Consider the following 247,171-nt stretch of genomic DNA (forward strand, 5'->3'; position numbering starts at 1 on the left):
TTGAACAAGAAAAAGGATGCCTTCAGACGTCAGGATAATGCAGCACTTAAGAAAATACAAACTAATCTGAGAGCAAAAATACAGAAGAGCAAAGGAAAGTATGGTAAAGAACTAGCGGCAAAACTTGCAAATAACATGAAGGAGGTCTGGTCATGGATAAAAAATATCACCGGCACGGGGAGGGAACTCAACCTAAGTGAGGAATGGGTGCATAGGGTCGATGGTATGAATCAATTCTTTAATTGATTCTCGGATGGCTTCCCGGTAAACCTGAAGGGTGACACAACAATGTCTGGCCACCCATCCACTACATTCCTACCCACACCAACTGAAGGAGCTAACAACTTTGGATAGAACTGTGGAGGAAGTTAGTAGGGCCCTATCCGGGCTCAAACCCAACGAGGCTGTGGGGCCATATGGAATCTGTCCACGGCTACTAAAAACCTGTGCAAACAAACTGAGCCAGGCACTGACCGATATATTCAACTATAGCCAACACCAGGAGACAATCGCAAAAATCTGGAAACTGTCCTGTGTTAACCCCTTAAGGACATAGCCATTTTATAGCTTAAGGCTTAGACCCATTTTTTTGTAATCTGACATGTGTCGCTTTATATGGTTATAACTTTTGAACACTGTTACTTTGCGATTATGAGATTGTTTTTTCCTTATATGTTAATTTTAGTGGTAAATTTTTTAAAGTTTTGAGTTTATTTACAAAAAAAATGGGAAAAAAAGATGTTTTTTAAAAATTTGCCATTTTCAAAATTCAAAATCATTGTGTTTTCAGGCAGATAGATTTACTACCTAAATAAGTTGCTGAATAACATTTCTCATATGTCTACTTTACATTTTCATAATTTTTGAAATGTCTTGAATTTACTATTTTGGGTATAATTACTGTTTTAAATGAAATTTGAAATATCTAACATTTAACCCCCCCCCCTCCCCCAAATATCAAACCATTTTCAAATCTGCACCCCTCAAACTATCAGAAACAACTTTTATGAAGATTGTTAACCCCTTGAAATCTTCATAGTAATTAAATCAAAATGGAGGTGAAATTTAGAATGGTCAAATTTTGTTTATATATTTTTTTTTGGTGTTCACTGTATAGCCTAATAATCATGTTAAATTTATTCTACGGGTCGATACAATGGGGATATCATACTTGTATATTTTTTCTTATGTTTTACTAAATTTGCCAAGTAAAACCCTGTGGGGAAAAATCTATCATTTTTGCATCGCCGTCTTTCAAGTGGCATAACATTTTTACTTTTTTGGCTACAGAGCTGTTTCATGGCTTTTCTTTGCAGGACATGTTGTACTTTGCAACATTCTGGAGTACATATATTACTTTGATCATTTTTATTGCATTTTTTGTGGGATTAAATAGGTAAAAATCATAATTTTGGGCAAGTTTTTAATAGTTTTTTTTACGATGTTCATCGTACGGGTTCAATAAATATTTACTTTTATTCTACGGGTTGTTACAGATGTGATGATACTATATATGTGGGGTTTGTGTCATGATTTTGGCTTTTTAGTGCATAATATGTCTCTTTATATGGTTTGGGGCTTATGGACATTTATGTCCATGGACATGTGTACATTTTTGGATATTTTTATCCTTTGAGAGAATTCTCCTGTCTTACATGAAGGTGGCTGTGATGGACAGATTTAACCCATTACAATTCGCATAATTGGGTGTGCTCTACCTTTTACATTGGACCTACTCCCATCTGGAACATAAGGGCAATATTGTAAGAATAACCTTTGTTGACTTCTCCAGTGCTTTTAATACCATAGACGAGCATTGTTGAGAGGCAAAATGACCCACCTCAACCTACATCCCTCTATTGTCAATTGGATACATGACTATCTAATGAATAGGCCTCAATTCGTACAGCTGGGTTGCACAAGATCTCACACCATTGTCAGCAACAGAGGCGCACCTCAAGGTACCGTTCTTGCACCATTCCTCTTTACCCTTTATAAATCTGACATTAGCCATAACTGCGACCTCTGCCATCTTCAGAAATTCAACTTGGTTATTGTCAGTTGCATTTAGGATGGTGATGACGAGCACTATAGGAACACCATCAACTCATTTGTAGTATGGAGTGAAGATAATAATCTCATCCTTAATAGTTAAAAAACTAAGGAAATGATAATTGACCTACGAAGCTACAAAACAGCTCCAATCACCATCCAAGACCAAGCCATTGAACGAGTTAGAAATTACAAGAACCTAAGTGTAATAATCGTTGAAAAACTAGATTGGTCTGTATACTGGAGCGTAGCAAATAAAAAAAAGCAGCATCAAGCTCTTATTTTCACAGGAAACTCAGGTCCTTCAATATATGCAACAAGATCCTGAGAATGTTTTACAAGTCCTCTATCGCGAGGTTGCTATTCTTTGCTATCACCTGTTGGGGAGCTCTGTCAAAAGAAGAGAAGAGGATAAAATTAAAAAATTATTAAGAGGCTCAAGGCCCTGTTGGCCTTCAACTGGGTCGGTTTGAAGAGGTCTGGCAGATAAGATGCATCAACAAATGCATGGCTATTATAACCAACAAATCGCACCCACTGTACCAATACAAAGCAGATCAGCTTAGCTCATTCAGTGAGCGCTACCGCCAAATCAATTGGTGTACAGGGAGATTTCGTAACTTCTTCATCCAGAAAGCTATCAAAATATACAACGAAAACCACCAGCTAACACAGGACTAGTGTTACCACCAACAACCAAAACCCCCCTTCTCAACCTCCCACCCTCTGTATTAATTATTCTAATTGTGTGTTTACATGTGTTTGTCTTTATGTACTGCTGGCTTGAATCATGTGTGTACAAAGCAATTTCTCGAAAGGGAAATAAAGTTGTACTGTATTGTATTAGTCTCCCCTCAACAATAAAATGCCCACAGCAGAGTGCCCCCACTTAGTGTAATGTCCACAGCAGAGTGCCCCCACTTAGTGTAATGTCCACAGCAGAGTGCCCCCACTTAGTGTAATGTCCACAGCAGAGTGCCCCCACAAAGTAAAAGTTAGTACTCAACCTCCGGCGATGACCCCGGTGTCCTCTCCTCCCCACACCACCTTCTCGGGTTCCTGCCTGGGCTGGCAGATGCATGTCTATGGGATCTCCCGGCACAGAACTATGACATCAGCAGGCAGCGACTCTGCCGTGTCTTAGTTTCTCTGACAGCAGATCGCATAGACTTGCGTCTGGCTAGGAACACGAGGAGGTGGTGTGGGGAGGAGAGGATGCCGGCGGAACCTGAAGACGTGCTGTGGGGAGAAAAGGACGTCGGGGGACAGCGCCAGAGGGAGAGTACAAACTTAATTTTTTTATCGGGTACTCTGATACTCTGTCAACATTACACTAACGAGGGCATTCTGCTGTGAACATAACATTAAGGGGGTGCTACTGGACATTTTATTATTAAGTAGTGGCTGCATTTCCCACCCTCGGCTTATACTCAAGTCAATGCGTTTTCCCAGTTTTTTGTGGCAAACTAGGTACCTTGGCTTATACTCAAACATATACAGTAGTTTTGCCCTACAAATCACTTTGGTTTTTTTTTACATACTCGAGTGTAAGCCACCATCAGGTGGCTCAAACCTTGTTTCTGTGATTTTATTGCAATGAGGTGTCTGGGCATTTGCACTGGATGTTCCAACAGTAATCAGTCATAATAACCAGAGTCATAAGAACAACGTATCTTGCATCAACATCTCATAAACTAGAGCTGCTACAGAGAAATGAAAGGTATTTTCAGAATCAGCATCTCATGAATACCCAAACTCAAGTGAAAAACTCCAAGCACCATGAAAAATGTTTTATTTGTTCTGCAGTGTTACCATATCAGCTGAAAAACAACCATTTGCTAGTTTATCAGCTGAGGATAAGTTTAGACTTGCCAATGATTGGGTAAATTAGGATTCCTGCCAACACTTCCTGATACTTAAACGATGCAATAGAGCCCAAATAGGGTTGTCCAATACATCCCCCCCAGCTTGAAACTCCCTCAAATAGGAATGGAGCAAAATAGAATCTGTAACATCATCCTTTTATTCAGAGACATGGATAGTGGAAAATAGTGAGCTATACAGATTTACGTGATTTGAGATTAATTATACAAGCAGAATAATGGTTCATTCACACCCGGAATGCCCGCTGTATAAGTCCCCATATACGGCAATGGCGGCCCGGCGGCCTGGATGATGTTATAACACCAGGCCATGAAAGAAACATGATCTAGAACAGTGTTAGCGAACCTATGGCACGGGTGCCAGAGGTGGCACTCAGACTGCTCTCTGTGGGCACTCAAGCTACCACCCCAGCACACAGTTTACCAAACAGGACCCAAAGAATCTAACTGCAGTCCCAGGCAAGTCAAGCTTTACTTATCTCAGTGCTATTTTAACCCTTTAATTGCCAAGGACATATCTCATATGTCCCCACAGGGTGGCACCTCAGTAGCCAAGCCTGTATGAAATACATCCTAGATTATAGTAACCATGACTTTGGATCCCTGGCACCTAGAATCTCTTGGCTGCTTGGGACTGAAGGAAAAGCGTGAAGGTGTGGAGAGGACCAGATAATCTTTGAAGGTCCTCCTGTTCCCATGAGTATTCCTGTACAGTGGGACCCTGGAGAGAGACAGTGATAGCCCAAATTTGCCCTCCTGCTTTCAGCTGTATCGGTGTCCTGAGGAGGCTGGTATGATTGAAAGTTGTGAGAGAACAGTTCAAAAAATAAATAAATTACAGCTTATATTGGCACTTTGTGATAAATAAGTGGACTTTGGTTGTAGTCTGCGCACTTGCTCTGTAAAAGGTTTGCCATCACTGATCTAGAAGCTGCTTGACTACAGACATAGTGATAGTGATAGTGGTTTATTAAGCCAATTTCTGAAGACAGGTTCCTTTTAAATTGAAGCAAAAATGTATATAGAAGGGAAATCTATAACCATTACTGGGGCCACTAAATGTCCAATTATATTTGTAACAAAAAGTTAACATTTCTTCAATATTTATTTGTGATCATTTATTCACTGTGAGCAGATAGAACACAAGGTAGGTACATCATATCCCAGGTCATCATGCAGATGGCTTCTGCCTTTGGTGTTTTGCAAACCACTCTTCACTCTTGTCTGCTGACATTGCCTGTAAGAAATGAATGGAATAAAAGATTTACATGCTGCCATCTCCTGTACATAAAAGATACACGTTTTTCAACAGGTTTTTCTTAACCTTTTTTTGCTTTGCATTTCTAGAACTTCCCATCTTTAAAAATCTATAACTTATTTTACTTGCAGTGTACAGAGATGAATGCGGACTTGTTTTCTACATAACAAATTGTCATAGTGATAGTATTTTATATTCCATGCTGTGTACTGGGAAGAAGGAAACAAATTCTAAATTTGGTGAAATTGACGGAATAACACATTAATGCCATTTTCTTGTGGCCTCTGTTTTATGGGTCCATATGACACCTCCATGTGTTAAAAAAAAATGTAATTTGGGCACTATTTTCCGTTACAGGGTTCACCGCCAGGATAACCATTTTTACATTTTAATAGATCGGGACTTTTGGAATGTGGTGATACCCAAAATGTTATTATTTTATTTGTTTATGTTTGTATCCGTTCTCGGGAAAGGTGGTGATTTGAATTTTATTTCTTTACTTTTTATAATACTGTATTTGTAGACACCGTAGAGTACTTTAGCCCTAGGGGATCTGATTGTTCTTACCATATACTGTGGAGGCTGCTTGGACGCTCCCTCTAGAGCAGTGATGGCGAACCTATGGCACGGGTGCCAGAGGTGGCACTCAGAGCCATTTTTGTGGGCACTCAGACCAGGACAGAGTTCACCAAATAGGACCAAATCTACCAAATCTTCCTGCAGTACCAGGCAAGAGATGCTGCTCTCAGCGCTATTTTAAAGCTGTTTGGAACTGTATGAAAATTGAGAAGGTGTTGAAAGAACTGCAATATCTCTGGAGTTCCTCTTGCTGGACTCACCATTCTTCCTCCACTGAGAGAAGCTAGAGAGAAGCTACAATGTCTGAATTTGCCATTCTTTTTTTCAATTGTATTGGTTTCCTCAGGGGGCTGATACGATTGAAAGATTGGAAGTACAGGTAGCAATGAGTTAAGTCCTAAAATGCCATGTTGGCACTTCACAGTAAATAAGTGGATTTTTGTCGTAGTTTGGGCACTCTGTCTCCAAAAGGTTCGCCATCACTGCTCTAGAGGGTGGAGCTAAAGATGTAATCAGGGGAACCAAAGAAGGTGAGATTTATTGTTTTACTGGGGGCTGGTTATGCATTACGTGGGATTGTATATTTATAATTTACAGGGGCACTGATAAATAGTACATGGTGGGCTGTATATTAGTTACTAGGGAGCTGTATATATGTATTACTGGGGGTGGTGTATATTACTGGGGTCTGTACAAGTTCCTGGGGAGCTACCGTATATACTTGTGTATAAGCAGAGTTTTTCAGCACAAAAAAATGTGCGGAAAATCCTACCCTCGGCTTATACACGAGTCAATTAAAAAAAAACTTCCATACTCACCCTCCGGAGGCCCGATGGTTGGCACGGCTCCCGATGTTCGGCGGCTCCTCTTCTGTCTTCCCCGCGGCTGGTGTCTTCTCGCTTCTCTGTTGTATCAGCCGGCAGGCGCCCAATATGACGCGCCGCCCTTGACGTCATCAGCGGCGACACCGCTGCGTTATATCGTGCGGCAGCCGGCAGATCGCGTGGACGCATATCTGCCGGCTGATACAACAGAGAAGAGAGAAGACCGAACACCAGCCGCGGGGAACGGAGCATCGGGGAGCGTCAAAGGTCATCGGAAGCAACCGTAGGTTAGTATGGAAGTTTTTTTTTAATGTTCTGGCTGGCTGTATACTACTGGGGCTGGATGGCTATATACTGGGAGGCTAAGACCAATGCATTTTTCACCCTCGGCTTATACTCGAGTCACTAGGTTTTCCCAGTTTTTGGTGGTAAAATTAGGGACCTTGTCTTATACTCGGGTCGGCTTATACTTGAGTATATACGGTATATATTAATTATATTACTGGGGGCTGTATATTAATTACTGGGGAGCTGTATAGTTATTAGTTGTTGGGGGGGCTGTATATTTATTAGTTGCTGAGGGTCTGTATATTTATTAGTTATTGGGAAGCTGTGTATTAAATACTGGCAGCCTTTATATATTAACCCCTTAAGGACGCAGCCTGTTTGCACGTTAAGGCTTGCTACTTTTTTTGAAATTTGACCAGTGTCTCTTCCTGTGGTAATAACTTTTCAACGCTTTAAGATATCTCTGTGATTTTGAGATTGTTTTCTCGTGAGACATTGTAGTTTATGTTAGTAGTGTCATTTCGGTGATCCGTTCCTTTTTTTGGGGGGTAAAAATTCAAAAATTTAGGAAAAATTTGAAAAAAATGACTATTTTCAAAGTTTCAAATGTTATACTTTTTAGACAAAAAGTGATACCACAAATTTTTTTTTATAGAAACCTTTTGCCATTGGTCTTCTTTTTATATCCATTATTTGTTTTAAGTTTCCATTTTTTTTATGGATGTGAGAAGGTTTGAAGTTTTAGTAGCAACTTCTCAGATTTTCTTGAAATTTGAAAAATGCGAACTTTTTGGTGATCAATTCAGTTTGGAAGTGCCCTATAAAGGCTTATGTACTATATACCCCCACAAGTAACACCATTTTATGAACCTAACATATTCAAATCAGCATTTAAGAAGTCTGTTAACCCTTTAATTATTTTTCCGGAAGCATATGAAAATGGAGTGGAAATTTAGAAATTTCAATTTTTGATTTCAATCTTTCTAATTTAGCCCTAAAATGGATACATTCAGAAGGAATTTGAGGTAAATATATATTCCTAATTTCTTGCCCTGCTTCTTCCGAGTATGGCAATACCAGACATGTGGATGTCAGCTGCTGGTTCCCCGCACAGTGATGTCCAGAACAGAGTTAGCGATACTGGGAATTTGGAAGGCCAATTTGGCTGCAAATATTTTGTGGTGCCACAGTGTAATTGAAGAGCCCCTGAAGTAAAAGTACAATAGAAAACCCCCCAAAATGTCACCATTTCGGAAACGAGACCCCTCAAAGAATTTATCGGTGGTTGTGGTGAGCATTTTAACCCCCAACACGCTGGTAAAAAAATGAATGCAAAGTAAAGGGTGCAGAGTAAAAATTGCGTTTTTATCTCAAAAATGTCATTTTAGTGCCTCATATACTGTGCCCAACCCATGCCACTTTAGACAAACACCCCAAAAATCATTCTGCGGGTTGTCCCGAGTACAGCAATACCACACATGTGCCAATAATTTACAGACTGGGCACACAGAAGGGATGAGAACGGAAGGAGTGAAATTTTGATTTTTCAGCTCCGTTTTCACACGTTTGGATATGGAGTGCCATGTCATGTTGGCAGGGCCCGTGAGGTGCCAGTGCAATAGAAACCCCCAATAAATGATACCATTATGGAAACTAGACCCCTCAAAGAATTTATCGGTGGTTGTGGTGAGCATTTTAACCCCCAACACGCTGGTCAAAATTGAATGCAAAGTAAATGGTGCAGAGTAAAAATTGCGTTTTTATCTCAAAAATGTCATTTTAGTGCCTCATATACTGTGCCCAACCCATGCCACTTTAGACAAACACCCCAAAAATCATTTTGCGGGTTGTCCCGAGTACAGCAATACCACACATGTGCCAATAATTTACAGGCTGGGCACACGGCAGGGGTCAGGAAGAAAGAAGCACAAATTAGGTTTTCAAGCTTTGTTTTCACTAGATTGGTAATGGGGGGTACCCCCAAGGTACCAGTACAATAGAAACCCCCAAGTAGTGAACCCATTTTGGAAAGGGCACCCCTCAAAGAATGTATGTAGGCTTGTATGAGCATTTTAACCCCCAACACGCTGGCCAAAATTGAATGCAAAGTAAAGGGTGCAGAGTAAAAATTGTGTTTTTATCTCAAAAATGTCATTTTAGTGCCTCGTGTACTGTGCCGAACCCATGCCACTTTAGACAAACACCCCAAAAATCATTCTGCGGGTTGTCCCGAGTACAGCAATACCACACATGTGCCAATAATTTACAGGCTGGGCACACGGCAGGGGTCAGGAAGAAAGAAGCACAATTTAGGTTTTCAAGCTTCGTTTTCACTAGATTGGTAATGGGGGGTACCCCCGAGGTACCAGTACAATAGAAACCCCCAAGTAGTGAACCCATTTTGGAAAGGGCACCCCTCAAAGAATGTATGTAGGCTTGTATGAGCATTTTAACCCCTAAGGTGCTGGCTCAAATGTAATACAAAGTGAGTAGTGCAGAGAAACAATTGTATTGCAATTTATCAAATATGCCATTGAAGTGACAAAAGTATTTTGCCCAACTCATGCCACTGGGGAAAAACACATCAAAAATCATTCTGCGGGTTACCCCGGTTAGGGCAATACCCCATAGGAGGCAATAATCTGTAGGATGGTGACACGGCAGGGCTCAAAAGGGAATAACTTGTTGGAGCACAGACATTGTACTTTTTTTTTTTCTTTTTGGCATCATGAAAGATTTGTAGATGCCAATAGGGGCCAGTACAGTAGAAACCCCTAAGAACTGACCCTATTTTGGAAACTACACCCCTCCATGAATTAATCTAGGGGTATAGTTAGCATTTTAACCCCACAGGTGGACCCCTGAAAAAGTGCAAAATGGATAGTGCATAGTAAAAAATATCTATTATGTCATTTTGTGCCCAGCTGCTGCCATGGGAGACAAACACCCTAAAATTCATGATGCATGTTTTCCCGGGTAAAGCATACGGGACAGTAATCTACAGGCTGGGCACATGGCAGGGCTTAGAAGGGAAGGTGCGGCATGATGTATAAGCTGTGCGTCAGGGTAACAACAGGGTACTCTAAAAATCCAGGGATGTATGATAAATTCGGAAGCAATCTTTCATACATAACCCTGGTTTTTCTGGGCATGTCTCACAGTGATGAATGGTGTCCTTCCGAATGCCATTTTTGGAGCACACCCTGCACCTCTTTTGTGACCTTCCCTTGCTGGCTGTTTGGGGAACTACTCCTGGAAAGTGCTGCCCTGGTACAATACGTGATGTGGCCTCACTTCCAGATGTGCTAGCACTCCCCCCTTCCTGGTCTCCAAAAAGAAAGTACTTTATTACCATCTCTTGAAATTCCAGGAAAGTTCCCCTCTGGCCGGCATATCGATGCAGCACATAAGCATTATACAATGCCATCTGCATGATGTGCACGGCCAGCTTCTTGTACCACACCCTCGACTTCCGCATGGCATTGTACGGCTGAAGCACCTGGTCAGACAAGTCCACCCCATCTTCACACCATACCTTGCCCTCTTATTGGGCAGGTACTGGCAGAATTGAAGTCTCCCTTTGAATTGTACCAGGGACTCGTCTATGCTCACATGTTTGGCGGGGGTATATGCCTGGGCAAACTTGGCACTAAAATGATCTAATATGGGCCTGACCTTAAATAACCGATCATAACTGGGGTCACCTCTGGGTGGGCACTGTGTGTTGTCAGTGTAGTGCAAAAACTTATGGATGGCTTCAAAGCGCATCCTGCTCATTGCCATGCGGAACATGGGGGTGTGGTACAGTATATCTGAGCTCCAGTGGTCCCTGATTGAAGGCTTCTTTACTATCCCCATAAGGAGTATTATGCCCCAATACTTGTGCATCTCTGCTGCAGTGACAGGGGTCCACCTGTAGGGTTGTGCATAAAAGGACGTGGGGTTTTGGGCAATATGTTGTGCAGCGTAGAGATTTGTCTGAAATATAATAACATTCAGCAGCTCCTCATCAAAAAAAAACTTGAAAAAGTCCACAGCTCTGAGCCCTGTCGTGTCAAAGTTAATTCCAGGATGGCCCAAAAAGTCAGGGACCTGAGGGGTATAATTATCTGGGGCTACCCATGTGGGTTCAGTGGAAGTCCCAGGCACTTCTCCTGCAGAAGTCCCAGGCACTTCTCCTGCAGAAGTCCCAGGCACTTCTCCTGCAGAAGTCCCAGGCACTTCTCCTGCAGAAGTCCCAGGCACTTCTCCTGCAGAAGTCCCAGGCACTTCTCCTGCAGAAGTCCCAGGCACTTCTCCTGCAGAAGTCCCAGGCACTTCTCCTGCAGAAGTCCCAGGCACTTCTCCTGCAGAAGTCCCAGGCACTTCTCCTGCAGAAGTCCCAGGCACTTCTCCTGCAGAAGTCCCAGGCACTTCTCCTGCAGAAGTCCCAGGCACTTCTCCTGCAGAAGTCCCAGGCACTTCTCCTGCAGAAGTCCCAGGCACTTCTCCTGCAGAAGTCCCAGGCACTTCTCCTGCAGAAGTCCCAGGCACTTCTCCTGCAGAAGTCCCAGGCACTTCTCCTGCAGAAGTCCCAGGCACTTCTCCTGCAGAAGTCCCAGGCACTTCTCCTGCAGAAGTCCCAGGCACTTCTCCTGCAGAAGTCCCAGGCACTTCTCCTGCAGAAGTCCCAGGCACTTCTCCTGCAGAAGTCCCAGGCACTTCTCCTGCAGAAGTCCCAGGCACTTCTCCTGCAGAAGTCCCAGGCACTTCTCCTGCAGAAGTCCCAGGCACTTCTCCTGCAGAAGTCCCAGGCACTTCTCCTGCAGAAGTCCCAGGCACTTCTCCTGCAGAAGTCCCAGGCACTTCTCCTGCAGAAGTCCCAGGCACTTCTCCTGCAGAAGTCCCAGGCACTTCTCCTGCAGAAGTCCCAGGCACTTCTCCTGCAGAAGTCCCAGGCACTTCTCCTGCAGAAGTCCCAGGCACTTCTCCTGCAGAAGTCCCAGGCACTTCAATCGCAGAAGTTCCTGGAACCCTACGGCGCCTTCTTGGGGGTCCTTCCAGGTCACTGGAAGATGAGCAGGAGGATGATGATAGGTAAAAGGGGACATCATCCCCACTAGCTGACTCGGTGTCAGAGGCGAGCATGTTATATGCCTCCAACACGGTGTACGTCTTCTGAGACATTGCACACAAAAAAAAATAGAGAACTAGAAAAATTAGATAATGTGCACCAAACTACACGGATAAACCGTCTAGCAGGCACACAAAAAAAAAAAATAAATAATGCGCACCAAACTACACGGACAAGCCGCACAGATGGCACACACAAAAAATAATGCGCACTAAACTACACGGACAAGCCGCACAGATAGCACACAAAAAAAAAAAGATAATGCACACCAAACCACACGGACCAGCCGCACAGATGGCACACACAAAAAATAGCTAAGTGCACCCAACTACGGGTACACCTACGGCGCTCTGGAAAAAAATATTACCAGGCACCAAAAAACCTACGCACACAGCGGAAAAAGGCGCTACAAATGCACCTAGCTTGCCCTAAGACAAACTAACTACTGCTAAAGATTCTATGCAGTGCTATTCACACGGCGCACTGAAAAGTGCATCCAGTGCAGAACAACGCTAACACAGCGCACTGAAAAGTGCGTTTGGGTTCAGAAGGGACAGACAGGGAAAAACGGAAGACTCGTGGGATCACACAAAGCGATCACACAGGGAACACACAGGACAAAACAGATAGGGATAGGGATTTGTAGGGAACAATAGGGATCAGATAAGGATCAGAACACTATTTATAGTGTAAAAGTGTAATTTGGTGCACACAGTAACGCTCTTTCCTCTCTCCAGCGATACCAAACCAAAATGGTGCTGCTGGAGGAAGAGGAAGGGGCTAAAACCAAGTTTTTTTAGCCTAAAATCGCTGCAATTCGCCAGTCAGGTTTGACTGGTCAATCACGGCGATCGGCGGGTGGGACCGATTTGATTGGTCGGGTGACGGAGACAGGAACTCCTCCTGCCTCTGTCACCCAAATCTCATTCCGATGTCCCCACGTCTCACGACGTGGTGACAATTGTAAATACTATGCACTTGCGCAGTAGCTGTACTGCGCTGAGCGCCAATAGTGGGAAGCTGCGCAGTACAGCTACGGCGCGGAGCGCTAAGGGGTTAATAACAGAATATTGTTCAGTTACTAATTACTGGGGCACTGTAGATATCTATGATCTAGCCACAAATTGTGCGGCCAGGTCATGGTCTCCTTTCCGTTTTTATGCCTGAGACCTAACGGGGGACCCTACCTATTACATGGACACTAAATATGTACCCTATCTGGGATACATTCTGTGGGGGTCTCCACCAGATTTTGCACCCAGGGGCCCCACCAGTCTTTATATGGCCATGCCCACATACTGTATGCAATAATAAAAGGTGGAGCTCACTGACACCTGGCGAGACTCCTAGTCATTGTTCTCTTTGCGGTCTACGTCTAGGTACTTGAACCAGTCGTTTGATCCTCAGCATACCTTTGACATTTTTTTTCCAAGCTTTGGTCTAGGTTTTAAACAATTGCGCTATAATAAAGTCATTTGTTATTTTTAATTTTTAGTATTTCTACACAGGTGATCTTTTTTATGTAGGCTTTCAAATGGTAGCAGCAGTCTGGATGTGTGACACAAACACTACAGTCTTTATGCCATTTGCCCCAATTTTAAAAGATAATGTACTTACATCATTGAGAAGTTTATCAGCATTTGGATCGAGCTGAGACAATTCTCGGAATGCTTCATCTCCAACAAAACAAATTTCATGACCATCCTAAAATTCAAGAACAAACACTGATGGTCAGCAGTGAGCTGCAGTAGCTCCTACCCATACATAGAGTAGCAGATGAGCCCATAGGCCCTGGAACTGCAGCAACCTCTGGATACAGCTCAAGACTATAATCATATCTAATTTTCTATTATACATTCACGCCAGGAAAGCCCTTGCATATGCACTGTATGTATCCATACAGATATATTGGAAGACAGGGACATCCCATTTGCCTCTGTCTTAACAACATATGTCCCATTCTGCAGGAAACACACGTGGAAAGATAAGTAAGCTGCGTATTTCCATCCTGCTGCTGAACGACGTATAGGCTCAGTAGAGGCTGTAAAATGTCTATGGGGAACAAACGACAAGCATTGCATCATTCCCCAGCCTCCGCTGAGTAAACTCTAAAGGAGGTCTCCAGTTATGTCACTGTCCATATAAGGACAGTTGCATTCAGGAGGGGGGGGGGTGCCTTGATCATCATCAGCAGCAGCCAATCACTGGGCACTTCTAATGTTCACTTTTAGGTGGGAGAGTGGAACAGGAAGACGTATCCCACTGTATAAGCACACATTGGGATACTTCCAGGTAATACGTTGTAAGGGTACATCAGGAATCCACCTTATGTATCCTAACAATGGAGGGCTACAATGAAATGTGAACATAGACTAACTCCTGCTGATACAAGTTCACTGTACATCATCATCATCATATAAATGTAGGCTCAATGCATTAGAGAATTAGAAAGACAATAAATATTAGCATTTCTTGCTATCAGATATAAATCCACTGTAACAAATAAAAGTCATGAATAGTACAGTTATTGTGCCAATAGCTGTAATCTAACCTTTAAGCAATGATCTAATAATGAACTAAACTAGCTGCATATTCTGTTATAGATTATTCTACAAAGCTCTCATAAGTTTATCATAATGAAAGTGGAGAAGAAAGTGCCGCTGCCACAAGGAGATGGAACCAATTTAGTAGAACTATTATCAGAGTCTACAGTCCGCGAGCTCCTTTATTTAATACGTCTCTCATCCAGCATCTGGCTAAAATGTTTACTGGGTAATTAGAGAGAAAGAAATCATTGAGTTTTTCCTATGATCTGAGGCACTGAGTCTTTGTAATCTAATAAAACCAACACAATGTAATAAACTAATTTAATACTAGTGCAGCTGACACAGAGACATATTGGGTAAGCTATCCTATAGAGTCTTGTAATCACTAAAAGGACAAAATACTCTGGGAAAAGAATTTAGATGTTGCTCGCCGCCAACACTTAAAGAAAAAAAACAACACATAACCACTATTATATTTCATTCTGACTCCATGAGCGTTGGATTGCAGCACCCCTACACAGCTCACCATGAGGAATTTGAATCCCTATCTAAATCAAAGATTAGTCCCCAAACCACAAAAAGAATTAAAAAAAACTGTAGTAAATAGAGATATAGAATTCCTCTTAGAGTCATGTATAATTGAGTTTGCAAAAAAGGAAGCAGATTTATGATTTTGTTATCTCTGTGAATTGGAAAAAGAGGTTCAGGCTTTTTGGATGAGACAAGTAAAACTAGTATTGCAAAAAAGGAAAAGAGCTACAGGGGCCAAATTTATTTTCTAACAAAAGGTTTGATATCTAATGGTTCCATCATTACTTACAGGATCAGCCAAAATAACAACTTGGACAGTCGCTTTCCCTGGAGTATCCAGGCTTACAAGAGGGGTGAGGATCTTTTCATTTTTTCCTTTTATTGCTGCCTCTATACTTGGAAGCTGTTGACAGAAAACAGGTGATGCATAACTAATAAGGATTTTTTTTTTAAATACCAAGCATCTAACATTGTTAGTTTAAACTTTGGTTATTACTATGCCTACAAAAGTGACTTTCTTTATCCAGGAGAAATGGAGTTCTCTTTAAAGGAAATCTACCACTTTTTTTGCAACCCAGTTTGTCAAGCTTAATGAGAATAGGTGCCAGGATCTGGAAGAAGAGGCAGACAGGTAAGTATATTTAGTTTAAATGACTTCCAACCAAGTGGTGGGTTCCCTTTAGGGCTCCATAACATGATGGGTTTTGCCACAGATTTTCAGTGGGGCAAATTGCTCTCCCATTGAAGCAAATGTGTTTTTTCATTGCTCAGTGTACTAATAGCTTCAAACAAACTACGGTACTTGTATAATTATTATAGACAGCATATATCAATCCCTTTTCTTCGAATATAACAAATATGTAGTCACTACTCGCAGTACAGTAAACGGCTTATAATAAGAACAAGAAGCATTCTCTATGCCTACAGTCTATGACGATCCTTCATCATAGACTGGAAGGGCAGCTAGACTATGCAACAAACATTACAATATTTCACAGTACCCTCAATGCCTTTCTTGAAAGTAAAATACGGCACATTTAGGAACAAGACTGAGATGGAGTGTTTATCTAGGGCTCACTGCTTTATGGTCTCTCCCCCATTACATGCACTATATTAGGGAGATTTATCAGAAGTGTCTGAGGTCAAAAACTGTTCACATTGCCCATGGCAACCAATCAGAGCTCAGCTTTCATTTTCCCACAGCTGTTTATAAAATGAAAGCTAAGCTCTGGTTTCCATGGGCAACTGGAACAGGTTTACCTCAGACGCTTCTGATAAATCTCCCCTTATAAGTTTTTTATCATCCTATTGATCAACACTGTAGGGTTTTAAGTTGTATTTGATGGACGTGCAACTTTTTGAACCTAATCAACTATGATACACCATAGTTATATGTGCCGTTTATTGGTGTTATAAACTGCACCCGTGTATTTTAGATTTGAACTTGTGCTTGTACAGCTGGAATAGCCTATTTTTATGTACAGAATACAATAAAAACAACAAGAAATGTTAATGTCTTCAAACCTCATCTTTTGGGCATGCAAATGCAATTCGTCCAAAGGCTGTTGCATGTTCAACGGGTCCCCCAATATCTTGCAACTCCAATTTGCACTGTAAAACAAAACATAAATTAGTCGCCATTTCCTCATTGCTCGAGGTTGATCCAGGAAAATTAAAGTTGTTCCACAATGGAAAGCACCACTTGCATAGCAACCAATCGTGCCAATTATTTCATAATAGCCTTAGTTAAAAACGAAACTCAATTTAAGGCTAAACTGTCAGCACCAAATGCTTTTTTCTATTTTAGGGCATAAGACCCAGCCTGTCTGGATATACAAAATAAAATATATGACAAAGATCTGCAGTTTGATTTACAGCAGTCAAGACAGACTTTTAATTAATAAGGCCACTTTATTGTCTTATTCATTATTAAGCCCTTAACCCCTTAAGGACCAGGCCCTTTTTCGTTTTTGCTTCTTTATTTTTCACTCCCCACCTTCAAAAATCTAGAACTTTTTTATTTTTCCATGTATAGAGCTGTGATGGCTTGTTTTCTGTGTAACAAATTGAACTTCATAATGATGGTATTTATTATTTTATGCCTTATACTGGGAAGCGGGAAAACAATTCTGAATGCAGTGAAAAGTGAAAAAACACACTTGCGCCATTTCTTTTGGGCTTGGATTTTACGTCTTTCACTGTGCGCCCTAAAAGACAGGTCTACTTCATTCAATGGGTCAATACAATCACGTGGATACCAAATTTGTATAGGTTTTAAAATGTTTTCATACATTTACAAAGATTAAAACCTCATGTACAAAAAAAAAAGTTCTTCATTTTGCCGTCTTCTAGCGCTACGTACTTTTGCATACTTTGGTGTACAGAACTTTGGGTGGTGTCATTTTTTGCGACTTTTGATGACGTTTTCAATGCTTTTATTTTTAGGATTGTACCACCTTTTGATCACTTTTTATAGAATTTTTTTATATTTTGCAAAATGGTAAAAAAATGCCATTTAAGACTTTGGGTGCTATTTACCGTTACGGGGCTAAACGTAGTGAAAAATGTTATTATATTTTGATAGATCGGGCATTTTCGGAAGTGGCAATACCTAATGTGTTTATGATTTTTACTGTTTATTTAAATTTATATGACTTCTAGGGAAAGGGGGGGCGATTTGAATTTTTAGGGGTTTTTTTTAAATATAATTTTTTAATTTTTACTTTTTTTTATTTTTTACTATTTTTCAGACTCCCTAGGGTACTTTAACCCTAGCCCGTGAGCCCTCTTCATACTCCCCCATGCGCAATAAAACGTAAAGGTATGTCTTATTGTGCTATTGGGTTAAGGACCAGGCCCTTTTTTAGTTTTTGAGCTTTCATTTTTCACTCCTCCCCTTCAAATATCCATAACTTTTTTATTTTTCCATGTAAAGAGCTGTGTGAGGTCTTGTTTTCGGTGTAAAAAAATTCATAGTGATGGTATTTAATATTCCATGCAATGTACTGCAAAGCGGGAAAAAAAAATCCTATTGCACTTAAATTGGTGAAAAAAATGCATTTGTGCAATTTTCTTGTCGGCTTGGATTTTATGGCTTTCACTGTGCGCCCATGTCTACTTATTTGGGTTGGTACGATCACGGGGATACAAAATTTATATAGGTTTTATAATGCTTTCATACGGAAAATGAAAACCTCCTGTACACAAAAAAAAAAAAATTCTTCATTTTGCCATCTTCTGGTGCTAATAACTTTTTCATACTTCAGTGAACAGAGCTGTGTGTGGTGTAATTTTTTTGTGGAAATGATATGACGCTTTAATCACTTTGTATTGCATTTTTTTTATATTTAGCAAAATTACGAAAAAGTGGCATTTTTCGACTTTGGGCACTATTTTCCGTTACAGGGTTTAACGCTCCGAAGAGTCGCCATCTTTTTGACTGCCGCCGGCAGCATGGTGTAGGCATGGTGATCGCAATGTAAATGCTTGTGATCAGTACCCTCTACAGTTAAAATTTAAAGAGAACCGGTCACCACATTTTTCACAAATACAGCCAGTGACCCAGGTACCCATAAAGTCCAATTAACTAAATGATGGCCTTCTTTTATTGTTTCTCAATACATCACCATAAAAAATCAACTTTATGTTGTCCTACCTCTCATCAGAGGGCGTGTCCTGCTCAGCCAGACCCTCCCTTCTACTCCTCCTTATGCTTTATGCCTCTTCACCATTCATGTCATGTCATGTAACAGGGTGATGTCATCTAAGGTCTTTTACACAGTAATGTTCACATCTATCTAATGTATGTATCATGACATCACAGCATGCCTCCATGTTCTTCTACTCCTCCCCATGTCTCCATGGAGGTATGCTGTGATTTCATGTGATCAGATGCATACATGAGGTAGATGTTAATGTTACTGGGTAAAGCAAATGTTACTAGTTAAATCTCTTACACGATATCACCCTGGTCACATGACATGAAGTGCTCAATGATGTAACAGAACTCTTTGGGGGTCATTTACTAAGGGCCCGATTCGCGTTTTCCCGACGTGTTACCCGAATATTTCCGATTTGCGCCGATTGTACCTGAATTGCCCCGGGATTGTGGCGCACCGGCGCCGGCATGCGCGCAACGGAAATCGGGGGGCGTGGCCGAACGAAAACCCGACGTATTCGGAAAAACCGCCGCATTTAAAAACCGAAAAAGTGTCGCTTGGGGAGCGCTTACCTTCACCTGGTCCGAGGTGGTGCATTCCGGCGCGATGAGATGACTTTCAGCGCAGCAGCGCCACCTGGTGGACGGCGGAAGAACTACATTCATAAATCCCGGCCGGACCCGAATCCAGAGCAGAGAACGCGCCGCTGGATCGCGACTGGACCGGGTAAGTAAATGTGCCCCTTTGTGTCAATGTTGCAGCAAGCCACCGTGTAAAACTTTTGACACTGCTTTTTCTACCTCTAATAATAAGTAAACAGAGTTGCATATTTAACATTGCAGCCATGGAAAGTGTCATTTTGGGATAAGGGCAGTGCTTTTTTAATGACAGTTTTTTATTAAGTATTTATTTGGGGTGGGTTAATTCAAGTCATTGGACACTTTATCAGCATTCTTTATCTCTCAGAGGTTTATGGATACAGAAAGCACATTTCCAAAAACTGCCTAAATAAAGAAAAAAGGCAAAAGGAAAAAGGAAACATATCAAATAAAAAAAAAAAAACCTATTCCATGCAGTGGAAAATGTTATTCCACCCACTGTGTTAACAAAAGGACACTTGCATAGCTCCATATGATGAATGTGAAAAAGTTATGGGTGTCAGAACATGGTGAGCATGAAGACATATTTCTTTATTGAAGAATTAAGACAAAACATTGACCCACATTTGTGCCACATTTTCTTTAAGGGGATATAATATGCGGTCTTTGAGAACAATGGCATATTGTTTTTTTTTTTTTTTATATACAAACACACATTTCTACATCATCCAACAGTGTACCCTCATTTCTTATATAATCAAGAAAAGCGTCATGTAAAGAAACAAAACAGTAAGGTAGTCTCTACCTGGTTGTCAGCATAACCCAACAGAACAGTTTTTTTGGCCTTGTCCTCATAATACACTTTCAGGCCCAATAAGTCAGACCAGTACGCAGTAGACTTGTGCAGGTTTGATACAGCAATAGTCACTTTCTGCACTGGATCTGTAAAACAAATTGCACATTAAATATAATGCCCTTTTAAAAAAAAGGTAGGTCAAGAAACTGCTATAATAAGGGTTCTTTTTTTGACCAATTATGCACAACAACCAAATCTCCCATGGTGCATCAGAACCAAAGTCTTCAGGTTCAATTTGCATGTGAGAATTTAAAGGGTTATTCCCACAAAGACGAGTTTTTTATATATACTCAGAATAACACATTCTCCAATACACTGTTGTTAACAAAAATGCAACATTTCACAGATACACAATTGTACACAATTTCAAATGCCCCTCGACACGACCCTGTAACTTCTGACTTGGGTTTGGGTGGCCGACATCTTGGATTCCTGGGTGACTCTGTGCTGCTGAGTTTCTGTCTCTCTCTGCTCTGTGCCTGTAGCTATGCCACCTGCAGTCTAGCACGGACCACAGATACTCCCCAATTCACTTCCTGCCAGCACATTGTGAGGAAAGAGAAGCTGCAAACTACAAGCAGATAAGTGATTTGGGGGAAGGACGAGAACAGAGATGTAGCAGAGCTGACAGTGTAAGAGTCTGTCAGCTTCTGTCTGTCATGCCTCTGTGTAATAGGCATCTCATCTCTCCTTCTATGTGTCAGTGTGTTAGTACAATGTCAGAAGCCAGATGAAATTGTATATAATCCTGTACCCTGATAATCTAACCACATTGTCACCCCACAGAGCTAGATGGATCATAATGGGGCACATTTACTTACCCGTCCCTGGCGCGTTCTCTGATGTGCATTGTCTGTGCGGAATGCACTGTGCCGTGATTCCCTAAGATCGTGCACCCAACTTCCTGCATTTGTGCATTCGTTACAACACAATTTTAATCTTAAATCCTGCACTCAGTCCGAATTAGTCGGATCATCCGACGGCCCACCCCTCGAATTCAGTCCAATCGTGTGCGACACAATCCCCTTCTAAATACCAGACAAAGCGGCGCAAATCCCAAAAACGTTGGGAAGTCCGACGGCAATGTGATCTGCGGACCCTTTGTAAATGAGCCGCAATGTGTCTGTTTAGAGAGTCCCCACCCACACCCTGGGATTATACACTGACCATCACTGAGTGATAGAAGTTAAAACAGCAAAACTGAGTAACATTTTAAAGTAACGGGTTAAAATGATCTTTATTGTGTTAACATCACCAAGGGATTGAGATTTAAGAATTTTCTTTTGTGGGAAAACCCCTTTAAGTCGATATTACGGCTATCTAAAAGCAGCCAAATGCAGAATTTACCTGTGTCGGGGGGAGTTCTGTCTTCTAAAAAGAACTTATAACCTCCAGGAGCTTCAGTTTGAAAGAGTCCTGGTGTTACTTCAGAAAGTGGCCAATTCATCTTCTTTGCATTGACTATAGCTTGACTTGACTGAAGTGTAAGTCCCTGAAATACAGTAGTAGAAGGCATCAGGTCATATTTTCAGTTCTGTTTGTGAAATGAGGCTAATTTTTTGCTTTTTGCTACTTAATTAATGCAAAATGCATACCCTAATGAATATTAATATCAGTTCCCTAAATTACATCAATATTCAAAAAAGGTAAAATATTCTTAAACAACAACAACCCCACAGTTATTAGAAGAATTTTTATAATAATATGTAACAGACAGAGAAAGACTATAAAAGATTAGACATACCAAGAAATCAGTGCCGAGACGGTACTCCCCAACTCCATAGTTGTAGGTCAACTCAATAACAAAGTGGCTGTCTTCAGAACCATAGCCTATCATAGTTTTACTCCATTTCCCATCATAGGGGCTGAAATTATGTACAATAGATTGTAGTTTAGTATGGCGATTATAAAGGTAGTACAAGCATGTCACCAACAAAGGGCCACTTTTACATAGTCCATTTTTTGCATCAGTATTAGTAAATCAAAACCAATGTGGGTTTCTAAAACAAGGAAGATATCCACATTCTTTCATTACACTTTTCACTATAGGTTTTACTCCAAGCTTTGGCTCACAAATACTCATATGGGCACTTGCTCTACAGGTTGAAATACACATAACAGTTGCCACCTGAATGGCAGATATTACATACTTCGTATGGTTGAAAAGAAACATGCCCATCAAGATTAACCAAAAAAAAAGGTGAGGGATAGGGGTTGCCGATTCATGGACCAAAAATGTTCACAGTATCCCTTCCTCACCTTTTGAGGTCCACACAATCAGACTCTTTTACACAGTCACCACATCCTGGTCCACTTTGCTTCTAGGCTGCTACATTTTCTTTCCTGTGAGATTCCATAGACTTTCCTATTACCCCCATTGCTCTTTCTGCCTCTCACCATCTATTGGGTCCTAATTATTTAGATACTCTCACAATCTTGGATTCACCCACTCATATGGAGTCTCTTAATTTTAGAAATTCTTCTTCCCCGCTTTTAGAGAATAACATTTCCTCTTTTACAGTAATTTGTTTTTTTCCTTCTAAGTGTGCAGCCTACTATCACACATACCGGAACCCTGTGCCATTGATATCATAATCTCACAAAACCCTGCAGACAACAATGTCCAAATCTCATCCTTCTCTTGTTCTAACCTGGCTACTAACCATTCTAATCACACCCTGATGCCATTTCCTTCTGCAGTGCCAATGTCTGTGGAGATAAATTGCACACATTAGCAGCTTTCTCTCAGCTAACTTTCGGCTTGACCCCCCACAATCTGGTTTCTAAAACTGCTCTTTCTAAAATCTCCAATGATCTCCTCACAGCTAAATACAAAGGTTCTCTCCTCATTCTTATGTATTTCTCTGTTGTATTTGGCAATGTGGACCACCAGCACTTCTTTGGCCTTAATGACACTGCTCTTACTTGGTTTTCTTCCCATGTCTCTTAGCGTTACCTTTTCTGGATCTCTTTCTTCTCTTCCACAGAGATCAGTCATTGCTCCTCTTCGTCCTCTACACAAGCCCCATTGATCTAACCCTCAGCAGATTTGCTTATCAGTGCCATCTTTATGCTAATAATCCCTAACTTAACTTTCTTAAGTAAAATTCTGTATGCATTGCTACAAAATGCATGATACACAGCTATTGTTTGCTGTGAAATGAGCCCTATTAATAAATTATTTTTATGGGGCAAAGTAGAGAGATATTGTAAATGAAAACCAGATCCAGTGTGCTCAAGTCCTCAGAGAAGGGGAGAGGGGTCTAACTAGGGTGAGCCTTATAATGCGGTGGTCGCGCTGACCGCAACATTTAATGGGTTAAACACCACGATTGGAGCTCACTTCGACCTCGGGTGTTACACTGGAAGTCAGCTGTTAGTTTTAGCTGACACCTCGTGTATACCGATGCGGGCCCATCTCTGATCTCGAGCTGAGCCGGCATCAGCTCTGCATAAAATATATCGGACACAGAGTGTTAACAAGTTAATAAATCTCTCCCATTGTTTATACTTCATGATATAATGTTGAAGTGTCAGTTTATTCCGCAGGAGCAGCTGGTAATATGTCTATCTATCTATGTTCATACCCATTGCATGTAGCTTTGCAACCTTCTTCAAATTCTTCATGACGTAAAACCTAAAACAAGTAATACAACATGCATATTAAAGCTTTACAGTCCTTAGAAGATAATACATTTAAATGGGTTGGCCACTAATTATAAACTTTACCAGGTTAAATTAAGACCACAATATAGTCGCCCATTTTGTACTTACCCCAGTTAAGTTTATCTGAAGCCCGCGAGTAGCTGGACTGAAGACTTCCAGTGATGACCCTGCTGCCTTCCAGCTCCACCAACCACTTCCATATCCTTGGTTGTTGCCAAAGGCTCCCGCGGAACACAGACAAACATTACTGAGGTAAAAGACCCCAACAGAATTACCAATATTTTACTTTTTGAGGGTGCGTCCACACGTTGAGTTTTTCAGGTGCAGTTTTTGATGCCCAAACCAGGAGTGGAGTAAAAATAGGAGGAGTAGCACTTCTTAATGATAAGGTCTCACAAATTATGATTCACTCCTGCTTTTGGCTTTAAAAAACGGCATCTGAAAAACTGAACGTGTGGCTGCACTCTTAGGGCACAGTTACATGTGTGTTTTGGTTGCGTTTTGAAAAGCATTACAAGAGCTGAGATGAGGTGAGGTGATTTGCCTAATTACATTACTATTAACATTTGCATTTACAAAATGCAGTGTGAACGCAACGTTAACGCATATGTTAACAAAGTCTTAAAATACAAACGCAAACACATTGTTCACGCATGAGTTAACATTGCATTTACACTGCGTTTTGTAAATGTTAAATGTAATGTAATTAGGCAAATCACCTCATCTCAGCTGTTGTAATGGGTTTCAAAACGCAATGAAAACGCGACTAAAATGCACAGTTTGTTTTTAGAGGGCTGTGGTGACGGGCAGCACCAGAGAGCTAGGGGAGTATAGTGTGTTTGTTTTTAAATACCCCTAGGACTTAAAAAAAAAAAAAAAAAAAAAAAAAAAAAGACATCCCAAACAACCTCTTTAACCCCTTAGCACTCTGCGCCGTAGCTGTACTGCGCTGAGTCCCGCGAATAGCGCTCAGAACATATAAAGAGACATATAACGCTCAAAAAAGTCTAAATCATAACACAAACCCCACATATATAGTATCACCGCATCCGTAACAATCCATAGAATAAAACTAAATAACTATTGAACCCATATGATGAACGCCGTAAAAAAAAACGTTAAAAACCCGCCAAAAATTATGATTTTTACCTATTATATCCCACTAAAAATGCAATAAAAAGTGATCAACAAAACATATGTACTCCAGAATGATACTGTTGCAAAGAACAACATGTCCCGCAAAAAACAAGCCATAAACCAGCTCTGTAGCCAAAAACGTAACAATGTTATGCCACTTGGAAGACGGCGATGCAAAAATGATAGATTTTTCCCCACATTAGGGTTTTAAAATGCCGTCACATGGCCCAAATAACGGAAAAGCGAAAATTTTATAGCCTTCAAAAGGGGGCAACAAGAAAACTAAAATCCTGGCAGCTGTAGGGCGCTCCTTCCCTTCTGCGCCTCGCTGTGCCCCCTCCACATGTGGGGGGGTCGCTGCACTCAGGAGAAATTGTAGAACAAATTTTATGGTGGGTTTTCTCTTTTATCTTTTGGAAATGTGTAAATTTTAGGGCTAAATGAACGCATAACCGGCACAATTTGACCATTCTAAATTTCACCGCCATTTTGATTCAATTACTATGAAGATCTCAAGGGGTTAACAATCTTTGTAAATGCTGTTTCTGATTAGTTTGAGGGGTGCAGATTTGAAAATGGGTAGATTATATAGGGGGTTTTTAATGCTAAATATGTAAAATTTTATTTCAAACAGTATTTATCCCCAAAATAGTCAATTCTGAAAATACGGAAAATCGATATTCGATTTGTAGGCCGCGTGACGTCAAAATAAATTATCCAAACATTTCAAAAATTCGGAAAATGTAAAGTAGACAAATGGGAAATGTTATTCGGCAAGTTATTTAGGTGGTAAATCGATCTGCCTGAAAACGCTGTGATTTTGAATTTCGAAAATGGCAAATTTTTCTAAAAATTCATCATTTTTTTTTGAAAATAAACGCAAAACTTATCAGCCAAAATTTACCACTAAAATGTACAACATGTGGGGAAAAAACAAATCTCAGAATCGCTTTGATAAGTAACAGTGTTCAAAAGTTATAACCATATAAAGAGACGCAGGTCAGAATCCAAAAAATGGGACTGAGCCTTAGGGTGCGTTCCGCTATCGTCGCGTTCATAACGCGACGCTAGCGCACAGTGGGCGGGGCTCGGGCCCATCGCATATGCGTTTCCCGGGAATGCGATTAATAACCCGATCGCATGCGTTTCTTTGGAAACGCATATGCGATCGCCCCAAACTCCGCCCCCTGTACGCTAGCGGTGCGTTATGAACGCAGCGCTAGCGGAACGTGTGAACGCGCCCTTAAGCTGGTTAAGGGCGCGTCCTTAAGGGGTTAATGTCACTACAGAGACATTTAGTTTAAATTGGATTACAAGGAAAGGGTCTATCAAATGCTTTCCAAAAATGTTCAATAAAACACCCAGGACGACATTTATCTTCTGGAAACGTGTGTCCTGTTTTGGGGATTTTTTGTAAGATTTTGGGCTTGCTTGATTTATCCAGGTTGATAAATGAGGCATTTGAGTCTTGTTTTTTTTTGAGACTTTTGTCAGAAAAGTCAGGCTTGCGCTGAGCTAGAGGTTATCTGTGCACTTTTCACTGCAATTGCGCAAACATTTTTTCCGACGTCCACAATTGGATTTTTATGATAAATCAGGTGCAGCAGTGCAAAACCCTGATGAGGCAACTTTACAAAACGGGTGTAAAAGTTACAAATTAACATTTAGACACATTTATGCTAAAAAGCAAAAAAAAAAGGAGAGAAAAATAATGAAGAAAATTTTGATAAAAGAAAACCCCTGTGTGAACACAGCCCACATATCATGCTGTGATGTGAAGCTTCCTGGAGAATCGGACTAGTGAGCTGTCATTCACGAATTCCCATGACTAGATCAGACCTTGGGTGTGGCGGTTCATTAATAATGACGTTTGTCCATCTTCTAGTTCCATAATCTAGATTAGTAAAGCATGCACCCCCTTCCTTGAACCTGAGCATGCTGGGAAATGTAGTTCTCACTGACTAGACATCTGCTAGTCACTATATAAGATAATATAGTACACCATACATTACAGGAAGACGTCTCACCTTCATTCCAAGAACATCTCTAAAGAACCGTGCAGTCTGAGGCCTGTCCGCCACTTTGAGGACATAGTGCAGCGCTCTTCTGCCACCCATTACTGCTACGACAGCTCCACAGCCTGGCACTGTGCCCGCGCCTCTTGATAACGTCACGTACCATCACCATGGAGACCACACGCCAATTCCTTCCTATGTATGCTAATCCTTGTTTTTCGTATATGGTCCTATAGTTATCTATAAAACAGGGCGGCAAAGATACATATAAAGAAAATCAAGCACTTTACGGTCATATTCACAAATTGTGTTCTGCCAATCACAACATGGCGGCTACTTGGTGTACACGGACGTCACGACGCGCGACGGACGAAGATGGCGGCGCTCATGAGGAGCGTGTTTGCTTGTTCTAGACTGACAAGTGTAAGGCTCCCAGTTTGTGTGCAGGTGAAGCGGGATGTACGGGCTTTGCGGAGGAAGCCGCTGCGGATCATTCCCCCTGAAAGCCACCGGGAGAAGCGGGCTAAAGACGTGAGAGAGCCGACTCCCCCAAAATCCGCACCTGACAAACTCCAGCGTGACCGGGACACTGAGGACAAGACATCCGTGCAGGAAGGTGACACCGAGAGGACACACGAGCTGAAGTATGAACGAGCCAGAGCGGTGGACAAGAGACTCAGGTAGGACCTTCCTGTAAGATATCAGTTTTCATGTATATTCAGCTGGTTGGTAAATGAAAGCAACCACCTGATTGGACAATTTTTTTGACCTATGAAAAATGGCATTTTTTTCTATACAGCAAAGTGGTTACAATTGCAAAGTCCAAAAAGTTCCGTGAGCGTCATGGGCAGATTTTGCTGGAAGGACAGAGGCTGCTGATAGATGCTCTGGATGCCGGTGCTGTCCTGCAAACCCTGTTCTTCAGCAGAGTAGACCAGCTCAAGGCGCTGCCTGCTGAGAAACTTAAGAAGGCAAACCTGATAAAAGTCAAGTTTGAAGACATTAAGATGTGGTCCGATGTTATCATGCCTCAAGGACTAATGGGTGAGTGAACGTATGATTGAAACAGGTGATATGGGGGAAAGAGTCTCAGAAAGTAAGTAAAGTAAAAATAATTTTGATATGTAAAGCACTTCCAAAGATATCGTTATATAAAGAAGCACATAGCAGAATGTCAAAAATTGACCTAGACATTCAGACATCAATTACCATTGGTCACGAAGGGGGTTAAAGGAAATCTGGCGTTAAAATAAAGCATGGATAATCCAGGGACACTTACTCTGGTGGGTGTTTTCAGAGCCCCTCATTGCTGTGGTGTTAGTCTGTCACAATGAGCTTCCTGCTCTCTCCCTCCTCCCCCCTGTCTGTATAATCTAGCAGAGGGAAGTGCAGGGACTTGCTCCTGTCATTGTAGCTGCCTGTGAAAATACATCACTGAGAGGCTCTGGGGACACCCACCAAAACCCTGAGGCTCATTAGCATAATGTTAATATTATTTTAGAAGGAATTAGGCCATGGATAACAAACATAAGATTACCAGTCATTGTCTGGATCTATAAGTAAGTGTCCCTGGTTTATCACAATTGATTCCGATGGTAGATTTTCTTTAACAAAGAGGGACGCTTCTCTTCCTAAGTCTTATAATGGCGCTTATACGAAGTAAGATGGTATTCTTTTACAGTTCTTCTATTGTCTCCATGCTCTTAGTACGTCCCAGATCATTTAGATTAATCTAAATTAATTGGCTTAATTTTCTTACATTTGACATTTTCTATCTGTCCTGAGCTCCGGACAATAAACTTGGGCTTGACGGTCATATCTGAGTGTGTAATGCTTAATGATAAATATGGAATAGCTCGACTGTCTAGCTTTACTGTATTCAAGAAGAAAGACCTCTCCACATGTGAGCTTGCCTGTTAAGGCTGCCTTGCAGGAGTCTGCAGACTTTTAGCCCTTATAACACTCTGGGGAATATGCAAATGGGTTTCTCTGATTGGACTATGGTACCTTGTAAGGCAGCCCCCCCTTACCATCAAGCATGACTTTCAGGAAGCCTAATGACATGAAGTGGGATTAGACGCTACCACTTTGAAACAGTGCTGTCTATAGTTGGAAATCTGTTTCTTCTGCAATAGATATACTGGTATGGCTTTAATTTCATTAGGCTTCCTGAAAGTCATGCTTGATGGTAAGGGGGCTTCCTTACATGGTAGCCAAAGAGACATGGTTTTCCTTGTACCATCCTGGAAAACCTATTTGCATATTTCCTAGTTTTACTGTAGTTAGACTGCCTTCTCTGCGGACTCTGACATACAAGTGGTAAACAGAATTATGTTGTAACATATTGATAGATCAGGCCCACTTTTATTTACTATTTACTTAATGCTGCCTTCAGTAAGGGGCATGACATGTTCCCATCAGGCCTCCTCATTGGAGGACCGTCGTATAGAACATAACACACTGGGGAGAATTTATTAACATTGCATATTATTCAGCCAGGTCCTGCCTAGTTTGAAATTCAGCTATAACTGCAGCAGAATATGTAGCAATTTACCTGGGCCAGGGTGTTCCCGTCAAAGTCACAATTTCCTGGCCTTTGCAAATTTTTTTTCATGCCTTGTAAGCTAGAAAACACGTTGTATTGGAGGATTACTGAGCAGCAGTTTTTTTCTTGGAACTTCATGTCATTTTGCTACTTGTAATGTATTTTAATTTAGTAGTATTAGGCCTTACAATTCTAATACTAAAACTCGCTGTTGAAATCTTCTGTAGGGATTTTTGGAAAACCTGATCACGTAAAGATGACGTTTCCTGTGGTCCAGGTCCAGAACAGTTTACCACTCTCTCTTATCTGTGACAACATCCGTGATCCTGGAAATCTGGGCACCATCTTGAGATGTGCAGCAGGAGCTGGCTGCAATAAAGTGCTGCTTACCAAAGGTTTGTAACCCACACATATCCCAATCTCGTGTACTGTGCAAGGAACTTCCAGGGATGATTCAGATGTAACTCATCTGACTTCTCTCTAGTTCTAGTCTAATTTTCACTTTTGTTGCCAAATTTTGTAATTATGGTGTGAATGCTTATTCTCCTAAAGTTTTTTGACTTGTTCTCAATTGGAATGTAATTTCTGTGTCTTTCTAGGTTGCGTTGATGCATGGGAGCCTAAAGTAATCAGAGCTGGCATGGGTGCCCATTTTCGCTTGCCGATAGTTACCAGCCTAGAATGGGATATGGTATCGAATTATCTCTCAGAAGACACCAAGGTGTTTCTGGCAGATAACTTCTGGCAGAACATTGAGCAAACCACATGTCCTCCTAATAAAGCTATTGACTATGGTTGGATTTCATCTGATCCTAGGAGGATACAGAAAATACCAGAAGATGACTATTACGCATCTAGTGATGAAGGAGAGGATAACATTCAGCAAAATATTCCTAATATTCCCATACAGAGATACTATGAGCCTTGGGCTCAGGGCCCCAGTGCACTTGTAATTGGGGGAGAGACACACGGACTGAGTTTGGAGTCTTTATTACTGGCTGAGAACTCAAGGGGCAGGAGACTGTACATTCCTGTAGTGCCAGGCATTGATAGCTTAAATTCAGCAATGGCTGCTAGCATCCTCTTATTTGAAGGAAGAAGACAGCTGAAACGGAGCTAATAAAGGAAGAAAATACATTTGTAATGTTAATGGACAAAGCTTGTGGTAATGAAAGATCTGGAATGAATAGAGTCAATATGCTGTTTCTGAATCCTCTCTAACATCATTGTATGTTTTTGGTTTCTTATACCTTTAATAACCTCGGTCCAGCAAATGTCTCAGAAATAAACATATACTGTAGGTTCATAGCTGAAGCACTAAACCTCTAATCCTGCCTGTGATACAGTCTTCGCTTCACCCTATTAACCCATAGGGCCCGGCAGCTTGTAGTGAAAAGATTGCAGCTCTGCAGTTAATGTAATCACATTGCACATCAAGATTTTTAGTGATATATATATATATATTGCTGTGTCCTGACAATCAGTCAGAAAGAAGAGATATACAGGAGAAGCTCAGCTTATTATATGGCTTTATAGAAAAAGTTACAATATACTTTACATCTTGGCTATCTCTATACTGAGCAGTATAGGAGGGGGTCATTAGAGATCTGTGACTGAGTCCTATGTGTATCAATAAGTTTGATTTCTCAGAATTGAAAGAACCTAGATATAAATGGGTAAATTACTATAAAAAATTATGCTAAAAGAGGTACACCTGATTGCTGCAATGATTCTGAGGTAGGTGCTTTTTTTATTTTTTACAACAAACAATGGACCTTATTGTCACGGCAGGGATTAGACTCAGAGGAAATATTTTACAAAACTGCCTTTGGGCAGTCAAGATTAACTCATATCCGGACAAATGAAAAAATAAAGTAAAACATCACTTTTATTAGGGATTCTTAAAAGAGATTGCACTATATTACAAGCTGTTGTGGCACAAACCACTTGATGCACAGGACAAACAGTGGATTAAAAGCACAGTGTGAACTGGGTCATAGGCAGTTTTCAGGTGGTCAGTGGTATGAAATGTGAGATAGTGGGCACAATACGGGGTCCATATCCACCTATAATAATTGCTATAAGTCCACTATTGGCCAGATAAAGAGGACTGTCCTAAGCAGTATTGTCTGCTACAGTAATGTATCTTATTGTATGGATTAGAGCCCTAAAATGACCACCTAGACCATGAATAACAGTGTTGCCTGTACTGCCCCAGCAGGGGCCGCTGTGGTAGCAGGCTGTATTGTTATAAATACTGTATGGAGATCCTAGTCCTATCGTTAGTGGACTGAACGGTCAAGGTGTGATCTAGGTCTGATACTATCTATCCCTATTGCAACTGATGGTATTATAATTATTGCCACTGCCTGCCTAAGATTCTGCCACACTGCTGATTAAAATTTTCCAAACATTAGCCCCCCAACATGTTTCACCAGTACAACTGTCTTCATCAGGGGTTTGGGCTAAATGCTAAGTGCGGTGCTGTCACGCCGAGTATATAACAATGAAGCCCCTCCCCGTGGGACCAAGTTGAACCTATGAAAGTGGGTCCTTCACAAAGAGGCGCATCCCATTTAAAACATCAGTGATGGGCACCATGATACACCAATGAAGTGTCCAGGAGGAGGCAATGACTCCTCCCAGTAGGAAATGATGGGGGTGTAGCCCGTACTATTCTCCAATAGCGGCTATGTCATCAAGCCCCCTGATCAGCTGACTCATGGACTGTCCGTCAGCTGACTGTCGGCCCGACGAAAACACACGCATGACATTGGACTTAGTGCAAATATCGGCACCAAGCCCTGTCAAGATGCGCATGACTGTGGACTTAGTGCAAGGTACATCATTAGCCTTGGGAAATGATGGTCTGCATGACAGTACGTATGACAGCAGACTTGATGCAAGCTACGCCACTGATTTAGGATGTGACGATCAGCATAATATTTGGTAAGTATCTTTAGAAAGTGAAATATCCACAGTATGTATTAAGCATAGCTTTCTAGATTTGATACCTCATAGGCTTGATGGTATATGTGCAAATTACATTGGATAGACATTGTGCACCACAATGGATGCATGATGAATCGTTACAGGTAACCCCAGTGGAATGTTGGACCGGGAGTAGCACTTAAGATGGTTATGAGGAAGGTTGTGAGTGTTGTAGCAAATCACTTGGGGTACATGTTTGTGATATGTCTCCAATCATTATGAGTCATATTGGCTGTTTTGAAAAATTATGCATATATTCTCAAATATATGGATCACATGTCACACAATTTTCAGGGTAAATGGCCTGAAGAATTGTATTGGGGTATTGCCTTCTATGGAGAGAGTTGTTAGGGAGAATAGATCTGAAAAAGATTTTTGAAAAAAAAAATGTAATTTTTTTTTTTGAAACAAATTTCTTTTGAAAATTTTTTTTTTTTTTTGAAAAAAATTTAAAGGGATGCATTTTGGAGAAGGAGTAAACATTGGTCAAAGTAGCCTCTAATGGGGCCTACAGGGGAGGCTGTAGTGTCCACATGCAGCATAGTGGAGTACTAAATATACATGAAGGATAATCATCTGAATGGTGATAACAAATCAAATATATTACTAATATTTACAAGTATGAGTACATAAAGTCAAAGGGCTCAAATGTATGCAGTGAAGGTAAAACCTTCATTAAGGCCCAACGGTCTCAAAGATTTGAGGCGATGGATCCACCTCGATTCAAGTTGTAACAGTTTGCGGTCAATGTTACCTTTGCGAGGTCCAGTTGATCGATCGCCCAGAATTTAAGAGTACTTGCATTACCCCCATGGTGAAGTCTCACATGTATGGATATTGGAGCATCTTTATTGGTCGTTATAGAGCTGACATGGCTGGAGATTCTTCTCCGTAATTGTTGTATGGTTTTTCCAACATACAGTTTTGGGCACGGACATTGTGCCACATAGACCACTGCAATGCTCTTACAGTTCAGAAAATGTCTAATGGAGATGTTTTCTCCATTCGCTGGATTGATGAAAGTTTTTGTTCTCGGCATCAAGGGGCAAAAGGAACAAGTGCCACACGGATAGGATCCTACAGTGGGACTTCTCACACTTCGAATAGATGTTGCATCTTCCGTAAAATGACTATGTACCAAGTGATTTCTCAAATTGGGACCCCTACGATAGGTGATAGTAGGTCTATAAGTCAATTTCTCTTTCAAATCTGGGTCTGCTGTGAGGATTGGCCAGTATCTGGAGAAGATCTTCTTGATGGTATCTGCATAAGCGTCATATGTGCCAATACATCTAATGACTTGCTGAATTGGTTTTTGATGTTTCTGTTGAAAGAGGGTACTCCTATCCGCATTTTTTGCTCTGGAGTATGCCCTATATAGGCATTTTTGGGGATATCCCCGATTTCTAAATCTCCTGTACAAATTATCACACTCCCTCTTGAATGTAGCCTCGTCAGAACAGTTTCTGCGGGCTCGGAGATATTGTCCGATGGGTATGCCAGATCTCAATGGTTGGGGATGCCAGCTGTTCCAATACAGCAGATTGTTGGTGGAAGTGGGTTTACGGAAGATGTCTGTTTTAAGGTGTCCCTGGGGATCTAAATGGATGGTAAGGTCTAAAAAGTTTATTTGGGTCTCATGAATCTCGGATGTAAATTTCATCCCAATATCATTATTGTTGAGTTTCTCAACAAATTCATGGAATAGTGCCTTACCACCCTCCCAGAGGATCAGCACATCGTCTATAAATCTGCCCCAATAGGCAATGTGGCAGTTGTAGGTTGCAAATTCATCGGAGAAAACTAGGGAGTCCTCCCACCAACCAAGAAAGAGGTTCGCATATGAGGGCGCACACGTCGCCCCCATTGCGGTACCCCTAACCTGGTGGTAGAAGGACCCCCTGAAAAGAAAATAATTCCTGGTGAGTACAAAATTTAAAAGTTTCAACATAAAATTGTTGTGTGCTCTGAACTGGATGCCTTTAGTGTTCAGAAAATATTCGACAGCTTTGAGGCCCAAGGAGTGTTCAATATTGCTGTATAAAGACTACGTCCAGGCTGGCTATCAATGTATCCGATGTGAGCGTGAGGTCCTGTATCTTTGTAATAGTGTCTTTAGTATCCTGTAAGTAGGATGGGAGAGCACAGACAAAGGGCTGCAGCATCTTGTCAATGTAGATGCTACAGGCTTGTGTCAGGCAATCACAGCCCGACACAATCGGTCTACCCGGCATCGGCATCCGTCCCTTGTGCACTTTGGGTAGTGCGTAAAAGGTGGCTATTGTAGGATGTTCATTGAACAATACTTTATACTCATCCAGGCTGAGTAGGTTGTCAGCTCTGGCCTCCGATAGGAGTTGTTCCAATTCCTTAACATACTTCGGTGTTGGATCTGTGCGGAGTATTTCATAGGTGTTCTTATCAGACAGGAGTCTCTGGACCATGTCAATATAATCTGTGGTGTTCATGATCACTGTGTTCCCCCCCTTATCCGAGGGTTTCCCAGTTCTCTGCATTAAAATTAGGAGTCTCAGCTTATATTCGAGTATATACAGTATATATTTTTTGAAAGCAGACAACCTGGTGATTGCATTTCTCTTGATCAACAGTTGACGGTTCATACCACTGTAAAAAGCTTGAAAAGCATACATTTCTGCATAAATTTAAAACAGATTTAAACCCAGCTATGGTTGTAAACATATTTAGTGAGCAGATTTATATATGCACCACATCAAGAATTTACACTACAAAATATAATACACAAGGTAAAAAGCACCTATTCTGCTGGTCGATTGTTTGTTTGTTTTTTCTTCCCCCTTTAACCCCTTAACGACTTGGCCCTTTTTAGTTTTTCACTTCCATTTTTCACTCACCACCTTCAAAAATGTATAACTTTTTTATTTTTCCACATAAAGAGCTATGTTTTTCTTTGATGGCTTAGTTTTTGCCTTACAAATTGCTGTATATGGTAATGCCCATTTGGGCTGTATTACACTTACTCTCTGGACTATGTCTTTGTTTTAGGTCTAGTATTCTGTAGTAAGACTGATTAAAGGGCCAGTAGCATTTTAATTCTCCATCATGGTGTATGTCCAACACATTTTTCTAACTGGAGGAAATTTTTAAATAACAGCTAATAACATATCAGATATTTTAATGAGCCATTTGTATATGAATTATGCTTATTCCTGGAATACCCCTTTAACCGTTAATATTTTTGGTGCTCTGGCACCTAGAAACACAATCCTGATTTCATATGAAAGAGGAGATTCTTCTACAGATGACATGAGAATTGTGATTCCAGGTACCACCAGTCTATAAGTTATATCTCTTAGAAGCCAGGATGTATCAGATATGTCCTTTTATACAGAGGTGCCACCCTGTGAGAATGTATCAGATACATCATTGGCAGGTAAAGGTTTAATGGGGGTTTAAACATTATTGCATAAATCAATAGTGCATCTAGTAATTCTAAACTTTGCAGCATACTTCATTACCCATTTGGCTTCATGAGCCAATCAGTTGCTACAGTTTGGACTCTGGAGCAAGTTGTCTGAAGTGAAAGTGGAGCTGCTTGGCTTACCTACACAAAAAGTCTCAAATTTGGCACAAATTAACAGATGCTACAATTTTGATATACATTGAAAACACAAATCTGACAGAATGCTCCCCTCCACTGTGATTGGCATCCCTGTGACATCGGTAGAAATATATGCCTGAAACAGGGGGAAGTTATTTCCTTGGATAATGCCACCACACTGGGTCATAAAAAGAACATGATGTGGAAGGTGTTAATATAATAAGTGAAGGGTTATTTGGGAGCTTAAAGTGGTTATCCATGTAAAGACAAGCAAAGCTATACTTATCTTTCTCCCATGCTCAGGTCCATTGCTGCAGCTCTTGTCACCGCCGGTCTCTGTATGTATACAGTGGTGACATCATGACCATAGTTGTGGCCTGTGCCTGAGCCGTTACATAGGCCGCAGCCTGAAATGGAGTGTATTCACCAATGCACCTCTGTATAGATATATACAAAGACTGGTGGTTAAAGGAGGCACTGTGCTGGACCTGAATGTTAGAGAAAGTATAACTTTTCTTGTTTTATACAACCTGTGGCTTCCGTTAATCTCTTCTCCTAGTTGTCCAAGCTTAACGGAAGCCACAGGTTGTATAAAACAAGAAAAGTTATACTTTCTCTAACATTCAGGTCCAGTCCAAGCTTATCTTGGATTTACCAAGACTATTTGTCTCAAAGACAACTTTCTGGGGAAAGTATTGTGTAAAATTCAAGAGATTGTATAGTATGAAGCCGCATTCACATGACCATATGAGGAAGTATGTACGGCCGTAAGCCTGACACATAGACAAGGCCCCCATAGACACACGAGAGGGGAGGTGTCACCTCTTCCTCGCACCGAATGTATGCCCCACAAGCAATGGCCCGGCAGACTTATGTCGTGTGAATCTGGCCTAACAATCCATTTAATAATAACAATAAAATGCTGTGCTTTTTTGTTTTGCAATTTGAGTAATTCATAGATATTACAAATATTAACAGGCATCTGCAATTATGTCCGACATTGTAGGACTGAAGCTTTATGGGTACACATGCAATAATGAGCAAATATTTACATTGATAAAGCTTAGGAGAACCTGTGAGAACGCCATAAAATGTAAAGCATGTATTTACTGGAAGCTATTTTTGAGCTGGTGATGGATTTTGGGTGGAGTAATCCTAGCTTTTGAATGATGTAATTGCGGCTGCTACCCACTAGATGGCATGTGCGGATAATAACTTCATAAGAAGGATGTCATGTACTAATTATGTCCTAGAGCAGTGATGTCGAACCTTTTAGAGACTGAGTGCCCAAACTACAACAAAGACCCGCTTATTTATCGCAAAGTGCCAACACAGAAATTTAATTTGTGATTTATACTCCCTGCTCTGTCACAGTTTTCATTGATACCAGCCCCCTGAGGACACCAATAAAGCAAAAAATAGTCCCAGGTACAGCTGTCACTTTAAAATAGCTCTGCGCACAGCAAGTCCTGGGCCGTCTGGGACTGCAGGAAGATACCTGGAGTCATCTCTGGTGATGGCCTGAGTGCCCACAGAAAGGGCTCTGAGTGCCACCTCTGGCACCAGTGCCATAGGTTAGCCATCACTGTCCTAGAGAAAAGCTATCAGTGGGTATAGCTGTTATCTGCTCAATAATATGCACAAAACCCCCAGCATTTTACTTAAGAAAGCAGTGAACATCATGCAGCAATGGCATCGCTTACCTTGGGAAGAGAATGGAAAAGGATGGGTTAAAATAGGCCTGTTAGCAGAAATGGTAACTCATATCAGTTGCTTAGGGTAGGATGTAGGATGGTCAGCAGACAACCTTATGCCCACAGACAGATGTAAAATCAGCTTGCCACCATACTGTTCATAGATTGCTGTGGCAGTTTTTGGAAGAATGTTTTTTAATACCATATGTGAGCCTAGGTGTCCTAGGGGATCCTTAGTGAGTCTCTAGCCAATATGAGCAGTGCAGCAATTGCCTTAACAAGGAAGACATATTGGAGTTTTAGGAACTGCCAGGGCAATTTTCTATACACCATATAAGGTTCTATGAGCAGTGTTGGGGAATATGACACAATATCACAATTCTATAGGTCACTGGGATCTATTTGGGGATGATGGTTATGCTCAGACAACAGATGCAGTAAAGCACAGTTGTCTTAACCAGAATGCAATCCATTTTAACAGTACATCAGCGGTGCACATTGAAGGGTTACATAAATATCTCCAACTACAAAATGTTTAATGTGTGTTTTTAAAAATGTGCATTTTCAATTAGGCATTTTAATGCAGATGCATATAAAGTTCCTTTAAAGAAAATCTGCCATATAAACAAAGAATCTAATTATAATTACCACCCAAATCAAGCATTTATAAACCAGGGACTGTGACTGTGGTTATCTTCTTATATTTATTATCCATGGCCTTCTTCCTTGAAAAATCAACTTTTAACATTATGCTAATTAGCCACAAGGGCTGCACCACTTTTTTTTAACACAGGGCATGCAACATATTTCTGTCTGACTTTTGCATGATAAATCTTGGGCACAGTCTGACGGCCCTGGAACGCCCCTTCAGTGCAGAAATTTGTGTTGTATGAAGAATAGTAAAAACAGTCGTGTTAACCCCTCTCTTGTGGGTTACATGCTAATCAGTTTTACATGTTTTTTTAATATTTTAAATATCATCTCAATAAAGTATACAACTTTTACTATTAAGATACCATGGCAGATTCCTATTTGTTGGTTATGTTTAGGTGTGCAGTTATCATGATTAAACTTTAGCATTGCTGATGGGAAGAAGGGACTCATATGTCATTATGGTGTAATGATTCTTGTACCCAGCAGAGTGGTCGGTCTGTGAAACAAGCCAATGCATTGTGCATGATCCAAAGACCGATCAATACAGTGTACGGGAGCCCTGACTGCTGTCTAGAAAGAGATAACAGACTATCACTAGGATGATTTTATGTGGAAAAAAGGTTTCCAAGAGTAGACATACCCTGGGATCCCACTGCAGACATTATGTAGCCATGTGTTTGTGCATATCACTCTTGAGGCTAGTGATTGACCATGAATGGGTTATTGCCAGGAGTGCTGAAGCTGGAATGAGGAACACTTAAAAAGGTAATTTGGTAGGAAAAATAAATCTTAAATTTGGTCTTTTGACCCTTATTGTCTGCACTGGAGACTTTGGCTACCTGCAGCTAAATCTTGACTGTTTTCACAGATCCTCATAAACTATATTCTGAGCGAACCATGAAAATTGGTTTTGTAAAAGGACATGCTATACTTTTTTAATAGAGCACTGACCTATTTAAATGTATTGCATTTAGTGTACATCTGCCCTTAGACCTTAAACATGCCAAATGTACAGCGTTCTGTCTGTTATTTGAAGAGACTTCACAAAGCTACCTTAAATGTGTTTATACTTTTCAATGGATGCATTCATAAGGCTGTTTTTTAAGCAGGTCATAAGATTGTGCTATCATTTTTCTCAGAAGACTAAGAATGTAGTCTACTGCTGTACCAGTAAGGTGAATGAGATAAAAACAAATCTGCAGTATACATTTCCCTGCGTATATTTGTAATTACATATATATTTGTAATACACAGTGGTGCTAACACTAAATGTAAAACAAGCCTTTTTATTAAGAGCTTCAAAATAATATTATTTGTTTACTATTGTAAATAGTATTTTTCTAATGTTCCATGCACTTGAGTGTAAAGCATACATGTACTTTTATGTGCACCTTCTCATTCATCCATTCTTACACCAAACAATTGTTGGTGTAAGACTTTACACACTCATATTCTAATATTACATACATACGTGGCAACATTGCAAACAATGTTGAAGCAGAAAATTTGAGATGTGACAGAGAGATACAAGGAAATCATTTCACAAAGGACCACTTTATTGAAACCATGTCATCAATGATCACCATCTGTTTGTTTAAGGAACACAGTAACCCATACCTGGAATCATCAATCTATTTTATACGGCATGTAGAATGGCTGAATGGTAGAACAGCCAGGTATTTTTACTTCTTGTAGTGTCACAACACAACTTTGGCCATCAATTTTGTTTTAGCAATGACAGAACAGTGGGCTACACTTGTCATTTCCGCTCATCAGGTTCAAACCACTTGTCTACCTTGTTTAATGCAAGGTGCGAGACACCATTGTGCCAATCTGTAAGTAGAAAAGAACGTAGGCTTGTGTTGCTTTGTCAGACGTTCTTAATAATACTCCAATGTTTCAGTGTAAGGTTACTGATGATGAATGGATTTTAATAGAACCTGCAAGTGTTACTCAATTTCTGTTCACAGAAGGGAAGGTTTACCTGGGCGTTACAATTGTTGCCGAAAAAGCCAAATACAAAACAGAAAATATAAGTTATCAGGTTTGTGCGCTACACAGGTTTGCACAAAGGGTGATATTACAAGTAAAGTATATACTAGGCCGGAGATAAATGGGTAGGAGGGTTGAAAGCAAGGCAACAAGTTTTGTGCACAGCACTGCTAATACCACTGGAACATGAGCACCGAATACTGATATGGAAATCCCTGTTCCCAAAACACAGAGCTCCAGAACATACAAAAAAAAAAGCTGTCACACAAAGAAAACGGATACGGTATTGCATGGTAAAAACAGGAGAACGCATAATATCTGTAGTGGCAGCCTGAAGGTGCAGAAAGGTAACAAGTCCAATTCTAGAAAATACATTTACTACAAACAGTTATATCAAGCCCAATTAAAGGGGATTCTCAATGACAAAGGTTTAGGGTTTATGATGATGATAAGCAGTGAAGTGGTGGATACAAATCCAGTCTTGGAATACAAAGTGATGTTGATGCTGTAGACGGCGATGCATTCTGTAGAGGCATTTGGCAACAGACAGTTCTGGTTAAGGGTCAGTTTTCTAAAACCAAAACACAAAAGGCACCTTGACTCGGCATTCTCTGGAGAGATACTATGTTAAAATCCATATGGCAAGAAGGTAAGCAGTAGTGTACTTAAATAATAACTCTTCATGCAAAGCATGAATACTGAGCTTGCTAAATGGGCTCTGGTTTCAGTTTTTCTGCTAAGAAGTCGCTGACAAAATTCTCCACAATATCCGGCGTTATCTCCTCTACATCCATGACATACTTGGCTCGTGCAGACATGTCCAGTATGGTCAGCAGAGGTGCAGCTTCTGGGAGGTTAGTGAAATCCCGCAGAGAGTCCGTCATGTCATCCTGAAAATGTCAAGAAAAATAAGTCTTTCAGGAAGGCTTGGTATTTCTTACCGTTGGGATATACTTAGCCAGATAAAGACATTTTACAGCATCATAAGACTACATCTTAAAAACAGTTTAACTCAAATGGACAACTTAAAGGGGACACAAACTGGCACCAACTTGTTATGCAGGCCCTCATCAGGATCACAATGATGTCCTACATTTTGTGAGTTTTCTGGTTCAGCTGCAGCCGATGGTCTCAGAAGCTGATAGCCGAGTGCCTTACTCCGACATCTCAGTCAGCTCGATGGAGATGAACGAGGCATCTGCTCCGGTCATCTTGGGGTGCACATTGGACCTCTGTTCTCATGATCTGTGGGTGTTCCATCACTGAGACCCCCACAGGTCACCAAGTGCTGTGGATAGGGCCTAACTTGCTAGGGTGGGATAATCCTTTCAATTATAACAGAGCCCTTAATTTTAGACCTCTGCATTTCACCAGTAGGAACTCCTATGCAACTATGGTTTTGTCCTGTCTTAGGGAAGGTAGTTGGTAAAAAGGTTCTCAGTGTTGGTCTTGTATAGTTTTTTTGTGAAATGACCAATAATCGATGTTAGTTTTAGGTCTTCATATTAGTGCACTTGTGGATGCTTGCCGTCTAAAACTTTCTATATTGCAGGTTACCCTATAAACCCAGTAAAAAAAAAAAAATGGTCGCATGCATACACATGAATGGGTCCCTACAGATGTGTCATAATCTAATAATAATTATTATTTATATATTGCACACAGATTAAGCAGCGCCAAATAATTCCCTGTCTCCATGGGGGTCACAATCTAATCACCCTACCAGTATGTTCTGGAGTGTGGGAGGAAACCTGAAGTAAACCATGCAAACACCGAGCTAAACTACCTCATTCTCCCTAATCTATAAAAAAAAAATGTTTGAGAAATACAGAACATAGAGTGGATCATGCTCTTTTTTAAAAAAAAACGTATACACAGAATCCATGAGAAACAAAATGTAGGAAAACACTTTGGGTCCCGCATTATACAACTACATGTTTGAGACAACTCGGTTTTCTTTACAACCTAAGCTGCATGGCATGTGCATACTGTTTCGGTATAGGTTCCAGTAAGTATGATAATTTATTGTCAATTATCTATATTGTTATGTTATTGCTTTTGATTCTTCACTTCATCCATGCAAGGTTTTTTTAGGGGTGATTTATGAAATACATATCAGAAAAAAATCATCAAAGTCTTTTCATTAATCACATTCCCTGTATCTACAATCTCTAAGATACTGAATGTAGCAACACAATATTTCTACTGAGCTTGCAATCATACTTCTTTTCACTAGAGGGTACCAGCAGCCACTGGACTGACTAGACAAGGGGCAGTGCCAGGACAGTACTCTGAAAACCGAGAACATGGTGAGAGACAGAGAACAGGAAATTCCAGGATAAAGTATGTAGATATACAGACAACACCTCTATGGGGGATATAAGAGGCTTTGTGCCAGTTCACATACCATATTTCTAGAAGGATTGCTATGTATAAGTTTGATGCTTTATTTTGTTGCCCTTAGAAAAGAGATGTTTAGAGCCCCTGCAAAATAATTACAAGATCCAGCGCCTGAACAGAACAATAAACCAAGAGCTTTGTGTCACAGTGTGTTTTCCCAGCAGCAATCTGAAAAGCATGAGATTTGTTTACTGTGTCTTCTAAACAATGACCGCATACACAGCACGGTGCCATCTGCGCCAGGGAATAGCAACATGGCCAATGATGATGATATAGTGGAAAGCTCGGCTTCTCTGCTTAGGTTATATCAGTGCCAGGGATTAGCACATCTCGCTGGAGCCCATATACAATGAACTGTTATCAGGATATTAGATAGAGAAGCTTTAATCATGGGGGCACCTACTTTTTTTTCAAGTAAAACGCATATAAAACTTGTATTGCTACACAGAGCACACAAGTCACCTCAACTACTGTTCTATATAGGTGTACCAGAGGACGCAAATTGTCCGAGATGCAGGTTGGAATTTTCTGGCATTCCACATATGATGTGGTAGTGTAGAGAACTTTAAACTCTCTGGAGAGTTGTATTAGCTTTGCTGAAAAAGTATTCCTGGTTACAATACATTTGACACCCACGTTTTGTCTACTTGGAATCTCAAATGTAGAAAAGTTTATGGAACTTTATACTGTAGGCATTCAGCGCTTCCCTTACCAAGTTAGAAAAATAATAGCTGCCAATTGGATAAGGCCTCAGCCCACATCCGTAAGGAAATATGTGAATAGGATGAATTATGTACTTTGGGGAAATTCACACAGACGTATGCCTGCCCAGCAGTAGCCGCACTGGAGAAGGGGAGGGATGAGTGCTACTTACCCCTCCCCTCTCCATAGAAAACATCACTGCACGGCAGTACACATGAGGGAAATATAGGGAATGTTCAATCATTTCCCGTGCATGGTGCGTAACAGTGCCACACATATGTGGCACCATACTGCCACCAGTTTGCCATTGAAGTCTACTGGGACATATATCCAGCAAAACGGCTATCGGACGGTCGTGTGAATGAGGCCTAAGACTGCAATGTGGTTCTCACTCAAAACAAAATTGTATTCTAAATTTGAAAAAAAAAAAATTGGATGGACACATCGGGATTGCCCTCACAACCACTTCTGCAACTTAGGATCAAATAACCTGGAGGTGGGGGGCTCAGAGAAACTCTGAGTCACCCCGTTGGAAGGAGATATGAAGGAAGAAACGGAGGAGCGCAACCTCGTGTGATATTGTAAACACAGTGGTAGGTGTGCACTAGTGATATAGTGGACTCTCACCTGATAGATGGTTCAAAAGGGCATATCACATACGTGGGTCCAAGCAGCCGGTCTCAGTAAGCCACGCTCCAAGTGCACAGGACCAGGATCCCGGGGGCGTGTAGATGAGATAGTCGAACGAGTCCCGAAGGGTGACGAAGGCTCCAGTCCGGAGCAGAAACGCGTTGCATAGTTTTAGAAATAAAGTCATTCGTTTATTCTTTTAAATGACAGTCTGAGTCGACTTTAATGTCACAAGTATAGCGCCGGTCCAAACTTTCCTTTACCCTTCGGGACTCGTTCGACTACTTCTGCAACTTAGGACGAGCTTTCAACACCAACTGTCCTTGGCTACCTAAGAGCTCCCAAGATTGAGGCCCTGCATTGTGACTAAACATACACTCACCAGCCACTTTATTAGGTACACCTGTCCAACTGCTCATTAACACTTAATTTCTAATCAGCCAATCACATGGCGGCAACTCAGTGCATTTAGGCATGTAGACATGGTCAAGACAATCTCCTGCAGTTCAAACAGAGCATCAGTATGGGGAAGAAAGGTGATTTGAGTGCCTTTGAACAAGCTCATCGAAATTGGACAGTAGAAGATTGGAAAAACGTCGCCTGGTCTGATGAGTCTCTATTTCTGCTGGTCTCGACATTCGGATGGTAGGGTCAGAATTTGGCGTCAACAACATGAAAGCATGGATCCATCCTGCCTTGTATCAACGGTTCAGGCTGGTGGTGGTGGTGTCATGGTGTGGGGAATATTTTCTTGGCACTCTTTGGGCCCCTTGTTACCAATTGAGCATCGTTGCAACGCCACAGTCTACCTGAGTATTGTTGCTGACCATGTCCATCCCTTTATGACCACAATGTACCCAACATCTGGTGGCTACTTTCAACAGGATAATGCGCCATGTCATAAAGCTGGAATCATCTCAGACTGGTTTCTTGAACATGACAATGAGTTCACTGTACTCAAATGGCCTCCACAGTCACCAGATCTCAATCCAATAGAGCATCTTTGGGATGTGGTGGAACGGGAGATTCACATCATGGATGTGCAGCTGACAAATCTGCGGCAACTGTGTAATGCCATCATGTCAATATGGACCAAAATCTCTGAGGAATGCTTCCAGCACCTTGTTGAATCTATGCCACGAAGAATTGAGACAGTTCTGAAAGCAAAAGGGGGTCCAACCCGTTACTAGCATGGTGTACCTAATAAAGTGATCGGTGAGTGTAGATAATCCATTAAGGTGACTGTTGGAGGGGTGGAGTTATTTTGGTTGTTGTTTAGTTTCTACAATTTGTCTAATGTATATAGTGTTGTACACTACTGATTTGGACATTGTTGGACCGGCTACTGCTGCCTTTCTTTGCAATGCATGAATTGGCTATTTTATCTGGTTGTCTGTATATTTTTCCCCCAAAAAAATCTATTAAAAAAACATGTATAGGAGCCTATAAACCTATCCTATTGTGATCTTTGAAAATGTCCCAGATTTTATGTAGAATACAGAGACTGAAGAACAATTATTGCTAAACCTTCTACCCTTGTCATCTAAGACCAGTGTTACGAATCATGTTATCAGCTAGCACATAAGAGGAATATCCTGCCACCGCTAGCTTTAATAGCATACAGGAAGAAAACAGCTTGAAATGCAGCATGTCATAACCTGTTTACACTACGTTTGTGCTGTATGCATCATTCTTTAAAGGATTATTCAAGTCACCACACTGTAGAAGAGGTGTGACTACTGTTCCCCCAATAATCTCATATAGTTGTTCACTCTAGCAAGCAGGGCACTCATTTCTATCGTTTTACTATTCTACTTTAATGTCTTATTTTATTTGTATATTTAACCTCATGATCTTTAAAAAGCTGTGGAATATAATGGTCCTATATGAATAAAGATTTATTATTGTTTAGTATGCTACATGACCACAATGTGGAATATTGTACAAAGCAGGAAGACAAAAAACCAAGTACAGACTCTGAAGGCTACATGGAACACATGAAAAAAAAAAAAAAGACTGTAAACATAAAGGCTGTGGTATTTTTCTTAAATAAGATTAACCCCTTTAGGACGCAGGGTTTTTCGGCTCATTTCTCGCTCTCCAAATTAAAAAATCCATAACTTTTTCATTTTTACGTGTACAGACCTGTGTGAGGGCTTATTTTGTGCGTAACAAATTTTACTTTCCCGTGATGTTATTTATTTTAACATGCCGTGTACTGCGAAGCTGAAAAAAAATTCCAAATGTGGAAAAAATTTTAAAAAAAACGCACGTCACGTTCTTGTGGGCTCAGTTTTTACGACTTTCACTCTTCGCTCCAAATAACACACCTACTTTATTCTTTGGTTCGGTGCGATCGCGGTGATATCAAATTTATATAGGTTTTATTGCGTTTTAATACATTTTCAAAAATTAAACGAATGTGTACAAAAAAGAAAAAAATCTGACGCTAATAACTTTTTCATACTTTGGCGCACGGAGATGTGTGAGGTGTCATTTTTTGCAAAATGAGGCGACGTTTTCATTGCTACCATTTTGAGGTCTGTGCGACATTTTGATCATTTATTTCATTTTTTTATGTTATGTAAAAAGGTGTAAAAGTCGCATTTCAGACATTTGGGCGCCATTTCCCGCCTCGGAGGTCACCGCCGCCCGTAACCTTTTTTATATTTTCATAGATCGGGCATTTTGGGACGCGGCGATACCTAATATGTTTGTGATTTTTACTGTTTATTATGTTTTATATCCGTTCTAGGGAAAGGGGGGTGATTTGAACTTTTAATATTTTATTAAGTTTTTTTATTTTTTAAACTTTTTATTTTTTATTTTTTTCACTATCGCGTGGCGATCGTAATAAAGATGGCGGCGCCCGCGACTTTGCCGGCGGCGTTGAAAGGGTTAATAGCCGCGATCGTGCAAGCACCGACCGCGGTTATTAGCGGTGGGGGTTTGCTGCAATATGCAACAACCCCCACCTCTGTATGAAGAGGACTCAGCCCGTGAGCCCTCTTCATACATCCCTTATACCTCTGCGCCGTAGAGCTACGGCGCAGAGCGTTAAGGGGTTAATGACTAAAAAGGTGGACTATCACTTTAATTGTTTCTTCCTTTACAGGATTATTGTAAAAAAATGGACATTTGTAACAGCGCATAAACAAACACTTGAAGCACGTGTCAAAGTCATTCAGCTGTCATGGTTTGTCACTCCCCTTATGCTACATGCCTTCACCTGCTGAAATTTTATCACAGTGCTGAAGAACACTTTGCTCATGTCACATATTAATATTATGTGTCTATTACCCATCAAGTAGTGTTTTATGGATAAGTATTAGTAAAAGGTTAAGCAAATCAATTAAATAACAAATGTATCATATTTTCATATTCAAGTCAGTGAAGGAATCCAAGTAATTCAAATCCCAATAATAGACAAACAATGTAACTTAACTACGGTAATAACACACAGTTCTGGTCTTTTGTATATTAATTTTTTATTTCCGTTTTTCACTCCTCTCCTTCCATATCTTGTAGATATTTTAGTTGACAAAGTTACATGTTTTCTTGTTGTATTTGGTGGTGGAATTGATCGCTGGTGCGTTCTCATGCTTCCTTAGTTACCAGCCAGTGCACTAGAAGCCGGAGATTCCAGGTAACTAAGGAAGCGTGAGATTGCACCAGCTAATGCATCCTTAGTTACCAGCAAATTCAACTTAAGTACAACCCTCCGGTCCCTATCTTGTACATAACTGCCTGTATTGCAGTACATTGTACATAGACTGTTATATATAAGCAGTATTTCTCAGAAGACTAATGCAACAGAATTATTTTGTAGAAAATACTGCCATAGAATTTTAGCAGGTGAGGGATCATATAGAAGGAAATTGGAATAATATGTTTAATACACATTAACCCATTGTGATAAACAAGCTGTAAGTTTACTTACTGCTTACCCTGATGCTCCCTGTCTCCTCAACTTCCAATGGCTCTCCTGATACCACAGAAAGGGATAACGGAGTGGTAAGTACAGGTTTCTTATTTACTGGTCCCTGCATAGTCCTTTTAGGGGCTATATAATAGTACTATATATTAATATTTGATCTACTGTATATAATATTTTTCACTGAGAAACCCCATTATTACAATTGGCAAATAATAATTAGTTAAATAAATGTGTACACAGTGTTACAAGTCCAGGGGTCCCTAGAAGAGCAGCAAGCTGGCTGCCATTGGAAACTCCCTTTTAAAGGAAACCAACCATTTGATTTCATACATTATGAAGCAAACATACCTTGAGAATGCTGTAGCTACATTAATTGTGAATCATATCTTGGTTAATCCCTTAGCCGAGTGGTTTTGCTGATAAAACAATTATAAAATTATAATAATAAAGCGGTCTCGCTCATTTGCCTGGCTCAGCGCTTTCCCTAGCACATTAGTTATACACTGCACCAGAGAATGATGCAATCCCTGGCTTTGTGCCTGAAAGCAGAATAATCAAATGCTGCACCATCCACCAGCTACTGTGTATGAGTGATCCAGTTTAGGTTGATTAGTCCTGTCTGGACTAAGCCCTGTGTGTAATACAAGCTCCTGTAACTTGTGCAATCAATAACAGGGATTAACAAAGATATGATCCTGCATCAGTGTAGCTACAGCATTCTCAAGGTATGTTTGCCTAATAATGCATCAAATCAAAAACTTTAACTAGTTTTGCTAAATCTCTCAACAAAAAAAAGGGATTACCACATTTCAGCTACATCATACTTCTCTAACATTCTTTAATACTGCTGATAGGTATCATCTGATTGACTTAGTGTATACTGTAAAGCATAGAGCAGACACACAGATAAGCAATCACTGATGACAAGCGAGAGCTCTAGGTAGGATGGAGATGAAGTGAGGACACTAAAGAGGAGACTTGGCCACGGTAAGTTACATTATTGTCTAGCAGCTTGACTGTGAAATCCTGAAATGATATACTCCTATTGTATGCATTAATTCCTCTACAGTTGGACTGTACTGCTGAAAAGAAACAGATGTGAAGACTAATACAGAATCATTCCTATGCTGACTGAATAATGTGATAGATCACAGACATACAAAAGGAAGAGAGCTCCATTAGGCACAACAGGTAGTAAAGCACGTCCAATTCTGTTCACACAATTCCTGTCTGTAAAATGTTCTTAATTTGCACAGGTTTAGCTGCATTTTCAAATACATACATGAGTATTCTCATCTGGGCATTGACACTTAATTGAATTCATCTGCCATTTACCGTATATACTGGTTTATAAGCAGAGTTTTTCAGCACAGAAAAAATGTGCTAAAAAACACCACCTCGGCTTATACACAAGTCTATTTAAAAAAAAAAAAAAAAAAACCCTTCCATACTCCCCTTCCGGCGCTGCCCAATGCTCCCAGCGGCTAACAAAGCGGGCATGTTGTTACACATGTGTTGCCTGCCACTTTGTTACAGACGAAGAGTTGCATGGAAAAGGAGCCGCAGGGAGCATCGGGCAGCGCCGGAAGGAGAGTATGGAAGTTATATATATTTATATAAAAACCCCCAGGGGGCTGCAGGGCATTTCATTACTAGGGACTCTGCTGCAGGGCATTTCATTATCTTATTACTAGGGACTCTGCTGCAGGGCATTTCATTACTAGGGAGGCCGCTATGTAAAGATAGGTGCCCATAAATGTAGCCACGTTACCAGTTATAAACAAGATAATCATCCTTGGATACAAGCATCTCTGCTGGAGGAATTGTACAAAAATAACACATAGTTATTGCATACAAAATGAAAAAGTTCCTGCATGTCCCACAGCTATCCTGTGGTAATAAACACTGACTCCATGAGGTCAGGCTCCTTAAGAGCGAATGTCTGTCCATAGCTTCCAGGGTATGGGGTGGTTGTATCCAAGGACATCCATCTGGTTTATAAGGGACAACATGGTGACATTTACGGGACATTATCCTCACACTGATAAAAAAAGAATTAATAACATCCAATGGAATAAACGTATCTACAAGGCAAATTAAATGTGGATACCGAGATGGGAATTCCCTTGTGTATCACCACTAAAGAAGCATGAACTATCACAGAAATTATAAATACCATGTATATTTGAGTATAAACTGAGATTTTAAGCACAATTTTTGTGCTGGACAAGCCTTTAAAATGAGGACTCTGCTGGACATGCCCTTAAGTGGGGGTCTCTTCTGGACATTTTATTTTAAAGGGGGACTCTGTTGGAAAATTTATTTTAAAGGGGGGCTCTGCTAGACATTTTATTGTAGTTGCTGCATTTTTCACCATAGGCCTATACTCTAGTCAATAAGTTTTCCCAGTTTTTTGTGGAAACATAGGTACCTCAGCTTATACGTTAAAATATTCGCTACTACAGTTAATACTAAATATTTCCACAGAACACAAAAAATATACGAGTTAAAAAATGACCAATACACAAACCAAACTAAATAATAAATTATAAAACAGACCCAGAAAAATAATGCATACCTCAAATCAGCCAATAAATACAAACTTCATACCAAATAAAATATAATAATAAATCATAACAATAATGTAAACCCCAGACAATGAATATTATTGTTAACACCCCCAACAAACATTTATTATAAATGCAGACCACAAATATAATGTTGACCCCAATGCAGAAAAGAGAGACCTGGAGTAATAAAAGATCAGACAGGCAGTGCAGACAAAAAAAAAATATCATAGACTCTAGATCAGATTAGAAAGTAAAAATGGAGAGCCCGAGAAAAGACAAGAAATAATGATACAGACCCAGACCAGACTTCCTATCACTTCTTTTCTGTGCTATCCATAACACCCAATGTTCTCACCACTCTGCTCCGTATCCGGACACTAGTGCATACTAGCAGCAAGACCTAGAGTAAGGTTGGAGAAGATTTGGGAGCAGTGGGTACAACTGATAAGTACTCCATAGTCCTTCCTTTGCTTCCAACATTCAATCATTGATAGAAGGGCTCATTGGTTACTTATGCTGACAGTGCCTGGCAAGATTATGTAGAGAAATCTATTTTTTGCTTAGGAAATTAAGTTACTGCATGTCCCACAGCTGTCCTGTGGTGATGAACACTGAATCCAGCTGGTGGGACACCTCAATAGCATATCTGTGGTGGGTCGTATCAAAGGACAACCATCTAGTTCCACTTTACCTCATGTTTTTTGTAATGTGTGTGTAAGTGTGGGGGGCACAATATTAGGTAATTCACCAATATACAGCTGTTATAAGTTCTGCACCAGTTTATAGATATGTAAATTGAATCCTTCTATGTTTTACCTAATCAGTCAGACATTCATGTCCATAAAATGGCTGCAGATCGAGGGTCCTGTGATCTCTAACTGTCCAAGAGCAATCGCTCTGCCAGGACCCAATTGGACAGGAGGCCTTAGTTTACATATAAAGAAAGCAATGCAGAAGTTTAAATAGATTGGTACATTGGTGAGTTACCTGTATCCTGCCCATACTAACACACACATTACAAAAAAAGGTAAAGTGGACAATACCCATTAAATAAAAACTCTCGGTTTGTAACACATCATCCTCAGTTTGGTGCACATACAATTTATAGTCTGAAAATTAGAGTAATAGATTTGCATCAATTTATAGATTTTTGGCGTCTCTGACCATTGATACCCATCAAAACCGAGTTGCAGGAAATTTAAAAGGCTGAATGGAAAACATTAAGATTTTGTAGTTTCCAGTAAGATAGGAATTTTATGTAATAAAACAGTAAAAGAACATACTATAAGAAGACTTTAAAATCTAGCAAATTGTAAATGGCTCTTCCAGCTTCTGCCTTAGGAATCTCAATCTGTATCATTACGGGCAGAATAGAGAGCTGTCAAGGCAGAGTAAAGTCTGCATAGATAAATGGCTAAAAGGGTGCACATCTGGTTTAAGGAATGTAGGGATCTGACTGCTGATCCTCTGTAATATGGAGACATATTAAATGCAGAAGGAGACTCGCTTAAATATAAAATATAACACTAAACAGGAAAGAATTTGTTTCAGCCTTAAAAAAACTAATTATATTTGAATGAGTTCTATAACAAAGCCAGTAATATAATAAAACAGTACTTGCAGCTCCCCAATGCTCTGGTTGTCTTCCAAAGCACAGGAAAAGATAGGAGGCGCCACTCAAGGATTCACTGCCCCCACCAGTGTTTCCTGTGATACACTCAGGAAATATAGTGCTACAGGCAGTGGTAAGTGGCCTTTTACCATGTTGCTGGCCCACTGAATTGCCATTTTCAATTACTGGAAACCTCTTTAAAAAAAAAAAAAATGATAAAAATGTACAACCAAGATAATAACAAACATTAAATAAGCAATCCAAGTGCACAGCAGTGAATTATTACAAAACAGAGCAGCTTAAGGCTATCCCTTATCTCTGCTTGGCACTGGAAACAGATAGCAGATGCCTATGTGAGGGTGCAGTCACACGTTCAGTTTTTCAGATGCAGTTTTTGAAGCCAAAAGCAGGTTTGGATCATAATGGGTTGAGACAAATAATTAAAAGGTGCTGCTCCTCCTCCTAATTTTACTCCATTCCAGGTTTGGGCATCACAACTGCATCTGAAAAACTGAACATGAGACTGCACCCTTATGCAGTCTATTAGGATTATATCATATGCAAGAATATGGACTAATTCAGAAGTCCCTAGCACAGAAATCCACTGTGACAATGTTAGGCGAGGACCCAACCTTGTATTGCTGGACTGAGCTCAGAGTGTTAGTTCAGGTCAGTGGTCGAGGAAATCCCTCCAGCATACAGAAAGGAGTTTCCCAGACTAAACTCGCTTCTAAGCAATTGGCTTTACATCCATTAGACAACTTTTGTTTAGATTTTAATTTAGCCTATGGAAAAGTAACTGAAAAAGTACAAATGTCAATATCTTATACTGATGGTCTATCCAAAACCTAGAGGGGATAGAAAACCCAGAACTAGTTAAAATTATTATACTTAGGCCAGATACTGTTTCCATGGATGGGAATGAAAACTACAGCACCAAACTGTTTAATTATTTGATTATTCGTATCACATATGTTTTGTTAGCCAAGATAGAACAGAATTAAAGTACAGCATTTCTTATAATAAAGGCAATTTTATACACAATCCCCAAGTGCTGCCTGATTCTAGACCATTAATAAGATTCTGGTCAGTATTAGGAAGCCAAAATCAGAAATGGATTCCAAATACAGAAAATGTGCAAATCTTTCCATTATACTTTCACTCTGTTGGACCCACTCCTGGTTTTGGCTTTCCTGTACGAATGTTAAACACTAAACATAACACAAAACTAAATACTTCTATTTGAATCTTGCCCCCAAAAAGATTCCTAAAATGTTATCCTGTGCCATGCTTCTTCTAGAAGAGACACTGCAATGAATTAGCACTGGATTAGAAGCAGAGTCTTTATCCAGATGTTGCACTCATACAAGACTTATGGAATGACAAGTCTAAGAGAAATATAGCAAAGGGTAGCTGCATGATTTCTATTACAGAGCAGTTTGGGTTAAGTATCTTCTATTCTCTATGAACTTGTAAAATGAGGTGTGATCCCAGCCTTGCCCGACTCTGCAGATGTGCTGTGTACTTAGGCAATCATCTTGAACTCACTCTTCCACACCCAGAATCTGAAACCACTAAACCCAATTTGTTTCTTTTCCAAGTATAAATGATTGATGTTATTTTGGACAGAACATCACAAGGTTTCTATACAAGAGCTGTGAATGCTCACAGGGCTTTCTTCATCAACTAAGTATTTTACTATTGCTTCAGTAACTTGGCATTTGCACGTGTCCAGTTAATCTGTCAAAAACAGAGTTGAGACACTCATTCGGGGATTTTCCCATTTTAGTAAAATAGTGGAATTTTACATAGTTCATGGGAAAAGCTTGATGTATAGCATTCATGTTGCAAGGTCTATTTTGAAATAATTTCAGGGACACTTGATTAAGAGCTTCATTGAGCCTTTGATACTTTTTTGATACTGGAAAGCTTAGGGTGCTTTCACATAGTGCGTTCTTAGACCGTTTTTAAACGGACTGAAAACGCATGCGTTTTGTAGATTTACCATGCGTTTGGCTGGCTTGAATCTGTTAATCTTCATTTCTAGAAGTGTAGTCAGCTGTGAAATGGATTAAAACCAGCCAAACACATGGTAAACATTAAAAAATGCATACGTTTAACCCCTTCCGGACCTCTCGGCATGGCCCCATTTTTCAAATCTGCTCAGTGTCACTATAAGTGGTTATAGCTTTGGAACGTTATAAGATATCCAGGGGATTTTCAGATTGTTTTCTTGTGACATATTGGGGCACATGTATCATAGTTTTTCAGCTACCACTTTTTCCAAGTTTCCTGTAGTTGGCCAACGTAATCATTGCAGGGTATATTAAGGTTTTCCATTTGTGATACATGTCATTAGTTGCCTGTTTAGTCTCACTTTTGCGACTTTTTGAGGTGTGCACCTTTTTAGTACCAAATAGTAGTTTACCAAAAGTAACTCTGGGTCTAGCATGCTCTGTTTTGGAACTTATTAGGTAGCTAGAATGGGACAATTTCAGAGCCCAAAAGTCGCACAAGTTGAACAAACATCTGGGTTACAAAGATAAATACAGCACACTTCATCAAGTACTTGAGGCAGATAACTTTGGTACGCTCCTTGATTCTGCACCTAAAAAGTATCAAACTGTGAAAGATCTCACAAAAAATTGCACAAAAAAGACAGCAATAGGAGTGATACATGTCCCCCATTGTACTTCAAACAGTATATAGCCAGTGCCTGTCCCCACAGTATATGGTGAGTGCCTGTCCCCCTATATAGCCAGTGCCTCACCCCACCCCGTACATAGGCAGTGCCTGCGCCTCTAGTATATAGCCAGCAGCCCCATGCTCCAGCCTTTAAAAAAACCTTGCGCGGTACCGTCGCACAAACCATGACCTCAGCCGCTTGCTGACATCACAGTGTGTGCTAATGACGGCACACAAACAATGATGTCGGCAAGCGGCTGACATCATGGTTTGTGCGATGGGACCGCAGGAGCTAAAGATGGAGCTAAAGATGGAGCTAAAGATGGAGCTGAAGACAGAAGAGGACCAGTGGAAAGGTGAGTACAGTTTTTTTTCTCATTGACTCGAGTATAAGCCGAGTAAGGGTTTTTAAGCACATTTTTTGTGCTGGAAAACTCTGTTTATACCCGACTATATAAGGTATATTATTTTTAATTCTATGGGTTGCCAAGATTACAAAAATACCTACATTAATTTAGATTTTTTAAATTTTTTTCCCCAATTTTACTGGAGAAAATGTTAATTTTAGCATCACCATCTTTCCAAATACATAACTCTTATTTTTCAGCTGACGTGAAAATACCAAATATGTGTGTGTGTGTGTGTGGGGGGGGGGGGGTGTATTTGTGTTTATACTTTATTAAGTGCTTGTATAGGAAAGTGACATTTTAGGGAAATACATTTATATGTATTTAATTTTTATTTATTTTAATGTTTTAAACTTTACTTTTTTTTTTTTTTAAACTTTTTTACTTGTACCAGCTTGAACTTAAACCAGCCATGCTCTGATCACTGGATTAAGTTTAATACACTGCTCTACAATACTAATTCACTGTAGAGCAGTGTAAACTGCCTGGCATGCGCAGGCATGCTCAGACATTTTATAGTCAGACCCAGAAGGGATCTGACTGCCGAAGACATCGGGCAGCCCTGGGACAACCGCTGTTTCTGGTGTGGGCTGAGTTCATGAGCCAGTGCAGTAATAAAACGTCCCCATGCGGGAAGTAATAAAATGTCCCAGTGCGGGAAGGATCTTCCCACAGGGACGTACTGTTACAACCAAGTGCGCAAAGGGGTTTAAAAATGGGCAAAGAATGCACCGTGTGACAGCACCCTTAGAAACATTCCAATACGAGGGTCTCTGTTGTGGGGAGGACTGAGGGACTATGCTGTCTTAGGGTTTCCCTATCTAGTAGCTATTAGAAACTGTTGGGACCTTTACTGCTCAAGGGATTAGATGTGTCCGGCCAGTGAATCTTCTGAATAAGTGAGCAGAGCAGGAACTGATGTCAAGGACATCACATCAGCTATTAATGTATGTCATATTCACATTTACACGGTGGCCTTAATTGACTGTCTCCAGAAGGAGAACTTTTACTTCCCGACCCTAATCAGATGCCTCTCACTTAGCCAAACCAGTTCCCTACGCTGTACTAAGTAGACCCAACCAGGTCAACCTGCTCTGTTGATAACCATCTGCACTCATTATAAGATGAACTTTACGTTGTTAATTCTATCATTGAATGTAATATGCATTCTGTCTTAACACCGAATAGAGCTTGCTTTTCTGTCACATATTGCTTTCTTTACTTTTTAGCATTATTTTGGGTAACTTTACCTATGTACATTGTCCTGGGCCATGATTGCTGCACAGAAATCCCAAACATGGCTCATCTTTCCTCTACTCACCTCACTTGCCACAAAGAACAGTAGTGGTGCTTCCTCATCTTTGGCTTTATATTGTTCAATAATTTTTTCTGCTATAGGCTGAACCAGCTGTTTTGCTGCTTCGGACTCTCCTTCATCCTCAGAGTCTAAAAGATATAATGGGTAAATTAAGATTACAAAAAACAATCCAAGTACTAGAATTATTTACCTCAGTAGTATTCCTACATTAAATCTCATTAACATTAATCTTGGAGTAATAGCACAAAACACAATAAAATCATATAATAAAAGCACAACAAACATATGGTGGTCTCTTGTGAAAATACTTTTTGCCACATATGGAACTGAACCGTGCATTCATTTGACCAATCTGTAGTGATGCCATTCTGATAATTTATACCACACCTGCTTTATATTGTTTGTTAGCATTCCACTCCAAATAACAGCTTCTATTTTTTATTTGCAAGGAATAAGAGTTGTCAGGTCACTAGCAGGTCTGCCAGGTCTGCTTAGGGAGGCCCCGCCCACACCCTGGGATTTTGCACTGAGCAGCATAGAGAGTAATAGGAGCTACAACAGCAATAAGACTGAGTAAAAATGTAAAGTAAGGGGTTAAAATGATCTTTGTGTTAACATCACTAGGAGATTGAAATATGAGAATTTCCTTTTGTGGGAAAACCCCTTTAATTAAGCAACTGTATTAAAGTACAGGTGGCCCCCGAGTTAAGGTCAACCGACTTACAGATGGACCTCCCTGCCCACTGTAACCTCTGGTGATGTTTTCTAGATGTTTTTCTTTTGTTCCAGGCTGCAACGTTCAGCTGTAAGGTATCTGTAATTAAGTTTTATTGATAATCCTTGTTCCCATGACAGCACATAAATGTGAAAATCCAATAGTCATAGAGCCAAAAAAAAAATTGTCTGGTGTTACAATTCTAAAATCTACCTGTTCCAACTTGCAAACAAATTCAAATGAAGAACAAACCTAAAAATCCCATATTCTACGTAACCCAAGGACTGCCTGCAGTTCATTAGATTACATATAATAGAGCAGATTTAGTGTGGAATAATTCTGGTGCAATCTGCCTTTTACAACAATTATTTACAGTTTTAGAAGCTTTTAGAAAGCTCAAAAAATGCACCCAAATTTTGATGCCAACAAATAGGTGGTGTCTAAGGTTAAATTAGGTAGTTTTAAATAATTGAAAATGGTAAAATCTAACTTTTACTTTTAGAAGGTATAAGTAAATCTGCTTCAAAAAGTCCTGTAGAAATTATGTAGAGAAAACTGTGCTTATTCCCTACTTATTTGCTCCCAGCTGTCTATAGAAGATTGGAGTATTGATACACTACTTGGACACACAGAAAATAGTTCTATGTATATTTAATAGTAATAAAACACAATATAAGGCCAAGGGTAAAAGGGGTGGGGGTGAGGTGCTGGAATTATTTATTGTACTCTTTCAGGGTGATTTAGGACACTAAACCACTCCCAGGTTCTTTACATGTTTCCATAAAAAAAATGTTACTGTGCATTGGGGCAAATGAAGCCGGCATAGTACAACTTTGCAAGAGCATACACAAGGAGGCGTATTATCCCAGCTTCACTTCCCACTAAAGCTAGAGGGGGCACTAGGATCATAAAATGTGAGTTCAATGTGCCTCAACAGACTCACAGTAGGCAAGTATAAAGGTTTTTTTTTTCATTGAGGCCACAGAAAACTTTCATACTGGTCAATTGTGGACCTTAAACCACAAGTCCATAAGGACCTGTTGGTGATTTAGGGTCCCAAAATCGACAGGTTCTCTTTAAGTGTTCCTATAGCTGGTCAAACGGGGAGGGCAGTGTTAAATGATGTCAAGTGACCACATGAGAGAATGATTGTGCACTTCCAAAATGTAAAAGGCTACGGAAAAATCCTGTTCTGCACAATGATAACTTAATAAACAAGCTCATTAACTGAAATAATAACAGCTCTTGTCTGACATGGGCTTTGAAAGTTATCCATAAACAGTACTTTATAGTGTGGGATCTAGCACTCAGCAGGGAAACAGGAAACAAGAGAATCATTTCCCTTCCCAGGCAAAACAGCCATCGCCTTCCATGAATTAATAACTGACCACACAAAGGAAAGAGAATGTGACTCCCCTTGCCCTGTTTAGTAGGGAAAAAAAATTGTAACCATGGAGACCCAGACGAGATTGAGATAAACACATATAGAAAACAAGGAAGCAGTTTGTACAAAGCACAAAAATGCCACAGTCCCTGCCAATGTGGGAGGTTTACAGGCTTAATTCAATGTACCAGATTATTGTCACATAGGATTCTATCAGCGAGTAAAATTCTGTGACAGATGCGGTCAAAGTAATTTCCAAAACACAGTTCTCAACTTGTCGTTTCATTCCCCAGCCATTGTGTTTTGTACACACGTTCACCAGTGAGGGAGCTATTCCCATGTCCACCTTATCGGAGTCCATAGGGAAAGGTAAAACTAGCTACAAACTAGCCTACAGTCTCGGTATATTTAAAATCTGCATTATACTATCATGGAAATGACACTGTAAAACGGCTTTTAGAATTAAAGCCATGTGGGAACTGAATACAGAGGTTGCTTGCAAGCAACACCTATGCATCCTCTGTGGAATAGGCTACTGGAAACTGTAATCTAGCTGCTTCCTGAGAGTCATGGCAAACACAATGGGGCAGATTTATCAAGCTGTCTGAAAGTCAGAATATTTCTAGTTGCCCATGATTGAAATATTCTGGAAATATTCTGACTTTCAGACAGCTTGATAAATCTTCCCCAATGCGTTCACCTTGGGACAATCCTCATATGTTGCATTACCACTGTGATGCAGACAGGTCAATGGTAGGAGGTACTGCAATATGTTCAAAATAAGTTTCAAATATTCACAATTTACATAAAGGAATTAATGACAACAACATTATTGAGTTTTGCAGAGAGAAGTTCTTAAGCATAATATTAATAAATGAAAATAAAAAAATAGCGTGTGTTACTAAATAAAGAAGAAGGTCAGAATAAAGGTCAGAAGTTTTCTTGTAGAAACACCACACATCCTTTGTTGTATAGTATTGATGCTAATAGATCGTCAAGTAAATATAAGTAAGCAGTTGTACCAAATATAGTGCATGGACAGATTCCTTTAAGGGGTATTCCCATTACAATAAATGTATGCAATTCTTTTTATGATCTAAAGGTATACAAGTTTCCAATATATTTTCTGTTTCAATTTCTTACAGTTCTCTAGATCTCTGCTGGCTGTCATTCTATGGAAAGCTTCTATGTTTACTCAACGCTATAAATCAGGTCAGACAACACGAACAGCAGATATTGACAGAATTGTTCTACCTCTCCAAGGAATCTTTATAGTAAGAGTGAGATATAAATACTCCTTCAGAATAACTACATCTTTGTCCAGGTTGTAAGGTTGGGTTACATATGACCGCTGTGGGTGAGAAATTTCAAAGAAAAACAGATGCCTTTCGATTTGGGTCATCTACTAAAGTTCTGGTTTTGTTGTGTGAACGTCGTTGCACGCTTTAAAGAGGCATCTGCATCGTACTGGTCAGCATTTTTGAAAATTGCTTTCCATGTTATGCAAAACAAGCCATCAAAATGTGTGAAACTTTTCGATGAGAAGGCAAGAGGCCAGGAATCCTCCTATGGTTAACGGCATCATGGCTGGATGGAAGCATTGTTTGTCATGTCTCCATAGTTAGTGTAAACTGGTTCCCAGGGTTAACAGAGAAAGATCTTACAAGACATGCTATCCACTGCATATGTAACAATTTGTCATTTACAGGGATCCTTCAGCATTGACAATGCTCCGATAAGTGTGCTTATCTACATGTACTTTTAATTGTCATAGATATTGTACTAGATGGTGGTGCTCTATACTGGTGTACAACTTCAATAGAGAGGCCGGGAGAAGTGCAAGTAACACGTAACACAAATGTTTCCAACAAAAGGAAAAGCCTGCTCACAAATGTCCAAACTCTATATGTATTTTCATTTTCTAACAGAGTGACATTCCATTTTATTGTTTCTACCTGTCATAACTGCTGCATATGCATAAAAAGCTGAAATGAGTACCACAGACAATACCATTTGATTCACACAATCTGTGGTAGCATTCTGCTCTGCTTTATGTCACTTATATATTGACTCATTGATCTGACTTTCAGCTTGGTACTTTGGAGGGATTAGATTCAAGTACCAAAATAATTGACCATTGATATAGAAGCAGCAGAGCTTGTCTCTGTTAAACAACAGGACAGAAAAGTCAACATTCCATTATAGTGCATGTATCTAATATGACCCAAGCAGCATTAGCTCTAGGCTAAACACTATACATGACCATTTGTAGTTCTTCCACATAAATGTCTAGCATTTACATAGGGAACTTGCTAATTTTATTCACAAGAAAGAGCGATGAGAGATTATGAACAAGAATCATTATTCTATAGTGAATACAAGTATTTACAGAAAAGATTCTCATTCCTGGTAAGGATAATATACAGTTATGTACACACATTATGATTTTACTGATAAGGACATATTCTGGTCATTAAAAGATCTTAAAATAAGCAAAAACAGAACCTCAAATATACAACACAAAACATATTCCACTGGATTAACATTGTTTACCATCTTCCGAAAAGTGGACTACCCAACAATTTCAACCCGAAGTCAGATGCTTAGAGAATGAAAAGTTGCATCTGAATACAAATGTACCATAATACTATTGGATGAAGAGACCAAGTTGAATTATTTGGCCATAATGCACAACACCAACAGTGCAGTCATTGAGTTGGCCTAGAATTCATTTGAATACGTTCGTATTCTAGAGTGGTCTAGTTAAGATCTAGACCAAAACCTAACTGAAAAACTGTGGAGTAACCTCGTATTGTCATCTAGACATTCACATTTAATTGAATTCACCTGCCATGTACAATTGGAGGTTATTAAAAAAATACAGTATATACCTGTGTAAAGATAATTTCCTTTAAATTTAGCCATGTTGTCACTTATAAATGAGAGATTGTTACGAACACCGCTGCCTGAGTTATTGAACAAAGAAAGAAATAGTTTTTCATATGAAATGTCCGGAAGTTACTGCATGTCACACAACCATCCTGTAGTAAAGAAAGCGGAATCCAGGTGATCAGGTTCCTCAATAGCACATGTGTGGCCACCACTGCCAGAGTACGGGGATGGTGGTATCCAAGGACAACAATCCAGTTTCTAAGGGACAACATTGCTACATTTATGGGTAATTACCTTCACACAGGCACATTTTTTAATAACATCTAATTGAAGAAATGTCAGGCAAATTAAATTAATTGTGAATGTCCAGATGAGCTATGTATAACTGAATGCTTTCAATCAATTATCTGAAGCTGGTTCTACAAGCTATTGATTCATTGCAAGTACTTTGTTCCTTCCATTTTGGCTTCCCTTTTTGATAAATAACTAATAACATGTTGGCGTCTTTTGTTCATTATCTGAGGTTTCTGAGGTTTATCAATGCACTAAGTCCAGCTACAATTCTAGAATATAAAAGCATTTTCCACAGTCCTGCATAATTACCCAACTCTCCAGGGCATCTTCCTAACACTCGGTGCAACTTTCTTTGGTTAGAACTGCTTGTATAGATCCAATACATCAGGCTAGTTTTCTAGACAGCGCATTGCATTGGCAGTTTAAACTTATGATTTTATCAACATTTTATTTCCATACCTACAAAAAGAACAAGGCAGGGACCCTCATTCAGCTGAACGGCATTTAACTCTGTGAGTTCCACAACAGGTTTAGGGTGCCAGGGAAACTCTTTACAGTTAATATCATGAAGAACTTCCACTCTCCCTTGTCGTGTTATGACCTCTCCTTTTGGATCTAATATAATAAGATTTGGAATGCCTGCCAAAAAAGAAAATCACATTATGTTCAATAAAATCCCAGTAAAATTGAAAGACAAAACCAAGTATTATATATGCAATGTAGCACTTACGTAAAAAGTTTATATTGTCAGGAAGTGAAAAAACAAACTATGCATAAAGTGAAGAAAAAGAAAACATTTTCTAGTTTGAATAAAATTATAATTCAGTCAGGGTGTCCATTCCTCTTCTCTTAAAAGAGCACATTATTAAATGTTAAATACAGATTCCAAAATTTGGAGGAGAAATAATTAACAGTCCAAAGAGGATGATTTTCCAGAACAAGTCTAGTCCAGAATACCCACAGGATCAAACAAACAAAAAGTACAGTATCAAGTCCATGTAGACCATGTTGGTTTTGAGAACAAATAAGTGATCATACACAGAGATATTTAGATACACGGCTTTAGTTACAAATCTGAATGAAAAAAAATAAGTTTACATAATATTTTGGAATGCTACACAAGCCTGGTCTGAATGTAATCACATGGTTAACCCACATATACAATAGAAAATTTGTTACCACAGAATGATTCAGAGCAGACGAGTCTATGCTCAAGCATGTCGGGCAATGTGCTTACAGCAGGATCTCCTAAGCTTCTTTAATACTAATTTATGATCTCATGTAAAGCTACTACATCTACGGTAATTTGTGCTTTTACAAACCGTTTCTAATCCCCATAAAATAAACCTTACAAACAGAAAACATTGCACTTAACCACACTGCTGCAAACAATATCACACATCTTATGTGAGGAAATGTATACGTTCAATAGATAATGCCATAAAATATGCTGTTCACCATGGACTGGCAAATAAACTTCTCTTAAAATAATGTATCATATTTCTGCATTCTTCCATTTTTCTTCCATAAATAAATAGTGCAGGTGATAATAGTAAATTTTGTTATAAAATAAATTTTGATATTTTATTAAAAGAAAAAAAAAAACATTTTTCCAGTTTTCTCCCCATTCCTTCACCAGTGGACCTCTACACAGAGTGTACACAGATAAGAAGTTGCAAAATGTGCTTATCTGTGTGTACCTAGAAGCTTCAGCAACCTTTCTTTATCTGTCAAAGTGTAAAACTCAAGGTGTCCTCCTGCAAGCAGTCTTATGTGATGTGCTCCCCCTGAGGTAGGTAGCTGATGCACAGACTTTCAGGAGGTGCTGCCCTCAATCCAATATATATGATTGTATGAGGAACCATGGCTGTGAAGTCGGAGTTGGTGACCATTTTGGTGTTGTCCGTCATGATCTCTGACTCTCCAGCACTTTATGGTTATCACATGCTCCACAAGCCCACAACATGACAAAAGCACATGGGATGTGTACATCAGAGAATATAGTCACTATACTAAAGAACCTGGCTCCCTGCCAACGTCCACCTGAAGTCCTGAGGGCTGGGATTCACACAAAAAAAATCCCGCCATAATATCATTTAATTTTACAAGGACAGTAATGTATTCATTTATGCTTGATAAAATTAGAAAAAACCCCTCAAAATTAGGTGTGCAGTTTCTCTCTAGTAATTCTATTCTCTACATAGTTGGGCAAAAATAGCAATTTTTGGTGTTTATTTATGCTACTTTTTTTTACAGAGTTCACCCTGTGGGATCAATAGAGATTTTATTGTATAATTATGTTGCAGACTTGCCAATACCAAATATGTGGGTGCTCATATTCACTTTCTGTAGAAGGCATTTTTAATTGGGAATGGGATATTTATTGGACTTTTATTATAATTTAATGATTTATTTTTTTTACTGTAAATGATTCCGGCTATTTGCGCCGCAGCCTTTGCGGATTGCACATGCAACAGGCCACATTTCCAAATGTACATGTATGCCAGAATGCGTTAAGGCATTTGACTATTTTGGAAAGTGTTAAAAGGACATCTACTTGTGCTCTCAAGCCAAAATCATATCTAACAAGACCTGCTGTTTTATAGACGTTTCGATCCAGTCACCTAGCACCACAACTTGTCCTTTACCAAGATTGATAAACTCCCTTAGCTACAAAACAGTGTACTCACCTTGAATTCCATATAATCTGTTAAGCCGTGACCTTCTTGCCTCATCAATATATGGAACAGCCAACCAAGGCATTTCACTAAAATACTGTTTAAAGGATTCTTCAGATCTGAGGAAAGAAAAGCAAATCTAATCTTACTAGTGTTCTGAGCAAATGCATTAATTTTGTCATATGGCAACCAAATTAACAACCCCAGAGAAAATTAAAGGTTATTGTCTTCTTGGCAAATATAAGTTAATTCAATGGAGGAAATATCACATTGGGCACTAAAATAGCCTTTTTTTGTTGAAAAATTGCCATTTTCACTCTGCACCAGTCATTGTGCATTACTTTCTGGAAAGCATCTGTGGGGTCAAAATGGGTATTTTCCATAATGGGGTAATTCTTTATGTATTTCCACTAGCCTTGCATCTCAGGGGGTCTGCAAATGTGACATAGCATATGAAAACTATTCCAGTAAAATGGTAAATAGCCAAGTAGGTCTATTTCCCTATCGAGACCTGCTGTTTGCCCCCTACAAAAGTTTCTAAACAGTTATATTGGTATTTCTGCATTCAAGAGCAATTGTGTAACAATCTGTGGGATTCATTTTCCTCATTAACCCCTTAGAAAAATAAGGTATAATAAGGTATATTGGAAAAAATTAGCATCTTTAATTTTTACAAGGCACTGCTGATCAATTGTTTGTATTCAATCGTTCAAAACACTAGTGGTGTTCAAATTTCACCCAACCAAAATTCCTTAAAAGTTGTAGCTTCCAAAATATTGTTTTTATTGTTTTTGTATCACTCCCACCTCCCTCATGCAGACTTGAGCTTGCTTACTTGCTTGCAACCCTGGGTCAGCTCAAGTTTGCATGAGGGGATGAGGAAGAGTGTGCAGATAATGATGATCACTCCATGACTTGATGCAGTGTGCTTGCAGGGAGCCAGGTATACTTTTCTCAACTTTTTAACATGAGTTAACACAAGGTTAATTAAAAAAGTAGATTGAGAATTAGTATTTAAAAGGCTATGGGAACTTGTCATTAGATAAAATATGTGAAATCTTGATGGCAGATTTGCTTTAAGGCCTGGTGAGCAGGCTCGCTAACCAACACACGTGCATTAAAGAGGACCTGTCACCCAATTTATCATCATACTAAAGTAAGCAGCTCCTAGTGCTTGAACAAACGCCGCAGTGTTAGAGTGATAGCGTTACCGGAAACCTCCAGTAACGCTATCTAACACTGCGGCGGGGTACAGTGTAATTGTCGGACAGCTCGCAAAGCTGTCCGAGGTAATCATGGGGAGGCGGGGTTGAGGCGTGGCTAGGGGCGGTGACTTTCGCTTGACGCGCGGCAGTCACTGTCGGCCTATGGAGCGAGTGGAGCGGTCCGATGATTACACTGTACCCCGCCGCAGTGTTTGATAGCGTTACCGGAGGTTTCCGGTAACGCTATCACTCTAACACTTCTGCGTTTGTTCAAGCACTAGTGCCGAAAATTTAGGTGACAGTTTCTCTTTAAAGGGAACCTACCACCACAAATCTACCTATAAAGGTAGATTGGGTGGTAGGTGGATCAATGGGACGTGAGGATAGCCCTTTTAAGGGCTAATCCTCACGTCCCTGCACTTTTTTAATAACTTTAATTTGGTATTTATTCAAATTTACTTATGCGGCTACCGGGGCGTGGAGTAGCCGCATATGAGATTACACGAGGCGGCTACTCCACGCCCCGGTAGCCATTTTACCCCTCCTACTCACCCATCTTCGGCGCGCAGCTCCGCGTAGCTGCGCGCCCTCGTCCGGCGATCCTGCCGTCTGCGCATGCGCAGAAGAGCAGGCCCGCGCCTGTTTCGGAGTTGTGACCGCGCAGGCGCGGGCCTGCTCTTCTGCGCATGCGCAGACGGCAGGATCGCCGGACGAGGGCGCGCAGCTACGCGGAGCTGCGCGCCGAAGATGGGTGAGTAGGAGGGGTAAAATGGCTACCGGGGCGTGGAGTAGCCGCCTCGTGTAATCTCATATGCGGCTACTCCACGCCCCGGTAGCCGCATAAGTAAATTTGAATAAATACCAAATTAAAGTTATTAAAAAAGTGCAGGGACGTGAGGATTAGCCCTTAAAAGGGCTATCCTCACGTCCCATTGATCCACCTACCACCCAATCTACCTTTATAGGTAGATTTGTGGTGGTAGGTGCCCTTTAAGCTGGGTTGCATTTGCCCATATTATTCCAGCGCATGTACAGTAGCCATTTACTGCTAATTAGAGGTGACCAGGCTCACTGCGTGATCCTAGCACATAAACCTTTCTATCTCAAGAAACAGGGGAAGCGAACATCATTTTTAGTCAGAAGTTGACCTCATGACTACAGAGCCTTTCCACCACATAGAATGGTAATCATAGAAGCCAACAGGGGCGGACTGGCCATAAGACCCTTTGGGAGAAATCCCGACTCGTTTCGGGGAGGTCCTGGGGCGCTCGGAGACTGGTGGGGCCGATGGGAAAACAAAAAAACCATGAACTCACCTTTCGAAGCTCCGACGCTACTTGATCCAGACCGGCCGGCGATGACAGCTCAGTACGCGCCGGCTTCGCACAGAATATGACGTCGGCTGCTTGCTGGCTGGCTGGCTATATACTAGGGGGGGGGGGGGGGTTTGCTGGTTGACTATATACTGGGGGAGTGGGAAGGGCTGCCAACTAGTAATAGTTATAGTAGTTATAGTCTTGTACATAGGGGGGCATTATTACAGTAGTTATATTCTTGAACATTGGGGCAGTACATAAAATGCAGTATTACAATATATTTTACTTAGGGGCAGTATTATAGTAGTTACATTCTTGTTTATCGGAGAAGGTATTGTAGTATTTTTTTTAGTGTATATATAAGGCAGTATTAAGTTGTGTTCTCTTGAAAAGAGGAGCTATATTCCTGTATAAGGGAGGCAGTATGAGGGTCTTTCTCTGCGATGTACGTGTTGGCCGCATCACATGGCCACGCCTACTTGTTTTGACCCTGCCCACAGAATGGGGCCACTTTAACAGTTTTTTCCAGGGCCACTTTAAATTCCCAGTCTGCCCCTGGAAGCCACCCACTATATTCATTCTGATTGGTTGACATCCTGATCTTTGAGTATCACAGAATATATATCCAACTGGTTGCCATATGCACACATAATGATATTGTCTGCTAATACTTACAAAATGCCCTGTATATGTGAAACAGGTGCATGCTTCCCAATAGCTGCATGTTGTGCTTGTGTAATGTACATCTACAACCAGTTTTAGAACTTCATTAGATTACAAATCATCTTTCCTGTCTCAACAGGTATGGCACCAATGCACAATTACAGTATTCTACAATGCTATAAATAAGGAAAAGGCTGGGCTTCAGGCACACTGTAAACTGAAAACTGAGCCAGAACATACAAAGACCAGTGAAGTTGTCACTATTGCATTTCTGTACAAACCAAGGAGGCTTGAATTACTGTGAAATAAAACTCCCATGGGGCTTCTGTGAATGTTCTAATAATAAAGAAAACATTGCAACAAAAACAAAAAAAATACTAAAATGTACAACATATTGTCTGAATATATCCTTCAAAATACACAAAACTGCTTTCTATGCCATACAGAACATAAATGGTCAGTGATATGAGAAAAAGTTATTTAATTCTGAATTTTGAGAACTAATTCGTTATCCTGTAATAAAAACCCCTTATAGTATATGTTAAAAATATGAAAAGAATTCTAAAGACATTTTTAGATTTAAAAAGGGAAACGGCAAAAAAGAGTAAACCGTAAAGAAAGAGCACCCTTACCTGTCCGCACTAACTAGAACAATTTCAAACTTTTGCCCCAGCTCCTTAATTTTTCGGTAAGATTCCACCAACACTCTGGTCAGGCTTCGACATGGAGGACACTGAAATGTTATCATATAAATGTACTTAAAACTGTTATCCACTTAAGGGACTGATATTAATAACATATTCAACTAAAGCATTCACTAAAAGTGCAAGGATGGTGCTTTCCAGGTTTTACGTAAAGATAACTTTCACAAATGTGAAGGAAACCGTACCATAAGGCATTAACTATTACATATATTTTATATAGCTTTAGGCTGCTTTCACATGAACGTGTGAAAACAGCAGTATGCTGTTCCTACCGTATCCTTGCAGTACAGGTAGCATACAATCCCATGCATTTTAATGGACAAAACGTCCATCCATCTTGATTCTCCACCGTATTGTGTCCGTGAAAAAGATAGAGCTTGAATTCTGCACTTTTCCCTTATGTATTGGGGAAGGATGAGCAGCACTCAACCCGCTTCTGTCAGGCGCACGGCCAGGGCATGCATACGTTTGTGTGAAAACAGCCTTAAAACTATTATCACTTTATAGGCCTTTTTTTACAGTATGTCTTCATTGGGCTTCAGTCCCAACATCGCCATGACCATACCAATGGAAATAAAGATATAAAAGTTAGTTGCTTATTGCCTTGATTCCAGCACATCTGTGAATATTATGTGAAAGTGGCAAATCATTTTATTATGTATAGACAACATATTTTTTGTGGTTGAAACTTTTCTGCATTTCAGTAAGCATTTACTATAATACATTTAAAACATTTAAAAATTCATGTCAAATAACCCAAACTGCTGTTCAGATGGGAGTCTACAAATCCTTTCAAATTGAAAAGATGAACATGTATCATAAAATACAACTGCGTTTCTTTAATCTCTAATCAGATTGCTAATACATATGGATGTACTTACCCAATGTGCAGAAAAATATACACCAACATAAGAGCCTTCCAGTGTACTACTATCCTGGGACTGGCCATTGTTCCTGAGCAGAGGACCAGCAATAACTTCACTGAAGGGCTTTGGACCCCAAGGGAACTCTAAGCCTGTGTAAAACACCAATCACAATTGAATTCAGATTTAGTAATAACATTATGTAACTGAACTAAGAAGGACTATCATTTTGTAAAGTACTGTACTACAATAGATTTTGATGAATATAAGTAGTACATTTTCCGTTGTCATAGCAATGAACCATTTCACAACTGTCATATGGCTATATATGTCCTAATTGTACATAATGCCACAGATAGCAGGTGTCTAGATGTCTAGATGTCATGCCATTTTGAATAAATTTTAAAGAAAATACGGTAATCTTCCATTTAATATCATTCAAAATCATTGGGTTCTAGATGGCAGAGAACCAGAGATATCCACTGTTTAAGTTGCAGTCAGAAATTTGATTTTTATATCTATCCCCCACTCCTTACGGAAACCAACAGAACTGTATTTCTAGGTGCCACAGTAAAGAAGATACAGGCTTCAAAAGTCTGAAGGCAGAAGAGATTGTAGGAAGACAGAGCTGATACTTCTGTAGCTGAAAGGGGGAAGGAATTAAACCGAGAAAACATCAATAAATTAAAAACTAAAAGAACATTTTATCAGCTATGAATTAAAAGATATAGAAGAGTTAAAGTCCAGTGATAGGTACACAGAGAAAATCGAGTACTGGGCAGTGTCCATGACCAATGTCATACAATAATACAATAATGACTGTAGTAGAAAAATCAGGCAAGTAGCAATAAAGTACAATATATACAATGTTAACCCCCTACGGGACTCAGCATCTTTTGGCCTAAAGGACGCGGCCCCATTTTTCAAATCTGCCCCGTGTCACTATAAGTGGTTATAGCGTGGGAACGCCATGAGATATCCAGGGGATTTTGAGATTGTTTTCTCGTGACACATAGTACTTAAAATTAATTTAAAAATTTGGATGAAATCTTTTGCGTTTAGTTATGAAAAAAAACAAAATTTGGCAAAAATTTTGAAAAATTCTTTATTTTCAACATTCTAAATTCTCTACTTTTGATGCAGATAGTCGAAGCACCCAAATAAATTCATAACTTACATTTCCCAAATGTCTGCTTTATGTTGCCATGGTTTTTTAAGATTCCACATATTTTACTAGAATGTTATGAGGCTCAGAATTAGGGTGCCATTTTTCACATTTTTTGTAAAATCACCAAAACCCGTATTTAGATGGACCTGCTCAACTTCTAATTGACACTGAGAGGCCTAAATAATAGCTAGACTCATAAATTACCCCATTGTGGAAACTACACCCCCCAACGTATGAAAAACCACTTTTGTTAACCCTTTACGTGTTTTATAGGGGTTAAAACAAAATTGTAATATTTTTTCACAATACACTCATTTTAGGTGGAAAATTAAACATTTACAATGGATTAAATGAAAAAAGGCTCCACAAAGTTTGATAGCCAATTTCTCCCGAGTACACCGATACCCCATGTGTGGTGGTGACCTGCTGTATGGGCGCACAGCCGGGCATAGAAGGGAAGGAGGCACCATCCAGATCAGATTTGCTATGTTACATTGTACAGGCTATCATTTTTTTCTTTTTTTTATTGTGGACCTATAGGGGCTTATTTCTTTTGCCACATGAGATGCACTTTTCTGGTACGTAATTTTGGGGCATCTATAGCTAATTGGTGAGATTTAATTAACTCTTTGTTGGTGGAGGAAATGAAAATCATCAATTTTTAGGAAAATTTTTATGTGTTTTTTTTGGCCGTTACCATACCATAAAAATAGTATATTATTTTTATTCTATGGGTCACCACGATTACGAAAATACTTCATTTATATATATATTTTTTATTTTTTCCCATTTTTACTGAATAAAAAGTAATTTGGCAAAATTGTTGTTAATTTTAGCATCACCGTCTTTCATATGCATAACTTTTTTATTTTTCACCTCACAAATCTTTTTAAGTGCTTATTTTTTGCAAGAATGATAGCTCTTTTTAGTGGTCTTATTTTAGATTGCGTAACTTTTTAAAATCACTTTTTAGAGCATTTTTAAAGGGCATTAATAAAAAAATCATCTTTTTTTCAGAGAAAGTTTTTTGATGTTGTTTTTTACGGGGTTCACTTTGCGGATCTAATAATGATTCTGTTTTATTATGCAGATTGTTACGGACACAGGGATACCAAATATGTGGGGGTTTTGTGTATTTTATTCAATTGTACTGAATAAAAACTAATTTGGAGAAAATCTTATTCATTTTAGCATCACCATCTTTTCATATGCATAACTTTTTTATTTTTTGGCTGACAAATCTGGTTAGGGGCTTATTTTTGCTAGAACAGTTGTTCTTTTTAGTGGCCTTATTTTAGAGTGCATAAAATTTTTTAAATCACTTTTTAGAGCATTTTTTATAGGGTATTAAAAATTATCTTTTTTCTGAACGTTTTTTGCGGTTTTTTCCTCCGGCGTTTACCGTGCGGGTCCAGTAACGATTCTGTTTTATTATGCAGATTGTTACTGACGCGGCAATACCAAATATGCAGGTTTTTTTTGTGTTTTTATGTTTTTTATACTTTATTAAGTGTTTTTATGGGAAAGTGACATTTTTGGGGCTTATATTTTTATGTATTTATTTTTTATTATAATGTGTAGTGTTCATTGTTTTTGCATATTTTTACTTATACATACTTGAACTTAAACCAGCGATGCGATCGGAGTCGGCTCCGATCGCGGGTGTTACAGCGCGGTGTCAGCTGTACTAGACAGCTGACAGCCGCTGCCTCTGGTACCGGCTCCGTTCGTGAGCCGGTGCCAGAAACAGGACGTTATAGTGCATCCTGGTGCGCTAAGTATCTAGCCACCGGGACGTACTTTAACATCCTGGTGCGCCTAGGGGTTAAATAACAGCTATAAGCAATAAAAGCAGAGTGCTAAAAACTACAAAGATCCTTGATGTAGTAGTAGTAAAGAACACTGCCCAGCAATCGCCCCAATCATAAGTGTGTGTACAGGCACAGATGTTCTCATTATTGTAAAGGGGAATCTGTAGTCAGAAACATGCCGGAGGGTTACTGCCCACTGAAACTGTGGATGGGGCATGTCGCACAGTCGCTCAGCATATGTATAAGATTCTTTTAAAGAGGACCTTCACCAAATTAGGGGTGTAGGGAATGCTACACAGATTCAGGAGCTCTATGAATTTTGTTTCGTTTCTAGCCCCCACGGTTGTAGGGATATCAGTCCCAGCATCTGACCATTATAATGTCAATTCTATCAGAGAGGAGAAGCGGCTGCAGGAGTGTGTTATGCTAATCTTCTCTCAAACTGTCCAATCATTGCCAGACAGTTTGTGATCTCTCTATGCTCATGTAGATGCTGTGTTCATACATTGTTTTAACATTATGCTAATATTTAGTTAACATTGCATTTACACCATGTTTACAAAAACGCAATGTTAAAAATTGCAATGGAAATGCAAATGTGATGAAGACAGGAGTGCAGCGTAAATGCAAATGCATTGTAAGTACACATGCAATGTAAACAACATGTAAATGTGAACTGAAACATGATGCAAACACAATATAAAAGTAAACGCAAATGTGGCACAAGTCCAATATAAATGCAAACTGTATGTAAACACCATGTAACACAAAAGCAACAAAAAAGTAAACACAAAACATCACAAAAACACGAATGCAGCACAAATGCCAAACGTAAACATCAAAAAAATGCAAATGCAACACATATGGCACAAAACCAGAAATGCAAAAAATGCTGCCCAAATGCCACAAAAGCACAAACAGCATGCAACCACCACATAAACACTGTGCAAAAGCTACAGAGACACAAACAACACAAAATGAAATGCTACACAAAAGTCACAAAAACGTGAACCCATCGCAAAGGCCACAAAAAACGGGAACACAGTGCAAGCACCACAAAAATGCCACTAAAGTGCAAACACAACAAAAGCGTAAACCACATGCAAACGCCACAAAATTTAAATGCCACAAAAATGTAAACGTTGCACAAATGCTTCAAAGATGCAAATGCCACTAAAATGACACCCAATCGCCATGTCAACGTACACACGAGGTAAAGGCCACAAAAGAAGCAAGCGCCACTAAAAAACCATGCAAGTGACATGTCAACATAAACACCACAGAATCACAAATGCAGTGTAAGTGCACCATATACTGTCATGTCAGCGTAAATGTAATGTAAAAACTTTTACATCACATTTACATCTTGTTATCATATTTAATTTACATTGCGTTTGCAGTAACGCGTTTGAGTTCACATTGTAATTTTTTAACATGATGTTTATGTTAATACAGTGTAAATTCTGTGCCAACAGAATTAGAGGAATGTGTGTGAACACAGACTCTAGATGCACATGGAGAAATCACAGCTCACTACTGTTTATATTAGCTCCTCTGACATTGGCCACTGCTGATTAGATAGTATGAGAGAAGATTACCATAACACATGCCTCCAGCTCATATTAGAATGGTCAGATACTGGGACTGATTACTTTGCTAGAAAGAAAATTCAAAGTGTCCCTTAATCTGTGTAGCAGCCCCTACAGGATGTGTGAGGTGGTGAAAAGTCCTCTTCAAGTAAAGTGATCACATGTATGTGCAAATTCATATATTTATTTTCTTGGAGCGAGAAGAATTGACTTGGTGTGCAAGTATGCAGGTTAATAGAACTTACAGTTATACTGACCTTCTGGGTCATCTCTTATTAATAAGAGGCCGTTTCTACAGACAACCTTCCCTGTAGATGCTTCGATAAAAATAAGTGAGGGAATGTTGGAAATTCTGTACTTGTTCCAAAGTTTCAACTGTTAAAAAACAACAATAATTTTGAATCGTTATTAAAATACAAACAAAAATCACAATATTCCAGAGAGCTGTGCCCACCCAAAAGACATTTCTTTAGATCTTATCACATTTTCCATATTTTGCTGTTAGCTGCTAGTGTCTATTAAAAACAGGCAAGCTCACCATGACTTCTAGATCAATGGACATCACTGCAGTTCAAGCGTGAAAAGAAAATGCTTCCCACAGCCAAAGCAAGGATAGCAAAACAACACAAAATATAGCTTTAGATCCAAATCAAATCAAGATATATGGAATATATCTGCAACATCCCCCACCGGGCCTAGCATTTTTTGGGGGCAGCCAGGGCCCAGAATATCGGAGTGGCTGGCGGTTGCGGCCTAGGCACGCTGATGTCACGGTGCTTGGTATGGGGACTGGAGGGCTGTCCTACAGCCTGGCAGGTCTCCAGCAGGTGGTGTATGCAAGATATATGGAGGGAGAGGCTGAGGTACTGGTTCTCCCAAGGGCAACCCTTTAGTCTCTGTAATATATGTCCCTAGGTAATGGATGGGGGAGCCCTTGATGGTACAGCCATATTCAGGGACCAGACAGAGGCAACGTTGTCCAAAAGTAACACAGGGTTCTTTACTGGAACAACTGCAGGCAACGGGCCAAACGATTTCAGAACAGATGCTGGATTACTCGAGTGGTCAAGGAGAGTCAATCTCAGGAGCAGATTCACCAGTCTGGTAGTAGGTGCAGGCTGGGAGATAGCCGTATCCACGTATGGAAGCAGCAGCTTTGTCCTGGTTGTCCAATGTGTCTGTGCTAGTGGTGCACTGACACTCTGACTCTGGTCACTCAGTATGTGTTCTGGAAGATGAGCCTGTGGTCAGAGCATGCGCTCTAAGGTCTCTCTGGTAAGAGAGCTGGGTTCCAAGAGATGCTCCTCTGTCAGGAGCTGGATTCTAAGAGCAAAAAGACCTTGCCCCTCCCTGTCCAGGGGTTTTGTTAAACCCTGGCCAGGTGGTGCTTACTCTCCAATCACACTCTAGTTTACAGATTGGAATACAATTGGCTAACAGTATTAAATAGTTTAACCCTTGCCTGTCCAAGTAGACTCTACCACTGCTAATTGCCTTTACAGAACTGTATTATTCAAAAAGTGAGTTGATCAGACTCCTCTAGAGGGATACTACAGATGGAGGGCCTCATTTGCAAGCACTCTCTTGCCTACACATTGGCAGGGTTGTTGCATAACCAAAATACTAGTCAGACTGACCAGTCTGCATATAACACAGTCTCAGCGAAGCAGATGAGGGCAACCCAGGGTAGATTCCAGTGCCAAGAACATTTACAAAGAGTATGGGTAGGGTATTCCAAGTAGATAAATGCTATCATACCAATTCTAACCCCCACCACTGCAGTGTATTACCACTGAAAGGATTAAAGCAGGCTAATAACTGAGTAGTAGATGCAAAGTTATTGTCTATTGTAGAATTATAGCCAATTTCTTTAATCAACTCTCCTACACAAATCTACTTTCCATCAGTGGCGTAACTACAGTCGTAGTGGCTGCTACAGGGCCATCGAGGCTCAAGGGATTCCACGGCAACTCATTATTTATTGTGCACTGCGGCAAAATATCATTACCTGAGATGGTGGACAGGAGTCTCTGTCCCTGCTCCCTGCTTAGTGATTAGCAGTTCCAGCAGCACATCCGCTCTCTCCCCCTGCCGATGGAGAGGAGGAGGGAGCGTAGTTCATTAATGTTATGTTGCCTAATGCCCGGGACCCCTCATCACGGACAGCCAAATTAGAATTTAATAATGATGTGCTCTTGGGTCCATCCCACTGCCTCTCCAGACTCCAGGTTGCATATGAGGTGGGCGGTCCTGCCCAAGCTGATGAATTGTCATCTGCAGTCAGGAGAGGTAGTGGGACAGGACCTGGGGGCACATCATTAACAAATTATAATACAGCTGTACGTCCTGATCATCCCACTACCTCTCCTGACTACAGCTGACCAGCTCGGCTCGTCTACTTCCTCTTTCTCCACCACCACGTCCCGACCATGTCTGACCCCTACGTAACCCCGCCAACATATTCCAGGCCTGCGTTCCTTTTCAGACTTTTTCGTCATTGGAGGTGGGTATATACTTGATGTATGTGTATATGTTGTATATCTGTATGTTTTATATAAAGGATGTGTGTATATATATGCTATATATCTGTATATATTGTATATGCTGTATGTGTGCATATATGTTGTATATCTGTGTGTATGTCATATATACTGGATGTGAGTGTACATATGCTGTATATCTGTGTATATGTTGTATATACACTGCATATCTGTGTGTACACGTGTATGAATGTAGAAATGTGATTGTGTAAACATACTGCGTCTACAAATATCTCTGAATTTTTTTTTAAGGCCAAGGGGGCCCCATTCAATGGTCTGCTATGGGGCCCAGTGTCTGTTATTTACGCCCCTGCTTTTCATCACATATACATTCTCTATTTTTAAATAAACTTTATTTCAGCCATTGCTAATTACATTCCAAGATCATAAATATTCAGATATATTGTCACAATGATCACTATGATGAAAAAAAATGAGACGTAGCATTTCATCTATTGTGTTGTGGGGTGGAGGGTGGGAGTACTGAACAGCAAAGTTACATGGAACCAGGCAGGTGAATTTACCATCAAATCACCACATATGACACTTGTGTGACCACACACATATTTATACACCTCCCTTGGTCCAGAGCTCTGGGTACTTTTGCCCTGCTGGCAGTGAGGGCAGTGTAGTGTACCCCGGCATCACTGGCAGCATGGCACAGCGACAAGAAATCTGGACCAAGGGCAGTATATATCTGGCCATAGATATCATACAGGGCAATTTGGGACACTAAAGAATAAGGACCTATAGTTGTTTAGTGTCCCAAAGCCACCTGACTGCTGCCTGTTTAATACACACAGAGCAGCTCCTGCCCTCCTGCTACACTTATGAATTCTCTGTACTCTGTACTCACTGGGCACAGGCTGCTGTATGATCCGGCAGTTCTGTTTCTCTCTCCGGGCTGCAGAGGGAGTGGAGGGGCGGCCACTGACCTGCTGCTGTTCCTCTAATGCAGCACTGGTGAGCACAGAGCAGGGCAGATGCAGCCTTCAGTGAGAGAGATCGCTGGAGCTCTCGTCGATCGGCAGCTTTTCCTGCCTGGCCAATTTATATAGAGATGGCAGTGGAGATGGTGCGCGTGCTTTTAAGCCCTTGTTTTTTTATGAAAAAAAAAAAAGCTCCATTGACGTATATTGAGCCTGGAGCCCCTCAGGCTCTTTCGCACTATTTAAAAAAAAAAATTTGGGAATAAAAATGAGGAGTACAAATGGCGGATAAACCAGTAAATTGTAACTTTTAATCAAATCAATCTTATTAAAAAATAAAGAATAATTAACTCATGGAGCAACTACTAAATATATCAATAAAAGCAAGCCGGCAAATAATTACCAATCGTATGTTCTACTGTAGGACGTGTAGATAAATGGACCTTAACCTTCAAAAATACTATGTCAAGGTAATGTTCGAGACATCACATACCTGACCTTATGATCAAAGGCTCATAGCTGTGTACATCTTCCAGCCATAGAGGGAGGCTTTGGGGACCATATTCTCCAGGAAACTGGATCTGGTATGGTCTTAAAATCAGGCTTAAATCGCAGGTGAGGGGAAAAGAGAAAAAGGTGGGCTATTGATGCAGTCGAGGGAAGGGCATCAAGTGCAGGGATCCCTATAAGAAGCTCAATTTAGAGGTATCTAGTATAGATTAAAGGAAACCTACCACTTGTAGTGGCAGGTTTCTGATGGAAATACCGGGCACCAGCTCAGTGTGAGCTGGTGCCGGAGCTTATTTGCGTTAGTGTTTTAAACCGCGGTATCGCAGTTTAAAACACTTTTTAAACTTTATAGCCGGCGCAGGCAAGTACGTGCTCGGCGCTTACCATGTGCGCGGCTACATAGGAAGTGAATGAGAGCCGCGCGCATGGTAAGCGCCGAGCGCGTACCTGCCTGCGCCGGCTATAAAGTTTAAAAAGTGTTTTAAACCGCGATACCGCGGTTTAAAACACTAACGAAAATAAGCTCTGGCACCAGCTCACCCTGAGCTGGTGCCCGGTATTTCCATCAGAAACCTGCCACTACAAGTGGTAGGTTTCCTTTAAGGTATCTAGGAGAGAGAAAATTACGGATTTGTAAATATTTATGGAAGTCCTGTCTTGGAATTTTGTATTCAATACTCAAATTTGTGAAAGCCATTAGATGGTCCTTAGTACTGATGTTGTACAATGTTGGCGATTGCCAACTGGACATGTCTAAATCTGGGATATGATTTAGAAGCATCTGGAGTGCCATATGTATATTTAACAAAAGCATGGGTGATGTAGAGGAACATCTTTCCCATGCTCTCACTGCAGGAATGGTTGAGCCCCTAGACATCATCCAAAGCGAAGTAGCCCATAGTTTTGAGAGAGGACTGTTTCTTGCTGATAATTCAGCTACAATGTTTATCCACTGTTTAACGGGGTTCTGTATCAACCATTGCTTTGACTGATCCAGGATTGCTGCATAATAAAAATTGGCTATTTGAGGCAAGCGGACACCTCCTTTGGTGGGAAGATATAGAACATTAGCTGCACCACATTTATAATCAATGATTGTCTAAGCTAACTCTGCACTGTCTTATCTTAGGACACTTTTTATAAATCTTCCTCATTGCCTCATAAATCTGCCTCATGACCAAGCATTCTTGTTTATAAGCCGTTGTATGAAATAAAGTTTTACTTGTAAATATAAATTTCTTTTATTTTTATTAATTCTATGGTTATATTTACGTATGAATAGGAACCAGCATAGTGGTGAATCTTTGTATGATCCTAAAAGCCAGAAAAGCTTTATTCTACCTTTTGGGTCCTATATGGTTCCAGGACATCTGTGCTCTTGACTTAATTAATGATTTAACATAATAATGAAGCATTCTAAATGTCTAAAACCCAAGATAGCTTCTAGAGTCTGATAAAATAGATTTCTTGGCAATAGCATGTCAAATGTGACCATAAAAGTCTCTGCCAGAGGAAGTTGTCATGGTAATTTTCTGAAAGAATATAAGAGCAGTCTGGATGCCTTTCTTGAATAATATGATATTACATGCTATATTTACTAGGTTACTGGAAACAGACCTGAGGATATATTCTGATTACCAAACTTGGAGTCGAAGAAAAGAATGGAATGGAAGAAGGAAATAAAATATTTAATATAAACATACTAGGGAGGATTTACTAATAAAGTCTAATATTTAGCCACAGTGGCTTACATGGATGAGAGCGGTGTGCAAGTCTTCATTTTGCTAACTTTAAACCAAATAATAGTTGGTTTACTTTACACCAAACCTTTACCACACATTTGGTGCCCTTTACCATAAAATACCATCATGTTGCATCAGGCGCATGGCAGTAGCCTGGGCAGTGTTTTTATATAGCTACAACCCAGTTGTATATTTTTTAAATCATGGACAACCCCTATAATAAAAGCTACTCAACATTAAAAACATCAGCATGAAAAAGGTATCTAGAGCCCGAAATTCTAATTCTATATGCCCTAGATAAAAACAAATACACAATGTAATTTCAGCTAATGGGGATATGTTAATGCACCATAATATATGCACTGCTTATTAATACAGCTCATCATCTCAAGGTATAGGCTTAAAAAAATAAATAAAAGAAAAAAAAACTAACATGCATAGGATCTACAGTGGCCTAGGTTAAATCAATTTATTGGCACAATAACAAATCACTATAGCACACAGATACATTGGAGGTGCTAAGAGTACATCACAGCTAGGAATTTTATTCAAGCACAAGAATACTACAGCAAATTGAAGTGGAGCATCTTCACAAATGACCCCTATGGCCTCAAGCACATCACCTAAGCCAAATTTGCTGCTAGTGTTACCATAACAGGGGTTTTTAAATACTTTAACCCCTTAACGCCCAGGCCCTTTTCCTTGTTGGGTCGAATATAGAGTGAATGGTGTTGTCATGGAGAGGAGGGACGAATTAACACACTTAGACTAGTCGGCTGCCTGACTCTATCAGGGGCAAGCCTGTGGTTCTTATAGTGTAGGTTCGTGCCCTAGGTTATCCCCTCTGGAAAACACACCGACAGTTATCTGTTTTTAGGGTCTAACATTATCTTAAGTGACCCTGAATGTATACTAATTTTTTTCCGCGGCATTGTGGGAAATGACACAATTTTTATGGGTTTGACCATGTAGTGGTCCACTTTTAATGCAACTGTGAATAAAAGTTACATTTTAGAATTTTCACAGTCAGATCCCTCTCTATTTATCAGTGAATCCCCTTTTCCTTGTTGAGTTTTCATTTTTCACTCCCCACCTTCAAAAATGTATAACTTTTTTTTTATTTCCAAGAGCTGTGCATGGGCTTGTTTTCTAAGTAACAAATTGCACTTCATAGTGACAGTATTGAATATTCCATACCGTGTACTGGGAAGCAGCAAAAAAATATCCAAATGCTGTGAAAAAAAGGCATTTGCTGCATTTTCTTGTGGACTTGGATTTTACGGCTTTCACTGTGCACCCCAAATTTCATGTCTACTTTATTCTTTGGGTCGGTACAGTCACAGGGGTACCAAATGTATATAGGTTTTCTAATGTTTTTATACATTTACAAAATTTAAAGCCTCCTGTACAAAAAAAAAAAACCTTTTCATACTTCAGTGTACGGAGTTGTGTGTGGTGTCATTTTCTATGACTATTGATGACATTTTCAATGCTACTATACGCCCTGTAGGCCTTTGATGCCTTTTTATATTTTTCAAAATGGCAATAAAGTGACATTTTCGACTTTGGGCGCTATTTTCTATTACGGTATGAAACACCGGGAATAACCATTATTATATTTTGATAAATTGTACATTTTGGTGTATTACAAGACAGCCTCTGGTGTTTGTGTGAACCAAGGTTGTCATAGCAACAGATCACTGCTCTCCGATGACAAATGTTAGACAACGCGGTGGCGCCCAATGCCACCAGCGATTGCTGGGTTAATACCCGCAATTGGTGCCAGCACAGATTGCAGGTTTTACTGTTAGGTGTTTGCTGCAATATGCACCAAATGCTCACCGGTTATGGAGATGCCTCTGCCCGGGAGCCCTCTCCAATCACCCGCAGCCGTATTACTAGGTCTTGCATTGTCAAGGGATTAAAGCTAGCTATAATATAGCTATCTAACAGTCTTCGTCTGGTGTAGAATTATGCTATATATTTTACGTCAGGAACTAGCACAGGCTGTTACTTATACAGCAGTGCAGAGGCATTTGTGGCCCATTATGACCCACTTCACACCCCTCCATGTCCACAAAAAGTCACAGGCCTAATCTCTTCAACAGCCTAGGTCTCTTCAACCAGTAAACTTCATCATTTCAACATAAGGTTATGAAGGTTATTGTCTTTGCCATAAGGTTCATGCTTTACAGTTATAGAAAGGCATAATGGAAACCAATCAGCAAAGGTAAATTAAAAATTAAACTTGGCAACATTTTGAAAATCTGTACTGTAGTTAATAAAGAGCTTTGTAATACAATTTATTAAAGAAATGTATTCCCGTTTCCTAATTTTTCTCTACATTTCTTACTTCTTTCAGCAATTTATGTAAAATAAGCTTTCTATCCTGTACGTCACAGATAGCTAGTGATAAAGGATTTTATGATTTAACTCACCTAACATATGCTGCCATGGAGGCTCTGTACAGCCATTTTTTCTGATATGCAAATTAGCTCTTCTGGCTCATCTCTGGCAGCCGGAAAAGAGTCAGAGATACCAGTGAACCATGCCCCATTATTCTGACTGACAGTTCTGTGTCTCTTCAAATCCCTGCTCTTCCCCCTTGTACAGAGACCGTCTGCTAATATTTAACCACAGACATATAAAATCTATGTACAGATGGTAAATATTGTGTCAATCTTTTTACACAGTGCCTTATGTTACATTCACGACATGTGACCAGTGACATCATGGCAGGTCCTTCAGACTTCTAAGCTCTATAGGAAACTGTCACTGGCTGTATATGTGTAAATGTGGTGACAGGTTCCCTTTAAAGACAATCCCTGGATAGTCTTATGATGCTGAGGTGGATGAACCTCAGAAGGTTTTCAGATACACTGCTCACTGCAGGAGGAAGAGCAGAAACCAGGCACAAAAAAGCTGCTTTACTTGATAATGTAAATTATGGTTTGCTATTATCACCTGTAATAAACACCTCTATTTCTGTAAAATAAATAGCTTCAAAGGTCTTATGCAAGGCTTATTTTCGTCAGGTTTCTGTTCGTTATAATTGGGACAATGAAGGGCCTGTCACAATGAAAGTGACATCACATGGAAAATGAAGCCATACATTGCTAGACTTTCTGTAGCTGTATTCACTAGGTGGAGCTGGGAATCACCATCATTCATTGTACTGACATTTCAACTGTATTTTTTTTTTTGCTGCACTGACATTTTGTAGAAATGAAATTTGTTTTGTGGCTAATAAGGATGCAACATTTTAGTAACAATCACATTGTTTTTCTGCACTAAACTCATAAAAAATTACATCCGATCGCTCCACTTTCTCTGACTGTTGTGTCGATGACTGAAGCGCACGGCTTTGGAGCAGCTGTTTCAAATCTTCTTCATCAGCCAAAGCTAACACAGATGTAGAATCCATTAGACTATCCTCAAGTTGGGCTTTGCTCTGCCCGCAGAGACATGAAACTACAATCTGCCTGGTAGATTAACCTCAAAAGTGCTTGACATGTCAAAGAAACCCTGAACTTTGCCAATTACAAGGTATAAAAATATATAGATTACGTAACAGAATCCTTCCCTTACATCGCTCTTCACTGCGGTCAACCTATACATCACAAGTTTTATATGTCTGAATCCTGCACATATTAAAATAAGCTACATGAATTTGACAAACTTTTTTTTTTTTTCTTAATTTAGGAGTCACTTGGTTTTTACATTTGACTAGCTGTAGCTCCCGGCATTGCCCGGGATAGTAAATAACTGCTCTTAGCTGTAACAAAATAGAATGGGTTAACAAAAATAATTTATATGTATCTATAGACTGTCTCAAACTGCCACTGACCATCTCAGGCACTTTCACTCCAGCGACTGTCAGTCTCGGGCACTCTCATTCCAGCGAATGTCTGGGTCTCTGTCACTTTGTCAATGGAGAGATTTATCAGAAGTGTCTGAGAGCAGAACTGCTCTAGTCGCCCGTGGCAACCAATCAGAAATCAAGTTTCATTTTTGCACAGCTGTTTATAAAATTACAGCTGATCTCTGATTGCTTTCCATGGGCAACTGGAACAGTTTTACCTCAGACACTTCTGATAAATCTCCCTCTCTCCCTGTATCTCTATCCAGCTTACCTCACACATAAGCGTCTTATACTCATCGTCTATAGCAGTGATGGCAAACCTTTTAGAGACCGAGTGCCCAAACTACAACCAAAACCCACTTATTTACCCTGATATGCCAACGTGCCATTTTAAGCAGTAACTTACTGTTACCTGTTCTTCCACTTCTTTAATTGTATCGGCCCCTGGGCCACCAATACAGTTGAAAGAAAGAGTACAAATTCAGACTATCATTGTAGCTTCTCACCAGGGTCTCTCTGTTTAGAAAGAATGGTGGGTCCAGCCGGATGACCTCCAAAGATAATGCAGTTCTATCAACACCTTCTCAATTTTCCCGCAGTTCCAAACAGTCAATGAAGTGTCGCAGTAAAATAGTTCTGAGCGCAGCATCTCATAAATTGCCTAGGACTGCAGGAAGATTTAATGGATTTGTTCCTGTTTGGTAAACTCTATCCTGGGCTGATGGCCTGATGCTTCCAAACTGCAGCTTCCAACTGCCACAGCGGCAGACAATGGCTTCTGTATGTGGTGGGTAATAAGTGGATTTTGGAAAGCGCGGGGTGAAAATTTTCGGTTCAAGACATTCCCTGAGTCATAGGCAACAACTGTGCATAATTTGGAGATTGTAAATGCGACGGTGCAGATTCCTTTAGCGTGTCCATAGATAGATATCCATTTGTTGGATTGAATTATGGGCCCAAACGCAGTACAGATATTTGGGAGGTTTACCTTACCAGACATAGAATCACTAAACGGAGATGCTAAGTGATTCTAGGTTTGGTCTGGTAAATCCTGCAAGCCGACTGAGAGAATTTGTCAGACCAAACTTGGGCATCAGGCTTTAGGCTAAGAAAATCTCTATTACCAATGGCCAAAACTTTTAATCTCTTAAAACATATTACAAGAAATGAATGCAATATTTATAGGGAGGATGTCTATACGCCTCCATACAAAAATTTAAGGCCTGGCAAGTATTTTTTTCTGGCATATAATATGATTAATTTGGTACTAGTTGGGGTGGCGGAAAATATTTGTATAGGTTTTTCTATAGGCTAAATGGTTGGACCTGTATACTCTTAATTTCATTTTAGTTTATTTTATGCAACCAGGTTCCCCAGGTAAATGTTTTATAGACAGCTAAGTTAAAGGGAACCTATAACATAATTGTACTCCAGCTCAAAACAATGGCTCTTGTTTTTAAGGGGAACCTACCACCACGAATCTACCTATGAAAAGGTAGATCGAGTGGTAGGTGGATCAATAGGACGTGAGGATAGCCCTTTTAAGGGCTAATCCCCACGTCCCCGCACTTTTGTGGAAACTTTTATTTGAGTTATACGTAAATTTTCTTATGCGGCTACTGGGGCGTGCAGCTTCGGAGCAATGACCGCGCAGGCACGGGTCTGCTGTTCTGCCCATGCGCAGACGGCAGGTTCGTCGGACGAGGAGCTGTGCGCCGAAGATTGTGAGTAGGAGGAGAAAAGAGGCTACCAGGGCGTGGAGTAGCCGCCCCATGTAACCTCAGATGTGGCTACTCCACGCCCCAGTAGCCGCATAAGAAAATTTACATATAACTGTAATAAAAGTTTCCAAAAAAGTGCAGGGACGTGAGGATTAGCCCTTAAAAGGGCTGGTGGTTTCACATTGGTGTTTTTTTTCACATCAGTAATTTTTCACTAAACCCATTTTGGCTTATGAACACATACAGATTGATTTTCTCTTCCTGGCTTCAGTAATTTTTCACTGATGCCCTACTGAACCATTCTTTTCAATGGGATTTTTCAGACTTTTTGTGTACACTGACTGTGGATCAGTTGAAAAAACTGTACAGGCTCTAAACTGATCCCTGAAAAAAACTGAAGGCCAAAATGGGTTCAGTGAAAAATCAGTGATGTGAAAAAAACCGCCAATTTGAAATCATCCAAATAGTTACAGATTTAACGAGCATACCTCTATTATTGTTGTTTGCCAGAGTGGAAATTAAAAGATACTTTTTAAAAAATACAGTGGCAAGTAATGAAAAAAACTGAAAAAAAAAATCCTGAGTTTGACATATAAACCTGGTTTATGACCTGGTTTATGGTGCAGCCATATCAAATATATGGCTGCACCATTTCTAGCCATTGTATGAGGATTACTTTGCAATTGTCACAGCTGCATAGTTTATCTGACACTTCAAAAGCTCAGTCATTTACTTCTATACTAAATTAAAGTGTGCTACAGAGTTTTCCAACTGGAAATTTCAGCTTGATTAGCTTATAGCTAAACTTACCAATAGCAATGCAAACCCTGTAACGTTTCCCTCACTATTCTAGGCTGACAGCTGCAGGTTCTATGATTAGACATGTTAAATACTGTATCACACAGGTTATCTGTTTCAATTACACGCTGTCCTTTCAACCGTTCCCTTGTCCATCCATGCACCTGCACAAAGACTTATAACCAATAAGAACAAAAATACAGATATGCTTTAATCAACCCTGTCTTACCGTATATATACTCGTGTATAAGCCGAGTTTTTCAGCACAAAAAAGTCTATTACAAAAAAAATCACCCACTTAAAAAAAATAAACTTAAGTACTCACCCTCCGATGTCAGCGCATCTCGTCTTCTTTCTTCTACGCGGCTCCTCTTCTTTCTTCTGGCATGGACACGGCCATGTTTTCTTCGTGGCCGTGCACACTATGACGTCAGCAGCGGCCGCGTCATAGTATGCACATGCTAGAAGAAAACATGGGACGCGCTGACTTCGGGGACATCGGTAAGCCGCGCCGACATCGGATGGTGAGTATTTAACCCCTTAACGACTTGGCCTTTTTTAGTTTTTTCACTTCCATTTTTCACTCACCAACTTCAAAAATCTATAACTTTTTTATTTTTCCACATAAAGAGCTGTGTTATGGCTTATTTTCTGCGTAACAAATTGCACTTCGTAGTGACGGTATTTAATATTCTATGGCGTGTACTGGGAAGGGGGAAAAAAATTCCAAATGCAGTGAAAATGGTGAAAAACCACATTTGTGACGTTTTCTTGTGGGCTTGGATTTTACAGCTTTCACTCTGCGTCCCAAATGACATGTCTACTTTATTCTTTGGGTCGGTACGATCACGTGGATACCAAATTTGTATAGGTTTTATAATGTTTTCATACATTTAAAAAAATTAAAACCTCCTGTACAAAATATTTTTTTTTTATTTTGCCATCTTCTGGGGCTAATAACTTTTTCATACTTTGGTGTACGGAGCTGTGGATAGTGTCATTTTTTGCAAATTTTGATGCCGTTTTCATTACTATAATTTTTGGGACTGTGCGACCTTTTGATCACTTTTTATTAATTTTTTTATATTTTTCAAAATGGCAAAAAAATGCCATTTTCGACTTTGGACGCTATTTTCCATTACGGGGTTAAACATAGTGAAAAAACATTATCATATTTTGATAGATCAGGCATTTTCGGACGCGGCGATACCTAATGTGTTTATGATTTTTACTGTTTATTTATTTTTATATCAGTTCTAGGGAAAGGGGGGTTATTTGAATTTTTAGGTTTTTTTATTATAATTTTTTTTTTTTTTACTTTTTTTTATTTTTACTTTTACTATTTTTCAGACTCCCTAGGGTACTCTAACCCTAGGTAGTCTGATCGATCCTATCATATACTGCCATACTACAGTATGGCAGTATATGTGGATTTTACTCCCCATGCATTACAATGTGCAATTAGCACATTGTAATGCATGGGTTAAAAGGAAGTAGCCTCGGGTGTTCGGAACACCCGAGGTTACCATGGCGACGGATCGCCGCTCCCTGTGACGTCATCGGGGAGCAGCGATCCACAACAAGATGGCGGCGCCCATGCGGCGCCATCTCTTTGAAGCCGCCGGCAGCAGTGCCGGCGGCGATCACGGAGAAAACACCCGCGATCGGTGCTAGCACCGATCGCGGGTGTTACCGGTAAGCCTTTGCTGCAATATGCAGCAAAGACTTACCGGCTATGGAGAGGGCTCGGCCCGCGAGCCCTCCCCATGCACCGGGACCTGGCGCGCGACCTGGCGCGCGCCGTACTAGACGGGAAGGGGTTAAGTTTATTTTTTTAAGGGCCGTGGGGGCAGGCTGCTGTATACTACTAGGGGCTTGCTGTATACTACTAGGGGCTTGCTGTATACTACTAGGGGCTTGCTGTATACTACTAGGGGCTTGCTGTATACTACTAGGGGCCTGCTGTATACTACTAGGGGCCTGCTGTATACTACTAGGGGCCTGCTGTATACTACTAGGGGCTTGCGGTATTCCCACCCTCGGCATATACTCGAGTCAGTAGTTTTTCCCAGTTTTTGGTGGTAAAATTAGGGGTCTCGGCTTATACTCGAGTATATACGGTATCTCTTTTTTTCTACTCCATGTCTGCTGTCGAGGAAGCTCCAGGACAGCACTTTATAGGATGCTTGGCTAGTCCCTCCAAAGTCATTAAGTTCATCTACTGTGTATAATCAACCTGGGTACGGAGTAAATAAAGACAACCGTTTTTCAACTATGATTTAGATGATGGGCTGATCAGTGTGGGAACTTTGCTCATCCGGAATAAAATGTTGCCTGTGGGTTATCTTCTCCCTATTAGAAACAGATCATATGGTGAGCCAGCAGCCTCCTTGAATTGAATACAACTGTATCAATAGCACATATAATCTGTGGACAAGATTTGTACTGTATATATATAAAATATAGTAAATTTTTCCTATCTACATTTCTGTTCTGTACATTTAGAGATTACTGACAAATCAGCATAGAGAGAGCAAACATGTACAGTGTAGTAACTGAATAGTTCCCTATAAAAGTATTTAGCTGTCTCCTCAGCTACTCCTATTCTGTAACATGGTCTCTGCAGATTAGGGTACGGTCACGTGGTTCATTCTTGGTGCAATTTTAAGTGTATATCATGAGTCTGGCTAGTTTGAATGTTTTTGTTCATTTCTGGACATGAAGCTGAAGAAAAAATTATTTAAACCAGCCAAATGCATGTTAAAAATCCCAAAAACGTATGCATTTTCAACACATTTAAAAACGCACCAAGAATGCCCAGTGTCACCGCTCCCTTACACTGCACTTTTCAGCAGCCATATTCAAGATACACAAGTATGTTAACACAGCCATTTTTTTCAGTTTCAATTTTTTGTTATCCAGTGTTAGTAAAACATATAATTAAAATGTGTTCTGTAGTCCTGCCAATTCATCATTCCTCTACAAATATTTTATTACACATATAAACAACATAACCAGTCCTAACATGTGCCCTGGGCAGAGCCTCCATTATGGTGTTTATATCAGCAGATTTAAAAGGAAATTTACATCAATGTTTACCACAATTCTCGGGTTGACATGCTCTTTAATACTATATTTACTGCAATATCACCAAGATTAGTGTTAACTACCCAACAAAATGGTCAAATGCGGCATTGTAGGTAATGTTTAGATCATATGTTGCAGTAACACAGAAGTCAGATTGCTGGGTTCCTCTCAGTCTGTGCATGTACACTGAAAGGGATCCAAGCCATAATGTGTCAGCAAGTGGAAATCACGCTGCCTTATGATTGCCAACTAGTTACGCATCTTGGCTCAGTCAACTATAAGTCCTGGTCTAAGTGGAGAGATTTCCATAGGAAAAAACACATTGTTCTCAGCAAGTAAAGTCTTTTCTTAGTCACCACCTTTTGACATCAATGTGGTTTATATAAAACCTACAATTAAGACCACACAATAAAGTGTTAACATTGAATCTGCCTGAAATGTTTTACATTTTTTGACAATTAATCATTTTTATGGTTGAGGAAAAAAGAGAGCCCCACTTTACTGCATGTCATGAAGAAACAAAAGAAATTCCACAATCAAAATCAGAAACCTACACCAAAATTCACTGTTCTCAGTACAACGTGTTACAAATGCTAGAATTCACTATTTCTTGCAGTGTATAAAAATAGCCATTTCCTATCGGTCACCTCAAGGCTAACATTAAAGTGATAGTTAACCATACTCCATATCCATTTTACAGGTATGATTGATGTAGAATTGCATCAATAGTTTGATACAATACCCAGAGAAGTATCACGCCACTTGATAACGATACAATGTTTTCAAGAAAAGAACATATATTTTCTGAATTACATGTTAAAGGAAACCTACCACTTGGGATAGGGCTTATAAGCTGGACATGCCGTGCACCAGCTCAGGGTGTGCTGGTGCCGGCGCTTATCTCCGTTATGTTTTTAAATAGTTTTAAAGTGTTTTAACAGTTCATTAATGTTTATATCCTTACTAGTTTTCCCGCACCGGGGTCCGCGCTCAGTGCACCATGCACGCTACCACTTCCTATTCAGATGCACGCACGGTCGTGCGCATGGAAAGCCATTAAGGATATAAACATTAATAAACTGTTAAAACACTTTAAAACTGTTTAAAAACATAACGGAGATAAGCGCCGGCACCAGCTCACCCTGCTGGTGCACGGCATGTCCAGCTTATAAGCCCTATCCCAAGTGGTAGGTTTCCTTTAAGGGAGCAGTTAGATGGGGTATTATTACTGTCATAATTGCACTCTGCTGTAACACAAAAACTGCTGACTGTTAATATGTGTAAGTTTAAAACAATAAAAACAGTTTGAAAACAAATAAAATCACAATGTAAAAGTCTGGGGGCTTAGGCCAATTGCACATGCATTTCCATTGAAGTTACAATCAACCCGTGTTTTGCAAGGCAAGCTGGAGCTTTTTTGACAGTTTATTTTACGTTTATGTATTGTGAAGGTTGTCCTGGTAATGTTAATATAAAATTTATCATTTATTTTGTGCCTTTCATTATTTTTTTTTTAAACGTATAATTAATAGTTAGATTGAATTAATAAAAATGTTTTATTAATTCAATATAACTGTATTAATTATACGTAAAAAAAAAAAAATTTACTGAAACATAAAGAGGTTTCTGAAAACATTCATCTCTATATAGCAGTGTACTTGAGCTTGAGTTACAATGTAACTTTATGAGAGCTCTAGTGAGTTAAATGATCACCATTGATGACCAGTAAGCCCACAGTCCAGTGGATAGAAGTTCTTTATCTTTATGGCAGGTAGACAGTGGAGGTGAAATATTTATTTGAATAACATGAAATAATTTAGAGATTTAGAAACACCATACATGGGCAGTACATGATATTTCCCTGATAACATGGTCCCTGCTCTGCTGCTGGCCCAACAACCTGCCCGATGGCAGACAGCCACTCGAAGTGATTAGACAGGCACAAGACATTCAGTAATGAAAATGACAGAAACCCAGTACTGAACCATTCTGAGTAGGAAAGTATTGAAAAAGTACTGAGGTTTCGATACATCAAGCAACACTAGATCAATGGCGCCCCTTTGAAACATTGGCCCACATATATCAAAAGAAGTGCAAACTGTGCCAGAATAATCAAAACTGGTGTGCAGTCTTCATTAATCTCCGCATTATCCTGTCCTCTCTAGCATCTGCATTTCAAGGGGCGACCATCTTCTTGAATGTGTTTGTACTGTTGTAAAGATGCAATATTCTAGAAATCACAGACTTGGAACAACCAACTTCTCTTGCTATGGCTGATGGGTTAACCCCCAGGTCTTTGTCTGGACAACCTGCTGCCGGACGGTTTCAGTCACTTTGGAACAGCACACCACTTTTGCAAAGTAAACTGGAAAGTTAGCCTTCCTGTTAAATAGGGTTTGTCAGATAATTAAGGAAATTAGCACCAGGTACCAGATTAACATCAATTTGCAGGTATTTGAAAGTGTTCTTTAATTTTGATCATTGTTGTTTTACAATGATCTAATTTACATATTTATCCTGAGCTTTGGAGTATATACAATTTATAAAATACCAGTAAGCTTAAAATACTTGGATTTTACTCATGTTAGGATATATATTTACACAAGCCTACACAATGACCATTTAGGAAATTGTGTGTTGTGTTATTGTTTGTGTTCTCCAATTTTGATCTCCAGTGTGTATATCCCATACAGTGAACATCACAACAAGGGCTTATTCACATGGCCGTCTGCGGGGACGTACATGCGGCCGCAAATTTGCAGCCGCATGTACGTCCCCATAGACGGCACGGCGCAGATACGGTACTACACATGTGTGGCTCCGATCCGGGATGCACACCGCAAAAAGAGCATGCTCTATCTTTCGGCGTGTGTGCGGCCGTATCCCGCTATTCTCTATGGAGGGAGGAGGGGTCACCTCCTCCACTCAGCACACTGCGGGCATACCGCTTGTGAATGTACCCCGAGGCAAAAACAATTAAATGCTTCAAATGTGTCCGCAAAGGTTTAAATATTATTTTTCTACCTTTATATGTAATTTTTATACAGATTCTAGCACATTGATATAAAATAAAAATGAAAAGTTTTGGAATATAATACTTCTTTAAGATTAAAAGCCGTTGGTTTAATTTGGAATAAACGCATTTGGCCTATTAACTAAATGTCCCTCTCCGTTTCTTTCCTTGGCTAAAAGGTGAACAACTTCTATGTCCAGCATCAAGTGCATTACAGCCAATCAGATATGCAAAGTGTAGCTCTCTTCACAGCAACCTTCAGGGTATGTTTGTACTCAAATGGAAAATGGAGAAGGATTTAATTTACTGCGCAAACAAAAAAAGTGTTTTTAAAATAAGGGCTCTTTCAAATTGTGGTTGTGCTAAGCTTCAGTTGCGCATCTACTGTATTGTGTCTCCGCTTTTGTCATCAGTTTTGTCTCTGTACCCGCAAAAAAACCCCATTGTTTTGAAAACATCACACCTGGTTTCTCAGCCTCATCAGTGAAAAAAACTGATGTTTCATTATTTTTTCCCCACGGACAACGGATCAGCCAATGTCAAAACACCCATAGAAATCAACAGCTTTGGGAGGCATCCATGGAAAAAAAATAATAAATCGCTGAACAACAGACATGAAAACCAATGTGAAAGAACCCTAAAAACAGAAAAATGATCTGATGAAAACCAACACGGAGTAGAAATATGGTTTCTTGAATGATGACACAATGAACCATTATACATGGTCTCAGCATGAATGGCATAATTATAAGTAATCAGTGTTGTCTTTATGCACAGGAAATCAGTTGCCAAAATACAATCTGGTTAGTACAGATAGTCATTCCAGTGATCAGAGGTTGGGGTTGGGAGATCCCTTAAGCGCACAGAGTGATTTTCACTGACTGCACTCACTCATGGGCAAGAGGCCCTGGGGATGGGATTTAAAGGGAACCGGTCATCAAGAACAGGCACAATAAACATTACTCACCAACCCACTGTGCCTTTGTTGAAAAGTGCAATGCAGGCGTCCAAGCTTAAAGGAAATCAACCACTGAAAATAACAAAAAAAAAAAAAAAAAAAAAAAAAGAATAGAAATACTCACCTCTGCTCCTCTTTACATTGATCCCGGCGCTGTCCGTCGCTAGTCTTGACACACCAGGATCACCTAGAAAACAAACTTATAATTATCAGCACATAGTGTGGAGACAAGATGCGTTTCGGACTGCTACTTATGCATACCCCCACAGCACTGGAAGCATGGGAGAGGGAGCTGTGGAGGCGTGCATAATTAGCAGTACTGGACATCTTGTTCCCACGCTCTGTGCTGATAATTTTATTAAGATTATTTTCTAGGTGATTCTAGTGGTTGATTTCCTTTTAATCTGCCTCCTTCCACAAATAAAATTGCTCCCTAAACTTTTTCAGCTTTTGTCTACGTAGGCTCTGCCAATCATTATTTTGAGACAAGATCTGCAGTTTCCCACACAGTGCTCACTGCTAAATTTACTATGCAGGGAGAGGGACAGCATTCTGGTATGGAGAGGAAGTGGACAGGGAGAAGACTTCCGGTCTGCTCAAGCTGAGATCTGAAGAGACACTGAGCTCTTCATACAAAGATGGGCTTTGCGGCATATTGCAGCAAAGACCCATCACTAACACCCGTGGTCGGTGCTTGCGCCCATCGTGGGTGTTAACCTGTTGTTTGCCGCTGGCGCTGGAAGCATGGCGAACGTCATCAGGGGCGGCGATCGGTTGCCATGGTAGCCTCGGGTCTTCGTCTGACCCGAGGCTGCATGGCTTCTGCCTATTCATGACAATGAGCCAGTGGCTCATTGTAATGTATAGGAAGCAGAAATGCCATATACTGCGATGCAGTTGTATTGCAGTATATGGTAGGAACGATCTGACCATCTAAGGTTAATATACCCTAGATGGTCTAAGAAACATTAAAAAAAAAAGTTTTAAAAAAAATGTATAAAAATTAATAAAATATTAAAAGTTCAAATCCCCCCCCCCCCCGCCCTTTCCCTAGAACTGATATAAAACATAATAAACAAACAGTAAAAATCACAAACACATCAGGTATCGCCGCTTCCCAAAATGCCCGATCAAAATATAAAAGCGATTATGGTGGGCGGTGACCTCCGAGGCTGGAAATGGCGCCAAAATGTCCAAAATGCGACTAACATGACATAAAAAAATGTAATGAAAAGTGATCAAAATGTGGCACAGTCCTCAACATGGTAGCAATGAAAACGTCGGCTCATTTCGTAAAAAAATGACATATCACACAGCTCCGTGCACCAAAGTATGAAAAAGTTATTTGCGTCAGAATTTGTTTAAATTTTGAAAATGTATTAAAATGCAATAAAACCTTTATAAATTTGGCATCATCGCAACCGTACCGAACCAAAGAATAAAGTAGAGGAGTTATTTGGAGCGCAGAGTGAAAGTTGTAAAAACTGAGCCCACAAGAACGCACACACGTTTTTTTTTTCAATTTTTCCACATTTGGAATTTTTTTCCGGCTTTCCATTACATGGCAGAGAATAATAAATAAAATAATGGGAAAGTAAAATTTATTACGCACAAAATAAGCCCTCACACAGCTCTGTACACGGAAAAATGAAAAAGTTATGAATTTTTGAAGATGGAGAGCAAGAAATGAGCGAAAATACCCTGCGTCCTTAAAGGGAACCTACCACCACAAATCTACCTATAAAGGTAGATTGGGTGGTAGGTGGATCAATGGGACGTGAGGATAGCTCTTTTAAGGGCTAATCCTCACGTCCCCACACTTTTTTGTTAACTTTTATTAGACATTTATGCAAATTTACTTAGATGCGGCTACTCCACGCCCCAGTAGCCCCATGAGGATACACCAGGCGGCTACTCCACGCCCCGGTAGCCTCTTTTCCCCTCCTACTCACCAATCTTCGTCCGGCATGCGCAGAAGAGCAGGCCCTCGCCTGTTTCGGAGCAGTGACCGCGCAGGCGCGGGCCTGCTCTTCTGCCCATGCGCAGACGCTAGGATCGCTGGACGAGGGCGCGCAGCTAAGCGTAGCTGCGCGCCGAAGATGGGTGAGTAGGAGGGGAAAAGAGGCTACCGGGGCGTGGAGTAGCCGCCTCGTGTAACCTCAGATGCGGCTACTCCACGCCCCAGTAGCCGCATAAGTAAATTTGCATAAATGTCTAATAAAAGTTAACAAAAAAAGTGTGGGGACGTGAGGATTAGCCCTTAAAAGGGCTATCCTCACATCCTATTGATCCACCTACCACCCGATCTACCTTTATAGGTAGATTTGTGGTGGTAGGTTCCCTTTAAGGGGTTAAGATTGCCAATCACATTTTTGTTACTTAGAATACATATAAAACCCTCTTGAGACCCATTTGCCAAGAAACTTTAAATTGGGTCTATAACTTAAACATGTTCAAACACCAGTCACACCATGCATACTGTGAACACCAGGGTCAGGGCCGGCTCCAGGTTTCAGTGGGCCCCCGGGCGATAGAGCCTCAGTGGGCCCCTTAACAGTGAACTCCTGTGGTGGCATAACCCTGCCACCTGAGCTCAGACACAGTAAGGGACAATCATATTTCAATTACATCGGCAACAAGGATGCTGTTGCTGATGTAATTCAATTTTCTGATCAGGAGCATAACCAGCAGAGGCTGAGCTGCATAGCAGACCATTTCTTTAAAAACACATGCATGTTTTTACACAATCACAAACAGTATATACACATCAAATTTACAACATATACAACATACACACAGATACAGTATACAGCATATATACACACACATCCAATATATACACAGCACATACGCACAGATATACACACACATCCGGTATATACAACACATACACACAGATATACAGCATATATACACACACACATCTAGTATATACAACACATACACACAGATATACAGCATATATACACACACACATCTAGTATATACAACACATACACACAGATATACAGCATATATACACACACACATCTAGTATATACAACACATACACACAGATATACAGCATATATACACACACACATCTAGTATATACAACACATACACACAGATATACAGCATATATACACACGCATCCAGTATATACAACACATACACACAGATATACAGCATATATACACACGCATCCAGTATATACAATACATACACACAGATATACAGCATATATACACACGCATCCAGTATATACAATACATACACACAGATATACAGCATATATACACACACATCTAGTATATACAACACATACACACAGATATACAGCATATATACACACACATCTAGTATATACAACACATACACACAGATATACAGCATATATACACACACATCCAGTATATACAATACATACACACAGATATACAGCATATATACACACACATCCAGTATATACAATACATACACACAGATATACAGCATATATACACACACACATCTAGTATATACAATACATACACACAGATATACAGCATATATACACACACACATCTAGTATATACAACACATACACACAGATATACAGCATATATACACACGCATCCAGTATATACAATACATACACACAGATATACAGCATATATACACACACATCCAGTATATACAATACATACACACAGATATACAGCATATATACACACACATCTAGTATATACAACACATACACACAGATATACAGCATATATATACACACACATCCAGTATATACAACACATACACACAGATATACAGCATATATATACACACACATCCAGTATATACAATACATACACACAGATATACAGCATATATACACACACACACACACACATCTAGTATATACAATACATACACACAGATATACAGCATATATACACACACACACATCTAGTATATACAATACATACACACAGATATACAGCATATACACACACACACATCTAGTATATACAACACATACACACAGATATACAGAATATATATACACACACACATCTAGTATATACAATACATACACACAGATATACAGCATATATACACACACACATCTAGTATATACAATACATACACACAGATATACAGCATATATACACACACATCCAGTATATACAATACATACACACAGATATACAGAATATATACACACACATCTAGTATATACAATACATACACACAGATATACAGAATATATACACACACACACATCTAGTATATACAACACATACACACATCCAGTATATACACAACACACATACACAAAAAAACACATATTCAGCACATATACACACAAACACATATAAATGCATCTACATATATAGCAATTATACTCACCCCAGTCAGACATGGAGGCAGGGTCAGGAAGGAGACGGTCGGACAAGAGGTGTGCAGGCCGGGCAGAATGGGAAGCGCGCAGGCCGGACAGGACCGAGGCGCGCAGGCCATGCAGGACCGAGGAGCGCAGGCCGGGGAGGACCGAGGCGCGCAGGCCGGGGAGGACCGAGGGGCGCAGGCCGGGGAGGACCGAGGGGCGCAGGCCGGGCAGGACCGAGGAGCGCAGGCCGGGCAGGACCATGGAGAGCAGGCCGGGCAGGGCCGAGCAGCGCAGGCCGGGCAGGACCGAGGAGCGCAAGCCGGGCAGGACCATGGAGAGCAGGCCGGGCAGGACCGAGCAGCGCAGGCGGGCAGGACCGAGGAGCGCAAGCCGGGCAGGACCATGGAGAGCAGGCCGGGCAGGACCGAGCAGCGCAGGCCGGGCAGGATCGAGGAGTGCAGGCCGGGCCTGACGCGAGGCGCGGGACGCGCCGCATCACAGAAGAGGTGGGTGGGGCAGGGCCCGCGGGAAAGTAATAGATCGTGGTGGGCCCCTTTGGAGCTCTGGGGCCCCGGCACTTGCCCGGGTCAGCCGGGTGCTGACGCCGGGCCTGACCAGGGTATACAAATTAGTAAAACAGTAGTTATATCTTTTATAGGATTCTTCTCCTTTATTATTTATTGTTTATTTATAACATGGATTTATATATGAAAATGGACCATGATCTACAAAATACAACATACTTGGGAACAAGCCAACTTGAATATTTCCTCAATTCAATAACCATTAGAATTTGTTTTGTTTGTTGGTGTCCATGAATTCAGTACTGCACCAAATATAGCCATGGTCTTCTAACCAAATTCTTTTTCTGGCAGATTGATTTTCAATTTTCATTTTTTCCAGAGTTCATTGAATGTCTCCACTTTTGTGAATAACATCTTGAAAAGTCACTAAAAGGCAACCGGAGGACTGCCAGGTTATTGCATGAAAAGAAAAGAGACACTCTGGTTTTTGTGTTTGTGTAAAGCAGAGGTGATTGAATAGCTTCCAAATGCTAATTGTTAACTTAGAAGACCACCACTCGGGGTCTTTTCCTATTGTGTATTGCATTAAATACTTCACAGAAGATCAGCATGGTTGATTTCTATTGAAAGGTATTTTCTAGCATATAAATTATTATGTCATAGTAAAGTTTATTTTCCCTACACAATAAGTGATACTTTTATATTTTTATTATTTTGAGCCTACATGTTTCGTTTCACATATACAGGCAGTCCCCGGGTTACGTACAAGATAAGAACAAACCTACAGAACCTAAGTCGAGTTTGTATGTAAGTCGGAACTGTATACTTTATTATTGTAACCCCAGTCAAATTTTTTTTGGTCTCTGTGACAATTGGATTTTAAAAATGTTGGGTTGTCATAAGAACCGGAATTAACAATAAATCTTAATTGAAGACACCTTTGATAACTGTTACAGCTGTTTATTGTATCCTAGGACTAAAGTACAGCAAATTACCAAAATCCAGAGGTCCGTTTGTGACTAGGGGTCGTATGTAAGTCAGGTGTTCTTAAGTAGGGGACCGTCTGTACATATCACTAGTATAGACCTTTTCCGCGACACAGAGACCTCTAGGAACACCGGAAGGAGATAAAATGTTAGTAATGGCTCACATTCCACATATGTAAGAAGTCCCCTTTTCCTGGTGATAGAAGTAATCCCAGGTATGTAGTCGCTCTTCAATAGTCTATAAGGGATGACTGGGATCCCAGATATCAGACATGGCAATACTTTTCATGGCAAAGCCTATTCATCACAATAAGGTCATGTTTACCATTTACATGTTAGATTTATTATCTGCCACATTCACCTTCATTGCTTTGAAACCCAAAAGATACAATCATAGCCAAACATTATGTCACAAATATCCAGCAGGACAAAACCTTGTCAGAATGTATCATCAAGATTTCTATTTCTCTATTTGTGAATCTGTTGCTAGGCAACATAATCATGCTTAATTCTTTTTTATTGTGAATCCGCAACATTGGTCGACTCAAGGACAGTTTTTGCTAAAGATGGCTGAGAAAACATAAAAAAACACAAAGCAAAAAATGGAACAAAAAGCCTTAGGGTACATTCACACAGCGGTATGCCCGCCGTGCAGGCATACCGCCGTGTGCTGGAGAGGAGGAGGAGGCGGCCCCTCCTCCCTCCATAGAGAATAGCGGCGCACGGCCGCACACACGCCAAAAGATAGAGCATGCTCTATCTTTTTGCGGTGTGCGGGCCGGATCGGTGCCACACATGCGCCGCTATTGCCGTCTATGGGGACGTACAAATTTGGGGACGTACAAATTTGCGGCCGCATGTACGTCCCCGCAGACGGCCACGTGAATGTGCCCTTAGATTATGTCCAGAGCTTAAAAATTAAAGGAAAAAAGTTTGTGTGCAAAAGGGCTGTCACCAGGTTTTACATTATTACACTACTATCCCCCCTCTGGGTATGAAATGTCCTTTCTAGAATCCCTTTTTATGTGAAATATCAGTCATTGTCATGTCTCATGTTTTGCATTACCTTCATTATAACTGTGTTTTGCTGTATCTATCTTTATCTCCACTAAGTTTGCCCCATTGGTCTGTCTGTTATAGAGCAGATCAACAAGATTTCAGCTTTAAATAAAGTCTTCATATCGTGCCTAAGCAGCGAAGTTGAACACTATTTAATAGAGTCTGAAGCAACAAGGCCAGTAAAGTTTACTTTCAGTAAAGTCTACCATAGCACATGGAGATCGTGGACTCATTCACTTTCTGTCAGGATATCGAGTCAGAATAGTCATGTTTTTTTGCGGGTGAAGCAGTACTTCAGATGCCAATATATCCTCTGTTAGTACTTAGAATCATGCCTTTAGTGTCACATTAAAGATACAAATCTCATCTTTCAGATCATGTTTGTGCTTCTTTGATCTACAAAAAAGGAGATACAGCCAATTAAAGAAACATGCAGGAACTGGATCTTTATCTGCAGCTCACCTACGACTTTAACTGCCTATATGTATGGCCTGATGTGATCCAAAAGATGAGATTCTTATAGGAGATCTACCACCATTTTCTCCGTGGTAGACTGTCATATAACGCACTTGCGTTATCTGCTGGGTATGACTGAGCCTTTTTTTAGCTTCCTCCAGGGCCTACTAGTGCTTACAGTGTGTTCTGCTGAACGGCAGCCTCTGCCTATGTGCTGCTGGAAGATATGGCTGTCTGCACATCCTCTAATGTCTTATAATAATCATAACACCCCTCCCAGTGCTCTCCAGTGACAACCGGCTGCCGCTCAGCAGAACACACTGTGGCCACTAGTAGGCTAAAGGACCTTTACTGACGTCACGGCCATGTGATCATTCACATGCATATCAACCGGTGACGTCAACCGGCTATCTGGCCGCAGAGAGGGCTGGGAGGGTTGCATAACAATGAGGTGGGTTGCTTGGTTGTTTAGATAGGAGGAACATAACTTTAAAGGAAATCTAGCATCCAAATCAGGGACACTTACTCTTAGATCTAGACACTATGAACTTGGTAATCTTCTTATATCAATTACCTCCTTCCTTCAAACTTTTGAAATTTTAAGCCAGAAAGGCTATGGAAGGCATTATTACAGCCCCTCTCTGCAGTAGCTTCATAGGCGGTCATACCATACAGGAGTACTTTCCCCTCCCACTGTGTGCTGAAACTTCCTCTGCTGCCATGTGATTACAGCAGGCAGTGCTGAGGGAGCAGGGGGAAGGGGAGAGAATAAAAGCTTGCAAATTAGCATTATTAATGCTAGCATTAGCATTATTAGAAGGATGGAGGCCATGGATAACAAATATAAGAAGATTACTACAGTTACAGTGCCTGGATTTATAAGTAAACATCTTTGGTTTATCATGATGGATTTTGATGGTAAAACTACTTAAATTCTTAAGAATTTATAGATTAATCAAATAAAATTCACAATGTTTGGTTCAAGAAAACATGCAACTTTTAATTATTAAATCACAGAGAGCTTCACCAGAGGTCACAGTGTTCAGAGAGGTCCGTTTGTAAGTCAGGTGTCCTTAGTAGGGGACCACCTGTACACTATTCACTTCTACCTTGCTTTTCTTGTAAAATTATGCAGATTTTTCACATGCATTTTGCAAATGATTTCCATGGATATGAAAAGATTAATGAAAGAGATAAATATGGGAATCTAAGATAACAGTAGTGAGACTAACCACACGGCTGCAGTGCCTTCATGACATTTTGACACTGTAATGATACCTTTCAGGTATAATTTAGGCTAATAGCTGTTCTTTGTTTTAAGAGACACCCTCAACAAAATCCCCTGATAGCAACTGGCCCTGTTGTCAGTACCTGTCCAGCAACCGCGCAACCACAACCAGGCTTGGCGCCAACTGTCAGACTAGGTAGGTGGTGGTGAACTCACCCTGTGATGTCCCGGCGGGTGAAGGCCCTGCCTAAAGCAGATAAACCGCCCTGACAAGGGCAAACCCACTATCAGGAATCTAACTGACGGTCCCTGAGTGACCCTACCAGATGACAGGAAAACCTACTTCGTCTGGCAGCTGGTGGAGCGGACAGGTAACAGAATACAGATATAGGTCAGTGTCCACACTGGTAACAGAAACCGATACAAGACAGACAGGAAGGTGGGGCAACACTAGGAGATAAACAGTACTGAGGGGCAAACAACAGATACAGACAGACAAGCGGAGTCAAACAAACCGGGTCAAAACCAAAATGGCAGCAAAGATATAGATTCGTATAGCAAATAGAATGGTCAGTAGGCAAAGCAGAAGTCAGTACACCGAATACCCAATGAAGGGCTGGGCGGTCATTTTACGGCGGTCATTAAGGGTACTTCTTCTGACACGACGCCTTTCTACGGCGGCGCGTCAGAAGAAGATTTTGGGACACCGGGCCCTGCAAGTGCCAGTATCGGGCTGTGATCTTACAGCCCAGACCCGGCACTAACACCCGGGATCGGAAAAACACCGTGGATCGGACCCCCCCGGTGTGCTTACTGGGGGATCCGATCCTCTCCTGCCGCAGCCCCGGGTTCCGACGAGTGACCCGAGGCTTCCAGCTTCTGTCCCCGCCGGGTTCTGCCTTCCTGGCAGGACCTGGCTGTGTGTAACTGAGCATGCTCAGTTACTTACACTGTACACTGCAATACACTTGTATTCGGATGATCGCTTGTTCAAGCCAAGAAGTAGAAAATGTAAAAAAGTGGGGGAAAAAAATGAATTTTATAATTAAATAAATAAAAAATCCCATAATCTCCCCAGCTACACATGAAATGCAAATAAAGTATATAAAACACAAAAACACGTACGTATTTGTTATCACCGCGTCCGTATCAATCTGTACAATAAATCTAAATTAATATTGAACCCGCTTGGTGAACGACTTAAAAACCCTCAAAAAACTTCCCGTAATATACAATTTTACATCAAACACCATCACAAAAAAATGTTCTAAAAAGTGATAAAAAAAAAAGTTACGTTCCCTAATATGATAGGACTTAATAGAAAAACTCTTTACACAAAAAATAAGCCCTCAACCAGATCTGACAACAGAAAAATACAGAAGTTATTGCCCTTAAAATTTGTCAATAGTAAAAACAATGCGATTTTCTCCAATATTGGTTTTGCTCAGGAAAATTGAGCAAAGATAAGAAAAACTATATAAATGAGGTATCACCGCAATCGTAGTGAACCAGAGAATAAAGATTAAATATTATTTTTACGTTACGGTGGGCGGGGAAAAAAAATGCTAAAAATCCAAAATAAAAATTTTTGATTTTGTGCCCCCCTTGAAATAGTTAATAAAATCTCATGAATAAGCTATAGACCCCCAAAATGAATTATCTATACATTATATCTCATCCCGTAAAAAATAAGCCCTCATATGTTTGCATTACCAAAAAAAAATTAAAATGTATAGGTTGTACAATGTGACAATACAAATCTGCTGTGAATGGCGCCTCCATTAATTCTATACTTGGCCATGCGCCCGTACAGAAGTTTACCGTCACATATGGGGTATCAGTGCATTAGGGTGGAATTGGGCATCAAACGTTGCAGTGCGTTTCATCATTTAATTTATTTTGAAACTGTCAGTTTTGGCCTAAATGAATGTATTTTCCAAAAAAACTCCATAGTTTCTAAATCGCAGGTCCATATTGTTTTAGCCCATGTGAAACACTTAAAGGGTTAATAGACTTAATAGAAGTTGTTTTGCATACGATGAGGGGTGAAGTTTCTATAGTGGGGTAATTTATGGAGTTTGACTATTATTTAGGCCTTTCAAAGTCACTTGGAAGCCGAGTTGTCCCTCAAAATGTGAGTTTTGGTAATTTTCATGAAAATGAGAAAAATCGCACCTAAAGTTCTGCACCTCATAACATCCTAGAAAAATGACAGGACGCATAAAATATAATCTCAACATAAAGCAGACATTCCATAAATGTTAATTATCAAGCTTTTTGGGCAGTTTTACCTCCTGTCTGGTAAGCAGAACATTTCAAACTTGGAAAATGAAGAATTTTTACAACCTTTTGCCAAATTTTCACTTTTTTTTCAGAACGAAAAGCAAAACTTATCACTTAAATTTTATAACTAACATGAAGTACAATGTGTCACGGGAAAACAGTCTCAAAATCACCTGGATATGTTAAAGTGTTCCGAAGTTATAACCAATTATCGTGAGACAGGGCAGATTTGAAAAAGCTAGTCTGGTAATTGAGCTGAAAACTAGTGTCGGTGATAAGGGGTCAATCACAGGCAGCTCTGGGTGTGGTTTTCCAGCAAGAAGCCTGAAACCTGATCCCATCAGAACAATTTGTGAGTTCTGACACCTGTCTAATTGAATAATCTGACCTAATTCAGGACTCCAGAAAGGTATGGAAGCAGCCAAGGAACCAGTGTACCTCACAAATATATAAGAATCTAAAGAAGTTGTGTCATATTTGGAAAGTGTATAGTTTTAGACCTCATCTGTCTTTTTACACAGATTGTATAGATGTGAAGACAGTGGTTTGTGATGTATATGGTAAGGCAAATTCTGCAATATGAAATAACATTTTTTTAATGTCATGTTCTCTGCATACAGTTTTGTAAGCTATATTGTGACATAAATCCAGCATGTCTTAATGTTGTTAGCAAAACATTTCCGAAAACAACATATAGAATCTGCATATGGGTCTCATAAATATGGTGTCCAAAAAGGCCCATTAATTTATGTATTTTTGTAACAGAATTGCACAAAAGTGACCTTATATCTTTTTGCAAATATAACCGCGCATGCACTTGGGCATACTAGAACTTTTCAGTAAGAAAATCCTAATATTCTACAGACCCCCTGCAGACATGGACTGTTAGAGACTATGAATCTCGTACATACATATCGTATTTTACAATTCAGTTGTGTATTAATAAATCAAGCAGCTACATAGAAAAATTGAATATGTTACCAGTTTTAGAAACCCAGTGTAATAAAAAAAAAACAATGCAGAGAATTCTTGTAAATCTCTATAATTAAAATAGCAAACAAAAAGCACAATGTAAAATCTTCTGTCCAAAAATGGTTCGAACTCCATCATTTAGTTGGAGATTTTTTTCTGGCATGGCTAGGTCAAGCATGTATTTAAAATAACTCTCTAAGCTCTAGTAAAAATGCAGCAATAGAGCCAGAACACGTGTTCAACAAATTTGTGTGATCAGACATCCAAGGACAGCACTCTAAACAAACTGCTACAAGACGACTTAAAACCGCATCCAAAGTGTTTTATTTGTCTTGGAATAAATAAATAAGAGTTTGCTGGCAAATTGCTCTACATGTTTTTAAAAAGTAGTTCCCTAGGTGTAGTTTACACGTAACTAGAAACTATTTAATACATGAAATACATCTAACTGCCCAGACAGGGCTGCACATTTCATTCCAAGACACCCACTGTCAGGCTGCCATTTATTAATATATAGTCAATATTAGAAGATCATATTTTTCTTCTTTTTTTTATATTTATTTGAATTTTTGAACAGAAGGAAAAAAAGAATTACACAACATTCGGGTGCGCAGACCCTCAAAAGCCCCCCTCCCTTTCCCCATAACAAAAACTACTTTGTCTCTGAAGGTGATAAACTGTTTTCCTTTCGTCATAATCAACTCAGCTCTTCTGAAAATATAGTAAGACCTCTTGGGACCAGCCCATAGTCCCAACCGATGGGAATAGACAAGGCAGCAGCAAGATCTTCATTTTTCTACACTCGTAACAGACCTAATGTGCCCCTCAAACTCTCAGTCAAGTACCATTCCATCAATGTGAATGGTTGCATCACCTGGACCCTTTCTGTCTGGGACATGCAATGCGCAATAAACATACACCATTTTTAAAAGAAAATTTTTTCCAGTTTGCTTTTGTTTCTTTCTATCTCCATTCTTTCTATATGCAAAAGTTTGGTCATTTGGTCAATAATCAGTGCGATTGCAGGTACTGTTGCCTGTAGCCAATGTTGTAGTATACTTCTTTTAGTGACCAGGCAGATCACATGGAACAGTTTAGGTAGATAACGGGGATTATCTCCCATTGTTTCATCCCTGAAATTACTTCCCACCACCACATTGAGGTACATAATCGTTTAATCTGTTCCCATAGAGCAATTATCTTAGGCATGTCCAAAGACAGTGCCATAGGTCTGTACCCGGAGCGCTATACTTCGGGCATGTTTTTCTATCTGGGTACAGTGGAGAGGGTGGCAAATTAAAACCATAGATAACTCTTTGAATTATTCCATAGTGGGTGTCAAACCATACCTCATTGAGATCTGCTGTTCGTAGTGTCATCCATCCTTCCAGGATCTTTTTCCCTATTTTCTCCTCATGTATCATCTCTGACCATGTGTCAAATGCCCGTTCTGCTACCCCTTTAGTCCACACATCTCTCAACCTTCTATATATTCAGGTTAATTGGAGCCCAGTGATCCCACCAGGATTGTGTTATCAAAAGCATTGTTAGTTATTTCTTTACTTACATCCCTTAGTTTGTTCATTATGAATTGTTTTACTTGCGCGTATTGAATGAAGTTTGAGGGGCATAGATCATAATTCGCCTCTAATTCTTCCATAGTTAGCCAGCGTGGGTCCGTATCATGAAGTAGGTGCTGCACTCTCAGTATCCCTTTATCCCCCTAAATCTCTCCATTTATGAAAGAGCTCATTTACCCTACCCTGTTGAAAAGCTGGTGAAGTCCATAGCAGTAAGTGTTTGGAGACATGAAATGAAACTCCAAATTTTCTCCTTAAGTATTTACACGCCGCTATTGTGTTTCTGCATACAATCAATTTTTTAAAGAGTAGGCGGTACAGTAGTCAATGCAGATTCCAATTCATAGTCTGAGTATGTACTTGTCCCTTTTACCCAATCAAAAATATTCAAAACTGAGTTTCATAATAAATTAAATGATGAAGTGCTCCGCAACGTTTGATGCCCAATTTCTCCCGAGTGTACTGATATCCCATATGTGGTGGTAAACTGCTGTATGGGCACACGGCCGGGCATGGGATCAAAGCAGATTTGTATTGTCACATTGTACAAGCTATAAATTTTAATTTTTTTTGCTAATGCGAACATATGAGGGCTTATTATTTACGGGATGAGATACAATGTATATATAACTCATTTTGGGGGTCTGTAGCTTATTCATGAGATTTTATTAACTATTTCAAGGAGGACACAAACAAAATCCTCAATTTTTATTTTGGATTTTTAGCATTTTTTCCCCTGCTCACCGTAACGTAAAAATAATATTTAATCTTTATTCTCTGGTTCACTACGATTGTGGTGAAACCTCATTTATATAGTTTTTCTTATCTTTGCTCAATTTTACAGAGCAAAACCAATATTGGTGAAAATCGCATTGTTTTTACTATCGACAACTTTTCGGATCCATAACTTCTGTATTTTTCTGTTGTCAGATCTGGTCGAGGGCTTATTTTTTGCAAAAAGAGTTCTTTTCAGTCGTATTATATTAGGGAGCGTAGCTTTTTTTGATCACTTTTTAGAACATTTTTTGTGATGTGTTTGATGAAAAATTGTATGTTACAGGAAGTTTTTCGTGTTTTTTTTTTTAAGTTGTTCAACGCGCGGGTTCAATTTTGATTTAGATTTAGTACAGGCTAATACGGTGATACCAAATACTTTGTGTTTTTGTATTTTACATACTTTATTTTCATTATTTGTGTAACTGGGGGATTATGGGACTTTGATTTTATTTATTTAATTAATATTATAAAATGATGATGCATGCTCAGTTACATGCAGCTGGTTCCCTCCAGGAGGCGGAACCCGGCATGAAGGAGAGCTGGCAGCCTCGGGGCACTCGCCGGACCCCGGGGCTGCGGCAGGAGGGACTGATCCACGGGGGACACACTTACACACTGCGGTCATGTTTGACCGGGGCATGTCAGGGGTTTAACAACCGGGATCTGAGTTTTTCCGATCCCGGGTGTTAGTGCCGGGTCTGGGCTGTGATATCATAGCCTGAGACGGGCACCAGACTGACCCGATGTACCCTTAATGACCGAATAAAGATTCCCGAAAGGACGGTCATTAAGGGGTTAAAGGAGTTTTCCAGGAATTTAGGAAACCGTCATGGGGCAGGGGTACATGTGTGACATCCCATGATCTGAGGAGGCCACTTATTTGTCTATACCCTTTAACTATGGGGTTAATATGCTTTTCTAATATTGATAAGTTATTTTTAAAAAATCCATATATGTGGGGCTTGTCACCCAATGGAGCCTTTGATGAAGACGCACCTATGAGAAGAATAACTATTTATTACTTCCAGTAATAAATTTGTCAATTCATGAACCCCTGGCCTCTCCAGGTCAGCCGCGGATCCCTTAGTTGTGACTCTTCTTCACAGAGATGCATCATGTTTTGTGGGTTGATGTTATGTCAATTTGCTTTTACAGTTACAACTTTATTTACTACATAAACTCCTAGAGACAGGCAGCCAGATAACATATCACCTAGAAAAAGCCCATGCAAACATTCTAAAGTACTATGCTAAAGTTCTAATAAAGTTCTATTTTCATCATAATTTCTAGCCATTGTGCCAGGTCCAGCCAGAGGGGGCACACTCCAGTATGTCAGTGCTCTTGGTTTACAATCCTTCATCCTGGTGGTAGATGTCCTTTAAGCAGAAATTTTAAATATCTATTAAAAAAAATTGTATGATTTTACATACTATAAACAAATAAAGGAAAAAAAACATAATACATAAATATTGTTCTATTCCCTAATCCTGCAGTGACCGTAGAAATGGTGAATAAACATCTTAACAGTTACCATATTTATTGGTGACCAGGGCAAAGGAACTAGCAGTAGGCAGGAAGTGAACGTCAATCTATATTATCAACAGTAAAGTTCATCTCCACGGATGGCTCAGATAATGTTACCACACTGTATAATATACCACCAGTAAGACCCCACAGAAACCATACGTTTCTAATTGCTGAGTTTTACAGCTCAAAGCTTGTGACTTCATTGTAAAACAGTGCAATGAGTAGTTATATACACAAAGACCAAGCCATTTCCATATAATTCGTTGGTTGGGGGTTGGGATAGATAATAATGCCATGCTCATTCCCATGAATTGTAAAGAAGTTCTGAGAATAGATGGTAACATCTGTAACTCCTTACATATGATGTATGATAATTGCCTTATCTAACATAATGACTCCTGTAACTGTAGAAGATTACAGCACATGTGGTAAAAACCAAAAGTAAACACTAAACAAGGGCAAAACTGTTATAGAGTGCTATAAAATCACATGTGTTACAGCTAAAACATGCAATATTAGCTTGCATTGACCCGAAACTCCTAATTAAATATCTGCTGCCTCCTGTTCCTTGGAGAATTGAACTCACTATGAACATCCCCTTTAAATGTTTTCAAGTGTGTGAACTGACCAGTGCTGTCCACAAGCTGAGAACAAAGGAATGCCTACAGGGGAAAATACACATTATCATGAATACGGTAATGAGATCTTCTTTTGACCAATGTATAAGCATATGCGTTGAAAAAGAAAATGTCTGCAAACACAGATCTACACTATTTTGGATCTATTAAAATCCTCACTTTTTTATCCCAAAATTCCAACTAGCAAATAATCCACCTCGCACATATAGATATGCTCCATTCTGTCTGAAGCTTTTATTATGGGTATAGAGACTACACCTCTTTTCAGGATTTTGCACATCTGCACTATAAGTGGACTGCAAGTCCTCTTTATTCTGCCTTTACACTCAGCGTCTGATTTGTTTTGTATATTTAATGTGTGTCTTTATTTTTAATAAAAAACAGTAACCAGTGTCTGAAATGGTTTCTGCACACAGGCATATCATGGGGAGCGGACCTGGGAAGTCTTGGTAAAAGCCATTCAAAAGATTTAGTGAAGGGAGGTATGCAGAACTGTAAAACGTTTATTGAAGAGGGTTGCAATTTTAGTCTACGCTGCAGAGATTGAACATATAGCAAACCTTGTGGCATGGGTGGGTTTCAGTAGGCCTCTGGGAAATAGTGCCTCAGTGGGCCCCTTTGCAATGAACTCATATGGCGGCATTAGAACTTCAGAAACCAACTAAAATATTCCTTTGTTTATCATTCCCAAACAGGCAGTCATGGTTAGTTTATATACATCCCCCTCTTGTTTCTATTATATACAGTACAGCCCTCCATGGATTCAGTATATACATACCCCTCACAAGGCACTTCCAGACTGCTGGCGACTAAGATTTGGCCATGTGGGCCCTGGCACTTGCCCGAGTATGCCTGGTGCAGGCATCGTCCCTGACTCTTGTGATCATAGTGTTATCCCCTATACTCAGGTTATGAGATCTTATCAGTCCCCTTTCTCATGTGTGACACATCAAACATCATTTCTGCTGTTTACTAGGGATGTCAATATTGGGAGTACTGGGATTGTTTGCATAAACTCCTATAATTATAATGCAGTTCTATATGTAACAAAAGCTAAATCTGACACGTTGCCTTCTACATGGCTAAAAGCAAACAGCTGTAGTATTCTAATTAAATCCATCCATGTTATTTTACATGTCAGAACAAGATAGTTTTATTTAAGAAAATAAAATATAGAAAAGGAAACATTTCCTGGAGCTTAACTCTTTTGCTGCCAATGGCAGAGCTTGGTATTAAAGAGGCTTAGAAACACAAGCTTAACAAAAGGCATTTTCTATGACATCACTGTGGCTCGGTTTCATACAAAAAGCTATTTTATTCCGAAATTATTTGTGCAGTGGAAAATAAATGGTTAGCTGTGCATTCTTCAAAGATATTTCAGTTTGTTCCACAACCAACCATTTGCTGGAGGACAAACCACAAGAGCCATTTGTCATTTGCTCTCCAGGGGAAATTGCTGTCAGCCAAGTACCTTGTGAGAACAGTCTATCTGGAAATGGAATAAATATAGCCTGTACAATGCCCTAGTTTATTTGTATACACCATTATTTTCTGTGACTGCTACCACAGACAAAATATATGTGCATATTTTTGAATACAAGGCAACAGAAACATACCGTAAATTTGTATACAGACGTAGGTTTGTTCTTAAGTTGAATTTGTATGCAAGTCGAAACTGTATATTTTATAATGGTAGATTCAGACAAAAAAAAGTTTTTGCCGCAGTGACAATTGGAGTTTCAAAATGTTTTGCTTTAATGGACCAAGGATTATTAACCCCATAGCGCAATAAGACGTACCCTTACGTCTTACTGCGCATGGGGGAGTATGAAGAGGGCTCACAGGCTGAGCCCTCTTCATACTCACCGGGCATTTGCTTCATAATGAAGCAAACGCCCGTCGCTAACACCCGCGATCGGTGCTTCCACCGATCGCGGGTGTTAACCCTTTGATTGCCGCCGGCAAAGCTGCCGGCGGCATTAAAGAGCCGGCGGCGCGTGGGCGCCGCCATCTTGGCTCCGATCGTCACTCCCCGTGACGTCACCGGGGAGCGGCGATCCGTTGCCATGACAGCCTGGGATCACACAAAGATCCCAGGCTGTCATGATCGAGGCTATCTATTATAATGTGCGATCTGCACATTATAATAGATGGTATGCAAAATCCCCATATACTGCCATACTGTAGTATGGCAGTATATGGTAGGATCAATCAGACAACCTAGGGTTAAAGTACCCTAGGGAGTCTGTAAAATAGTAAAAAAAATAAATAAAAAAAAGTAAAAAAAAAAAAATTATATTAAAAAAACATAAAAATTCAAATCACCCCCCTTTCCCTAGAACTGATATAAATATAAATAAACAGTAAAAATCATAAACACAATAGGTATCGCCGCGTCCGAAAATGCCCGATCTATCAAAATATAATAACCGTTTTTCACTGCGTTAAACCCCGTAGCGGAAAATAGCGCCCGAAGTCGCAAATGGCATTTTTTTGCCATTTTGAAAAATAGAAAAAATTCTATAAAAAGTGATCAAAATGTCGAACAGTCCTAAAAATAGAAGCATTGAAAACGTCATCAGAAGTCGCAAAAAATGACACCACCCACAGCTCCATACACCAAAGTATGAAAAAGTTATTAGCGCAAGAACACGGCAAAATGAAGAATTTTTTTTCTGTACAGGAGGTTTTAATTTTTGTAAATGTATGAAAACATTATAAAACCTATACAAATTTGGTATCCCCGTGATCGTATTGACCCAATGAATGAAATAGACATGTCATTTAGGGTGCACAGTGAAAGCTGTAAAAACCAAGCCCACAAGAAATGGCGCAAATGTGTTTTTTCATCATTTTCACTGCATTTAGAATTTTTTTCCCGCTTCCCAGTACACGGCATGGAATATTTAATACCATCACTACGAAGTGCAATTTGTTACGCAGAAAATAAGCCATCACACAGCTCTGTACATGGAAAAATAAAAAAGTTATAGATTTTTGAAGGTGGGGAGTGAAAAATAAAAACGCAAAAACGAAAAAGGGCCTGGTCCTTAAGGGGTTAATAAAGCTTCATTACATTGCAGTCTAGGACTATACAAAAGCATCCAGAGAGCTCCACCAGAGGTCACAGTGGGCAGAGGGGTCCGCCTTTAACTATGGGTCGTGTGTAAGTCGGGTGTCCTTAAATAGGGGACCACCTGTATATTGTATTAATAAAGAATGAATTATAGATGTTCTATTCATATCCTTTCAATAAAATATCCTGCACTGTTTTGTTTAAAATCTCATGCCTTAATAGGGAATAGACATATTTGTGTCTGTAAAGTAGTAGCATCAAGTAAAAGTGTACCTAAATAGATTTATGATATAGAAACACGTTTTGATGTAACTTCCTATATGCTATGATGTACTGCTCTATGTATAAATGTAATGTTAAAATCTTAATAAAAGGAATTATAAAAAAAAAAAAAAAAAAAGAAAGAATATCCTGCACTGCATTAAGGAAAATGCAGTTTCCAAAAATGCTGGGAATAAAAAAAAAAAAAGACAGCGCAACCCAAAAATGCAATGTTGTTTTCAAACATCCTTTTTTGTAAACTGCATTTTTTATCTTCTGTGAGCACACAGCAGCACCCTATTTATCTTGAGTTTGTTGTACTTTTATAACGTAGTATTTTCTCAGTTAAACTGGTGTAAATCTGTACAAAAACCGCATACGTGACATTTCCAGGTATGATGATGCAGTCTGTTTCTTTCTCATAGAAAAGAGGACTATTTCTTCGCTATGCACGTTTCCCAAAAAAATAATCTTAAAACGTAACTCCTTAGTTACCTGGCCACAGCTGGAGAGAGTCTTTGACTAGAATTCCAGCGCTACCTACAGTATATCATGCTGCTGGCTTCTTTCTAGCCTGAGATCCAGCCTGATAAGTCTATAAGTCCTTCTTATAAAATTATCTTCAACTTCTTGTGAAGTGAGAACATACTAGTTGTGACATCAGCCACTAATGCCAGAGCAGCTTCCCGCACTTCCCAGAAGGCTAAGTTCTCCTCTCTACCACTAGCAGTTTTAGCACACAGATTATTACATACGCTTACATATATACCTATGCACTGTTACAAATATAGACTTTTAATCTAAATACAGCCTTATGAGTATTATATACGCTACCTGCTAAGATGGATGTGACAACCAGGTAGTTCAGCAGATGCTATCACTCTCCCCTCATCCCAGGACAGTGGGGGAGTACATAAAAACGGAGGGCACATAGCACACAAAAGTAAAATGACGGTGCTTCTGCTTTCTGTAATTATTGAGCAGAGTCCAGACCTAATTCGATATATAGCTCCACCCCCTCACCCTTCAGTGACCCCTCAGTCTTTACAAAGCATCTCCTGTTCACTCTTCTTTCACTCTATGGGAGAAATTGCATAACAAATTGTAAGATGGGTTTTCTCTTTTGGAAATGTGCTAAATGAACGTATAGCCAACAAAATTTGACCATTCTAGATTTGACCTCCATTTTGATTTAATTACTATGAAGATCTCAAGTGGTTGTCAATCTTCCTTAAAGTTGTTTGATAGTATGAGGGGTGCAGATTTGAAAATGGTTTGATTTATAGGGTTTTTTTTACAAACCGATATACGATTTGTAAGCTGCGTGACATCAAAATAAATTATCCAAAAATTATGAAAATGTAAAGTAGACATGGAAAATGTTATTCAGCAACTTATTTAGGTGGTAAATATGGCTGATTTAAATGTGAAGATTTAGAATTTCGAAAACTTTTTAAAAAAAATGTATGATTTTTTTCTATATTTTAAATAAATGCAAAACTTATCAGCCAAAATTTACCACTAAATTGAAGTACAACATGTGAGAAAAATAACAAACAAACAATCTCATAATCACTTTGATAAGTAACAATGTTCTAAAGTTATAACCATATCAAGCAACGCAGGTTAGAATACAGAAAATGGGGCTGAGCCTTAAGCTATAAACTGTCTGTGTCCTTAAGGGGTTAAACCACTGGAGTGGTTGTTATTGGAAATGGGCCTATATACACCTGTGCAGATATTGCAGACATTTGCAGCTAGAGTACTCTTTTACTGCATTAACAATGTAAAGAGTATTTATGATTCATTTAATCTTAGCTTCATTGAAGGACATTTCTAAGTAACTTGTTAGTGTATATGTGCATGTTTAGTCATGTATGTATTCCATATATACTCAAGTATAAGACGACCCAAGTATAAGCCGAGGCCCCTAATTTTACCACAAAAACCTGGTAAAAACTATATTTTTTTCTCTCGAGTATAAGCGAGTTTGTGTTTTCGGCACATTTTTTTGTGCTGAAAAACTAGGCTTATACTCGAGTATATATACACAGATGTAAACAAACCTATAAATATATATATATATATATATATATATATATATATATATATATATATATATATATATATATTTTTATAGGTTTGTTTACATCTGTGTATAAGGTTCCATTAGGAGCCTTAATAACAGATAAAAAATTGGGGCTCCATCAGTGAGGATAACACTGTGCCCTAGCAGAGTAGTTATTATTGGAGGAGAGGAGGGTTTGAGTTGGTGATCGCAGGAGAAAAAGTCTCCAGGGTGCACTGTAGGGGAGGAACAATGTAACCTGCACACTTCCATAGCCACTGACATAGAAGAACTCTTTGTTGTGAATGTTGGGAATCCACCAGAATAGGTGACCAGTGGAGTGTTCTTTTTATGCAATTGGAGTCCAAGCTACATTGATATAACAGAAAAACAGGTGTGAGAAAGTGAGAGGTGTTGGGAGGACTGCCATACAGGCAGTTAAAAGGTGTATGGTAAAAGCCCTGGATTTGTCTGCAGTAAACTAAGGGTTAATGCAGACACATAGTAAGCAGAAGTAGTCTGATTTGTCTATGCTGGCCTAGCTAGCATAGGCACCTTTGTAAAGTCCGTACTAGACCTGCTTATTATGGATTAGGGGTAGGCGATAGTGGGACTCCTACTCCATCCAGGCTTCGGCCCTGGGTTTTTTTTGTAAGGCCCACAGGTGCAGTTCACAGCTCTCGTTAGTGCCAGTCCCAGGTCAGGATAAGTTGTATCCCCTCCTGGAGAGCTGAATGCTGGACTGTGTTGCCTCCATATCTTGTGCACGAAAGCAGGTGCTTGGTGTCCATGTACTCAGATTAGTTAGGGTCTGATACTGTACTATTCAGGGCCCAGACAGGCAGGATTTGTTTTGTTTATGCATAAGTTTAGGCTGAATTTGAAGTTTTAAAATATAACGCTTGATTCCCCAGAGCAATTCCCCACAAAGGTTATGACTGGAAAACCCCTTTAAACCATCAAATATTGTAGTCAGATGTGACCATGGCATCTGAGAGGAGACTACAACTCTTCAGGAAAATGACCCTACACAGCTCGGTACATTTAATTATTAAAATGTTACAGGTATAGCAGAGACTTTTCCCTAATATTTTTAATTCTTTTTTTTCAAGCTTTTTAAACCTGGCAAAGTCATGCACAGAAGTGGAACTATTTCATTATATCTTATCTCTGCGTAGTTTCAACAATTATTTATACAAAAAAAAAAAAAAACAGAAGTAACATAAATGTGAACTGGCCCTAATTCTTCTGACCTGAAGAATAAAGTCAACGTATAATTTTTAATGCACAATGGATTACAGAAAAAACAAACAAAAACAGCAAATCCTATGATTTTTTTTTCCAATTTCACAGTAGTGGGTATTTCCCCAGCTTCTAGCATATTGTATAACATATTACATAGAGTCATGATGAGTATAATTTGGTCAGAAGAACACAGGCTCTCATGTAGCTCTATTAAACAGGAAAATATTTCTGCTTTTAGAAGGCAGAAGGTAAAAGGGAAAAAAGGCCTACAACACAAAGGTTTCAGGATGATCAGTCACTCAATATATAGATATCCATTCCTCACATACTGTTATGTTATGGAATGCAGCAGACCAAAAGTATTTAGAAACTTTAGCATGTTTACTTATATTCACAAACTCTCCTTGAGGCAGAAAAAGCAGTTGTACTTACGCCTTTCAAGAATGCAATAATTTGTAAGCATTGTTTCATTAGTCAGATGCCTGTTCAGACATTATGGCAGAGTTTTCTTGTGGAGAAGACATTGCCACTAGTTTTCTTGCTTTTCCGACCCAAATGCCTCTTTGGGCATGTTGGGTATGGTGGTGGGGGGGGATCAAAAGGTGAATGCCCCAGCCTGTCAAATTTTACTATAGTAAAACCAGTCGAGACCGAAGCAGAAATCTCCACCAGGTCAGACCTTGTCTTAGGTCCGACTTCGTGGAGATTGTGCCTAAATCTACTGAGAGGTGGGATCCAGCAGAATTGTTAAAACCCCACTCTTAATATATTCCTACCATATGTTTGTGTAGATTATTTAACCCAATAACTCCTTTCCGCCTTTACTCTTTGGATTGGTACGATCACAAAGATACCAAATCTGTTTAGGTTTTATTTTGTTTTGATAGATTTTTAAAAATTAAAACAGTGTTCTACAAACTACATTTCTTTGTTTTTCCATCTTCTAATGCTAATATCTTTTTCATACTTTGGTTGACGGAGTTGTGGAAGGTGAAATTTTTTGCAGGATAAGCTGACGGTTCATTGCTACATTTATGGGGACAGCACTTTTTAATTTTTTAAGTCGATTCAGACTTTTGGGCGCTATTTTCTATTAGGAGTTTCAGTGCCTGGAATAACTATTTTTATATTTGATAGATCAGGACTTTTGGGACACGGCAAAACATTTATGATTGTTTAATTTTATATCGGTTCTTTTTCAATTTTTTTGTAGCCCCCCTAGAGTACTTTAACCTAATAGGGTCTGATCACTCCTGCAACACACTGCGATACCACTATATTGCAACATGCATTGTACATGATACAGTCCGTCGTGGCAACAGATCGTTACCTGCCAATGACAACCTGGAGAGCAACAATCTAATGCAAGATGCCGGCGCCCGTACGCCACCAGCTGTTACATGCTGCCAGCCTGTAAAGGGAAGTTTCCAGTCTCTATGGAGAGGGCTCAGACAGGGATCCCTCTCTACACTCCCCTTGCAGCATGTTAATGTACTAAACACTAACACATATATTAACATCACATTAATATTGAGTTTTGTAAACGGAAATTTAAACAGCAATGTAATTTGGTATTGCCAATGAAAATGCTATGCAAATGCCACATGTGAACGCAGCCTTAGTGCTCTTTCAAACTAGTGTTGTTTTTCACGGATGCCTTACTGAGCCATTGTTTTATATGTGCTTTATCTCAATGCATTTTTTCCCCTGATCTATTGTACGTGGAAAAAAAATTGTAACCGGTATTTTTTTTTTTTTTACAGATGCGAATCACGGAATGCAATAGAAGTCTATGGGTCTGCAAAAAAGAAAAAAAAACCTGACGACAGGTTTGTTTTATTATTTTTCACTGATGAGGCATTGTCTATGTCCTTGTAGTTAGCTATTAGCAGTGTGTGTCCAGGTGGACTGCACATCATCTAGAAGAGTGTGTATCCGGGTGTATGCGTGTAGTCATCTTGTAAGCCGTAATTGCAAGTGGTGACCGACTGTGTATCCGGGGAGCAATAAGTGGTAGGTGGTACATAGTGTGGTTGTGGGTCACCTGGGCTGTGCGTGTGTCATGTTTAATGTCAGGGATTCTGATGCATTTGGTTTTCCTGACATAATCAGGTGCTGGATGATAGGGGAGTAGAATCAAGCATAAAAACGCCATCTTATGTAAGTGGGCAGGGTTTATGTGCTAAATTGTGAGGTGCCCACTTCTAGGTGACAAGGACTCCACTCCAAACTACGGCACTCTGCAATCTCCGTCAGCTCCATAAAGATGATTGACAGCTTCTCCGCTCATCTCGGGAGCAACATGGGTCTGACTGGGTTACATTGGACCCCTCATTCTGTAGATAGGGCCCAACTTGTTTTGTGGAAAACTCCTTTAAAGGGTTAATGAAAATCATCATATATTTTATTAAAAGCTTTTATTAAAAGCTTTTTTCAAAAATGAAAAAAAAAACAAAACGGATGATGTACGGATGTGAAAAAAACTGGTGCAGATACAATACGGACTGCACACCTCTGCATGGTCCAGATCTATTAAACTGGCTGCACATGTTTTCTGTTTGACTTTGCACTGGAAAGGCCGTCTTTGGAGCTTGCACATATACTTGCATGCGTGTGTGGCAGTTTTGTGTCACGGCTACAAAGTGTCTGACACAAAAATGTGCACCTAAATGGGCGTATTAGTGCTTATTCGGTTTAAGAAAAATTTAATACAGTGACAAAATAGTGTTGCACACTGTATTATAAAGGTACACTTAAAAAAAACCCAAAAGATGGTGAACACTTTGAGCAGTGCAGGGTGCCAGATAACTGAAGACCATGAGGCAGTAATCAATAATCTCACACATTTGTGAGGCAAACTTGTGTGCAGAGAAGGAGCAGGCTATTGCACAGGAAGTAATCATTTGCAGTTAGTGAAGTTTGCCTCACTATTAATAAATCTGGGCTTATGCATCTTCACCCTTTAGTGACCACCCATACAGGTTTCTTCATCCGCATAACCTAAGTTCTGCACAGGCACCCCGGCAGTGACCTGGCTTATAACGGAGTTCCAATCCGGCTATTAACCCGTTAGATCCCGCTTTCAATGCTGTGACCGCTGGATGGATGTACCTGCAGAGGCTCCCTGCCTCTCCTCCCAACACCCCGTGATGCGGTCACGGGGTGTCGTCTTCACTTCTGGCAGCCGGGTCTACACAATACATGGTTATTGCAGTGCAGTAGTATGAAATAGTGATCACATGATCACTAGTTCATATGATAGTAATTTGAAAACAAAGAACACAAAAAATTTATTAAAATTAAAAATAAAATAAAAAATGTCCCAAAAGCCACTAACCCATTAAAAAAAAAAAAAAAAAAAAAAAAAAAAGGGAAAAAACACAACACGTTAGGTATCACTGCATCTAAAAATGTCTGATATATAAAGATATAAAAACGGTTATTCCCAGCAGTGAACCCTGCAATGGAAAAATGCACTCAAATTCACAACACATAAAAAATTGATCTAAAGATCGCACAGTCCCCAAAATGGTAGCAATGAAAACGTCAGCTCCGCCCGGAAAAAAATGAAACCTTAGCCTACTCCATACTCCTAAGTATGAAAAAGTTATTGGAGTCAGAATATGGTAAAGGTAATCATTTTTTGGTGTACACACCTAATAAAGCCTATATAAATTCGGTATCCCTGTGATTGTACCAACCCAAAGAATATATAAGAGATGCCATTTGGAATGTACAGTGAAAGACATAAAAACAGAGCCCACAAGAAAATGGCACAAATGTGGTTTCTTGTCAATTTTACCTCATTTTAAATTGTATTTCCACTTCCCAGTACAAGGGATGGAATATAAAATACTGTCAGTAGGAAGTTCAATTTATTATGCAGAAAAAAAAAGCCCGGATACAGCTCTGTACATGGAAAAAAAAAATTTTGATTTTTGAAAGTGGGGAGCAATAAACAGAAAGTAAAATGGAAAAAGCCCATCAGTGGCAAGGGGTTAATATGCCCCCTAGGTTTGTGGTACCCAAGGTCACATTTGGAACCACAATTCAAAAGGCTCCTCTTGTGATAACTAAATCCAAAGGAAATTAAATCTTACCTCAACATGTGATCACAGGTATAGCCTTTGTATTGTCTTTCAAAACGCAAGCAAAATGCCATGTGTGAACGTGGCCCCAGGGGCTCTACTAACACCTCATTGCACCTCAAAACTGCCCTACAAAAGTTCAATGGCACTCCTTCTCTTTCACGGCCTGCCAAGTGCCCTGACAGTGGGTTACATCCACATATGGGGTGTCCTCTTGCACAATATATTCCTAGATGCATTTTCTACTTTTATTCAGTTTATGTGGGTAAATGTTGTGGCTAAATTAATGTATTAATGATAAATATTAATGAATTATAAATCAAACCTCATTTTCTTTGAATTTCTATAAAAAAAAACAAAGGGTTAACAAGCTTCCTACCTACCTGTTTTGAAAACCATATATACTTGAGTATAAGCCGACCCGAGTATAAGCCGAGACCCCTAATTTTACCATCAAAAACTGGGAAAATCTATTGACTCGAGTATAATCTGACCACTGTAGTATACAGCCAGCCCACACCGGCCCCTTGTAGTATACAGCCAGCCCACACCGGCCCCTTGTAGTATACAGCCAGCCCACACCGGCCCCTTGTAGTATACAGCCAGCCCACACCGGCCCCTTGTAGTATACAGCCAGCCCACACTGGCCCCTTGTAGTATACAGCCAGCCCACACCGCCCCCTTGTAGTATACAGCCAGCCCACACCACCCCCTGTAGTATACAGCCAGCCAGCACTTAAGAAAAATAATAAACTTATATACTCACCCTCTGTTGGCCCCGATGCGCAGCGTGGCTCCCCGATTTTGGCACGGCTCCTCTTCTGGCTTCCCTGCGGCTCCTCTTCAGTCTTCTGTAATAGCCTGAAAGGCGCAGCCATGTTATCTGCCGGAAGGCGCATACTATGACGTGGCCGCTGCTGCCGTCATAGTATGCGCCGGCCGGGAAATAACATGGCTGCGCCCTGCAGGCTGTTACAGAAGACAGAAGAAATAAGAGGAGTCGCAGGAAAGCCAGAAGAGGAGCTGCGCCGACATCGGGGAGCCGCGCTGTGCATCAGGGCCGCCAGAGGGTGAGTATATAAGTTTATTATTTTTATTGACTCATCTATAAGCCGAGTTGAGGTTTTTCAACACCTTTTTGTGCTGAGAAAATCGGCTTATACACAAGTATATATGGTAGTTTGAGGAGTGAAGTTAATTGAATGGGGTGATATGTGGGGGGTTTCTATTAACAGAACTTACAAAACCCCTGTAGATATGAAATGGTCCCTAAAATAATTGATTCTAAAATTTTCTTGAAAATATGAGAGAATGCGGTTTGATTTGTGGACTTTTTAGCATCATAATAAAACAATAAGACACTTCTAAAATGACGTTAACACAAAGCTGAGACATGGTAAATGTTAGTAACTAATTTGGATAGCAAAACTATCAGTCGTGAAGTTTGAAAATAGAAATTTTTTTCACCAAATGTTTACCAAATTCACCCATTTTCATATATAAAAGGTTAAATATATCAACCAAAATTTCCCACTATTTTGAAGTACAAAATGTAACGGAAAAACAAAATCAAAAAGACTTGGGTAAGTTAAAGCTTTCTAAAGTTATAAGCGGATAAAGTGATACATGCTGGTTTTGAAAAATAGGCCTTGGTCATAAAGCGCAAATGAGAATGATCACTAAGGAGTTAATATGTATCTTGTATACAAATAATCTACTGTTCACCCTAAGCTTGTCAGTCCTTTGTATATATTATCCATAAGAAATAAACACACACATAAAGCTCCATATGTAAAGTTAAATATGTAGGAGCAAGCCAAGATAGGGGAAAACTAATCTTGATTATGGATGCTAAAATGGGGAGGATATCCTGAAACAATGTTCCAATGAAGTCTAACATCTGCTGCATTTTGGCTGTGAATCAGATTAAACAGTCTGCAATGAATAGGATTTCAATTAAACTTTGGAGGTTGAATTTTATTGTATAAGTCCAATAAAAAGACATAAAATTAACACGCACAAGTGTGCCAGAGGGAAAACTAGAAACATCTGAACTGTCACATATATGGTGTATGCAAAGCTAGGTCAGCAATGGGCCCTATTGTTCCAATGTACATAGAAATTCACATGTTTAAACAAGTGCAATACAGTATGATTTTAAACCAAATATTTCTTTGTTTTTAATTAGAATTATTTATTTCACGCCATATTTCAGATGGAAAATTATATTTCCCAACTGCACAACAGCAGTCTGCTCATACATACAAGCCTGGAAACACAATACCAAGAAAACATTATTAATATAATATATGCATTTGTACAAACTACATAAGAAGTCGAAAACACTTTGTAAAATCCATTGCACTACTACTACTACTAATTTAAAGGGCTTGCCAGCAGTTAAAAAAAATGTGAACACAGTGTCATCTGACCATTGTTTGTGGTGTCATTGAGGCTAAGCTGTCAGAAATGAATATGGCCTAATACACCACACTACCCATGGTCAGGACTCGAGCTGTATTTGGAAGAAAACAGCTATTCTTTTCAATTCCCAGACACCTCCTTTAAATGGACCATCAAGATGACGCATTGTAAACCAAGCACACTGCCATACTGGTGTGTGGCCCTTCTGGATCTGCTCTTCTTTTAGCTTCTTATGCCCTACTTTAAAAAAAAAAAAAAGGCTTTTTAAATTACGCAAATGAGTGTTAATGGAGCCTGAAACCCCTCAGACTCATTTGCATACTTTTGAAGCCTGTTTTTTCTTAAAAGCCAGGGCATAGGAAGCTTAAAGAAGAGCAGATCCTGCCAGAGGGTACACATACCTGCATGTCAGCCTGCTTGTCCTTAAAGGGTATGTGGGTCAATTCCACCATTCCATATTTCAGGCAGGGGTTCACAAAAACCTGCAGCTCAATTTCCATTTGGCTTAGAAGTCAAGGAGGCGCTTTTATTGGTCACTGGCAGAGATCTCTGTCTGCAGTTTGATACATGGCGGTATCCTCTTGTCTTCATAACACAGAGTACTTAGCTCTTACCGTTCACATGCCACCTGCATTTTTACAATGACTAGTCCCATTTACTATCCAAGAGAACATTTTGCTTTATGGAGCCAATGTGACATACAGATATTAGCCCCTGATTGGTTGCCATGAGCAACTAGAACAGTTTTGCTCTCAGACACTTGCTCTATCCCACAAAATTATTTCGATTTTCTCCATAAGACAATCTATTTACCCAAGTTGTGTTTGTAAAATACACACAATAAAACCAAGCGTTAACACAACAGAGTGTTATGTGATCCCATCATCAGCACCACCGAGACAAAATAGAAAACTTTTTTTTAAGGCAAACAAGTAAATATATAGCTAACTAGTGCAAGAATAAGTACTGTTCTTAGACTATGTAGGATTACAGTTTGGTTATGTTAAAGATAGTATCTACATTTGGACTTTCTAAAGAAGTAAAGAGCAAACCACTGAAGACAACCATAATTTATGCTACATTAAATTAATAGGAAAAAAATCCACAAGTGCAAGTTAACTGTGCTCAGCACGGTTGGTATCCATATGATTAAAAAGCTTTGCTGTCTGTTTTTCGAACCATTAAAATATCTTTTTTTGGTAATACTACACAAGAAAATGTTTTTTTTAGAACATATGGCGCGTTTCTAGCAGGCACCAGCTTTTTGCAACTTAACCATCTGTTATTCTCTAGACTGAAAAGAAAATTAAGTCAGCTACCAAGGCCAAATGTTCCAGATCGGGCAGCTGCCCCCCGAGAACAGTCATAGAATGATGTAGTAGGTCATCCTCAAGTCAACAGCATTAACTCCGGTCACACCCAGTCAATGGGAAGGAAGAATGAACCGCAATAAATAAATTCCCGCTCATTAAAAATGAATGCGCCTTTCCAATGGGATTATATTGAGGCCTAGAAATATGTTACAAAGAAAAAGATCAATAAGACAATTGCTGAAACACAGCCATGAGTCTATCAAGACTTACATTTTGAATTCTGACAACTTGTAAAAATTTACATTTGACCTTTCTCAAGCTAAAAGATTGTGGGGCTTATTTACTAAGGGTCCCGCGGGTGCATTTTCGTCGGGTTTCCCTGACTTTTTGGGGATCGCGCCAGGGATTGTGTCATATACGCGATTGGATTGTGTCGCTTTCACGCAGCCGTCAGACCATCCAACGGATTTGGACTAAGCACGGGATTTTACATTCAAATTTGTGTCGCAAGCCAAGCACTTACATGTACCGGAAGAAGAAGTTGAACTCCGATGGACCTGAGCGGGGAGCGACACATGCAGGATATCGGGCACAGGATCGCACCTCGGGGATCGCGACTCTGACAGGTAAGTAAATGTGCCCCATTGTGTTCATATAAGAATGAATTCACAAAGCAGATTTGTTGCAGGAATTTCGATAAGGCCTGCAGAAATCCACATGTATGCCATGAGAATTTCTTTAGTAAGCAGCTCCTAGTGCCGAATTTCTGTGTGACAGGTCCTTTTTAAGGGGTTAAAGGGTTTAATAGACTTAATAGAAGTTATTTTGCATATGTTCAGGGGTGTAGTTTCTATAGTTGGGTAATTTATGGGGGTTTACTATTATTTAGCCCTTGCAAAGTCACTTGAAAGCCGAGTTGTCCCTCAAAATGTGAGTTTTGGCGATTTTCATGAAAATGAGAAAAATCGCACCTACAGTTCTAAGCCTCATAACATTCTATAAAAATGAGAGGACGTATAAAATATCATTCCAAACAGACATTCTGAAAATGTTAATTATCAAGCTTTTTGGGTAGTTTTACTTCCTGTCTGAAAAGTAGAACATTTCAAACTTTTGCCAAATTTTATTTATTTATTTTTTTATTAGAACAAAACGCAAAAGTTATCACTTACTTTTACAACTTACAAACTTACATGAAGTACAGTGGGGGTCATTCACTAAGTACCCGAATCGCGGTTTTCCGTCGGGTTTCCCGAATATTACCGTTTTGCGCCGAATTGCCCCGGGTTTTTGGCGCACGCGATCAGATTGTGGCGCATTGGCACCGGCATGCATGCGACGGAAATCGGGGGCATGGCCGTCGGAAAACCCGCCAGATTCGGAAAACCCACCGTATGCACCCAGCATAGGATAGTGAACTTCGGTGAACTCCAGCGGACTTCAGTGCAGCAGCAACACCTGGTGGACATCGGGCACACAGACCTTAGTGAATCCCGGACGGACCCGGATCAGCATTGGAGAACCCGCCGCTGGATTGCGAATGGTCCGGGCAAGTTAATCTGCCCCAATGTGTCATGAGAAAACAATCTCAACATCACTTGGAAATGTTAAAGCGTTCCGAAGTTATAACCGATTATTGTCACATGTCAGATTCTAAAAATCGAATCTGGTCACTAAGCTGAAATCAAGCGTCGGTGATAAGGGGTTGAATAATGTGGCACAACTTGCACAAAGAAAGTGCAAACTGCACGAAGGCACTAGTTTTCATATATCTGGGCCAATGTATAAACATAGGTGTATGCCACATTATTTATCAATATGTAAAGCGAACCGCTCCATATTCTACCTATATATTATCACTATTATATACCTTTACCAGTGTGTGTTAATGTGAACTGCTGGGAGCTCAGGAGGATATGAGATTCCCATGCATAGATGCAGGCCCTGGACACAGTTGGCATTTTGTGCTGCTCTGTGGTCGGTCCATTTAGGGTGTTGGTTACTGAAGAGGCCCCTTAACCCTTTACTGCATTTGGACGTTCCCTGAACGTCCTGTTGTGGTAGGGGAAGTAGAAAGAGGGCTCACGGCTCAGCCCTCTTCATACTCACCGGGTGATTGCCACAAAATGCAGCAAGCACCCCTAGCTAACACTCACGATCAGTGCTGGCATCAATCACACGTGTTAACCAATGAAATGGACGGGGCCATCTTTGTTTCAACCAGCATGCCACATTGTGTCTATCAAAATATAAAAAGGGTTATTCCTGGTGGTGACTCTATAACAGAAAAAAGCGACAGAATCACCACTTTTTCACCATGTTGCATAGGTTTTATTTTTTTCAAATCTATTAAAACATAATAAAACCTATATAAATTTGGTATCCAAATAATAAATCGGAGGTGTCATTTGGATTGCACTGTTAAAATTATAAAAAGAGCCCACAAAAAATTACACAAATTCTTAGATGAGGAATAGAACAGACGTTTAAAGGAAATTTTTCATAATTTCTAAATATGTTTGTGGTCTGAGTAGGCCCATTTTATAACATCTCCAACTCTACAGCTCTTCCTCTGAAGTATCAAAAACATAGCCGCTTACCATTTTACCACACTTATGGTATATTCATTACATAATACTGTGCAGAAGAAAGCGTTTCATTTTCAATTACTGATAAACAGGTTTTATGATTATTCTAGAAATATCTTTAAGTGCCATATACGCATACTTTCTGTTAGTAAGATGAATTCTTCACAAATGTATGGAGGCTTCTCTCCGGAGATGCTGACATACTTTCCTATAACTGATAATTCTTTTACCATGTTCCTCATTTGTTTCAGGAATCAAGGGGTTAGTTTAAGTGAAATTAAACAAGACACAAGCTCTTTTTTAGATTCCCAGGAATCTGAAATAAAAATATATCTATGTGCAATTTTCAACCACAAGTACAAATTGCAACCATTTGCTTTTGACTTCAATTCTAGAGAACACATAAACCACTTGTGGTATAGCATAACATGTCATTATTTCAAGTCGTCATATTTATCTTCAAATAAGCCTAGACCTTAATAATTAATTTTGAGAGGCTGCAGCAGTTTTCCTCTTCTAGAATATTGATTCTGGAAGCCCAAAAATTCATGACCACCAAATCTCATCGTGTAATAATTGGGAAGGGTGATAAAGATTAAATACAGAAGCTTGATTTGAGATTAGGTTTTTTAAAACGAAAAGTTTAGATTTTTGGAACGATTATGTAAGTCAACAAAACATTACACTAGATGTACAAATAAATGCACTCCGTGCCTACCCCTCCCCCCCTACAGCTACAAGTATCATTAGGGGAAGGAGGATAACGCTTGACACAAGAAATGGTAGGTTATATTGAACCCTGTACCCACATAGTTTTTTCCTTCCTTAGCTTTGACAGAATTTTGGCACACATTGTCATAGTATGGTGACTACTGTAATTGTTAATACTTCCATGTATGAAGCTAGGTAAGAGGTATTTTTAGCAGATGAGCTGCCATTTTATTGACACCATTAAGAGAAATGTGCAACCTGTTAATAATTTATTAAATTGTTTTTTTTATTTTGCCATCTTCTGGCACCAACAACCTTTTCATACGTTGGTGTAAGGAGCTGTGGGTGGTGTCAGTTTTGTGACTTTTGATGACTTTTTCATTGCTAGCATTTTTAGGACTGTACAACCTTTTGATCACTTTTTATTAAATTTTTTTGTGGCATTGTATGACAGTATATGGGGATTTTCCTGTTCATTCATTACAATGTGCAAATGGCACATTGTAATGAAATGGGGTAAAACAAGACAGCCTCGGCTCTTCGGAAAACCTGAGGCTCTCATGGCAACCGATTGCCGCCCATGCGCCACATTCTTTTTGAAGCTGCTGGTGTTACCCGTAAGTGTTTGTTGCAATATGCAAAGACTTACCGGCTACAGAGAGGGCTCAGTGCGTGAGTCCTCTCCATGCACCCGATGCGTGTAGGGAAGGGGTTAAAGAAATGTGAAAACCATAGTGCAGACATAAATCTAGCCTTAGTCTGATTCTTCTACAAATAAAGGGCAGTAAGGAACATTTTATTTAAACAGAGAGCAAGGTGCAGATCGTCTGGACATGCCTATGAACAAAAATAAACCATGCATAAGGATTAACTCCTGCACTAAAATTCTGTGTTCACATTCTGTCACATATTTGGAATTTCTTTCATGTCTAGTAGGCCTCTCCAACGTAAACAAAGGCAGCATACAGTAGCCATGGTGAAGCACATTCCCAGGGCTATGTAGGAGCACTGACATCTATTGTCATCCACCTCAGTTGAGCTAATTTTATATTTACGTAAAAATATCAGATATCCAAGGCATGCCATGTGCAAATGACTATTATAAATATTTAAATTCATTTTAAAGGGTTAACCAATAGTATTGTAAAACATTTTTCATTTATTTGTATTACAATGGTGGGTGAAGGTGAACGTTGCATATGTGCAAGCATCTGTGCATAATAACCTTCATACCCAGAATGCCACATGAAACCACCAGTAACTAACCCTCAAAAAGTGTAATCGATTTATGGCTTTAGAATATGACTGACCGCTTCTGATAAGGGGATTAGAGAGCAAAATGTAAATTTTACTAAAAGGCCCCATTCACACGGGCTGTGCCGGGACGTATATACGGGCGCAATTTTGCGCCCATATATAGACCCTTATGGCGCCGGGTGTGGTATGGTGAGCACAACATGAGCTCACCATGCCCTGCTACCACCGCAAAAAAGAGCAACAGAGCAAGCTCTATTTCCCATGGAAAGGGGAGGGGCGAGCCGTGATCACATGTGAATATACCCTTAAACAATAAATCCCGTGTCATTAAAGGGACCTTGTCACCAGAGAGCTCACCTTCAGGAAGCCTAATGACATGATGCAGTATTAAAACAAAAAAACTTTCTATTCCTGAAGGAACAAATTCCCAACGATAGACAGCACTATTTTGACCTGTTTGGGTCTCTTCAGTACAGTGTAAGGAACCGATTTTGCTGAGTGAAAGGGTTTTGACTAGGGTTGGGAAGCAAGAGTTCTCCCTACAGAGACTGCCAATTAAGTGGAGGCTTATAGTTTAATAATCAACTAGGAGATTCTGGGAAAATATGCAAATATGTTTTCAAGTATGGGATAAGGTAAACCACGCCTCTTTTGGCTACCTTGTAAGGCAGCTTCACATCAAGCATGACCTTCAGGATGCCTTTTGACATAACATGATGTGGGATGAAAACCAAACCAGTATATCTATTCCAGAAGGCGTGGTTTACCTTATTTCATCCTGAAAAACGTATTTGCATATTTTCCCAGAATCCTCTAATGGGGAACCTAAGTCATGGGTGGCAGGTGGAATAGAGGGAGATTTGGGGAGAGGGTTTAGGGTGAATAGTATTAAGCGGGGGGGAAGAGTGGAGCGAAGATTCAAACCAGCAGTTGCCCAATATGAAAGACTCAACCCACAAGACTGGAGGGAGTCAAGTAAATTTAATCATCGAATATTACTAAAACCAAGTAATTTAGAGATGATCTACCAACATATGTTATAAACACTTTTTAGTCTCTATTGGAACCAGTCACCATTGAAAATGAGCCTTCTGGTGACAGGTTCCCTTTAACTCAAGCTACAAAACCTTACCTAAGCAATACAGTGTTGGATATAGTACACTGGAGGAACAGAAATGCACCGATGTATACCTTGATGGTTTTATTGCAGCTAGTGTAGATTACTAAAAGTAACACTCCCTTGTTAGTAAGGATATGGCATAAATGTGTGCTGAACGCAGGCCTCTTACAATGAATCCACAGTTTGTTTTTCTTTTGTGGTCCGTGAAGTCCAGACCAACGACAGCAATAAAGTTGGCTGCATACACAGGCAGGAATGGCACCTGCTTGGAGTCTTGGGGCTCAGACATTCGGCTCGCACACAGATTTGTGGAAACCACAATGGCCCACTTTTATTAAAGCTCCTGCACCAGTTTTTAGTCTGTAAAAACATGTATTTATAAATTGTCAGCGACTCATTTGTGTCGTGGCTGCAGTACACCCAACTCGCCACAAAATTCTGCACTTAAAGGGGCGTTCCCGTGCATAGTTGGACTGTGTCACATGCTCAGATTGATGAAGAACGTGCACCACAATTCATGAATCTGACGCACCTTGCACACTCCAAAGGCAAACTGCACACAATGAAGCATGCCCTGTTTTTGATAAATGTGGGCCAATGAGTTTGCAACCCATTAAATTAACAAACAAAAACAGCATTCATTTGCAAGGAGTTTAAGACTCTTGATATTAATTGTAATGATGATAATCTACTTGCCGGTGGTTATATTTGTAAGCCATCTGCTGTGTGAACAAACTGACCAGGGCTTCGTACCACTATCTCCTGTTAATTATGCTGCATCTCTTGCAGCTATACCAAAATTTTAAAAGGGGAATGTTTATCAGGTTAAGTACAATATGGGTGACTATTAAGCGATTGTACTTCATCTGGTAATCTTTCTAATTTGTGGCCAACATCTTTAACTTCGTAAGATAAAATGCTTTTAAATGCTCCTGTATAAACCAGCTAAAAGAAGCCTGTAGGATAGTGGTGGCGAACCAATGGCATGGGTGCCAGAGGTGGCACTCAGAGCCATCTCTGTGGGCACCCAGGCCATTACCCAAGCACAGAGTTCACCAGACAGGACTCAAAACATCCTCCCACAGTCTTAGGCTGCCAGGAATATGCCACACAACACAGAATTTTAAAAGGGACACATCATGGGCTTCTTGGGGCTGAAGTAGGAATGAGGAAGTGTGGACAGATGGATTATTATTCGAGCTCCTGCTCCAACCCTGCAATTCTCTGAGTTCCTCAAGGGACCCTCAAGGGAAGCTACAATGATTTCTCCTCCTTCTTTCTACTGTATTGGTGTCCTCATGATGTCAATAAAGTAGAAAGAAGCGACAGAGCAGGGAGCTATAAGCTACTGCTTAAACTGTTGTGTTGGCAATTTGCAAGAAATAAGTAGGTTTGGGGGTTTAGTTTGGGGACTCTGCATCATTCCAAAAATAGACCAGCACAAAGGCACTGCAAAGAAGGGAGAATTTAATGTTGTACAATCCCTTGCAAACTCTCACTCAGCCCAAAAGTTATGCATCACAACTTATCGGTCCAGTGAATCACAGCTACAATTTAAAGATTGTTATCTTAAATACCACATCAGAGGTGAATTTTTGTTATAGAGGAGCAACATTTCCACCTAGCATGGTTGTGTCTAGAACTGCCTAAAATTTTAGGGAACGTGCCACTACCTACCTACACGTCCAAAAACTCTTTGGATATAGATTTGTCAGACGGAATCCAACCTCTTAGCCTGCATTCACACTGCCGCAAGGGGGACGTATATAGGGCCAATATACGTCCCCCATAGACGTGCGGCACCGTAGCGCCCTGACATGTCCTATCTTTCTCCGTAGTAGGACGCAATGCGCCATATGTTCCTATGGAGAGGTGCGGCGTGCTACGGTACGGCGGGCAATGGCCATCTGAATGTAGCATATAGAAATAGTGTTCGATAATTGTAAGAATTCTTTCACAGATTCCTTACGGTTAGCTATTTAATTTCCTAAGACTATTGCCAATTTACAATAGTTTCTTTTGTGAATGTTCTTGAAGTCAGTAGAAAAAAGTTGTAAATAAAATTACATTGTGTTGTGTTGGATTACATTCACACTTGTTAACAACTACTCTTCAGCACCCCTCACAATAAAGCTTTCTTACATACAACTCTTTTTGCTCTGTAACTTTTTTTAGCAGAGATGATAAAAAGTGTCAGCTACCTCACAAATCTATTGAGATTGACAAACAGATCATTATCATCTGCAACTGCTAGTAATTTTCCAAAAGGTTCTACTTTGAACACGACATACAGATTAAAAAAATTACACCCCATTGAATTCAGACTAAGGCCCCTTTCAAACTGCCATAGTGGGGATGTATATCAGGCCGAATATACTTCCTCACTTACACCTGTGGCGCCCGGCCGTGGTACGGTGCACACTCACACATGCCACCATACCATGCACAGGAAAGAGATAAATCATGCTGTACGCTTGCCTGGGTTATGGCCAGTCGAGCATATGGTAGTGTGAAAGAGGCCTCAAGGAAATGTGCATGATTTATTTCAGGGCTTGTGCCCAGAAAAGTGGCTAATAAACCAGGAAATAATTGCCATGCGAGTCACCATGCATTGCATTTATCCCCTTAACACCACCAAAAAACCAAGGGGGCATCAAGGGCGCCATGGCCGGTCGTGGAGTGGGCGTTTCTTGCTAATAGTGCAAATCTACACCAGTCAGGGCCTGGTATAGATTACTGTATATACTTGTGTATAAGCAGAGTTTTTCAGCACAAAAAAATGTGCTGAAAAAGTCCCCTCGGCTTATACACGAGTCTATTACAAAACCCACTTTAAAAAAAAGAACCCACTTAAAGAAAAATCAACTTATATACTCATGCTCCGATGTCGTCGCGGCTCCCCTATGTCCCCGATGTCGTCGCGTCCCTTCTTCTTTCTTCTCCGTGGCTCCTCTTCTTTCTTCTGTCATGGACGCGGCCATGTTTTCTTCCTGGCCGGCGCATACTATGACGTCAGCAGTGGCCACGTCATAGATGCGCTTGCTGGAAGAAAACGCGTCCATGACAGAAGAAAGAAGAGGAGCCACAGGGAAGAAAGACGACGGGGCCCGCTGACATCGGAAAGCCGGACCGACATCAGAGGGTGAGTATATAAGTTTATTTTTTTTAAGTGCTGGGGGCCTTTATACTGCTGGGGGCTGGCAGGGTGTATACTGCATGGGGGCAGGCTGGCTGTATACTACATGGGGGCAGTGCAAATCTACACCAGTCAGGGCCTGGTATAGATTACTGTATATACTTGTGTATAAGCAGAGTTTTTCAGCGCAAAAAATGTGCTGAAAAACGTCCCCTCGGCTTATACACGAGTCTATTACAAAACCCACTTTAAAAAAAAGAACCCACTTAAAGAAAAATAAACTTATATACTCATGCTCCGATGTCGTCGCGGCTCCCCTATGTCCCCGATGTCGTCGCGTCCCTTCTTCTTTCTTCTCCGTGGCTCCTCTTCTTTCTTCTGTCATGGACGCGGCCATGTTTTCTTCCTGGCCGGCGCATACTATGACGTCAGCAGTGGCCACGTCATAGATGCGCTTGCTGGAAGAAAACGCGTCCATGACAGAAGAAAGAAGAGGAGCCACAGGGAAGAAAGACGACGGGGCCCGCTGACATCGGAAAGCCGGACCGACATCAGAGGGTGAGTATATAAGTTTATTTTTTTTAAGTGCTGGGGGCCTTTATACTGCTGGGGGCTGGCAGGGTGTATACTGCATGGGGGCAGGCTGGCTGTATACTACATGGGGGCAGTGCAAATCTACACCAGTCAGGGCCTGGTATAGATTACTGTATATACTTGTGTATAAGCAGAGTTTTTCAGCGCAAAAAATGTGCTGAAAAACGTCCCCTCGGCTTATACACGAGTCTATTACAAAACCCACTTTAAAAAAAAGAACCCACTTAAAGAAAAATAAACTTATATACTCATGCTCCGATGTCGTTGCGTCCCTTCTTCTTTCTTCTCCGTGGCTCCTCTTCTTTCTTCTGTCATGGACGCGGCCATGTTTTCTTCCTGGCCGGCGCATACTATGACGTCAGCAGTGGCCACGTCATAGATGCGCTTGCTGGAAGAAAACGCGTCCATGACAGAAGAAAGAAGAGGAGCCACAGGGAAGAAAGACGACGGGGCCCGCTGACATCGGAAAGCCGGACCGACATCAGAGGGTGAGTATATAAGTTTATTTTTTTTAAGTGCTGGGGGCCTGTATACTGCTGGGGGTTGGCAGGGTGTATACTGCATGGGGGCAGGCTGGCTGTATACTACATGGGGGCAGTGCAAATCTACACCAGTCAGGGCCTGGTATAGATTACTGTATATACTTGTGTATAAGCAGAGTTTTTCAGCGCAAAAAATGTGCTGAAAAACGTCCCCTCGGCTTACACACGAGTCTATTACAAAACCTACTTTAAAAAAAAGAACCCACTTAAAGAAAAATAAACTTATATACTCATGCTCCGATGTCGTTGCGGCTCCCCTATGTCCCCGATGTCGTCGCGTCCCTTCTTCTTTCTTCTCCGTGGCTCCTCTTCTTTCTTCTGTCATGGACGCGGCCATGTTTTCTTCCTGGCCGGCGCATACTATGACGTCAGCAGTGGCCACGTCATAGATGCGCTTGCTGGAAGAAAACGCGTCCATGACAGAAGAAAGAAGAGGAGCCACAGGGAAGAAAGACGACGGGGCCCGCTGACATCGGAAAGCCGGACCGACATCAGAGGGTGAGTATATAAGTTTATATAAGAGGGTGAGTATATAAGTTTATTTTTTTTAAGTGCTGGGGGCCTGTATACTGCTGGGGGCAGGCTGGCTGTATACTACATGGGGGCAGTGCAAATCTACACCAGTCAGGGCCTGGTATAGATTACTGTATATACTTGTGTATAAGCAGAGTTTTTCAGCACAAAAAATGTGCTGAAAAACGTCCCCTCGGCTTATACACGAGTCTATTACAAAACCCACTTTAAAAAAAAAAGAACCCACTTAAAGAAAAATAAACTTATATACTCATGCTCCAATGTTGGCGCGGCTCCCCTATGTCCCCGATGTCGGCGCGTCCTGTCTTCTTTCTTGGGGGCAGGCTGGCTGCATGCTCCGCGGGGGCAGGCTGGCTGCCTGCTCCGCGGGGGCAGGCTGGCTGCCTGCTCTGTGGATTATATACTCGAGTATATATGGTAGGACTCCAGCGCAGCCCATGGGCCAGCTTTTTTTAAGAGGCCAGAGCCTCCTGGTTTATTAGGCAACACAAGAGGGGATAGACCTTCATCACATGCACAATAAATGCCCCCTGTAATATGTGTCTATTCTGATTTTCTCTGATCAGGGGTCCCCTGATCTATCGTTCTTTTTTTGGGTTACATTTTGGTTTTTCTTTTTGTACCACTTCCACTAAACCCGTAGCTAGAGGTAGTTGACAAATTGGTGTACAGTTTACTATGATGGGTACCCATAAAAAAAGAGGACTCAGTCCCCAGTGCAGAGCTTTCTTGTCTCTTTATTGCATGAGGATGTGGAACCTATATGGAGCCCAGAGTGGTAAAATACCTGGCATTTACTCCACCCCAGTTAGAGGGTTATCACACAGACTGTCCTCAGTCTGTGTGATACGGATGTATCAAAACACTTATCAAGTCTCCCAGAGGGTAAAATAGGCTTGACATAAGATTTCCAAAGCCAGCCATATCCTTATTATCCATCAAGTGCATAGCAGTACAGTTAGATACATCATATTTGAAATAGATGCACTTCAGTTTAGATCAGAAAGAGTTAACAGAGATGGAGTGAACGCTCAAGTGATCCCGGAAGTTGACCACGTGTCCCCAGAAGTGACAATCCAGCACTGAAAAGGCTATGATAATGGGTAAGTGCCGTTAGTCATTACTGTGTGTTTTTAACACATATTTTAGATATATATAGCTATATACACACATTTCTTCACTTGCATGTTATTAAAAGAAAATGCATCTGTATAAAGATAATTTCCTACAAATGTAGTCATATGGTCCCTTAAAAACAAGATAACTAACTGTCCATGGATATGACCACCTCCACACTTTGGCAGCAGTGGTCAGTAATGTGCTGCTGAGGCACCTGAGCGCTTGGGGTTAGAATTAATTACGACAGGACGGCTGTGACGTCATTTCACATGCAAAAATACTTTGTTTCTTTGTTAAATCACTCCAGCAGAGGTGGTCATTTCCAAGAACAGCTGTCTTTAATATCTAATGGACCATATAACTACACTTGTGTGAAATTATCTTCAAACAGGTACATTTATTTTAATAACATAATTAAGAAATAGAGGAAATGTATGTATATGGCAGATGGATTGAATTAAGTGTGAATGTCAAGTTGGTAATACCCCTTTAAAAAAAAAAAGACGTGTTATTGCTTTGGACTTCTTTTGTGATCTTTGGTAAAAGCTCCATTTTTGGAAGTGTGGCAGTGGTCAGTGTGGGGCACCTGGCTTGCAGCTGTGATCCTACAAAATTTAATGTACTTAATCCATAGCTGGTGTTCATGCGACCATTTTACAGCTAGTCCCATTTGTTGTTGGCCAAAAACATTACTACCCAAGGGGCTTTCCTCTGATTCTCTCACCAATTCCTTTTTAGAATGAAATCAATGGCTGCATTAATACCTAATTTTTCCCTTCTGTTGCAAGAATTCCAAATGTATCCTTACAAAGGAAGGCTGCAGCATATCCCATCATATGTTTTTGCAGTGGGATATGTCTTCCAAATAAGCTTAAACCCCTTGATAAGGAGTGAACACTGGCAGGAACCATTGATTGACTGCTGCTGATTTTCAGTGTAACCTAACTGTCCATATTTGGGCAGTTACAACGCTGCGGAAATACCCACAGTGCACACTCAGCAGAGGCCATGGATGGAGCCCATACAGTGGCATACATCCCCCATAGCCTCCGCTGAGCACATACCACTTTATCTAGCAAGAAGCAGGATGAAACAACACACTCTACTGCTCTTTTTTTTTTTTTTATCCCAACCTTCTTTCTGAACACAACACATAGATGCCTTCATCTGCCGGTATAAGTCTATGGACATGTTTAGCATATACACCAGTAGCTTTCCTGGTGTATATGTGTTCTGAATGTAGCCTTACAAATTAGACTTCCATTATTATCATTAAGTGATGGAAGACAACAGTAATCCTCCTCGTCTTTGTAGTCAATTGTGAAGCAGAAGACAGGGTCTGAATCCAAAATCCTGTGTCGGAATCATGCAAACCATTCTTCAGGATAATATTTGTTCCCAAAATCTTGACCAGCATTGAGGTGCTCAGCGGTAGTTACTCAGTGTTGTTCATCACATCCTTAATGCTGGCATAAAAATGATAAATGAAACAGACCAAATCGACTTGTCATAGAGTAAAAGGACCTTAAAGCTTATTATACCACAGTCTGATGAATAGTGATGGCTACATGTCAACCTATATTACCTGTAATAGCCATCTGCATAGTGCACAGTAATGTGTAGGGGGCCTGGTTACCACCACTTCATGTACCATGGCCTAGCCCAATGCCATAAAGTGGCAGAGGTATCTGAACTTCAAGAATACATGATTGGGGAATGCCAGTCACCACACCAGGGATGTATAGTGCCCACTGGACCCAAATTACAGGATTGGGTAGCAAGGCGGGTCTTGGCAGTGTACACACTAAATGACACTACATGATAACCAGCAGCTATGCCAACCCATCAGTTATCTGTCATTACACATGAGTCATGCCGTGGCATGTGATGCCCTGTCTCCCCACCAGACTACAAGAGGACACGGTCGGGCAGGGTCTGCGTTCCTACGTAGGTAACAATACACACAGGGCAGCGCAGCCCTCCTTCCCTCCCCCTCACCTTCTTATGCTTCTCCTGGTAAGGCAGTGCCAGCCAGGGCATGTCCTTGAGGAAGAGCTGCCATTTCTTCTGGTCGGGGTCCGAAGAGATGAATACAATCTCCAGACGGTCCCGGGTCTTGCAGTAGAAGTCGCTGAGGCTGGGCAGCAGCTGCAGGCAGGGAGCGCTCATCCCGCAGCCAAAGAGCAGCCCGAGCATAGACACCCGGGAACCCAGAGACTGCACATCCACCTCCTCCCGCTCCGCCGTCACCAGCTTCTCCCCCAGCAACTCCAACAACAGCCCGGAGTCGGGGCCCGACATGCTGCGGCTCGGGCTGCAGCCCCGTGTCTTGTAAGGCTACGGGCTTCAGAGACGCGCTCCCCGGCGGCCGGGAGGGGAAGAGCCGTGTGCGCCTGACGAGCTGCGCCGGACTCCGGGCTGCACTCAGCCGATTGGCTGCCTTGGAGAGAGCCGGCTGTACGGGGGCAGAGAGGAGGAGGGGAGCAGAGCGGCCGCTGTGTAAGAGTGCCACCTGGGTGCCATGGATGGACATTTCCTCTTCCTAGCTGCTTCTATTTCTCCTCACTGTGCTGTCTGTGTGGCTTAATATTAACACCTGTATAAGTGCATCTGGCAGGACTCGAATGTCCGCTAATTACTGCCTATTGTACATAAAGAACAGTATAAGCCAATACTCTCCTCTTATTCTCTCTTTTCATCATATTGCCTGTGGGTGTAAGGAGACATGGCAACTGACCCATTTGTCATTCTCTGTCATGAAGAAGGTGGGAGACTTTTTCACACTTATATTAAAATGCTATGTTATTATCCTATACATAGCAAATAAATATTATCAGATTGCTCTTCAAAGGGAAGTTGCCACCAAAAAATTATTTTAAGTTTTGCTTGTTATCTATATTTTATAAAAAGTTCTATACCCTGCAACTTTTACTCTTACCAGTAGGCTTAAGGTGGTTGTACCAGCTATTACTGGGACCCGCAAGATCACAACAACTGGACCCTCCGACATCTGGATAATAGAGTCCTATTCTTACTAGTGGCTCATGCTGCTCCATTCAATAGTATGGGAGCGTCAGAAATTGCAGGGCTCATTGCTATGCTATCTCCGAAACTCCAATTTACTGTGCTAGCAGTCTGACCCCCAATGATCAGTCAGTTACTGTATAAATGGTTGGTAAAATCCCATTATTTATAAACTGGCACATGCCAATTCTGTTGGTGTTTTCTGTCCAGCATTTACCTGGTTAACATGGCACACAGGATAACAATAAAAAAAAGCCAACTCCTCTTTAGAAAACACCATAACTACCTCCACTATTAACAACAAGTGATGTCACAGTGAAGACAATGCTCCATAGACGTTAGGTTATTTCAGATTTTTTTTTTATATTCATGTCACTATTTCTATATAATAAAACGTACTATATCTTGCATTTTTTAACTTCATTAGCAATTAGGCTTTATAATAAATTGATCCTTTCTAACTTTGTAGAAGGTTCGCTATGCCTTACAGGGTAGCTAAAATAGGCGTGGTTTTCCTTATCCCATCCTGGAAAACTTTGCATATTTTCCCAAAATCCTCCTAGTGGAGCATCCATGGCTATAAGACTCCACATGCCTACACAGTGGCCTTAATTGGCAGTCTCCGTAAAGAGAAATCTTACTTCCTGACCAAAGTTTCCTATGCATCAGCCATCTCTTTTGATTCATTGAAATGATTACAATAGAAGATAACTATAAGAGTAGGACATGGACCAAGACAGTCTAATTTTGAGTCTCCCAAACTGTGCCTGCTAACTGGGTCCACTCTAGACAATAGCCAGTAACTTGGTGTTGTTCCCTCCCTGCCCCAAAGTGTAGGCACCTAACAATACAGATAAACAAATTACACAAAGGGGAGGTCGACAGTCCAAGTCATAACAAGATAGCAAGCAGAGCACAAAATAGAATATACAATAGAAAAGTCAATGTAGGAATAGCAAGAAAAGCAAGTAAGAGAGGCATTGGGGCACATTTACTTACCCGTCCCTGGCGCATTCCCCGATGTGCATTGGCCGACAAGAATGAACTCTGCTGCAATTTACTAAGATCGTGTGCCCGATATCCTGAATGTGTCGCTTCCCCGCTCAGGTCCGCCGGAGTTCACCATCTTCTTCCCGGGGTATGTAAGTGCATTATATGCGACACAATTTGAATGTTAAATCCCGCACTGAGTCCGAATCCGTTGCATCGTCCGGCGCCCCCCCCCTCCCCAAATTTCTGCTGCATGAAAGCCGGCGCATGCGACATAATACCCTTCTAAATACCTGTCAAAGCAGCGCAAATCCCGAAAATGTTGGGAAGTCCAACAAAAATGCAATCCTCAGACCCTTAGTAAATAAGCATTGGGGCAGATTTACTTACCCGGTCCGTTCGCGATCCAGCGGCGCGTTCTCTGTGCTGGATTTGGGTTCGGCCAGGATTCATCAAGGCAGTTCCTCCGACGTCCACCAGGTGGCGCTGCTGCGCTGAAGTTCCCTGAAATGCACTGAAGTTCCTATCTTGGATGAAGGTGAGTGCAAGCTCCGCAACACAATTTCCTTTTTTAAATGCGGCAGTTTTTCCGAATCCGTCGGGTTTTCGTTCGGCCACGCCCCCCGATTTCCGTCGCGTACATGCCGGTGCCGATGCGCCACAATCCGATCGCGTGCGCCAAAATCCCGGGGTAATTCAGGTACAATCGGCGCAAATCGGAAATATTCGGGTAACACGTCGGGAAAACGCGAATCGGGCCCTTAGTAAATGACCTCCATTGTGTTGCTTTAATGGCCTGGTGTGGTGGCATTATCCAGAAAATCAACTTTGAAGTTAGATGTAAATTGGTTGTATGAAGTCAAGGAGGCGGAGAGTTTAACACTGCAGTTGAGCTTTCTCTACCTCAGAATGCCCCCTTCACTGTAACTGATGGTCCTTGCTCCGGGACTTCATAAATCAGATCTTATGAAGTCTGGCACATGTTGTAGTTCACAGGGGAGGAGGAGTTCAGAGGTTTGAAGAGCTCAACTTCAGTGTAACACACTCTCCGGCTCCTTGATTACATACAACCGATTAACATCCCACTGCAAAACTGATTTTCTGGATGATGCCACAAAGCTAGGCCTTGGAAAAAAAAAATCCAGAAGCTGCTCAGCTGCTTGTCAGCATACTGGTAAAAATTTTTAGCATAAGCACAAAGATCCAGCAGGGAATGCTGGGAAAGGCTGACCTTTAACTATTTACTGGAATGGCCAGCGCCAATCAGTGGTGCGCTGGCCCTTTAAATCTTCGTGAGCTGGCGCGTGTGCGCCTTAGCAGTCGGGGACACGCGCACACAGCCACAGGAGCTGGAACGGGTATGGGGCGGGCAATGTGCTGGGGGGGCACGGGTGAGCCCTCGACCTGAGATATGGGTAGTCAGAGAACCTGTGACACTGACAAATGAAAAGCACAGAATAGAATTCAGTGCCTTCTCAGCCTGACAGAATGAACAGCAGAAGACCAGGACACACACACACAAACAATAATACATGATAATATTTGATGTCACATTAGTGAGTTAGCTCCAGAGTATTGTTGCCATGAGGATGCTATAAAGTATTTCACTAAATACAGTTACTAGAGCTCAGCCAAGCTCACAGCCCCCATATTCTGGGACATAACCCAGACGAGAACACAGCAGGGAGGAGGAAGGATGAGCAGTCCTCAACCCTCTCCTTTCCACAGAAAGTCGAACAGCCTCCCTGGTCGGTCATGGTGCGGTGAGTCACTGTGCATAGACCATGATACGGCTGCCCCCATATGGTTGTGTGCACAATAGATCAATAGATTAGCAAAAATGTGATACGTCTTTCTATGTGGGTTTAATAACTATGTCAATTGAATTAAGAAGTGTGATCAACATCTCGATATATGTATTTTCTTTATACGGAAAAAGTTAACAGTTTGAAGCTAAGTGCATTATTTTACAGCATACCTCAAAACGTCTAATATGCTTTAGTTGTGTTGGATGGTCATAGGTTAACATATAGCAGATTCACATTGTACCATTATAGATGAAGTAAAATGACCAAATGCCTAGACAACATCTGGTGGTCTACACCATCATAAAGACTGTCATTCATCTTAAACACAGACAAGCTTGTTGCTTTATATGACCACAAGTGCTAATAAAATATACATTGCACCCAAAGGTATGCCTCTAGGATCCACTGAACCATACAAGCCTTACTTCATGTTGTGGGGGAAGTATCATTGCAATTACATCAGTTTTTCGTCTTCCAAATCTCGCAATTATCAAATATGTCAATTTGTAACAAATATGCACCTTTTTTGCGTCCTTTACAACCCAGTCCACCTTTCACTTCAGACAACTTACTCCAGATTCATCAAATATATCCGGACTGGCAAAACAGATTTATGAAGGGCAAAGTCTCCTAAAGCTGTGATTTGAGGTCCAAATCCACTACAGTCCCCTCATGGTGTCACAGCAAGTCCCTAATTTTGATTACAATTTGATAATATTAATCTTTATTTATATAGCACAATTATATTCCATAGTGCTTTGCAAATAATTGGGGATGTATACAAATACAATGTTAAAGTACAGAGTACAGTCATATAGAACAATAGGAGTGAGGACCCTGAGCCTACTACAGTCTATGAGGATGAGGGGGTGACACAAGAGGTATAAGAGCTTGTGTAATGGTTCAGCCATTCTTTGTAAGGGAACAGAATAATAAAAATGCTGCTGCTTGAACCAGCCATTAGCTGCCATCTTAAATACAAAGTCCATAGTAAATGGGACTGCAGAGAAGCCTGCAGCTTGATATGTATATGGTGTTTGCCAGCTAACAGACAGGAGGAGGACACAGGATGAGTTAGTAAAGAGAGATTTGAAATTTCATGCAGTTTCATGCAAGTGTGATAGGCTTGCCTAAAGAAATGGGTTTTAACCCCTTAACGACTTGGCCTTTTTTAGTTTTTTCACTTCCATTTTTCACACACCAACTTCAAAAATCTATAACTTTTTTATTTTTCCACATAAAGATCTGTGTTATGGCTTATTTACTGCGTAACAAATTGCACTTCATAGTGACGGTATTTAATATTCCATGGCGTGTACTGGGAAGCGGGAAAAAATTCCAAATGCAGTGAAAATGGTGAAAAACCACATTTGCGACGTTTTCTTGTGGGCTTGGATTTTTCAGCTTTCATTGTGCGTCCCAAATGACATGTCTACTTTATTCTTTGGGTCGGTACGATCATGTGGATACCAAATTTGTATAGGTTTTATAATGTTTTCATACATTTAAAAAAATTAAAACCTCCTGTACAAAATAATTTTTATTTTATTTTGCCATCTTCTGGCGCCAATAACTTTTTCATACTTTGGTGTACGGAGCTGTGGGTAGTGTCATTTTTTGCGAATTTTGATTTGGTTTTCATTGCTATAATTTTTGGGACTGTGCGACCTTTTGATCACTTTTTATGAATTTTTTTATATTTTTCAAAATGGCAAAAAAATGCCATTTTCGACTTTGGAAGCTATTTTCCGTTACCGGGTTAAACGCAGTGAAAAAAACTTTATTATATTTTGATAGATCAGGCATTTTCAGACGCTGCGATACCTAATGTGTTTATGATTTTTATTGTTTATTTATATTTATATCAGTTCTAGGGAAAGGTGGGTGATTCAGACTCCCTAGGGTACTCTAACCCTAGGTAGTCTGATTCATCCTATCATATACTCTCATACTACTGTATGGCAGTATATGTGGATTTTACTCCCCATGCATTACAATGTGCAATTAGCACATTGTAATGCATGGGTTAAAACGAAGTAGCCTCAGGTATTCGGAACACCGGAGGCTATCATGGTGACGGATCGCCGCTCCCTGTGACGTCATCGGGGAGCGGGGAGCGGCGATCCGCGACAAGATGGCGGCGCCCATGCGGCGCCATCTCTTTGAAGCCATTGGCAGCATTGCCGGTGGCGATCGAGGTGGAAACACCCGCGATCGGTGCTAGCACCAATCGCGGGTGTTACCGGTAAGCCTTTGCTGCAATATGCAGCAAAGACTCACCGGCTATGGAGAGGGCTCACAGGGCTCACAGGTAGTCAGATAGTCCAAGGAAGGGCATTCCAGAGAATTGGTCCAGCTCAGGAGAAGTCCTGGAGACGTGTGTGAGTGCTTTGAATTAAATTAGAGCTTTATCTGAGATCAGTGGCAGATCGAAGAGCACGGGTGAGGCTATAGACTGAGATAAGAGAGGAGAGGTAGTGAGGTGCAGTATTATGCAGAGCTTTGTGGATGAGGGTGATTATTTTAAACTGTATTCAGAAGGAGACGGGCAACCAGTGTAGTGGCTGGCAAAAATCAGAGGCATCCGTGTGGCTGCTGCATTAAGAATAGATTGTAGAGGAGAGAGTTTAGCGAGTCAAGTCGAATATGCAATGTAAATGAGAGTTTTGAGCCCCGCACAACCCCAAGATAGGAGTTATAGTGATCCCACAAACCGAGGTGGAGAGGTCAGGGTTGGGTCAGTCAGTAGATGGTGGAAAGACAAGAAGTTCAGTCTTAGAAAGATTACATTTCAAGTAGAGAGAGGACATGATGTTAGAGACAGCAGAGAGACAATCACCAGTGTTCTGAAGTAAGGCAGGGGTGACATTACCTGCAAAAGTATACAGCTAGGTATCATCAGCATAAAGATGATACTGGGAAACAAATCTGCAAAAGAGAAGAGGACTAGGACTGAGCCCTGAGGAACCACCAAGAGAGGAAAATGAGAAGAGAGAGAACCAGAAAAGGAGACATTGAAGCAGTTTAGAAATGAAAAGGAGATTACAGACTGGTTGGTAGTTATCATCACTGGATGAGTCCAGGGAAGGTTTTGCGATTTAATTAATACATTTCATATCAACTGCAAACATTAAAACCTCATGTGTCACTTTTAATAGGCTGTCTACGCCACTATAATTAAAACCTTAGTGACCAAGCTCATTTGCGCCTTGATGATCAAGGCCTATTTTTCAAAACCAGCATGTGTCACTTGTGAGAAAGTGAGAGGTGTTGTTTGGCAGAACTGCTATCTGTCCTACAGGCAGATTAAAGGTAAAAGCCATGGATTTGTCTGCAGTAACCCAAGGGTTAATGCAGACATATAGTAAGCAGGAAAAGTCTGTTTGGTCTATGCTGGCCTAGCTAACATGGACACCTTTGTAATGTCCGTACTGGGCCTGCTTATTATGGAGTAGGGGTAGGCTGGTAGTGGGACTCCTACTCCTCCCGGGCTTTGGTCCTAGGTTTCTGTATAGCCCACAGGTGTGGGCTGCAGGCCAGAAGCAGTAGGTGAGGCACTACCTGGAGAGCTGAAGGCTGGTCTGAGTTCACACAGAACGGTAACTGAGTGCCTCCCGATATTCTGCTGGCCAAGAGCGTGTGCCTGGCAGCCAGGTACAAGTATAGTTAGGTACTGTTGTTGTATTAGGCAGTTATTTTGTATGTGCCTAAGCCAAGGCTGAATTTTGACAAAGAAGTGGGAATAAAACACTTGATTTGTACTTTAACTCTGCATGTGTCCCTGCTTCCTGCACTATTACAAGGCACCTACCAGAGCAATCTACCAAAGTGTTTTTAAGTTTATTTTTCCGTTAAATTTTGTACTTCAAATAGTGGGAAATTTTGTTTGATATTGTTAACATTTATTTATAAAAAAGGTGATTTTGGTAAATATTTTTAAAAAACCTTTTTTTTGCTATTTTGCTCAAACTTGCTCAAACTTCAAAATGTTCTGTTTTTCAAACTGATAGTGTTACTACCCAAATTAGTTACTAACTAACATTTACATTGTGTGTTAGCGTGAATTTAGAAGTGTCCTTTTGTTTTATTACGACGCTAGAAAGGTCACAAATTGAACAGCATTCTCTCAGTTTTTCAAGAAAATGTTAGAATCAATTATTTTAGGGACCATTTAATTTCTAAAGCGGTTTTGGAAGTTCTGTTAATAGAAAACCCCCACATATCACCGCATTATATTAACTTTACTCCTCAAACTATTCAAAAAAGCAGGTAAGAAGCTTGTTAACCCATACCTCCCAACTTTTGGGCAAGAGAAAGAGGGACACAAAGCCCCTCCCCCGTTTTCTAAACCATGCCCATTCTTCCACCCACAGGCATAGTATAATATTGAACTTAATGGTGCCCCCATGGTACAACACCCCATAATTTGGCCCCCCCTTCCCGTGGACCAATATAATATCCCCTAATGCAACTCTGCAACATGTGAAACATATAAAACCCTTCTTTAATTTTATTCTGCCTTTACATTTGGTTTTCCACTTTTATTTATCTCCCCAAACTTACACATAATTCTATCTGTACCCTTACCCCCACCATCCACACATGGTGTGGTCCCTGTTCTCTATCCTCCTCATTCTTCTGTCCTCCAGCCTCCTCCTGTGGCATCCTGTCCTCCAGCCTTCTCCTGTAGTCTCCTGTCCTCCAGCCTCCTCCTGTAGTCTCCTGTCCTCCAGCCTCCTCCTGTAGTCCCCTGTCCTCCAGCCTCCTCCTGTGGCCTCCTGTCCTCTATCCTCCTCCTGTAACCTTCTGTCCTCCAGCCTCCTCCTGTAGTCTTCTGTCCTCCAGCCTCCTCCTGTAGTCTCCTGTCCTCCATCCTCCTCCTGTTCTCCAGCCTCCTCCTGTAGTCTCCTGTCCTCCAGCCTCATTCTGTGGCCACCTGTTCTCCAGCCTCCTCCTGTAGTCTCCTGTCCTCCAGCCTCATTCTGTAGCCACCTGTTCTCCAGCCTCCTCCTGTAGTCTCCTGTCCTCCATCCTCCTCCTGTAGTCTCCTGTCCTCCAGCCTCCTCCTGTAGTCTCCTGTCCTCCAGCCTCATTCTGTGGCCACCTGTTCTCCAGCCTCCTCCTGTAGCCTCTTGTCCTCCAGCCTCATGCTGTGGCCACCTGCCCTCCATCCTCATTCTGTAGCCTCCTGTCCTCCAGCCTCCTCCTGTAGCCCCGTGTCCTCCATCCTCCTCCTGTAGTCTCCTGTCCTCCAGCCTCCTCCTGTAGTCTCCTGTCCTCCAGCCTCCTCCTGTCCTCCATATGTAGCCTCCTGGAGCCTCCTGTCCTCCATCCTCCTTCTGTAGCCTCCTGTCCTCCATCCTCATTCTGTGGCCTACTGTCCTCTATCCTCCTTCTGTGGCCTCCTGTCCTCCAGCTTTCTCATGTGGTCTCATGTCCCCTCCTCATCCTGTGGCCTCCTGTCTTCCAGCCTCCTCATCCTGTGGCCTCCTGTCCTCCAGCCTCCTCCTCCTGTCCCCCAGCCTCCTCCTCCTGCCCCCAGCCTCCTCCAGCATCCTCCTCCTGCTTGTTCCCCTGCCTCCTCCTGTCCCCCAGCCTCCTCCTCCTGTCCCCAAGGATACAAAAATTATAGGTTTTAGAATGATTTTATACTTTTACAAAAATTAAAACACTCACAATCGGAGTCGGCTCTGTTCGCAGGTGTTAGCGCGTGGTGTCAGCTGTGATTGACAGCCGCTGCTTCTGGTGCCGGCTCTGTTCGTGAGCCGGTGCCAGAAGCGGGACGCTATACTACGTCCCGGTGCGCTAAGTATCTAGCTGCAGGGACGTAGTATAACGTCCATGTGCGCCTAGGGGTTAATAGCTCACTGATGGATATATCCCTCTTGGTGTGGAGAAGGGCAAAATAATCGCAATGTCTGGCGGTTGGCAAGACATTGCGATTATTTCAGGGCTTGTATGTCACAAAGCTGCCATACAAGTCCTGATAGATGTCTCCTGACCCTCACTGACCTGCAGCTGTGTATACTGTGGGGGTCAGGCTGATGTGGGGGTCAGTCTGATGTGGGGGTCAGGCTGATGTGGGGGTCAGGCTGTCCTACCTCATCCCTGTTGTGCAGATGTTCCTACTGGACGTCTTTAGCTGCTGGAGGGGGGGCAAATCACACAAGGTGCCATCTCTCTTCTTTGCTTCCCCCCCCCCCCCTGCACCTCCATCAGGAGAAGGAGCAGAGGAGTCTCCTGGTCTATGGCTGGGTCACATAGCAGCCGCTCTCCAGGTGACCCCCCCCCCGATTCCTCCTCACACATCCCGCGGCAACTCACACAGGGGGGAGGAGCGGCCCGGGGGAGGAGAGGGGCTGTGCTCTGCTCTGCTGTGCCCTGTGCCTCTTAACCTCCCGGGGCGGCGGAACACGGCTAAAAAATTGTGAAAGTCCTGCCGAAACCGGGACGGTTGGGAGGTATGGTTAACCCATTATGTATTTTACAGAAATTCTAACAAAATGAAGGTTTAAATTGGAATTTGCTAATAGTTATCATTAATACATTCCTTTTGCTGCAAAATTAACCACATTACCTGAATAAAAGTAGAAAATGCATTTAGGAATATATTGTGCAGTTTTTTCTGGGTAAGAGGATGCCCCATATGTGAATGCAACCTGATGTCAGGGCACATGGCGAAGTGCGGAAAGGAAGGAGCCATTGAGCTTTTGTAGGGCAGAATAGTTTTCAGGCAAGTGGCATTTTGGTTGCGGTTTGAAACACAATCCAAACGCTCCACCTGTGATTGCAAGTTGAGGTAAGATCACATTTACTTTAGTTAACGTTTTTGAACCACAATGTTACCAAAATATATTATCACGAGTGGAGCCTTTGGATTGCATTTCCAAACGTAACCAAAATGCCACGTGTGAACATGGCCTCAGCTACCACAAACCTTTATCCCAGAGAATTTTTAAACTTTTTATCATGTGGTATAGGGGGCATATTAACCCCTTGCCGCTGATGGGCTTTTTCCATTTAACTTTCTGTTTATCACTCCCTACTTTGAAAAACCAATACATTTTGTTATTTTTCCATGTACAGAGCTAATATTCTGCATAACAAATTGAACTTCCTAGTTGCGGAATTTTATATTACATGTCGTGTACTGGGAAGTGGAAATACAATTCAAAATGCGGTAAAATTGACAAGAAACCGCATTTCCACCATTTTCTTGTGGGCTCTGTTTTTACGTCTTTCACTGTACATACCAAATGGCATCTCTAATATATTCTTTGGTTTGGTACGATCACAGGGATACCAAATTTATAGAGGTTTTATTAGGTGTTAATAGATTTTACCAAAAATTAAAAACTTATGTACCCCCCAAAAATTATTACCTTTACCTTATTCTGACTCCAATAACTTTTTAATTTTTAAAGTACAGGGTTGTCTAAGGTTTCATTTTTTTCTGGGACGAGCTGACATTTTCATTTCTACCTGTGCGACCTTTAGATCACTTTTTATTTTGTTTTTTATGTGTTGCAAAGCGGCACAAAAGTGCCGATTCGGACATTTGAGCACATTTTTCCATTACTGGGTTCAACGTCGGCAATAACTATTTTTATATTTTTATAGAACGGTGATACCTAACATGTTGTGTTTTTTTACTTGTTTCCACTTTTTAAAAATTATTTATTGTTTTATATGTGCTAGGCGCCTTTGGGACATTTTATGAATTTAAATTTTTAGTTTTTTCAAGACGGGATATTGCTCCTCCCTAAGCGGGGGGCCCATGCAGAACTTAGGTTAGGCCGACAGAGAAATCCATCGGCCTAGCCTCAGGCCCCTTAGTGACCAACGTGATCGACATAGAAATGCGTATGGGTGGTTACTTAGAGGTCAATATGAGGTGCAAAAGACATCTAAAGAGCTCCTAAGTCACCCTTAAAAACTGGAGTAAGATGCTGCCTAGGATTAAAACCTTAAAAGGTTTGTTCATGTGCCTCTCAATCATCTTACTAGCCAGCTTAGATGCTGATGAGAGTGCAGTCACTTGGCACGTCCCTGGTGCATTTTTAAACACATTGAAAACGCATGCATTTATCATGTGTTTGACTGGTTTGAATCTGTTTTTCTTCATTTCTGGAAGTGTAAGCAGCTGTGATAACATTTTCACAGCTGCTTACACTTCCAGAAATGAAGAAAATGGATTCAAACCAGCCAAATGCATGGTTAACATGCAAAAATTTGTGTCTCTGATAATGCTTGCATTTTTAATGTGTTTAAAAATATGTAATTACAGAAGTACAATAATTTTGTCGAAACCCTGTGTGCAATTGAATAAGTCGACATTACAGTTTTATAAAATAGCAATTGCACTAGGACACCTAGACACCAATAAAAATGTCTTTACCTTTTGCATTACCTTTAATTTAGACAAGCAATGGAGGACCAATTTGGGAAGCAACAACAAGCAATTAACAGATAACTAACATGTACACGTCCCATACGGCAGGGTATTATGCTTTACAGCTACAGGACATACCAAGCTGGTTAATGACCACCTCAAAAAGTTGTCCCACATAGAAGTCCTCAGTGATCAGGGCTAGAGCATGGTTACTGCTGACGCTAACTGGCTATGCTGCCGATTCAGTCAGGTCACAGACAACAGCATGTACATGTCTGTGTACAGTTCTCATCACTGTCGGGTTAGGACTACCGTATATTCCGGCGTATAACGACCCCCCTACTTTCCTGTTTAAAATATAGAGTTTAAGATATATTCGCCGTATAAGACTACCCCTTTTCCAACGCATACAAAACACCGGTAAAAATTAAAAAAAAACTGATTTGAATTTAACATGGTCCTTTTTTTAATTTAAATTCTTATGACATGCAGGTATATAGCAGGAAAACTGTCGCTCATAAACATAAGGCATACAACAACAACATTACCATCGTCCATTTTACTGTAAATGTTACCATACTGTACCTTAAATTTTTATTTTATTAAATATTCCATGCCATGTACTCAGAAGCGGGAAAAAAATTCCAAATGCAATGAAAATGGTGAAAAACCGCATTTGCGCCATTTTCTTGTGGGCTTGGATATTACGTCTTTCATTGACCGCCCCAAATGACATGTCTACTTTATTCTTTGGGTTGGTACGATTACGTGGATACCAAATTTATAAAGGTTTTATAATGTTTTCATACATTTACAAAAATGAAAACCTCCTGTACAAAAATTATTTTTTTGATTTTGCCAACTTCTGGCGCTAATAACTTTTTTATACTTTGGTGTACAGAGCTGTGGGTGGTGTCATTTTTTGCGAAATTTGATAATATTTTCAATGATATCATTTTTAGGACTGTACAACGTTTTTATCACTTTTTATAGATTTTTTTATATTAAAAGTGCCATTTGAGACTTTGGGCGCTATTTTCCGTTACGGGGATAAACGCATTGAAAAACCGTTATCATATTTTGATAGATCGGGCATTTTCGGACGCGTCAATACCTAATGTGTTTATGATTTTTACTGTTTATTTATATTTATGTCAGTTCTAGGGAAAGGGGGGTGATTTGAAATTTTAGGTTTTTTAATTATTATTTTTTTTTTAACTTTTTTTAATTTATTTTTTTATTTTATTTTTTTATTTTTATTTTTCAGACTCCCTAGGGTACTTTAACCCTAGGTTGTCTGATCGATCCTACCATATACTGCCATACTACAGTATGGCAGTATATGGGGATTTTCCTCATTCATTACAATGTGCTATCAGCACATTGTAATGAAGGAGTTAAAACGAAATAGCCTCGGGTCTTCAGAAGACGCGAGGCTACCATGGAGACGGATCGCCGCCCCCGATGACGGCGGTGATCCCAGGTAAGATGGCGGCGCCCATGCGCCGCTATCTTTTTGAGGCTGCTGGCAGCTTTGCCGGCAGCCCACACTGTGAAAACACCCGTGATCGGTGCTAGCCCGTGCTCAGCCCGTGAGCCCTCTTCATGCAGCGCGACCCGACCGCCGCCGTGAATACACGGCGGGCGGTCGGGATTACCGGCGTATAAGACGACCCCAGAGAAGACAGAAGATTTTTTTGTCTTCAAAAGTCGTCTTATACGCCGGAATATACGGTACCATGTGCCCTGGGCTGTAGACAGATTTCTGGCCCCCTACCTGTCTGCAGTTTTTAAATACACAGATGCAATCTGGTACCGCTAACCCTATATCAGGTCCACCAATTTTACTAAGCAAACCCTAAAAAGGACTGACACACTAGCCATAAAATATTGACAACTAACAACACCCTTGCACATCGCCCCCAGGTCGTGTAAGAAAAGAAGACTTTTACTGACAGAACACATGATAAGGGTTAGACTAGAGTGTCAGTCAGTGACTACAGTACTTAGGACTAGATTAAGGGTGGTGGGGATCCCGGGGCACAAGCTGTTGGGGGTCCAGGTGGTGGGAGCCCCTGGGTGCCAACTAGTGTGGGTCATCCCAACAGTTTTTTTCAGTAAAGTAAATGTTGCTAGCAACGCCACCCCCAGTAACACATAGATATATACACAGACACCACAGTAAGACATTGATATAAACAGAGACCCCCATAATACAGATATACAGCCTCCCCCAAGTAACACATAGATGTATAAACAGCCCCACCCTAATACATAGCTACTTACACAGCCTCCCCAGTGACCCATAGATATATACACAGACCCCACGTAAGACAGATATACAGCCACCCGCAAGCAACACACACACACATATACACACAGCCCTTCCAATAACACACATATATATACACAGGGCCCCAGTAACACATTTATACAGCCTCCCCTCAGTAACACATAGATACATACACAGCCTACCCCCAGTAATACATAGATATGTACACAGAACCCCCATAACACATATATGCAGCCTCCCCTCCAGTAACAGATAGGTATAAACACAACCCACCCGGGTAACACATGCATCCTCCCCCCCAGTCACACACAGAAATATACACAGCCCCCACACACGGATAAACAGCCACCAAAAATAGATATATACACAGCCTCCACCATAACACATGGATATATACACAACCCTCCATAACACACAGATATATATACAGCACCCCCATAACACATACCATAGATATATACACAGCCTCCTCCGCCAGTATCACAATATACATACAAGCCCCCCCAAAAATGCATCATATATACACACTCCCCCTAATAATGCATAATCATTTACATAGCCCTCCAGCAGGAAAATATATAAATAAATATATACAGTACCTACAACCCCCACCATAATACATTGATAAATACAGAGCCCCCTGTAAAATAATAAAATTATATTCACCTTCCCCCGGTTCCCCGATGCACGCTTACCTCGTCTTCTTTCAGGATGACAGTGTCCTAGTGCAGGCTGTGCAGTGTGTGATATCACTGTGCCACCAGCACCAAGACGCTGATGTATGGTTTGCTCCGCTTCTTTTGCAGAGCAGGAAACGTAATGTTCCCTCACTCTGCCACAGACACAAGTCTATCGGCCACCGGCCAGTTCTCTGAACCGGCTGCTATTTTAGCAGCTGGGTCAGAAAAATTGCCCCAGAAATATAGTGGGCGATTTGGGCGGTCACTTGCCCACTGTTGGTGGGGGCCCCTTTGAGGACAAAGAGGTAGGGGGCCCCAGGGAACGTGCCCTATGTGCTCACCCCATAATCCGGCCCTGACAGTACTGAAAAGTAACTGGGGAAACTAAAAATACCACAGTCACTCTCAATTTAATATCACCTGTATTACAGTGTACCTCACACCACAACTGACCACACTGTTGTCTGACCATATTACTATCATATTATTAATATTTATAGGAAATTATATTATACCTCATGAACATATGTTACACTTTAAATAATATAGAACGGGCCGATTCAGAGAAGGCTCCGATTATAATATGGGCGATTCAGCCGGCGATAAGCCCAGCGGGACCATTAGGTCCTGGGCGGCTTCCCGAAATGCCCATATTATAATTCGCTATTAGTACTCATTGTCTAAGTGTTGGATGTCTGACTATGCATGGTTTCAAACTTTATGTGCTAGCATATTGCCAGATATAGCAAATGTAACACAATATAATATTTCCACCTGAGGGCCAGTTCACACCCTATTTATTTAGTAATTTTTTTCCATACGTTATTGTCAAAATCACAGGTGGATTTTGTTATTGTTACACATAACTGATGTAAACTGGGATGTCAGCTTGACCTAAAACAGAACAATTGCCCCCTCTGCTGTTGTGAGCTTTAAATACAATACTGCAAATGATGGAGCCGTCATGTCACAACGCTACTTAAAAGAGAAATTTATTTCCTGAAGTCACATCACTCAGCTTCTTGAAAATCTGCCAATGATCCACAGATGTCTGCCTTTTTAACCCCTTAAGGACCAAGCCACTTTAGGGCTTTCAGACCTAGCCTGATTTTTTAAAATCTGCCCTATGTCACTATAAGTGGTTATAACCTTCAAATGCTTTAACATATCCAGGTAATTTTGTGAATGTTTTCTCATCACAGATTGTCTTTCAAATTCGTGGAAAATTTTGGATATCTTTTGCGTTTAATTTTGAAAAAAATGGATATTTGGCAAGTTTGTAAAAATTCTAAATTGTTTGCTTCTTAGGTAGAAAAAAAGAAAAATCCGGAGCAGCACTACTGGTTTAAATGGTAAGGTGGTGCAAAGCCGTAAGTTCCGTGGCAAACGGTCTTTTGTAAATAAGTCCAAAAAATAGGCAGCACTCCAAGGTTGTAGTCAAAAACGTGAGGGTGAAGCTTTATTCCATGGCTTCTTAGGTAGATAGTCATAGCACGCAAAAAAATTCATAACTAACATTTCTCTAACATGCTTTAAGTTGGCATGTTTTTTTATTTATCGTCTAATTTTTCTAGCATGTTATGGGGCTTAGAATTGTGGGTGCAATTTTTCACATTTTTATGTTAAAGGCACCTGCTTAGTTTTTTAGTGACTTTGAGAGTGTAAGACTGTATAAATTATCCCAATATAGATCTACACCCTTAAATGTATGAGAAACCTACTCTAAGAATTTTGTTAACCCTTTAGGTGTTTTACAGGTGTTAAAACAAAATGGAGGTGGAATTTACAATTTGTAATTTTTTTGGACAATACATTCTTTTTGGCCCAAAAAATGTAAAATGCACAATGGATTAAATGACAAAAAGCTCTACAGTTTAATACCCAATTTCTGCCAAGTATGCCGTAGGGGATAGAGGCGCTATCGAGAGCAGGTTTGCATTTTCATATCTTACAGGCTATAAAATATTTGGACCGGCATGTCTGTTATGATCCCAGTGAGGGCCATTTTCTGTTCATGTTATGTGTATTGTGTCAGTGCAAGGCGCAAAGTGTGAGGTGTCGGCTGGACCAGTGATTATTTTTGTTGGTTGTGGTGATTTATGTTAAGTTTTTTGTAATGTGGACATACACTCACCTGCCACTTTATTAGGTACACCTGTCCAACTGCTCGGTAACACTTAATTTCTAATCAGCCAATCACATGGCGGCAACTCAGTGCATTTAGGCATGTAGACATGGTCAAGACAATCTCCTGCAGTTCAAACCGAGCATCAGTATGGGGAAGAAAGGTGAATTGAGTGCCTTTGAACGTGGCATGGTTGTTGGTGCCAGAAGGGCTGGTCTGAGTATTTCAGAAACTGCTGATCTATTGGGATTTTCACGCACAACCATCTCTAGGGTTTACAGAGAATGGTCCGAAAAAGAAAAAACATCCAGTGAGCAGCAGTTCTGTGGGCGGAAATGCCTTGTTGATGCAAGAGGTCAGAGGAGAATGGGCAGACTGGTTCGAGCTGATAGAAAGGCAACAGTGACTCAAATCGCCACCCGTTACAACCAAGGTAGGCAGAGGAGCATCTCTGAACACACAGTACGTCGAACTTTGAGGCAGATGGGCTACAGCAGCAGAAGACCACACCGGGTGCCACTCCTTTCAGCTACGAACAGGAAACTGAGGCTACAATTTGCATAAGCTCATCGAAATTGGACAGTAGAAGATTGGAAAAACGTTGCCTGGTCTGATGAGTCTTGATTTCTGCTGCGACATTCGGATGGTAGGGTCAGAATTTGGCGTCAACAACATGAATCCATGGATTCATCCTGCCTTGTATCAACGGTTCAGGCTGGTGGTGGTGGTGTCATGGTGTGGGGAATATTTTCTTGGCACTCTTTGGGCCCCTTGGTACCAATTGAGCATCGTTGCAATGCCACAGCCTACCTGAGTATTGTTGCTGACCATGTCCATCCCTTTATGACCACAATGTACCCAACATCTGATGGCTACTTTCAGCAGGATAATGCGCCATGTCATAAAGCTGGAATCCTCTCAGACTGGTTTCTTGAACATGACAATGAGTTCACTGTACTCAAATGGCCTCCACAGTCACCAGATCTCAATCCAATAGAGCATCTTTGGGATGTGGTGGAACGGGAGATTCGCATCATGGATGTGCAGCCGACAAATCTGCGGCAACTGTGTGATGCCATCATGTCAATATGGACCAAAATCTCTGAGGAATGCTTCCAGCACCTTGTTGAATCTATGCCACGAAGAATTGAGGCAGTTCTGAAGGCAAAAGGGGGTCCAACCCGTTACTAGCATGGTGTACCTAATAAAGTGGCCGGTGAGTGTATGTGGGCTTATTTTTTCTGGTATGAGAGCCACTTTTCAGGTACATCATTTAGGGAGTTTAAATAACTAATTGATGAGAATTTATTAAGTCTGTCTTGGTGAGGAAAAGAAAATCATTAATTTTGGTTGAAGGTTTTCAGCTTTTTTTTGTTGGCTGTACACCATACCATAAAAATAATTTATTATTATCTTTATTCAATGGGTCACCCATTTATCCCATTTATATAGTTTTTTTTAGGGTTGACTTGTTTTGCAGAATATGGAACTCACGTGTTGAGAAATTTATTTTAAAGTTTATTTTTGCATCGCCATGTTCTACGACGCATAACATTTTTATAAATTTTTTGTACGGAGTTGTTTTAGGGCTTGTTTTTTGCATGAAAAGCTGTACTTTGTATTGATATTATGTTGGGGCAAATGTTACTTTTTGATCAATCACTTTTTATCATTTTTATCGAGGTTGGATGTGAAAATATGCAAAATATTTTAGCATTTTTAAAAAAAAACATTCACCGTACTGGTTCAGTTTCAATTTGATTTTATTGTACAGGTAGTTACGGACATGGGGATAATTTTAGTGTTTTGTGGTGATTTTTACTTTTTTATTGTGAAATGTGATTTTTATATCTGTTGGGGCATTAGGGGAGCTTTATTCATTATTTAAGTTTTTTGGGGTTTTTTGCCTGTTACGGATCCCTGAACCTGTACCCAGATTCTGTGGCAGTTCTCTGATACCCTCACGTCTGCATACTTATCTGCCTTGACTGACTGAATAAATATCTATTCATCTGAAAACCCTGACAACTCATTTAATTCTTCACTGGTCACTAATGGAATATAGTTCATAGAACCATGTTTACATTAAAACAACGGGGGAAATAACACACTCTGGATTAGCTTAAAGCTCCGGCCTCTTAGTAGATCCAGAAGCCAGCCCCGTTCCTTTCGCTAGGCGGGGCGGGCAATCGTCCCAGGTAAACTCATTACTCACCTTCAAGGCGCTCCCCGCGGCTCCTCTCCTCCCAGGATCACGATGTCATATTGTACATGTGGGCTGACTGCACGGAGATGGCTGCTGCAAAAGAAGAGGAGCTGCGGGGATCGCCTGGAAGGTGAGTAATGAGTTTATTTTTTTTATGGTAGTGTGCTGAGGCTAGTGTGCTGAGGAGTGTGGAGCTACATTTATACTGGTGGGATGGGGGTACGGGTAGTATAATGGGGCTACCTGTATAAAGGGGGGAGGGGGTTGAATGTGCTGGGGCTACAGTGGGAGAAAAAAAGTATTTAATCAGCCACCAATTGTGCAAGTTCTCCCACTTAAAAAGATGAGAAAGGCCTGTAATTGACATCATAGGTAGATCAAAACTATGAGAGACAAAATGAGAAAACAAATCCAGAAAATCACATTGGGGTACATTTACTTAACGTCCCGTTACATCCGCCAATTTGGAATGTCCGACGAGGATTCAGAGCTGCCGCAATTCACTTACAGCGTGCGCCCGATTTCTTGAATCTGTCACTTCCCCACTCAGGTCTGCCGGAGTTCACCTTTTTCTTCCTGGTGTATGTGAGCGCTGATCTTGCGTCAGCAATTTAAAATTCCGCGTTTTTTCCGAATCAGTTGGGTTGTCTGACGGACACGCCCCCCGATTTGTTTTGCATGCAAGCCAGCGCTGATGTGCCACAATCTGATCGCGTGCAACACAATCCCCTGTGAGATTCAGTGCAAAGCAGAAATAGCAGTCCTCGGACCCTCGGACCCACGACCGATATCCTGCATCTGTAGCTTCCCTGCTCCGGTTCACCAGAGTTCACCTTCTTCTTTTTGGTATATGTAAGTGCATTGTCTTGCGACACAAACTGAATCTTAAATCTCGCGCTCAGTCCGAATCCGTCAGATCGTCAGACGGCCCGCCCCCCCATTACTTTCTCATGTAAGCCAGCGCAGCTGCGCCACAATCCGATTGCGTGGAACACAATCCCCAATTACATACCTGTCCCATCGGCGCAAATACGAAAACCTTGAAAATCTGACAAAAGTGTGATCCACCAACCCTTAGTAAATAAGCCCCACTGTTGCTGGTATATTGCCCCATTTCTCCATGCAGATCTTCTCTAGAGCAGTAATAATTTGGGGTTATTGCAGAGCAACACAGACTTTTAACTCTCAACAAAGGTTTTCTATGGGATTCAGATCTGGAGACCTTCTAGGCTAAACCAGGGCTTTGAAATGCTTCTTTTGAAGCCACTCCTTTATTGCCCTGGTGGTGTGCTTGGGATCATTGTTATGCTGAAAGACCCAGTTATGTTTTGTTTCCAATGCCCTTGCTGATGTTTCCACCCCCCATGCTTCACAGTCGGTATGGTGTTCTTTGGATTCAACTCAGCATTCACTCTCCTCCAGCATTTCTACCAAACAGTTCTACTTTGGTTTCATCTGACAATATGAAATTCTCCCAATACTCTTCTGAAATATCCAAATGCTCTCTAGCAAACTTCAAATGGGCCTGGGTATGTACTGGCTTAAAGGGAACCTGTCACCAGGGACCTCATTTGCACTAAAGACAGGTTGCAGAAGCCCATTACAGCTGCAGTGCAAATATGCCTTTCTGCATTTTCTAAGCATTTGAATTACAATATAATTGTGTGTTATAACTTACACACAGAATCCTCTGTGTTCTCCTAGGGGTTGGTCTATTGGTTTGAATGCATTTCAAAAAACCACATGTGATTTGTCTGTGCTGCAGACTGCTCAGCTCTTGGCCCCCTTTGTGCTCCTGTTCAGCTCCTCCCTTTCACACTGATGTCAGCTCACCAGGCTGTGAGCGCTAAAGAAGCAGGAGGGAGAAGCTGTACAGGAGCACAAAAGTGGGGCCAAAATCTGAGGAGTGAGCAGCACATATTGTTTTTTTGAAATGCATCCAGGTGTGATGGGCTTCTGCAAACTATCTTTAGTGAAAATGAAGTTGCCGATGACAGGTTCCCTTTAAGCAGATGGACACGTCTGGCACTGTAGGATTTGTGTCCCTGGCAATGTAGTATCTTACTGACAGTAGCCTTTGTGAGCTGGGGCTATCTACCTATATACTGGGGACAAGTGCTGGGGCTACCTACCTATATACCGGGGACATGTGCTGGGGCTACCTATCTGTATACTGGGGGCATGTGCTGGGGCTTTGCATCTATTTACATATACATATATACTGGGGAGGCAGTGTGCACTGGGGGGCACAGGAAATATCTAATAGAGGAGGCATTGTATATATCTAATAAAGGGAGCATAGTACTGTATATAACAGTGATTGCTAACCTTTTAGAGACAGAGTGCCCAAACTACAAGCTAAATCCACTTATTTAACATGAAGTGCCAACATGGGTTTTTAAGAAGCAACTTATTGCTTCCTGTTCTTCCACATTTTTCAATCGTAATTGGCCCCCTGAAGCCACCAAGTTGAAAGAAGAAGGGCAAATTCAGACTCTAAGTTTAGCTCCTCTCCAGGGTCTCTCTGTACAGGAAGAATGTTGGGTCCAGCAGAATGAGCTCCAAAAGATATTGCAGTTCTATCAAAACCTTCTCACTTTTCCCGCAGTTCCAAACAGCCAATGAAGTGTCGCTTTAAAAAAGCATTGAGAGCAGCATCTCTTAAGTTGCCTGGGACTGCAGAAAGGTTTGGTGGATTTGGTCATATTTGGTGAGGCGATGGCCATAGGTTCGCCACCACTGGTATATAATATAGGGGGCACATAATATATCTAATAGAAGGGGTAAAGTATCTATATTTATTACAGGGTGCACAGCATGAATTTAAATGGGGGATTGCACGTATTAATTTATCATGAGGGGTACTGTATACATGTACATAAAAATGCTCTCTATATTAGTAAATTTGAGATGTATATGCGTATATAGGGATCAGTCCTTTTGCTGTATTTCTGTTTGAAGCTCTATTCTAGTACTGTACTTATGTATTGCACTCCATACTGGTGCTGTATGTATGTACTAAGCTTTGTTCTGGTGAAGTTTATATGTAAATTGCTATTATCATAGTTCATGACAGGTACAAAATTATAATTTGAAAGACACTGTACTTTTTAATTAAAGGGGTGACACTGTATATTTTAGAACTTAAATGGGATGAGCAATGTGTAAGTTAACTTAATGGGATAGTGCTGCATACACTATAATCCATACATAAATGCATGTCTAGAATATTTTTCATCTGGTGGTGGGGCTCTTTATGCTACCAACAAAACTGGTGGTAATAGGGCTTTACACATCACATGTCTTGTCATACTTGTTATACTGAATTTACAAAGTGGCAGAAAAGCCCTTTTGGCTGGTGCCATAGGATGATAAGACTGTAATATTGGGTCTATCAAGGTTCAAATCTGGTTTGGAAGGTGTTTTAATAAGAAATAGAACCAGTTACTGTAGTTTGAAAACCTCCAGTGAATCACTTTCACACAGATATGTAGCAAGTTAAATGTAATAGCCTGAGGGTACAAGAACATGAATGCCATCAAACCAGTTTCCCCCATGCAACAAGCTAGGGGTTGTTATTGTAACTCCTCAGTTTTTCAAAGTAATTAACTGACCAAATGTAGTTTTATTTTTAATTACGTATCTATAAATATTTTCCTGTATACAGCATTAAGTACAATGTTAGGCTGCAATTACACACACGTGTGCCCGCCTACGTTTGCCCCATATGTCCAATCAATTCCCCGGGTACGGAATGGTACGGTGCCGGACGTGTGCGGCGCCATACCGCTCCATACGGCTCAGTGCGCCCATTGCTGGCCTATGGGGGACGTATATACAACGTATATACGGCAACCCTGTATACGTCCATCAACGGCCATGTGAATTTAGCCTTAGTAGTAAAGTTTTAGACCCTTCTAATGGGACTGCTACATTTTCCATCATATACAAACTGACAACTCATTTTACTTTTACCATCAATTTCTAGGATCTCCAAGACAACTTAACACTATTAGGGCTATTTCACATAAGTGAGTGTGCATTTACACGTTGGGGCAGATTTACTTACCCGGCCCATTCGCGATCCAGCAGCGCGTTCTGTGCGGTGGATTCGGGTCTTCCTGCGATTCACTAAGGCAGTTCCTCCAACAACCACCAGAAGTTGCTGCTGCGCTAAAGTTCCCCTGAGGTCCGCCGGAGTGCACCATCCTATACTCGGTGAAGGTAAGCGCGTGTCCCGTGACACTTTTTTTTAAAAAATGCGGCGGTTTCTCTGAATCCCTCGCGTGCATGCCGGCACCAATGCGCCACAATCCGATCACGTGCGCTAAAAACCCGGGACAATACAGGGGAAATCGGTGCAAATTGGAAATATTCAGGTAACACGTCGGGAAAACGTGAATCGGGCCCTTAGTAAACGACCCCCATTTCGTTTTTCAGATGCAGTTTTTGAAGCCAAAAGCAGGTTTGGATCATAATGGTTGAGAACTTATCATTGAGAGAAGCTGCTACTCCAGCTGGTTTGGACATCAAAAAAATCTGCATCAGAAAAACTGAACGTGTGAAATACCCTCAGAGTCTGCAAAAAAATCTATTTTGTTGGCAGTCCATGTGTTATTCGTGTGTTGTCCTTGTTTGTTTCAGTTTTTTTTTTTACATACATATGTGACATATGTGTCATATGTTTGTTTGTTCTGTTACAATAACATGTCAAAGCACTTGGCTTTCCAGTATCATCTGAGAAAAATGGATGAATTAGTTGTGCTGTCTGTTTTTTTTGTGGATACATTAACTTCTATGGAAATCTGTGATCCACATATGTGATCTCATAAAAAAAATGTCACATGCTGCAATTTTTAAAGCATGGATCACGGATCAGTGAAAAAATAACAGGAAAAGAAGCACATAAAAATGAATTGAAATGTAGGCAATGCATAAAAACCACAGACTGCCCACTGTGATACCTGCAAGTATGAAAGTGCCTCTTGGAACACAGCCCTTGTAACTGTCAATCATTTGGATGATTATTTATGGATTTCTAGAAGATATAGTAGTTGAATTGCAAAACATAGAATAATAATAAAAAAGCTTCTCCAGAATTGATATTTCACAGGAAAAACATGTACTGTATCTAGAAAAACAAGACTTGTCAGGAAATGTGACAGTTCCATATAAGTCATTTAGTCTCTAGTTTCCTGGTAGACACAAGTTCTCCTCCCACTAAAGTACATTGCTTAAACAACATCTCACGGAGAACTTCACCTTTTCACACAAAAGTCAATGTCAAGCTTCATGGATTTTCCTTTGCTTTATTAATCTAGTCACAGTAACACCAGCTGTCTTGTGAATTTTCCTTTGAACAGACAAAAATGGTGGCACCACAAAAGGATGAACCACGTGAGACCTCGCCACTATCAGGCAATCAAAAGAGATTTAGGAAACTGGTACATTGTTTAGCAATCGATGGATTCTGTGAAGAAGCAAAAAACATGCTGGTTTTGGCCATCCCTGTGGTAAGAAATAATTTTGATGACTACTTACAACAAAGTTTTGATGCATGTTATATACATATTGGTAACATAGGGTCTAGAAATGCCAGAATAACCTTTGCGCTGCTTAATGTCATGTAGAAAGAGGGTAGTAACAAGCATACATGTATACAATTAGACATTTATTTCATATATATATTGACAAGGGACAACATGTTTTGGGGATGTATTACCCCCTTTGTCAGGTCCAATAAATAGTTCTGTAACAATGAGTTAAAACAATGAGATACATTCAAAAAAACAATCCATACATAGAATGAATTATGACACTGAATAAAATGTTGGATGTAGTCATATGTACATAATATGCAATTAGGGAGACAAAGTATCATTATGAAAAGAGTAATAGAATTCAGTTGAGTAAAATGGATAAAAAGACAATGAAGTACAGATTCATATAAAAAGACCATAAATACATGTGCATACAATAGCAATCAGATATTAAAGGGGTTGTCCGAGTTTTGAAAAAAAAAACTATATGTGGCCGGGAGCAGGCTGCTTAAAACAATAAAGATGTGCTTTATGGACCCGATAACCTTCCGGCCCCCATACACAGTGCTGTGCATAGGGACGGATAGGCGTACCCGGCAACAGGCAGCCGGAAGCTGAATGCAGCACTGCTCCGGCGGCCATGTTTGTTTACATGGCGCCCGGACCGGAGCGGCAGCAGCGCTGGATACTGGAGGGCACCGGAAGGTAAGTACATCTTTATTGTTTTAAGCAGCCCGCTCCCGGCCACCTATAGTTTTTTTTCAAAACTCGGACAACCCCTTTAAGTCCATAAATAAATTCATAAGAAAATTCATATGCATAAAATGGTCATCAATTTAACCGGTTAAGGACTGGGCCCTTTCCTGTTTTTTCATGTCCATTTTTCACTCCCACCCTTCAAAAACTTTTTTATTTTTACACGTAAAGAGCTGTGTTATGGCTTGTTTTCTGCATAACAAATTGCACTTCATAGTGACGGTATTAAATATTCCATGCAATGTACTCCGAAGCGGGAAAAAAATTCCAAATGCAGAGAAAATGGTGAAAAAAACGCATTTGCGCCATTTTCTTGTGGGCTTGGATATTACATCTTTCACTGAGTGCCCCAAATGACATATCTACTTTATTCTTTGGGTCCGTATGATTAAGAGGATACCAAATTTGTATAGGTTTTATAATGTTTTCATACATTTACAAAAATTAAAACCTCCTGTACAAAAATTATTTTTTTGATTTTGCCATCTTCTGGCGCTAATAACTTTTTTATACTTTGGTGTACGGAGCTGTGGGTGGTGTAATTTTTGCGAAATTTTATAATATTTTCAATGATATCATTTTTAGGACTGTACGACCTTTTTATCACTGTTTATAGATTTTTTTTATATATTTCAAAATGCCAAAAAAGTGCCATTCTCGACTTTGGGCGCTATTTTCCGTTACGGGGTTAAACGCAATGAAAAACCGTTATCATATTTTGATAGATCGGGCATTTTCAGACACGTCGATACCTAATGTGTTTATGATTTTTTTTTTAAACTTCTTATTTTTATTTTTACTATTTTTCAGACTCCCTAGGGTACTTTAACCCTAGGTTGTCTGATCGATCCTATCATATACCGCCATACTACAATATGGCAGTATATGGGGATTTTCCTCCTCATTCATTACAATGTGCTATCAGCACATTGTAATGAAGGGGTTAAAACGAAATAGCCTCGGGTCTTTCGCTGTGATAATAGCCTTTCGCCATCGCTGTGATTACACCCGCGATCGGTGCTAGCAGTACTGTTACCAGTAAGCCTTTGCTGCAATATGCCTGTGAGCCCTCTCCATGAAGCGCGACCCGACCGCCGCCGTGAATACACGGCGGGCGGTCGCGAACTGGTTAAAAAAGGATGTATAAAAAAACATACAGCAAACACAAACATACCGTATATACTTGAGTATAAGCCGAGTTTTTCAGCACCATTTTTGTGAGTAAGGCTGGCTGGCAACTACAGGGGGCTGGCAGGCTGGCTGGCAACTACAGGGGGTTGGCAGGCTAGTTGGCTGGCAACTACAGGGGGCTGGCAGGCTGGTTGGCTACTACAGGGGGCTGGCAGGCTGGCTGGCTACTACAGGGTGTTGGCAGGCTGGCTACTACAGGGGCTGGCAGGCTAGCTGGCAACTACAGGGGGTTTGCAGGCTAGTTGGCTGGCAACTACAGGGGGCTGGCAGGCTGACTGGCTACTACAGGGGGCTGACAGGCTGGCTGGCTGGCTACTACAGGGGGCTGGCAGGCTATCTGGCTACTACAGGGGGTTGACTATATACTACAGGGGGCTGGCTGGCTATATACTACAGGGGGCTGGCTGGCTATATATGTTTTTTGTGTTAAAATTAGGGATCTCGGCTTATACTCGAGTGTATATAAGGTACATGTTTATGTTTGCTGTATGTTTTTTTTTAGGTAGACTTTGTAATTGAAATATTGGATATATATAAACTACTTCCTTTGATAGAACCTTTTGTTTTCTGTCATTTACGTAAAGGGGTCGGCCATCAAATATATATGAGTAAATAATTATAGGCTATGTTCATATGTTAGTCAGAAGTCTCTGTCGCAATTATTCAAAACCTTTGAGTAAAATGATTAACACAAACATATACAGATAGATATTTGGTAACCAAAAAATTAATTAATCGTCCTACGTAAATGGCCGATTATGCCAAGGAACTCTAAGTAATCTTCTCAATTATGTAAACAAATGCATTACTTGAAGAAAACAAGAGGTGTAGAAAATTAAATGAATAAACTTTATTAATCACAAAACATAATAAAAAACATATCCATTAAAAGGTTACAGGAGAGACAGAGGTTTGCATAGCCAGGAACCACAGTACATGAATCAGTCAGTTATAATACAGGGCATAGTAACATACAGTTATCAAACTTGCCCATCCAGATCACAGGAGTATATTCCAATATTACAATGTTGCGACAGTTAAATTGAAATGTATATACATTAATATGTAACTGTGATCCGAAAAGTTAAGACCATGGTTCACCTGGCGTGTGAGATCCCCCAACGCACGTTTCAACCCGCCGGTCTTTCTCAAGACCCCTTTCATTTAATATTTTATTTATGGAGATCGGTTATCTGACCGATTCCCATCCATTTTTTTTTATTTTCCGATTTCATTTTTTATTTGGTATTCAGGGTCACAGCGGCTATTATGTTTACGAACATTTAACCTGTTAATGTAGGGATTTGTAAATGTATGAATTGGTATTTATTTTATTTATTTTTTGAGTACGTAAATATATACTGATATTCTAATTGTATCCGTTTATCATTATTTGTTTTAATTAGTTGTTATAATAACAACACACTTCTGCAGTAGTGGTAGAGTTTTCATTGCTTGATGCCACAGGACAAGAATACTTAGCGGGCCATTGCCTCATGAGGACGAGTCTTTGTGCAGAGCAGTTTAACCCCATAGCTGCTGCGATCAAGCACGATTGTGGCAGCAAAAGAGAGAGACGATCCCATCAGCTGTAAAGCGATTGTGGTTTGAAGGAAGTTTGCAATGGCAGATGGAGTTCTGAACTAGATTTAGGTACAGTCTATTAGGCACAGTCCAAGACTGGGTCTATTAGGCTAATTGGCAGTGAAACACTGACAGATACAAACCATTGCATAACTTCTGTATTGTCTAAAGCATCAAGGTATTCCCCGTGTAAGTAACCTAGTGGGATAGTAAAAAGAAATGTTTTGAAATAATAAAAATGAATAATAAAAACATCTCGAAAATCATGCTTTTCCACATAAATACCTATATAGAGGGTTAAAAAAAAAGAATACATTTAAAAAAAACCCTTGGATATTGGATATTGTCACATCTGTAGCAACCTAGGCTAAACAGATATTTTGATATTCTGTACAAGTTATGTACAAGATAGGTTCTGCAGGTAAATTAGCAACTTCCAAAGGTCAGTTTGTAACTAGGGGTCGTCTGTAAGTCAGGTGTTCTTAAGTAGGGGACCGCCTGTAATGTATGGGAAAGATAAAATCTAAATAAAAAACTACTTAAAAATTGTAATTTGTATGCTAAAATAGTACCAATCTAGTCATTATCTGTAATAAAGAAAACCCACAAATCCTCTTTTTATTGAGGAATAAAAAATTAGTCTTTAGAATAAGATGACACACAGACAAAGGAGTTTTCCTCAAAAAAGTGTTCTTTTTGCAAAAGTAGTAAAATACCTGTACATATTTGGTATCTCATTAATTGTACTAAACTACAGAATAATTGTATCATCTCTTTTATACTCTAAGGTGAATTGTGTAAAGGATTTCACTTAAAAACAAATAAGATTGTAACTAAGGGGTAAATTGCACCCTGTTTCCTTACAAACTAAGGAGAATTAATAAAGTATTAGAAAAATGCTCACCCCCCCCCCCCCCACACACACACACACATAGTATCAAAAACCACCTAAAATGATTAAACTGACAATAGTTGAAATACTGTAAGTGAAAAGTAGAGTCAGATATTTTAATCTTTTAATTTCTTGGCCCTTTTTCTTTTTTTGCATTACCGTTTTCTACTGACCTCCTTCCATAAGCCATGGCTTTTGTTTAATTTACAGTTATGAACGAGGGCTTGTTATTTGTGGGACACATTGTACTGCCTACTGCTATCAATTAACCCCTTGTCGCTGAAGCCACTTTTTACCTTCCTGACACGGCCCATTTGAAAAAATCTGACATGTTTCACTATAAGTGGTTATTACACTTTAACATATCCAGGTGATTTTGAATTTGTTTTCTCGTAACACATTGTACTTCATGTTAGTTTAAAAATTTTGGTAACATATTTTGCATTTATGAAAAAAGGATAGTTGGTGGAAATTTGGAAAAATGTTCAAAATTCAAAATTTTATACTTTTTCAACAGTAAAACTAACATTCACCAAATGTCTGTTTTATGGAGATATGGTTTCTTACGCATCATTTTATTTTTGGAGTATGTTATGAGGCTTAGAACTTTAGGTGCAATTTTTCATATTTTCATAAAAAACGCAAAATCAAGCTTTTGAAGGACCTGCTCAGATTTCAAGTCACTCTGAGAGGTCTAAATAAAATTGATATCATTTGTTAGTCTGTATGCAAGTGACTATGTGTTATTGATTATCATATCTATGACTTAAATTGTATATATCTGCTCATTATATTTTTGATTCCTGCATTAGAGACACATTGGGGGTTATTTACTAAGGGCCCGAATCACGGTTGGCCGAAAATTATTGTTTTGTACCGAATTGCCACGGGTTTTTGGTGCACGCGATCAGATTGTGGCGCATCGGCGCCGGCATGCACGTGACGGAAATTGGGGGCCTGGCCATCGGAAAACCTGTCGGATTCGTAAAAACCGCCGTATTTTTTTAAAAAAATGTGTCGTGTCACTTACCTGCACCCAGCCTAGTTTGGTGAACTCCGGTGGACCTCGGTGGACTTCAGCGCAGCAGCAACACCTGGTGGACATCAGGCGCACTACCTTAGTGAATCGTCGGTAGACACGAATCAGCGTCGGAGAACCCGCCGCTGGATCGCGAATGGACCGGGTAAGTAAATCTGCCCCATTGTGATGTATTGTGTCATGAATTATTACTTTGATGACAGCCCTATGCGGGATGTCAGGATTTTGACGGCTCCTATCCTGTGTATATTCACAGAGTACTTTTAAATGGTTTTAACAGGGCTTAAGGATTAAGGTTGGTGGGGGCTCCTGGGTGCAAAACATGGTGGGGGCCCCCATTTAATGTAGTCCATATGGGGATCAGCAATCGCTATATACCCCTCCCCAGCAAAAACTATATACAGCCTCCCCAGTAATCCCTATATACAGCGCCCAGTATTCACTATATATAGCCCCAGACATCACTAAATACAGCTCTTCCCAGCAATCACTGTATACAGCCCCCAGTAATCACTCTATATAGCTTCCCTAGCAATCACTGTATACAGCTCCCCCAGCAATCACTGTATACAACTCCCCAGGCAATCACTATATACAGCTCCCACAGCAATCACTGTATACAGCTCCCACAGCAATCACTGTATACAGCCCACAGTAATAAATATATATGGCTCCCAAGCAATAACTATATGCAGCCCCCAACAATACCTATATACAGTCCCACAGCATTAACTATATACAGCCCCCTATAATAACTATATAACTAAATACAGACTCCCTATAATAACTATATACTTCCCCCTACAACTATATACTGCCTTCCTATAATAACTATATACAGTCCCCCTATAACTATATAGTGCCTCCTATAACTATATACAGTCCCCCTATAATAACTATTTACAGTCTCCCTATAAAAACTTTCTACATACAGTCCCCTATAACAACTATATACAACCTTTAACTATATGCAGACTCCTATTACTGCTATATACCCCCCATAATAAATATATACAGTCGTAGATAAAATAATGAAATTGTACTCACGTTCCACAGTTTCCCCGATGTGCACTGTCCTCATCTTCCCTTGAGGATGTAAACAAAGATGGCGGCGCCTTGGTACATTTTTGTTTACATGTGATCGTCTATGGCAGAGCAGGGAACTTAAAGCTAAATACACTGTTGGCGATTCGGGTGGTCATGTGACCACCCAAATTGCTCACAGTTGGTGGGGGCCTCTTTAAGGGCAAAGTGTTGCAACAAACACTTAACGGTTACACCCGTGATTAGTGCTAGCAATTACAGAGCTGGCGGCGCGTAGGAGCTGCTATCTTGGCTTGGATGGTTGCTCCTCGTGACGACATCAGGGAGTGGCGATCCGTTGCTATGACAGCCTCGGGTCACACAAAGACCAGAGGTTGTCTCTTTTTACACTATGTATTACAATGTGTGATTTGCACATTATAATACATGATGTGTAAAATCCCCATATACTGTAGTATGACAGTATATGGTAGGATCAATCAGACATCAATTCAAATCACCTCACTTCCCTTGAACTGATATAAATAAACAGTAAAAATCATAAACATTTTGGGTATCTCCACCTTCCAAAATGTACAATCTTTAAAAAACCATAAGTAAAAAATGCCACTTTTTTGCCGTTTTGAAAAATATAAAAAAAAGTGATCACAAGGCCGTACAGTCCTAAAAATGGTAGCATTGAAAATGTCATCAAAAGTTGCAAACATTTACACCACACACAAGTTATTAGCGCCAGAACATGGCAAAATGAGGAAATTAGTTTTCATTTTTGTAAATGTATGAAAACATTACAAAACCTATACACATTTGGTATTCCTGTGATCAAGTTATGGATTTTTGAAGGTGGGGAGTGAAAAATGCAAATGCGAAAACAAAAAAGGGATTGGTCGTTAACCCCTTCCTGCTCTGCGGCGGATATATCCCCACATATATAGTATCACTGTGTCCGTAACAACCCGTAGAATAAAAGTAAATAATTATTGAACCCGCACGACGAACACCGCCAAAAAAAACCTCTTAAAAACCCTCCAAAAATTATGATTTTTACCTATTGAATCCCACAAAAAATGCAATCAAAAGTGAACAAAAAAACATGTACTCCAGAATAATACTGTTGCAAAGTATAATATGTTCTGCAAAAAACAAGCCATCAACCAGCTCCATAGCCAAAAAAGTAAAAATGTTATGCCACTTGGAAGTTACTGGTGGTACAGTCTCTGCCTCTTAATTTTGTGGATTCTGCTGCCTTCAGGGAGATATTGGCCTACACTCAGCCATGCTGATCGCTATTTGGCATAATTTCTCAAATGAAGCCATCCCCCCCATGGACTAGCAAGCAATTTGCACTAAAAGGAATGTGCAAAGTCTGACAAAAAACTGGCGCACAGCCCTTAGTAAATATGTCCCAAAATGCCTTTGATAAGAGATAATTTTTGGAAGCTTTGAAATAGGAAAAAGCATAAAATGTGTTGTGGCATGGAGTATTTTTCAACATGGTGGTTTTTAACAACATCAAACATGTTTTTATCCAAAACTATTTGTGTCATTGTCACTGTCAAATGATTCACTACTGCTGCAATGCAACCCAAAGCTTAGGGAGGAGGACTTTTGATGGGAAATGAAAAGTCTGTAAGAAATGAAAGAAAAAAATCAGTTTTTTTTATAAAAGCAACATTGCCTTGCACCGAATACATTCGGACCCTAACTGAGTCTTACAAAAAATCCGGCAAAGCTTCTGTAATATGCACTAACAACATTTTTGTTATGTTTTTCATTTAGTTCCTATCTCAGCTGACCTTGTTTCTTGTGATTGTTGTAAGCTCCATATTCTGTGGACATTTAGGAAAAATTGAGCTAGATTCTGTATCGCTTGCTGTGACTGTAAGTATTTGTAGTACTTAAACATAATGGTGCACATTAAAATTAAGTGTAAAATAGTAACCATTATTCTACATTCTTATATGTGTTATTTGCTTAGAAAAGTTATATACAATATTTTTGTTTGTTTTTCTTTACATAGATTATAAATGTATCTGGAATATCTTTGGGTTATGGTATGACTGCAGCATGTGATACACTTATGTCCCAGGTATGAGAAACTGATAAATAACATTTTACAATTCACTCTGTTATGAAAAGTATTACTTGCACAGCTGTATTTGTATTTTCCACCAAAATCAGCATTTGAAAAGAGGGGCCATTTGAAAGTACTGTATGTAGTGGGATGTATCAGTGCAATTACTTTAGGTTTTTTTGTCTTCAGATCTGACTTTAATCAAGCTGTCTATGCCACCTTAATAAAACTGAATTGCAAAAAATATCTAAAGAGCTCTTAAAGTAAATTTATCACTGGTCTATGACGTGTTTGACTCATGTCTGCTATCTGTGACTTTTCTCTCTCTCAGGCTGGCAGTGAACCACACCCCATTATTCTTACTGACAGCTCTGTGTCTCTTCAAATCACTGCCCAGCTTCCTTGTACTTAGGGACAGTCTGCTAATATTCAACTACAGACATATAGAGCCCTATGCACAGATGGGAAATATTGGGTCAATTTTTTTACACAGTGCCTTGTATTATATTCATGACCAGTAACATCATTGCAGGTATCTCAGCCTTCCAAGAATAGCAAACTGTACACCATGTATGTGATTACATGAGCTCAAAGCAGCCTCCATGGAGGATGGAGAGTAGTAGATGTCCATGGAGGCTGCTGTGACTTCATGTGGTTAGATGCATGCATGGGGTACAGTTTGCTTTTATTGAGAGACTAAAGGACCTGAGATGATGTCACTCTGGTCACATGACATTAACTTTGACCAGTAAGGAGACATTAGGCATGGGGAGGATTAGATGGGAGGGGTCGGCCGAGCAGGACACGCCATCTTCTGAGGCCAGGTAATATAATATACAAGGTGATTTCTGATGATGTAAGCAAAGCAATTTTTAGCTAAAAGAAGGGGGTCAGTCAGTTATTAGAGCTCTCTATGTGCAAATGTGGTGACAGGTTGGAAATTGGCAAAAAAAAGCATTTGTTCCATTTTATGTATGCATTTTCCTGTGTGCTTCAATTGACATCTACCCTGTATTCCTTGGGTCGGTTCAATCACAGAATTCAAAATGAATACATTTTTTAATTTATACAATTTTGTTATATTTTTTTAGGTTTTCTGTGGCCTCCTTTTTTCTAAAATCAACTTTTAAAAGCGTGCTAATGAGAGAAAAGAGCTTGACGCCTTGCCTAAAACGGCGCCCTCCCCAAAGTTAAGGGAACTAGGAACCCTCCCCTCCCAGGACACTCCCTTGTATTATTTGTTACCTTATTGTACATGCCAAATGAATTACTGAAATGTAACGACTAAAGTAAAGGAATGCAACAATTGATGTAACCATATCGATATACTTTATTTGTTTGTTGAAAAATCAAATAAAATGTTTTCCAAAAAAGGTCTCTAGAGGGCATTAGAGGAGCTCTGGCTCCATAGACTATTAGACTATACTGGAGCATGTCTCATCCCCATCCTCCCCCCCATGCTCCCTTTGCATTACCCCCTCTTTCTACCTGCTTTAATTTTAAGGCAGCAGTAAATTTTATCAGTAGGAGGTGAGATGGTCACAGTGCCTATTTGTATGTGTAAGTGCCCTTGGTTTATAATGCTTAATTTTGATAAACCCTTTTAATTTTTGATTGTAGTTCAAGCAAACTCTCTTTTCTTTTTTACCAGTCATACGGTAGTAAAAACCTGAAACGTGTGGGAACAATACTACAGAGAGGAATTCTCATTTTATTGTTATGTTGTTTCCCTTGCTGGGGTTTGTTCATAAACACTGAAAAGATATTACTTCTTTGCAGACAACATACAGAGGTCGCAAGGTAAGTAAGAATTAATTAATACAAAATGTTCTATGTTCAATTTATCAAGTTGACTTATCAAAAGGAATAACTTAATTATTCGGCATGCAACACAGAGCAGAAGGGAAGAGCATATTATGACTTCTGGATTACAAATTAAAGCTTCATGCACATTGTGCATCTACTTCTGCAAAGTGTCAGTTTTGTCTTCCTGCAGCTCCTTTTCCATTCTGCCCTCAGCTGACTGAAGGCAAGCACACTTAAAATGGCTATAACTTCCAAACTTGCATTGTCTTGTATTTGTAGGTGACACAGAGACATCCACTGTTACAGTTGTGAGTGAGAGCTATATAAAAAAAATCACATTTTTCAATACAAGTATTACAGAGGATATGTCCTGTTCTATGACACCTGAAAACATAATTCTGATATCATTTAAGGGAAAATTCAAAAGACATAGCCATTTACAGTGTGCCACTTCTTGACATTTATGCTGTCTGCACTAGAATCTATCTATCTAGAATAGAGGACTTTTCTGAAGGGGTTAACCCAGACTAAATGTCATTGTAGTTATTTAGAAACAAGTCATATCTGTCTAGTATATATGGGCCTTTAATAGGGTTAGGTTCAGACTAGGGCAGTGTTAACTGCAAATTCAGCAGTGCTGAGGGAGTCACCTCACCTGCTGTGTTCTTAGATCAAACTGCTCCTCAGCCCCTCTCCCCTGCTTAATATCTTAACAGAAGCCTTACAATGGTCTGATTCAGCAGAAAGGGGAGGGACTGCTCAGGAGTATGCAAATTTGTCTTAGCTACAATCCTGGTGTATAAATGGATTTTTCATAAACTGTGTGCTACTGACAGCACAAACCAATGTAAGGTTATACAGATCTCCAGGACCAATACCTTATATTGGCTTCTGCTTTGTATTAAGTTAAACTCCCTTTCAAGTTGAACAAGCTGTTGGATGAATATTTATTCATCTACAACTGCCTATCTTTTATACTAATTTACCTTGCTAGACACTTCCTTTTTAGTACCTTATGTTGCGTCAGAACCTGAGATTTGGCATTTAGAAACTCAACATTTCTGATCCTCATTTATTCATACATCTTCGCATCACCCACCAGTCAGAATGCTACATCAAGCAAAAATATACAAACATGCAATACCGCACATTCTACAGAGGCACAGAATTCTCACTTTATTAAAATGTTACTTTTACTCCTTAAAGGAAACCTACCACTTAAAAGTGGTAGTTTTACACACATATACATGGCACCAGCTCAGGGTGAGCTGGTGTCGGAGCATATTTTTATTACTAGAATAAAGCCCCTATCGCCGATTTATAAGTTATATTAACTTATATCTCAGCGCACCGCACTAGGGCACGGCGCACCATGCGCCGGATTCTGAAGTGCTGGAGAGCCGGTGACGTCACCGAGCTCTCCAGCACACGCGCGCCTGCGCAACTTAGCACGGCCTGTTTCCTCTTTTATATGAATCTAAATCTTGTGTTTCTAAGTGTTAGGATAACGGAGATTTTAACTGTTAAACTGCCATTGGGAGTGATTTTTATATTTAAAAATTGCACCTGATATTCTCACATTAAACATGAATATCTTTGGATCCATGGCACCTAGAAACACAATTCAAGATTCATTTGAAAGGAGAGATTCTCCCCTTTCAGGGCAATTGCCCAATTTGCCTACCCATAGCGCCGGCCCTGTTTCTAGGGACCACCCAAAGTGCACAAACCCTGTCTACCCTATATTGGGATATCAAAAAACTCCTATTAAATAAAACATCACAGCATGTGGGCAGTTGTTGGGCCCACAGATTCCCTGATAGAGAAATCATTGAGGTTAGAGTATGTGTTCTTCGTCAACAGTGGAGAGAGACCTTATTCAGTATTATAACTATCTCAAAAGGACATTAAAAAACTTAAACTTTATTAGAACAACGTTAAAAATATTCGTAGGGCTGCCTATAGTCGTTTTTAAATTATAGAACCAAATTGACAAGACGAACATACATATATTGTAGTATGGATTCCAACACACTAGAGGTTCTGTGTAAGAATGATGGTGCTATGTTCAATAGTTGTGCACACACTTATCGCACCCATTCACTCAATCACTGTAGACGGCAATGATGAAACCCATATATTTACACAAACTTAGTGGTGCTTATCCCTTGTGCTTTAGTATTTGTGTCAATTCGCACATGAGGGTCTGCACCTATTGTGACCATAAGTCAATAAAAGCCTGACGCGTTTCCCCGCTACATGTAATAAATAGCGGTTCATCAGAGGTGTATTAGGATAACAACCCCCTATCTCTCATCTATATCTCCTAGCATTGAGCATTGATGTCAGCTTGTTAGCTAAGCTAGAATAAGGAGAGGTCGGTTACACTGGTATGGTGACATACGCTGGCATTTGTTTGGCCGCGCGTGATGCCGGCGTCCCAGGCTATTTAAAGATTAAGCGCCGCCCCAAGGGGCGGGCCTCCAGAGTGCTCAATGTCACCGGAAACTCCCCCAACCAGTCGGCGAGATCCTCCACACGTCACCACCTATCCGGAGCCAGAGAGTATGACATCGGAGGCACCAATCCGGTACCAGGGAGCATGACAGCGGAGACACTCCTCCAGAGAAGGTACCCCGCCTCCTAGTGGATCGCTAAATCGCGATAATGTTTCTTAAGGTACTGGATCGCGGTTCTCAGGAAACACAAAAAACATAATATGTTTGTAAATTAGACAAAAACAGAAGTATATACATTTTGAGAGGTAAATTACAAAATAACAGAAGTATGTACATATTGCGGGGTCACATGGTAAAAATGTGGATCCCTCACAGGTATTATGACGGGTTCCAGAATCCTGAATTGATATACATATAGCATGTCCGACCCCATAAGTATGGATTTAGACATACTGTCAGAGGAATAAACATGATGTCATAGGGTGGTCCTATGACCGATATGATGTCATGTCAAGGTATATATGTCACCATTTATCCCAATTAGGAAGCATATAGATCTTGAGACGTTGGTGTCAACGTCATAGACGAGTTCTGGAATTAGATGAAGCACGCATAGACAATGGGGGTCATTTACTAAGGGCCCAATTCGCGTTTTCCCGCCGTGTTACCCGAATATTTCCCATTTGCGCCGATTGTACCTGAATTGCCCCGGGATTTTGGCGCACGCGATCGGATTGTGGCGCATCGGCGCCGGCATGCGCGCGACGGAAATCGGGGGGCGTGGCCGAGCGAAAACCCGACGGATTCGGAAAAAAACGCCGCATTTTAAAAGAAAATTGTGTCGCGAAAATTTCACTCACCTTCATCCAGGATAGGCCGGTGTATTTCGAGGCATTCCAGCTGACTTCAGCGCAGCAGCCACCAGGTGGACGGTGGAGGAACTACCATCATAAATCCCCGCCGAATCCAGCGCAGAGAACGCGCCGCTGGATCGCGAATGGGCCGGGTAAGTAAATCTGCCCCAATATGTTCATTTAATCCATCAGGTTGCACTGTCTCCAGATCGAAGATCCATCTCCATTCGCATTGGGACAATTTTCTTTCAAAGTCCCCTCCTCTAGGTGAGGGTTCTACTACCTCAATGATCTGGAAACGTAGGCTTTTATGATTCCCCTGATGGTGCTCCCATACATGTCTCAAGACAGACGTGTCTCTTTTGTTCTTAACATCATTGATGTGTTCCCTAAAACGTCTTCTGGCTTCACGGGTTGTTTGCCCAACATATTGAATCTGACGAATGCACGTGAGTAAATAAATTACTCCCTTCGTTGTGCAATTTGAGAAGTGTTTCATGTAGTAGATTCTCCCTATTGCTGTACTTTGGAACGTTTTTCCGATGCAGATGTACTGGCATGATGCAGATGTACTAGCGTTTCTGGTGCACAATGCACCCTTAGTCATGACTAAGGGTGCATTGTGCACCAGAAATGCGTAGGCTTATGTGACCTCATATGCACTTGCGGGGATTATGCTTGCTATGCTTTTAATGGATTTACCCGAAATAAAGAGTTCTTCGATGGAAGACAAACATTTTTAACCAAGCACTGTTGCGGAGTCCAAATCATTGATGTTCAGATGGGCCACAAACTCCACAAAGAGATCCACCGGTCCATTCCACAGAATCAGGACATCATCAATGAACCTCAGCCATAAAGTTATGGCCGAGGTCCACTTGTCCATTTCCTCCTGGAAGACGATTTCTCTCTCCCACCAGCCCAGGTAGAGATTTGCAAATGTGGGAGCACATGGGCTCCCCATTGCAACCCCCCTGAGCTGGTGGAAGGATTTCCCCTCAAAGAGGAAGAAATTCTTTGTCAGTACAAAGTCTAAAAGTCTCATAACAAACTCATTATGAGCCTTACAATGCAGTCCTCTGGTCTTAAGAAAATCCTGTACAGCGTTGCAACCCTTTTGATGGGGAATCGAACTGTAGAGGGCCTCTACGTTCAGGCTAGCTAAGAATGATCCAGATGGAAGTGTGAGGTCATCAATTGTCCTTAAAACATCCATGGTGTCCCTTACATAAGAAGGAAGGGACACCACAAATGGACGCAGCACTGTATCAAGGTACATACTGGCATTCTGTGTCAGGCTATTGATGCCTGAGACGATGGGTCTTCCCTTTAGAGGAGATGTCCCCTTATGTACTTTGGGGAGGGAATAGAATGTGGCCGTGCTGGATTTATGAGAACACATGAAGTCAAATTCATTTTTTGATATAAGTTTTTCTTTCAATGCTTGATCCAATATGGACATGAGTTCATGTTTAAACACATCTGTAGGGTTGGCTGACAGTTTTCTGTAACATTGTTGGTCACTTAAGATCTTCATGCACATGTCCACATATTGGTCTCTATCCAGCACGACCACATTCCCCCCTTTATCTGATGGCTTAATCACGATTGTAGAATCGTTTTTAAGGTGGGTAAGAGCCCCCTGTTTGTCCCTTGTAAGATTATACCGAGGGGGTGATGGATTGGTCATATTTTTAAGTTGGTGAGTGACCACTTCCAAAAACACATCAATGGGCGAGCAGTCTCCTAAAGGGGCTGACTTTATTGATTATGGCTTGTGTTCAGTGAAGGGGCCCTCACCCGGAATTCTTTCGGTTTCCTGCAAAAGGGCTGTCAAATTGTCAAAATCTGGCATGTCGGCCTCCTCCAATCCCAGTTCCTCACATCTCTTTCTGTCATGAAGTTTGAAGAATTTTTTCCATTTCAAACGGCGACAGAATAGGTTAATATCTTTAACCCATTCAAATGCATCATATTTCGGAACTGGGACAAATGACAGCCCCTTCGTTAGAACCCTTTCCTCAGACTGTGATAGCTCCCTTTTAGATAGATTTATAATGTGCATATCTGTGGTCGGGGGTGTGGGGTCTCAGCTGTTGTGTTACATCTTAGGTTTTTTGCTGGTCCTTTTTTCCTCGTAAGAGGTATTCCGTAATTTGTGGACCCTGAGATAAAAAACCTTCCCTGTCTGAGGTCACTGTCGGGGGATTTTTGTTCCCCCTACAACCCCTTCCACCTCTCGTTCCTCTTCCCCTAGATGTTTTGGGACTCTTAGACTGTTGCTTTCTCTTTTCCTTCGGGTCCTGAGATTGTGAACCCTCAGAGTCAGACTGATCGTACTCAGATGATGATTGACCCGTTTCCGTCCCACCCTGAGCAGATCCCACAAATTCCAGGATCCTTCCTTCTTTGAAATCGAGAGTGTCCCTACGGAACTGAAAGTGCTTTCTCTCTTTGATATGTGCAATAAACCTTTCCACTGTTTGTTGTAATATCGATTCTTTTTTATTAAAGTCAGAATGGCTGGAGAATTTCTTAATATTTTCTGGCCGGAAGAAGCGCAGATAACGCGAAACGGCCGTAGCCTTCCTTTGAGCACCATGCATCACTCCTTCCCCGCTGTACCCTGATTTTGATGTCCGGATCTTATTTCCAATAAAGAACTTATATTTCACACTAAGAAGAAGCCGTCTACACTAAAGGGTTGTTGGAGGTGCCGCTATCACTATCTGTTCTTGTTGGAAAGACTTTATTAGGACAACGTTAAAAATATTCGTAGGGCTGCCTATAGTCATTTTTAAATTATAGAACCAAATTGACAAGACGAACATACATATATTGAAGTATGGATTCCAACACACTAGAGGTTCTGTGTAAGAATGATGGTGCTATGTTCAATAGTTGTGCACACACTTATCGCACCCATTCACTCAATCACTGTAGACGGCAATGATGAAACCCATATATCTACACAAACTTATTGGTGCTTATCCCTCGTGCTTTAGGGTCTCTGAGGTGATGACGTGTGGAGGATCTCGCCGACTGGTTGGGGGAGTTTCCGGTGACGTTGAGCACTCTGGAGGCCTGCCCCTTGGGGCGGTGCTTAATCTTTAAATAGCCCGGAACGCCGGCATCACGCGTGGCCAAACAAATGCCGGCGTATGTCACCATACCAGCGTGACCAACCTCTCCTTATTCTAGCTTAGCTAACAAGCTGACATCAATGCTCAATGCTAGGAGATATAGATGAGAGATAGGGGGTCGTTATCCTAATACACCTCTGATGAACCGCTATTTATTACATGTAGCAGGGAAACGCGTCAGGCTTTTATTGACTTATGGTCACAATAGGTGCAGACCCTCATGTGCAAATAGACACAAATGCTAAAGCACGAGGGATAAGCACCACTAAGTTGGTGTAGATATATGGGTTTCATCATTGCCGTCTACAGTGATTGAGTGAATGGGTGCGATAAGTGTGTGCACAACTATTGAACATAGCACCATCATTCTTACACAGAACCTCTAGTGTGTTGGAATCCATACTACAATATATGTATGTTCGTCTTGTCAATTTGGTTCTATAATTTAAAAACGACTATAGGCAGCCCTACGAATATTTTTAACGTTGTCCTAATAAAGTTTACGTTTTTTAATGTCCTTTTGAGATAGTTGTGAGTTTAATAATTTTGGACATAAACCTTCAGTATCGTTACAATAGTTGAGAATTTTTCAAATTATTCAGTATTATACATCATGCATACTCTGGCTTTAACCTGCACAGAACACCTGCACATCCTGATAGAATAATCGTCTGAGAGACTTGTGGCCTGGTCTCTGGCAATGCGAGTACATACAAGCCTTCTGGGAATCAATAAAAGACCATGGGGCATATTTATCAGGACCTCTGCGCTACGCCAGTGGCGCAGAGGCCCTGAAATAATCGCAAATGCTAGCTTATTGCTAGCTTTTGCGATTATTTGCCCCGATCCGCCACCTTCACGCTTTATACAAGGGACGTGAAGGGGGGAGTGGGCCGGTGCGGGGTGTTACTGTCCCCATGCCTGCGCACTCGCTGCTGCCGACGACTTTTCATATGTGAAAGCCTCTTGATGTATCCCGCTTTGAACATGCAGCGGCGGGGCTCTCATACGCGGGCGCACAAGCGCTAGCGTATGATCACTATGCCCCCATGTTACCATGTACTGGAGAGGAGACTTGCCGCTAGACCCCTTGCTTCTGAGTTTCCATGCAGATGATGGGGACGAGACACAAGGGGGCAGATTTATCAAGCAGTCTGAAAGTCAGAATATTTCCAGTTGCCCATGGCAACCAATCACAGCTCCCCTTTAAAATATTCATGAGCACTGGTGAAATGAAAGCTGAGCTGTGATTGGTTTCCATGGGCAACTGGAAATATTCTGACTTTCAGAACACTGAGGTGTTTTATCCTCAGTGCATCTCGATCTACATGCCTTCCTTCAGGTGGTGAAACGCTGAATCATGAAAAATTGGATGTCCCCATATATTTCATCTTTGGTAGAAGTAAATGCACAATTGCATTTCTTCGTCAAAAAGGATAGGCTGGAAACACTACGTCAGAAAACAGACCAAGGCCTTCTTTCACAAATGGGGTACATATATCACATCACACATGGACATGGTACAACCCTTCCGTCTGACTCAATGGTATAATAATGCATTCCTAAGGGGCACCTTAGGAGCTCTACAATTGTAATTTAATAGGACCGGCCCACTGACTCCCCTTCCCGGCTTCCCAGCTTGAGACGCCAAACACCCCAGTAGAGTTAACTGAAATAGAAAATCTTTGCCCCCCCCCTTTTTGTTATCGGTGCAATGTTTTAAAGTGTTGTTGCCTCTTTATTTTACTTTAGGAGAAATAAAATATATTACTGTGCAACATACTTTTGACACAATTTCTGATCTGTCATGTAAACATGTACACTGTTTTTGCTACGAGTTAATTATTTTGTAATGTGGATTTTTAAAAGAAAATAAAATATTTTTTAAAAAAAATGTTACTTTTATTCCTGTTCAAATATAAAATAAACGTCAACTTTGGTATCTTGATAGGTGGATACTCTGTTTGCCTCACAATAGTTTGGGATCAATTTCCATGCATATCATTATGTATTATGTATTAAAGGGGTATTCCCATCTGGACATTTACATTTAATTTAATTCATTTTCCATATGTAAACATTTCTTCAATTGGATGCTATTAAAAATAATGTTCCTGTGTGAAGATAATTTCTCATAAATGTTGCTATGCTGTCACTTAGAAACGGGATGGCTTCCTCGGATACGACCACCTCACACTTTGGCAGCAGTGGCCAGACATGCAGTACAGGCGGTCCCCTACTTAAGGACACCCGACTTACAGACAACCCATAGTTACAGACGGACCCCTCTGCCCACTGTGACCTCTGGTGAAGCTCTCTGGATGCTTTACTATAGTCCCAGGCTGCAATGATCAGCTGTAAGATGTCTGTAATGAAGCTTTATTGATAATTCTTGGTCCAATTACACCAAAAATTTTGAAACTCCAATTGTCACTGGGGCAAAAGAAAAAAAAATTGTCTAGAACTTCCATTATAAAATATACAGTTTCAACTTACATACAAATTCAACTTAAGAACAAACCTCCAGACCCTATCTTGTATGTAACCCGGGGACTGCCTGTATTGAGTCTTGCCTGACCACCTGGCTTCAGCAATCATTACCACAGGATGTCTGTGGGACATGCAGTAAGTCCCAGACATTTCATATACAAAAACCTTTTGTTTCTTTCTGCAATCTCTCCAGCAGAGATGGCCGTAACCAAGGAGTCAGTCATGTTTCTAAGGAGCCCTATTACTACATTTATGAGAAATTATCTTCACACAGGTAATTTTTTTTATAACATCTAATTGAAGAAATATATTTATATGGCAGATTAATGAAATTGAATGTGAATGCCGAGACGAGAATACCCTTTTAACTGTACTTCATAATTCACCTGGTCCAAAAATATGAAAACTGTATTGACCTTGTATAACACAAGCATTGATAGTTGATTGCTCATGAGAAATGGATCTACATGGATCAATGTTATTGCTAAAACTGGACCAAAAAGAGATTGATTAATCAAAAATCCACATCCAAAAAATGATCCTTTTTTTTACATTTTTTTTTTTTAGCAAAGCTTAAATAGGTCCATTCACCATCTTTCTCCCAACCCAATTCTTTGCCTTCTCTAATAGGCAATATTCCACTGATTCTGGCATATTTTTCTTTGCCATTAATACAGCAGGATAAAACTATTTACTCCAATATAGGATCATCCGTCTGACAAGTAACATAATTTAAGGCTATTTTAAATATGTTTAGTGTAAGAAAAAGTTATACAATTTAGCAATATACTTTCAATATACTGTCAATTCCTCAAGGTTTTCTAGATCTCTGCTTGCTGTCCTGCTATATCTGGCTGTATACTGGGGGGCAGGGGCTGGCTGTATTCTGGGGGGCAGGGGCTGGCTGTATTCTGGGGGGCATGGGCTGGCAGGCTATATACTGGGGGCATTGGCTGGCTTTATACTGGGAGCATGAGCTGACAGGATGAATACAGGGGCAGGTGCCGTTTGCTATATATTGGCGGAATGGACTGGCTATATACCGGGGGCATGAGCTGATTGGATGAATACTGGGGGCAGGGGCTGCTGGCTATATATTGGGGGGCATGGGCTGGCTATATACTGGGGGCATTGGCTGGCTGTATACTGGGGGAATGAGCTTACTGGACCAATGCATTTCCCACCTTAGGCTTATACTTAAGTCAATAGGTTTTCCCAGTTTTTGTGTTAAAATTAGATACCTTGGGTTATACTCAGGTCGGCTTTTACTTGAGTATATACGGTATGAAGTACAAGTAATGCTTTTATGATATCCATACATTCTGATTTATAGTTATACAGTATATCCACCTATGCTTTGAAAAAGAACTTTAATATACAAAAAAAACAACTGATGACAAGCCAGTTGAGTTTTTAAATGAGCGCCACTTTATTTAATGTTTGAAAACAAACTAAGTAGAAATGCATTATAGTACTGCCATGGAGACCCAAATATATCAAATGTTAGGCAAACTGCCTTAGTGCAGTTTGCCTCACGAATGTGCAAGGTGCACAAATGTTCAATCTGGTGCACCCTACACTGCACGGGAAGTGTGTACCTTTTGTCTTGGTGCATCTTCAATACACAACATGTGACACAATTCTTTTGAGTCGCTTTTATGTGTTGCAAGCTCTGAAAGAGCACTAACAAGCCCCTTTAGGTGTACATTTTATACACAGTGCAGCCGTGCCAGAAAACTGGTGCAAACATGTTATAAATACATGTGCGAACAGATTACACGTTCTTTCCAGTGCAGAGGTACACCAAAAACTGGCGCAGCCAGTTTAATATATCTGGGCCGTTGAGGACATGGAGTTTTTGGCGTATTTTGTCAATTTCTAGGATGTCAACTCCTGCAGTCTAGGGGATAGCTAAAGGGTAGGTGTAGAAACTAGTTATGGATGGTGCCATTAAAGAAGGATTAATTTAATATATATATTGTGGGAGATTTGGCTCAGTGGAGACTGAGGTAGCGGAGATTTGTGATGCAGTTCAAGACAGAGACATCAGCTGTGTGTGCTCTATGCGAATAGACTGCACCAGCCACATAAATTTGTAGCATCTGCTCAATATCTGCCTTTTGCATGGGAAATTCTCAGATGCCTCAAACATAAAATTGAGCAAAAACTTCCCCCTGTAGTAGCAATGGACCCACATATAACACCTCCTATGTGGTGTTGTTTTGCAACTAAATTGGGGTTCTTCTGAAAATTCTCAGTTGATAAATGTGGTGTTGCACAGTGTTGGACACTCTGTGGTGTATTTTTTCTGCTATTGCGTGACTTTAGAGTTATGTTTTTTTCTTGCTAAAAAAAACCTGCAAAAACCATGTTTTTGATAAATCTCCCCCAACGTCTCTATTTAATTCAACTAAACACATTTTTGACCAGCCCAGGATTTGAACACACAACCTCCACACTCCACCTGCAATAGAGATATTGAGCATCTATCTACTAGGCTATGGGCTTACTGGTTGACTATGGGAGGATTTTATGTGACTAAGAGCTTCAATGTTACACTGTGACACAGGCTCCATGCACTGGTATATGGAGAGGGATCTTTTTAGAGATTATTATTATTGAGTTGATTATTAATAATAAAAATTTTGGGCATGACCAGAGTCTGATTAGGGGTGTGGCTTAGGGGGGATTGTCCTTCTTTCTCTTCCGGAAATGTTGGGAGGTATGCATACAGGCATCAAAACATAAACAAAATCCTACTCGTCTGGGTGCTCGCTAAACAGAGAGTTACCCTAAATCACCACTAAAACATAAAGGATGTCGCTGCTCCAGGCATGGAAGTCAGGGCTGTAGTGTGCTCTCCAGCCTCCTTTCAGAGCCCATTTTCTAATCCCTGCTCAGCAGCTTTATGCAGCCTAATTAGGCTGCTGCCACCACCTGTGTCCAAGGTTCTGGACAGCACAAAACCTGGTCCTAGCCTAACAGGGAGGTGGAATGGACCACCCCACTACCTACCTGCAAATCCATTCCATATAAATCTAGCCAAGGAGAGTTTTAAACAACTGCTCCAACAAATGACTTATTTGAGCCGTACTTCCCAGATTAACAGTGTTTGCAGATAGACAAACACAACCTCCGCATTAAGGCCTTGCATAAACCCCTTCAGTGCCTCACAATATATAAATGTATATATAATATACACACTACAATTATGGGGGAGATCTATGAATCTTATAATTTGTAAAGGGTTTTAGACAGTTTTCTGGCTCCCCTACAACTAGCTTGACAAAGGGGGCATGGTCTGTTAAAAGGGGGCATGGTTATGTGTTAAAAATACTTCTGACCCAACAAAATTTTGTCATATTTTTGAGCGTACAGTAAACCAATTAATAGGAGATGCAGAGCACGACTAGATAGCTTATACTGCACCAGATTTGTCACCCAGCACCAGACACACATATGAATCTGGTGCAGAATAAGACTGTCTAGTCTAACTTTGCACTGTCTAAACTTAGGACACCTAAGCCAGCACCGATCGCAGGTGTTTTCCCACTGATCGCAAAACTGCCAGAGGCTTAAAAAGGATTGTCGCCCCCCGTGATGTCTTCCGAAGACCCGAGGCTACTTCGGGTTACCCGATTCAATACAATGTGCTATCAGCACATTGTAATGAATGTGGAGCAAAATCCCCATATACTGCCGTACAGTCGTATGGCAGTATATGATAGAATCGTACAGACAACCTAGGGTTAAAGTACCCTACGGAGTCTGAAAAATAGTAAAAAAAAAAAACAGTTAAAAAAAAAATATATAAAAAAACCCTAAAAATTCAAATCACTCCCCCCTTTCCCTAGAACGGATATAAATACAAATAAACAGTAAAAATCGTAAACACATTAGGTATTGACACGTCTGAAAATGCACAATCTATCAATATATAATAACGTTCTTTCACTGCGTTTAACCCCGTAACGGAAAATCGCGCCCTTTGTCGGACATGGCACTTTTTTGTTATTTAAAAAAAAAAATTTAAAATTATATAAAAATCCTGTAGTCGCTTCTTCACAGTAGAGGTTGACTCTGGAATTTGGTAGGTACTATTTAATGGAGCTGCCAGTTGAGGACCGGTGAGGCATATTTTTCTCAAACTGTTGCTTAGTTGTGCAGCGGGGCCTCCCACTTTTCTTTCTAGTCTGGCTGGAGCCTTTTTGTGCTCTACTCTGAAGGGAATAGTATAGATTGTTGTAGGAAATCTTCAGTTTCTTGGCAATTTGTTGCATGGAATGGCCTTTATCTCTAAGAACAAGAATAAACTGTCAAGTTTCACAAGAAAGTTCTTTCTTTCTGGCCATTGTGAGAGTTTTATAGAATAAACAAATGTGATGCCCCAGATTCTCAACCAGCTCAAAGAAAGGTCAGTTTTATTATGCTTGGTCTGACATATATCCTTTGATTGCAGCTATTTGGAATCCTTGGATCGCTTATTGTGGTTCTGCTGCTCTAAATAAGGCTCCAGTCTCATCCCCATGACTATGGTTACTCACGATCATAGGCAGGCAAACAATTACATTTATTTAGTCACAAAAAAGAGACATGATTAATTTATATAAAGGACATGATTACTTTATATAAATATATAAATGGTCCATACAAAAATATGGTGGAATCTGTGGAATATCCTGCCTTAGGCGCTGGTCACAATAGGGACAGCAGGGAGCTTCAAGAAGGGACTAGAAGCCTTTTTTATATCTAAATAACATTGACCATTATGTTGCAATGTAGAGTCGTTTTCCCTCATCCAATCCCTTCCTTGGTTGAACTTGATTTACATGTGCCTTTTTTAACCATATTAAATATGTAACTATGAAATTCTTTAAAAACTGTTTTCTTTTTATCCAGGTTAACGCAGAAATATATATTGATATTTATGCCTGCACTTCCTGTAAGTATCATGTTTGTTTAGGTCCATCACTAAATAAAATGTATAATTTTTACCTTTTTTTAATGAATTTTTTTCTCTTATGTCCTTTGTTGTGTACGTATTTTAGACTTTACATAAAAGTACATAAATTAATATAATATTTATTTATAAACTTTTACTCAGATGCGCAAAATAGCATTTTCACATTCTTCCCAGTCTACACAATTCCATCAATTAATCCCAGCTAGTCCAAATAATACTATATTAAGAAAGAGCTATCACCACTTCCAATTTTTCTCTTTAGCCCTCCCCAGCCTCCATTCCTAGCCGAGCCCTCTCCATACTTGCCAGATGTCAGCTGTATTCCACAGAAGACAACTGCCCTTGCTGACAATGATCACAGCAGTTACCTGTTAGGTGCCCTAGTAAAACCCAACTGCAGCAAACCCAACTATAATTATGAATTCTCTACTATATCCTATCATTCTGTGGTATTGCAGTATTGTATATGCACGCAGACCTCCTATTGTTCAAGTACCCTAAGGGGCATAAAATCCTATTTAAAAAAAGTTTAAAAAATGTAAAAATTCTAACATTTTCTCGAATAAATAAAATAATAAATACGTTAGCTATCCCTGTGTCTGAAAACGAGTAAAATATAAAAATGATTATCCAATGCGGTGAATGCCATAATGGTAAAGCACCCAAATACCCACATCGCAACTTTTTCACCATTTAGCCACCAAAAGGTTATACCATTCTCAAGTGGTTCTGCAAAAAAATTTCACCTTACACAGCTCCATGAAGCAAAATATATTTTGGAATGTTTCTAAATTTTGTAAAAGTATAAAGACATAACAAAATTATATAAATTTGATATCTCTGTGATCATACTGATCTGAAGAATAAAGGGGTTGTGTCATCAGAACACCACATTTATAATTTTTCAAGCTTACCGGTACACAGCCCTCATATGGTTCTGTAAATAGACAAATTAAAAAACTGAAAAGGCTCCGTCCTCAAGGGGTCAATGAGTACATAAATGTAAAATTGTCAGCTCAGCAGACTTTGATTTGGCTATAACTGTATCTTTAAGCCACTTTGCACTGTGATATAGGTTCCCTGCACTATTTTGCACATATAGACATTCCTATAATCTGTTGCTACTTATTATCACGTTTGCTTATTAGGATTTATCTATATGTAATATCCCATGTTGTTTATCAGTGTGGCATTTTAATACCATGCATTAATAATTATAAGAGGTATCATATTATCCTGTTGCTAGGGGAAGATGCTTTTGTCACACATTTTTGTATGCGTTTTAGCTGTTTTAACTTTTTAGTTTTAGTGTTTTAGTGTTTAACTTTTTGATGTATAATAAAGAATATGAAATTTTACTAAGCTCTTCTCTCAACGTGTGGCCCATTCCATAAATGTATTTGCATTTTGCTTATTTTTTTTAACATAGATTAAAATCCATGCAAAATAAAAACTTTTCTATTTCTTAATTTCTGTATAACAAATTAATTAGGATGAATTGTTGCCTGACATTAATGGCTGTTTCCTCTTCATCTTTGTTTCCTCTTGATGCCATCCACAGGCTGTTTTTCTTCTGCAGCTACAAACCAAATATTTACAGAATCAGGTAACAAAATATGTTTTTATCTTTATCATTTTCTTAGACTTATATGGGAAGATTTATAAGGACTTCTAGTCAAATTTTCTGTCATGCAAACCCTGAAATATACATGTTATCCTAATTAAACTGTGCAACTACTCCCCCTTTTAATTACTTGGAATTGCTATTACATTGATGTTTATGTGTATTAGATATGAAGCTTTTATTTAGTTATTCACATATTTATTATATTAATTGAATTCACAATATCTACAGTGGGTACGGAAAGTATTTTACTCTGTTTCATTGCTTTAATGTATGTTCTGTACCCCATCTTGATAGAAAAAAAAACAGAAATGACAATATTTTTGCTAATTTATTAAACAAGAAAAAACTGAAATATCACATGGTCATAAGTATTCAGACCCTTTCCTGTGACACTCAAAATATTTAACTCACATGCTGTCCATTTCCTTCTGATCCTCATTGAGATAGTCTTCTCCTTCATTGGAGTCCATCTGTGTTTAATTAAACTGAATAGACTTGATTAGAAAAGGCACACACCTGTCTATATAAGACCTCATGGTTTACAGTGCATGTCAGAGCATGTGAGAGATCTGGCGAAGGTTACAAAAGAATTTCTGCAGCACTCAAGGTTCCTAAGAGCACAATGGCCTTCATAAACCTTAAATTTAAGAAGTTTGGAACGACCGATTCCTTGACCTGGCCATGCAGCAAAACTAAGCAATCGTAGGAGAAGAGCATTGGTTTGGGAGTTAAAGAAGAACCCCAAGACCACTTTGGGTAAGCTGCACAGATGCAGTAGGGAGCTGGGAGAAAGTTCCACAAAGTCAACTATCACTGCAGCTCTCCACTAATTGGGGCTTTATGGCAGAGTATGCTGACGAAAGCTTCTCCTCAGTGCAAGACATATGAAAGCCTGCATACAGTTTGCAAAAAAAACATGAAGTACTCCCAGACTATGGGAAAAAAGATTCTCTGGTCTGATGAGATGAAAATTTTACTTTTAGGTGGAGCAAGCCAGGCATTGCTCATCAGTGAAACATGGTGGTGGTGTATTTCAGCTGCAGGAACAGGATGAATGGTTGCAATTGAAGGATAGATGAATGCGGCCAAGAAAAGAGATATCCTGGATGAAAACCTCTTCCAGAGTGCTCTGGGCCTCAGACTGGCCTGAAGGTTCACCTTCCAACAAAACAATGACCCTTAACCCACAGCTAAAATAACTAAGCAGTGGCTTTACAACAACTCTATGACCATTATTGACAGGTCCAGCCATAGCCATAACCTAAACCTAATTGCAGAATTAGGATGTAAAAAATAGGTTATTGGTTCGTAAAGGGATGACGAGTTTCGAGATAGAACTTCCCTCTTCATCAGATTCTCTATAGTTAAACCCTTTCCAATAATAGTATGGCACACATCGGGTGCAGGTACATGGAGAGGGATATAATAGTGTTTGTACAAAAATCTGAAATATATAATAACAATTAAATTGAAAATTCATTAAAATTATAGAAATACATATAGTTGTGGAATAATAAGAGAAATGGAGGAGAGTAGGAGAGGAAAAGTAAGTGGGGGTTGGGAAAGGAGGGAAAAATAGGGGAAAGGAGGGATGGAGGAGGGAATGGAGTTACAGCGATGGTAATAAAAATTTAATGTAATATTCATGAATAATTAAAAGCTAGTAAGGATTTATAATATATTTTATAATATACTTAGTATATTTCATGTAGGCATAAAAAGGTACATATTAGTGTAATAAAATGATTGAATGTTGAATAAAATGGTAGCAAATTATTAAACTTAATTCATAATCTGTCTACTATAATTGTAAATTAATAATATATATTTTATCTAAAAATAAGTGGAGGGGGGCATGGTGGTAGCAAAGTAGCAATGAAGCAACAATCTATTGGGATGAAAGACTCACCAGATCAACGAACAGCAGAGGGATACAGAATGCTTCAGGTGAACTGGTGAGGGTGTTTGGTGGCTTTTTATTTAAGTAGAAAGGAGTTGGTGATGGCCAGGAGCAGGGGGCGCTCGTGCTGGAAGAGGTGGTGCATGCAAAGGGCACAAGCGCAAGCGCACGGGGCCACTGCTGAGATAATAGCTAGAGTGGAATGGAGTGCATTTCTGTTTTTTTTTTATGTCAAGGTGGGTTGTACAGTAATGAGCAAAAAAAGAACTTTTTTGATCTTACCAATTGGCTGCAATAAAACAAAGAGTGGAGAATTTAAAGGGGTCTGATTACTTTCTATAGCCACTGTATGTTGTATAATCCATCTGTTGGGTGCATTATATCCATGTCCCTTCCATCATCTTTATTGTATGTATCCAATGGCTGCTTATGCTCTTATTACAGTTGAAACCAGAAGTTTACATAAACTATATAAAAAACATTCATGTTTTTCTCAGTATGTAACAAGAAATCAGAATAAACTTTTAGGTCAATTAGGATTACCAAAATGATTAATATTTGCCAAATGGCAGAAAAATAAAAGAGGGACAGAGAGAGAGAGAGAATTTTAGGGCATCTTTATTACTTTCTGTATACATTTACATTTTTCATTAGTTACACAGAACTGGTGTAACTGAGTCATATTTCTAGGCTGCCTTGCTTGCACCTGCTGTTTTAGCTTTACCCATAAATTCTCAATAGGATTGAGATCAGGGCATAATAATAATAATAATAATAATAATTCCTTTATTTATATAGCGCACACAGATTACGCAGCGCTGCACAGAGCTTGGTCCCTGTCCCCAATGGGGCTCACAATGTAATAAACCTACAAGTATGTTTTGGGGATATTTCACATATGCTGGCGATTGTGCACTGGCATATGATAAAGTCCCCGCCCCTCCGGCACCAGATACATCAGGAGGCTTCCACTTATAATTCTACACCAAGCCAGCCTGCTGTAGCTTTCTCATAATGTACCAGTGTGCATTCAAATACATTCACAGGTGTGTCTTTAATTAAGGCCCCCCTATAGCAATTGTTCACTATACGGGGAGCACGCTGTGCTTCGCGGCACCATGACCTGGCTGGCCACACCGCAGAAGTTAGGAGATGTACACATTTCTGCTGGATTGCGCAGCTTGGTTTTTTTTGGAAGGAGGGGGGGGGGGGGATAAAGAGCGCTCACCCACCCACCTCTTCTGCACCTGGTTGTGTGTTACACCCAGGGTCCAACCCAGGTGAGCACACAGTCGTGTGCATGAGGCCTAACTCAGAGGTTACCAATAAATCCAAATCAGAAGCTTTCAAAGACATGCTATCCTCATAGGGACCGTTCTAAATTGTTTAAAGGCATAATAATCTTGGTTTATGTAAACATTTGACTTTGCAGAAAGTAATAAAAAACTCCAATTCTTCTGGAGTTTGGCAAATATAAATAATTTTGTTCATCCCAAATGAACTAAAAACAGAAAGGTTCATTCTAATTTCCGGTCATAAATTGAGAAAACATATTTGGCTTTTTATATATTATGCAACCTTCTGGTTTCAACTGTATGTATGTAAATGTATACAATACCATTATTGCATTTCTATTAGTGACTAACCCATTAATTTATATTTTTTGTTTCTTTGTTCTAGAATATAACATGGCCTCAGGTTTTTACTGGTTTATTAGTTAATGTTATTAATGTAGTGGTAAATGCAACCTTTATGTATGGACTGAAGATGGGAGTGGAGTAAGTTTTCATTCTTTATACTATAAATATTAAAGAAAAAATACTCTATATGTGAAATTATAATGGCAGATGGGAGCCCTTTTTGCATTAAGGTTAGTCAAGGCAAATTCAGGTCCCGAAAATGTTGGATAAGTGGAAGCAGAATATGGCCTTAAACCATTGCAATGCACCTCTCACACAGAAACCTGAGACATAAATTTTTGGAAATTCTGTAGTAGGCCTGACTTCTGTTTGCCTAGGGGACAATTTCTGATTTTACGAAACCTAAATTAGTTGAACAATGTAGAAAAACAGCATTGTTGCATAGTTGAAAAGGTGGGCAAACAAGTTAATTGTAAATGTATGTTCTTTGGAAATAGAACCTACCAAAGGTATTGAAGAACCTCCCAGCAGATATAGAAATGAGGATTATCAGCTGGCCACAATATAAATGTTATATAGTCTGATACCTAGTAGCAAATTCAAGTTCCCAGTGAAAATGAATAAAAAAAGAGACACAAAAAAGTGAACACACCCTTAATTCTGATACTGTTGTCTCTACAAATCCCTCTGTAGTATGGGACCTCTTGATATATTGTTATGATTTTTTACATAACGCAAGGAATTCCATAGCGACTCCACCTAGCTGTGATGTATTTCTAGAGAATTCATCCCCAAATGGCTTTGTTCTTTGCGCCACATATCCACACTTGGTCCCTAAAAATACAGTTACTTATAGTATAGTGCTGCCTTAATATATTTACACAGTGCCGCATTAATGAAATTGCATATGGGAACTATACAGTGCCCCTCCATCCATTGCTCCACCTTCAGTGCCTCCTCTCCTCTATACAGTGACCCCCCATACATTGCTCCACAATATAGTGAACCCAATTCAATGCCGGTCCCATATGGTGACCCCTCTATACAGGAGGGGACAGCCTCATCCTACAGCCTATAATAACATATTGAAAGACTTTTACTCACCTCTCCTCACAATTCCACTCTGTACTGAACCGGGGGAATCTGCAGCCAGGCGCTTACGCCACTGCAACAGTAGGAGGATACTGATGGCTTGATAAGTCATAGATTGCACTGTCTGTGTCAGGGAGAGGATGCAAGCAGAGGTTTCTCTGCCTGCATCTCTCCCACTCTATGGTATCTGCACCATACACAGATACCATGCATTATAGATTTGTCAGTAAGATTTGGCCAGACTGTACTTAGAATGAAGAATACCCAAGGGGCTTAAATCTCTTAAACCCATGGGCCCCATAGCAGTCACATGATCTGCCTCCAATGGACATAAGCCACTGATTCTCTAGACCCTGCCCACTTGTACTGAAAGCACAGAACAGAACAAAAGTCCAGGCCTTAGGGCAGTTTTTGGTCTGAGAATTATGGCAGAGGTTAACCACTTTTCCATGCTGACATGCTTTTTTTGGTGAATAAACAAAAGCTATATAATTTATATGTATTAAATAACTTCATTACTTAATTTCCTCTTTGATATTTTTCTTCTAGGGGATCGGCTTGGGCAAATACTATATCCCAGTGGGCAATGGCCAGTTCTCTGTTTATTTACATAATTGTGAAAAAACTACATGTTCAAACATGGGGAGGTATGGTCACAAATGCATATACAGGAAATCTTTAGGTAGACACACAACTTGATATTGTTTTCCAAACAGAACAATGGTTTTGTTTTATGAGGTAAATGAGCAGTGAATCTATTACAAAATCTAAATGTGTAATGTGGATTTTGCAGATTTCACCTTTCCCCTTCCTTAGCAAAATTTATCAATGATTATGTGTTGTTACCCACTGCATATTTTTTTGTGAGCAAATCTGGACAGAAACTCTGCAGAAATTATGCTACATGTCCAATTTCCTTTAGGTTATCAGAGCATGGTACCGGACCTATATGCTGCTCATATCCCACAGACCAAGCACAGTGCATTGTTACACTGCTGGTGCTGCTGTTCGGCCAACAGACGACTCACATCATATTTATGTACGATGCAGCAACTCCCATCCAGATCTGACCAGCACACAAGTGAACAATTGTGTGCAAGTAATATGTTTAACAGACCATAAAATTAACAATGGCTTTGCAGGCCATTTGTGCTGTAGACTCGGAAACAGGTCATCTGCATAGACAATCATTCAAATTATAGGAGAGTATTGTTAAATCTTTAAGAGTCCATGGTCTCAATTAAGTTAGGCACATATATACACTCTTTCACAGTATTTTACATCAGCATTTTTAAGCCTAAACAAGGAGTCAGTTCAAAACTACTCCATGATACCTTTCTCTTTATAGGTTCCACCTCTGGTTTTGCTTGAAACACTGATGCAAAATGCTAATGAAATACTGATTGTGTAAGTGGCCTAAATGTTTGCTGTGATATTAAGATTATTTGGCTGTAACTACTGTTGTTTCTTGTTTGGATTGTAGATTTTGATTCTCTACACTTTCAAACTCCATCATTCCCCCTACCGTAGAGATTGACTAGTGGAGAAAAAGAAACAAAAAATTACTAAGGGATCTTACACTGTATGGGGGCAGATGTGAACCAGCAGATGAGTGGCTGGCTTAGTTGCAGCCTAGCTGCACAGTCCTAGTGTAGGCCTCTTCTCAGACTTCTCTCAGGGCCAAAAGGTTGAAACAAGAAAAGGGGTGCCTAGTCATAAAAGGGTTCCCCCTGGTGCACGTGTATAAGATGGGTGGCTCCCTGCTGATGGTACAAGAAAGGCTGTGATGTTAGAGGCTCTAGCCAGGGACTCATGCATGGCATAAAGGTGATAATAAAAAATTACAGTTCCTTCAATGACGAACTTGTGAACAGAAGCAAGAGTTTACAGTCTATGAGGATGAGGGGATGATACAAGAGCTTGCTGTCTATGAGGATGAGGAGGTGACACAAGAGCTTACAGTCTATGAGGATGAGGAGGTGACACAAGAGCTTACAGTCTATGAGGATGAGGGGATGACACAAGAGCTTGCTGTCTATGAGGATGAGGAGGTGACACAAGAGGTATAAGAGCTTCTATAATGGTCCAGGCATTCTTTATAAGGGAACAGAATTAAATAACTTCATAAATTAAAATGCTGCTGCTTGAAGCAGCCATCATGTGTCATCTTATATACAAAGTTCAAAGTCAATGAGACTGCAAAGAAGTCTGGAGCTTGGTATATATCTTGTATTTGGATAACAGATAGGATGAGTTAGTAAAGAGAGAGATGAAAATTCATGCAGTAAATGAGTGTGATAAGCTTGCCTAGAAAGATAGGTTTTAAGAGCTTGTTTGAAACTTTGGAGGTTGTATGTATATCACAGGTAGAGCACAGGCATAAGTGTGAAAAGGCCAGCTCCATTAACATAGTTAGTCACAGTTTATATACACCTTGTATAACCAACTGCTAAAAAATAAAAATAAAAAAAAGGCTAGCACTGTCAAATATCAAATGCTGGGAGTATGATGATCCATGCACTGGAAGGACGTAGGGATGCACATGTGAGGTGTATACTTAAGGGAGAAGAGACAAACCCCTGTTTTATTTCCGTCATAATCACACCATACACCTACAAGTACTTACCTCACAAATTTATCCAACATGGTTTTCTGCAATAACTTCTATATAAATACAGTTTTTTAGTGTCGGTTTTAGTTGGGTCCTATGGTGTGGACCTAGTTTGTGTTTGGTTCGTACATAGTAATGTAGTGCTTGGTTTGTCTACATACATCCTTTACATTATTTGTTCGACCCCGCAGGTGTATTCTATACATAAATATATTATTTGGTATTGGCTTTTTTCCATATTGTTACATCCAGATGCAAGCCACCGGATAACATCAGCAGCTATCCATTTAGGAAAGGAGACCATTGATGTTTACACCAGGTGGCATTTTTACTTTTAGTCTTTCATGTTTAAAACTAATGGAAATCTATTTGAGACATAGATTGTAAAGCCGAAGTCCTTAACTGGCCAAAGGCCAGAAATCTTTGTAATAAGAAAAAAATCCCAATATTCACTTTTCTCTGCTCTCCCTAAGCAGCAGGAGTATTCTTCCCATCTTCGTATTCAGAGCAGGGTACTGCAGCAGAGAAGAAGAGATGAGAAAAAGACTCCTGCTGCTCCAGCATACCCCCCAACCATCCTGGATTCAGTGGTGTCAAGGAAAATTTGACAACTGAGGGGTACGCAAGGCTAATTAGTTATCCTTTCATAGACACTCCCAGAACGCACAGGTTCTGAGAGGCGCACAAAGTGATTTAGAGTTGTCCACACAACCTCCAGATATGGCACAACAATAAATTACAACCCTTGTTATCAAACCAATAAGCTGCCTTCAGTAACTTTAATATAAAACCAGGTCTGTAACGGGATTATATAAGGTGAGGAACCAACCCAGTAGCATGTATTTAACCAGGACATGGATCGAGATAAAAGAGCAACACAGGGTAAATTTTATATTTAATTGCCTTAAGGGCACACTCGACAATACACTACACACAATAAATATATAAACAGTTAGCAGAGTACAAAATACAAGGGTAGGACTACAAGAATCAGCAATTCAGTATGTTAGTTACCTTGTGTGTGGGCCTAATGGAAACTGATAGGCCATACTTAAAGATCCTTCCTGTGCTTTGTGATGGTGAATTGTTTCATCAGAAAAAGAACATGGCCATCATTGGTGTTCTGATTATATTAAGCGCAGACACACCCCTGCACACCACCAGGGGGGTTTTGAGGACCTTTCTACCTGGTATTAAATCTAAAACCTTGGAGAAGTCCTGGTTTCTCCATCGGAAGTTCTGGTATAATTGGATCCGGGTGAATCCCTGTATCACATTGTCACCAAACCTGACCCATTTGTTATGGTCCCATCCCAAGATATTTATATCTCAGTGTCCAAGCATGCTAGAAGCTAGTGGGTTGGGGCACAATGATCCCCTGGCTACCCTGATTCCTAAAAATTTATTTGCCTTTCGGCTGAGATGGACCAAAACTCTATAACTGTCCCTAACCAAACTATTGGTCTGAGATTTTATAATTCTTTGTCTTCTGGATTAAAAATTGGAGGGAATTCTCCTCAAGCCTTTCGGAGTCGCTGTGGCTGCAAAAGGTGTTAGTTAACACCTACAGAGCCAGAATCCCTCTGCAGCCTTTGTAGTAGGAAGTTTCCAAGGTCTCATTATCTATACAAAATAAGGCTAGGGGGAAATAAGAGATATTAATGGCTTAATGAACAGGACAAAACCTGACATGTGCATCTTCCTTGTACATGTATGTTCATCACAATATCTGGCGTGTAAATACCCCTTGTTCGTCACAAGTGGGACAGTCTAGTGGGAACTTACCCTCCGGATGCCATGAAGTAAATTACAATAATGCAATCTGTGCCTCAGCTACTGCTGTGTGCAGAGCCCAGCTGGTCATACAACCTCCCGGCTTTAGATCTGCACACAGGGGGCAATACAAATGGGGAAACAGATAAGATTGTACTATAAATGGGAGCTATGGAAAAGCGGGCAGGATAGAGGGTATTTTAGATGGTGGGGCATTATAAAAATTGCTTGGCACACAATTTTTTTTTACATCAACCATGGTAGGGGGTCATCTGGCCCAGTCCCTAGAAAAATATGCAGCTGCTGTGCAGCTGGTCCCTGGATACATAAAGGTTGGGGAACACTGTTGTAAGGGATTATGTTTGTGATTTTCTTCTCCTGTGGTAGACAGACACACTTCTGCAGAAACACAGTCCACACTGTAGTGTTTTTGGTGCAACTGACCTCAGCCAGTTTTAATTGGCAGTAATGCAAAATAAACAAAACAAGCAAAAATAAAGACTCTTGGGTACTAAATAAAGAGCAGTTCCCTACCTCACCAGGTGCTGATATAGTGCCTGGCACCAAATAAAACAGAACTCTGCAGTACTACAGTTTTGCCACAGCACCACAGGTCTTTGGCTTGACCTGTCTCTTCCCCAGGGTGGAGCCACTGTGGGAAGACTGCACCAGGTACTTGTGCAGCACTTCCATCTGCTTGCTAATTACTTTTCATTATCTGGTCTGTGTTCTGCCATATGCAGGAAAACACCCAGCTTCTCACAATTCTCAAAATTCTGACTTCAAGTAGTCTTGTGATAGCCTTCCGTTACGTCTTTATAAAAATGCTCAGCAATCTGCGAACTATCCAACAGATAATGTAAAAAAAATACTAACATACAAGGATACATCTGGTTTTAAACGGAAACTGCCAAACAAGGCAAAAATGCAGATGGTACCTTGAACTTATTGGTTGATCTGGAGGTTTTGTTTTACTTTCTTCATGGAAAATCTGTACTGCGCAAGGCTACTTGATTGGATTGGTGATTGGATATGGGTGCTACTTACTTTGCGATGTGTGGCTTAGTCTTGCACATATTTTATAATTTATTAAAATACTGCCTATTGGGTTATAAACTTTATAATATAGATATGCAAATTATCTGCAAAGGCATAGAGTAGCCTCTGCAGTGCTGCTCCCTGTAAGTCCCTGGAGCCTGTGAATGCATTGGCATGGAACACACTAGCACAGTGCCCCCCTTTCATTTAAAAAGAGTGTTTAGTTTAAAAAGGGTGTGTTCAAATATAAAAGAGAAAAATGTAAAAAAAAAAATAGATAGCTACGGTGCATGATGTCTCAGCTTCACATCCTGCATGGCAAGAGGAGACCCTTGACCTATATTGACCAATATTGAGGAACCAATTCATGTGAGTATGTACATTCAGCCTAATATGTTGAGAAATGATAACAATTACTAACCTTTTTCAGGGTGGACCAAAGACTGTCTTCAGGAATGGGGACAATTCATGAATTTGGCTTTGCCAGGTGCACTAATGATGTGCATTGAGTGGTGGAGCTTTGAAATCGGTGGTGTATTAGCAGGTATGTTCCCATTTAATTAAATGTTTCTGTTGTTATATCATTTTTTTTCCAATCCTAATTTGTAGTTTAAGTGGGCAAAGTGTAGACCATTAGGTATGTTACAAAGAAAATAATTTCTAACCCCCACATCACCCTATCTAAGAGTGTAGTACATCCATGGAGGTGTGCAGTAGACATACTTTCTTGGTTAACATCTGCATTTGGCAACTTGTGTTATGTCCTTCTATTTATTATAGCAAAAAATAGAGTAGAAGTTTAAGTTATTTTCTCTGCTATAAATCATGAAAGCATTACAAAAGCTATTCTTAAATACATGGAACCCTATGGGGAATGGAAGGTAAATGGAAGACCTTTCCATTTTGCTCTTTTATAACCAAGGGGCATCTGTACGTCAAGTGTTCCTTTATATATTATGTCTTTTGTAGAATTCAGGGACATTATCATGGTTGCAGGGCATGCGACCAAGACTGACCCAGAGATTGTGGAAGCCTGTATTTGCCATGATGTGGGAGAAGAGTATACATTGTATTGTATTGTATAATTGATTATATGAGGAACCCCTGCCAGATGGCTGGTTGTGCACTATGATGCAGGCGAAGAAGCCTTGGCAGAAGTGTAAGTGACAAGATCAGTAGTAATAATAACGGGGCCTTCTGATCTCCTCATAAGGAGGGACTCTTATACTATATTTTAATTAATGAGGGGTGATTTGCTACATATTTATTAAGGGTGGGGTTACTGTGTTGCATATTAATCATGAGTCTATGTTACACTGAATTAATAGGGGTCTTATACTACATTTTAAATAATGGCGGTTCTACTCTACATATTAATGAGGGGTGCTGGTGTGTTACATAGTAATAGAAGTGCTCTACTACATTTAATTAATGGGAATGCACAACTACATTTTAATTAATGGAAATTGCTACTTGAGATTTTAATGAGGGGTGCTGGTGTGCTACATATTAGTCTTCAGCATGACTAAGTGTGGCATACTATAGCTCAAAATGTGTAGATCTGTATTTTTTACTGTTTGTAGATATCCATCACAATTGTATGTATGCCACAATAAAAGCCAAGTTTAATCTACATTGTTTGAAGTGCTGGAGAAAACTAGATTTGCTACAGTCATCCTACCATTGTGGACATAGGAACCAAGTCCTCCTCCCCTTGCACTCCATAATGGAACTTATGAAAATAAGAAAATATGCTGTGGTGCGCTGACATGAAACATGAAAAGCAGAGGACAAGGACAGAGAGATACAGTACAGTCACATAGCCCCCTCCCCAGTATAGTCATAGGCCTCCTCCCAGTACAGACACATAGCCCCCCCCCCAGTACAGTCACATACACCCCACAGTACAGTTACATAGTGCCCCCCCCTCCCCCCCAGTACAGTCACATGCCCCCCAGTACAGTTACAGTGCTTGCCCATGAAGCACTATAATCCCTGGGAAAAAAATATATGTATACTTGTGCATCAGGGACAGACTAATCCACTCGGATGTGGGCACCTTCAAAATGAGTAGACAACCTGGATTATTTGGACACAGTAGGAAGGGGTGTTACCCCTGTTGTAATTGCATAAATTGTGGTCTGATGCACAAAGGGTCTAATTTTACACATAATGGGGTAGAATATAACATCAAATACTTTTTGACGTGTAATAGTACATATGTAGTGTACATTCTATACTGCCCATGTGGATATATTTATGTAGGTGAAACTACGTTGGAATTTAAGGTTCGTTTGAACCAACACCGGTACACTATTAGATCTGGAAGAAAAGATTTACCGGTTTCAAAACATTTTTCTGAAACTGGGCATACTGAGAAACAATTACGCTTCCGACTTATAGATCACATACCTACACTAAGACGTGGCGGTGATAGGGAGCGAATTTTAAAAAAACGGGAACTTTATTGGATCTTTACACTCAATGCCCTGAAACCCAATGGGCTCAATGTGGAATACAAACTCAACATATAATAAGATTGGTTGCTTAATATATAATATACGGAATGAAACGTTGCATATGCATTAGGGTATTGTTTTCTTTCTCTGTCAACCCCCATATATGTGAATTATTTTGGTGTATATCATGATATTAACTTCATACCTATATATATTTTTCAGATTGAATATGTCCTTATACTTCGAAGCCATTGAGGATGACCCCCGTGTCTCTACGGCTCCCGGTTTACTCTTCAGAATTGCGTAGTGTGCTTTTTATTCTTATTTATATTCTGCCGTGGTCTCAAATAATCTGTTTATATTGGTTACACATATTTTTGTCTGCGGGCTATAGTTATGTCTACCAATGGGAGAAAATACTTATTATATAGGAGGTCATAAAGTTGGGGATTGATAATGAATTTAATTCCCCAGACCCCCGGATCGTGTTATATTATTCCCCCACAAACTGGTGACATTACTTAATACATAGCTCAGCATGACTAGTGTACCCACTAGCCTGACTTGACTCACACATTGAGAATATTTCTAGCGATTAAAGTTCGCAACTTACCGTACAAATGGGACTCCATGGCAACGGACATCAACTTCCGGTTTCACATCTTGGCGCATGCGCGGTCGGATTGTTTCCGGCTTGCGTTCCAATATGCGTGCCAGCTAAACGCTGGTTACAATGCACACATAGCAACATACGGAGTATGGAACGGAGACCTCTGAGCACGCGGCGGTATGTCCTTCCACTCATGTAGTGGTTTTAAGCACTGTTTTGCACTTTATATATTCATATGGTGATCACATATAATGCATCTTATTGTATATTATTTAAAATTAAATGGATGAAATCACATATTTATTCTATAAGCTGCACATAAAAAATGTACTTGTAACAATGTATTTTTTACACTAATTTTGTATATCGGAATGTATGGGTGGGCCTATCGTATGTCATGTGACCATTGAATTGTGTATATATACCCACCCCCTGCACCAAATGTTTGGCTTGAGAAAGGCTCAAATATGAGCCGAAACGTCGCTACCTGACATGGAATAAAAAGACCACTTTTTTCACATGACTTGGACGTCTGGAGTGCTGCTTTTTTTCTATTTATTTATATACATGGAAGAGTCATAGTCCCGACTCAGTGAAGCGAGCACCCACCATTGTTTCCGTACAAAGTGTGCTGCCTGGACTTTCCTTTTGTATGTATACTTGTGGATACTTGTGGTGCACTGTTTTTCAATGGATTCATTGGGGGATATTTATTATAGGCCGGCGTTCGTACGCTGGCATATTACAGACCAGTCACTGCATGACTTACAAATAAATGCAGCCGGCGACTTTTCACAAGTAAAAAGTCGATGGCAGCAGCAAGTGCGTTGTCACGGGACGGCCGCGCCCTCCGCTCAGTCAGCTGTGTGAAGGTGGAGTGAAGGTGGCAGATTGGGGCAAATAATTGCAAGTGCCAGCGATAAGCCAGTGGCGCAGAGGCCCTGATAAATATGCCCCATTGTATTTATCTAACAAATCCAACTATTTAGACTAAAGTTAGATGTATTCGCCAACTGGGACTTTTTAAAAAGTTGCAAAAAAGTCACGAATGCTAGACAGCACTGACCTGTCTAACTTCACTACCTGGAAAAAAATTTCAGGTTAATAAAAAGTAATAAGTCAATTTTAGACAGCAATGTAAAATGCAGTGCAAAAAACATTTTGGATCTAAAATACTTTATTTAAAAACATCAAAAGAACAGTCTTTCGGCTGCAATATACAGACAATGTAACCAAAAGCAATATATAAAGAAAGGGGAGATTAATCGGACTGACGTCTGTGAGACTTTTGCATGCAAAAATGTGCAACTTTTTTTTAACCCCTTCACGCTCCGCGGCGGATATATCCGCCACGGAGCGCAGTGACTTAGCGCTCAGTGGCGGATATATCCGCCACGGCGCCTATGCCGGCTCGGCTCTGGATCAGAGCCGAACCGGCATCGGGAAACACGGGGTGCCGGCTGTAACTAATAGCCGGCACCCCAGTGTAACACCCGCGATCGGAGTTGTCTCCGATCGCGGGTGCTTAACCCGTTAGATGCCGCGGTCAGCGCGACCGCGGCATCTAACAAGTATCTGGGGGGTCTTTCCCCCATCATCGGCCCCCCCGAACCGTTTTCGGGGGGCGCCGATCGTTGCTATAGTAACTCTGGGGTCCGATCTGGACCCCAGAGTTACTAGCAAGAATTGCCAGTAAGATGGCGTCTGTGACGTCATCTTACTGGCAAAGTGCCAGCCTATGCAAGTGCATAGGCTGACACTGATAATACTCTGCAATACATGAGTATTGCAGAATATTATCATGAAGAAGCAATCAGATGATTGCTTCTTCATGTCCCATGGTATAAAAGTGAAAAAGTAAAAAAAAAAGTTATTCAATAAAAAAATAAAGTCATAAATCACTAAAAATGCCCCAAACCCCCAAAACATATAAAGAGACATATAACTCAAAAAAAAGTCTAAATCATAACACAAACCCCACATATATAGTATCACCGCGTCCGTAACAACCCGTAGAATAAAAGTAAATCATTATTGAACCCCCACGATAAACGCCGTAAAAAAAAACTGTTATAAACCCTCCAAAAATTATGATTTTTACCTTTTCAATCCCACAAAAAATGATATAAAATGCGACCAAAAAACCATATGTACTCAGACATGATACTGGTGCAAAGTACAACATGTCCCGCAAAAAACAAGCCATCAACCAGCTCCGTAGCCAAAAACGTAACAAAGTTATGCCACTTGGAAGATGGCAATACAAAAATTATAGATTTTTCCCCACATTAGGGTTTTGTTTGACAAATTTAGTAAAACGTAAGAAAATATATTCATGTCTGGTATCCCCGTAATCGTATCGACCCATAGAATAAAGATAATATGATTATTAGGCTATACGGTGAACACCAAAAAAAAAAAAGTCAAAAATCCAGTACAGAATTGATGCTTTTCTACTCCTGCCCTCAAAAAAAGTTCCTAAATTTTCAACAATAGGTGATACCAACCCCAAAATGGTAACAATGGAAAAAGCATCTCATCCCGCAAAAAAAATGCCGTCACATGGCCCCAATAACGAAAAAGCGAAAATTTTATAGCCTTCAAAAGGGGCCAATGAGGAAACTAAAATCCTGGCAGCTGCAGCGCCCTCCTTCCCTTCTGCGCCTCGCTGTGCCCCCATAAAACAAGTAACGGCCACATGTGGGGGGTCTTTGTACTCAGGAGAAATTGCAGAACAAATTGTATGGTGGGTTTTCTCTTTTTATATTTTGGAAATGTGTAAATTTTGGTGCTAAATGAACGTATAAGGGAACAATTTGACCATTCTAAATTTCACCTCCATTTTGATTCAATTACTATGAAGATCTCAAGGGGTTAACAATCTTCGTAAAAGCTGTTTCTGATAGCTTGAGGGGTGCAGATTTGAAAATGGGTAGATTATATAGGGGGTTTTGATGCTAAATATGTAAAATTTCATTCAAAACTGTATTTATCCCCAAAATAGTCAATTCTGAAAATCCGGAAAAGCGATATTCTATTTGTAAGCCGCGTGACGTCAAAATAAATTATCCAGATATTTCAGAAATTATGAAAATGTAAAGTAGACAAATGGGAAATGTTATTCAGCAACTTATTTAGCTGGTAAATCTATCTGCCTGAAAACGCAATGATTTAGAATTTCGAAAATGGCAAATTTTTCAAAAAATTTATCATATTTTCTTTTTTTTGTAAATAAACGCAAAACTTATCTGCCAAAATTTACCACTAAAATGAAGTACAACATGTGGGGAAAAAACAATCTCAGAATCGTTTTGATAAGTAACAGTGTTCAAAAGTTATAACCATATAAAGAGACGCAGGTCAGAATCCAAAAAATCGGGCTGAGCCTTAAGCTGTAAAATGGCTGCGTCCTTAAGGGGTTAAAGGAAACCTACCACCACGGATCTACCTATTAAAGTAGATTGGGTGGTAGGTGCCTCTATTGTACTATGGATAGCCCTCACATCCCCTGTATCTTTTTATAAAGAGACTACTGGGGCTGGAGTAGCTGGAGCTGAGGCTACACAGCGCCGCTACTCCGTGCCCCAATAGCCTCTTTGATCCTCCTACCAGAAATCTTCAGCGTGCAGCTACAAGGAGCTGCATTCCCTCGTCATAAAAGGGCTATCCACATACAATTGAGGCACCTACCACCTGATCTACCTTAATAGGTAGATCCGTGGTGGTAGGTTTCCTTTAAAAAAAAGTCGCATCCACCACATCAGACAAATAAGACTAAGAAACTAGACAAAAATGCAACTAGGCAACTACAAAACTAGAAAGAGAAAATATAAATCTCCCCCCAAATGTTTAAAGATACTATGGAACAAAAGATGGGGCGACTAAATTTGACTCATCTCAGGCAAAATATGAAATTTCACATAAAAGGGAATTCTCAACTTCAACTCCTCAACTTGGGGAGCTTGTAGTTCAATGTGGTGAGATCTGGTGACATTTTAATGTTAAATCAAATGTTATAATACACATTTTTATTTTAGGACTTATAAGTGTGGTACAACTTGGAGGACAAGCTGCAATGATGGAGTTGTTAACAGTTGCAGCCATGGTAAGTTACACATCATCTCATATGATTATTGTACTAATTTACAATGTTTATTACCAATATAGCTCTCTGCAGCAGTGCAGTCCAAATTATCTGTCAGAATGATGTATACGAAAGAAAACGTTAAATGGCGCATAAGCTCTTTGCACCATAGGTAGGAAGAAGACTTCCAAAAAATACAGACTGTATTGCATTCATTTAGTAACAAATCCTTATACTGTTCTATAATTCAATAGGTTGTAGAGAAATCTACCATCAAAATCTAGCATGATAAACCATTGACGCTTATTCATAGATCCAAGCACATATTTGTTGTCCATGGCTTCATTCCTTCTAAAATCAAATTTTAAGATAATGGTAATGAGCCATAAGAGCTCTTGAGGTTGTTACCAGAGCCTCTCCGTGCTGCAGCTCACTGGCTGTAATGCTATCACTCCTCTACTTCCTTAGTACTCTCCCATCACTCTGCCTACTGTAATCTCACACAGTGGAAGTGGAAAGTGTTCCTGTGCAGTGTAACAGTATGTGAAGCTACACCAAAGAGGGAATTTGGCAACACCGCCAGAGCCCTTCTGACGTGTTTGCATAAATTAAAAAGTTGATTTTAGAAGTAAGGAGGCCATGAATAACGAATAAAAGAAGATTATCAGATCCATGATGCCTGAATCTAGGAGTAAGTGTCTTTGGTTTATTATGCTTGGTTTTGATGGTAGATTTCCTTTAAAGGGAGGCAACCCTCCAAAATTTTCTTTAAAACATGAGGGCAGGGAGCAGGGGCTACTGTAACATAACAAATTTATCTTAAAATTGTGTAAATCCTGCACTGTGGAACCTCCCGTCAGCACTGGTCTCTCTTTGAAAACATGCTCATGTGCCATCAATGTTATAGGTAATGTTGCCTGCCCACGTATTCTCAATTCAGGACAACCTCTTTAAAGTACTTGTTTATAAAGGAATATAAGTATAGGTTTTACAGTGTCTCCAATCTTTCTCTATAATATCAGTTGTTGACATAATCAAGTCTACTACACTTTTACTCCAACAGTTACCATTTGGTTTAAGTGCAGCTGCAAATGTCAGGATAGGAAATGCATTAGGAGCCGGAAAAGCTGAGCAAGCTAAGAAATCCTGTAAAGTTGCGATTTGTCTTGGAGGTAAATAAATGTTTACAGTTTCTTTTTTTAAAAGTAAAATTCCAATACAGTTACATAGGTTAAAAATAGACACATGTCCATCAATTTTACCATATATACCAACAGTGTTGATCCCTAGAGAATTAACTTCAATGATCCAATATTGAGGGAAAAATTATTTATTGACTCCAAATGTGACAAAGATTAATTGGAGAGCCTCAGGGCCCCTTTGCAATAAACTGGTGGTAGAATTGAAAATTCTGAAACAAAAACAGTCCCCTGTTCCCTAAAATATTTTATAGTTTATTATCCCAAAGAGCCCCCACATGGATTACTTTATATAAAACCCCCCACACAGGCAATTTGGGCCCATCCAGCAACTCTGGACCCCTTGCAATAGCCCAGGTATGCCAGATGCTGGCCCCGGCCCTGCATGAAAGGCGATAACAGTAAACCTAGCAGTAATAAGAATGTATTTATGAAAATATAATATGTGATATTATACATATTTTTTCAGTGTTATCTGGGTTGACCATTGGTTGCTTTTTAACTGCACTGCGGAATGTAATTGCCTACATTTTTACTACAGACAGGTGAGTAAAACTGAATAGAGGTCTTAAGTGCTGGAAGAGAAAATACAAGAAGCTGACTCGGGTATTGTTCCTATGCTATTACAGTAGTTTTAATTTTTTTTTCAGGGATATTCTCATCTTAGTTGCATATGTCATGCTCATAATTGCTCCATTTCACCTATGTGATTCAACAAATGTAAGTAATTTATAGAAAATGAATATAGTAAATTGTTTGTTTTCCACTTTATGTAAAAACCAGTACTTTCATATTATTTTAAAACCCTTAGGTGACCAGTATTTCTATATTATTTAAAGGGGTTGTCCGAGTTTAAAAAAAATATATATATATATATATGTGGCCGGGAGCGGGCTGCCTAAAACAATAAAGCTGTACTTACCTACACGATGCCCTCCGGTATGCTGTCGGTCCGGTCCGGGCACCATGTAAACAAAGGCCGGGTACGCCTATCCGTCCCTATACACAGCATTGTGTATGGGGGCCGGAAGGTTGTCGGGTCCGGCCGGAAGCTGAATGGAAGCTGGATACCGGAGGGCACCGGAAGGTAAGTACAGCTTTATTGTTTTAGGAAGCCCGCTCCCGGACACATATATTTTTTTTTCAAAACTCGGACAACCCCTTTAAAACCCTTGAGGTGACCAGTATTTGTTAAAAGATAGAAGAAAAATCATTACCACTCCGCAGATCCCCCCCATGCTTCCTGACCCATGGCCTCAGCAATCACTTGCTAAATGACAACGACATCAGGACTTCTGGTACCAAAGAAACAAAAGCATTGAAGAAAGGGAGCACTGCTGAAATGTAGGGGGCTCTCTAGAAAAGTAGTTATGTTTCTTATTTAATTTTTTTTAAAATCCTTCTGCCTCCAAGGTTTTTTCTAGAATAAGAACAGGCTATGGTCACATCTGAATTGGAGAAAAGTTATGGATCAGTGTGGATTATTAGATAATTTCCATCATATGACTCCTTTGGCCATTCCATTATTTTTGCAGTTCCATTCCTTCAATGAATCAAAACATCACAATAATTTAAAGATTTGAACATGGCCTTAGACTGTTCTTATCTCAAAAAAGTGATTCAGTTTCCTAATAAAGGGAACCTGTCACCAGGGACCTAATTTTTTACTAAAGACAGGTTGTAGAAGTCCATCACACCTGCATTACAAACATGGCTTTCTGCATTTTCTAAGCATTTGCCATACACGTGCCATAATTGTGTGTTATAACTTACCTTGCACCCTGACAGAATCTTCTGTTAAGTCCCAGGGGTTGAGATTTGGTTTGAATTCATTTAAAAAAACATCATGTTACCAGCCAAGAGCTGAGGAGTAACACAGACAAGTCAAATGTTTGCAAGGTACATTATAACATTAAATTAGGCCATATTCACACGACCATATGTGGGGCATATGTATGGCCGCAAGCTTGCAGACATACATAGGTTCCCCTAAGACGGAAATGGCTGCGCGTAGTGATACGGTGCCATACACATGGGGCACCGTACCACTCCGTACAAGAGGAAAATACAGGACATGTCCTATCTTTCCTCATATGCATGGCCCATACACCATGCATCTCTATGGAGAGGGAGGGGTCAGCCCTACTCCTCTCCATCACAGCGGATGTATGCCTGACAGGTTACGACCCGGCGGGGATACGTTCATGTGAATCTAGCCTTATATTGAAATACAAATGCTTAGAAAAGAAAGAAAGGCATATTTGCACTGCAGGTGTGATGGGCTTCTTCAACCTTTCTTTAGTGAAAATTAAGTCCCTGGCGACAGGTTCCCTTTAAGAATCTGATAAAAAGTTATTTGCTTTGTTAGTTATTCATTAGTGGTTGCAAGCATTCAAGAAATAAAATGTGTGATAAAGTCTTAAAATTGTGTTGCAGATTACTAATGGAGGTATATTACGAGGACTAGGAAAGCAAAAAATTGGAGCAATTACCAATGTCATCGGCTATTATGCTATTGGCCTCCCACTTGGAATTTCACTGATGTTTCCATTGAAATTTGGAGTCTTTGGTGAGATCACCAGCTTATAAACACTTAAAGTACAATTGTAAAGTATAAAAACTTTTACCTAGCTTTGCACTAAGTTAAAATAAGCAATTCTCTAATTTAGTCTCATTAGCTATCACTAGCAGTTCACCAACCAGCAGGGGTGTTACCACCTGAGTGAAGTTGGCCCCCCCATCTTGTTCAAAACAAACAAAATTGGTGTCAAACGTTGGTGCTACTTTGTGCTGGTTTGTGCAGCAGAAATTTTCATTTGTGCCGCTATCATTTTTAAGATATTAATAAAAGTTTCCAGAGGTCATCAGAGGTCAACCAGCCCACATTACCCAAATCAAACAAAACTGGTGCCAATAAATTGTGCTACATATGTGCTGGTTTGTGCTGCTTAAATGTTAAAGGTCAAAAGGTCAACCAGCCCCCCACATTAAGAGAATCAAACAAAACTGGTGTCAAATGTTAATGCTATGTTTGTGCAGCAAACATTTTTGTTTGTGTTGCTATCATTTTTAAGGTATGTTTAGGTGTTTACATAGGTTTAGGTGTTTAGGGTAAACTGGTAAAAAAAACAAACCTAGCGACACTTCCCTGATTCGATACCCAGAGGGAGCTAGCAAACCGCGGGATTTAACATTTAAATTGTGTCGCAAGAAATGCACTCACATACACCGGGAATAAGAAGGTGAACTCTGGAAGACCTCAGCGGGGAAGCGACGCATGCAGGATCTCGAGCGCACGATCTTAGTGAATCACGTCAGACTTCATCCTCGTCGGGGAATGCACAGCGGGGATCGCGACAGGACCGGGTAAATGTGCCCCATTGTACTTTGGAAGGAATGAACTCTGCTGACCTCTGGAAAAAAAATTATGAATACATATTAAAAATGATAGCTGCACAAAGCAGCACAAACGTTTGACACCAGTTTTGTTTGATTTTGTTAATGTGGGTGGGGGGGTTGGCTAGCCTTTTGACCTTTACAATTTTGTTAATATATTCAAAACAAAAGCACAAATAAAAATTTGACCAGCACAAACATAGAACAATTGATTGACACCAGTTTTGTTTGATTTCGGTAATGTGTGTGTGTGTGGGGGGGAGGGGGGGTGACCTCTGATAACCTTTGGAAACTTTAATTAATATCTTAAAAATGATAGCAGCACAAACGTAAAAATTCTGCTGCACAAACATAGCACAGACTTTTGACACCAATTTTGTTTGATTTGACCAATGTGTGGGGGAGGGGGCAATTTCACTTAGGTGGTGTTACCTTGTCTTTGTTTGGTTGGTTGCCGTGGGAAAGCAAATCTAGACAGTGGAGAGGAGAGGAGGGTGGGTGTATGTTGTTGGGAGGGGTTACTAGCACAAGCTTGCTCCTGATCAGTAGCTGCTGGGTGCAGGAGAATATCAGTCCTGGCAGCATGTAAAAAACTCTAGGACCTGAAGTAAGTGACTGAAGCAGTTTCCCTGTGTGTATATATGTGTTACGCTGCACTCTGCTGAACTTTACTCTGTTCACAGTTACATTTTAACCCCTTAGCGCTCCGCGCCGTAGCTGTACTGCGCAGCTTCCGACGATTAGCGCTCAGCGCAGTACAGCTACGGCACAGAGACGATGCCGGTTCAGCGCTGCACAGCAGCCGAACCGGCATCGTTAGCCGTGGGATTTCAGCGGTAATCTACCGCTGACATCCCCGGCTAACACCCGCGGTCGGAGTGGGCTCCGATCGCGGGTGTTAACCCGTTAAATGCCGCGGTCAACGCGACCGCGGCATTTAACATGCCTTCTGGGGGTCTTTACCCCACAATCGGCCCCCCCGCACCGTTTTCGGGGGGGGGGGGGGGCGATCGCTGTTTTGGCACCTCTGGGGTCCGATCGGGACCCCAGAGAAGTCTGGAGGGATTGCCTTTAAGATGGCGTCTGTGACGTCATCTTAAAGGCAAAGTATCAGCCTATGCATCTGCATAGGCTGGCACTGCTAATACCCTGCAATACATTAGTATTGCAGAGTATTATCAAGAACAAGCAATCAGATGATTGCTTGTTCATATACCATGGTGGATCATGTAAAAAAATGTAAAAAAAAATGTTTTTCAATAAAAAATTACTTTATAAATCACTAAAAATGCCCATAAGCCCCAAAACATATAAAGAGACATATAACGCTCAAAAAAGTCTAAATCATAACACAAACTCCACATATATAGTATCATCGCGTCCGTAACAATCCATAGAATAAAACTAAATAACTATTGAACCCATATGATGAACGCCGTAAAAAAAAAACGATCAACAAAACATATGTACTCCAGAATGATACTGTTGCAAAGAACAACATGTCCCGCAAAAAACAAGCCATCAACCAGCTCTGTAGCCAAAAACGTAACAATGTTATGCTACTTGGAAGACGGCAATACATAAATGATAGATTTTTCCCCACATTAGGGTTTTATTTGGCAAATTTAGTAAAACATAAGAAAAAATATTCATGTCTGGTATCCCCATAATCGTATCGACCCATAGAATAAAGATAACATGATTATTAGGCTATACGGTGAACACGAAAAAAAAAAAAGTAAAAAATCCAGTACAGAATTGATGCTTTTCTACTCATGACCTCAAAAAAGTTCCTAAATTTTCAACAATAGGTGATACCAACCCCAAAATGGTAACACTGGAAAAAAGCATCTCATCTCGCAAAAAAAATGCCGTCACATGACCCAAATAACGGAAAAGCGAAAATTTTATAGCCTTCAAAAGGGAGCAACGAGAAAACAAAAATCCTGGCAGCTGCAGGGTGCTCCTTTCCTTCTGCGCCTCGCTGTGCCCCCATAACACAAGTAATGTCCACATGTGGGGGGGTCGCTGCACTCAGGAGAAATTGTAGAACAAATTTTATGGTGAGTTTTCTCTTTTTATCTTTTGGACATGTGTAAATTTTAGGGCTAAATGAACGTATAACCGACAAAATTTGACCATTCTAAATTTCACCGCCATTTTGATTCAATTACTATGAAGATCTCAAGGGGTTAACAATCTTTGTAAATGCTGTTTCTGATAGTTTGAGGGGTGCAGATTTGAAAATGGGTTGGTTATTTAGGGGTTTTTTGTTGCTAAATATCTAAAATTTGATTTCAAACAGTATTTATCCCCAAAATAGTCAATTCTGAAAATACGGAAAATCGCTATTCGATTTGTAGGCCGCGTGACGTCAAAATAAATTATCCAAACATTTCAAAAATTATGAAAATGTAAAGTAGACAAATGGGAAATGTTATTCTGCAAGTTATTTAGGTGGTAAATCGATCTGCCTGAAAACGCGGTGATTTTGAATTTCAAAAATGGCAAATTTTTCTAACAATTCATCATTTTTTTCATTTTTTTTGTAAATAAACGCAAAACTTATCAGCCAAAATTTACCACTAAAATGAAGTACAACATGTGGGGAAAAAACTATCTCAGAATCGCTTTGATAAGTAACAGTGTTCAAAAGTTTTAACTATATAAAGAGACGCAGGTCAGAATCTAAAAAAATGGGACTGAGCCTTAAGCTGTAAAATGGCTGCGTCCTTAAGGGGTTAAACATCTATTTTCAGCTTTATCTTGCTTTGAAATAAATGATTTATAAAACAATTACCGTATGTATTCGAGTATAAGCCGATCCGAGTATAAGCCAAGACCCCTAATTTCTACACAAAAGACTCGAGTTTAAGCCGAGGGTGGGAAATGCATTGGTCACAGCCTCCCAGTATATAGTCTGCCAGCCTCTTGTACTATATAGTCTGCCAGCCCCCTGTAGCATATATCCTGTCCAGCCCCCTGTAGCATATATCCTGCCCAGCCCCCTGTCACATATATCCTGCCCAACCCCTGTAGTATACAGCCTGCCCAGCCCCTGTAGTATACAGCCTGCCCAGCCAGAGGAGCCGAAGAGGAGCGGAAGAACCCGAAGAGGATCCAAAGGACCCGAGATGGCACCAGAGCATCGGAGACAGAAGAGGACCTACGGGTGACGTCAGAAAGGTGAGCTTTGACTTTATTTTGTTAGTTGACTCGAGTATAAGCCGAGTTAGGGGTTTTGAGCACAAATTTTGTGCTGAAAAACTAGGCTTATACTCTATATATGGTACTTGATGTAATTGAACAATAAAAACTCTGAGACTAAGTTTACATGCAATTTTTGAAGCCAAAAGCAGCTGCATTATTTCTGTTCTAGCCAGAGACCTTTGAGTCCAGGAGACCTTCAAAATAATTTAAAGGAAACCTACCACTTGAAGTGGCAGGTTTCCGATGGCAATACCGGGCACCAGCTCAGGGTGAGCTGGTGCCGGAGCTTATTTTAGTTAGTGTTTTAAAGCGCGGTATCGCGGTTTAAAACACTTTTTAAACGTTATAGCCGGCGCAGGCAGGTACGCGCTCGGCGCTTACCGTGCACGCGGCTACATAGGAAGTGAATGAGAGCCGCGTGCACGGTAAGCGCCGAGCGCATACCTGCCTGCGCCGGCTATAACGTTTAAAAAGTGTTTTAAACCGCGATACCGCGCTTTAAAACACTAACTAAAATAAGCTCCGGCACCAGCTCACCCTGAGCTGGGGCCCGATATTTCCATCGGAAACCTGCCACTTCAAGTGGTAGGTTTCCTTTAAAGTTAATTTTCTAAGTTGGGATCTACCCTGTGGCATTATAAGTTAATATAGTGGAATTTTACTGGCAGATTTCCTTTATTTCCTTTAATAGCCAATTTGTGTTCCTGTTTCCATGCTCGACGTAGACACATCATGAGACTAGTCCACTTTACCTATTAACCCACTTAAAATTTTTTAATGGGGCACATTTACTAAAAACTGTGCAGTTTGCCTGTGTAGTATGCAGAGGACGCTAGATTCATGATTTGTGGTACACGTTGTTCATGAATCTGGTGCTCCCTGCATTGTGTCGACACTTTTTAAATACATGTGCACAGTTTGCACATGAAAGAACGTGCAAAGTCTGACAGAAAACTGGAGTAAGGACCACTGTAAATGTGCCACAACGGGGCACATTTACTAAGATCAATGCAAACTGCACTATGTGCAGTTTGCCAGTGTATAGTTCAGAGGGTGCCAGATTCATGAATTGTGGTGCTCCCTGCACTGCCCTGACAGAGTGCACCAACTTTTTTGGTGCATCTTTAACATGGGGCATGCAAAACACTTCTGTTGGACTTTGCATGAAAAATGTAGCGCACAGTCCAAATGTGCACCAGAACACCCATTTCAATGTTGAGTTGCATGAAGAATAGTGCAGAAGTGACACAGAATGGTAACGTCCAAATATATTACCCAGTTAAACCACTACAGGATTCTCAGGACCTTCAGACCCCTTCAGCTGCGTCAAGTGGTGGGGGCGCAATTTGTAAAGGAAGATCTGGAAATTGAGCATAGTCCTTTGGAGACTATTGTTTGACCTTGTAAAACCCTTTCCCACCTTCTATAACAAGTAACAGTTATACAAACTGTATATTACATAACCTCCATAAGAATATAAGTAAGGAGACTTAAAGGTAAATATTGAATGGCTGTTTATCTGCACAGTCCCGCTAGTAATACTTCATGACCACTATTCATCTTAAGTAGTCAACAGTTGGTTAGGTACAGTTAGTATTTATGGTGTCACATTGTGCCTCAATTCTGTGAGGTCAGAACATAGCATTGTTATATGTATTTTAAGCTAACTAAGGATGCAACCCTAAAGTTCACTAATTCAACCAGCCAGCCAGAATAGGAGCAGCACACTATTTTTGGCTCTTAGGAAATCTACCATCAAAATCAGAAATGTTTAACCAAAGAAACTTACACATAAATTCAGGAACTGTGACTGTGGTAATCTTCTTATATTTGTTATCCATGGCCTCCTTCCTTCTAAAATCTACTTTCAAGATTATGTTAATGAGCTAGGATGGCTCTTGCCCAGAAGCTTCACAGGCTGTTACAATAAGCAGCTCGTCTACTCACAATCGCACTTCCTGTGCTGCTGCTAGTTTTCACATTTAGAGGGAAGAGGGAGAGAGCAGGAGGTTGGCTGCTCATTGTAGCAGACAGTAAAGCTACAGCACTGAGGGGCTCTGGAAATACCTCCAGAACCCTTAGCCCTTAGGCTCATTAGTTTAATTTTAAAGGTTCATTTTAGAAGAAAAGGACTTGAGGGCATGGTAAGCCTTTGTGCTTTGTCATCGGAAAGTTAAAAAAAATTAATTTTGATGTAATTTTAACTTCTTTGGAAAAATCAAGCTGTTTAAGATTCTCTTTCTTAAACAGTAACTGTCATTTCTAAAAAAAATTTATGTTTTAGGGCAGGTAATTTTAAGCCCTTTTGCAATTGGATTATTCACCCGAATCTTGCTCCTTCCTCTTGTATTCTGCAGCTTTCCCCCTGTTGTCCGTGACTCTTTATATGCCTGTTGCTAGGAACATTCCATCTTCACTGAGGCGCTGTCTACGGCAAAAGAGACACCCCCCTCTCTCTCCCTGCTTACAGCTGATTACCTCATGTCTCACTGCTCCAGCACTGCTGAAAGAAGCCCTAACTAATGTAATAACCACACAACTACACTTATCTCTCCCTTAGCTTCCCCTACATTTATATATAAACAATCCACACAGACACAAGATGCAGAGCGATCACAACCCCCCTCCCTCATTCACCTCACACTCTACAGCAGGAAGTGGCATGAGGGACTCTCCAAGCCTTCAGGCTGTCCCTTTATGTGCTGTGCTGAAGTGTTAAGCCCCTTCTACACTGGCGTTTTTCACGCACGAGTTCTGCGCGTGCATTTGACGCGCAGAACTTGCATTGCACTCCGCCCCATTGTATTCAATGGTTCTTTCTTCATTAGCGTTGTTTTTCACGCGCGTGCTTGCGTTCGTTTGCACGCGCGTCAAAATCGCAGCATGCTCTATTTTTGCGTTTCACGCGCGTTTTTCACGCCCCATTCAAGTCTATGGGGACGTATCAAAAACACATTGCACTTGCGAACATTGCAAGTGCAATGCGAGTGCAATGCGTTTTAAACGTAAGGGTTGCTAGGTGACCAGAATAACAGTATTTCCCCTGCTCGCGAACGATCATTTAATTAAAAAAACACAGTGAAGAACAGTGAAGAATAGAATAAAACCAGTGAACACAGTGAAAACAGTGACCACAGGATCATTTAAGAGAAAAACACAGTGCAGAACACAGTGCAGAATAGATTACAGATGTTCGGCACATCTGCTTACTTGTCGGGAGATACGCGCGGAACGGTGCGGCCAAAATAGCATGTGAAGAACAATATATATGTGTGAAGAACACATTGCAGATGTATTTAAACATCTGCAATTTGTTCTTCACACACATATATATTGTTCTTCACAATATAGCATGTGAAGAACAATATATATGTGTGAAGAACACATTGCAGATGTATTTAAACATCTGCAATTTGTTCTTCACACACATATATATTGTTCTTCACATGCTATTTTGGCCGCACCGTTCCGCGCGTATCTCCCGACAAGTAAGCAGATGTGCCGAACATCTGTAATCTATTCTGCACTGTGTTCTGCACTGTGTTTTTCTCTTAAATGATCCTGTGGTCACTGTTTTCACTGTGTTCACTGGTTTTATTCTATTCTTCACTGTTCTTCACATCTGCTAACTTGTCGGGAGATAATATACACGGGGAACAGTGAAGAATAGATCGCAGATGTTTGCAACTTATCAGAAGACATTATTTTTCAATTAAATAACACATTTTAATCCCAAACCATGGTCCCTTTGAAAAATGCTTGAGTCTCCCATTGACTCGCGCGTGAAAAATGCGCCGGGAAAATGCAAAAAAAACGCTAACAACACGCGCGTGAAAAACGCAAAAACGATAATTACTCCAAGGAAAAATGGAACAAAAACGCAGCCAAAAACGTCAGTTTTTCACGCTTTGCACCCTGACGTGAAACGCAACGCTAGTGTGGAAGGGGCCTAAGATAGATATATATCATATAAATCGATTGATAGATAGATATTAGATAGATATGATGTCATTGGTCAGCAGTGTGCAAGAGGTGACAGGAGCCAGGTCCCGCTGCCTCCATCTTGTTGATTGTAGTTTTTTTAAAGCTGGAAACCATGGTTGCTATGGACCAAAAAAGGTACTAAATGAGGACCGAAAGGGAAAATACTTTGAGCAGAATTATGTTTTTTTGCACGGAATGAGTGTTAAACTTTAAAGATAAATTTGTATGAATCATCATATTCATTGTCAGGTGATATATATTCACCTCAGTATTCAACTGAGGAGGAGGAAGACTATGTAATACACAAAGGCGCTTCAGAAGTGGAGGCATGAAGAGATAAGTGGACCTAAAGTTTCTGTTTGGGGTTAGGGTGTGTTGCATCATGTGTTGATTGGCCCAGGATATGCCAGTGATCATGCTGACTAAAATAAAGTGGTGTCAAAGAGAGTCATTTGAAAGCCGTAAATGAAGGCCTGTTAGAAAGTGACAGATTTTTTTGTAATTTCTCCAGCTCCCCAGCACATTGCAGAGAAAAAGCCCTCATGTGACTCATGTGAATGGAAAAATAAATATGTATGTTTTTTTCAAGATGCAGTATTCAAAAAATTGTTATAGAAGTTACGACTAAATCCACTGTATGAACATATTCCCTGGGTTGGATAAGAAAATGCTGTTCTTTCTGGCAACTGTACTTTCTATTGGATGCTATAGCAAGTACAGATATGGCCCATCAGTTATGGTGTTTCCTTACGTACTTTCACTCAGACAGGTCTTTTCACTCATAAATGTCTCTGTTTTTATCCTAATTACTTTTGTCACCTGTATTAACTAAACTTATTTTTTTATATTTAAGGGTTTTGGATTGGGATGTTTTGTCCAGTGGTGCTACAAACCATCATTTATTTGATCTACATTTTGCGTGTGGATTGGAATCAGGCATGTGTAGAGGTAATCATTTAAATGGATTGATAGAAAAGCCATTTATATGTTCCCAGAATGTTCCCAACATATCATTTAAAGATATCAAATAAACCATATATATTGCATAGGACAAAGCTTTTTTTCCATGCCTCTTTCAGTGTTTACATCATCTTTTCTGTGCAAGTGTCAGTCTCTGGTACTTCTGCTTGTTTCATTCTGTAGCTCATCACTGTTTTTGACCATAGGCTAGATGCACATGAACGGCTAAGTAAAAAAATTACATTTTCTTCAGTTTTTCTCAGTCCACAACAGTCTGGCATCCATTTTTCACCGATCCTTTCACAATTGTTTTGCATTTAGCCCTAAAGGTAGCCTATCACCAGGGACCTCATTTTCACTAAAGACAGGTTTCAGAAGCCTATTACACCAGCATTCCAAAATGTCTTTGTCCCTTGAGTATTTTCATTCACTCCCTATCCACCTGACTTGCTTGCCTCTCTCATCCCCCTTCACCAGGCACAACATGTTTTACCGTAGGGGTACAGTATGAGTAGGCCTTAGGATACTTTAGGTGATAGACTATTTTGCACAGGTCACTTTATCATTATCTTGGCATCCATGTGGTTTTATGTGGACAATATTGTTTGAACTATAACAGTGATGGCGAACCTTTTAGAGACTGGGTGCCCAAACTACAACCAAACCCACTTATTTTTTGCAAAGTGCCAGCACGGCAATTTACGTAGCTATTCATTTCTACCTGTTCTACCACAACTTTCAATGATATTGGCCTCTTGAGGACAACAAAACAGTTGAAAGAAGAAGGGCACATTTTGACTAATGTTGTAGCATCTCGCTATGGTCCCCCTGTACAGGAAGAAATGTGGGGTGTAGAGGAGCTCTAAAGATAATCCTCCATTTTCCACATGTTCTATCTCTTCCTGGAGTCCCAAGCAATCAAGAATGTGTTGCTTTAAAATAGCACAGAGAGCATCATTTCTCAAGTCTCCTGGGACTGCAGGATGATTCTTCTATGTCGAGTGCTTTGTTGATGGCTTGGGTGCTCAAACAGAGGGCTCCGAGTGCCATCTCTGGCACCCGTGCCATAGGTTCACCCCCACTGAACTATAAGTACCTGTTTACTTGTGCATTATTTAATTGAGATAGGGAGTTCAGGGCATCACTGTCCTTGGCAGCTACATACATCGGGTATATTTTTGAGTGTTTTTAAATCTTTTGATGTCTTGTGATTCATATTGTTTGCTGATGAATTAATAAATTTTGTTACATTATTTGATCCTGTGTACGCATCCAACTTTTCTGGTTTTTGTTCTTTGAAATATACAAATATGTCCATCAAACAAGAAAAGGGGAGGAATAAAATGCAAGATGCGTTTAAGAAATAAATCAATAAGCTTTATTAATTACAATATATGATAAAAACATATCCATTATAAAAAGGAGATGGCTACAGGAGAGACAGAAACCAGGAACCACAGTGTACAAAAAGTCAGTAATATTCAAAAAAGGGCATTGTAGTTGAAACCATGTAATATGTTACAACATTATATGTGCCCATCCGGTTCACAGTGGTATCAACCCAGTCACTGCAGTAAAAGTAGCTGTTACAGTGTATATTGGGTACACAACATGTCTAACTGTGAGCTGGCTACCTATGACCATAGTTACCTGGCGTATAGAGTCGCTATGGGTATCCCTATGGCAAATTAACTTAAATGTTGATGCCTAGATGAAAATACCTCTTTCAGCAATTATTCCTTCTTAGCAGTTTGCAGATCAGATAAGAATGGCTTTTTCTCGATCACTATGAAGTGCTCATGTAAACAACAGAGCCTGGCTGTTATTAAAGGGGTTGTCCAAGTTAAAAAAAAATATATATATATGTGGCCGGGAGCAGGCTGCCTAAAATAATAAAGCTGTACTTACCTCCGGTGCCCTCCGGTATCCAGCGCTGCTGTCACTTCGGTCCGGGCACCATGTAAACAAACATGGCCGCCGGAGCAGCGCTGGACTCAGCTTCCGGCCGGCCGTGGCCGGGTACGCCTATCCGTCCCTATACACAGCATTGTGTATGGGGGCCGGAAGGTTGTCGGGTCCGGCCGGAAGCTGAATGCAGCGCTGCTCCGGCGGCCATGTTTGTTTACATGGCGCCTGGACCGGAGCGACAGCAGCGCTGGATACGGGAGGGCACCGGAAGGTAAGTACAGCTTTATTGTTTTAGGCAGCCCGCTCCCGGCCACATATAGTTTTTTTTAAAAACTCGGACAACACCTTTAACCTCTTTAAAAGTTATGAAGATGTATGGAAGACTTATGGAAACAGCGTCACTCTGCACAGTGGTACAAATTGATTAATGTGTGGCACAAAGGCTGTTTTCTGGCATCCGATTTTTGCAGGGTTTTGCACTGTGATTTTAAATTGTGGCGCACTGCCTTAATGTATTTGATGCACCATAAAAAGAATGAATAAGCATCAGAAATGACAACTGGCATTCATGAATGGGTTTTAGACGTTGATAGACTTGCTTTTTGTTGGTCTTATTATGTCTTATAAATTGCACCAAAAAAGTGTTGGGAAACTAGAAGTGTAGAAAAAGAGTTGAGAATTAAAAGCTGCACCTAAATTGTGCGACAAAAGAAAAAAAGTGTGTTGGAAAAATTAGGTCTTTTAGACACCCACACTGTAAATCTGTCGAAACAGCCGTAAAAAAAACCCCTGGGATTAAAAGGCCTATAAATGTGCCCCAGTGAGCTTAGTGCCTTAAAGAATGACGCTTTAGGCTCTACAGCATACATGTAAGGCATAGAAATTACTTATACTTCCTATCAAAATGTTATTAGCATCAGAAGATGGCGACAAAAAAATTATTTCACCATCTACTGACCCTAATAACATTTTCATATTTAGGTGAACAGAGCTGTGCATCATTGTTTTGCAAGATAAGCTGAAGTTATCATCGCTACAATTTTGAGGACTGATGACCTTTTGATCACTTTTTATTAATTTTTTTATGTGATATAAAATGGTGTAACAGTGGTGTTTCAGATGTATTCCGTTATGGGGTACACCACCGGGAATAACCTTTTTCATATTTTGATGCATGTGATCCTTGTTGATAGATGTGATTTGTATTGTTTATTAAGTTTTATTAGTTCTAGGGAAAGGCAGGTGTAGGTTTTTTCATTTTTTTTTCCGTACACATTGGGGCACATTTACTAAGGGTCCGGATAGCGGTTTTCCGCTGGGGTTCCCAAATTTTTCCGTTTTGCGCCGGATTCCTTCGGATTTTGGCGCACACGATCGGATTTTGGCGCAATCGTGCCAGCTTTCACGTGAAATCGGGAGCGTGGCCATCAGAAAACCCGACGGATTTGTAAAAACAGTGGAATTTAAAATATTGAATTGTGTCGAAAAATCAATCACTCGCATGCACCAGGAATAGGTTGGTGAACTCCAGCGGACCTCGGCGCAGCAGCGACACCTGGTGGACATTGGGCGCAGGACCTTAGTGAATCGCCAGAAGACCCGAATCCTCGTTGGAGTATGCGCCGCTGGATCGCGACAGGATCGGGTAAGTAAATGAGCCCCATTGTTTTAATTTTTGAAAATGCATTAAAACACAATAAAACCTATATAAATTTGGTATCACCCTGATTACAGGCGGTCCCCTACTTAAGAACACCCAACTTACAGACAACCCCTAGTTACAAACAGACCTCTGGATGTTAGTAATTTACTGTACTTTAGGCTTAGGCTACAATAAACAGCTATAACAGTTGTTATCAAAGGTGTACAATGAAGCTTTATTGATTATCCTGGTTCTTATGACACTCCAACATTTTTTTCAAATCCAATTTTCACAGAGACCAAAAAAATTTTGTCTGGGGCTACAATTATAAAATAGTTCCGACTTGCATACAAATTTAACTTAAGAACAAACCTCCAGAACCTTGTACGTAACCCGGGGACTGCCTGTCAGTTCACAGCATGGAATAATAAATAATGTTACTTAGAAGTAAAATTTGTCACTGAGAAAATAAGCCTACACGCAGCTCTGTACACTGAAAACTGAAAAATATGGTGAAATTGGCAAAATTTAACCCATTTGCATCACATTCTTGTGGGCTAAGTTTTTATCGCTTTCACTGTGCACTCCAAATAACACCTCTGCTTTATTCTTTGGTTCAGTACGATCATGATACCAAATTTATATAGGTCTTATTGCATTTTAATACATTTTCAAAAAATTTAACGAATATGTATGAAAAAAAAATGTTAACTTCTTCATACAATGGTGTACGGAGATGTGTTAGGTGTAATTTTTTGCAAAAAGAGCTGAAGTTTTCATTGCTACCATTTTGAGGACTGTGCAACATTTTTTTATTACATTTGTACATTTCTACATGTGATGTAGAATGGTGTAAAAGTTGCGTTTCGGACATTTGGGCGCTAATTTCCGTAATGAGGTCCGCCGCTGCAAATAACCGGTTTTTAATTTTGATAATTTTGAGACGCGACGATACCTAATGCGTTCGTGATTTTTACTGTTTATTACGTTTTATATCAGTTCTGGGGAAATGGGGGTGAGTTGAACTTTTAGATTTTTAAAAATTATTTTTTGAACTTTTTAAAACTTATTTTTTGTAATTTTTTAGAGCCTCTACGGTACATTAACTCTAGATAGATGTGATCCTACCTAACATGTTTGTGATTTGTATTGTTTATTAAGTTTTATTAGTTCTAGGGAAAGGCAGGTGTAGGTTTTTTCATTTTTTTTCCCGTACACATTGGGGCACATTTACTAAGGGTCCGGATAGCGGTTTTCCGCTGGGGTTCCCAAATTTTTCCGTTTTGCGACGGATTCCTTCGGGATTTTGGCGCACGCGATCGGATTTTGGCGCAATCGTGCCAGCTTTCACGTGAAATCGGGAGCGTGGCCATCAGAAAACCCGACGGATTTGTAAAAACAGTGGAATTTAAAAAATGAATTGTGTCGAAAAATCAATCACTCACATGCACCAGGAATAGGTTGGTGAACTCCAGCGGACCTCGGCGCAGCAGCGACACCTGGTGGACATTGGGCGCAGGACCTTAGTGAATCGCCAGAAGACCCGAATCCTCGTTGGAGTACGCGCCACTGGATCGCGACAGGACCGGGTAAGTAAATGAGCCCCATTGTTTTAATTTTTGAAAATGCATTAAAACACAATAAAACCTATATAAATTTGGTATCACCCTGATTACAGGCGGTCCCCTACTTAAGAACACCCAACTTACAGACAACCCCTAGTTACAAACAGACCTCTGGATGTTAGTAATTTACTGTACTTTAGGCTTAGGCTACAATAAACAGCTATAACAGTTGTTATCAAAGGTGTACAATGAAGCTTTATTGATTATCCTGGTTCTTATGACACTCCAACATTTTTTTCAAATCCAATTTTCACAGAGACTGGGGCTACAATTATAAAATAGTTCCGACTTGCATACAAATTCAACTTAAGAACAAACCTCCAGAACCTTGTACGTAACCCGGGGACTGCCTGTCAGTTCACAGCATGGAATAATAAATAATGTCACTTAGAAGTAAAATTTGTCACTGAGAAAATAAGCCTACACGCAGCTCTGTACACTGAAAACTGAAAAATATGGTGAAATTGGCAAAATTTAACCCATTTGCATCACATTCTTGTGGGCTAAGTTTTTATCGCTTTCACTGTGCACTCCAAATAACAGCTCTACTTTATTCTTTGGTTCAGTACGATCATGGTGATACCAAATTTATATAGGTCTTATTGCATTTTAATACATTTTCAAAAAATTAAACGAATATGTATGAAAAAAAAATGTTAACTTCTTCATACAATGGTGTATGGAGCTGTGTTAGGTGTAATTTTTTGCGAAAAGAGCTGAAGTTTTCATTGCTACCATTTTGAGGACTGTGCAACATTTTTTTTTATTACATTTGTACATTTCTACATGTGATGTAGAATGGTGTAAAAGTTGCGTTTCGGACATTTGGGCGCTAATTTCCGTAATGAGGTCCGCCGCCGCAAATAACCGGTTTTTAATTTTGATAATTGTGAGACGCGACGATACCTAATGTGTTCGTGATTTTTACTGTTTATTACGTTTTATATCAGTTCTGGGGAAATGGGGATGAGTTGAACTTTTAGATTTTTTTAAATTATTTTTTGAACTTTTTAAAACTTATTTTTTGTAATTTTTTAGAGCCTCTACGGTACATTAACCCTAGATGTTCTGATTGTTCCTACTACTTTATTACAGTATATGGCATTTTTGCACTGTATTCATTACAATGAGCCACTGGCTCATTGTAACGAATCTGCAGAAACCGGACAGCCGAGGCTGTCATGGCAACTGATCCCTCTGATCGGGGGAGTGACGATCGGAACCAAGATGGCGATGCCCATGCAACCAGTGGCATCCGAAGGGTTAATAGCTGCAAACGCTGCTAGCATCGACCGCAGGTATTAGCGTTTGGTGTTCTTTTCAACATGCAGCAAACCTCACCTGTGTAGGCTTGGTCCTGCCCTTCCACGCCCCGTCATGTGCCCAGACAGCAGTTTACATCCACATAAATTCTTATATGCATTTTATACTTTTATTCAGTTTATGTGGGTAAATTTTAGGGCTAAATGAAAGTATAAATGATAAATATTAATGAATTCCAAATCAAACCTTCATTTTGTTTGGAATTCTTTAAAATACTTAGCGTTAACAAGCTTCTTACTTGCTGTTTTGTATAATTTGAGGGGTGAAATTAATAGAACGGGGTGATATGTGGGGAGTTTCTAGCAACAGAACTTCCAAAACCCCTAAAGAAATAAAATGGTCCATAAAATAATTGACTCTAAAATATTCTTGAAAATTTGAGAGAATGCTGTTTGTGATTTGTGTTCTTTCTAGCATCATAATATAACAAAATGACACTTTGAGTAGTAACAGAACATTTAGAATTAGGAAAACATTTCAAAATGTTTACCAAATTTTTTCATATACAAATGCGAAATATATAAACCAAAATTTCCCGCTAATTTGAAGTACAAAATATCATGAAAAACTAACTCAAAAACACTTGGGTAAGATTACCAGATAAAGTGACACATGCTATTTTCGAAAAATATGACTTGGTCGTCAAGGCACAAATAAGCTTGATCACTAAGGGGGTTAAAGAAACTTTACTTACCTTCCCATCGTTCCCCGCAGGCCTGCTCCCTTCTCTCCCCGGGCTCTGGAACAACCCATCAAAGCTCCTCCCTTTAGATGACCCCACCCCTCCTTGTCATCTCAAGCCCCGGGGTGAGGAGGAAGTAGGACCGATGGAAAGGTAAGTAGGGTTTATTTTTCTTTAGTAAGCAAGAGGGGAGAGAGCTCAAGGGATGGAGGACAGGGGCCACAATATTCAGACAATGGAGGAGGACAGGGGCCACAATATTTGGAGGAGGAAGGTCACAATATGAGGGGGGTGGAGGACAGGAGGAGGCTGGAGGATAGGAGGACACAGGAAGAAGCTGGAGGACACAGGATGAAGCTGGAGGACAGGAGGAGGCTGGAGGACAGGAGGCCATGGGAGGAGGCTGGAGGACAGGAGGCTACAAGAGGAGGTTGGAGAACAAGAGAGCACAGGGAGAGGTTGGAAGACAGGAGGCTGCAGGAGGAGGCTGGATGATAAGAGGGCACAGGAGAGGGCTGGGCGACAGGAGACCACAGGAGAGGTCTGGACAACAGGAGAGGGCTGGAGGACAGGAGGCCACAGCAGAGGGTTTGAGGACAGGAGGCCACAGCAGAGAGCTGAGGAGGCTGGAGGCTACAGGAGGAGGAGGCGGCTAGAGGACAGAAGGCTATAGGAGGAGTAGACTGGTGGACAGGTGGATACCGGGGGAGTCTAGATGACAGGAGACTACAGAGGATTGCTGGAGGACAGGAAGCCGCATGAGGAGGCTACGGTAGGAGAAGGCTGGAGGACAGTATTCTACAGGAGGAGGAGGCTGGAGGACAGGAGGCTACAGGAGGAGGAGGCTGGAGGACAGGAGGAGGCTGGAGGACAGGAGGCCATAATAGGAGGTTGGGGGACAGGAGGCTACAGGACGCTACTGGAGTAAAAGGAGCCACTGGAGGAGGCTGGAGGACTGCAGGTTACAGGAGGAGGAGACTGGACGACAGGAGGATACAGGAGAAGGCTGAAGGACAGGAAGCTACAGGAGGAGGCTGGAGGACAAGAGGCTACTGGAGGAGGCTGGAGGACAGGGACTACAGGAGGAGGCTGGAGGATATGGGGCTACAGGAGGAGGCTGGAGGATATGGGGCTACAGGAGGAGGCTGAAGGACATGGGGCTACAGGAGGAGGTTGGAGGACAAGGGGCTACAGGAGGATGCTGGAGGACATGGGGCTAGAGGAGGAGGTTGGAGGACATGGGGCTACAGGAGGATGATGGAGGATAGGGGCTACAGGAGGAGGCTGGAGGACAGGAGGCTACAGGAAGAGGCTGAAACATGAATAATTTTACAGAATGTTGAAATGATCTGTACATATCCCGTTCATTATGATGTGAAAGGAAACTGTTGCAATCAATTCACAGTGATTTTCTGTGTGTCCACCAAGACACTTAGGCAGTTTCACACTGCTACTGTCAGTCCACAAATTAAGTTTTGTCGACAACTGAGGGCAGGACTCATTACATCATAGCGATCTATGATGTAAGGATTTCCTGCTTCTTTGGAAAACAAAAGTGCCTATACCATAATCATGATCCATCACAGAGAAAATCGTCTTACAGAGAAAATTGGGTCAACCTTTGTCCAAATTAAAAATGGTGATTTCAGTCTTTTTAATTTCACATTATATTATTTCTAGGCTCGGATAAGAGCTGGTATGGAAGCAAAAGAAGTTCATGAAATTGGAAAGTCAGAAGCTGGTCTTCAAGCAAATATAAATGGTAGGAATGTATAACATGACATAAAGCAGTAACAATTTACATTTTTCACTGTAGTGTGAAGCAGACCTTAATATTCCATTCCTTTGGGTATTTTATTTGTTCTAAATGGAGAGGACAGTAGAAGAAGGAATGGATTTGTGAACAAAGCCTAAATCTGCTAAATTGGTTGATTAGATTTTTATGTTTTGTGGCTCCAAGAGGAGGGCTGTATTCTACAATAAAGGGAAAGTACTCTTTAGACAATGATATATGGAAGGGAGAGATCTGAGAGTGTTATTACATTCTATTGAACATACAAAAAATAACATGTTCAGCAGTCTTTAGCTTTCTTCATATAAATGTCAATTAATGGAAATTTATTTACTGTTGTATAGGACAGTCAAAGCATTCCAATAACGAAGACCAAGGTATAATTGTCTCTGAAGAGGCTGATGAAGCTGAAATTGTGTCTGAAGATGATATACCATTGGAAGGATCCAATGTTGTAGGAGAAATATTAACAACAAAGCAGTTGATCATCAGACGTGGACTGGCACTGATCTTATGTGTAACCACATTGCTGATTGGGATTGTAATTTATTTCATTACTACAAATAGATGATAATCAAGATATCATTCCCTTATATGCACTATGAAAAAAGCATTGGAAAAGGTGGTTATAACAATGAAATACCTAAATCGACAAATCACCAAAAAAACTTAATCACCAAGAGAGAAAAAGAATGTTATCAGGTTTTAATGCAGTAGGATGCAGTTCTTCCATTTTAATTCACATATTTATTGTAAATAATTTTACTAGTTTACTTCCTAGTTTACCTTACATATTTATTTTTAAGGAGAAAACAGGGACTGCCAATGATGAAGGGAATGGACTCATTCTCACAAATTGATGGAGAAGCAAGCAGTGGCGTAACTAGATATGAGTGGGCCCCATAGCAAACCTTTGTCTGGGTCGGTGGACTACATCAGTGACCCGGCTAGTTTGTTTTAATAAAATGGTGTGGCGAGGAGTTTTAATTTTAATAAAATATATTTCCAAAGTAAGGCTTTGTTTTTTTAAGTGGCTAACACTAGGCCCTGGTTCTAGTAATATGTGGCATCTACGGGCACCATTACTTAGGCAAGTTTTGAGGAAATATATTTTATTAAAATTAAAACTCCCTGACGTACCGTTGTTCACCATTTTATTTTAAAAAACTAGCCAAGTCCCCTTACTAATAACATGTCCCAGCAGCAGCCTCCCATCACTAATAACATGTCCAGCAGCGGCCTTCCCTCACTAATAACATGTCCAGCAGCGGTCTCCTTTAAAAATAATAAACTTATATACTTACTCTCCAATGCTCCCTGCATATACAGACATACACACAGATATATATATATATATATATATATATATATATATATATATATATATACACAAATAATTACATATAAGGATACAGACATATATACACATTTGAATTATACTCACCTCCAACTGGTACCAGTACTGGTCTCCTATAGATAGCAGGCATCAGAGATTACACAGAATGCCTGCTATCTATATTGGTTATAAATTTACCTCTAGAAGTGGAGACCTCCAGACTGCACCGTGGCTCCTCCAGGCTGCACCCGCTAACTCCTCCAGGCTGCACCCAGTGGCTCCTCCAGGCGGCATCCACTGGCTTCTCCCGATGGCACCCGCCGGCTCCACCGGTGGCACCCGTCGGCTCCTCTAGACTGCAGCCACGTGGCTCCTACAGACGGCAGCAGCCGGCTCCTCCAGACACAAAGCCTCCTCGCCTTGTCTGAAGGGGGTTGCGGGCCCTTGTTGGGCAATGGGAGCATGGGAATCATATATTATGATTCAGCTGTGCACTGCGGGCCCCTGACGCTCATGGGCCTCAGCTGCTACAGCTAAAGTTACGCCACTGGCAGCAAGTCTAGCATGTTCTGCCACGCCATTCATTATTACATGAGTGTGGTCTCCCCTACCAATCATCTAAGATAGCTGAGCACTGCAATTTCAGATTCTCCTGTAGTATTGTAGAATTAAATGTAGTCAGGAACAAAAAGAACAGATTGTTATCCTCTATACCAGTGGTGGCAAACCTATGGCAATGGTGCTAGGGGTGGCAGTCAGCGCTTTCTCTGTGGGCACCCAGGGTGTCTCCCCAGCACAGTTTATCAGACAGGCTGAGTGACTTAAGGCTTCCTCCTCCAGTCTTGGGTAGCGCAGGATCCTCTGTGTTCAGCGCTATTTTGAAACAACAACACCTGAGCTTCCTGGGACTGCAGGAGGAGCAAAGAGATGTGGACAGAGCTGGATTATCAGTGGAGCTCCAGTCCAAGGGGCACTTTATGATAGATATGTGGGGTTTTTACTGTAGTTTGGGCACTCGTCCTCTAAAAGTTTCACCATTACTGATCTATACTGTGCATAGAGATATCAATCAAATGATAGAGCCCCTTTAACTTAATAAAATCCAATTTTAGAGACTACCAATTATCAAGGGCTTACCTTAAAGATTTTATCTACTGATTGTATCATTCTCGATTCTATCTTGATTTGCATTTGAAGATGTAATTTATTCATTTTGTTCAATGGTGTGTTTGCTCTTTAAAGAGATTATCCTATTCTTTTAAAAAACTAGCAAGCGGGCTGGGAGGTAAGTTTGTAAAAAAGAAAACTCTACTCACCTCCTCCATTGCTCCCGGGGTCCTGTGCAGCTGCTGGCTATATATGGGGGTGGGGGGCAGGCGTTGGCTATATACTGAGGGGCAGGCACTGGCTATAAACTGGGTGAGGAGGCACTGGCTATATACTGAGGGGCAGGCACGGGCTATATACTAGGGGGCACTGGCTGGCTATATACAAGGGGGTTGCTGGCTATATACTGGGGGTTGCTGGCTATATACAAGGGGCCAAGCACTGGTTATATAGTGCTGCTGGCTATATAATGGGGGCAGGGGGTCACTGGCTTTATATTAGGGGAAGGGGCTGGCTATATACTGGGAGTATGTGACCAATGCATTTCCCACTCTCGGCTGATACTTGAGTCAATAGGTTTTCCCAGATATTTGTGTTAAAATTAGGTGCCACGGCTTATATTTGGCTCCATTTTATTGTAGCTGAAACGTTGCCTGATATGTGGAAATAAAAGTAACGTTTTTTCTTTGTGGATATATATCTCACATCCTCCATCCACTTTGGTATATAAATTTACTATAGATATTTACCAGCCCCTCTAACTTGTTTATTTAACAGTACCTCTTGCCATTTATGGTGGTAGATTCAAATCATGGTGCACCATCATATGTCACATCTGGCCACTGCCCCATGTCATTTTTCACTGCTGCCTGGGTATAGTGTCCTGAGGGCCATTATGATATTTAACCCTGAAGTTCTTGCTTAAAAGGTATTCCCACAAAGACAAATTTCTTATATGTACTCAGGATAGCAAAATAACACATTCTCTAATTTGCTGTTATTAACAAAAATACAGCATTTCACAGATATAAGCCCAACCTGTCTCTATCAGTCCAGTTGCACACATCTTGGATTTGTATGTGACAGCCTGGAGCTGAGATTTCTGTGTCTTTTGCTCTAAGCCTGTAGCCACGCCCCCTGCATGGAGCTCACACTGATCACTTCCTGCTAGGACATTGTGAGCAGAGGGGAACATCAAACTACAAGGAGATAAGTGATCCAGGCGAAGGGGGAGGCAGGCACATTTCTGTGAGATGTAATAGAGCTCACAGTGTAAAATTCTGTCAGTCTGTCTGTCATGCCTCTGTGTAATAGGCATCATGCATCTCATCATCTCTGATCTGTCTCTCTATTTGTCAGTGTGTTAGCACAATGTCAGAAGCCAGATAAAAATGTATATACACCTGTACCCTGATTATCTGACCACATTGTCACCCCACAGAACTAGATGGATCATAATGTGTCTGCTTAGAGAGGCCCCACCCAGTAACATTGTAAAGTAAGGGTTTAAAATGATCTTTATTGTGTAAACATCACTAAGAGATTTAGATGTACATGTATCTGTATCTGTATCAAATACAGCACGGGTGTTATCCGGGCAGCCCGACTCTTGTGCCCCTGCCCCTATGCTGCCCTCTTTGGGAGCGCAGGATAGAGGCAGGGTCCGATATTCACCTTTCCTCGTTCCCACAGCATAGCACTAGTCTGCTTAATTCAACATGCACTTGCTGACACGCTGGCTTTGAAGCTGGCACACCTGATGATGTAACTTGTGTTGTCTTCGGAGCCGTCACGTACAATGGGTGCATGCTGAAAAAAAGAAGACAGATGTTGTGTCTGCGTTGTGAGAGCAAGGAAAGGTGAGTACATTTTTTTTCTCAAAGTGGGGCAGAGGGGTGGGGCACTGTGACTGCTGGGGGGGGACAGTGGCTACTAGGGGCATTGTGACTGGCATTGGCTATTGGGGGCACTGAAACCTACTTGGGGGCAGTGCCTACTGGGGGGCACTGCAACTAATGGGAGGGCAATGGTTACAGGGGGAAATGTAACTAAAGGGGGGGCGTGGCACTAGGGGCTTTGTTACTGATGGGGGAATTGGCGGGCATTGTGACTACTGGGGACTAATGTGGCTACTGGGTACACTGACTACCAGGGGGCAGTGTGGCTACTAAGGGCACTGTGACTTCTGGGGGCATTGGCTGCTGTGAGCACTGTGACTGATGGGGGGCAGAGGCTACTGGGGGCACTGTGACTGATGGGTGCATTGGCTACTGGGGGTACTATGACTACCGGGGCAGTGTGGCTACTGAGGGCACTGTGACTGCTGGGAGAATGGATGGAGAACGCGCCGCTGGAACACGAATGGACCGGGTAAGTAAATCTGCCCCATTATCTTTGTTTTCCAGACACTTAGAAACATACATTTAGATTCATATAAAAGAGGAGATTCTCTTCTTTCAAAAAAAAAGTGAGGTTCTATGTATCACAGAGCCAGAAATAGAGCCCCCTGAATTGTCCCCCCTCCAGATTCTTAGCCATCAGGCTACAGGGAGAATTTGCTGCACACAGGAGCTGCTGCACCTCACAAATAATGGAAATATTCACTTTATATGTTACTACATTTTGATAAGGAATAAAATCAACTAATATTCATGTTTTTAACCCTCTCCTATTCAGAATTATCTAAGAACACACTTTCTCTCTTACTGCCGATGAACGTTCACTCCTTTTCGTGACCATAAAGTTATATGTAACACCAAAAACACACACGTTCTGGAATAAAGTTTTTATTTCATACCATGCTCCATTATTTACACCTATGTTATGACGTTCTCACTCAAATTCTTATGAATTAACATGCAAAGCAGAGCTGCCACCAAAGATCCGGTCTATTATCCACCCACAGCCTGGAAATCCTGGTAACCCGTGCCCATAATGAGGGGTATACTACCTGACTACCTGCTCCACTGCTCCGTTCCCCAAAATGCCGAGCAAAGATAAAGGAAGCGGTAAAATTAGCCATGTGTCAGATTTCCAAGATGGCGCCGGAGGATCTACTTCAGCTACTGCCAGCAGGAAATAGCTGGCAGGCGTTTTGCTGGCCCTGCTGCTGGAACAAGATCAACGCCGGCAGAGACTGACTGGCTGATGCCCGCTAATTTGGACACTCAGCCCTCAGATGGGAATGTCCAGGAGCCTGCTTTACCACCCAAGCAGCAGAGGCCTAAGCACCGATCTCCTAACACAGCCGGGGAACCAACTATCAGCGATGTGATGCGTGCTGTGGCAAAAGGTAATGGGACTATGGCCTTCCTGGTGCAGCAAGTAGGAGGTATGAGGGAAGAACTCACAGTGCTCAGACATGATGTTCATAAAATATCGGAAAGAGCCACACAAGTGGAGCAACGTACTTCTGATTTAGAGGATGACATGGGGAAATGCAAAAAGGCCTCCAGACGTGTACAACAAGAGATCATAGCCCTCAGGTCTAAAACGGATGATTTGGAAAACAGGGCCAGACAAAATAATGTCCACCTGGTGAACTTTCCAGAGAAGGTGGAAGGACAAAATACAACGGCTTTTATTGAAGACTGGCTGCTACAAAAATTTGGCGGGAAGCATTATCTCCACTGTACGCCATAAAAAGGGTGCATCGAGTTCCCACCAGTCCCTTATAGCCAGGCCGTGGTCCAAGACCCATTCTAGCCAAAGTCCTGCACTTTAAAGATAGGGACACTATCTTACGCCTTTCCCTCCTTGCCATCCTGATCTAACAGTTATCTAAAGTATCACTATTCCCAGACTATTCCATTGATGTTCAGAAATGCAGAGCAAAGTTTATCGATATAAAGAGACGACCAGGGGATCTGAAGGTGATTTACTCTATGATATTTCTAGCTAAACTGCGAGTTATGGCCTTGGAGACGACACACTTTTTTGAAGATTCGGGAGCTGCATTGGAATGGCTTGACCAGCATGAAGCCCAGCTATAGACCTTGGGGGCTGAAGCCCAGAATAAGGACTGATGGAGTGTTCGGTTTAGTGATAGATTTTGTAGTCTTTCTGTGTACTGCTGCACAGTGGCAGGAGGACAGCAAAATGGCGGGTGCTGTATTGCACTGCACACGTTATAATTCTTGATGGTAGCGTTATACTGCTATGTTAATCCTCTGAAGAAATATAAAAGGAAGATAAGGGGAGAGAGAAAGGCACTTGGCGGGTACTGGATTACAACTTCGCCCATTACAAATGGGGTGTTTTTTTCTGTAAAGGAAAGTTTTCAAGGGGAGCAGGGAAGGGTTAAGGGTAATACTTTAAGGGTTCATAGCCAGGGCTACAATTTTTCTGAACCACTTTCATGGCATTATGAGAAATACGGAATGTTACAACTACTGCTTATAATACCTGAATTATCACATGGCTACGTATATTCCTGTAGTTAGCTGGAATGTCAGGGGCCTTTCCAGGAATTTATTGCATACAAGAAACATGACTACGTATCGGTTGTCTCAGTTACACAAGGTATGGATGGGGTTTGAATGCCATGCAACATACTCTTCATATGCAAGAGGAGTTAGTATCCTAGTACATAAAAAGGTACCCTTCCAGTGTATGGATAAAATGGTAGATGCTGAAGGGAGGTATATATGTCTGTACTGTAAAGTGGGCTCCCGTGTTCTGTTGCTTGTGACTGTGTATATTCCCCCTCCATATTCTAGTGTGGTACTGCAACGTATATTAGAGTCTATTGCTAAATACCCTGGGATACCATATTTGATTTCGGATATTTTAATAATATACCCCAATATGATCTACATAGATGCAGAATTGCCCAAGGTAAGCCGGGGCAAGGGATGACCCCATTTGGTCTTTTGCTACATGAAGTTGATCTACAAGATGTGTGGAGGCGTCAAGTAGTGTAGATTTGTACCGTGTTAGCCATGGAGGCGTCAACACCCGCAAGAGAGACAGTACTCATGCTGCTCTTCTACTTTTGCTTCGCTGTCTCGCATAGATCTTGTCCTGGGGAATTCAATGGCAATGACCATATTAGAGATTTTAATCTAGGGCTTAACCGCCCTTCATGTTGTACAGGTGACTTTCAAATTAACCCTTTCATGGTTGTCCCGATACCGGAACTTGAACATAAAACTCTTAGTGTATGTAAAAATCTTCTCTACTATTTAATCTCTCAAATTCATAATATGACAGAAAAAAACTGCATTGGGGGGCATGACAAGGAGATAGAATACTGTAATGCTATTGGCCATAATGAATTCACCAGCACATTCTGTGAAAAAAATTAACAGGCCTTGTTCACAAACATGTTTATACTACCGAATGTACAGAGAATGTCTTACTAACCAAAACAAGGATAAGGTTGTTACTAACCAAAACAAGGATAAGCAATGCTAGAGAACAAGATAAGAAAGAGAACAATCATCTATAACAAGTGTCAAGGAGAAACCCTTACAAACAGATGATGAAAAAATGGCTGAATTAAAACATTTAACTCTATACCTGCCAGACCTGTAATGGCATCTGTTTAGTTCTCTTGGTCAAGATGGCCGCCACAGAGGAATATATCACCAACAACCATGATGGGAGAGGTGCAGTATCTTCCTTGTTCCCTATCTGATCATTCGCCAGTGTTGACTCCACTATCTATTTATGATGCCCCCAGGGTTGTGAATAGATTGTGGCGTCTTAACCCCTTCTGGTTGTCTGTTTCCAGTGTGACGAGTGGTTTGGAAATAGAGATAAATAGATTTAATGAAGAGAATGTGGACTCAGAATCTCTGTCTAATGTGTGGGAAGTCCTTAAAGGGCACATAAGAGGTGTATTGATGAAGAATATTAGTGTTACTAAAACACGGTCCCGAGCTCTAGATGTGGCAGTACATAAGGAAATTGAACTAACAGAAATAGCGTATATTGGGGATCCAAGCCCGGATACACAGAACAGATTGAGGAATGCAGAGTCATCTTTAAATACTCATCTGTTAGAGGTAGCTAATAGGAAGCGTATGTGTCAGAAGTGGCAAATTGTACTAATGGGATCAGGTTTCAGGCTTCTTGCTGGAAAACCACACCCAGAGCTGCCTGTGATTGACAGCTCCATTTCTGATCCTGGGAAAGCTGGGTGTGTCTTTGTACTCGTTTTGCCTGCAGGTTTGAGTGATGGACGGCTGAGCCAGTCAGTCTAATCTGTGTATCTAGTGCTCTTGGCATTGCGTTTCTTGCTATTCTGTGTATTGACATCTGCTTTGCCTACTGACCATTCTATTTGCTAGACAATTCTGTACCTTTGCCGCCATCTTGGTTTTGACCCGATTTGTTTTACTCCACTTGTCTGTCTGTATCTGTTGTTTGTCCCTCAGTATCGTTTATCTCCTAGTGTGACCCCACCTTCCTGTCTGTCTTCTGTCAGTTTCTGTTACCAGTGTGAACACTGACCTATATCTGAATTCCGGTTACCTGTCCGCTCCACCATCCAGCAGCTGCCAGACAGACTCCCTGTCATCTTGAAGGGTCGCTCAGGGACCGTCAGTTAGGTTCCTGATAATGGGGCGGTTTACCTGCTTTAGGCCAGGGCTTAGCCCGCAGAGATGTCGCAGGGTGAGTTTGCCACCACTTACCTAGTCTGACAGCTAGAGCCAAGCCTGGTTGTGGTTGTGCGGTTGCTGGACAGGTACTGATAGTATGTTTGCTAAGTAGCGCTTCTTTTAAGAAGGGGAAAGAGAGGGGCACCTGCTGTCAGTGATTACAAAGGCACAACAAGGGACTTCCCATATATCAGCTATGAAGGACAATAGCGGGCAAATACTCTGTGATACAGTGGGAATGATGAAGGTGTTAGTAGACTTTTACTCTACCCTCAGTCGCAGAGACAGTCGTCGGAAGAGAATATATTAGCATTCCTTGATATGCTGGCTCTTCCCAGGTTATCAACAGAGGACAGGGAAATGCTGGAGCAGCCCCTTACTTTAGAATGGCGAATGATAAGTCTCCTGGGGTAGACGGCCTGCCAGCTGAGGTGTACAAGCAAAACAGGGAAGTCCTTTTTCCTCAACTGCTTGAAGTGTTCCAAGACGCTTTTGCAAAAGGTTCGCTCCCCCATCTATACAGGAAGCTATTATAGTAGTGCTGCCGAAAGAGGGCAAAGACCCTTTATTGCCAGACTCGTATAGACCCATTTCGCTGCTAACATCAGATGTAAAGTTACTTTCTAAGGCCATGGCCAATCGTTTAATTAAAGTCATTACATCTATAATAAATGAGGATCAAACTGGTTTTATTCCTCAGAAATCCACCTCTATCAATATCAGGAGACTGTTTCTTAGCCTGCAGAACCCATAATGTTGGCAGAAGAGCTATTTTAACCTCTTAACGCTCAGCGTCCGATATATCGGACGCTGAGCTCAGTGACTTAGCGCTCAGCGTCCGATATATCGGACGCTGAGCTGATGCCGGTTCAGCTCAAGATTTGAGCCGAACCGGCATCGGGAAACACGGGGTGCCGGCTGTGACTGATAGCCGGCACCCCAGTGTAACACCCGCGATCGGAGTTGTCTCTGATCGCGGGTGATTAACCCGTTAAATGCCGCGGTCATCGCGACCGCGGCATCTAACATGCATCTGGGGTGTCTTTCCCCCACGATCGCCCCCCACGACCGTAGCAATGATCGGTGCCCCCCGAAAATGATTCGGGGGGCACCGATCATTGCTACGGTATCACTGGGGTCCGATCTGGACCCCAGTGTTACCTGCAGGAACTGCCGGTAAGATGGCGTCTGTGACGTCATCTTACTGGCAGAGTGCCACCCTATGCAAGTGCATAGGCTGACACTGATAATGCCCTGCAATACATGTATTGCAGGGTATTATTATGAACAAGCAATCAGATGATTGCTTGTTCATTTCCCATGGTGGAAAAAGTGAAAAAGTAAAAAAAAAATTATTCAATAAAAAAATAAAGTAATAAATCACCAAAAATGCCCAAAAGCCCCAAAACATATAAAGAGACATATAACTAAAAAAAAAGTCTAAATCATAACACAAACCCCACATATATAGTATCACCGCGTCCGTAACAACCCGTAAAATAAAAATAAATAATTATTGAACCTGCACGATGAATGCCGTAAAAGAAAACTGTTATAAACCCTCCAAAAATTATGATTTTTACCTATTCAATCCCACAAAAAATGCTATAAAAAGTAATCAAAAAAACATATGTACTCTAGAATGATACTGGTGCAAAGTACAACGTGTCCCGCAAAAAACAAGCCATCAACCAGCTCCGTAGCCAAAAACGTAACTTGGAAGATGGCAATACAAAAATAATAGATTTTTCCCCACAATAGGGTTTTATTTTACAAATTTAGTAAAACGCAAGAAAATATATTCGTGTCTGGTATCCCCGTTATCGTATCGACCCATAGAATGATAATATGATTATTAGTCTATACGGTGAACACCACAAAAAAAAAAGTAAAAAAACCAGTACAGAATTGATGCTTTTCTACTCCTGCTCTCAAAAAGAAGTTCCTAAATTTTCAACAATAGGTGATACCAACCCCAAAATGGTAACATTGGAAAAAGCATCTCATCCCGCAAAAAAAATGCCGTCACATGGCCCTAATAGCGCAAAAGCGAAAATTTTACAGCCTTCAAAAGGGGCCAATGAGGAAACTAAAATCCTGGCAGCTGCAGGGTGCTCCTTCCCTTCTGCGCCTCACTGTGTGCCCATAAAACAAGTCACGGCCACATGTGGGGGGTCTCTGCACTCGGGAGAAATTGTAGAACAAATTGTAGAACAATTGTTTTGTATTTTTATCTTTTGGAAATGTGTAAATTTTAGGGCTAAATGAACGTATAACCGGCACAATTTGACTATTCTAAATTTCGCCTCCATTTTGATGTAATTACTATGAAGATCTCAAGGGGTTAACAATCTTCGTAAAATCTGTTTCCGATAGCTTGAGGGGTGCAGATTTGAAATTGGGTTGGTTATATGGGGGGTTTTGATGCTAAATATGTAAATTTTCATTCAAAACTGTATTTATCCCCAAAATAGTCAATTCTGAAAATCCGGAAAAGCGCTATTCGATTTGTAAGCCGCGTGACATCAAAATAAATTATCCAGACATTTCAAAAATGGTGAAAATGTAAAGTAGACATATGGGAAATGTTATTCAGCAATTTATTTAGATGGTAAATCTATCTGCCTGAAAACGCAATGATTTCAAATTTCAAAAATGGCAAATTTTTCAGAAAATTCATCATATTTTCTTTTTTTTTGTAAATAAACGCAAAACTTATCAGCCAAAATTTACCACTAAAATGAAGTACAACATGTGGGTAAAATACAATCTCAGAATCGTTTTGATAAGTAACAGTGTTCAAAAGTTATAACCATATAAAGCGACGCATGTCAGAATCCAAAAAATGGGACTGAGCCTTAAGCTGTAAAATGGCTGCGTCCTTAAGGGGTTAATGGTAGATGCTGCTAAAGCATTTGATAGTATAGAGTGGGTATTTCTGTGGCATACTATGGAGGCTATGGGGTTTGGACCTAAATTTATTACATGGGTCAAAGTATTAGGGGCTCGAATTAGGTTGAACGGCGCACTTTCTGGAACATTTTAATTAATCTGTGGCACGAGACAGGGTTGTCCCCATCTCCATTGCTTTTTGCCATAGCTACTGAACCTCTGGCAGCAGCAGAACGCAACTCATCAGAGATATGGTCAAATACATAACAAGAAAGCATTGTACGCTGATGACGCATTGCTATTTTTAGGCGATACGGAGGCCTCTTTGGCGGTAGCCATGCGTCTCCTGAACCAATTTGGGGCTATGTCTGGCCTTTTGATAAACTGGCATAAGTCGGCTATAATGGCAATAGATGACTTGACGCAGAGGGCCTCCATTACTCCTGTCATAAACACATTTAACTATTTAGGAATAAGAGTGTTGGCACGCCCATCAGATTTTGAGGAGCTTAACCTTACCCCATGATTGGACTCTATTAAAACTAAGATTAAAGCGTGGTGTAAGTTACCACTATCTTTCATTGGACGTTTGAACCCTATCAAAATGGTGCTAATGCCTCAGCTTCTATATCTTCTTCATAACGCTCCGATTTGGTTGCCCCTTTCTAGATTCCACAAGATAAACGCTCTGTTCAGAGAACTAGTATGGAATAAAGGTCACCCTAGAATATGGCTGGAAACACTTCAGCACTCCAAAGTGGAGGGGCGGTTAGCACTGCCCAACCCCTGGATATACTATCTAGCGGCACAGGCACAGCATCTTAAGGGATGGGGAGTAACTGAGACAGCCGATATGAACTCCCGGATACTTAAACAGCTGGAAGCTGGGAAATTTAAGCCTGGTAGAATGGTCTTGAATACTCTGATCATGGTTCACAAACTATGGGGTAAGGTTAAGCAGATTAGGGGGCTAACTGGTCATACCAAATACACACCTCTGTGGGACAATCCTGGATGGCTGAGTCCAAATCCTTGGAATGTGCAACTTTTTGGGAAGGAATGGGGTTGATTACGCTAACATAATTGGTGGACACCTCTCACATTAAGACATTCCAGCAACTACAGGAATCTATTCCAGCCCATAGTCATGACTTTTTCAAGTATCTTCAACTGAAGCATGCCTTCGAAGCCCAAACCAAAATGGGACCTCTGACATATCAAGGGGGCCTCCTGCTTCAGAACATAGCCAAGGGGGGACACTCCACAGGGCTCATCTCGCTCCTATATCATCTTCTTTTGTGTAAATTCCTAGACGGTTTCCATTGCCCTGCTCGTACTAAGTGGGAGAGAGATGTGGGTCCGGTGACGGACGATTAATGGAATGATGTTCTAGAGGCTATACCAACAACTTCATTGGGGGAAGCAAACAGACTCTCACAATTGTATTCAGTTCGTAGGGTATATAGAACACCAACGTTTTTATATGACATTGGGGTGCGCTCAAATGCATCATGCCCAAAGTTCCCTGAAGAAATTGCAGATATGACAATATGTTATGGAACTGCCCTGCCATACAAACTTTTTGGGCAATATTGCTGGAGTTGATAGATAGGGCGTACCTGATTTCAGTTCCTAGGAATATCCTCACATCTCCCTGTACTGGGACAGCAGCCCCCTCCATACTGCCCTGCTACAAGTCCCTGTACTGTCCTAGGTGAACAGCCCCCTCCATATTGCCCTGCTGCATCTCCCGACACTGTACTAGGTGTCAAGGGTGGTCCCGCGACCCATATCGCGGGTCGCAGGCTCACCCGTGCCTCTCGCTGCCCGCAGGCGCAGCGTCAGCGCTGCTTACCTCTCCCCGCTCCCGAGTCCCGACCTTGCTCCGTGTGTGCGCGTCCCGATGTCTTAGGGCGCGCACGCGGCAGCATTCGAAAATTTGAAGGGCCAGCGCGCCATTAATTGGCGCTGGCCATTTCCCATATGGCTATTTATATCTGCCTCTCCCATCTCACCCTGCCGGAGAGAAAGCTATTCTGCTATTTGCCTGTGATTCCTGTGTCTCCTGCGTCTCTGAGTCCCTCCGTGTTCCACTGTTACCTGAGTCCCTCCGGGTTCCCGTGTACCAGTGTTCCTCCGTGTTGATGTTCGGTGTGCTGTGTTCCCGTACCCTTCTGCTTGGACCTCCTATTGCTGACCCCGGACCGGACTCTGACGTTGCATCTCTGCCGCCTTCCCTGACCTTGTGCTTGGACTTTGACCACGAGATTGTCTGCCGTCTCTGTACCTCAACCTTGGCTGCCACTGCAGACAAGTCACGTCTGAGGAACGACCTGGTGGTATCACGCCGCAGCGGGCTCTGGTGAAAACCGGGTACCACTTAGACTCCGGTCCAAGGTAGTGGCTTGTGTCATCGTCTGCAGTGGTCCAGAGGATCCACACCTGCAAGCCTGACACTAGGTCAGCACCCCCTCCATACTGCCCTGATCCATCTCCCAGCACTGTACTAGGACAGCAGCCCCCTCCATACTGCCCTGCTACCTCTCCCTGCACTGTACTAGGACAGCAGCCCCTCCATACTGCCCTGCTGCCTCTCCCTGTACTGTAATAGGACAGAAGCCCCCTCCATACTGTCCTGTTGCATCTCCCTGCACTTCCCTAGGTTAGCACCCCCCTCCATACTGCCTTGCTGCATCTCCCTGCACTATACTAGGACAGAAGCCCCCTCCATACTGCCCTGCTGCATCTCCCTGCACTGTACTAGGACAGCAGTCCCGCCATACTGCCCTCTTACATCTCCCTGCACTGTCCTAGGACAGCAGCCTCTCCATACTGCTACATCTCCCTGCACTGTACCAAGACAGCAGCCCCCTCCATACAGCCCTGATGCAGCTCCCTGCACTGTACTAGGACAGCAGCCCCCTCCATACTGCCCTGATACATCTCCCTGCACTGTACTAGGACAGCAGCCCCCTCCATACTGCCCTGATACATCTCCCTGGGCTGTACTAGGACAGCAGCCACCTCCATACTGCCCTGCTGCATCTCTCAGCACTGTCCTAGGTTAGCAGCCCCTCCATACTGCCCTGCTGCATCTCTCTGAACTGTACTAGGACAGCAGCCCCCTCCATACTGCCCTGATCAATCTCCTAGCACTGTACTAGGATAGCAGCCCCCTCCATAGTGCCCTGATACATCTCCCTGCACTGTCCTAGGTTAGCAGCCCCTCCATACTGCCTTGCTGCATCTCCCTGCACTATACTAGGACAGCAGCCCCCTCCATACTGCCCTGCTGCATCTCCCTGCACTGTACCAGGACAGCAGCCCCCTCCATACAGCCCTGATGCAGCTCCCTGCACTGTACTAGGACAGCAGCCCCCTCCATACTGCTCTGATACATCTCTCAGCACTGTCCTAGCTTAGCACCCCCTCCATACTGCCCTGCTGCATCTCCCTGAACTGTACTAGGACAGCAGCCCCCCCCCCATACTGCCCTGCTGCATCTCCCTGCACTGTACCAGGACAGCAGCCCCCTCCATACTGCCCTGATCAATCTCTCAGCACTGTACTAGGATAGCAACCCCCTCCATACTGCCCTGATACATCTCCTTGCACTGTCCTAGGTTAGCAGCCCCTCCATACTGCCCTGCAGCATCTCCCTGAACTGTACTAGGACAGCAGCCCCCTCCATACTGCCCTGCTGCATCTCCCTGCACTGTACCAGGACAGCATCCCCCTCCATACTGCCCTGCTGCATCTCCCTGCACTTCCCTAGGACAGCAGCCCCCTCCATACTGCCCTGCTGCATCTCCCTGCACTGTCCTAGGACAACAGTCCCTCCGTACTGCCCTGCTACATCTCCCTGCACTCTCCTAGGACAACAGTCCCTCCATACTGCCCTGCTACATCTCCCTGCACTGTCCTAGGTTAGCAGCCACCTTCATACTGCCCTGATACATCTCCCTGCCCTGTCCTAGGTTAGCAGCCCCTCCATACTTTCCTGATACATCTCCCTGCACTGTCCTAGGTTAACAGCCCCCTCCATACTCTCCTGATACATCTCCCTGCACTGTCCTAGGTTAGCAGCCCCCTCCATACTGCCCTGATACATCTCCTACCACTGTACTAGGTTAGCAGCCCCCTCCATACTGCCCTGATACATCTCCCTGCACTCTCCTAGGTCAGCAGCCCCCTCCATACTGCCCTGATACACCTCCTACCACTGTACTAGGTTAGCAGCCCCTCCATACTGCCCTGATACATCTCCCTGCAGTGTACTAGGTTAGCAGCCCCCTCCATACTGTCCTGATACATCTCCCAGCACTCTCCTAGGTTAGCAGCCCCCTCCATACTGCCCTGATACATCTCCCAGCACTGTCCTAGGTTAGCAGCACCCTCCATACTGCCCTGATACATCTCCTACCACTGTCCTAGGTTAGCAGCCCCTCCATACTGCCCTGATACATCTCCTACCACTGTCCTAGGTTAGCAGCCCCCTCCATACTGCCCTGAAACATCTCCCTGCACTGTACCAGGACAGCAGCCGCTCCATACTGCCCTGATACATCTCCCAGCACTGTCCTAGGTCAGCAGCCCCTCCATACTGCCCTGATACATCTCCCAGCACTGTCCTAGGTCAGCAGCCCCCTCCATACTGCCCTGATACATCTCCCAGCACTGTCCTAGGTCAGCAGCCCCCTCCATACTGCCCTTATACATCTCCCAGCACTGTCCTAGGTCAGGAGCCCCCTCCATACTGCCCTGATATATCTCCCAGCACTGTCTTTGGTTAGCAGCCCCCTCCATACTGTCCTGATACATCTCCCAGCACTGTCCTAGGTTAGCAGCCCCTCCATACTGCCCTGATACATCTCCCTGCACTGTACCAGGACAGCAGCCCCCTCCATACTGCCCTGATACATCTCTCAGCACTGTCCTAGGTCAGCAGCCCCTCCATACTGCCCTGATACATCTCCCAGCACTGTCCTAGGTCAGCAGCCCCCTCCATACTGCCCTGATACATCTCCCTGCACTGTACCAGGACAGCAGCCCCCTCCATACTGCCCTGATACATCTCCCAGCACTGTCCTAGGTCAGCAGCCCCTCCATACTACCCTGATACATCTCCCAGCACTGTCCTAGGTCAGCAGCCCCTCCATACTGCCCTGATACATCTCCCTGGACTGTACTAGGACAGGAGCCACCTCCATACTGCCCTGATACATCTCCTACCACTGTACTAGGTTAGCAGCCCCCTCCATACTGCCCTGATACATCTCCTACCACTGTCCTAGGTTAGCAGCCCCCTCCATACTGCCCTGATACATCTCCTACCACTGTACTAGGTTAGCAGCCCCCTCCATACTGCCCTGATACATCTCCCTGCACTGTACCAGGACATCAGCCCCCTCCATACTGCCCTGATACATCTCCCAGCACTGTCCTAGGTCAGCAGCCCCTCCATACTGCCCTGATACATCTCCTACCACTGTACTAGGTTAGCAGCCCCCTCCATACTGCCCTGATACATCTCCCTGGACTGTACTAGGACAGCAGCCACCTCCATACTGCCCTGATACATCTCCTACCACTGTACGAGGTTAGCAGCCCCCTCCATACTGCCCCGATACATCTCCTACCACTGTACTAGGTTAGCAGCCCCCTCCATACTGTCCTGATACATCTCCCTGCACTGTACCAGGACAGCAGCCCCCTCCATACTGCCCTGATATATCTCCCAGCACTGTCCTAGGTCAGCAGCCCCCTCCATACTGCCCTGATACATCTCCCAGCACTGTCCTAGGTCAGCAGCCCCTCCATACTGCCCTGATACATCTCCTACCACTGTACTAGGTTAGCAGCCCCCTCCATACTGCCCTGATACATCTCCCTGGACTGTACTAGGACAGCAGCCACCTCCATACTGCCCTGATACATCTACTACCACTGTACTAGGTTAGCAGCCCCCTCCATACTGCCCTGATACATCTCCCTGCACTGTACCAGGACATCAGCCCCCTCCATACTGCCCTGATACATCTCCCAGCACTGTCCTAGGTCAGCAGCCCCTCCATACTGCCCTGATACATCTCCCTGCACTGTACCAGGACAGCAGCCCCCTCCATACTGCCCTGATACATCTCTCAGCACTGTCCTAGGTCAGCAGCCCCTCCATACTGCCCTGATACATCTCCCAGCACTGTCCTAGGTCAGCAGCCCCCTCCATACTGCCCTGATACATCTCCCTGCACTGTACCAGGACAGCAGCCCCCTCCATACTGCCCTGATACATCTCCCAGCACTGTCCTAGGTCAGCAGCCCCTCCATACTACCCTGATACATCTCCCAGCACTGTCCTAGGTCAGCAGCCCCTCCATACTGCCCTGATACATCTCCCTGGACTGTACTAGGACAGGAGCCACCTCCATACTGCCCTGATACATCTCCTACCACTGTACTAGGTTAGCAGCCCCCTCCATACTGCCCTGATACATCTCCTACCACTGTCCTAGGTTAGCAGCCCCCTCCATACTGCCCTGATACATCTCCTACCACTGTACTAGGTTAGCAGCCCCCTCCATACTGCCCTGATACATCTCCCTGCACTGTACCAGGACATCAGCCCCCTCCATACTGCCCTGATACATCTCCCAGCACTGTCCTAGGTCAGCAGCCCCTCCATACTGCCCTGATACATCTCCTACCACTGTACTAGGTTAGCAGCCCCCTCCATACTGCCCTGATACATCTCCCTGGACTGTACTAGGACAGCAGCCACCTCCATACTGCCCTGATACATCTCCTACCACTGTACGAGGTTAGCAGCCCCCTCCATACTGCCCCGATACATCTCCTACCACTGTACTAGGTTAGCAGCCCCCTCCATACTGTCCTGATACATCTCCCTGCACTGTACCAGGACAGCAGCCCCCTCCATACTGCCCTGATATATCTCCCAGCACTGTCCTAGGTCAGCAGCCCCCTCCATACTGCCCTGATACATCTCCCAGCACTGTCCTAGGTCAGCAGCCCCTCCATACTGCCCTGATACATCTCCTACCACTGTACTAGGTTAGCAGCCCCCTCCATACTGCCCTGATACATCTCCCTGGACTGTACTAGGACAGCAGCCACCTCCATACTGCCCTGATACATCTACTACCACTGTACTAGGTTAGCAGCCCCCTCCATACTGCCCTGATACATCTCCCTGCACTGTACCAGGACATCAGCCCCCTCCATACTGCCCTGATACATCTCCCAGCACTGTCCTAGGTCAGCAGCCCCTCCATACTGCCCTGATACATCTCCTACCACTGTACTAGGTTAGCAGCCCCCTCCATACTGCCCTGATACATCTCCCTGGACTGTACTAGGACAGCAGCCACCTCCATACTGCCCTGATACATCTCCTACCACTGTACGAGGTTAGCAGCCCCCTCCATACTGCCCCGATACATCTCCTACCACTGTACTAGGTTAGCAGCCCCCTCCATACTGTCCTGATACATCTCCCTGCACTGTACCAGGACAGCAGCCCCCTCCATACTGCCCTGATATATCTCCCAGCACTGTCCTAGGTCAGCAGCCCCCTCCATACTGCCCTGATACATCTCCCAGCACTGTCCTAGGTCAGCAGCCCCTCCATACTGCCCTGATACATCTCCTACCACTGTACTAGGTTAGCAGCCCCCTCCATACTGCCCT

The 247,171-nt window shown here is 41.0% G+C and overlaps 4 protein-coding genes and 2 long non-coding RNA genes across 11 annotated transcripts; 4 read left to right on the forward strand and 2 right to left on the reverse strand.

Annotated features, from left to right (window-relative positions):
- Window positions 1–4,886: 4,886 nt before the first annotated feature.
- Window positions 4,887–27,152, reverse strand: GLOD4 (glyoxalase domain containing 4). The gene is made up of 9 exons (XM_072136249.1): window positions 27,019–27,152; window positions 23,776–23,825; window positions 21,933–22,053; window positions 21,536–21,680; window positions 20,138–20,274; window positions 16,599–16,685; window positions 15,364–15,477; window positions 13,615–13,701; window positions 4,887–5,172 (listed from the first exon to the last, which is right to left on the reverse strand). The coding sequence occupies exons 1-9, from the start codon at window positions 27,106–27,108 to the stop codon at window positions 5,107–5,109; spliced, it is 897 nt and encodes a 298-aa protein (XP_071992350.1). The 5' UTR covers window positions 27,109–27,152; the 3' UTR covers window positions 4,887–5,106.
- Window positions 27,153–27,221: 69 nt separating this feature from the next.
- Window positions 27,222–30,859, forward strand: MRM3 (mitochondrial rRNA methyltransferase 3). The gene is made up of 4 exons (XM_072136248.1): window positions 27,222–27,686; window positions 27,806–28,050; window positions 29,779–29,946; window positions 30,151–30,859. Exons 1-4 carry the CDS (start codon window positions 27,382–27,384, stop codon window positions 30,669–30,671), a joined length of 1,239 nt encoding a protein of 412 aa, XP_071992349.1. The 5' UTR covers window positions 27,222–27,381; the 3' UTR covers window positions 30,672–30,859.
- A 9,146-nt stretch (window positions 30,860–40,005) lies between these two features.
- Window positions 40,006–138,152, reverse strand: NXN (nucleoredoxin). 3 transcript variants are annotated; one of them, XM_072136253.1, is made up of 8 exons: window positions 137,615–138,148; window positions 74,251–74,380; window positions 69,456–69,589; window positions 68,503–68,603; window positions 64,699–64,805; window positions 62,468–62,647; window positions 56,727–56,851; window positions 40,006–41,352 (listed from the first exon to the last, which is right to left on the reverse strand). In XM_072136253.1, exons 1-8 carry the CDS (start codon window positions 137,915–137,917, stop codon window positions 41,170–41,172), a joined length of 1,263 nt encoding a protein of 420 aa, XP_071992354.1. In that variant the 5' UTR covers window positions 137,918–138,148; the 3' UTR covers window positions 40,006–41,169. The 3 variants fall into 3 exon arrangements, 2 of the variants coding, with proteins under 2 accessions (XP_071992354.1, XP_071992355.1); XM_072136254.1 differs by having other exon boundaries at window positions 74,263–74,380; window positions 137,615–138,145; XR_011853189.1 differs by having other exon boundaries at window positions 41,214–41,352; window positions 62,472–62,647; window positions 137,615–138,152.
- On the forward strand, window positions 48,954–68,248 carry LOC140118397 (uncharacterized). 3 transcript variants are annotated; one of them, XR_011853192.1, is made up of 4 exons: window positions 48,954–49,118; window positions 49,201–49,322; window positions 59,968–60,034; window positions 68,010–68,248. It is a non-coding gene; the product is annotated as an uncharacterized lncRNA (long non-coding RNA). The 3 variants fall into 3 exon arrangements; XR_011853190.1 differs by lacking the exon at window positions 68,010–68,248 and adding an exon at window positions 63,648–63,762; XR_011853191.1 differs by lacking the exon at window positions 68,010–68,248 and having other exon boundaries at window positions 59,968–60,179.
- Window positions 83,107–98,590, forward strand: LOC140116594 (uncharacterized). The gene is made up of 3 exons (XR_011852839.1): window positions 83,107–83,272; window positions 92,387–92,470; window positions 98,414–98,590. It is a non-coding gene; the product is annotated as an uncharacterized lncRNA (long non-coding RNA).
- On the forward strand, window positions 135,574–230,616 carry LOC140118395 (multidrug and toxin extrusion protein 2-like). Of its 2 annotated transcripts, none has more exons than XM_072136251.1 (18): window positions 135,574–135,600; window positions 162,498–162,647; window positions 170,960–171,061; window positions 171,201–171,269; window positions 172,906–173,054; window positions 186,906–186,948; window positions 188,531–188,575; window positions 192,177–192,274; window positions 193,778–193,875; window positions 199,081–199,194; window positions 205,757–205,824; window positions 206,867–206,975; window positions 207,472–207,547; window positions 207,653–207,722; window positions 209,439–209,571; window positions 218,446–218,540; window positions 227,413–227,494; window positions 227,869–230,616. In XM_072136251.1, the coding sequence occupies exons 2-18, from the start codon at window positions 162,504–162,506 to the stop codon at window positions 228,093–228,095; spliced, it is 1,722 nt and encodes a 573-aa protein (XP_071992352.1). In that variant the 5' UTR covers window positions 135,574–135,600; window positions 162,498–162,503; the 3' UTR covers window positions 228,096–230,616. The 2 variants fall into 2 exon arrangements, with proteins under 2 accessions (XP_071992352.1, XP_071992351.1); XM_072136250.1 differs by lacking the exon at window positions 135,574–135,600 and adding an exon at window positions 137,492–137,563.
- Window positions 230,617–247,171: the final 16,555 nt, after the last annotated feature.

Source organism: Engystomops pustulosus, chromosome 2 (genome assembly GCF_040894005.1).
Source record: "Engystomops pustulosus chromosome 2, aEngPut4.maternal, whole genome shotgun sequence".
NCBI lineage: Eukaryota > Metazoa > Chordata > Amphibia > Anura > Leptodactylidae > Engystomops > Engystomops pustulosus.

Excerpts from the sequence above, each read along its gene's own strand:
- GLOD4 (XM_072136249.1), bottom strand. The coding sequence starts at position 27,108 with ATGGGTGGCAGAAGAGCGCTGCACTATGTCCTCAAAGTGGCGGACAGG. Across the intron at positions 15,478-16,598 it reads TTGCATGCCCAAAAGATGAG|CTTCCAAGTATAGAGGCAGC; the intron begins GTTTGAAGACAT and ends TTCTGTCAACAG. Across the intron at positions 13,702-15,363 it reads TTGTTATTTTGGCTGATCCT|GATGGTCATGAAATTTGTTT; the intron begins GTAAGTAATGAT and ends CTTGAATTTTAG.
- NXN (XM_072136253.1), bottom strand. The coding sequence starts at position 137,917 with ATGTCGGGCCCCGACTCCGGGCTGTTGTTGGAGTTGCTGGGGGAGAAG. Across the intron at positions 69,590-74,250 it reads CCCAGAAGGTCAGTATAACT|GCTTAGAGTTCCCTTGGGGT; the intron begins GTAAGTTCTATT and ends TGTTTTACACAG. Across the intron at positions 64,806-68,502 it reads GTTCTAGTTAGTGCGGACAG|ATCTGAAGAATCCTTTAAAC; the intron begins GTAAGGGTGCTC and ends TTCTTTCCTCAG.
- LOC140118395 (XM_072136250.1), top strand. The coding sequence starts at position 137,504 with ATGCCCTGTCTCCCCACCAGACTACAAGAGGACACGGTCGGGCAGGGT. Across the intron at positions 192,275-193,777 it reads GGACTGAAGATGGGAGTGGA|GGGATCGGCTTGGGCAAATA; the intron begins GTAAGTTTTCAT and ends TTTTTCTTCTAG. Across the intron at positions 227,495-227,868 it reads TCTTCAAGCAAATATAAATG|GACAGTCAAAGCATTCCAAT; the intron begins GTAGGAATGTAT and ends ACTGTTGTATAG.
- MRM3 (XM_072136248.1), top strand. The coding sequence starts at position 27,382 with ATGGCGGCGCTCATGAGGAGCGTGTTTGCTTGTTCTAGACTGACAAGT. Across the intron at positions 28,051-29,778 it reads CATGCCTCAAGGACTAATGG|GGATTTTTGGAAAACCTGAT; the intron begins GTGAGTGAACGT and ends AATCTTCTGTAG. Across the intron at positions 29,947-30,150 it reads TAAAGTGCTGCTTACCAAAG|GTTGCGTTGATGCATGGGAG; the intron begins GTTTGTAACCCA and ends GTGTCTTTCTAG.